The sequence below is a fragment of the Cupressus sempervirens genome, chromosome 11, assembly GCF_028749045.1.
Source record: "Cupressus sempervirens isolate cs-2001-9-10 chromosome 11, ASM2874904v1, whole genome shotgun sequence".
Lineage (NCBI taxonomy): Eukaryota > Viridiplantae > Streptophyta > Pinopsida > Cupressales > Cupressaceae > Cupressus > Cupressus sempervirens.
The window spans coordinates 151,216,234-151,504,591 of NC_143128.1; the positions used below are offsets into that span (position 1 = coordinate 151,216,234).

The 288,358-nt window shown below is 35.4% G+C and overlaps 1 protein-coding gene and 1 long non-coding RNA gene across 3 annotated transcripts; one reads left to right on the top strand and one right to left on the bottom strand.

Moving 5' to 3' along the window:
- Nucleotides 1-32,655: 32,655 nt before the first annotated feature.
- LOC149528653 (F-box protein At2g26850-like) lies at nt 32,656-147,007 on the bottom strand. 2 transcript variants are annotated; one of them, XM_089808664.1, is made up of 6 exons: nt 146,359-147,007; nt 129,210-129,627; nt 71,091-71,170; nt 33,599-33,777; nt 33,243-33,317; nt 32,656-33,062 (listed from the first exon to the last, which is right to left on the bottom strand). In XM_089808664.1, exons 2-6 carry the CDS (start codon nt 129,612-129,614, stop codon nt 32,875-32,877), a joined length of 927 nt encoding a protein of 308 aa, XP_089664790.1. In that variant the 5' UTR covers nt 129,615-129,627; nt 146,359-147,007; the 3' UTR covers nt 32,656-32,874. The 2 variants fall into 2 exon arrangements, with proteins under 2 accessions (XP_089664790.1, XP_089664789.1); XM_089808663.1 differs by having other exon boundaries at nt 145,866-146,993.
- LOC149528654 (uncharacterized) lies at nt 119,410-128,681 on the top strand. Its single transcript, XR_016358445.1, has 2 exons — nt 119,410-119,838; nt 127,975-128,681. It is a non-coding gene; the product is annotated as an uncharacterized LOC149528654 (long non-coding RNA).
- Nucleotides 147,008-288,358: the final 141,351 nt, after the last annotated feature.

A 288,358-nucleotide genomic window follows, 5' to 3' on the forward strand; every position in this document is an offset into this window, starting at 1 on the left:
TGCAATGTGCTTAGTATTTTTTGATATATTTATAGCACTTGTATTATCACAATAAAGTATTATAGGTTCGGTGATTTCTTCCTTCATACCTTTGAGTAGTTGTTTGATTCATACAATATTTATACAATTTACTATAGTAGCAACATATTTAGCTTTACTAGGAGGTTGAGAAATGTAGTTTTGTTTCTTACTAGTCCATGTAACTAACCTTTTACCTAATAAAAATGCTCCTCCACTAGTGTTCTTTCTGTCATCAATATTACTAGCCCAATCAACATCAGGATAGGCTCTCAATTCAAATTTCTTATTTTTCTTGTAGTATAGACCATATTCCTTTGTTCCCTTCAGATATCTCATTATTCTCTTAATAGTCATCAAATTATTCTCCACAGGATTAGCAAAGAATCTTACAACTATTCCTACAAATAATGCAATATCAAGTCTACTATGTACTATATATTGTAATTTGTCAAACATAGACCTATATAATGTTTGATTTACCTAAGTAGAATCATCATTCTTTGACAATTTATGTCTTATCACCATAGGTATACTTACTGGCTCGGAATCCTCCAATCCAAAAGTTTTCACTATATCCTTAACATACTTTGATTGAGTGATATATATACCATATTTCATCTGATGTAGTTGCAAACCCACAAAGAACTTGATCTCTCCAAACATAGACATCTTAGATTATTGCTTCATTTCATTTGCAAAAGCATTACATAGAGTATCTTGACCTCAAAATATGATATCATCAACAAAAAATTTAGACAACAAAATACTTTTGTCTTTCTCTATCTTCAAGTATAGATTGTTGTTATTATCAATCCTCTCAAATTCAATCTTCACAAGATAATTATGAAGCCTCTCATACCATGCTCTTGGTGCTTGCTTCAAATCATATAAAGCTTTGTTTAGTCTACATACCATGCTTTTGTTGTTAACATCAAAAAATCCTTCTAGTTGTTCTAAATAAACCTCTTCCTCCAATATGTCATGCAGAAATGTAGACTTAACATCAATTTGATAAACTTTGAAACCTTTGTATGCAGAGTAAGCAAGCAGAGTTCTTACTCCTCCCAATTTTGCAATAGGGGCAACTGTTTCTCCATAGTCAATCCCTTCTTCGTGTGCATATCCTTTATAAACTAATCTTGCCTTGTTCCTTGTGACTTCACCATTTTCATCTAACTTGTTTCTATACACCCACTTGATACCAATTACATTTTTGTCTTTTGGTCTAAGAACTAGAGTCCATGTTTCATTTTTTTCAATTTGTTCAATCTCTTCTTCCATGACTTTTCTCTAGTCCACATCTTCTAAGGCATCTTTCACTTTTTTGGGTTCTTGCATGCTTAGAAAACGTGTATCATATCTCAACTTGTTCCTTGTCATTGGTCTAGCATCTTTATCTCCAATGATTTGTGCACCAGGGTGATGTCTCTTGACATACTTAGACAATCTTGGTTCTATTTTATTTTCTTCATTTGGTCTCTCAACTTTTGAATCACTATTTGCATCTCTGTTAGGTAGTTTAGCATATCTCTCATGTACACTAATCTCAAAATTAGAATGTGCCTCAAATTCATTTTGTAATTTGGCACTTGAATTTAGTTTGGTTCCTAAATGAAACTCGGCATTCATAGTATGTGACTTGGTAGCCACTGAAACTTTTTTTTGGTTTGAAACTTGATTTATAGCATCTTCTTTAATAGGAATACCTTCATAAAAGTATACAAATGATTTGTATTCTTGTAGTTCCTTCATGGGTTCAACCTCATATACTTTTGTATATTCATCAAATTTTACATTTGCACTTTCCACAATTTTGTTAGTGTTAGTATTTAAACACTTATAAGCTTTACTTCTCGTGGAATAACCAAGAAATATACCTTCTTCACTTTCTGCATCTAGTTTACCATTCCTAAAATCTTTGAGAATATAGCATTTTCTTTCAAATACCTTAAAAAAAATTGCATTGGGTGAGTATCCATACCATAGTTCAAAAGGTGTTAAATGAGTACCTTTCTTGACTTGCACATGGTTCAAGGTATAGAAAACTATACTTACAGCTTCTCTCTAGATTTCAAAGCAACATTCTTCTCTATCATGAGTTTCCTAACATAGTGTAGTGCCTCTCCCATTTGACTTTTGTAAGTCATCCTGATGGATGCACCCTTGCTGATCTTTTTTTGTGATGGATCATGATTGTGACCCTAAGTGGTCTACACCGTTGAGGTGTTTGGATTTATGTTTCTTTATCAGTTGCGTTGATTATGCTTTTGACTGATCTTTGATATTATGATGTGATTTTTGGTTCACTGAGGTTTGTGCTAGTGGTTATTAGGATTGATGTGGTATTATGAGGTTGTTCCGTGATTACCTTGAGATGTGTGCAGAGATTGCACTGTGTACTTTTTACCATGCTACACTAGACTAGGTTCCTGTAGCAGTGGTTAGTCATGTTTATGACTATGGTTGTTTATGTGTTTTAAGTGTCTTATTAAATGCTTAAGTAATTAGAATGGATTGTTCTTGTTGGATTATTTGGTTATGTGTTGCGGACATCTACCTTTTTATATTTCTGATTAGAGAGATATTTGTTACTCATGTGATTATTTACATTTGAGATGACCTGAGGGTCAAATGTTACTCTTTGATTCCAGTATCATAGATTTTAGACTACTATGATGTTCAGTTAATCATATTGCATGATGATGCCATTTTGAGATGACAGTGTGTTTTATGATGATATCTGGTTATCTGGTATTTAGACATACCTCTGATTAGGTTATGTGATGGATTTAGTGCTATGGTTATTTACTTCATTCATACGTTGTTATGCTTTATGCGAATGTGAGTGATGTAAATAGATTATTTTAATCTAATTAAATAAATGGTTAAATTAGGTGATTTAACGCATTATTGCTTCGGCTATGTTATTATATGCAATTGCACTTGATCGTGTTGCTTAGTGTGCAGGATTTATATCCCTGGCAGTGGCACATGGAGTTAGTGATTCAGCTGTTCATATTTTACCAATGTTGTCCTTGTATGGTCGACGTATCCTTAATTAAATGTTTAATTTAAACCTTTCGGTGATTATTAAATCCGAACTCATTTGCATTATGTGATTAGACCAGTAAGCATGTTTGTGCATTTAGAGGTTCGCATTGTCACGAAAGTTGTTAAGGTGATTTTTGTGTTTTTGGGTTTTCGGGCTTTTTATTGATTCACTTTCAAATTGGAAAGTTGGAGAGTAAAAACCAAAATCCTCTTCATGAGGATTTACTATTTTGTTCGTTGTGGGAGCTACGGGCGTGGGATCGTCGCGAGGTTGGGCTCATTGGATCCAACTCGGGGAAACCTTGGATTGCCGCAATTTTCAGCTACTTCTACGAGATATTTATTTTATGGTTCAGATTCCTGTTTTGCCCTTTTGGCTATGAGGTAGGGCTTTCCTATTTTATGGTTTCTGCTCCGTTTCTGCTCCTGTTTTTTGTAGCCGTTTGTTTGGAGGCTGAGAACTAGTGTTCCCCTCTATTTTTGTATGCTAGTTCGACCCGGTTGGGCGGGTATGAACATTTTCCTATTTTTTGGGATGAGGGTTTGGGATTTTGCACCGTTATGCTGGCTGTTTTTGCATACGGTGTCTGATTCCATTTATTTTTGGATTTTTGGGGTTTTTGAACCCAAAGGCCAAATGGGTTTTAATTTTGAAGTTTTCCAAATTTTTGGGGTTTTTACCTCGTTTTGCGTGCCACCCTATTTGTTGGGGTTTTCTTGGCACAATGTGGGTTGTGGACCTTGATGATTCGTTTGGATATCAGTCAAACCACTTTTGCACTTTTATGTTGCATTGGGATGCGTGTTGCATCCGTACTCCCGACATTGTGTTCAGTTGAGTATTTTATACTTGTTATTGTTTCTTTTAGACCTTTGCTTTTGTTTCATGAATGCTAGGATTCGTGTAGAATCCATACTCTCGGATTGAGGCCGGTTGAGTGAGTTCACGATGTTTGGTCTTGTTACATCATTGGGATTCATGTAGAATCCATACTCTCGGATTGAGGTCGATTGAGTGATTTCATGATGTATGATTTTATTGGCTTTGGGATTCGTGTAGAATCCATCCTCTTGAGTTGCTTTCAGTTGGGTGTTTTTTTTGCACTGTGTTCTCATTCATGTCCTTGTGTTATGATCTTCATGATGGTGGTGCGCCACACACGAGTACGTACGCGTACATTTGTTGGGTGACTTGCGAGGCCCAATCTTTCGTGGATTTGCCGGAAGTTATGATCATTGGGGTTGGGATGGGAGTATGCATGCCCACGGGCACTTGTCGTAGGATGAGCATGGGTAGATTAGGGTAGCATATGGAGAGGGCTTCTATCTTGCAGCCTGGTGACCTTAGTCCCATAGGGTTGGCAAAGAAAGTTTTAACTAAGTGATAATTAAAGAAAATGTGTGACTGGTAGTAAAACTTAAGATAATAAAATGTGTGTGCGGGGCCCTCCATTGAGGAGTTGAAACGCACGATCCGAGTTTGGGCTTGTCGATGCCAAGCGACTCTCCATGATGTCAGCCCCTACTTAGTAGCCTTTTGAGTGTCTGACTAGGACCTGTACTCCTTGCATTGTCTTAGGTTCTTGGTTGCATCCATCATACTGTCTGGCATGAGTGTTAGCCATGGATGTTATTTTGTGTGTTTGTGGTTGGATCATTATCTCCATCAGCACGGCGGGTGTGGACCTACGGGTGCCACGTGGTTGGAAGGCGTAGCTACCTTCACCACTATTAGGGATCGATGTACAAAGATGATCTTTGTCCTAGTGTGACCGTTGTTGGATGTCTTCACTTGGTACTTCGAGTTCTGGAGTATGCTTTCTTGTGATTTATGCTTTCATTGGGATGCTTGTATATCATGTTTAGATGATGTTATTTTATTTGGTGCATTCCCTTATTATGATGTTTAGCATATGATTAGATGATGTGATTTGCTTTAGTAGTATATCTGTTGCTTACTGTTGTTTGGCATGTGATAGGTGATGTTATCTGCTGTAGGATTATCTTATGCGTTATCACTAGCATGTTAGATTTCGTTGTGCTTATATTGTTGCATGTTTTAGTAGTGACGTCCCTATTACGACAATACTGACAATTTGGTTGGTGGCTTGGGATGTTACGCGCGGCGGATGGCTAGGACCCACGATGGTCTTATGATGCTATTAACGGTTGGGAGGAACCGCGCACTTATTTGGTTGTTTAGTTCTGAAATGTATTTTGTTCATTGCGATGTTTATCTTAGTATGTGCTTTGCTTTTATGTTTTAGATGGTTAGATGTTCCTCTTCCCTTGCTGTTAATGCTCTCGAGTGTTCATTCTTCGATTTAAGTGGATCCGGTACTCCCCGGTGTGGGGGTTTCCTTGTTTGTTTAGCTTTTTGTTTGTGTTTTGTGTCACGCTGATTGTTTCCTCGCGCGAGATTGTATTTTCCTCGCGTGAGATTGTTTCTTCCTCGCGCGAGACTATTTCTTCCTCGCGCGAGACTGTTGCTTCCTCACGCGAAAGAATACACTTAAGATATATTTTAATATATGCGACAAATCGTTTGAGATAGGTTTCAGACCTCTCAGAGATAAGTTATGGATTCTAGGAAATTTCAGGGCTTCAGAAATCCAGACTTAGCCAATTTTCAGGGCTTCAGGATTTCAAGCTTAGACAAATTTCGAGATTCTGCATTTTACCCTAGCTTGGTGTTTTGTTGATGAGTGGTCATTTCTTTTGCCCTCATCTTGGTTGTGGTGGTTGTTGGTTTTTTTTGAGTGTGTCAGTTTGGTAGTGGCATTTGGAGATTCGTTGGTTGCCGGGATTGTGTTGAAGTCTTCCGTTGCGATCTTTGTGATCCCTATATGATGTTGTCTTGTGCATTCATACTTGAAAAAAAAAATATCTTGGCTTGATTTGAATCCTTCTTTCCAAGGATCTCTGGGTGGGGCATTACACATAGTCCATTATGGACATGTTCCTCCTCTCAGTAATTTCATTTTGTGGAGGGGTTTTAGGAGAAGATTTTTTTCTTTTGATTCCTGTGTCATTACAAAACATCTCAAACTCATTTGATGTAAATTTTCATCCTTTTTCAGATCTCAAACATTTTAGACTTTTACCTATTTCTTTCTCAACTCTTTCTAAGTACAATTTAAACATTTGGAAAGCATTAGATTTCTATTTTAGAAACATAACTATCATCATTCTAGAATAATCATCAACAAATAGCATAATGTACTTATCTCCTTTGTAGATTTGCACTTTAATTGATCCACACAAGTTAGTATAGATAATATCAAGTATTTCTTTAGAGGTATGAGTCTTACTCTTAAAACTTGACTTAGTCATTTTGCCTAACTGATATTGTTTGCAAATTATATTGTCGAACTTCTTTAACTTAGGAAAACCTCTAACTCTTCTCATGTTACTAATACTAACCAAGTTATCAAAATAAACATGACATAACCTCTTGTGTCATATCCATACATCATCAAATTCTACAATTAAACAAGTAGCATTGTCTATATCAAGGTAGAATATATTACCTCTAGTTTGATTACATTTTCTAATTAGTTTTCCATTAGTATCATATATTTTAGAAAATTTGTTCTCAAACTCAACCTTACATCTTGAATTATTCAATTGTAGTTAAGTCTTTCAACATAGTAAGCATTGTCACATAAAATCTTTTCTGTGAGTTTGATAGAACCTTTTCCTTTTATCAAACATGGTGCATCATTACCAAACCTTACACTATTTCCATCATAAGAATTCAAGGTAATGAACTTACTTTTGCCTCTAGTCATGTAATGTGAACACTCACTATCAATGATTCATCTATCATTCTTGTTTGGACAAGACACTAGTGTAGTTGCCTCATCCTCATCAGATTCATCCTTCATTGCAACATACACCACTTCATCATCATGATCATCAGATTCACCTTTTGTTACCTCTTTAGCAATGTAGCAAGACTTCTTACCTTTATCTTTGTAATCTTTATTGTCTTCATCTCTTCTACTTGTGTACTTGTCATCATCTCTATAGTTCTTCTCTAGATATCTAGCAGCAATATGACCAACCTCATTGCAATTGAAACATATGATAGGTAACTTATCTTTGAATTTGTCTTTACCTCTATGAAATTTCCTTGCTATTAGTGCTTCAAGTTGATCTACATCTTCCTCATTTGAATTGTTTTAATTCTTTCTAGGTAAGGAACATATCAGGTGGGTTTAAACCTAATACCAAGAAGCATAAGATGGGGATAAGCCTAAGGATCAACTTGTTAGAAATGCTTTAGAATAACTAAGAGGGGGGGTGAATCAGTTATTCAAGGTCCAACTTGTCTAATTTAAATTTTTTCACTAAGTTTAGTGAGCCCATTCAACCATACATTCATCCAAGCTTTAATATTCCTATTCAGCAAGTTACTATAAATCAACATGCAAGCATAACACATAAAAGATCAACACATAACACAGTGATTTACATGGAAATCCAATTTGGAAAAAACCACCAGTAACATGCTATTCAATTCTCACTCTTCTGAAGTGATTCCCTATGAAAGGCTTGCCCTATTAAAGGCTTACAACACACTGTTAAATGTGACCTTGTTAGAGGATTTAACCACCTTATTAGAAGTGGGCCTGGTTAGAGGACTTTAGAACATTCACTAGGAATGCCACCCTATTAAAGGATTTACAAATGGTTGTTAGGCCAACCTAAGTCCATAGGATTTTCCCTCCATCCTAATTGATACAATTTCTAGAGAGTAACAATTAGGGATTTTGACCTGATTACAACATACAACTTAACTTGCAGATCTCAAATCATTATTCAGCTCTTCTCATTGCCTGGCCTTCAATCTCTGCAACTCTTGACAACTTTCCCTCCCTTCAAACTTAGTCTCTTTGAGTCTCCATGCTCAATGTACCAGTGCAATCACCTCTTCTTGACTACTTGTAGAAGCAGAGCCTCTATGCTCTACCTTCTCCTAGGTGTCTTCTCCTTGACACCCTTCCAACCACTTCGTAATTTGGCACTTTAGCAAAAACAGCATTAGCAACATTTGTTTCTTGGTCTATGACTCCTTAAATAGAAATATTTGAGTTTCTTTTCCACTCAATTCTTCCATTCTTTAATTTCAATTCGTATGGATTAGGTAGGATACATTGTATCTAACCCATATTTTGTTTCCTCTAGAAACTTTTTGAATTCACCAAAAAATAGTTTACATAGAATTTTGTACCACTAGCTCATCATCCTTATTCTCCAACTAGCTCACAAAATTTAAGGCAACAACTTCGTTAGCTTATATTTGGCGATTCCTCTCATTTAAAATAATGTAGCAGCTCGGCACTATTGAAATACTAGTACTCGACACATACTGTGTTACTCAACATCAACTATGTTTTTTATGATGCTTGGCACCTAAAGTTCAATCGGCACCAACTAAGATTTTTTGATTCTTGGCACCAAAAATTCACTCGACACCTGAAGATCACTTGCACACACTAGAATTTCATGTTGCTTGGCTCCAACTAAGAATTTACTCGGCTTCAACTAGCTTGTTGGACACCCATTGATGAACTTAGTTTAAGCTTTGTCATCAACCTTGTTACAACTTATTCCTCCAATGTTTCTAAGTGTAACCAACCTATATATCTTTGATTATGTTATTACTACATCATTTAACCATTGTCTTAACTAATCCTTGCACTTTATTACAACATCATAACTTCACCTTTCCCTTAGGTAGTCTTGTTACATCTTGTTGATCAAATCCTCTTCATCAATCAACTAAGTGATAGTACTTGGATCTTATAAGAAAATGTCATTCCTACAAATAGAAGGTTTGACATTAATGACAAAAAAATGATTGAAAACATTCTTTTAACAACAATCTCCCTCTTTGATCTTCAATCTTCTTCTCAAAATGATCTTTTTCAATCAAATTTTCAACAATCTCCCTCTTTGGCATTGATGGCAAACCAAACTAATCAACCATCAGACTAAAATTTTTAACCATATGCTAACTTGGTTAGAATAGTAAGTCAAATGCCAAAAATTAATTGTGATACCATCAATTTTCACATCTCCCTCTACTATCCTGATTGCTTCATTTCTACTTCTCCCTCTTAGTTGTTGTATCCTTATTCTTTGTTTCTCTCCATTTGTATTGCTCATCTTCTGCTATTTTGATCAACTTCTTCATCTTCTCCTGTCAACTTTTGATTATTTCTATCTACTTCTCCCTCTATCTTCATTTGATCAAATTTTTCATTTTATTGACATTTCTCCCTCATACTTTTGATCAAATGTTGTCGACTCAAAGATACAAAGGTTGGTTACACTTAAAAACATTGGAGGAATAAGTTGTAAAAAGTTTGACTACAAAGCTTAAACTAATTTCATTAGTGGGTGCCAAGAAACTTAGTTAAAGTTGATAAAATTCTCAATTGGAGCTGAGCAACAGGAAATTCTAGTGTGTGCCAAGTGATCTTCAGGTGCTGAGTGAAGTTCAGGTGCCGAGCATTAGAAAATCTTAGTTGGTGCCAAGTGAACTTCAGATGTCAAGCATCAGGAAAAACATAGTTGATGCCAAATAACACAATATGTGCTGAGCACCGATATTTCAATAGTGTTGAGCCACTACATTATTTTAAATGATGAAGAATTGTCAAATCTAAGCTGACAAAGTTTTTGCCTTGAATTTTGTGAACTAGTTGGAGGATAAGGATGATGAGCTAGTGGCACAAAATTCTATGTAAACTATTTTTGGGTGAATTCAAAAATATTATTCAAGGAGTTTCTATAGGAAACAAAATATGGGTTAGATACAATGAATCCTACCTAATCCATACGAATTGAAATTAAAGAATGGAAGAATCGAGTGAGAAAGGAACTCAAATATTTCTATTTAAGGAGTCACAGACCAAGAAGCAAATGTTGCTAATGCTACTGCTATTGAAGTGCCAAATTACGAAGTGGTTGGAAGGGTGTCAAGGGGAAGACATCTCTCCCTCTTTGGCATTGATGGCAAACCAAACTGATCAACCATCAAACTAAACTTTTTAACCATATGCTAACTGGGTTAGAATAGTAAGTCAAATGCCAAAAGGTAATTGTTTTACCATCAGTTTTCACATCTCCCTCTACTATCCTGATTGCTTCACTTCTACTTCTCCCTCTTAGCTATTGTATCCTTGTTCTTTGTTTCTCTCCCTCTTTTTTTCTGATCAACTTCTTCATCTTCTCTTGTCAACTTTTGATTATTTCTGTCTACTTCTCCCTCTATATTCATTTGTTTAGATTTTGCATTTTCTTGACATTTCTCCCTCATACTTTTTATCAAATATTGTTGATCAATTTCTCACTACTTCTCCCTCTTTTAAAATAATGCCAAAGGTGTATTAGCATCTTATCATATAAATGTAGCATTGATAGGTTCATTCAATTTCTCCCTCTATCACCTTACTTGTGATTAATTTGGAACTTCTGCACTTTGATTACTTTAGGCATGAATCCTAAAGTAAACATCCTCTGCATCATTATATAAAATCTTCAACAATCAGCTCATTTGATGTAGGGCAATCTTGCTTTTGCTTCAAGTAGCCTTATCTAGGGGTATCACCCCTAACTTACCTCTAAGATACTCAAAAGCATCTTCAGGTAATGCTTTTGTGAAGATGTCAATAATATGTTCCTTTGAGCTAACATATTCCATCTTCACTTGCTTATCTTCCATCAATTCTCTTACATAGTGATACTTGATTGCAATATGCTTAGTCTTAACATGCATAACAGGGTTCTTTGATATGTTGATAACACTTGTATTATCACAATAAAGTATCGCAGGCTCATTTACCTCTTTCTTCATACCTTGCAGCAAATGTTTGATCCATACAATATTGGTGCAATTTATAGCAGCTGCAACATATTCAGCTTTAGCAATGGACTGTAAGGTACAACTTTTCTTTTTGTTGGTCCATGTATTAATCTTTTTCTCAAGAAAAGTGCTCATCCACTGGTGTTTTTTCTGTCATCAATATTACCTTCCCAATCTACATTAGTGTAGGCTTTTAGCTCAAACTTTTCACTTCTCTTGTAATACAAACCAAAGTCATCAGTTCCTTTTAGGTACCTTAGTATTCTCTTTACTACCATTAAATGATTTTCTCTTGGATTTTCAAAAAATCTTACCACTATTCCAACAGCTAATGCAATGTTTGGTCTACTATGTACAACACACTGCAACTTTTCAATCATTGATCTATACAATGTCTAATTCACTTCAGCTGATTCATCATTCTTGGATAGCTTATGTCCTATTGTCATTGGTGTGTTGACTGGTTTTGAATCTTCTAACCCAAATATCTTGAGTATCACCTTCATGTATTTTGATTGGGTCACAAATATGCCATGCTTCAATTGATGTACTTGCAAACCAACAAAGAATTTGATTTCTTCAAACATTGACATCTCAAACTCATGCTTGATTTGATCAGCAAAATCTTTGCATAGAACATCTTTCCTCCAAATATTATATCATCAACAAAGATTTCTGATATCAACGTGCCTTAACCTTTTTCAACTTTGATAGACAAGTTGTTGTTGTCATCTGTTCTCTCAAATCCTATCTTCACAAGATATATGTGCAGTCTCTCATACCATGCTCTTGGTGCTTGCTTCAATCCATAAAGTGTCTTGTGTAGTTTGTAGACCATGTCCTTGTTCTTGTCATCAAAAAATCCCTCTGGTTGTTTAATGTATACTTCCTCTTCTAGTATACCATTCAGAAAAGAAAATTTCACATCCATTTGGTAGACTTTGAAACCTTTGTAAGCAGCATATGCAAGTAGTGTTCTTACTCCTTCCATTCTTGCAACAAGGGTAAATGTTTCTCCATAATCCAGTCCTTCTTCTTGTGCATAGCCTTTGTAAACTAATCTGGCTTTATTTCTTGTTATCTCATCATTCTCATTAAGTTTTTTTCTAAACACCCATTTGGTACCAATTACATTCTTGTCAGCTAGTCTAGGAACTAGGGTCCATGTTTTGTTCTTCTCAATCTGGTCTATCTCTTCTTTCATAGCATTATACCAATCAACATCTTGTAGTGCATCTTTCACTATTTTGGGATCAACCTTGTTCAGAAAACATGATTCATTCCTGAGTCTATTCCTTATCATTGTTCTTGCATCCTTGTCAGTAATGATTTGATCAGTAGGGTGATGTCTTCTCACATATTTGGCTAACCTTGGTCATATCCTTCTTTCCATGTTTGATCCTTTAGCTTCAGGGTCATTTTGTCCTTCTTTATTTGGTATTTCATCATTTCTTTCATGTATATTGATTTCAAAGTCAAAATGTGCATTTTCTACATTCTATAGCTCGACATTCACTAGCTATGACTTGGCTGATACTAAAATTTATTGTTGATTCCCAACTTGATTTGCAGCATTGTCTTCAACAATAATTCCCTCATAGAAGTATACAAAAGTTCTATAATCCTCTAATTTCTTAGTTCGATCAACCTAAACTTATGCATGCTCATCAAAATTTACATTTGCACTCTCCACAATTTTGTTAGTGTTAGTGTTCAAACACTTATATGCTTTGCTTCTAGTGGAGTATCCAAGGAATATGCCTTCATCACTCTTTGCATCAAACTTGTCATTTCTAGTATCTTTAAGAATATAACATTTACAACCAAAGACTTTGAAATGTTTTACATTAGGTCAATGACCATACCATAGTTCAAAAGGTGTTGCATTTGTACCTTTTTTGACTTGGACTGTATTCAATGTGTAGACTACAGTGCTTATAGCTTCTCTCCAATACTTTAGTGCAACGTTTTTCTCCATCATCAAGGTTCTAGTATAGTCAATCACTGATCTATTCCTTCTTTCAACAATACCATTCTATGGTGGAGTTCTTGGTGTTGATGTTTGCCTTTTGATGTTTTTATCATTACAAAATATTTCAAACTCCTTTGATGTAAACTCATCTCCTTTGTCTGATCTTAGGCATTTTGGATTCTTCCCTATTTCCTTCTCAACTATGGCCAAATACCACTTGAACATTTGAAATGCATTAGACTTTTTCTTTAAAAACATAGAAGTCATCATCCTTGAATAGTTATCTACAAATAGCATTATGTATATGTCTCCTAGTTAGCTTTGCACTTCTATTGGACCACATAAATCTGTATGGACTAACTTTAGTACTTCTTTGGAAGTGTACGTTTTTCTTTTGAAACTAGACTTAGTCATCTTCCCTAGTTGACATTGTTTGCACATTGTGTTTTTAGGTTTCTTCAGTTTAGACAACCCTCTAACCTTCTTCTTTTTGCTGATGTCAATCAGATTGTCAAAGTTAATATGACACAACCTTTTGTTCCATAACCACACATCATTAAGTCTAACAAAAAGACAAGTTTCATCTTCCATATCTAGGTAAAACAAATTACTCCTAATTTTTTAACCTTTTCCTATTAGATTTCTATCAATGTCATAGATCTTGGTAGTTTTGTTTCCAAATTCTACTTTGCAACCTACATTGCCTAATTGTGACACATTCAACAAGTTGTAGTTCAATCCTTCAACATAGTATGCATTATCACATGAAATTTTCTTAATAAGTTTAATAAGAGTCTTTTCCTTTGATTTGACATGGAGTATCATTGCCAAATTTAACACTATTTCCATCATATTGAGTAAAGGTAATGAACTTACTTTTATCTCCTATCATGTGATGTGAGCATCCATTGTCTATGATCCACTTGTCATTCTTGTTCACACAGGTTACCAATGTTTTTGCTTCATCTTTATCTTTATCTAATTCATCCTTCATGACCACATAGACTACTTCATCATCATTCTCATCAGAATCTTCTTCAACAAAGTAGCATCTTTTGCTTTTTTCCTTGTAGTCTTTGCTATCATCTTCTCTCTTATTCTTGTACTTGTTTCCTTCTTTGTAATTCTTCTTCTGTGTACACCTTGCTGCAATATGACCTACTTCATTGCAATTGAAATATATTATAGGGAGCTTTCCTTTGAATTTACCTTTGCCTCTATGGAATCTCCTAGCCAATAGTGCTTCTAACTGTTCCACATCTTCCTCATCTGTGCTACTTTCATTGGATGCATGATTTCATTTTCTTCTCTTCTTGCTTGATGTCTCCTTAGTATCTTTTATTATCATCATGGTCTTGAAAGAAAATTCAAGGTTCTCAAGTCTGTAGTTATCAAAATTGGATAACTCAAATGCAATAAGTCTTCCCACTATACCTTCAAAGGTTAGTGTGTTTCCTTGTACACACCTTAGCTCTTGGATGGTTCAAACTCTAATGGCATAGATAGGGAGTAGAGTTCTTAAATATTTTTTGATGACCATTTCTTCTTCCAATTGACCACCTAGACTTCTTATTGCACTTACCACTTCTTTTATTCTAGCAACATATTGAGCAGCATTTTCACCTTCCTCCATTTTCATGTCATCAAACTTCCCTCTAAGTCTTTCTCTCTTTGCTCTCTGGACATTCTGATCTCCTCCATAGATATCTACTAGGGCTTTCCACATCTTGAATGCAATATCACAATCTTTGATATCACCATATTCTACATAGCTGAGTGTAGAGGCAATCTCTAGTATTACTTGATTGTGCTCCTTCCTTTTGCTCAAATCATCTACAGTAAGAGGTCTTGTTGGATTTATATGTTCTATTCCGATTGAGGTTTGTGCATAGCCACCTATCGATCCAAGGTGCAATTTCATTAGACTCTTCCATGCAACAAAGTTGTCTTTTTTGAGCTTGGGAACTTCTCTCTTCGACATCTTGATCTTTCTGCTTCTAGTACCTTGAAACTAAATCAGCAGATGGCTCTGATACCAATTGTTAGAAATGTTTTAGAATAACTAAGAGGGGCAGGTGAATCAATTATTCAAGGTCCAACTTGTCCAATTCAAACTTTTTCACTAAGTGTTGTGAGCCCATTCAACCATACATTCATCCAAGCTTTAAGATTTCTATTCAGCAAGTTACTATAAATCAACATGCAAGCATAACACATAAAAGATCAACACATAACACAATGATTTACATAGAAACCCAATTTGGAAAAAACCACTATTAACATGCTACTCAATTCTCACTCTTCTAAAGTGATGCCCTATGAAAGGCTTGCCCTATTAAAAGCTTACAACACACTATTAAATGTGACCTTGTTAAAGGGTTTAACCACCCTATTAAAAGTGGGTATGGTTAGAGGACTTTAGAACATTCACTAGGAATGCCACCCTATTAAAGGATTTACAAATGGCTATTAAGCCAACCTAAGTCCATAGGATTCTCCCTCCATCTTAACTGATACAATTGCTAGAGAGTAACAATTAGGGATTTTAACCTGATTAAAGAATACAACTTAACTTGTAGATCTCAAATCACTCTCTAGCTTTTCTCATTGCCTGGTCTTCAATCTCTGCAACTCTTGATAGCTTTCCCTCCCTTCAAGCTTAGTCTCTTTGAGTATCCATGCTCAATGTACTAGTGCAATCATCTCTTCTTGACCACTTATAGAAGTAGAGCCTCTTTGCTCTACCTTCTCCTAGATGTCTTCTCCTTGACACCCTTTCAACCACTTTGCAATTTGGCACTTCAGCGGTAGGAGCATTTGCTTCTTGGTCTGTGACTTCTTAAATAGAAATCTTGGAGTTCCTTTCCCACTCAATTCTTCCATTCTTTAATTTCAATTCATATGGATTAGGTAGGATTCATTGTATCTAACCCATATTTTGTTTCCTCTAAAAACTTCTTGAATAATCCTTTTGAATTTTCCCAAAATGGTTTACATAGAATTCTGTGCCACCAGCTCATCATCCGTATCCTCCAACTAGTTCACAAAATTCAAGGCAACAACTTTGTTAGGTCAGATTTGGCGATTCCTTGTCATTTAAAATAATGCAGCAGCTTGGTACTATTGAAATACTAGTGCTCAAAACATAATGTGTTACTCAGCATCAACTATGTTTTTCCTAATGCTCCACACTTGAAGTTCACTTGGCACACACTAAGATTTTCTGATGCTCAGCTTCAACTGGCTTGCTTGGCACCCACTAATGAACTTAGTTTAAGCTTTGTCATCAACCTTATTACAACTTATTCCTCTAATATTTCTAAGTGCAACCAACCTCTATATCTTTGAGTATGTTATCAATACATCATTTATCCATTGTCTTAACTGATCCTTGCACTTCATTACAACATTATAACTCAACCTTTCCCTTAAGTAGTCTTCTTACATCTTGTTGATCAAATCCTCTTCATCAATCAACTAAGTGATGGTACTTGGATCTTATAAGAAAATTCCATTCCTACAAATAGCAAGTTTAACATCAATGACAAAATAATGATTGAAAACATTATTTTAACAACAATCTCCCTCTTTGATCTTCAATCTTCTTCTCACAATGATCTTTTTTAATCAGATTTTCAACACAGCTAAATCCTATAATCAGTAGGGCTAAATCTTAGTTCTAGGCCAACATTAACATTAATAGAGTCATCAGGACTCACTTCACTTTAGGCTCTATAGGGCCAAGGCTTGAAAACCTTAGGGATGAATCTTACTAACTTGATACACTTCTCTTCAATACTATCCCCTATAGCAAAAATTGTTGATGTTCTTCTATGGTTTGCTTATAAAATTCCTAATCATAGTAGCTAACTATAATCAAAGGGAAGGAAAAGCAATGACCATCACTTCTAGTTCATCATTACATAAAATGGTAAATTGATTTGTTCGTTATATTCTACAATTAGGTGAATCAACAACTTGTTCTTGAACTTAATTGACTAGTGTCCTATCCATTGATATATAGAGTCAAAACCAAAAAACTTGGACATATTTAATCAACTTGTAATTAAATTTGTCTACAATGAGCTCTGAATTTCATTCTTACCATATCCTCCTCATAAACCCTAAACCCTATCAATTATAGAGAGTGATTATCTAATTCTTTGAATCAGTAGCAATCAATAAGAGATATGCAATTTACATAAATTGCATTAAACCGAATGAAACTTGTTCATTTCAACCTCAAGATTATAGATATATAAGAAAGGAGACAAAACTCATAGACACAAATATATAGAGAATTTTCTTCTTGTGTTGATTTCCTTTGAAAAATGTTTGCAATACTAACCGAGACTCAGAAATAAGTCATACCTTGACAACTAATGATCGGTATTCACTTTATATATTCAAGTAAACAAAAACTAATTACAATCATATAGTTACAGAAAAAATGGATGGACTGTAAAAAAAAAGACATAAGAAAATAGAAAAATTCTATAGATAGCTGACCTCTACTCCACATCTTGGAAATTCTTATATAGGATTGCAACAAGCTACATATGGGAGGACACATATCAAAATCTAGATGCATAAAAAGTGACAAAATATAAACAAAAAGATATGCAAGACATTCCTCAGTGTTTGATCCAAAAAGAGGAAGTAGCTAAAAAAGTCAATGGGTGAAAATTTATGTCATGCTTTTTTGAATTTACTCCCTTTCATCCTTTACTATCTTTAGCAAAATATCTCAACTACCTCCCACTGGTAGGGCTTTGATTTATCCCACTACTTCCCAAATGTAGATCTACCTTTTGGTGGGCCACTCTGTAGCTCTATCCTCTTCTAGATCCTTCGTGGCTTTAGTCCACCTAGCATCTATAATTGCTTTAGACTCAACAAAAAACTTGTTTAAGTCTATCTCTTCTCTGAATAGGGAGTCAATTAATTTATTATAAGGGGTATTAGAGTTTTCTTTAAAACTTACCATAGTGGTCTGTGAGGCCTCACCCCGACCCATCCTAGCATTGATGATACTCTGTTATTTTGATACTTTTGACTTGTTATGTCAGAACATTATTGATGCACTGAACACTATTATGCTATCTATGATGTATGATGCTCTACTTTACAAGATATTTGATTTATGTCATTTAATGCTTTATAACATATATGCTGATGAAGTAAATGAATGCAACTAATACTTTGAATTTTCCAATTTTAATGAATAGGAAAAGACAAATAATTGAATTGTGGACAATGGATGTCTTTAATTACATGAAAATTTTAAATGCATGTTTTGGGACCTATATGTTCTTGGACTACTGATGTGTGCAACGAGTGTGCAGGAAAGCTAGTCAGAAAATCCAATGGAGAGACAAGTTGAACCCCTTGTTTGATTTGTGTCGTCTTTGTATTGTCCACCTTTAAAGGTTGTTAGTTGATTTTAGTATTTCCTAGCTTTTATGTGTTCCTACCAAATCTCTAAGGCTTAAAATTGTTAAATTTAAGCACCCATGGGTAAGGGTATGGGTTGGGGGTACTTTCCACCCACTTTAGCCACCCTAGTTGACTTTTAGGGTCACTTAAAAATCCCATTTATGGTTGCTTACGAAAATGGCTTGTCACCCACTTGAGTGGAACCCAAACTCCATCCTAGGGTCTCATGAAGCCTAGTTGAGTCAAGGGAACCTATTTAGTGGATTTTTGAAGGAGTTTTGGGGGGGCCACCCAATCTCTATTTTTTGAGAAAAAGCTTGGAAGATACTTAGAGATGGAAGGAGGAAAAAGGAAGCTCTTCTCAAACCTCCATTGATACCATCACACCTTGGTGAAGGTAGGATTCTTGGCTTTGTATTTTGGTTTTCTCCATGTTTTGATCATGCTTGTTCTTGCACATTGTGTTGTGTTGTTAATTGTTGCTTGCCTGTATGTTGGGTTGATTTGTAGGGTTTCTTTTGTGTTGTTCTTGATGAGTTCTTGTTCATCTTGATGTATTGTATTGAGGGGTTTTCATGGGGTTGTATTTGGCATTACTCACCCTTGGATAGGGAAGAAGTGGCCATGTGGGGGTAGGGCTTTAGTTGGACCTCAATGGTGCAGATTCTCCTTTCATGGTGAGAGGAGGGAAAAAAGGGTAGGGTGTATGGGCCCCTATCGGTCATCACATACCTTGTTGATATTGTGAAATCTTGAGTATGGAAAGGAAATAAAATCCTTGTTGAGTTAGCCTCGAAAGGGCATTTGAGGAACAAAGAAAGTTCCTGAGTTTTAACCCCGAAAGGGTTATGTTAAGGTATGGTGATTGACATCTCCCATTGGGAAAATCCACCTCCCCCCTAATAAGGTCCTATGGATGGATCTAGTGTGTTAAACTGGATGGGTGTATGTTGAATTGTGTCTTTGTGATTGTGTTGAATTGCCTTGGGTCAGCCTTGTTTTCCCCTTGTGGTTCCAAGAAGAATTGAGGTTGAAGGGATAAAGTATTGTGAGGAAGCTTGAAGAAATCATCTTTGTATTGTGAATTGATGTAATTATATGTAAATTTATATTGTGAATGGTTGGCAATGAAATCGGGTTTTCTTACTGGTTCTTTCCCAATGGAGTCTTGAACCAGGTTGCATAATAGAAAAAAAAGATTATGGGAGTTCCTTGCAATGTTCTTTGTGATTTCATAATTTGACTTATATTGTGAAGGAATAGTTGATAGATAAATGTTCTTGATTAATGATCATTCAAACTTCAATTGTGGTAATGAAAGAAATAGCATTGGATATGATAAAGTCTGATAGATTGTTGCATAAGAATTATGATGTAATCAACACAAATTCAACAATATGGTTTCCTCGGTATATATCAATTCTTGTCAAAATTCACAAATGGATTCACGCAAGTTGTAATAGAATTATTCACCACCTTTGTAAATCATGCACATGATATCTTACCTTGCATCAAATTCTCCATACTCATATGGTATCAATGGAATTAAGTAGTTGTATTTCTTTGTATTCAAATTGAAGGAAATTTAGAACTCATAGTATGCACTAGATATTTATGCATGGAACATGTAATTCAAATTTAAAGGCTAAGGGATTTCCTCATGCATACTCTTGCATTAACATGATAGTTTAATAGATTAATGAAACTATGGATCACCTTGAAACCTAGTTTAATATTGAAATCTTTATCTCAAACATATGCATCTTGGTTCATAATAATTTGTTTCAAAAAAAAAAAAAAAGACACTTCCAGGAGCAAATTTGCTCACTGGAAAATGTATGGAGAGAAATTTTATTTCTCCAAGTGCACAGAGCATATTCTTGAAATGATTCCTTTCTAAAGCAAATAAAATAACACAAAATTAAATAAGAAATCTATGCAATCCTATAAGCACATCCGTTGATGCAAGTAAACATATATAATATATTAAACTTAATTTTTATATTCTTTTTGCCTAGCATCTCCTACCCTATTCACCTAAATAACTTTGTAAAAGTTAATGCCCTCCCTTTTTCTTTTCCTTTGTTTATATTTGCTATTGTATTAGCAGGCATGGGCCTCACCCTCCTACCTGCCTCATGTGTACGAGGGTCAGTCGCTGGCCATGTCACATTTATGGGGGGGAGCAAGGAGAATGTTTAAAAATTGAACCCAACACTTACACCTTTGACCCCCCCCCCCCATACTTCTCCCCATGCGCAGGTTTAAACCTCCCACCACTCACGCAAGCGCAGTAAGGGCAGGTCTGCAGTATGCAGACCTTGGGCAGCGCACTGCCCATTGGGATATGGGGACACGTGCGTGTGCAATCCTCTAGGTCTTAGGTTGTAGTTAGATTTAGTTGATAGTTTTTTTTTTGTCATTAAGTTAGTTTTGTATAGTATAGTTAGTAGATAAGATTCCTTAGTTAGAGTATAGGTTAGAATGTTAGCTAGTTTTATTATCTTTGTAATATTTAGTTTAGTTTAGTTATTAAACATTTTTTTTAATTTTTGGGTGGTTTTAGTTTGGTTGCTTTATAATTACAATGTAGTATTGGGATTAGTTATGTTAGAAGTTAGTGTTGTAATTAGTATTTATTTTAGTTAAGTCTTGTTTTAGTTAATGTTTATCTTTAAGTGAATTATTTTAGTAATATTTAATTTAGTCAGGATTAATATTTATGTTTAAGTTAGTTTTGGGTGTATGTTAAAATTATGATTAGTTCGTTATTATTATTGATCAGTAGTACTTATCTTATTTTATTAGAAAGTACCTGGTATTCCATGTTAGTGTATTAGGTGTTTTATATATTTCCGCATTTAATTGTAATTAGATTTGTAAGAGGACTTTAACAAGTTCTTTGAATATTTAGTTTGGCATTATATGTTGCAATAGTGTAGTATCTGAGTATGAAATCCAGGTAAGTAAAGATGTTAAGTTATAGATTGTTTATATTTAAAATTTAAGTATGGCATTAATCTATAAACTAGATTAGTAATTTTGATGGTATTAGGAGGTAAGGTATGATTTTAGGTTAAGTAATGATGGTAATGCTAAATAGTGATTTGGATGCAAAAATACTAAATTAGTTTTAACTCAAAAAGTTTAAAATGTGAAATTTGAATACTTCAATTAAAACAATTTTAACGTTTCCTTAATTAGTTTTATACTATAGTGAGCCTTATAGTTCGATTTTAATATGGACTTAAAGTTATGATAGTTCAGATAAAGTTTAGATTAAATATAGATTCATTGAATTTGTGCTATGGTCACCAACTTTAATAGTGAACATTAAATTAAATGATTAGATTGTATAGGTATGTTGGAGTTAATTGTCTATTGAAATGTTAAGATTGGTAAGTTACGAAAGCCTATGCAATCTTATGATCTAATCGTAGTTACATTAAGCATATTGTATTACCTTTAGCAATTTTTTATTTCTAATAAAGTTAGGGTTAAAATTAAGTGGTTAGTAAAGGTTTAATTAGCGTAACACTAGTGCTCATTGGTAAGGAAGGTTAATGGGTATGTTTAAATATTAATTATCATTGTATGTTTTAGTTTAGATTTCTCTCATTCAATTTTAGTTATGAACTAATGTTAGTATCACTCTAGAAAGATTCTTAAACTTTAAATGATTTAGTTTTAGGATATAGTTTAATTTAAGGTATTTACTAAGAGACTATCAGTCCACCCTAAAGATCTGTTTACCAAATGATCAAGCTGAGTCGTAACCCTGTTATTTATCTTTGGTGATCTTGCATCTAACTCTATAGTAACCATGGCTTTCTGTATCTTAAACCCTTCAAACTACTAACTCCTTTGAAGTTAGCATCTAAACCTTTGTCGACCATATTATCTTTGCATCATAGTTCTATTCCATTAATTAAAATTTCAAAAAAAAAGAAAATTGTTGTGTGTGTTCTGCCCCCCTTATATTTTGGGCATGACAGGCTTCCTAAGTCAAAATGGAACCAAAGGAATTAGACCATTCCTGCCAATCTCTCACTCCACCAGTACTATCCAAAATTGGTAATATATAGGGTTGAATTCCCTGAAATAAAACTTTTAGTTTCCCTTGTATAATTTGCAATTTACTAGTTAAGAAGCCAATTAGTTATTTGACTACCTCTAAGCCCTCCTTCACTATGATTATCTTATTAGGAAAATTTGGCTTTTTAGCCATCAATATAATAAGCCTCTCCAAGAACTGTGTATATGGCCCCCACAAATTGAATGTCAGTAATAACCATGAAAGTGCCTCATTGCAGAATTGCTCAGCATTTTGTATAGCACCATAGAATTATGACCCTGTTCTGATATACTCTTCAGAGTTTCAACCCTATGGCTCATCAAAATCTTAAGGATAGTAGTCCTTACCTCATCTCCTTACTGAGTAGGTGGAGCTTTAGTGCTCATTCTCCTTGGTTCTATTGTATCCTCTACCTCCAAACCATATGTTTGTGTTGGAGCTTCATTTGTGTCCCTTACTAGTTGTTCCTAATCTTTTTGTTCTTGTCTTTGTTTTGTAGCAACCGCATGCTCTGCATTTACAAGTTTCTCTCTAAGAGATGCAACCTTAGCCTCTAGTTCTTGGACCTTAGCCTCAAGCTCTTCAATTTTCTCCTTATACACATGGCTTTTGTCTAAGCTCATCCTCATAGAGCTTCCTTACATCAATGTAATCATGTATGGACTTGGAAAGTATGGTCTCAATCTCCTCTACCTTGGCCTCATTCATGAATGAGAAATGCTTCATGGCCTTTGACATTTTTGTACCAGATGTACCCTACAAAGTCCACACAATCATGTTACCCTATTATGTGCTCTGCATATCCATCAACTTTGTTTTATTTGATGATGAAGCCATGCTCCAAATTGCCAAAGATTTGGTATCTATGTTGAATCATGTTCCTCTCTGCAGTCCATCAGCGCCAAATGCCTCATATGATATGGCATTCTCCAACCTCCTTATTTGATCAAGCCTAAATTCTTGCTCCAAATCTCATCCGAGTATCAACAACATACCACTCCTTTGCACAAGGTCTCTTGCCTCCTCTACAGTCATGATTTTACTCTCAAGATCATAGGCATATAGCTTCTCAACTAGTTCTAATTTTTCCTCATCTAATTCTCCTGGTTTCATTTTTAGCATCAATTCATTTTGTTTTACTTTGTACAAAAAAATCTTGAACTCAATTGATTTGATGAGTTAATCATCCTCTATGAATTGTTGGTCCTGAATGATCCTATCATCTAGCCTTGTTGTTGCTAGTTCCAAGTCTATGAGTGTGCTCTCAGCTACATTAATTCTATCTTGGAGATAGCTTTGTCTTAAGTCAACAAAATACTGACTATTGCTTGGTAAAAATTTTAGGGTCCTCTATTTCGCCTCTATAGGGATATGGACAAATTTTTGTCTCTTATTTCCTTTTGTGATTCATGTTGCCCTAGGAGCATCATCTTCCTTTATTTCTAGAGTTGTGTTAGGTTCAAGGCTATCTGGGCACACCCTCTCTTCTTCTCCCATAGGTCCCTCTAGAATTTTGGCCATGATCTCAGCATGGTCAGTGACCATCTTCCTAATCCTATGAGGATAGGGGATACCTACATAAAATCCCTTTGAATTGGGATCAATTATCTTCATCTCCCTTTCCAACCTCAAAACATCATCCAGCTTTGCCAGTTTATCAACTGCCTCACCCTTCGCAACTATATTAGGAATAACATTCTCATGTGGTAGCTCCTTGGTGCCAAGCAGCACATAGTTCCTTATTTCTTTAAGGGTGCTCTTCATCCAATTATCAGGATGATACATCCTATAGGGATTAGTTGATAGGTTGTAGTGGTGGAGGAAAGAATGGATTTGATCAAGGGCTTCTTTTCCAATTGATAAGTCCCCCACCTTGAAACATCCACATAAGAATGTGCCTTTATGCACTTTAGGCCTTAGATACTCCCTATTAACCATAAACAACTTCCATATAAATTCAATCATGCCCAACCTAGGAGGAATAAACTTTGGCAATATGTGGGGTGGTTGGGGACAACCATAGACTCACATCAAAGAAAAAGTTGGAAATAAGAAAATGTTCCCCCAATTATGGTCTAATCTTTTAACCTCGGGAAGCAAGGCTGGTCTCAATAGACTTTAAAATCTCAGGTGCCCTAAAGTATCCTGGATCTAACATTCTTATTATCACAGCACTAAAATTATTAAAGAATGAAACAGAATCATAAAAATGATAATTACTATCCCATACTTGTGTCCACAACTAAACTAGCAACTCTCCATTGGCATCAGTGGTATGAGCAATGAAATGAGGGCTTATGTACCCCACATTTTTGTACAAGATCGGGTGCATCAACAATAAGTAGTGATGGAACTTGAAATCCTTTAACTCTCCACTTTGAGCTAGGGTAATGTTTTCCTTCATCACCTCCAAAATATGCTCAACATAATAATATTCCCCCATGGTAGGAGTCTTTCACATCTATGGCAATAATAAATTCAGCTCTATACACCATGTTTGATCCATCTTTTCCAACCACCTTGTGGACACCATATACTGTTTTTACAAAGTAATGTTTAAACTTGTCCAAAGGCATCATTTTTTCCACCTTCTTAGGGTAATCACCCACACTCTTTAAATCCATAGGTATATGCTATAGCATAGACTTCCTAGTGTAGGCCTTGGTATTACTCTCAAACTTCTTCTGTAGATCTCCAAATCTTCAAGTTGGCCCATAGCTCCATCCAATCCAAAAGCTTCAATGAACAAAGCACAGTCAAGTGTACAAAGAATAGTTCCATCTTTTCTATGGAAGGACTCGGTGGCTAGATTGTATGAACTAATTAGGGCCCTCACCAAGTCAACATCCACAAAAACCTTTGGAAAGATCAACTTCACCATGTTATTCTTCCACTGATTACACATTGGGATCTTCTTTTCTCTGTTATGGTAAAAGTATTTGAACAATTTAGAACCCATGACACTAGGGCACACAATATCTCTATAAAGGGTATATGGGTTGAGGAAATCATGGTCTTCTGCAACATTAGCATTTGAGGAACCTGGTAAAAGCCTAATCCATTCTTCAACAAACCTATTAGGTTTTCTTTGTTGTATTTCCCCTCCCTTAGAAGTTGAAGTTTTTGCCACTTTTGTGTTTGACGCTTGAATTTCTTCTACCTCCTTATTAGACATCTTGAAAGTATGCTAGAATATTGTATGAACTCTATTCTTAGGAACTAAAAAACAATTATCTGTATGCACTAAAAACTCTGCAACTGCTCAAATTCTCTCTTTATAAACGATAAATTGTAACTAATTGATAGAATGTCTTTATAGCTCGATGATTGTTATCAACATTGACCTTTGCATTGATTCTTAGCATGCTCAAGCCATAAAATCAGCTTATTCTATCACCTCAGGGGAGTGTTGCCATTACTATTCAGCAATGCACTTTTTGTATCATATTTACATCTCATTGGTTGAGAAGTTTGTTAGCCTTTCTAGCTCAGAAAAGTGAAACACATTTCAAGTCAACTTAGGGTTTACGTTCTTACAATCACTACTAAAGAAAGAGACTCCTATTATCTCATGGATGAATAAGAGGTTCTACAATCTTACGAAACCATGGGAAAAACCCTTACGACCTTATGGTACATTACTTATCATCAGAGCTGACTGTTGAATCCTTTACAATCTCACAACAAGCGGTTTATATTGAACATCATAGCATCTTACCTCAACCTATTGTCGATCATATGATCACAGTTATCTATCACTTCATAACAGCTTAATTTCCCTTCAGGCCCCTATGATACTACAAGAAACGATTACCTCTCTTTACTGTAGCATCATTGGCTTTATCTTTTACTTTTACAATCTCATGATGCAGTCCTCTTCATAGCATCGTAGCACTTCATCCATAAGCTTCAGATCTTATGATACACTGTTTATTGTAAGATCAAAGATCACAATATGCTGCATTAAAAAATAAGTTTTGTAAAATAAGTTTTTTGGCCCCACTAGTCCAAGCATCCACATGGTGTACATTTCACAACTAACCATTTAGGATCGAATACACATCACTTGTCTGACACTATACTACCACTTCACCTTGTCATTTGTTACCCTACAATTTTACGATCATAAGTACCCCATAGCATCATAAGCTCAAAACATCTTCTTTACAACCTTATGATACCCATTGCGTCTTAGCATCGTAGCACTTTCAATTTCAATTCTCAATCTTATGGTTAGGGCTTCATTGTAACATCATTCAACTTCTCAAAGACCTTCCTGATGTCTCAGTCACCATCTTTGTTATAACATCACACACTGGACTTAAAACCTTTTCAATATGACACACGACCATATGATACAAAGGAAATTATCAGATCGAGCACTTTAACTTTTTCACTTACAATACTATGACACACTACATATCTTAAAATTAAGGAACTAAAAACATTATGCTACGATCCTCCACTAACCCTTATGTTGTAACATGTAAGAGACGATGTGAAAGACAAATAAACTCTCGTTTGGATATAAAACTTAAGATAAGGGGCAGACTTTGATTTTTATGAAATTTATTGTAGGATCGAATGAAAACATAATCCTTAGGGCATCATTTTTCACACTAGGAAAAGGAAAAAAATAATTGGATTAGGGCAAAAATACCATGTTATAGCTATCCTCTGAAAATGAAAATTGATAACACATAAACCCTAAGATCATAACACTCTTTTTAAAATATTTTCACCATAAAATTTACAAATTAAAGTTCACTGAAAATAGGGGCTATCATGTATCACTATCATTGGACACATATTTTATCTTTTTCTTATTCTTCTTATTGGGTTCCTTCAACGATAGCTTAGTTTGAAAGTAGACTCAATATTTTCAGGTTTGTAATTGTCAAAATTAGATAGCTCAAAAGCAATGAGCCTATCTACTAGACCTTCAAGAGTCAAATCATTCTCTGGTATACATCTTAATTCTTGTATTGTGGAAACTCTAATAGCATAGATGGGCAATAGTGTTCTCAAAACTTTGCTTAGTACAATATTATCATCTATTTTACCAGTAGCTCCTCTTATTGCATTAACAATATCTTTTTATCCTAGAATAATATTAAGAAATATTCTCACTTTCTTGCATTCTCATATCATCGAACTTCCCTCTAAGACTTTTAGCTTTGGCTCTTAGAACATTTTTGTCACCTCCATAAATAGTGTGTAGAGCATCCCACATTTTCTTTTTTTCAAATCTTCAGTAGTTAAGACTCCATCAGGATCAACATACTCAACAACAATGGTAGATTGTGCATGATCTCTAAGTCCTCCTAGGTGTAGCTTCATCAAACTTTATCATGCAGGAAAGTTATCTCTATTGAGATTGGGTACCTCGCTTTTTGACATCTTGATCTTGTTGCTTCTAGTACCTTCAAACTAGTCCTCTTGAGAAAATGGCTTTGATACTAGCTATTGGAATTCTTTAGAATAAATGAGAGGGGGGTTGAATTAGTTATCTAAGGTCCAGATGTGCAATTAAAAATTTTCACAAGTTAGTGAACCCATAAAACATTTTCATCATGCATGCATTCATTAGATTATGCAATCACTTTAAACTTGTAGGTTACTATCAAATCAATTTGCAGAAATGTAAACATGAAATATAACAGATTCAATAACACATTTGACATAATGATTTAATTTGGAAACCCAACTTGGGAAAAAACACCAGTAACATGATACTCATTCTCACTCTTTTGAAGTGATGTCGTATGAAATGCGAACCTTGTTAAAGGTTACAATACACACCGTTAAATGTGACCTGGTTAAAGGATTTCAATCACCCTATTAGGAGTGAGCCTTTTTAGAGGATTTTAGATCATTCACTTGGAATGTCACCTAGTTAAAGGATTTACAAATGACTGTTAGGTCAACCTTAATCCAAAGGATTTACCCTAGATTGATACAATGATTAGAAAGTAATAGTAAGGTTTGATCTGATAACAGCTTACAACACACTTGTAGATTACAGATCTCTATTTCAGTTCTCCATTTTGGTTGGTTTTCACATACTTCAACTATGATAGCTTGTTCACCCTTCAAGCATCCATACCCTTAAGCCTTCTTACTTTGCTTGCCAATGTAGTCTCTTCTCTTAGGTCATTGAATGAAGCAATACCCTAGACTCCTTGTCTTCCTTAGGTTCTCGCACATGGCAACCCTTACTTCTGACCAGCCATCTTTATAAATAAAGAATTAAGATATTTTATCATTCATCCTCCATCGTCCATTTTAAGGTTAGGTCATATTAGGTAGGATTCAATGAATCTACCCTTCTTTTAATTCCATCCCCTTTTAGAAACTTCTTCAATCCTCTTTGAATTCACCTCAAAATGGTTTATAATGAATTATGTGCCACCAACTCATCAACCTTATCTTCCACACTGTTCACACAATCCAAAAAATCAAACTTGTTAGCTCAGATTCATTGAATTCTTGATCTTTCTCATAATGCTGACACTCGGCATTAACTAGCTTCTGATGCTTAACAAATATTGTGTTATTCGACATCCACTATAAAAACACTCTGCATGAACTAATGTTTACTAGTGCTCAACATCAACTAAACTTTACTTAGCTTACACTATTTTACTCAGCTCATATTGTTTTACTCGGCTTACACTAAAAATTGACTTTGCTTGGCTCCAACTGATTTTCTACTCGACTTGCACTAACTTTTCTCGGCTCCTACTATGCAAATTGTCAAGCTTAGCAAACAAATTTTGTTTAACTTGTTCTTTTGAACTTAATTAGTGTAATCAACCTTTGCAACCTTAAGTAGATTATCAATGCACTATAATATTACTATCCTAACTGATTCTTGTACTCCTTTTCCATATCATAACTCAACCTTTCCTCTAGGTGCTATTATTACCTCATTTGATCAAATCATCTTCATCAATCAAACAAATGCTAGTACATAAATCATATCAACAATTGTATTACCAGCAAGTAGCAAGTTTGACATCAATGACAAAATAATGATTGAAACATATTTACCATACTTGTATCAATCTATTTTCAACATATATTATTAAATAATATTATTATTTCTAATTTATAGAATGTTTAAATTTAAAATGATCTGTAAATTATTATAAAACAAAAAATTTGACAATCAATTTTTTTATCAGAGTGTATAATGAAAGGCATGAAAAAATATAGTTGTCATAAAAAAACCATATGACAGGCAGGGGAGACCGTCAAATTCTAGGCCTGATTTCAAGCACCAAAACCACAAAAAGAAAGAAAGAAAAAATATGAATTTAAATGAACTTTGACTCCATGGCTTCACCAAAATCCCTGAAGGCATCTTTCAAGCTCGTGTAATCGTTGGACCAAGAAAGGCCAGCAACAAAGCAGTGGAATTCGACATCAACAATGGCTATTTTGGATCTAAACACAATCCTACGAAGATAAACTTCACAACTTTCAACTCTCCAATAACTGTTAGCTTCCCATTTAACACGAGTCACTCCTCATTTAGTGGTCACATTTTTTTTGTTTAACTATTTCTTTGGGGAGAAATATTGTTCAATTTGTATTTTTTCCCATGTAATCTAAAATACATATTTGTATACAATTCACAATTTTTCAACATCCACCATTTGATAATTTTTAGGCATATGACAAGTTTTCGGCCATTGTGTACCACAATAAAAAAGCCTATCTGCTTAATTAAATAATTTTTATTTTTTTTGCAAGTCTACTTATAATCAAACTTAATAAGAAAAAATAATTATTGTATTATAAGACAAGAGTCTACAACACTAGGGTAAATTGTTGAGGTTTTGGATTTAAAACAAGAGCTTAACATATAATAATAATTAATTTCTACAAATAATAATAAATAATCTACTCTTCCCCCCATTATCTACCCCAAAAAATGGGCAAATTTAGTTACTCTTATGGAACATTAAAATGATTGTAGATGCAACTAGAAACAAAGATAAACATAGAAATTTGGTCAAATTTATTTTAATTCTTGCTTCTCATTGGTTTATGTTTCAATATTTAAAGAGGTGGGCCCTATTAGCAAAAAAAAAAAGAGGAATTTGTGTATTCTAAAATAGATTTCAAGATATTACAAGCATTAGAAAATTTTGGTCAATCTATTATAACTCTTGATGATTTTGATATAAAAGTAGCCAAAACTAGGGGGTTGGTCCTTTACAACACTGGTGGCACAACCAGCAAAAACCAGCCAACAACTAGCAACAACCACACACACCCCCACAATGAATTACATCAAAAACATAAGTAGCAATATAATAGTAATTAACAGTACTAGGGATCCTACCCTTAAAACCAACAGAGTTTAACAAATTAACAAAATGCATATAGGTGGTCATCGCATCGTACCACCTACAACCTAGAACCAAGTTCAACATAAAAAACAAAACCATCATCAAAGGATGGATAGCAAAAACCAACAAAGTACCAAAAAACACCAGGCACTAGGGAGCCACTGACTAGCATCTTTTTTTTCTTTTCCAGTCAGGAGTACCTTGGCCTTGTCTTCAACAAGGAAGCTATAGAGAAGCTTCGAGTCCACCTTCCCAAAGCCCTCCTCCTTCAACACATTAGCCAGCAGCTGGAGAGTGGTGGCAGTCTCATGAGTCACCTTAAGAATGAACTTTGAGAAGAGGGTGAAGCCCTCCTCAACTGTATTGCACCTATCTTTCAACTCTTGGAGATCCTTGTGAGTAATAGCCCCTTTTTCCTCAGTTCCCAACTTAAGAGCCCTATTATTCGCCAAAGAATTCCTATTGTCCTGCACCACAAGATTGTTAGTGGGGGCCTTTAGGTTTTCCAGACCACATTTCTTAATCGGGGAGGATATAGTGTCAGGGGAGTCATTAACAGCTTTGGGGTTCTCCTGGTTGTCAGTAGAAGGCAGGGTGATGATGGCAGAGACATGGGTGGGGTCAAGGAAGGGGTCCTTGGTAGGATTGTCTGCCTCTAAATCCCAAGTGCCATCCAAAGTATCATCCCATTTCTCCACATCTTTGTCTGTCTCTTTTTTCCCCTTCTTTTGGCCATCCCCCAAGATCTTGCCCCTCTCCTCAAAATTAGTATCTGCCTCCTCCTCCTGAGAGCAACTAGCCATTTGTTTATATCCACCACGGGTTTTAGCAATTCTTCCTAACCTTCTTTTGCTCCCACTAATTTCCTCATCTGAATCCCCAATTTCCATCTCCGCCCTCTTATCCATTTTAATTCTTTTATTGGTGGTCGACTCCAAGGCGAAAGTTTTGTTCTTCCAACTCTTGATGTTGATTGGTTGATGCTTTTCCATTAAATAGATTTGGGCAAATGCATAAGTATTCCTAGAGTGAGTAAAACATTAAAAAAATATAATTTTGATTTATTATAATAGGAGACATATATATATATATACAAATAATATTGCACATTAAGGAAGGATTATCTCTCTTGGTGAAGAAGTACATTATAATAGACGAGGGATTGGTGCCTCTAGTGGGCACCTTGCTCACAAAAAGAATGAACAATTGTTGCCTCCAATAAGCTAGTGCCCACAAAATTGAGTGAAACATTGGTACTTATAATAGGTTGGAGTCAACAAAATTAATATATTCTTATGTATATGACCAAGTTTTGAAATTAATATTAAATTTTTAAAATGAAAAAATCATTATCATATCGTTGTACATGACCAAGTTTTAAAGTTAAGAGTAGATCTATAAAAAGTAAAAATCTTTTATCACATTGATCTACCCCATCCCCACGAGGACATGGCTATTCTCCCTACAAATTAAAAAATTAAAAACATTACGAATTCTTCTAAAAATTTCAGCATTTGATCTTCATGATCTGCATAGTTTGTAGTTGAAGATAACAAAAAAAAAATTATTAAAAAAACACTAGGCTATGGTGAATCTTTAAAAAAGAAAGTTTGACTTTCCATGTGCATCGTCATCTTGTTCTTTGTTACGGAATGTGTAAATTTTGCAATTAAATGACAATGACTGAGAGACATTAAGTTGCTTAACTATATCTTCATCCCCCGTGTTCAAGTATATCGCGTTTGTCTTCCATTCAGAAGGTTGGTTTTTTAAAAGCTAACTAAAAATGAGTATTATGTCCACCAAGCGGTATTGTTAGATGGTTGAAGGTGCACTTTAGAGAGTTAGATGGTTGAAGGCGCAATTTAGAGAGTTCTGGACCCGAAAATTCCGCGAGTCCACAAATCTTTGAATTCCATTTTGAATAAATCTTTGTGTGGTTTCTTCCAATGTGGGAATGTATATATATCCTGAATCTAGACTGTAAAAAATGTCACATCTACATATACTGCAGTGTCATGGTTGTAATCTTCGCATCAATAAGAGAGCCACACATAATTCTTGCGACTCATATAATGTTTGACTAATAGAGATGGTATTGTGGCCACATTTTTAACCAAGCAGAGATATCCTCCATATTTGTCAATTTTCGGATGCCTCCATAGAATCCATCCTGATCGTTGCCAGACTCAGAAGCCCTATTTCTTCTTATTTGAAATTTTCTCCACCTTGAACCAATTGCATACTGCCTGAATTCAAGCCAAATTGTTTCTGCATCATAGCCCAATAAGAAGTCAGATATCTGACACAACAATCCTTGAATGATTTTACTGGAGAGAAATACAGTGATTGAATGTAAGTAATTGAGCGTCTGGAAAGTAATTAAATGTCATGGTCAGAAGAATAATGTAAAAAAGTTAGTTTACGATGCCACAAAATACAGAAGAGTACCATCAAGATGGCAACTGCAGCTCTGATTTTCACTTCTACAATTATCTACATGGCCAACTAGTCCGTACCACCACCCTGCAAATAACATAAATATTCTGACTCAGAAAATTACATCAAAGCATCTACTTCTAACATGAAACTAATAGAAATGTTATAACTAGACAGAATACCAAATCAGTTCACTCTTGCATTTGGCTTTTCTAGTTACTTAAATATCAAATGTCATTCTAAAGGTTCTTTCTAAATTCAAATTTAATTCATGTACCCTATTGGTACATTTATAATAAATATTGCCATCTATTTCCAGACGAGAAAATTTTCGTATGATCCTACCGAAGTTTAAAAGAGTAAACTACCATAAGGAGAGTATCTATCCACTTTCCATTGTACTTCTATATGATCTCCAGGCCTCAGATCATCTGGAACATCTGGAGTATATAGCTCACTGGGAGAAATCATAACAGGTGGCTTCCTAATGCGCTCCCATGATATCCCATCCTCACTGACCAGCAAGCTTCCAGGGTGGGGCAAGTACCTATCGTCCATCACCAAGAAATCAATGAAATGTCTATCTGAAAGAACAAATGCTATACCTGCTATGGAAGGTACAAATAGTTTAGAAAAGTACAAAAGTTGTGAACTTTAAGATCCCATTCATAGAAGTCCAAAAACTATACTTATGTTTATAGAGCTTCTATTGTATTAAGAGAACAAAGTTACAAGGGTAAGACACTCAACTGTTGACCTATCTTCACCTGAGTAGAAGCTTGCAAAATTCAAAGAAATAAATGCAAGATATAAATGAATCATCTTCACGTTCATTGAATTAAGCTATTAACAGCCTTAAAGAATTCAATACGAAGAGAAAAATGTGAACTCAACAGGGTCAAGCCATGCAAGATTGTTATATTTCATGCCTGTGTCCTCTTGTTAGAGTTTATAATTGTCAATGTGTGGCATGCAAGAGAACCTATCCCCCCATCACTAATGTAACGCCCCTCCCCTCTTTGCAACTGATTAGATGGATAATTCACTATTTCTGAGTCACAATAGGTTAAGTGGGGTTAGGGGACTGTGTCCTCGTGGAGTTCGTATAGGATTTTCCAGAGTTGTCTAGTGGAGGTTTCTATTTTTAGCAAGGAGTTCTTTTGAGTACTTACTATTTATAGTAAGTTAGTGGACCACCAATTCTCCAGCAATACAGAGCTTCTATTTATATCTTTGGTGAGTCTAAAAGGTTAGAAGAAATAATTGATTAATTGGCTATATTACTCTTCTAAATATGGTTTTAAGTCTTTCAAAAAAAAGCACCCATGTCCTAGATAGACTAGAGAGCCATGTTTATTGTTGACATAAGTCTAATGTTGCCTTGGATAAATGAACACATTAGGGAGAAAAAAAATATACTTTTTAATGTTGAAAAGAATAAAGAGTTAGTGAACTACTAGTTGGGTTCACAATTCGCAAACATGTAACTTTAAAAAAAATAGGGGTAGCCATTACAGTGGTATCAAAGCACAATTAATCGTACCATCCAATCAACAGTGTATTTTCTATCAGTAATAGGGAGAGAAGAAATTAGGCAAAATTAAGGAAGAAAGAAGAGGAATTGTGGGATGGTGGCATTTGGATTTTGAGGAGCTGCATTCAATAAACCAATCATGGCAATCATAACAAGCCAGATATCTATAATGTCCCCTGTGACATCCCAAATTTTGCCCAAAATTTTAAATTTGATCATAACCGTTGGTTTAATGAATTATTTCTTTTCCTGATCATGTGAAACAAGTTAGTTAATTATATACGTTGTATCAATTGTTAACAGATTATTTCTTTTCCTGACCATGTGAAGTGAGTTAGTTAATTATTTACATTGTACCAACTGAAAAGGAATTACTTCTTCCATGATCATGTGAAATGAGTTAGTTATTATAGACATTGATGAAAATAGTCAAGCAACCTAAAATTGTCATTAGATGATTGAAAATCGTTTGATTGGAATTAACGATATATATATATATATAATTATTTTATTTTATTTTATTTTTGAATTAATGTCTTGGCAAGAATGTTTTGCTTGGGTGATTACAGAAAGAAGACTAAAGAGAGAGGAAGCATTGCTAAATGGGATCATCAGAAGGGGATGTTCGATTGGTTCAGTCATCAGGATCGACAGGTATGACCTAAAACTGCCTTGGAAAGGATACGAAGACTTGACCACAGGTTATGTTAAGGGACCGCATGAGCTATTAGGAAAATAATATAATAAAAACTTAAAATAATCTAAATTAAATATAGTTCATAACTTTAAAAATTTATTATTGAATTTTCTTATTTAATCATTATTATAAACCCTTAAATACGAACTCATATATATATAAAAATGAAGTGGCACCAATAAATTATAAATAAATAATCTAATGATGTCACCTCATCGATATGCATACATGAACATACAAAAAAGCCTATAATAATGATAAAATAAAAAATTTAATCTCTTCATTTTCTCCTCATTTATATTCCCGCTTTAATTCTTTTCAAATCGAAATTCTTGAAGCACCCGAACAGACTTCTTGAAAATGAATGGAAGATGAGGAGTCTCAACTTAGCTATTAAGGAGCCGTGATCGGAATTGGAGGCATATGCCTCCCACATCTACTGTTCACTCCATCATATACATTGTGCTGAACACTCCTTTTCCACCCAGTATCATACACTTCAAGCATTCAAATCCCTATAATACATCTATAATCATCTGTTGTTGACTCCATTACATTCTTTGTTGCCGAAGTGAAGCTGGAACCAAGCCCCAAACTTGCGAAAGATCAAGTTACAACCAAACTCACAAGTTATGAAAACTCTGATTATTCTTGTTTGATATTCCATGTTTAACCGTTGAGTAGTGTTGCAAGGGCAGATTAATAGATAGAAGCAATGATAAATATGAAACTGATTTATTTGAACTTAGCCGATAGTGAATAAAATGCATATATATTTCCCATCCTTTATTTCATTTCTTGTCTCTCATTCTGGTCCGACATATTCTCCTCAACCTGTTAAGACTGATTAGTAGAAATAATCCATTATGTTATCTGTTGATATCTAAGGTGTTTATGATACCAATCACTAAAATGATCTTGATCTTACACCAAATATACGGCCCATAGAAACTGAGATAATCATAAATCCATATGATTGCAATGCTTTTAATATATTATGAGGCATGAATTATGAATACTTGACACCGAGGAATTCACCTGGCAATGAAGCCATAATAATGGTGAAGAAGTGTGAAACCAAATCGGAATCATGAGGACACCAAGGAATTCACCCAACAGAGAGGCCAATGAATGGTGAAGAGGTGTAATTTAACCTGCAAATAAAATCAAAAAATCAAATTGGAACAAATAATTAAATAGCTCATGCATGTCCTGATAATCGAACCTGTTGTCAAGTTGAGTGGTGGAGATCGGGTTTACGAACCCAAATTGAAATCCTTGGCCAAGGTAGTTATAGGCATATGTGCCAATCATGAAATCTTTTTGTTTGTCCATAAGCTTCAGTTATTTAGGAATAACTAATGGGACACTCAAACCACCGGGTAGCTCAGATCGCTAGACTTAAGAACATCCCAAGCCCGATCCCAAGGTAGGGAGGGTTGTTCTATTAAGTTAGGATGTGTGGAGATAAGTATGGTCTGAGGTTAGGAGGTTAAGCTTATGTCAATGCTTCTCCTCTCACCATTGTCGAGGTTTGAACATCATGAAAAAGGGATATCTCCATTATTTTTGTATGTTTCTTTTGCACTTTTACCTTTAGATCCATAGAAGAATAAATATATAGTTTAAATTTCTAAAAGCATAAATTAAATGATTATATTAGTTGTTAAAGAAGATAGTTGTTACTTTACTTTCAGCTGAACATGTTATCAGTAGAAATGGTTAAAATGTTAGCCATGTAATCAATTATCTATTTCGTTATATCAATTGAATATAAACTACAAATAGAATAGAAAACAGTTACTTCTTTCTCGTTAGAGTTAGTTAATGGAAGTCATTGTTATGTGAAATGGAATCAATTATTTGTTAATTAGGTGTTTTAAATTGGATAGGAAAATTCGTTTGTTACATCCCCACTTTAGCAATTGACCAAGTGTGTGTGCGTTAGCCTAGTTCTACATGGTCCTAAGGGCTAACGAAGGGTTTTAAGGGATCTTAGAGTGTTTTGGCCTAGTCATCTCTAGTCTGGGCCAAAACAGAGTTGATTTACTCAATCTCAGGCATACGATTTTTAGTAAGTCAACAAGACACAGGGGAGGCTAATTTTGGTGATTGAATTTGATACTCCTTGGCAAGAGCTTTCCGACGAGCTATCACTCGTGTTGTTTGGAGTCCAATAGCTAATATATTATATGTTTGAAGTATTATTAAAGTAACATTCAATTTAGTTGTAAAATACTGAAGTGTTACTTTAATATTAAATTTTATGGGAATGTGTGCAAATCAAAAGGGTGCCTAAGGGAGACAAGTGATTATTTTAATATGTTTTATATTGCACGTCTTTTATCCCACATTGCTCATAAGAGTTGAATCAACCTTTGGAGAAAGAATAAAACAGAGTATTAGTGGCTTCACTCAGCAAGTTGAATACAAGAAGAAAATTGATGTTTGAGTTGCAGATCCATTCTTGGCATTAGAGGACGTCTATCCTCTCTTGTGGCATTCCCTTGGGGTTTGGCCTTTGAAATTCATTGCTATCAGCTTCATTAATAGGCAAATTGAGCGCATTTCCAACTATAGGCAGATTGGATGTTTGCTCATATCATTCCCGCTTCTTGTCCGATGCTTATGCCATTCTGAAGGGATGATTTTATGAGGATCTCAGACTGATTGAAGACAGATTATACTGCAACAACACTATAGTGCGGCAATAATCACATTATTGTAGCGCAACACTATTCACGTTACTGTAGCGTGACACTATTCACATCATTGTAGCACGGTACTATTCGTTACTGTAGTAGCAAGATGGGAAGTCATTACTGGAACATTATGTTATAATGTTGGATTAATTAGTGAGTTGAAAAGTCTACTATGCGTTTGATTTTATTAGTTTGAAAAATAATACTATTTTAGCAATAGTTCAATCTTCAGTTTTTATATTATTATAGATTCCTTGTTCATGTTATGTGATTTCAAATCTATGCAAAGACATGAAAACAAAAAAACATTTTACTTCCAAAGCCATAAAGGGGTTTAAACATTTAACGAAAAAATAAAGAGTTGGATACAAATTATTTGACTAAATTCCTATCAGTAGTTGGTTTAATTTTTGGGCATTTCTAGGGTGTCCATTACAATATCAATTAGAATAATCGAAAAACTTTGAAAGTATGGGTGAAAAAGGTGAAGGAAAAAATAGAGGATTGTAAAATGACTGAACGACCTTACTTTTGGAAGTCTTGGTTAGAAGCCAAGCACAAACCAACGAATGCATCGATCAATCAATTGATGTGATATCTCAAATGAGGTAGAATAACAGTGGTAACAATGGGGGAAATCAACAAGGAGCAGCAAGCCAATATTAGAGGGCAGTGGTAGCAAGACCTCTTATGCCAGTCTTTCTGTCATGTCCCCATTTTGGAGGCAATTTGATTTAATTAATTTAATTAATTAAGTTGTCCAAAATAATGAATATTTTAGGAGGATGACTAATTAGTTATTTTAATTAAATAAATAAGTGATATTAAGTTAATTATTTATAAAGTTATCAAATAAATAAATATTAAAAAGTAACTTTATATTTAATTAATTTAATAAAGTGACTTGAATTATAAAATATTTTTTATAAAGTCACTTAATTGATAAAATAGAATAATGTTCTAGAAGTTTCTGGAGAAAGTGGAGAAAAAGAATAAATAGGCACCCCGAGCTTCATTCTAATCATCCAGTTGTTTATTTCTCTCTTAACATCAAATTGTGATTCAGTCACATAGTCTATTCTGGAGCCAAGTGGTTTCAGATAGTCAATTTATCTTTGGGAACGAAAACTCCCTTGGATTAGCATAACTGAGGAAGTGAAATATCTTCTGAAGGGTTGCACATTTGAAGGTGATACTTCAGTCACTTTAGCTAGGGCATCATTGGGCCGAAGGCCATTTTCAGCATTTCAGCATTTCAGAAAGCAATTTTAGCAGGACCAAAATTATTGGAGGTCATTTCTAGTAGGTCTGAAATTATAAGAAGCCATTTTAAAGCAAAACCGAAAAAGCAGGCCGAAAAAGCAGTCCGAAAAAAGCAGGCCGAAAAAGCAGAACCGAAAAAAGCAGGCCAAAAAAGCAGTCCGAAAAAGAAGCTCCGAAAAAAGCAACCGAAAAAAGCAATTCGAAAAGCGGATCCGAAAAAGCAGTTCAGAAAAGCAGATCTAAAAAAAGCAGTTCAAAAAAGCAAGTGGAAAAAGCAAATCGAAAAAAAGCAAAGCAGAAGGGGCAGCATTGAAGAAAATTATTGCAGCCATCTACAATCACATTCTTCACTTCTCATTTGGCATATTTCCTAAGAAATGTAGGTTTTCAGCTGAGTACAAAATATAGCTTCAGCACTTCACTATTTTACATTGTACTTGTCTTTGTTTGCCATTTGGCATTATTGGTATCAAACGAAGGCTAGGATTTTGCAATTGAAAGAGCGTTGTAATTTTTACACTATCTATATTGCAACCCTAGAGTTGATGATCAGCTTATTAGTTTGCATTACAATTGTTTGACAAAATATCAATTGGCTGTAAGTTCTCTTTTTGGCATAAATAATGTTATAATTTTGCATACTAAGTGTTTATATTAATGACACTTGGTTGTAAGTGTATTAATGCCATCTTAGGTTGCATCCAAAGTATTTGTCATAATTACTAATTGCTGTAGCTGCATTTTGCAAGTAGTTAAGTCATATATTTGTATTGAATATTGTCAAAATTAGTTGCACATTCATGTTAGGTCATTGTTTAGACAATCTGGAGTCTTTTTTGTAAGCATTCTCTTTGATGCAAATCGAAACAAGAGTCATTGCAGCAATCTGAAAAGTTATATCCGTCATATGACACCTTGTATGCAAAGTGTTTGACAAAATTCTTCAAGCCTTCAATCAGCATTCTAAGGTCGGATTTGAGCAGGACCATTACAGTGGTATCAGAGCTTGCTTGCAAAGTGTTTGACGAAATGTCAAACCATTGAACTATAAAGATTTTTGGTGTTTGAAGAAGTTATAACCTGTTGGGGTTATTACAGTGGTATCAGAGCTATTGACCTGCCATCCTGTTGGGTAGATTGGACATTGAATCAGTTAGTTAATCATGTTTACTTTAAGTACCTAGAAGCAGTGGGACAAGGATATGAAGAAGCTTAAACAAAATTTGAAAAGGTTGGATGAAAGTCAGAAAAGGATGAATGAATTGATGGTTTCCATGTTTAAGAGGACTACATCACAAAACAAAGACAAAGAGGAACAAGAGGTCTCTACAAGTGAGGTATCTAGAAAACTCTACAAGGAGTTTGCAGCAATTGGTTACCAGCATATAGCCGAATCTAGGGAGGACAAAAATCAGACTAGCTTGGAGGAAGATGTTGGGCACACAATACTTCAGGAGGTAGTGGGAATGGATATTACACAGATTGATAGTAACAGTCAACTTGATACTCAAGTTGAGACAATTGTATACAGGTCGTCAGAGGGTGATGTCACAGGTACTCGGGATGGTTTAGTTCCAACAGGCAGTGACTACAATGTAGTGGGTTCAGATGATGATTATGAGGATGTTGTTGTGCATGATGGTGAGATACTTGGTAGAGATGAGCAGACATTGAGCATTCATGAATTTGCTGAGAGAGAGTACCAGGCACAGATAGATGCTTCATCAAACAAGGTTGAGGCTGGTAGTACTTCACATGATTTGTCCAGCCAACTGAAGGTGAGCAAAGATAGTATTATGACTTCATTATCTCATCATGACAGGATGCGGGATATGATAGAGGATCACATTCGGATGATTCAGTTACAGGGTAGACATAAGGGAGTTCAGGCAAAGTTTTCTTGTGTTGACTTACAGGCGATTAGGGAAGGAATGGGAACGATGAAGTTGAGTTATTTACATCTTCTATCAGATCGTGACCATCTTCTTAGCCTTGTCAGAGACTATTCAGATGCCTTGAGGAGGAAGGAGGAGGAAGTTGACAGGCTTTCTCGCAAGCTTGAGGACACTCGAGCTTCTTTGGTGAATACTCCATTGGCATTACAGGACTGGGAGAGACATGGGGATAAGCATGGCATGGAGTTGAGTTTAGTTCCATCTTGCACTCTTGATACTCAACTTTTTGCGGCACGTAAATCATATGTGGTCGTTGATAATGTTGTGAGTTCATCTTGCATCCACATCCAGGACACAGGGACAATGTCAGACAGGTATGTGGAGTTAGTTGGTATTGGTCATATTACTCAAGTGAGGAGTAAGCTTGAGTTACTAGCTGATTCTAGTTTACGGATATGGACTCGAGATTGTTATATTGGCGTTTGGGATTCAGTTGACTAGAGATCTTTATCACTTTTTGGTAGCAGTGATTGTTTGGGTGCTATCATGGATTTGATTGGCAGATTGCATGGTGTTGTCTTTTCTTGTGCCGGCAGCTTGTCTGATGTTGGTATTAGTTTTTATACACCGGTGTTGGGCTTTGTTCATATATCCAGTCAACCATTATTGTTGGAATGTGTTGATGATCTTTCATATTTGGCAGTGTGTACAGATGAGTCTCAGGATCATATTGGCATTGATGACATCCAGGAGGATGCAGTGGGAAATTTTGAAGACTTAGTTTCCTTGGCAATTTCTTTTGGTACAGAGGAGTTGGATAGCGGTGCTACAGTTTTTGATACTCTGTATGTTGACATGAGCTTTGGAGTTGATTCGCAGGATATGGTTGGTAATACTCTAGAGACCAATAACTTTGAGATACTCCTTTAGACAGTGCGTCAGAGGAGGTTTATAGGAGACAGTCTAGCCAGTGCCGTCATGTGTCTAGTTAGTTGGGAGTTAGTTGGGAGTTAGTGAGCGAGACATTGCTATCGCTTGCCAGCATTTTGATGCTACTCGTCAGTTGTTAGCAGTTTATGGATGGGGTTCTCCTACTAGTGATGAGCAGGGAGGCAATTATCTTTCCTTGACAGAGTTCCACTCTTTATGGGAGGCTATCTGGATTCTAAGACAAAATTATATGCAGTTGGTAGCCGACAGAGATTATCTTATGGAGTGGGGGAGTACAGCATACAATGCATTATTGGCCAAGGAAGATAAGGTGAGTGAGCTTACTCAACAACTCGAGGTGACTTCTGAGATTCTTGAGAATACACAGTTGGCTTTCGAGGAGTCACAATTTCATTTGGCTAAGGTGACCGTGGAGTTAGAGCGACTGCAGTCTTTACTAGATTCTGTACAGTCACAAGCTGTGGTGTCTGGTGATCCGAGGATGTCTATGGTCAAGATTGTCAGAGACAGTGGAGATGGGGATGCATCCATCCTTGATACTAACATTGGCATATCGGGCTCAGTTGAGTTGGGTGCTGCAGCAAATTGTTGTGGTATGCCTGATATGGTGGTGGCCTCTAGTACTGATGGCACAGAGACTAGAGATGTTGTATCAAAGATCATGTGTGATGTTGGTGAGCCGGTAGTTGGCATGGTTCCTGCTAGTAATACTACTCCCTTGGTGATGTCTTCGGAGGTAGTAGTCAGTTCTAACATGGTTAATGATCGATTGCAGTTAGTTTCATCTGGATTGCAGTCTGAGCCACTGACTGAGATTGGCGCATTCTATCGGCATTACACTATGAGGTATGCTCATCAATTTACCTTTGATGACCATGTTGATGAAATGATGATATAAAGATGTAGTTTGGTTCATAGTGCTCGTCATCAGTTATGGGACGGTTTGATGCCTCGGGATGAGAGTTGTGATGGGCATGACATGGCGATAGGTTCTGCGATTGACAGCTTCATAATACATGACTTAGAGCAGGAGTTTGGGAGTGATGCTTCAGCGGTTGTTGTTATTGATTCTACTCCTTTGGCTATGACATCTCCTGACTTAGCTGGTGATCAGTCACAGTGGGTTGTATCACTTGTTCATGGTGAGCTGTTGACTAAGGTTGGTTCTTTTTATCAGCATTATACTGCAGGGTATGTACATCAGTTAGTATTTGATCCTTGTGTTGAGGAGTTGATGGCAGGAAAATTTGGTTTGGGTTCCATTTCTTGCTGTTTATCTTGTGATGTCTTTTCACCATCAGCAGTGCATGGGAGTTATGGTTATGAGACAGTGGCAAGTGATCTGCCGAGTTGTGTTGACTGCAGGAGTTGTACAGTGTGTGGATTCTCCATACTTGGTACAGTTTCATTCGGGAGCATCCACCATTGTTGCAGAGTTGGATTGTACATTCTGTATAGGCCAGTGGGATGCGTTGATGGTATTTATTGTGTTGGCAGCTTGATTTGTCCACTTTACTTGGGTTCTGATATTCTAATAGTTTGTGTCTCGTGGGTTTTTGACTGTGGTAGTTGTGATTTTGAAGTTTGGTTGAGCTGTAATTGTCAGTTTGACTATCAATTCCTCTTGGTTATATTGCAGAGGATATTGCAGGAGCCTCTGTTAATTGATAGTAGAATAGTTCATGACTACATTTGGGATCCAGGCGGATTGATTGGTTTATTGTTCAGCCATTGCTTGGGGACAAGCAATTTCAGGAAGGGCGGACTGTCATGTCCCCATTTTGGAGGCAATTTGATTTAATTAATTTAATTAATTAAGTTGTCCAAAATAATGAATATTTTATGAGGATGACTAATTAATTATTTTAATTAAATAAATAAGTGATATTAAGTTAATTATTTATAAAGTTATCAAATAAATAAATATTAAAAGGTAACTTTAAATTTAATTAATTTAATAAAGTGACTTGAATTATAAAATATTTTTTATAAAGTCACTTAATAGATAAAATAAAATAATGTTCTAGAAGTTTCTAGAGAAAGTGGAGAAAAAGAATAAATAGGCACCCCGGGCTTCATTCTAATCATCCAGTTGTTTATTTCTCTCTTAACATCAAATTGTGATTCAGTCACATAGTCTATTCTGGAGCCAAGTGGTTTCAGATAGTCAATTGATCTTTGGGAACGAAAACTCCCTTGGATTAGCATAACTGAAGAAGTGAAATATATTCTGAAGGGTTGCACATTTGTAGGTGATACTTCAGTCACTTCAGCTAGGGCATCATTGGGCCTAAGGCCATTTTCAGTATTTCAGCATTTCAGAAGGCAATTTTAGCAAGGCCGAAATTATTGGAGGTCATTTCTAGCAGGTCTGAAATTATAGGAAGCCATTTTAAAGCAGAACCGAAAAAGCAGGCCGAAAAAGCAGTCCGAAAAAAGCAAGCTGAAAAAGAAAAACCGAAAAAAGCAAGCCAAAAAAGCAGTCTGAAAAAGAGGCTCCGAAAAAAGCAACCGAAAAAAGCAGTTCGAAAAGCGGATCCGAAAAAACAGTTCAATAAAGCAAATCTGAAAAAAGCAGTTCGAAAAAGCAAATCCGAAAAAAGCAAGTGGAAAAAGCAGATCGAAAAAAAGCAAAGCAAAAGGGGCAGCATTGAAGAAAATTATTGCAGCCATCTACAATCACGTTCTTCACTTCTCATTTGGCATATTTCCTGAGAAATGTAGGTTTTCAGCTGAGTACAAAATATAGTTTCAGCACTTCACTATTTTACATTGTACTTGTCTTTGTTTGCCATTTGCCATTATTGGTATCAAAGGAAGGCTAGGATTTTACACTGTCTATATTGCAACCCTAGAGTTGATGATCAGCTTATTAGTTTGCATTACAATTGTTTGACAAAATATCAATTGGCTGTAAGTTCTCTTTTTGGCATAAATAATGTTATAATTTTGCATACTAAGTGTTTATATTAATGACACTTGGTTGTAAGTGCATTAATGCCATCTTAGGTTGCATCCAAAGTATTTGTCATAATTACTAGTTGTTGTAGCTGCATTTTGCAAGTAGTTAAATCACATATTTGTATTGAATATTGTCAAAATTAGTTGCACATTCATGTTAGGTCATTGTTTAGACAATCTGGAGTCTTTTTTGTAAGCATTCTCTTTGATGCAAATCGAAACAAGAGTCATTGCAGCAATCTGAAAAGTTATATCCGTCATATGACACCTTGTATGCAAAGTGTTTGACAAAATTCTTCAAGCCTTCAATCAGCATTCTAAGGTCGGATTTGAGCAGGACCATTACAGTGGTATCAGAGCTTGCTTGCAAAGTGTTTGACGAAATGTCAAACCACTGAACTATAAAGATTTTTGGTGTTTGAAGAAGTTATAACCTATTGGGGTTATTACACTTTCTGCCAACAAAGCTGCCTCCTTTGGCCAATCAACCTAATCTGCTAGACTTACATGATGAATTCAGACAGAATTAGTATGATGCAAAACCTGATTTTCACCATGATTTACCTCTGTGTGAGTGCATAGTCTATGGATGAAATACATAACTTTCAAAGGAAATAGAGAGTGATGCAATGAATTATGCAAGAAGGTGGGAAAACTTTCACTCCCTTCTTTTGATGGTTTGGGTAAAACTACAGCTAGAGCATGGGTGCAAAAATTAGATACTTACCTCCACCTTAATCCTATCCTGGAAGAAGAGTCCTTTAAATATGCTTCTACACATTTGGAAGGTGTTGTCCATGAGTGTTGGCATCATGGCATGATCACTATGGAACATGATCAGATCACATCCTATGCAGAGTTTATTGAGAGGCTAATTAAAAGGTTTGACAAGAAATGCCCGAAACTAAATTTTAAAGAACTAACATAGCTAAAACTGTGGGGAACAGTCGATGCTGTGGCAGAGTGTCAGCATTTATCAGTCTTGGTGACAGATATTTCTCAAAAGAAAGCAGTTGTCCTTTTTATAGATGTACTGATTGAACCATTGAAGGCATGGCTAAAAGCATCCAACCCATAAACTTTACAAGAATCCATTAAGAAAGCAAGATGTATGAAGCCATCAAACTCCAAGAATAAATTTCACTCCAAGGGATTTATGCATAAGGAAAAAGGCATAAAAGATTTTGTACAAGAAACTAAACTGCCAAAGAAAGTAGTCACTAGACTTGATAGTGAGACACTCAATGACCTAAGGAAGAAAAATTATGCTTTACCTGCAGAGAGGCTTGGGTTCCAGGACATAAATGTGCAATTAAGGGCAAGGCACAAATGAATAGAATATTATTCAGCAGAGGAAACAACATCAGACAAATCAGACCAGCAATCTGATTCAGACGAGAAAGGGGAAGAAAAATCATCAAAAGAGTTTGAAAGAAGAACATAAGGAGAAGGCCATAGCCAACTCTCTAGTGTACAAGGGGTGATTACCTTAAATGTGAGAGGTGTTATACAGAGGCAGCAAGTGGTAGCCTTAATTGATACAGGTGCAATACACAACTTTATTGATGAGAGGTTAATGAGGAGAGGACTTCACACAAAAGAGCATGGTGGCTTTAAGGTAATGATTGGAGATGGACGTAAACTTTCTTGCACATGCAAAATTCCAAACCTGACTATGCAAATTGGTGATTATAAGTTGAAAGATGAGTTCTATGTAGTTGATATGTGAAGTAATGATGAGATACTTGGCATGACCTGGATGAAGTCACTTGTTTTGTTCTCATTTAACCTTGAAAGACTAGAGATGAAATTAAGGATCAGCGGAAGAAGGTAATACTCAGAAGTTTATCACATGATGAGCTTAGAGTAGAATCATTCAAGAGGATAGAGAGGTTTTTTAGACATGATCAAATAGACTGGGCAGCAGTGTGTCATCATGCCCACAATTACAAGAGGATAAAAGGTCATATCCAGATATAGGCACTAATCACTAACACAACAGGGTCTTCAAAAGCATTCCTCTAGTTAGGCCTCTAGATAGATGCATTGAGCATGTTACTGAGTTAGAAGAGAGAGAAAACTTGTTACAACTACTCCATACCAGCACCCTAAGAGACAGACGAAATTGAGTAGGCTATTAAGGAGCTCCTAGAGATGGGACATGTGAAGCCGGGCAAGAACTCTTTTGCTATTGTTTTTGTGTTAGTGAAGAAAAAATATGGAACAATGTGCATGTGTATTGATTAAAGAGCATTGACCAAGAAAACTATTAAGAATAGGTAACTGATTCTGTGCATAAATGAGTTTATATGAGTTGCATGGGACAATCTATCTTTTCTAAAATAGACTTGAAATCCAGCTATCACTGAATCAAGGCCATGGAGGACACAGAAAACATAGTATTCAAATGTCACTTTGGCCACTTTGAACTTCTTCTCATGCATTTTGGTTTGACAAATGCACCAACTATTTTTCAATCTTGCATGAACAAGGTGTTTAGAAATCAGTTGCAGAAGTTTGTGTTGATTTTCTTTGATGATATACTTATTTATAGCAGTTATGGGAAGAGCACTTGAGGCATCTGGACGATGTGTTCAAGATTTTCCGACAATGAGTCCTTGTTTGTGCTAGAGTCAAAAGTGTGAGTTTGGAATGACTGAATTATTATATCTTCGGCACATCATGAATGCTTGGAGCTTGTGTAGATCCTACGAAAATTAAAGTTGTACTTGATTGGCCTCCACCTACCAACCTCATTCAGCTAAAGGAGTTCTTTGGTTTGTGTGGTTTCTATAGGAGATTTGTAAAAGGATTTACATAGGTGGTTGTTCCATTACAGATTTGCATAAAAAGGGAGCTTTCTCACAGTTCAAAATAGCACAACAAATCTTTGATCAATTCAAGCAATTGATCAACACATGCCTTGTTTTAGCCATTTCAGATTTCTGTAAACCATTTGAATTAGAATGTGATGCATCAGGTGAAGGAATTGGAGCTGTCCTAACGTAAAGCAAACTCAATTGGCTCTGAAACTAGGAAGTTAAGAGGAGCTAAAAAGGGGTATTCCATTTATGACAGAGATCTTAGCACTAATGCATGCCTTGAACAAGCTCAGTTAGTATCTTGTTGGTAAAAGGTTTGTAATCTCCCCATGCGCGGCCCCTTGAATCCCCTCGCAAGTGAACAGTTAGCAACAACTCTGGCTCCTCTAGTTCCAGAACAAAAGAGCAAACTAAAAAGAGGACGGCAACAAACCCATATCAGATCCCAGGGGCATTTCCAAACTTTACCAAGGAGGATTCAGACAAAGGGTTTAAGTGTTCAGTTTTCTTTTATCTCTACATATTTGTAAATGTCAAAAATTCAAAGTTTAGGCTTGTTAGGGTAGTGCTGCATTTTGGTGCTTGAGAGCTTGAATGTATATATGGTGGGGCAACACCGATGGGGAGTACATTGTTTTTGGGTAGTTGCTTGACGGTCTACTTTGATCAAGCCAAAAGAGGGGCTGGTCAATTTTGAGTGTATAAACATCATTACATTCTGACATTTTAATATACTATTATGTTGTTACCGATCAAAAAAAGAGTTTGTAATCGTAGTTACACAGCCTATGACTTTGACACATAGTTACACAACCCTAGGGGATGGGGGGAAATGTTTACAGGCAAGGGGGGCAAAGGGGCCTCAATTTAGGGACAGCAGGGGGTTAATAGGTGTATATACTATATACTATACATGTGGAACTTAAAATGCTAGTTATGAAAAGATGTATAACAATATAAGACATAAAGATGTAAAATAGCAAAATAGAATTACTAAATACTTGAACATTGAACATTGAACAATAAATATTAAATATTAAAATTTTAAATACATAAATCAGAAAATAGAAGAGTTCTAAACTCTATTATATAAATATAAAATAAAATGTCATAAAAATAAAAAATAGTATCTCATCATAATGATGATTACATTGAACGGCATGATATGATATTCAATGTTCATATATCAAAACAAGTACAAACTAAAAAATCAAAATGCCAAGGCCCAAAATGTAGTGGAGGCTTCTAATCATCCCTTGAGAGGTCAACAAACTCATCATCATTGGAACTATCCAACTCTCTGAGGTCAAGAGCCACGAAAGGAACATGAACCAGCCACGCATTTGAATTATCCTCATCCTCATCAATATGTGATGGCTTGTCTAGCTCTACATCCCATCATGTTGCGGGGCTGTCCTTGTACACATTTGTCCTGGGAACAATAATGTACAAGACACTATATGAAATCACTAACTTTTCTACTATCTAAGAGGTAAGGTTGTTATTCTTAAGAGAGTAGATGAAGCTATAAGTAGACTAATTCCTGTCAGAAGCTAAAGAACTAGATACCTGAGATAGAAATCAAATGACTAGTGTGAGAAAAGTTGAAAACTCTTAAGTTCCTATAAAGTAAAAAACTTTAAAAGTTAAAACATCTCTTAAATACATAATAAATAGGTTCTTAAGTTGAGGAACTAGATACCTAAGGCAACAAACAAATAGCTAGTGTGGTAGTCATTTGTTTCGATCCATGACAAGCCCACCACAAAGTTGGATCCTTTTGCACCATAGGTTTTAGGTCCACCTTTGTTGCAACCCTATGACTCCTAAGAGTGGAAAATTTGGTCCACTCAATGAAAACCTTCCCAATAGTCTCAGAGTCATATATCCTATCAATGCCCTTGAAGAACCCACCATTCACCTAAAAAATTCAAAATTCAAAATTCAAATTATTTGCAAATAGAAGATGCTAGTTATGAAAAGATTCAAGAATCAAGATGTATAAGACTAATTAAAATAAGTAGCATGATATGAGTCATCTCTTTATCTTGAATTGATGTAACTCTACCAGGCCTAGGCATGTACCATTTCAAATTCAATGTATAAGCAACCATGTGTAGGGGAGTGTTTAGGTTGTCCCATCTACACTAAATAATGTGTTGAATGTGCTCAAGGGAATGCTAAAATAGGGTCCCTCTCTCACACAACTGCCCTCATCTAGCCAAGCATAGAATCAATGCACTCGTACACCTCTCCAAGGCTACGCACATCACCTTCCCCATATTTGATGACCCATTGGAGTGATGATATAGACTATGTATTTTACATCACTAAGAAATGCATCACTCTTCATTATCTCGTTCACCCTCCTCCCTTGCTCTGTCCTGGACCTATCCCGCTAATCCCACTCATTCATCAACACCATGAGCTGCAATGGCTCTTGCAATTCAATCGTTTTGTCCAAAAGAATGAAGTAGGAAGCATATCTAGTCTCAATTGGTTTCAAGAATTCCTTTGTGAAGCTCTTGAAGAGTGCATGTGAAAGGTGGCAGTTGCAAATATCATCTGCACATCTCTAGCATCATTGACAACTCCCTTAATCCAGTCAATCTTCCCAATGTCCTTGAGTGCATTGTTCATGGCATGCACACATCATGGAGTCCACCAAATGTATATATGTTGCCTCAATAAGCCTCCCTACATCTTTACACGTAGGTGTTGCATCAGTTGCCACTTGGACCACATTTTGTGGCCCAATTCCTCTATAGTTGTCTGAAGGATGTCAAACTGAATTGAGCATGTAACTTGATATTAATGAGTGGACAGTTCCTAATGTCCTTCCATCCATGATAATGTTGCATCGAGACTCATCCCAAATAGCCCTCATGGCCTCTATCATTATACCAATATTACCATACTCTTGATCCAAGATTGTGGTCCTCAATTTGTGCTCATCTAGTGGCACAAATGATGGCCCTCCCCCCTTTAAAACCATATGCATCATCTCCTTATAATGAGATTGAGCTGCATAAAGTGGTATGCCATTGGAAAAAAGAATCTAACAATGGATTCCTCTATCTCCTCTTCAAGCGCGCATTAAATAAATCTGCCATGGGGTCCCTTTCAGCCATCACCTTTCGTTCCCCTTGCTTGGTTTTGCTTCAGCCATAGCACTAAAAGTGAAAGATGGTCCTAAGGCTGCCCCTGCCAATGATGTTACACTCAGTTGTGATTTAGGAGTATGATTATGTGGCTGCCCCTATAATTTCTGCTCATGTGACTGTTGAATACACTGAATTTGTGGCGTACCAGATTCTCAAGTCACCTAGAATACCCCAAAGCTTGTTGAATTCAATTCTATAATGCAAATTTTTAATGAGCTACAAAAAGTCACAAGCTCCCACACCTTTTTTAAAGTAACTAAGATCATTTCTGCAAATGTATAATCATGGCCATTGTGATTGATGATCTCCAATGCAAATTTGGATCTCATAAACATGAGAGGAGACATGTCTCTATAGTTAATCACCATTTAGTTAATAAATAACTATATGTATAACTCACCTTTGAACATTATAATATTAATATATTAACCATATATATAATATAATATTATATTATTATATAATAATATATAATACATAATATATCTAATATATATTATATTACATATAATATATATATTATATAAGATATATATTGCATAATATATATAATATATATTATATATATAAGATACTTAAGGATAATTTATCATCAATGAGGTAGCTCTAATAAAATTAATCTAAGAGAGGCCACAACAAAGTCATGTCCCATGGAGACATGTGGTGGTGAAACAATTACATTCAAGAACTTCATAACACAATAGTCTCTTCTGATCATAAGAGCCCAATTAGTTAAGTAATTTATGAATACATAGATCTCTCTCTCTCTCTCTCTCTCTCTATATATATATATATATATATATATATATATATATATATACATAGACACACACACACACACTTATCAATAATATGAGACATAAAACAATGTTCATATAAACCATGAATACAAATACTCAATGTAATGAGTATATTACTTTGACTAACGCTATACTTCAACACTCCCTCTTAGCGAGGGAGAAGTGACAAAAAAAATTTTATGAGATATCAGTATCAAGGATATCTATACACAACATATTATCTAACTTTAACACTCTGAAATAGTGACTTGTCAAATAACTACAATCACAATGTTATAAACACTATCATAACATATATTATGATCTCTAATTGTCTGCAACAATATCTAGAGTAATCATGATGCATTCATTATCAATGATCTCTAATTGTCTAAAATAATATCTATAAATTTCATGATAACAGGCCTATCATTTGCAAGATTGTCATCTTACAAAGATTACGTTCTGTCTGTTCATTATCATGGTGTCTTGCAAAATCTAGCCCAAAGAACCATGATAACAAGTCTATCATTTATAAGATCATCATCTTATAATGGTTACCTTCCATTTATATATGTCAATGAAAGATTGTCACCTTTCATTACATATCATATGTGAAATAGTAACCACCATTAACCCAATCATATGGTGGTACAGAGGGTTTTCAACTCATATTTCTCTCTTATAGAGGAGAGTGCATTATAAAGAATTTCTCTTAGAACTTCTCCTCATAGAGAATATATCATCCACAAAGAATTGGATCTCAAAATTTCTCCCTCTGAACATCGATCCTGGCAAGTGAGGTCCTCTAGTTACTTCCTCGGAAACTCTTTTTACCCAAGGATGCCTGTCGAACTCATCAATCCCTCATGATATACGTAGGATTAGGCTCATCAACATCATGCAGTCACCCACATGTATTTCTAGACTCCCTCTGAGAATAAATCTTCTAAGCTCCTACATTGCCTTTGAAGAAGTTTCATACTCACTCTTAATGTAGAAGAATCTCATAATATCAATCATCATACTCCCTCTTAATGTAGAAGAATCTCATAATCTCAATCATCAAAGATAAAAGCCTTAGTTTATCCATCTTGATTATCAGGGTCTTTGGAGTTACCATCATTAGGTTGAGTCTGCCCAATATCTAGTAGCATGTGTAAAGTACCAACTTTCTTTTCCTGTAAGAACAATCTCAGACAAAGGAAAAGATCACGATGAATAACCCTTATAGTATGTATCAAATTACAAATAAGAGAGAGACTACAAATTAGATAAATACAAAAGATAAGAATACTTATCTACACATGAAGATTCAGAAATTGTCTTCTTAGTTTATTTGAGAACAGAACATCTTCCTTCTAATGAAGGTTCAAGTGGGAATGTAATATTGACTATTATTCCACCCACAATTTAGCATTCCCACTCATTCTTATAATGTTTTGTATCAATTATGATAACTTCTTTCTAAGTTCCAACTTGCTCTTTTTATCCATTGAAAATCCAAACGTTCATTTGCTTAATAATAGAAGAAAATATGTCCTTCCATTTTCTTAAACTTATCCATGATTCTTAATCTCACTCTTTTTCCTGCAAGTACAAACTTAGAGAAAAGATCAAGGTGGATAACTCTTGGTTGTATAAATAAAAATGTCAACATGAATGCTAGCAATTTAACTCATGTCCATTACTAACATGATTATAATCTCTTTATTTTGATAATAGAATTAAGATAACACAATACTTAATTTCTATATATATGACTTTCCCTTAGATAACATGTTCTCCTATAAATTCAATTATATTTAAATTTAATTTCATTTATATTTAAATAACAATATTAGTACCTCACATTAATACTAATAACTTATATTGTTTAACATATTTATATGTAATAAAACATAATATAAATTATAAAATATCATTAAGATATTCTCCTTATGGATTCTAATTTATATAAAGAGTAGACAATTTTAATACTCAATGATAATAATTACATATCTCATATACATCAAATCATAAAATAAAATGCCTAATACTATTCAGACATTTTCTTGAATTTTAGACAATTCATTCTGCTATTCAATATTTAAACATACTTATACTATGATTCACATCGTCAAGTAAATAACATTTCTTAAAAAAAAGAAATTATTATTCTCATGAATTTTCATATAAATAATAATAATATATCTCATACTCTTACCTCCACTTACCTTCGTGGTGGGGCTCATTTTAATGCCTTGGCAAAGTGCTCAAACCTGTTGATAATAATAAGGAATGCAATATTTACATGTTTATCAGACTTTATTTTCCGCAGTGATGATGTTTGAGTCCTTTAATTTCTATTTTTATTAAAACTATATTCATCAAATATCATCATTTCTCTATGCTAACGTGAATCTATTTTGAATTACTACTTATCATCTACCTCAAATGGATATCCATGTGTCTTGTCTTAATATCCTCCTTTAGTGTTAGGACATCTTGATCATGAGTGTATCTCAGCCGAGTATAAATTAACTGTTGGTTAGGTGTATGTAGCGCCCATGGCTCTCTATCGTTGATGTTGCATTTAGCTCTCGCTTGCAAGGACCTTTGTCTAAATAACCAATCTTCAACATGTTTTCTACCACATATAGCTGAAGATGTTGGGGATGTTATATATCATGTGTGGTCAACAACTAGCACCACAAGAGAAACTCACGGCACCGTCTACACCAAGGATGGTGATTGGGTGGGAGAAATAGGAGAGGAGAGGAAAGGCCCCTCCAGAATACTAGTGAACAATTTGTGCAAGAGTCAAGATGATGTTTGAACAAGCTTGAGCTGAGGGCAGCATGCTAATGGGCCAGAACCAGGAGACCGAGTGGTCAAAAAAATTATTTCCCCAACCACAAAAGCCCTAATCCTATCTAAAAACTATGCAGAGGGATTTACAAAAGCATGCATGGGAGAAGTCACTTCTTCTCAACCATATGTGCTCAACCTCCATTACGTATTTCAATCCATTCTCTCACATAGATGAATGAACCTCTCTCATACATTTTGCAGATAACTCGTGTTACCAATGCAATCACCCTAAATTAATAATGATATTACCTGCTAGTGAAGGATTTAATACCAGTTGCAATTTTTAATATATGATTCTGCTTTATATGTGTCTTCATCTCTTTTTATTTGTCACTTCCAATGAGGATGTAATGTCTGCGCCAATCAATCTAACACTTCTTTCATTTGAATTTTATTTGTGTTTTGGGTTGTTGCATACATATCCTGTTGTCACTTTTGAACGCTGGTATGTGGTTTGTGGTCCATGCTACTCTTATCCTTATTTCCCTACCAGTCTCCAACCTTCGATCTATATTTGCACTTCTTTGCCTTACTATCAATGTATTTATAAAACTAACCACTATGACATGTATAAGAAATCTGAATTGTGTTATGCTCTAGTGTTATATGTATTTGGAAACTTTAATGTCATTTGTGTATAGGGCATCACATCTATCTTATTACTGTTGATTTGAAAAACTCTTGTATAAATGAATTTTATTGTTTCCGTGACCAACATCATTGAATCTTCAACAATATATAGTAACTGCTGAAGCATTGACCAAGGTGTAACGTGGCCAACAATATACACATTCAATATGCAAAATATTATATTACAATTGATCTTTGATACATTTGCAGTTGGCTCTGATACCTTTAAACATATATATTATATTAATATATTAACCATATATGTAATATAGTATTGTATTATTATATTATTATATAATAATATATAATGCATAATATATATTATATATATAAGATATGTAATGCATAATATATATAATATATATTATATTACATATATAATATGTATTATATATATAAGATACTTATCTTAAGGATAATTTATCATCAATGAAGTAGCTTTGATAAAATTAATCTAAGAGAGGCTCCAACAAAGTCATGTCCCATAGAGACATGTGGTGGTGAAACAATTGCATTCAAGAACTTCATAACACAATAGTCTCTTCTTATCATAAGAGCCCAATTAGTTAAGTAATTTATGAATACATAGACGTCTATCTATCTATATATCTATCTATCTATATAATATGAGACATAAAACAATGTTCATATAAACCATGAATACAAATACTCAATGTAATGAATATATCACTTTGACTGATGCTATACTTCAACAACCTTTTCCCTCCAAAAGAGAAAGTGTGTATTCATTGTAGTGATGCTAGCAAACCATTGTGTACCACAGATGTTGCATTTGCACTTCCTTGTGCCACCACCTAAATGTGTTGGGGCATCTAACCTTGTTGCACATTGTCTAAGAGGCAATTTGGGATCATATTTACCCCGAGCCCAGTGTGGAGGGGTATTCAGTAGATGGTAGACCAAGTGGCCAATTATTTGTGGATTGAGATTCAAATTGCTCATCCCCCTCATTGGTGCCATCATCATACTTAGGTTCATATTTTTAGTTACTATGAGAATGAGTTTCCAATTCCATCTCATCGTCAGAATGTGTTTTAACTCCTGTGGTTGCGAGACAAACCAAACACAGCTTCAGAAACAATTAAATATTTCTCAATATCTATGATGTTCAATTTTAAAATGCTATAATTGATCCTGTCCACTTATCTATCATATAAATTATTTATAAAATTAAAAATAATGATTATAAAGGACAAAACTATATAATATTTTGACTCTAAAGCTTCATGCAAATAAAATAAATATTTCTTACTGATCATGCCAGAAATAAAATTGCACTGGAGACACTCCTCACGGATGTTCCATCCAATGCAGTTTGACTCCAGAATTAGGAATACAAAATTTAGGGAATAGCATATATGAATTGTCTGAATTGTATCTTTTGTGTTTTACATCTCATATTTATAGAGCACTTAAGGACATCGGTTGGATTTTTCAAGCATTGCACCTCTTCAATACAAATAACCAACCAACATTAAATACTTAATATGATTTTATATATTATCAAAACATAACTAGCACTTGAATTATTCATGTGCCTTATATCCTCAATTGGCGTTAATTGATGGCCTTTGCATTCACCGCTTGAGTGCACATCCACTGATTCCTGAGATATGTGTTCAAATTTCGTTAGTGTTTGCACAAAATCGAATATAATTTGCTTCACTCTCGTGGAAGCCTCCCTGTGCACTTCTCTATTTATCAACGTGTTGACTCCTTCCTCTATCGTATTCAATTGCAACATCCAATCTCCTCATCTACATGGGTTCATTAAACCTGCAACAAATATAGAGAAGTGTTAGATATTATTCATCAAACATTAGCTAATATTCAATAATACTCCGGCTTCTACAAAATACAGGCGGCAAAGTCTCTTGGGCAATCACTCTTCAGCAATTGGGACTCACGCTGTCCTTCAATATTTGTTTCCAATAATTGAACCTATCTTTGGTGTGTGATGTTGCATTTAGTGGCAGTCATGATAATGACACGGAAACATGTGTTAATTTTAGCCAATGGTGGGATCTATGAAGTGAAGATGAAGATTGGTTACTAAGCTTCCTTGCTGCTTTGTTCAAGTCAAATTATGGCATCATCTCTTCAGGTTTTCACCAACGATGGCATCAAATATTGATTGCAATAGTATGGCTACTGCCTCAGGTCCTTAGTAAACATGACATTATCTAGACTCCCCTACTGCAATGTTTTATATATAAAAAATATATGCAAGATATACAACCAAAATTTGAAGTAGACCCGCCTATTGCATCCATATATTATTATCTTATAGATTTGAAGAAAAAAAAAAAAGATTTAATACTCATACGTATGAGATATGAGGTGCTTTGAAATTTAGCTGCCACGATGAACTGCTCATAGATTATTGTTGCAGTATCCTATGCATCACCCACAATAGTGTATGTACAGAATATGTTGGATCAAACAAACATCATCCCTAAAGAGATAATCTACATATTCTTCTATTCTCAGCATTCAGTTTGGTAGTCAAAAAGTCTTCATGAACTATCATCTGCAAAGTCTATTAATGAGGTTGTTGTAGGTGACAACATTAGGTGTATGGCCTCTGACTAACATCTTTAGCCTCTGCCACTTATTTTGTTTGCACAACTGACGAATCAGTAGGTTGTGAGTTACAGTTTTAGGAAAATAACCTTGGCACTTTATCTCATCTCTTTAACTTGGAAGCCTCCTGCACCTGACTATGCATATTAAGATCAAGGTTTGAAAACACTTTACCATAGCAGCAGCCCTTTCTATGTTGGCATCTTTGAAAACATTTGTTTGAATCTATCCTACTGTTTTGAATTTTGAATTTGAGTGCTTACAGATTTGACTATCACCGTTTCAAACCTGTCTTTTATACATATGAGTAGAATGTTGTTTTTTTGATTTTTTGTTTACCGCATAGGGTAAAAGGACTCTTATTGCATGCATTACAGTAAGATATAACACAGAATAGATACTTTATTCATATACGCAATATGCACTCCAATGCTTACAATATGATTATGATGATTACAATGGTCTTCCAAAGTTCCTTTCGGACAGTGTACATATACTCTCCCGAGGGGGTGACTCAACTGTCATGCGCCCTTTCAAATACAACTCTACCCATCAACTACAATATAGATTTTACCGACAACATCATCCCCCAAAAAGTAAAGTTGTCTTCGGACGACAATTATAAAATCACCAAGACAAATTAACAAAATGGAATACATTAACTGTGACTATAACAAGATAGATCTTTTTCCTTCACATCACATTCACATTCCTTCTGTGCCTGCACCAAACTGGTCTCTAAAAACATGTTGCATCTATAGCCTCTTCTAACACAATACTGTCTCCCTAGCCAAGTTGACCTTGATAACCACCCATGCCACTTCTGCTTCCAACTCCTGGGTACACTGAGCCAAGTGTCGCTCTATTGCCTCCAACTAGATGGTCAGCTCCTCTTGAGCTCTCTATGCATCCACCAAGAAAGCCTCGAGTCCAACCAACACCTATTCTGAGTGCCTCAAAGCGTAGCATCTCTCTGAAAAGGCTTGCTTCAATGCTCTCTCAACCTCTGGCACACAGACACTCCATGCTTGCAACAGCTCTAGGTCTCATCAACTTGTCACACTTTTCATGACTGATAACTGAACTGACTGGAGGTCTAAGGGAAACGGCCCCAGCGAGGTCAAGAGGTAGCACCCCCGTTGCCAAGACCAAATTAGCACCATCAAAGCCACACAAAAGTCCATAAAACACACCATTTTTGTGATTTTCTTCCGATCCCATACTCTTTTTGCCAACCACTTATGTTTTGCTACCTGTTTATGTCTTTCCTTTCCCTTCGTTATCATACATTATTCATTGTGAACTATTTTGATTTGTCGTCATTTACTTTATTTTTATTTTAGAACCTCTTATCACCCTTCTTCTGTGTTTGTACAGTGGTCATCTTACAGTGTTTCAAATGTTCCCTCTTATGTGTGAGTCGTATGGCAGTCCTTCCAGTCTGTACTGTAGTCCTTCCTTTTAGTTCGTATGATAGTCCTTCCTCTTAGTCCATACAGTGTACTTATGTGCCTTTCCAGTCGTACAACTGCACGACTTTCTCCTCCTTGGCCGTACAGGATGTCTATCCATTTGTGTTTCCTTTGCTTTTCTTGTACGGACCGTACAGTAGGATCATTTGTGCTTCCTCGTACGGTGCTCTTCTTGTACTCACCATATAGTATACTTGCTAGTTTGTTCTGCCTTTCCTAAGGCCATATGGTAATCACCATTTCTCCTTGTTTGTGCAAGGTCGTACATTGCCTCTGAGATCCTTGTAAGTACGGTCATACGATCACTTCTTCCTTCCACAATCCTCTCAGGTCATACAAAGCTTCATGTTCCCTTCTATCCGAAGGTCGTACGGTGGTCGTACAACCATCCATAACTCTTGTGTGCACCGTACAATGGGTTTTTCTTGCAAGTTGCTAATCTTTATCTAATGCTCGTACGGCCATACAATATCACTCCTAATTGCTGGCTATACGGCTTCTATAATTGTTCGTACAGTGCTGCCTCTTACCACCTCAACTATTTGTGTCTTTCCAAGTCCTCTCTTCTATCCTCCTGTTGCCACCCTACAATCCTTTTTTTAAACCTTTTAATGCACTCCTGTGGTCGTACAGTGCCAACCTCACTGTTCCTTCCATATGTGGTGACCGTACGATGCCTTCCCTATGTTGTGAACATCCGTATGATGGTTTGTTCGACCTTCTCTCTATCCTACTAGTCATACGGTATCATTTAGGTCGCCAGTTGCTCTGTTCTAACTCTGTATGGTACACTTTCTATGTTCTTGATGCCAAATATCTACTTATTACTATGTGCTCTGCATCCATACAATGTTCTTTCCTTCCTAGTACTGACTATACGTTATCATCTACTTTTCACTTGATGGCCTTCAGTTTATTCCTTTAACATTGCTCTACTAACCTATTACAATTTTACATTATTTACATTTACTTTATATCTATACCTTATTTAACAATTATTTTTATATTCTCTTTGAGTCTGTCTATGGAGGCGTGTTACTTCTTTCATGGTAGATTTTCAGTTTCAACCCATTCACTACCTCGGGTCCTTCCCATCAAGCGTCCATAATTTTATTGCCCTATTATCGCCAACTTCTCAGAACTTGTATGGTCCGACCCATTTAAATTTAAATTTGCTTGGTTTGATCTCGTTACGTCCAATATACTTTAAAACTAACTACCCCAGTTGAAATTTATTCAATTTCAAATGCTTGTCATGCCATACTTTTCGCCTATTCTGTGTAACCTCTGTGGCCCATTGTGCTTGCAATCGTCGCTCATCAAGTTTATTTAAGTTATACAATCCCTCCCTCAAGCTTTCCATATCTCCCAATTTGTTTCCAATCGCGATCCTTAAACTTGGTACCATGAATTCCATTGGCCGCCACTCCTTGCCATCAATAACAGTATTCTTGATTCTAGAACCTTCACTCCGTACTGTTGCAGTTTTTATTAAGCCCTTCCTCTTTGTTTCCTGTGCAGATCGTACCATGTGTTTTCCTTGTCATCAGTACCTTTCTACTAAATCCCTGGTGCAATGTAACCTTTTCTTTTCGCACAGTCCGTTCACTGTGTACCGTACGGTGGAATCTTTCCTTTTTCTAAGTTCGTACAATATGTTCTTCCTCTTGTACTGGCCATATAGTATGTTCTTTCCTTCAGCTTCAGTCATAACCGCCTTGCCTCCTTTCATTTCTCTATATTCCTTTGGACATTCATTTTGCACTCCTTTATCACCTTCGTCGACCCTTAACATATTACAGCTCAAAAAGAGCTCGTATTCCTCCATTTGCCAATGGAGTAGGCCATTCACGGAGTCCAAGTCATCACCATTAGACCCTCCTTCCAGTCTCCATACTCCCTCTTTATCAAGTTCCATTCTCTTCTTCCCCTCGTCGTCCCCTCCACCTTCGTTTTCAAAATCCGACGATGTTGCCTCCTCACCTCACCTATCATCTGTGTGTGTAAGTTGATTACAAATCTTCAGCTTCTATGTTCCATGGATAGGGTATTTCATTTCCAATCATGTTTCACTTTCCTTTACACCAACCAGCTTCATCCAAGGTTAGCATCATACCCTTTTCTTTTTAATGGAATAACCATGAAATCTAATAAGAATGGTGGCATTCCGATGGTTATACGTTGCGCCATTAGGGTCCCCAATGGCTTGATTCCGTGTTGATCCGCAGTGAGTAACTGAAATGTATATGGCCACAACATAGGTTGTCCCAACTTTTTCCATATATCTTCTGGTAACACGTTTACGCTTGACCTTCCGTCCACAATTGTGTCTATAAGTATGGTTCCTAGGATACCCATCTCTACTATTGCCAGATGTCTTCCCATCATGAGTGCCAATAGCATTGGGTCTACTACAATCATTCTACTGCCATCCTTTCCTATTTCCTTTGTTTCTTTCGGGAGTGGTGTCATGTTCAGTATTGTCGTCCGCAACTGAGGCATTGAAAGAAGGTTGTTTAGTTTTATAGGAACTTCTATTTGCATTACCTACCAAATCATGTTTTGTTCTGCCAGATTACTCTTCGAGGTGCCCACAGTGTCTTTTGTTTGTAGCTTTTCCATTTCCATTTGTTTTTCCATTCATGCTTGCTGCAACCTCTTCTTTTCTTCCTCAACATCAGGGTACTTTGTCTTCTTTGCTTGCTCACGCATAATGGCTAGTGTTTCCTCATCACATGTTTCGATGCTTCACAAGTTCACCCCTTGCTTCAGGCATTTTGAATCCTCGTGGTCTCCCAGACCACACCATCTTCATTACAGCTGCAGTGTTTCCTTCGTGGTACAGTCTCTGGCGAAGTGCCCTCAAAGGTTGCACGCATGGCACTATATCATCGATTGTCCACTTGAGTCATACTGTATCTAACTTCAACCTCCATTGTTATTGTTATTAATATTACCACCTCGTCCACACTGGTTATTGTTCTGGTACCTTCCTGAAGTTGCATCACTGTTTGTGTTCGTTCTTGCTCTTGCAGTGGACACTTCCTATGTCAGTAACACTTGCTGGTGTCCTTTCATCTTCTTATTGAACGGGCATTCCTTTGTGGAATGTCCCACAATCTGGCAGATATCACAAAATTATTTTTTTGGATAGAAGCCATTTGTGTGGCCCTCCTTACAATCTGTATACCACAATTCCCCTTTCACTGAGTCAGGATTCTTTTTGAAATTTTTGAATTTCTTCATCATCGATAACGTATCCTTCTGCAACGCTTAAACTTTCTTACTTGATTCTTCATTGCTGCTGCTACTTTTGAAAGATGAATCATCTGAGTCTGACGATTTATGTTTCTTCTTTTTGCTCATTTTTTGCTCACTCTCCAGATCCATCGCCCAGTTATACACATCAGAGTATGATGTTGGAGGTACAATTTCATCTTTTTCTTTAGTGTCGATTGTAGCCCTTCAACAAACCATCATTTCTTTAATCTGTCCACTGGTGGACTCTCCATCTTTCCCACCAACTCTTTTAGCCTTCTTGCATACACATGGATCGTTTCATTCTTTCCCTACTTTGTACTATATATTTCTGCCACAATTTCATTATTGTCGCTTAGTAGTCAAAACTCTGCTATGAATTCCTTCCTAACTTCTATCCATATAGTTAATTTTTGAGGATCGTTATCTGCAAACCAATCAACCACTACACACCATAGGGTTGCCAGGACCTATCGAACCCAGTCATCCTGGTCTATTATACCGTTTTCCGTTCATATTGTTTCACATGTCTTGTAGTGTCTGATCAGATTTTCCATCCCGTCACCATTGAACTTCGCCAATTTTTCCTTTAGTCCTACCATTACCACTTTCTTCTGAAGTGGTGGTGCTTGCTATGCACCCTTGTTGTTCTGAGTACGCGCATTGTTCTAAGTACCCATGTTGTTCTCAGTATCTGCGTTGTTCTGAGCACCTGCGTTGTTTTGCACAACCATGCTGCTTCAGACAACTGCCCTACTTCCAACAATCGTGTGACTCGATAAGAAAAGATCTTCCTCAAGTGAAGTTATTCGATTATCTGCCTACATCCGTTCGTTGGGTCTATCGGGAACGAAGAGTTCACTCCACGCTCGTGCTACTTCAGCACTTCAAGCCGTGCGAGTTACTTCCCTTCCGTTCGGATTCTCTACCCTCGACATATACAAGTTAAGGAGCTCCTCCCTTTTCTCTTCCACCAAATTCAATCGCTGTCAAATTTCTTCTAACAATTCCTCGACACTCCTCGGTCTACTAGGTGAATGCAATCCCACTTTCTGTATTCCTCAACCCCTTGGTGCCTATTGGTAATCTGCTGAAGCTTCTGTCTGCACTCTGTCTGTTGTGCTAAAATTAGAACTTCCTGTGTTGTACGTATTTCATCCTTATCTTTTATCTTATTCCTATCCTTATTTAGCAGATTCGGCATTAATCTTCATAACACTTCCTTCGTTCTAGGCTCGACTGGCAACAACACCAAATGTTTACCGTATAGGGTAAAAGGATACTTATCGCATGTAGTACAGTAAGATATAACACAGAACAGATACTTTATTTATATACGCAATATGCACTCCAATGCTTACAATATGATTATGATGATCACAACGGTCTTCCAAAGTCTCTTTCAGATGGTGTACATATACTTTCCCGAAGGAGTGACGCAACTGTCACATGCCCTTTTGGATACAATTCTATCCGTCGACTACAATATAGATTTTACCAACAACATTTGTCTCTTTATCTTGCACTTATGGTGCCCTATTGATTTTAGACTCATAGTTCAATTAAGCAGATTCAATAATAAAAAGATAAGAATTTCAATGCCTCTACTGATTAGGTTGTTGACTATGTATGTATTTCACATCTTTGCCTTTGAGATGTATGATCATATGGATTTTTTATCTCCAACATCATAAATGGATCCCTGGATTTTTCCTTGAAAAATAGGGCTCCATGACAACCTATGCCCTTCTTTAAAATAACGAAGTTTCAATCTATTTCAATCTAGAAATAAAATTCAAATAACTATAGCAAAATGAAACAACAAGAAATATAAAAGTTAAAAGTTAAAAAAATGAACATTAATTTGAACTTGTCTTTTGCTTGAAAAATCTCTTCAACAAGGTGAAGAATCTTCCTCTTCTTCTTGCTCCTTGTCACTCCTTTTTGACTTGCAATCACTCTTTTCACTTTTACAAACACCCTTTTCTCAGCTCTTCACTCTTCTTCTTCTTGTCATTACAAAAACTAAGAAACCAAAAATGATTGCAAATGAAGCCCCATAGTGAATTTCCAAGCAATATATCACAAGACATGGGCCCCACATGCCCTAGGGTTAAAAAATGACCAAAAGAATATTAAAAAAATGTCTATTTAAAAACTTTTTTTTGTTTTGATAAGGAGCACCCTATCATCCCCTAGAAGGGTTGAGAGACATCTTTTTGTTCCCCAGTACCCTCAAGGGACATTGGGACGTCTATGCATCTCACATAGAAAAGCAGTGGATGGAGGCATTGTCAAGACGTCAAAATGACATCCCCCCATCCCTAGTGCATCCCTATCTTGGAGACGGCGGGGAGCTTTTGGGAAGACACATCCCCCATGTTATAATGCTTTGTCATTGAATATGTCAAGGGAAAAAGGAACCGAAAGGCTGATGTCAAAAAGGCCACATTTGTGTGAAATTTCAGAGATAACAGTAGATTGAAGGGAGAAAATACTAGCTAAATATGTCAAAATTCCATTTGTGAACAACATTCTTGATGGTTATTGTCAAAACAATAGATATGAGGTAAAAGTGGGAATCATTTACTACAAGAGAAGGATATTATTAGTGTCAATCTTTTCATTTCATGACAATCCAATAGTTGGTCATCCTAGTTAAAGCAGATCCATGAGAGGTTCTCATGGAAAGGGATGAAAGATAATATTCTCAAGTATGTTTGCAAATATAGTATGTGCCAACCAAATAAAATCAACATACTTACCCAGCTGGATTACTGCAGCCCCGACCAATTCTAGTGGATGAGTGTCTCAATGGAATTCATTACAAGGCTTCCCAAGGTACAAGAGAAGGATTATACCTATATGGTAGTGGAGAGATTGACAAAGTTTACTCATTTCTTGTTCATTTCAGCAAGGTGTACAGCAATACAGGTGGCAAATTTATTCTTCAAGGAAATATTTAGACTTCATGGAACACTAAAGACTACGAGGGACAGAAAGTTCATGAGCTTGTTTTGGAAAGAGTAGTTCAAATTGTGTGGCACCAAGTTAACTCCTAGCACTAGTTATCATCCTCGGATGGTCAAATGGCAATAGCCAACAAATGGATGAAAATTTACTTGTGCAGGCATGTTTCAGGACGATAGAAAGCATAGTTGAGGTGTTGCATTTGGGGGAGTATTGCTACAACTCCACCTATCACATGTTCATCAAAATTACTCCTTTCATAGCAATGAAAGGATACGAGGCTCTCAACTCCATTGAATTATTATTTGGAGATGGCAGAGTGTCGTGGGCTAGAGATTTTCTACAAGAGAGACAAGATATTATGAGATCTTTAAGGGAAAACATATAGAATGCATAGAAATTAAAGAAGTTATAGGTTGAGGAGCATCGTATTGAACAAGAATCTAAGGTAGGAGACATGGTATATCTAAGATTGTGGCCTCACAAAAAATCTACTCTCAAGAAGAGTGGAGCCATGAAGCTTAAGCCAATATTTTATGGACCATTGAGAATTGTTAGGAGGGTTGGAGGGGTTGCCTATAAATTAGTGTTACCAACTAGCAACAAACTGCATAATGTATTCCACATGTCTTGCCTTAAAAAGACACACAAGCATAATGTAGTACCCTCTACAGAGTTGCCTCCTTTGGTAGAGGAAGGAAAACTAATATTGATACTGGAGGAGGTGATTGATTTTAGGGAGCAAATTGTCATGAGAAGAGTTATCACTGAGTACTTGGTCAAGTGAAACTATTTACTGATGGAGGATGCTCTATGGGAGAATGAGCAGATCTTACAATATCCAGAGTCACAATTTCTTCCGGACAAGCAATCCTAGGGAGGGAGGATTTTAATGTTCCTTCTTTGCACCTGATTAGATGGATAGTTCACTAGCCTATCCCTGATAGGCTAAGTGGTGTGGATTAGGGGAGTTTTTGTCCTAGTGGAGTTTGTACAAGAGTTTCTAGAATTGTTCAAAGAAGGTTTATGTTTTTGGCAAGGAGTTATTTTTAGTACTTACTATTTATCGTAAGTCAAAGGGTCACCAATTTTTCAACAATATAGAGCTTTAATTTATATCTTTGATGAATTTGAAGGGTTCAAAGAAACAATTAATTGATTGCCTATATTAATCTTTCAAAATATGTCATTCAAAAAAAGTACCCATGTCCTAGATAGACAACGTTGTTACAAAAGGGGGCCATGTATCTTATTGAATTAAATCTATTGTTGCCTTGCATAAAATGGAAAGGACAATGGAAGTCGAGGAGGAGGAGATAAAAGAGATTAAAATAAATTTTATAAATTCAGAAAGGGAGCATCAGTCTTGGAGGGAAAAGGATTTGAAACTCATGTTGCTCTTATTTCCACTTTCATTCTTTGAAAGGAGACTTTCAGCTCTCATATTTTCATCATGAGTTAACAAGGTCTTGCTGGAGTGATTCCACAAAGACTTCTGTAGTTTCGAGGGAAAAAACTCTCAGCTGGGACATGAGTTTTGGTGGTCAAAGATCCACTCAGGCCGGTTATCATCTGAAGTTCAGATTCCAGAAATTCCAAAGTTTTATGGGAGTATATGGTGTGTGAGGATGAAGATTTTTGACACTTTTTATGTAGGTTTGCAGTGTGCAGTCTGGTGTGTGTAGGCTTGCAGGGTGTTCGTGTTTCTCTTTCATTTGGAGTGAGTTTGTGATGTGTTAGGTTTTTTTTGAGTGCTGGCCTTATTTTACAAAAATTTTGGATGTGCTTCTTAGCAGCTGAAGCTTAATTTTAGTTATAACTCAAATAGAGTTAAAGATTTCTTTTCCGAGTATTGATCAGACATTTTTGCCATAGTTGGGCATACCTTCAGGCTTCTGAGATATCATCAAGGTAGATTGCGCATCTCAAGAGGGTGGTACAATTTTCTTATAGGCACATGGGTTTGATGGAAGGCAGAGAGGAAAAAACTGACAGTATTGAAGTTGACTACTACTCATTTGTTTGCACATTGATTGTTGTTGTTGAAGGAATCAGTCCAGCTAGGCATTTAGGAATAGATCATAGCATTTTCCACCCATCTAAGAAAACACCACCTCCATCTCGTGGCCTAAACTCAAGCTGGAACTTTCTGAACAGATTTCAACAAGCTGGGCCGTCAATCTATAATCTCCCTTGCTGGGTCTAGATTCATTTATTGTCAAAATTAACCCCATTTTAAGTATTCTTATGTCCTCAGTTGAATTGACAAAGATATGTTGATTCCATTTCTATATTATTACATGGTACAAGTAGAGAAGATTGTTCATTTATTACCCATATTATGTAATTGGATTCCTTGTACTGTTTATAGATTTTTACTGTTAAGTTTGATCTTGTTATTACCTTAGTATGAGAAGATAGAAGCCTCGAAAGCAATCCAAAGTGCTTAGAGACCACTTGATAGGTTCCCTCAAGTTTACAAATACAAGCCCTTATCCTGTCTTACAGCCATTCCTCAAGGTTTTAAAAGGGACATTGATCCTTACCTTCTCTTGGGAACCATCCTTTTGGAATTTAGACCATCCCTCTTCGGTTGCCTTAGCCTTTTGCTCCTTAGTACTAGAGTACTAACAAGATCTAATGATTGTATGAATATATGTATGTATTTATATGTGTATGTGTGTGTGTGTGTGTATATACTTATAAATATTAATTACTCTCCCTAGGGACGTGTCCCCTATGTTTTTCCACCCACACCCATCTTGAGGACAGCACAGGGATGAGATCAAATCCATTTCTTTTTTGCCGAAAATGAGACCATCCTAGAAACAACTTTTTCTCGCCATTAAGGGGCTGAAGGACACAAATCCATCACAGGGATGGCCTAGGCATCCTTCGATCATCCCTAAGAGGAATTACCACCCTTCACAGGCCAACAAAAAAGCCCAAAGACCCCATGCAAGTAGAAAAAGTTATTAAAAAATAGGAAACCATAATTGAGGGGCAAAAAGGACCAAAAAAGTAAACACTTGTTCATTTTAACCATACTTGACAAGGAAAAAGAGAAGAGCAGCAACAAACGGGAAATAAAGTTTTCATTTTAGAGTATTTTTCATTCCCGGTATTTTTCAATTTCCATTTGTTTATCTCAATTTTCTAGCTATTTTTTTCCATTTTTCATTTGTTTCACAACACATAGGGAGGGGATTTTAAATAAAATACTTTGTTTTAACTTGCAGCACCATATTACATAGCATAATCATGAGCAGCAGCAAGAGTGAGAAGTGATAATCATGGCATGGATGTTGCAATGCAATAAATTCAAAGATCACAAAGAAAAAGACCTAATACTATGGCGGCCATGGGGGTTCTTCAACTTATGTGGATGTTCATGCAAAAGAGGCAGCGACCTCTAACCCATTTGAGTGCCCTTCCCAAGCCCTCAAAAAGTTTGCAAAAGGTCCATTGAACCCCAAAAAACCTCTCCTAAGATTTGCGACAAGAGTAGACAAGGATATGAAAAAAACAATTGGGGAATAGCAGGGAATGGGAGTGCCATTTGTGCCACACATTATTTTGGGAACTATACTAGAGTCTATTGCCATCTTTTGTGGATAAGTGGTCAAAGGCTCAAAACTTGCAAAAACATAACACAAGCACAAAAATCTGAGGCAACTAGGTTGCACATGGAGGGGGAGGCATTAAAATCAATGACATGAATAAAGAATATGCAAGTTAGTATGCCTTTGACTCATCCTTCTCATAGAGAAGAAAGTGTCATGCCCACTCCTACTTGTAGTAAAGGAAGGGAAATAAGATTAAAAGAGAAATAAATGTTGCTGATTTATTTAATTTGCAAGCAAAATAGGTGGCTGAATCATCTATTGGCGTGTTTCTTTTTGCTAATGTCATACCATTCTATGAATTATGTTCCTCATATTTAAAACAAATGTGTAAAGATGTCTATGTTGTCGGTTCCTCATTTGTACTGCCAGGGAAACAAAAATATGCACTACCATTCTCGATAGAGAGTACTCAAATGCAAGCATTTTGATGGAAATATGAGACAAACATGGTTGAGGGATGGCTACTCCATCATCATGGTTGGGTGGATTGATATCAAGCATCGGTTACTCATCAATATTATTATCAGTAGCACAGCGAGCTCTTATTTTCTTAGAGCTATAAATTGTTTAGGGATAATTTGTTAACTTGTTTATTTTTTAATTAATATATTCATTCATTAACTTTAATAATTATTTATTTAATGATCAATATATAGAATTGATATATTCATTTAATCAACTACTTAATTATTTATTTATTAAATTCCTATTACACAATCTTCAGGTCTGATATGTGTTAAGAGTCTGATTTCAATTGGTATTAAGAAACAATCCTGATTTGCAATGATTTACTCTATGGATTAACACAATGAACATTGGTTTTCTACATTTCTATGTCATTTTATCTATGCGATATCTTATGTATGAAATCTGCAGTAAACAAACACCGTATACTTTCAAAAAAAAGAATCAGGGGTAACCATTACAATTAGCCACTTTAACTAAACCTAGTTTCAATTGGTAAGAATAACTATAATATTTTACATAGGGAACCTATATCATTACTGGGGCTTGATTTTGAAAATTCAAAAGACTAGTTTCTTGAACAGAGATACTTCGACTGGAATTGGAGTAGGACATATAACCATCACCTTTTGATAGAGTTGACAAGTAGAAACGTATCTTTGCCATCATCAGTCACTTGACTGAGCCCAATTTCAATTAGTAACAATATTAATGAAATTTAATCTGAGGAATCTAGACCTGTCAGGAGCTTCAAATTGTAAAGACAATTTATCTTGAATGGATAGATATTTTGACTTTGACTGGACGGATTAGAACTAGAACAGAGGCAAATGAAAGGATTAAGAAACTAATACACTTGAAACACTATATCAACCTCAGGAATTTGATTAGAAGACAGTTGGGAGGAGTTTGGTCTTTTGGGGTACATGTATGGGGTATGGAGCAGATATGTCATTCTGAATCGTGCTTGGGAGTACATAAATAATGGTAAATCTACACACATGTACATATACACAACCACACACACACACACACAGTCATGCCCATATGTGGTGTGTGTACATTGAACAGACTATGGGTGTACATATATGGGGATGGAGTTCGTCAATAGGTCTCTATATCTTGTTGATATCAAAACAGAACAAACATCATAGAGCATAAAATTAAGTTAATTTGAAAGCTACACATAGGAGCAAAAAGCTTGCATCTTTTACCTGGCATGAAAAGTGTCAGAATTCCGGTCATAATCTAGATCTGCATCATAGCAGGATACCATAAAACCAGCACAACCATGCTGGAAGACAAGAAAATATCATTAGTGCAAAGCAAGATCAACTTTAATTTTTTTAAACGTCTTGAAAATCAATATATCCAAAATGTCGATTACATTTCATAAAAAGTAAAAAGCTAAAGGCTTCTGTAAAAACTGAAACACGTGATGATGAATCTTAAATGTATTTGATTGACAAAGGTTGAGAAACCATGTACAAAAGAATCACAACAAAAGAAGCACACAGGCAGTAGAAGATATGAAAAACTTCTTGTGACATTTTCACACATCACCCCATTGCAAATGGGGACCCCTACATTTTGGCCCACTTGGTCGTTTGTTTTGGGTTCTTGGTACTTCTAGCAGAGTTTCTCGAGGTTCCTAGTGTTATGAATAAGTTGATGATTTATACCATGTCTAGATGAGATGTCATTTGCCTTTGGCTCTAGAAAGGAAAGTTTGGTGAGGGATTAGAATTCACTCAAGTATGAAAAGAAAATTTATCTTTCAAAGAGCATGCCGACAAAATTTTGTGCATTTCAATTAACTTACTATTTTGGAAATTTTTCTATTTTTAGAAAGTTTCATCATCCCCTGATTGGCCTAATTTTGAGTTTGGAGAAGCTTCCTATTCTTGGCAGTGTCTATGCATAGTAAGTCTACTTCTAGTAAGTTTCACAATGCCCTGGTTTGGCCTAATTTTGTGTTTAAACAAGCTATTTTTAGTAAGACTAGTTTTGGCAACAAATGATAATGAACAAAGAAATTAGTAGACGGTATCCAATTCTAAATCTTTAGGAATGAGCCACTACGGAAAATAGTCCAAATTTTCATTAAGTTTGAGAAAATCCTTGATCCCTTTTAAGAAGTGCCCAAAAGTGGAAATAGCATTAAATACATTCAAACTTCATTATGAATGGATAAAATCCATCATCCTCAATTATCGCCCAAGGGTGGAGATCCATCATCGCAAGGATTTTTCCAAAACTCCAAAATTTGTCACCTTGCCTCATTTTCACCCAAGAGAGGGAATTCTTTAAGCGCAAGGAAATCTTCAAATTTGGAAAAAGCCTTCTCTATCATGTATGCACTCAAGATACATGGATGTCCAAATTTTCACCAAGTATGGAGAAAACCCTTGACACTCTCTATGCACCCACATTTGAAAAGAACAAGAAAAAATGCAAAATAGTTTGTGTTTGATATTTCCTTCTCTAAGCTCCAAGAGTGCTTATGACTGCTAATTCTCTAATGCCAAGGAATTAGCTCCAAAGATGAAAATCCTACTCAAACCCTAAATTGCACCCTTGTGCACAAATTCACTATATGCAAGGATTTTTCATAAACTTAAAAAATCCTCCTTAATAGCTAAAACATGCTCTAGGGCATTAATCCACCTTGCTTGAGGATTTTTTTGCCAAGTCAAAATTCCTTCCTTGTGCCTCAAATGTGCCCACGGGCATGAATTCTTTGAAAGTACGGGAAAAAAAAAAATCAAAGTCCAAAATCCACTTCCACTATCTGTTATGCGCCCAAGGAAGAAGTTGCAAAGAATGGTAATAATTTAATCAAGTATCAAATCCCTAGCTACACTTATCTAAAGTGTCTAGCAATCCTCCAATCTATCTAATATGCACACATATCTCAAGTGTGTGCCCAAGGCCAAACTGAACAAAAACAATGAATTTGGCTAACTGTTGAGTAATCCACCTCCGTGTCTAATACGGACGCAGGGTTAACATTGCAAGAAACATCAAAAATCTGGTTAATTGATAAGCAATCCACATGCGCCAAGATTGATGTGGCATGGAGATAAATTCAAATGCCAAAATGGTATCTTTTGAAAACATTAAAGATGGCAAGACATATTGAGTTCAAACGTGAGTGATTTTTAGCAACATGTGGGGACCACCAAATATGACAAGTAAGATTCTCCACTGGAATAGACACTTAAGATATATTTGGAAAACATTAATGGAGTAGCTAAAATTATCCCAGTGGCGAATTAGAAGCTGGTGGGAAAATTCTTTGTTTCAAGGAGATTTTCATTTCATTTCTCACACAAGTTGAAGGAATTGAGAAGTTGAGAGTTTTGAGGAGAAGCAATTTGTAGTGATTCAAGAAGTTTTCTTCTTTGAGGTTCAAAATCATTCTATGTCTAGAATAAAAAATGAATTGTTTCTTTTGTAATGGATTTTAATTTGTAGGCACCATTCTTATGTTAATTATTTTGTCTTGTAGGAAGTAGATGGCATAATCTAGGATCAGGCTTGTCAAGGAAAGCTCTTAACAAGAAGGAACTCAAAAGGATTTCTTCCAGAATCAAGGAATATATCCAAGTAGAAGGAAGTTGGCACACCAACTTAGGAGGTCTCAACTCGGATGAATTCTGCATAAGAATGTATGGCTATGCATGACATCCTCCAACATTCCTAACAAAGAAGATGACTAGAAGTACAATTTTGGCAGCAGTTGGTTTCTTTCTCGATATCTAGTGCCGAAAGTTGATTGTGGAATGTGCAAAGTATTATTATTCAAAACAGAAGGTAATTCTAGCTTGAGTTGGCAAGTTGTTAGCAAATTTCACTCCATAAGCAATTGTTGACGCTTGGGGAATTCCAGATTACCAGTCCACGGTGTACAAAATGAAGGTCGTCTTATTAAGGGTTTACAATGCCAGAATTGATAACAGTGTAGAAGTCATCAATCACAGATAGTTGCAAAATTCCAAGCCCCATCATTCAAAAATGTCCAAGCAGCTTGTCCAGATGGACTTCAAACGTGACTATAGTGACCTTGTGATGTTACTAAGAAAAATCATGGGATGTCCACAATCATGCATCTGTAAGCCATGGATGTTCTATTTCATTGAAGAGGCGACAGATGGAGTCAAGGTTGTGGATTGTCAAGAACAATCAATGCCAACCTAGATGAGCAATTGCAGAATTTGGAGCAGTAAGGGGTCTTTTTATATGAGCGCCTACATTGTACACATGTTGGCAAGGATAACTAGTTATGAAGGGCTGAGATGCATGGGACCCATAGCATATGGTCCAAACCAATTAAAAGTGCATGAATGCTATCCTCAACTACACATGTATAATAAGGTTGGTTACTTGAGAACCAATGACTCCTTTGTTATGCATATTGTCAAATCCCATCAAGGTGGCTTTCACATGAGTTTGTCACAAGAAGCAATGAAGTTGGTGGAAAAAATGCTTGTGATTCATCCAGTTCTCAACATTCTCTTATAGTTGACTGCAGCGGTTCTCCTCTCAACCCTACAAGCTTCCAAGATATCTGACTGATAATACTGATAATATGGTGTTGCTGGAGGTGACAAGGTCATTAACAACATATGATAATATCCACAAGAAGAAGAGAAAGGTGGAATTAAATGTGCAATCATCATGGGAACTTCTAATTAAGTGTGTCCATCATTGTCAGTAGCAGAAAAGTCAGCAAAGGAATTGCAATTCTACCATCTATCATTTCATATAGTCAAGTTAGACTTTGATCCCTCTAATAGAATAAGAATGATAGCTAGCAAAAAGTACAGCACAAGATGCATCTTAAAGACTATTGGGCTAATGCCAAAGATGAATATTAAGTCAAGAAGAGGATGTGTTCCAGAATACTACTCTGGATGATCAGAATATATAGGATCCATCCATTGCTAGATCAAGTGGAAGAAAATTTAAATGTGGTTCAGCCTAAGTTTGAGGACAAATATAAGACCATCCAGCAGCCCAATTGGACTGGGCCTGAAGAAATAGATCTTGGTATGCTATCCAGGCCAGTGACAAAATTCACAACATAGTGGATGTTAGGTCATTAGATTGAAAACAAAGAATGTCCTGACTTATGACATAATGGGAAAGAGCCGCATAATGGAAAAGTCGGGGAATCATCAAAGATTTGAGCAGAATAAGAATAAAATCCATTAGAAAAAAGTAGAACAGGGGAAAGGGAAGAGCATTACTTGGGATGTACAACCAAGGAAAAGGCCAAATGTCTCGAGTGAGAAGCCGTTACAGAAAATACATAGGCCAAAAGTAGCACTGCCATCACCTTGTAGCTCCTAAAGTGTGCATGAAGCTGACCTCTTCATGAATTAAAGGATTGAATCCAGTTCGAGAAGAAGGTTACAAGAAGACGATCAAATAACTCTAAGAGCATAAAGTGTCAACGCTCACTAAGAATTTGCCTAGTAGAGGAATGAAGAGCAAGAACCTCCTTCAGAATCAAATCTCAATATCTATGAGTTCATCAACACAATGTTGGTTGAAGATTGTTGGGATCCAAAAGTTTCAATTCCCGAAGAAGTACACAAGGGAATAATACAAAGATAGGAAAAGGTACAAGTATATGATCTGCATTCAAGTGCTCCACTATGCTTGAAGGAAAGAAAGAGGAGGGATATTATGGAAGAAATTGACCCCACACTAGAATTACAATAATTTCTAAGCTGGATAAACGAGCTAGTAGACAAAGGCCAGGTGAAGAAATTCTCCAATATCACCAAGGATGAGTTAGCATCCAAAGAATTACATGTAGCAACGCCAAGGATTGACAAGGCCAAAGATAAGATTACTCCATAAGCATATAATGTTACAACATTTGATCTAGGATAGGCAACCAAGGCATAGGTGGTAGAAGGATTGGATGATTCCACTGAGACATTGAAAGAACAAATGAAGATGGAAGAGAAATATTGAAAATTGAAAAGTGTGAACAAGGCTAGCGTAGATACATACAGTACCTAACAAATTCAATTAGGCAAGAAAATCAAGCATTTGTTCCCCCTACAACTTTTTCGAAGAATAAGTGAATGGCACTGAAGAGAAAGTTGCCCCAAGGCACTAGAAAGTGGATGGAGTATTTATTGAAGAGTTGGACTAGATATATGGAAGAACTATGGCTATCCATTCCACAAAATAGTGTCTAGATTAGGCGTGGGCTAACAAACATATCTACCAGAATGAGGCTATTCCACACATGGAGGCTTTGATAGAAGTTCCCAACCAAACACTGATGGATGGCAAAGTGATAAGAGAGAATGAGGCATGTGACTTTTTCCGATGGATGGTGGAGTGATAAGAGAGAATGAGGCACATGCCTTTCTCCAATGGTATGGTGTAGCATTCACCAAGAAGGATTTGTTTGAAAAATCAAATGAGGAGTCAGCTCAACTAGGGAAGATGACCAGTAACATCTAAGAACGAATCCTCAATGTGGTTGAAGCATTGTTCGCAAAGAGGTTGACTAAGGAAGAAAAGAGAGTAGATTGCTTGAAGAATAGATTGTAAGAATTCTTTGGCATGAATTCCTTCTTAAATGATATAATTACTCTCAAACATCATACATAAGATTCAAGAATTAGTGACATAGTGGGGGAGAACTTCTACAAGTTTGAAAAGTAGCTATTATGGAGTTCAAGCACGAAATTATGCCAAGTGTCTATGTGGATAGCTAGAAATAGTAATGTCCAAAATATTCGCATTTAAAGAAAGGAATCAAGCATAGGCTATTTTGGTTGAAAGGCCATTAAATGTTTATACAAATCTTGTCCCTTTAAGGGTCGATTTGACCCACTCCTAGTAGTGGGTGACCCATCTCTCAAAGGTCAACATGGCCCCCCCACTTTATTACATGAAATCTCTCAATTGGAAAACCCTAATTAGTGCTAATGTGGCAAAATTTTGTCCCTTTATTTGAGTTTGATCTTGGTTGTCCATTGTAATTGAAGCCTATAAAAAGGTCTCACCCCTCTCATTAGTAATAAGAGTAGACTTTGGGAAATTGTTGCTATAAGTTACCAAAATAAAAGAGTAACTCATTGAAGTTTGGTGATTATTTGCATTGCTTTGGGAGTTTGCATGGTTTATTGTTCCTCAAGTAGATTAGATTTGCTTTCACATTATTATATGAACAAGATTGATAATATTGCTATGGAAAAATCATTTGCTCATATCTTTTACAATTAGATTATTTCTAAGCACAATGTAAGGTTGGTCTAAAGCTTTTATGTGGATGCTTAACTTCACTCATTGAATGTACATTATTTAATGATATGGTTCAATTGTGTGAAAATTATTATCACAACCCTTGAAGATTGCACCTCCTTTGTGTAGTTGAATCAGCAAAGCAAAACAGGGTAGATTTCACCTAAGCAATCGTTGCCTTTCAAGTTCTTAGGATTACAATAGAATCTCTCAACCTCATCCTCCTTACTTTTAATGCATTTCGTTGAAACATTTTATGCACTCTTCATTGAAAAATCAATTGAATAATCCTCAAGGCTAAAACTGTCAAAGTCATCTTGAAAGAATCATGTAAGCCCCCCTAGGATTGCCAAAATACATCAAGCCAAACAAGCTCATATCAATCATAAAATCACAAATTTGTAGTAGGAACATTGGAGTCGCCTTTATGATCTCCACAATCTTAGTATACAAGGGGATTTTCTTCAAGAGAGGATAGAGTGTCCATTGATGCTTTATTCTATGTTGGTGTGGTCATAAAAATACCCATCAACATGACTTAGATGAGCTGAATGAAATTAAGAAATTGTAGCACTTGAAAAATTTAGAAAACAAAAAAGCCATTGTAAAAGAGAAAATCGTTTCATTAAGTTCATTTGGTTGTGATCTAAATGTAGTCTAAAGCATCAATCAGAAATTATCTAGGTTCAAAATCTTGTTGACGATATTTATGGCATAAGAATTCACATATACGTGGAAGGCTAGCTTCTCATTGGGGAGCAAAACGCAATCATTAAAGAGATTTTGTATTTTAACCACATTAAATGAATATCTCTAACCAAAATGCATTTTAATATGCATTAGACAACCTTCAGCCTATTGGCACATGTTTTTATTAATGTTCTAGTAGCTTCGAGAGATATCATTCCTACATGTATCTTTCATTTCTTTGTTCGAGCACTTGGAAGCGTGTTTATTGGTTCTCTGTCATGAACCTTTAAAGTTTCTTGTCATCTATTTTGAGACTTCTTTGTGTGACTTTTTGGACTTGTTGTTTCTTCGAGCTGCTCTTGTATTATGTTTGAATATTAAGTTCAACTGTTTTGCTAATGGCTCGTCTCATGAGTTGCATCATTATTATGAATCAACTACTTCTCATCATCTTCCATCTATATCCATTGATTGTGCTTCAAGTGTTCTGAGGAGGATTTCGGTTATGCCTTGTCACCGTGAGTATGATGGCAGGCATTGTAAGATTGTTTATGGTATGTGGCAGTTCATGTTTTGAAGGTGTCATCAATGCACATGTCACGTTGTCAACTCATGTGTGACATCAAAAAGTGATGTTTTCAATAGACATGTTTATTATTGTAACATCAAACTATTGGAGTTCCACCGCACAATTCTTCAACTATGGGAATTCTCCATTCACCCTGGTTCCATGAAGTAATAAAAAGAAAAAGAAAAATATTTTTATCAGGTGTTGTTTGTGTGTGTGTGTGGGTTGAGTTTTATATTCAGCATCAATTTATTCTCAGAAAGTCAAAAGAATATTACTCTAAATATTTATGTTGTATATATGTGAGACAAAGATAGAAAGTTATATTCAGGTTACATTTGATTATGAACTATTCAATCTATGCAAGATCATAATATAGATTTTGAATGTTTATCTCAGACAATAAGTTATGTATCTCACATAAGCTTACTGATTGACTGATTGAGACCCTCGATCATAAGCAAATGCTTGCAGTTATAGTTTGAGAACTAAATAAAAGGATCAATTTCGAGTGTTGTTGGGTTTGTCCCTCAAGTTCTTGAGGGTTTTGTTGTGAGGTTTTCACACCATTTCCCCAAAAATTTTGGGGACCCCCTTTTTCAGTTGCCTTAGCAAGTTTGGAGTTGTCCAAAGGTCTTCGATTTGAAAATTTTACACCTTGGATGCCTTTGGGCCAGGAGGGATTTGATTTGGTTTGTTTTTCACCCAGTGCAAAACTTGATTTTTTCCGAAACATGTAATTTTGTCCTTAGGCCAAACAGGTTTCAAAAACAACATTTTTTTCAATGACTAAAACGAATACTTGGTAGGATAAATTTGCAAATTTTTGGACTTTGATGATATTTTGAAATTTTAAAATAATTGTATAAACTTGAACATTTTCAAAATGAATTTGCTAGATTTAGAATTGTTGGACTTTGATGATATTTTGAAAATTTGAAATAATTGTATAAACTTGAACATTTTCAAAATGAATTTGTTAGATTTAGTCATTTCAGAAAATCTTGAATTTTTGGTGAAAAAAAAAATTTTGATAGTGAAATTGAAATTGGAGTTTGAATTTTGAATGCTAGGAAAAGGATTTATTTTGTTTAAAAAAAATTAAAATTAAAATTGTATTGCAAAATTGAAATCAAATTAAATTGCAAAATCTCATTAATTTGGTTAAAATTTAGCCTAGAGGATTTTAGAAATATTAAAGGAAGTAGGTAATTTGGAATTGAAAATTGATTTTAGCTTGCTAAATTCAATTTTAATGATATTTTAATTGTCAACACGTTATTAAATGAAAATTTTGACATCTCCTAGGCTTACCTTGTTTTCTATTTTGCAATTTTTGATCAAAACTAGCAATTAAATGAGCTAATTTCACTATGGGCTAAGTAATTTTAATGTTGCGTTTAAATTTGGACCATTAATCAAGGGGATAATTTAATTTGTTTTTCCTTCCAGACAAGTCGGCCCATTTGGAGGGGCAAAAAGTGTGGTATAAGAGGGGCTTCCTCTCCTCTTATTTTCTCATTCCTTTTTCCTCCTCCTCCTTGGATGTGTGATTTTCCTCTAAAGGCAAATTTTAGACTTGAGCGATTTTTTGGAGAGGCAGATTTTTTCCTTTCTTAGTAGTGAATTTCAAAATTGGGCGATTTTATTTGGTGAAAAGGCTATATGATTCAAAGTCTGATTTTTGGCAACTATGGGCAATTTCAAGGAAGTCAAAATTCTAATTTTTGCTAGGGCATCATTATTTGCAAAGAGAATTGAAATTTCTAAGATCTGATCCGAATTTGAAGAGGGTTCGCTTATTGGTAAAGGCAGAATTAAGGTAAAATTCTATTCATTTTTAGAGTTGAAGATTGGTTTAAAGGCGGATTCTATTTCTTGTTCTTGCTTGGTTCATTTCTCTTAATTTCTTCTTGCACTCATCATCCACCATTCATCATTCCATTGATAGGCTGAAGTTCGGAGATATAAGTGTAGATTTCATGATAAGACACTTGGAGAGTGTTGATGCGAGTTTTGTGTCACTACATAACATATTAGAAATTGGATGCTTGATACAGAATATCAAATACACAATTCCTCTCTTGAAAAGTTATCTCTCATGGGACATGAGTATAACTCCAATGTTCCTTACACCGTTGGATACTCGCTCAGTTTTATCAATGTGATTTGCTGGTAATCACGTAGGCAGCCTTACATTTTCTTGTTTGAGAAAAATTTGGATCTTAGTGAGAAAATGGAGATGGTGGTTCGGTGTGAATGCTAGATGATGTTGATGGCGCGATGATGGCAATGTAGGGTGAATGGCGATGGAAGGTGAGAATGCCGATGTTTTGGTTTACTTCTCTAACTAACCTCTTCTAAGCATGAAATTTGGTTGCTCAACTACTCCTACTCCTAAGAATGGAAGGTTAGCAGATGGACGGGGATCGAATCTAATGAAGGCTAACCAGCGGCCCTACCTCCATAGATGCAACGCTTCAAAGGAAAGTAAACTAGATTACCACACAAAGCCTCCCAACCAGCCACTAGGATGCTAGTGGCCTAGTGTTGACCCCTATCAAACATCTACCAAAGCTACCATGCAACTATCCATTTTATTTTACTCTTACTCTAATAACTTGAAATGAAATTGCTTCAACTTGAAAAGAAAATTTAACTATGTGGAAGTAGAAAACATGCAATAACACCCAATGTTCTTAGTCAACATGCAATGAAAAAGAGAGCACTTTGGTATTATTTTCGCAACAATTTCTCCAACCCCCCCCCCCCCCCCTTTACAAATGAGAGCCAATGGCCTTATATAGAGGTCCAAAATACAATGGACGGTAGAGATCAAAACAAGATCGACGATCCAGATTGGATCCAAAAACCCTAATTAGGGTTGCCACCCCATCGGCCAATGAGAAGATGCCACCTCATCAATGGACCAATGAAAAAAGTGCAAAAGTGGCAACCAATGAGAAGGCACCAAAATGGTGGCCAATCAGAAACAAACACTTGTCCTATTCTAGAAGAAAGAGAAAGTTGCCACTTGGGCTTACATAAGATGATCTTCTAATATAATTCTTCCTTTTTATTTTGTTCTTTTAGCTAAGGCAATGAACTTAGCTAGCCTTTCGTTAACTTCTTCCATAGGAGGACAAGGTGTGTGCTTCGCTCGGAGTTCTGCTGACTTTGCCACGCTGTTTGCTACTTGTAGTATCCTTTCGTGATCCTTCTCATATTCCTTTGCAAACCCAATAAAAGCATTGAGTGAGGAAAGGGTGTTCAGATGTTTCCTTTTGACGGCAGCCTTTCCTAACTCATCCAATCTCGATCCAAATCCTGTCTCACTGACATCCTCCTCTCTAATACCCTCAAAATCAAGCGCCACCCCAACGTCGCTCATCATGGTCGAAATGGAAGTGTCGACGCTTGGGCCATGTTGTGCAATCTCATCATGAATTTCTTCAAGTGTTCTGAATCTGGTAGTCAATGCGACATACCAAGATTCAACTATGCTCAATCCTCTCTCATCAACCAACCGGGCTCTTTCCAAATATGCCTCTGGTAGCCTAATGAACGCCTGCAGCCTAGGAATAACCAAATCCTTGATGGGAAGAAAATTCTTCCATTCCTCTTCAAATAATCTGAATTTGTTTCTAACAGTCACCAATGACTGGAATGTTGAGATGAAGGAGGGCAAGAAATTTCGCCCATCTTGGATTGTATCATAGATCCAACCCCTTACTTCATGTAACTGAGCTGATACCTCTTCTGAATTGCTCCCGCTGTCTTGAGGAAGGGCTGCCTGATGCAGCTATTGGATTGGCTGGCAATCTCTCCAATATTTGTTTTCGGCCTCCAACTTTACTATCCTTTCGTTTGCCTTCCTCAATCTTTCTCTGATTGATGCTATGCCTTCTTGAACCTCCTCACATTCCATATCATCTGTATTTCTTCCCAAATTATGTTCTACTATTTCGTACTCCCGGGCTGCAATCTCATCCGCTGCCTTATTGACTGTTGGTATAGCAATCTGAACCCTTCGGTGACCATCACTGTCGCTTCTGATTACCCTTGCCACCGTATTTGCCATCTGTTTTTGGTTCTCGCTATCATCCTTTTCTATTAGTCCTTGGATATCATCAACTGCGTGAGCCATTACCACCTCGCCTCTCGGCATAAGCATTTGCCTTAACCATAGTGGTGCAGTGCATCTCCCCAAATCCGGATTCAGTTCGACCAACAAAGCATCACCAACGGCCTTAGACGCCTGACTTATCTCTTCAATATCAATCGGCCCATCTTCTTCTCTACTAGTTTCTGCCATATTTCCTTGCTGGCTCTCCGAGAGAGGGGAGTACTTCGTACTTTCACTGTAGCCACTTGATTCCGAATCAGAGCTCACCTCCACTGCGGCCCCTTTTTCACTCGAATTGACCTCTTGGCTTCTAGCCTTAGTTATACTCTCCCTTGACGGCGCTGCCCGCTATCTCTTGGCTGGAGGTTCCGAACGTTCTTGGCTTTTCTCTACCTCCAAAGCCCTCTTCTTGCTATTTCTAACTGTCTCCGATTGCCGGCCACTTCCTTCACCCTTCTGTCCAATTGATTCTACTAGACCTTCCTTCGGTTTCATCATCTCATAAGTAAGGAGAACCTTTTGTCTTTGTAGCTTTCTCATCTTGGCATTATACCACGACTCGGTATGCAAATCTACTGTCCTTGTGACTGCCTCCAAGGAAGGATCCTGATGATCGTCCCAATCCATTGGATTCAACTCTGTTCCAACTACTGTCTCATAGTCTTCTCTCAACACACTACGATCATCCTCCAATTGATCAGGAATATCAAGGCCTCTCCATCTGATATCTCTCATCATGTTCATCGACAATCTCGAGAAAGCTAGCTTTCTCACGTGAAAATCATCCTTTGCATTGGCCCAAAAGTTCTCTATAGTGGGAACATGCTTAAATTCGCTTCCATGAGATGCCTTGATAAGACCAACAGGGTCGAATCCTTGCCTTGCTCTGTACCATCCTAGATGATACCACTCCAATTCCTTTTCCGCAGCCTCAAAGGTGGCCCGATTTGGGCAACTATCATTGCCAATTATAATTGAGAAGGAAACGCCTGTTTTCCCCTCATTCCTCATTACTCTATCATAGTGCTCAAGCTGCCTAGCCAATTCCATCAAAACTACCTTGTCGGGCGGGTATCTTGGAAGCCTCTTGGGACAAACTGTACTTCCTGCCACTCTAATGTATGTGAATTGCAGGAATTGGATGAACCAACTCCCAAACTTCTTAATCCTTGCTTCTGCTTCTGATGAAAGTCTCTTAGCAGGCGCCCCTTGTAATACCCTTACTGTCTTCATGGCGAATGCATCGCAAAACATCTTGTAATCCTTGTTATTGTGCAAATGAAGCTGCGGATAGCATTCATGCACCAAATATTGCCCCGGCCCATTACCAATCTCTCCTAAGTCCCGGACTCTCATACAATCTAGCAATTAAGTAAAACAGATAGGATCCCATGTAGAATTGCCTTTGGTTTTGAATTGTTCTAAGTTGCAACTCTAAATTTTCACTTATGATCCTAGCCCAATCAAATTTTCCTTTTCCCTTTTCAATTTCATCAATGAAGAAGTACATCCAGTTTTCGAATTGCATAGCTTGAGCTAGGCCCATGATCCGGCTGAGAAGAACAATGAGATCGCCATATTCCGGCTTGAAATCTGCCACTGTAAGCCTTGTTGATTTGTTAACTCCTTTCCTTCCTTCGTGTATCCAATTCCGCTTTAGATGTGAGAAGTAGGCCTCTTGGTTACCTTGAAATGATTTGGCCGCTTGATCCACCATTACAATTGTCATGCCCTTGCTCTGGGGAATATTAAATGTCTCTTCAATTGCTTGTTCAACAATGTTGGCCAACACTCTCTTCCCTTCGCCAAAAATGATGGATTTACTGTCTAGATCAAATCTGGATGCACACTCCATAATCAATTCCGGACAAGGCAAAGTAGGAGGAAAAGCTGCTGCATGTACAATTTCGCTCTTGTATATCCTCTTTGCCAAGGGGGATTGTCCTTCCTTTAGTCTGTCCCTCATCTGTATCATGTCCACTGTAGCGATATTAGTATCGGTTATTTTCTTCATTTTCGAGAAGAAGGAAGTTTTGGGCGTCATATCCTCTTTGTCTTTCTTAGCGTTTGCCCGCTTGGGATTCTTACTTGCACTATCATCCTCCATGCTCGTCGCCCTATTACGGGATGGTAGAGTGGTGGACCAAAAGGCAAGAAGAACCAAGTAGTGCAATTCTTAGAAAAGAGCGAAAGAATGGATGTCAGCTTAAGCACTCCTTGCAACTCTAGATGATGACTTTCACCTTAACTAATAATCTTACAGCAACTTTTCAGAACCCGGGATATGACATCAAAGAATTACAAATCCCTTTGCAAATTAGAAAACAAAGCCTCTAACCTTATCCAACACTTGCCTTCTATGCAAAAATCAAACTTTCATATGTATCTCTTCTCCCAACAAAATTGCCCAAATCTGATATAAAAATTGCAGCCCCTCTAGAAAATCAGAATTTTGTCTTCCACAAATTTCGGCCCTCACAAAATTCGGCTCCCACAAAATTCGGCTAAGCATGAAAAAAAAATCTGCCCTTACACAAAATTCGCCCAAGCAAAGAAGGAGCAAAATCTGTAAAATCCGCCACCTAGGGCACAAATCACAGCCCACAAAGTGGAGCAAAAATCCCCAAAAACGCAAAAAATCTAGCCCTTAGACAAATCGCCCAACAATGGCAATGGAGAAATTGCCCAAAAATCGCCAAAAAACTGTCTTCCACCAATTTCGCCCAAGTCTGGAAATCTGCCCTTGCTTCAAATTCGCCCAAGCATGAGGAGCAAATGAATTGATGAAAATGAAATGGGAGGGGACTCCCTTTATAGCAGCTTTCACCTTCCTCCCAGGCTGGCCGACTTGGTCCTATAGAGGAAAAAAAACCAAAATTAAAGCTAAGTTAGTGGCCCACTTTAAATACTTTGCCAAAATTTTAATTTTCTAAAATGAAAACTGCACTTTTAATTTACTAATTAACCACAAATTGCAAAACGAAATTGAATGGTGCCTTGGGGATGCTAAAAATTTCTATTTAATGAGGGTTTGCTAATTAATACTGTTAGGAACCTGTGTGTTCCTTCTGTTTATTTTGTTAGAGTAGAGTTGTTGGACGCATATGCTTTGTAAGTCGTCCCGTGAGTTTATTTTATTATCCCACATGCATAGGTAGTATTACTTTTCTAGATCGTACCCAGTATATAAGAATAGGTTGAGGCCCTTGATGGGCACGGACGAATTTATTGTATTGAGCTTGCTCAAAGGAGGTTACCCCCTCGAAGTGGCCTGCGATCAGTAGATTTATTCTGAGTTCTGCTATCACTTTGTATTCTGTTATTTCGAGCATTCTCACGATATTGCTATAAGGAGGTTCTTCTCATCTGGTATCAGAGCACTCTCTTGGGCTCGCTGGGTGGAAATTACATCAAATTTTTTTTTTCTGTCGTGGCCTTCAGGTTCCTCTCACTTCTAATATCTCTTGTTATTGCAATAACTCTTTTCAGTTGTTCTGTCTGTGAGTGAATTTTTCTAAGTCGACTGTTCAGAAAAAAAAAAAAAAAAAAAAAAAAAAAAAAAAAAATTTATGTTTTTTAGTCGTAGCTTCCTTGTTTGCTTTCTGTTTCTCCTCATACTTCTGCAGAACGTCTGCAATATCATTTCGCATACTTCCTTCCTTGGCGATCCAACCCCAAATTTTACATATCAAAGCCCTAAATCCCTCATTTATCTAATTTTAGGGTTTGCCCTATCTTTTTCACCTCTCATCCAATCGCCACCAAACTGAGCCACAAGATTCAATTCCTCATTTTGCTCCCTTATCCCTCTTGGACTGTTCGCCTCATTTCGCCTCCCTACCCTTGAAACCCTCATTTTTCTTTTTCCCTTGTCCCCAAATAGTCTCCCACCACCCGTCGAACACCCATTTCCTATATGAGTTTTACCCAAATCCAAGTTTGCCGTAACTAAAAAAGTTTTTGTTTCTCATCTTCTACCCATTTCAAAAAAAAAAAAAAAAAAAAAAAAGAGCTTGTTTTATGGTTGTTACGCGTACAGGAGCAAAAATCATGGAAGAGGAAATTGCATCCCTCAAAACCAGACTTCAAGATCTGGATGAAAAAATTCTGGGTCTTAACTTTCAGCAGTCAGCCATGAGCCAAAACCATTCAGGAGATACTGGGTCCTCTTCTGGCAATTTCCGTGGACCAAAGCTTGATTTTCCACGCTTCGATGGTTCTGATCCGACTGGATGGATCTATAGGGCAGAGCAGTATTTCAGCTTGCATAATACTTTGGATAACCACAAAGTCTCCCTTGCATCTTTTCATTTGGAACATGAAGCTCTTCAATGGTTCCGTTGGTACATCAAGGCTAATGTAGGCCCAACGTGGAGCGAATTGTGCACCCTCATTTTGGAGCGCTTTGGCCCTAGTTCCTTTGATGATTTCACAGGAGCACTCACTAAACTGCGTCAAACAGGCACTGTAAGAGAATACCAGACAGAGTTTGAAAAATTAGCTAATCACACAGAGGGCTTGTCTGATGAATTCTTTCGTAGTTGTTTTGTCAGTGGTCTGAAGGATGCACTTCGCTCAGAAGTCAAAATGTTTCGACCTACTACAATGATGGAAGCCCTTGGGTTGGCTAAGTTAGCGGAAGACAAGATTAGTGCTCTACAACGCTCCAGATCTAATTTTGTTCCATTCAGAAATACAGGTTCTCACAACTCTCCAGTCATACCAGCTCCCAGAACTACTCCGATCAAGCACTTGTCTGAAACAGAGATGCGAGTTAGGCGAGACAAAGGGCTTTGTTATAATTGTGATGAGAAATGGTCTCGGGGCCATAGATGTGTTCAGCAAAAGCTCTATCTCTTGGATGTGGATTCTCCACCGAAACTGGAAGAATATGTAGATGCTCAGGAAACAGTGGATGCTGAGGTTGAGCCTCACCAGCCTGAACCTCCTTCCCCAGAAGCTCCACCAGAGATATCTGTCCATGCTTTGGCAGGAGTCACTACTCCACAAACCATGCGGGTCCAGGGTTTCTTCAAGAAGATCCCTCTTACTATACTCATTGATTCTGGTAGCACTCATAACTTCATTGATCCACGAATAGCCAAACAGGCTGATTGCTTTATCCATCCCTGCTCTAGCTTTGAAGTCATGATTGCCAATGGGGGCACTTTACCTTGTAAAGGGAAATGTCGCAATGTGCGTCTCTCTATTGGAGATTATAACATGCGCTCTGACATGTTTGCCTTACCCTTAGGTGGCTGTGATGTGGTTTTGGGTGCCCAATGGTTACGCACTCTTGGCCCCATTCTCTGGGATTTTGCTGAACTTTGGATGCAGTTTTCAGCCGAGGGGCACCAACACACTTTGAAAGGCTTACAACCAGGGTCTCTCAGCATCATCAGTTCACACCGTATGGAAAAACTTCTTAAGAAGAATTCACATGGTGTCATCGCTCAGCTCCATTCCATTCAGATGCAGCCATCAGCAGTCTCTAGCACTCCTGCGGATCTCCAACACATTTTGGACAAGTATTCTGGTATATTTGCTGAACCTGTGGGATTACCTCCTTCTCCTCCAGAGGACCACCGTATTCAGCTCCTTCCTGGCAGTGTTCCGCCCAACATCAGGCCCTACCGCTACCCATTTCATCAGAAGACCGAAATCGAGATACTTGTCCGTGACTTACTGAAGCAAGGTATTATTCGCCCTAGTACCAGTTCCTTTTCTTCTCCAGTTCTGCTTGTTCGCAACAAAGATGGGTCATGGCGACTCTGCATTGATTTCCGAGCACTTAATCATCTCACTATAAAGGACAAGTTTCCCATTCCAGTTGTTGATGAACTTCTTGATGAACTTCATGGGGCTCATTTTTTCTCCAAGTTAGATCTTCGTTCTGGGTATCATCAAATTCGGGTTAATGAGGAGGATATCCCTAAAACTGCCTTCCGCACACATGATGGTCACTATGAATTTTTAGTCATGCCCTTTGGCCTCACGAATGCTCCTTCAACATTTCAGGCAGTGATGAATAACATATTTCGACCATACCTCCGGAAATTCATTCTAGTCTTCTTTGATGATATCCTCATATATAGCAAAACTTGGGCTGAGCATCTCCATCATCTGGCGCTTGTCTTGCAACTTCTCTCTGATCATCAACTCTGTGCAAAACTATCTAAATGTGTGTTTGGCCAGGAGGAAGTGGAGTATCTCGGGCATATTGTTGCACACCATGGAGTGCGGGTGGATCCTACAAAAATAGATGCCATGAAAACTTGGCCGCATCCTAAAACTCTCAAGAGCCTTCGGGGTTTTTTGGGGTTGACTGGCTACTACCGCAAGTTTGTCAAAGATTACGGGAAAATTGCAGCACCATTGACAGCTCTGTTAAAAAAGGATGCCTTCTCCTGGACCCCTGTTGCTGAGACTGCATTTGAACAACTGAAACAGGCTATGTGCAGTACACCTGTTCTCGCGATGCCAGATTTTTCCAAACCCTTCACTATTGAGAGTGATGCTTGCGGCAATGGATTGGGTGCTGTTCTCCTGCAAGATGACCATCCTATTGCGTTCACTAGCAAAGCCCTCTCTGGTAAGAATCTAGCCCTCTCTACTTATGAAAAAGAAATGATGGCTATTTTGCATGCTGTACAGAAGTGGCGGCCATACCTCTTAGGGAGTCATTTTTGCATCAGAACCGATCACCAAAGTCTGAAATACTTCCTGGAACAACGGGTATCCTCTCCTACACAACAGAAATGGGTCAGCAAACTCATGGGGTATGATTATGAGATCACCTACAAGAAGGGTAAGGAGAATATTGTGGCAGATGCTCTTTCTCGCACATTTGATAATCAAGCTTCCCTTTCCGCTATTTCTAAGCCCATTCCCAATTGGTTAGCATCTGTTCAGCAGGGCTATGACAGTGACTCTTCTTTATCTCAAATCATTCACCAGCTAGCCAATAATCCTTCTGCTATACCACATTACTCTTGGGATGGTGCTTCTCTTCGATACAAGGGTCGGCTAGTGCTTCCTCAGAACCCAGCTCTACATCAGGCTATTTTTTATGAACTCCATGCTTCTCCTTCAGCAGGGCACTCAGGCTTCCTCAAAACTTATGAGCGAACAAGGAGAAACTTCTTTTGGAAAGGAATGAAACAGACGATTCAACAGATGGTGGCTGAATGTGATACTTGCCAACGCCACAAGGGTGAAACGACCCTCCTTCCTGGCTTGCTCGAACCATTGCCCATCCCTACACGGATTTGGACTGATATTTCTATGGATTTCATTGAAGGGCTTCCTAAATCCGGTGGCAAGACAGTGATCTTGGTTGTGGTTGATCGTCTCTCGAAATATAGTCATTTTTGTGCCCTCAGCCACCCCTATACTGCCTCCTCTGTTGCACAAATCTTCATGGACCAGATATTTCGTCTTCATGGACTCCCTTCTTCCATTGTCTCTGATCGTGATGCAACTTTTACCAGTCATTTTTGGACTGAACTGTTTCAGAAAACTGGCACCAAACTGAAGATGAGTTCGGGCTATCACCCACAAACTGATGGTCAAACAGAAATTGTCAATAAATGCTTGGAAACTTATCTTCGTTGCTTCACTTCCGAACAGCAACATCAGTGGGCCAAGTGGCTCCCTTTAGCTGAATGGTGGTATAATACCTCTTACCACACTGCCTCTAAAATGACTCCATATGAAGCAGTCTATGGTCAGGCACCTCTTGTGCTCCTTCCCTACACTCCCAACAGCTCACCAGTCCAGGCAGTTGACATAGTTCTCCGCAGCAGGGATCAGATTCTTCGTACCTTACAGGATAATCTTCACATGGCCCGTAATCGGATGAAACAACAAGCAGATCAACACCGTTCTGAGCGCTCATTTCAAGTTGGGGATATGGTTTTTCTTCGTCTACAGCCATACAAACAATCCTCCCTAAAGCTGAAAGGGCGTCATAAGCTGGCCCCAAAATTTTATGGGCCTTATCAGGTTCTGTAGAAGATTGGTTCAGTTGCTTATAAACTGGAACTTCCTCCTTCTTCCCGCATTCATCCAGTCTTTCATGTTTCTTGTCTAAAGAAAGTTCTGGGTACCACTGTCAGAGCACAAACTACTCTCCCTGAAATGGATACGGAAGGATCCATTATCCTGGAGCCGGTGGCAATCATTGACCAGCGCACTCGCCAGCTTCGCTCTCGCTCCATCTCTGAGGTCTTGATTCAGTGGCATGGCATGCAACCAGAGGATGCTACCTGGGAACCCCTTCTTCAGATTCAACAACAATTTCCACACCTTAAGCTTTGAGGACAAAGCTTTTTTCTAAGGGAGAGGGGATGTTAGGAACCTGTGTGTTCCTTCTGTTTATTTTGTTAGAGTAGAGTTGTTGGACGCATATGCTTTGTAAGTCGTCCCGTGAGTTTATTTTATTATCCCACATGCATAGGTAGTATTACTTTTCTAGATCGTACCCAGTATATAAGAATAGGTTGAGGCCCTTGATGGGCACGGACGAATTTATTGTATTGAGCTTGCTCAAAGGAGGTTACCCTCTCGAAGTGGCCTGCGATCAGTAGATTTATTCTGAGTTCTGCTATCACTTTGTATTCTGTTATTTCGAGCATTCTCACGATATTGCTATAAGGAGGTTCTTCTCAAATACATCCTTGAAGTTGAATTTTGGCTAACCAAAAGCCATTTCTTAATATTAATTTACCAATTTCATTAAATACCAAAAGCTTTCAAGGCAAATTTAATCTATTAAAGCCAACTTTTTGCAATTTTCCTCTAAATCGATTTTGCTAAATAATTAAAATTTTATGACAAAAAATAAAATTGCCTCTAGAGTAAAAATCGATTTTGCAATTTAACTTCATCTTACAAAATTAAATTCTATTTCACCAAAAAAAATAAGATTTTCCAAGAACCTAAGTCTAACGAAAAATTTTCTTATTTGAAAATCATTCAAATTTACAATTAAATCCAAATTTTCAAAAGAAATCGTCTAAGTACAAAATTCACAATCTTATCCTACCAAGTTGAAATCAATTTTGAACTTATTCGGCCTAAGGATAGAACTGATAGCTCTGGAAAATCAAGTTGAAACCGGGTGAAAAATACATCTAACCTTCTCCACTGGCCCTAAAGGCGATTAAAAAGGGGGTCTCCAAGATTTTGGGGCGATGTGTGAAAACCTCACAACAGAGAGGCAGAAATAAGCTAAACCACCCTAGGATTGAAGTTGAGAGATATAAGTGTAGTCCATCCTAAGGTAACAAAGAAGCAGAAATAAGTGGTGGTCTCACCCCTAGGTTGAAGGTTGGAGGTTGATAAGTGTAAAGATAGGACTTGGAGAGGTAGAAATAAGCTAAATTTCATTGATAGAAAGAAGGTTGGAGATTGAGAAGTGTAGTCCATATCATTTAGAATGAAGGAGCAAAAATAAGTGTTTAGGATGGTAGATGTTAGTGGAAGCAAGAACCCAAAGGGAACAAATACCAAAAAAAACAAAGAAGACATGATACCCAAGACCACCTTCTTCTCGAAAGTGAGGCGAATAAGTGACACCAATATCAGTACAGTGAACATGATACAGTAAAAGGATAGATTGAAGGAAGGACAATCCCCCATCACAAAGAAGATCTACAAGAGTGGAATTGTACATCCAGCGGCTTTCCCTCTTGCCTTGCCTTATCCGGAATTGGTAATGTAGTGTGCATCCCGGTTTGATATTGTTACTAAGTCTATCATTTTTTATGAAGGGAAGAGAGCGTTGGTCAACATCGGCCGACAAGTGGTCAAAGAAGGATTTAATATTCCTCAGTCTAAAAGCATGGCAGTGGTAATGATGGATCAGGCAACCAAGTTATTTTAGGATAATCAGGAGGCTTACTTCATTCATCTAAAGCAGAATTGGTTACACAAAGGCAAGAAGGGAGTCACTAGGTCATCAAAGCTCACCAGGTCCGATTTCAAATTAGAGTACGGCAATCTCATTGTGTTTCTCAGCCAAATCATGGGCATGGCTCAAGGTATGCAATTCAAGAACTGGATGTACTACTTTATTGATGAAATTGAAAATGGAAAGAGAAAATTTGATTGGGCTAGAATTATAAGTGAATTTAGAGTTGCAACTTAGGATAGTGCAAAATCAAAAGCAATTCTATATGGGATCCTATCTTTTCTATATGATTGCGAGACTATATGAAAATTCTAGACTTAAGGCCTTAGGAGTGATTGGCAATGGGCTAGGGCAATGTTTGGTGCATAAGTGTTATCCACAGCTTCATTTGCACACCAAAGATTATAAAATGTTTTATGACACCTTTGCCATGAAGACGGTAAGGATATTACAAGGGACACCTGCTAGGAGGCTCTCATCAGAAGTGGAAGCAAAAGTTAAGAAGTATGGGAGTTGGTTCATCCAACTTCTGCAATTCACATATATTAGAGTGGCAGGAAGGACAATTTGTCCCAAGAGACTTCAAAGGTACCCACCCGACAAGATAGTTTTGATGGAGTTGGCTAGGAAACTTGAGCATTATGACAAAATGATGAAACTTAAAGGTGAGATAGAGATTACTTTCTCATTTGGAATAGGCAATGATACTTTCCCCAATCCTGACACCTTTGCAGCTACGAAGAAAGAGTTAGAATGGTATCATCTAGAATGGTATAGAGCAAGACAAGGATTTAATCCTAATGGTCTTATCAAGGCATCTCATAAAAACACATTCAAACATATTCCCACTATAGAAGATTTTTGGGCCAATGCACAAAATGACTTTCATGTAAGGAAGCTAGCTTTCTCAAGGTTTTCAGTGAGCATGATGAGGGCAATCAAATGGAGTGGCCTTGATATTCCCAATCAACTGGAAGATGATGAAAAAGTGCTAAGAGGATATTATGATATAGTGGATGGAAAGGAGTTGAGTCCAGTAGATTGGGACGATCATCAAGATTCTTCCTTAGAGGCAGTTACAAGGACAGTTGATCTACACATTGAGTCATGGTACAATGAGAAGTTAAGGCAATTACAGAGTCAGAAGGTACACCTTACTTATGAGAAGATGAAACTGGAGGAAGAAGGTCCAACAGAGTCAATTGGACAGAAAGGTGAGGGCAGCAGCCAACAACAAAGAATAGTTAAGAGCAAGAAGAGAAGTTTGGAGGCTGAGAAAGATAAAGAACATTAGGAACCTCCAGCAAAGAGATAGAATGCAGCACCATCAAGGGAGAGCATGATTGAGGCTAGAAGTCAAGAGGATAATACAAGTGGACAAGGGGCCGTAGTAGAGGTGAGCTCTGATTCAGAATCAAGTGGTTACAGTGGCAATACTGAGTACTCTCCTCTCTCGGAGAACCAACATGGAGATGATGTAACAGTCACTAGTGAAGATGATAGGCCAATTGATATTGAAAAAAATAAGCCAGGCGCTTAAGGCCATTGGTGATGCTTTGCTAATCGAACTAAATCAAGATTCGGGGAGATGCACTGCATTGCTATGGTTAAGGCAAATAAGCTTGAGCATTTTTTAAATGAAATTTTTAGATTTAGTTGTTTTGGAAAATCTCAAAAAAATTTGGTGAAAAGGAAATTTTTGATAGTGAAATTGAAATTGGAGTTTGAATTTCAATTGCCAGGAAAAGGATTTGTTTAGTTAAAAATTGAAATTGTATTACAAAATTGAAATTGGATTAAATTGCAAAATCTCATTAATTTGGCTAAAATTTTGCCTACAGGATTTTAGAAATGTTAAAGGAAATTGGTAAATTGAAATTGAAAATTGATTTTAGCTTGCTAAATTCGACTTTAATGATATTTTAACTGCCAAAATGTTATTAAATAAGAATTTTAGCATCTCCTAGGCTTACCTTGTTTCTATTTTGCAATTTCTGATTAAATCTAGCAATTAAATGGGCTAATTTCACTTTTGGCTAAGTAATTTTAATGTTGCATTTAAATCTGGGCCATTAATTAAGGGACTAAATTTTGTTTTCCCTCTAGGAAGGTTGGCCCACTTGAAGAGGCAAAAAGTTTGGTATAAAAGCGCTTCCCCCCTCTTATTTCCTAATTCCTTTTTCCCACCTCCTTGGATTTGTGATTTTCTAATAAGGGAGGCAAATTTCTTGCTTGGGCAATTTTTGGGGCAGATTCTCCATTTCTTGGCAGCATTTTGCTCCTCTTTGCTTTGGCGAATTTCTACCTTAGGGCGATTTTTGGAGCAGATCTGATTTTTTTCAGCTTGGGCGATTTTTTTTGAAGTCTGATTTCTCCATCTTTGGCAATGACTTCTTCCAAAATTTGGCAATTTTATTTGGTGAAAGGGCAATGTGATTTATGTTTGATTTAGTGTCATGGTCGGATTTTGCCAAGTTGGTGAATTCTGATTTTTGCTAGGGCATCATATTTTGGAAGAGAATTGAACTTTTCGAGATATGATCTGAATGTGAAGAGACCCGATTATTGGTAAAGGCAGATTTAAGGTAAAATTCTATTCATTTTTAGAGGTGAAGATTGGTTTTAAAGGCGGATTCTATTCCTTGTTCTTGTTTGGTTTGTTTCCATTATTTTCTTCTTGCACTCATCATCCACCACTTCATCATTCCATTGATAGGCTGAAGTTGGGAGATGTAAGTGTAGATTTCATGATAGGACACTTGGAGAGGCAAAAATAAGCTAGACCACCCTAGGATTGAAGTTGGAAGATATAAGTGTAGTCCATCCTAAGGTAATGAAGAGGTAGAAATAAGTGGTAGTCCTATCCCTAGGAAAGAAGTTTGGAGATTAAAAAAGTGTAGTGATAGGATTCGAAGAGGCAGAAATAAGCTAGATTCCATCGGTAGAAAGAAGGTTGGAGATTGATAAGTGTAATCCAAATCATTTAGAATGAAAGGGCAGAAATAAGTGTTTAGGCTGATAAATGCTAGTGCAAGCAAGAACCCAAAGAGAACAAATACCAAAAAAGACAAGGAAGACATGATGCCTAAGACCACCTTTTTCTCGAAAGTGAGGCGAATAAGTGATACCAATAACAACACAGTGAACATGGTACAATTGAAGGATAGATTGAAGGAAGGACAATCCCCCATGGTGAAGAAGATTTACAAGAGTGGAATTGTACATGCGGTGACTTTCTGTCCTACCTTGCCTTGTTCGGAATTGGTAATGGTGTGTGCATCCCGGTTTGATAATGTGACTTAGTCCATCATTTTTGATGAAGGGAAGAGAGTGTTGGCTAACATCAGTGGACAAGTGGTAGAAGAAGTATTCAATATTCCCCAACATAGAGGCATGACAGTGATAATGATGGATTGGGTGACCAAGTTCTTTCAGGATAATCAGGAGGCCTACTTCATTCATTTAAAGCAGAATTGGTTACACGAAGGCAAGAAGGGAGTTACTAGGTCATCAAAGCCCACCAAGTCAGATTTCAAATCAGAGTATGGCGACCTTATTATACTTCTTAGCCGAATCATGTACGTAGCTTAAGGTATGCAATTGGAGAATTGGATGTACTACTTTATTGATGAAATTGAAAATGGAAAGAGAAAATTTGATTGGGCTAGAATTATAAGTGAAAATCTAGAGTTGCAACTTAGGACAGTGGAAAATCAAAAGCAATTCTATATGGGATCCTATCTTTTCTATCGGATTATGAGACTATATGAAAATCCTGGACTTAAGGCTTTAGGAGTGATTGGCAATGGCCCGGGGCAATGTTTAGTGCATGAGTGCTATCCACAGCTTCATTTGCACAACACCAAAGATTATAAGATGTTTTATGATGATTTTTCCAAGAAGACGGTAAGGATATTACAAGGGACACTCGCTAGAAGGCTCTCAACAGAAGCGGAAGTAAAAGTTAAGAAGTATGGGAGTTACTTCATCCAATTTCTGCAATTCACATATATTAGAGTAGCAAGAAGTACAGTTTGTCCCAAGAGACTTTCAAGGTACCCACCCAACAAGATAGTTTTGATGGAGTTGGCTAGGCAACTTGAGCATTATGACAAGATGATGAAACTTAAAGGTGAGACATGGATTACCTTCTCATTTGGAATAGGCAATGATACTTGCCCTAATCTTGTCGTCTTTGCAACTGCGGAAAAAGAGTTAGAGCGATATCATTTAGGATGGCATAGAGCAAGACAAGGATTGATCCTAATGGTCTTATCACGACATCTCAAGAAAACACATTCAAACATATTCCTACTATAGAAGATTTTTGGGCAAATGCACAAGATGACTTTCATGTGAGAAAGCTAGCTTTCTCAAGAGTGTTAGTGGGCATGATGAGGGCATTCAAATGGATAGGCCTTGATATTCCCAATCAGCTGGAAGATGATGAAAATGTACTAAGAGAAGATTATGATATAGTGGATGGAATGAAGTTGGGTCTAGTGGATTGGGATGATCATCAGGATCCTTCCTTAGAGGCAGTTACAAGGATAGTTGATCTACACACTGAGTCATGGTACAATGAGTAGTTAAGGCAATTACAAAGTTGGAAAGTACGCCTTACTTATGAGAAGATGAAATTAAAGGGAGGTCTAGCAGAGTCAGTCGGACAGAAAGGTGGAGGCAGTAGCCAGCAACAAAGAGTAGTTAAGAGCAAGAAGAGAAATTTGGAGGTTGAGAAAAGTAAAAAACATCAAGAGCCTCCAGCAAAGAGATAGAATGCAGCACCATCAAGGGAGAGCATAATTGAGGCTAGAGGCCAAGAGGATAATACAAGTGGACAAGGGGTTGTGGTAGAGGTGAGCTTTAATTCGAAATGAAGCGGTTACAATAACAATACCGAGTACTCTCCTCTCTCGGAGAACCAACATAGAGATGATGTGACAGTCACTAGTGAAGAAGAGGATAGGCCAATTGATATTGAGGAAATAAGCCAGGCGCCCGAGGCCATTGGTGATGCTTTGCTAGTCGAACCGAATCCAGATTTGGGGAGATGCACTGCACTGCTATGGTTAAGAAAAATGCTTATGCCAAGAGGCAAGGTGCTGACTGTCCAAACAGTTGAAGATATTCAAGGGTTAGTGAAAATGGAAGATAGTGAAAAACAGAAAAAAATTGCAAAAACGGTGGCAAAGGTAATCAGGAGTGATGATGAGGGTCACCGAAAAGTTCAGATTGCTATACCAAAGGTTAGCAAGACAGTCGATGAGACTGTAGCTTAGGAATATGAGATAGTAGAGCATAACTTGGGAAGAATCACGGATGACATGGAATGTGAGGAGATCCAGGAAGACATGGTTTCAATTAGAGAAAGGCAAAGGAAGGCAAACGAGAGGATTGTAAAGTTGGAGGCCGAGAACAAGTATTGGAGAGATTGCCAGCCTATCCAATAGTTGCACTAGGCAACCATTCCACAAGACAGTAGGAGAAATATAGAAGAGATATCGACTCAGTTGCAAGAAGTCAAGGATTAGATCAATGTTATAATTCAAGATGGGCGAAATTTCTTCCCTTCCTTTATCTCGACATTCAGGTCATCAGTTGCTATCAGAGACAAATTCAAAATATTTGAAGGGGAGTGGAAGGATTTCCTTCCAGCCAAAGACTTAGCCATTCCTAGGCTATAGGCATTTATCGAGCTACCGGAGAGATATTTGGAGAGAACCAAGTTGGTAGATGGAGGAATGAGTACGGTGGAGTCTTGGTTTGTTGCCTTGACTATCAGATTGAAGATACTTGAAGAGATACGGAATGAGATTACACAACACAACCCAAGCATTGACACTTCCATTTCAACCATGGTGAGCGATGTCGGGGTTGCACTTGATTTTGAAGATATCAAAGAGGATAATGTCAATGAAATAGAGTTTGGGTCGAGATTGGATGAGTTGGGGAAGGTTGCCATCAAGAAGAAACATTTGGGCACCCTTGCCTCCCTTAGTGCCTTTATCGGATATGCGAAAGAGTATGAGAAGGATCATGAGAAGACACCGGAAGCAGTGAACAACATGATGAATTCGGTTGAGCTCAAGATGAAGCATACACTTTTCTCTCCCATGAAGGAAGTCAACGACAGGCTAGCCAAGTTCATTTCCTTGGCTAAAATGAAAGAAAAGGGTAGAATTATATTAGAAGATCATTTGATGTAAGCCCAAGTGGCAATTTCTCCTTCTTGGGTAGGATAGGTGTCTGATTCTGATTGGCTACCATTTTGGTGCTTTCTCATTGGTTGCCACTTTTCTTTTTTTGATTGGTCCATTGATGAGGTGGTGCCTTCTCATTGGCCGATGGGGTGGCAAGCCTAATTAGGGTTTCTGGGATTCGATCTGGATTGTTGATTTTGCCTCTTAGTCTCTACTGTTGGTTGTAATTTTGGCCCCTATATAAGGCCACTTGCTCTCATTTGTAAAGAGTTGAAGAAAATTGTTGCTTAAGTTAATACCAAATTTTCTTCTTTTATCATTATTGTGACTTGCATGGTGATTAAGAACACTTGGTGTTATTGCATGTTTTTTACTTCCAATAGTTAAGAGTTAAATTTCATTGAAGTTGTTAAAGTAGATTTTATTTCATGAAAGTTGTTAAGTAAGAGTAAGAATAGATGGATAGTTGCATGGTGATATTAGTGGATGTTTGATAGGGATCTATCAACTAGGCCACTAGCATCCTAGTGGCTGGTTAGGAAGCCTTGCGTGGTAATCTAGTTTTTTTTCCCTTGAATCATTGCATCTTTGGTGGTAGAGCCTCTAGTAAGCTTTCATTAGATTCAATCCCCATCTATTTGCTAATTTTTCCATCCATAGGAGTAGAGTTAAAGTAGCAAGTAGTTGAGTAGTTGAAGTTCATTTAAGAAGAAAGTTAAAAAAAAGAGAAGCATCATTGGCAGACATACCCTCCATCATCATCACCATCAACATCATTTGATTGCAAAGCTAGAATTCATCACCATCACATTCCAAGTTATCTTTAATGTAAGCCCGCCTATATGATTGACTAGCAAATCACATTAATATAACCGAATTAGTATCCACAGGTGTAAGAAACATTGGAGTTTTTCTCATGTCTTCATGAGTATTTACTTTTCAAGAGAGGGATTGGGTGTTTGATATTCCATATCAAGTATTCAATTGCTATATGTTATGTAGTGGTACAAAACTGACATCAACAATATTTACCCTGGGAAGACCCTCCTACTCGAGGAGAAGACCCAGCCACACTCAAAATTGACCATTTTATTGAGTTCCCAAAACAAAACTACAAGCATTTTCTTATGATTGAGGATCTCAATTAGTCTATCGATAAGCTTATTTCAGATAACTTATTGTCTAACTGAGATAAACATTCAAGATCTATATTACGATCTTGCATAGATTGATTAGTTCATAATCATATGTAACCTAATTATAACTTTCTACCTCTGTCTCACAAACATCCAACAAAAATATTCAGAGTAATATTCTTCTTTCTTAGAATACACTAATACTGAATATAAAACTTGACCCCCCACACACAGGCAACACCCGATAAAAATAAAAGAGCTTTTCTTTTTATTACTTCATGGAACTAGGGCGAATGAAGAGACTCTTGTAGCTGAAGAATTGTAGGTGGAACTCCAACAATTTGATGCTACAATAATAAACGTGGCTATTAAAATTTAAAAACATCAACTGTCGATGTTACACATGAACTGACGATGCTACATGTGCATTGACGGTACTTTCAAAACATGAGCCATCGCATACATAAACAATCTTACGATGCCTATCATCATATTCATGGTGACAAGGCTTAACCACAATCCTCCCCAGCACACTCTAAGCATGATGAATGCATATAGTTGGAACACTGGAACACAATGAGAAGCAGCTGAGTCATAATAGTGACACAACTCATGAGATGAGCCATTAGTAAGACACTTGAACCCAATATTCAAACATAATAAAGGAGCAACTCAAAGAAACGACAGGTCCAAAAAATCACACAAAGATATCTTAGAATAGAGGACAAGCAATTCCCAATGATTCATGACAAAGAACCAATAAATATGCTTCCAAGTACTCGAACCAAGAAATGAAACTTGAAAGATACTGGTATGAATGATATATCTCTTGAAGCTACTAGAATATTAACGCTCCCTCTTAGTAAGAGAGAGATCATTCATATGTCATGCTAACACAAAGGTTGCACCCAAATGTGTCAACATCAAAACATCATCTCAAATTTTTTGAATATGAAATTTTCATCTCAGTATGAAATTCACCATGGCTACTCCCAGAGGGTGAAAGAACACAAGCAAAGTCACAGAGTCTCACACATGATTTCTACCATGGCTACTCTTAGAGGGTGGGACAAGGGGTTTCACCTCAAACTTCTTTCACAAAGAAAATGCATTAACAACGGATTTCACTTCAAACTTCTTTCGCAAAGAAAATGCGTTAACAAGGGATTGCACCTTGAACTTCTCCCTTATGGACAACTTATTAACAAGGGATTGCACTTCGAAGTTCTCTCTCACGAAGAACTCATTAACATGGGATTACACCTCAAACTTCTTCCTCATAGAGAAGAACTCATCATCAAGGGATTACACTTTGAACTTCTCCCTCATAGAGAAAAACTCATTAACAAGTCTTCATGCAAGAAGGCTCTCTCTAAGACAAATATCAACCTTTTGACTTCCTATGCTAGATTACATCTGAATCTGATATCAACCTTCTTACCTCATCGAACGTTGCTTGAGATGGATGGACAAACTCCCTCTTAGCAGGGGTAACATTGTCACTGTTTTAATTATTATAACAAAATGGATCTGATTCCAATGTTGACCAAAGAAGGAGCTTTAGCAGTCACGTTGCTACTCGAGCTAGTTGAATTTCAACAAAAGGATTTGGCACTCTCTCTTTGCTACTCAAGCTCCCTCTAAATATCATTTCTTTCTCTTCAAAGAAATTGAAGTTACGTGCCATCAACTTAGTCCCATGGTTCCTTGAATTTCTTATGTAATTTGAATCTCTCATCATCTTGATGCTTCTTAATTTGACCTGGAAGCATGTTGGAGAGATTAGTAATAGTTCGTAAAATCAAACTATTCTTAAGAGAATTATAGGGATCAATGACAAAAATCATACACCATTCCTAGTGTTATAACACAAATTAATATTAACTACACAAAAATTCATGATCAATATTCAAAGATATAATTATAAAATACTAATCTCTTTATTGTCCGATCTTCCTCAAGAAAGATCTCAGCAAACACACAAATAAGGATCAATACACAACTATCGCTTTTAACAATATTGAACAATGATCACATTCCAACACTCATACACTCATATGATGATCATAACACTACATGTATACTATCTCACACAATGAATACCAATGAAGATCTCCTTAAAGAATACCTCCCGTAAACATGAACAATCCTCAATCTTGAATGATCATAATTCAACCAAGCAAACCTGTCCATAACTTGTAATGGTTCAAGAATATTCACTGTAAATAGAATATTTCAAGGCTTAAGAGTTTTGGTTTTGGATCATTTCTGTAGACCTTCTCTGATACCATGTTATGTTCTCATGAACTAGAATAACAAGAACACAAATATTGGAAATCCTAGAATAACATAATAGAGATTGCACCAGTATTTACCCTGGGAAAACTTGTTGATGTCAGTTTTTGTACCACTACATAACATATAGCAATTGAATACTTGATATGGAATATCAAACACTCAATTCCTCTCTTGAAAAGTTAATACTAATGAGGACATGAGAAAAACTCCAATATTCCTTACACTTGTGGATACTAACTCAGTTATATCAATGTGATTTGCAAGTTAATCACGTGGGCGGCCTTACTTAGACTTTTGGTGTGATGGTGATGATGTTCGGGTTTGGTAAAGTATATGAGTGCCAAATGATGTTGATGGTGATGATGGAGGGTGTGTCTGTCAATGGTGTTTCTCCTATTCTAACTTTCTAAGAATGAACTCCAATTACTAAACTACTTGCTGCTCTACTCCTACTTCTATGAATGAAAAGATTAGCAAATGGACAGGGACTGAATCTAATGAAAGCTTACCAATGGCTATACCTCCATAGATGCAATGATTCAAGGGAAAAAGACTAGTTTACCACACAGGGCTTCCTAACCAGCCGCTAGGATGCTAGTGGCCTAGTTTATAAAACCCTATCAAATATCCACTAATATCACCATGCAACTATCCATCTACTCTTACTCTTACTTAACAACTTTCTTGAAATGAAATGTACTTTAACAACTTCAAAGAATCTAACTTTAACTATTGGAAGTAGAAACCATGCAATAACACCAAGTCTTCTTAATCACCATGCAAGTCACAACAATGATAAAGAGAAGCAATTTTGGTATTATCTTAGCAACAATTTTCTTCAACGCTTTACAAATGAGAGCAAATGGCCTTATATAAAGGCCAAAATTACAACCAATGGTAGAGATCAAGAGGCAAAATCAACGATTCAGATTGAATCCCAGAAACTTTGATTAGGGTTGCCACCCCATCGGCCAATGAGAAGATGCCACCTCATTAATGGACAAATGAAAAAAGAAAGAAAAAGTGGCAACTAATGAGAAGGCACCATAATGGTAGCCAATCAAAATCAATCACCTGTCCTACACAAAAGAAAGGAGAAATTGCCACTTGGGCTTATATAAAATGATCTTCTAATATAAATCTACCCTTTTCTTTCATGTTTTTAGCCAAGGCAATGAACTTGACTAGCATGTCGTTGACTTCATGGGAGGGCAAAGTGTATGCTTCATCTTGAGCTCAGCTGAATTCATCATGTTGCTTGCTACTTGCAATGTCTTCTCATGATCCTTTTGAATTCTTTAGCATATCTAATAAAGGCATTGAGGGAGGCAAGGGTGCCCAAATATTTCTTCTTGATGGAAACCTTCCCCAATTCATCCAATCTCTATCCAAACTTTGTCTCATTGACATCCTTCTCTTTGATATCTTCAAAATCAAGTGTCGCCCCAACATCGCTTATCATGGTTGAAATGTAAGTGTCAATGCCTGGGCTATGTTGTGCAATCTCTTTCTGTATTTCTTCAAGTTTCTTCAATCTAATGGTCAAGGAAACAAACCAAGACTCCACCATACTCATTCCTCCTTCATCTACCAATTTGGCTCTTTCCAAATATCTCTCGGGTAGCTCGATAAATTCCTATAGCCTGGGAATGGCTAAGTCCTTCACTAGAAGGAAGACCTTCCATTCACCTTCAAATGTTTTGAATTTATCTCTAATAGCCACTAATGACTTGAATGTCGAGACAAAGGAAGGCAAGAAATTTTGCCCATCTTGAATTGTATTATAGATCCAATCCTTGACTTCGTGCAGCTGAGCCGATATCTCTTTTGTGTTTCTCCTGCTGTCTTGAGGAAGGGCTGCCTGATGCAACTGTTGGATAGGTTGGTGATCTCTCCAATACTTGTTTTTGGTCTCCAACTTTACAATCCTCTCGTTTGCCTTCCTCAAACTTTCTCTAATTGAAACCATGCCTTCCTGGATCTCCTCACATTCCATGTCATCCGTGATTCTTTCTATGTTATGCTTTACTACCTCATACTCCTGAGCTACAATCTCATCCACTACCTTGCTAAACTTTGGTATAGCAATCTAAGCTTTTCGATGACCCTCATCATCACTTCTGATTACCTTTGCCACTATTTTTGCAATTTGTTTCTATTTCTTGCAATCACCTTTTTCCACTAACCCCAGATATCTTTAACTATTCAGGTAGTCACCACCTCGCCTCTTGGCATAAGCAATTTCAAATTTTCAAAATCCATCTAAGTTCAAAATTTGTAATTTTATCTTCCTAGATATTATTTTTATCTTCCTAGATATTATTAATCATTGAAAAATGTTATTGAATTCTATTTGGCCTGATGATAAAATTATGTTCTAGAAAATCAAGTTTCGCACCAAATAAAAATAAATCAAATCAAATCCCTCCTGGCCCTAAGGCGTACAAAGTGTAAAATTTTCAAATCGAAAACCTCTAGACAACTCCAAATTTTGCTAAGGCAACCGAAAAAAGGGGGTCCCTAAAAAGATTTTAGGGTGATGGTGTGAAAACCTCAAACTACTGGAAATGCAATCTCAAGATGTGGAGCTCATTTCCAAAATCCATATCATAGTAAGTTTTGATAATTCAAAAAGAGCACGCACCTTCATTTTGAGGACTATCAAATCAGTTTTGGGCCAAAATTGTCTGTGATTACAAAGGAGCCCCCCAAAAAATTGGTTTTCTATTCAATTTTTTTTATTGTGCGAAGATATCCGTCAAATGTCAGTGCTGCTTGCAAACTTTCACACATAATTTGAGGAAATTATTAAAGCAATATTTTGTTTTTTTAGATTGATTAAGGGGTTAATTCATAGATTGTAAATGTCTATTGCATTCCTTAAAAGGCCTGCATTTTAGGTAGGCATTTAAAAAATGAAACTTGCCCCAGCACCAAAGTGCAGAGCTTTGAAGGCTCGTGATATTTCAAAAAATGCAATGGTAAATGTTTGTGCTGGTCTTTTATGGGAGGGGGGACCTTACTTGATTCTCCTTTATCTTTTCACATACAAATGGGATTTTTGAGTTTTATTTAACTCCAAGAAAACAGCCCAGCTTTGGGAGTATTTTTAATATTCAGGTGTCAAGGATGTGCTGTGAAGAGTCCTCAACACTCCAATCAAAAGAAGACACATGGACAGCACTCTTGTAGGTTTTTAATAATTTAAACTGCAAGAAAAGAGAGCTCTTAGATCTAGCATCTCCTACACAAGTTCCAACATGTTGAAAATATTGCATGCAATGGTAAAAACAACCTGCAAGTATTTCCAATGCCCTTACAATGGTTTCAAATGCCCAATGGAGCTTTTTAATGCATGGTAATGATCAAAAACAGCCTGCCATCATAAAAAACGACCCAACTGCAACCTTGTTTTAAAATGCCTTACAGATGTTTTCAATACCTCAACATTGTTTTTAGATGGAGGATTTATACAAATATAACATTCAAGTATAAGAAACATTTTTTTTTTATTAAGTTAATTTGTATAAATACTGTGAGGATCTTTGAGAGACATTTCAGCTTCATAGAAGTTAAAATGCAGATCCTAGATTTTGGAGGTTTTCAAAAAATTCCAAACTTAGCAAAATTTCAGGACTTAGCATGGTTCAGAAGTGTTATCTCCCACAAGCTGTCTTGGCTTTTTAAGGTCAAATTGAAGCTAGAACAAGGCTTTTCTAATGGTTCTATAACTCATTCCCTTACAAATCACTTTGTTTCAATTCTATATTCCTAACAGACTTAGCTCAACGCTTACTCATACCCTAGACATACATTGCTTGCCATCAGACCAAAATTGCTCAAACTCGCTCTCAAACTCTAAGACTTGAAAATTGCTACCTCCTAAGAGTACCTCAAACAAGTTTCCAAGAGAAAAATCTTTAAAATGGAAGTAAAGAATAGAAAGAAAACGAATATCAATAAATTTTTAATCCATTAGTTGAACTTCAATGATACTTGAATTTGATGTTATGATTTAATCTTATTGTTTTGAATCTTTGATGTTAAACTTGAAGTATCTGATGCTATGATTGTATGGTCATGATTCATGATTCTATGATTACAAGTTTATGGTGTTTTTGTTGTTTAAACGTTTGTATTATACCATGAGATATTTTAATCTTAACTCGAACTTTTAGGCTTCATAAATATGTATCTGTGTGTGTGTAATTTTTACATATTTTTGTAGTAACGAACCCAAACCTCTTCTCAATTTTTTGTCGTTTCCATCGAACGAGTCCTTCTAACCTAAACTTAGAATAAGGGCGAGATCAAGTTGTTCAAATATTTTTACTACGGAGGTAAAAAGTTGCATGAGAATTGTAGGGAAAATTAGAGAATCATTTTCAATTAACCTGAATAAGGATAACTATAGTGGAAAGTTTAAAAGATCTTATGGTATATTCTTTTGAGCCCATTCAATTGCAGAATAAAAAGACGGCTAGCCTATGATTAGTATCAACCCTAGATCCAATCTAGGTTGCTTCATTTTTTGTATGTGTGTTCTCTGGAAATTGTAAAGATTGGTTTGTGAGTTTTGAGGATTATACCAGGTTCCATACCAATCTAAATTTGTATATAGGGGAATAACAAAGACTAGTTTGCACGAATCATTGTAAATCCCTTTGGGGTACAAAACATGTTTGATTCAAGTGTTATTTGCAGTTGTTTAGCATCGTAATATCCATTAGGAAATCAACAATAAAACATTTCTTGTTCTTATTATGCATTTTGCCTCCAAGTTCATAATATATGCTTCAAGAGATGCTGACAAAGTTTCTAGGTACACATATGTTGTATTTGTGGCTATAATTAGTGAGTTTTTCATTCAAAGAATATATTATAACTTCTTGATGTAATTTGTTTATAATAGGAAGTCTTTCTAAGCCAATCTTTGGGGTATGTTGTTGAACTTTAATATCAGAAATGGAAAAAAAAAAAAAAAAAGCAAACAAAATAAATGAACAAAAGACAGCAAATTATCCTAGGAAAACCCTCCAACTTGAGGGAGGAAAACCCAACCACAAATATATCACTATATACTAATGAAAGAGTAGAAGATTGTTTTACAATGCCCAAAACTAAAGAAATGGTCATCACCCCTATGATCTGCAGATAATAAATGAAATATTCATTTGATACAATCACTCAGCAAAGAAAATTGAGTCAGCAGCTTGAATACTCCTACATATAGATCACCATGAAACAAGGATATCAATCTATATATATATATATATAAGAAATCCTCTTGGAAGAATATATAAAATTGCATTGACCCTTCATTGTCTTGAATCATCAATGCCTTGTCCCTTCAAAGTGAGGACCCTTCAATGTGGTTAATAAAAGGTAGATTATTTATATATTTCAAATTTAGGAAAGAAAGATAGCTCCTAACACTATAACATCAACATATCATCAACATATGTAAGTTGAGATTAGATAATTAAGAATGGGATTCATTTTAAGGATTTGAAGGCAAATGAGGATGGAGAGCTCCAACAAGGTTGAAGGTTGCAATTTAAATTCATTTTTGTTGGAGTTATTGTGTTATTAGTGCCTTAAGCTGGGGCCAACTATTTCTACAAGATGAGGCATTGATCTTAGCTAAACTAGATCTGATTTTGGAATCCAATTATAAAAAGTAATGATCATCTAATGTGTTTTATCTTCCTACAGCTTAAAAGTGCAAAGGATTATGCTCAACACCTAGCAAATCTAGCATCCCTTTGCTTTAGTAGAAGCAGGGCAAATTGTTGTCATAAATTATTAGTTCACAATGCTAATTAAGGTACAAATGATTGTGCCTGTACTTGCTCAACATTAAACCCCTAGCTCATACACTTGTCAAATGTAAATATGTGAATCATCCACATGAAGAGACTTTGTAGCTACAATTAAATGTAAAATCAGCACAATTATGAGTCAATAGTAATAAATTAGTATCATTGCATTGTTCCAATTGTACTCGATGGTGTTTTGTGACACTTCTCAACACAAAATTTAATATAAGTATTTTAACTCTCTTGAACAAGGAAACCTCAAATGCTAAACAATATGACAGTGTGTGATCAAATACGGAAACCCCAAGGTTTACAATACAAACTAGCAACTTTGTGTTGGATATTACTCAATGAATTGATGTGATCTTGCTAGTAACACATATATTACTCAATGAATTGATGTGATCTTGCTAGTAACACACAAAGGGACTAATGCTATTCTTCCTTGATTTATCATTTATTTACCCTCAAAGTAGGAATGAGGGACTAATGCTATTCTTCCTCGATTTATCATTTATTTACCCTCAAAGTAGGAATGATCTTCAAAGAGCAATTGGAACTTGAACTTCAAATAAAAGCCAAAGGATAAGGGTTTGGGGAATGTAAGCTAACTCGGTCTAATCTTTAAGGACAAAGATAACAATGGATAATGCTTGGATATTAGAATTCTTTAATCAAGTTTCCGCTTGGCAATGAGGAAACAACTAGAAAAAACTGATGGAATCTCTAGAAGTGACAAGGGACTTCATATTATCAGTGTTCATCCAAATACCCAATACTGGCACAATCTGAATGAAAATCCACAATCAAATTAATGCTTACTATATGAAGAGACATGTGACATGTGAAGACTAAAAAGACGTGTTCAGGAATATGAAGAGACTTGCATTTTGAAAATGAAGAGACTTTCAGTTATGATAAGATATATGATTGCTTTCTGTGATAAGTATCATATTCAGTTGAAACCATTGTACTCGAACCTCTATTATGTAATAAAAGAGATATTTTTTAGTGTGGTTGGTTTTTCCCTCAAGTTGGAGGGTTTCCCCAGGATAAATTGTTATGTCTTACTGTTCTTCATTTTGCTTGTTATTTTTATCTTTATTTATGGGTAAAACATTAGCATGGTATCAAAGCCAAGTTAGATAACAGCAAACAAGGGAGTTTCTCTTATTCACTTTGACGCTATTAGTTCTATTTGATTCCTTCTTCTTTATTATAGTGAGTATTTGTTGGCTTCATTTTGTGGCGATTCTTTGGCATCTATTTTGCGTTATCTATTATTGTTCGTTGGTAATTATAATGGTGTCTTCACACCATAAGTATGTTGACATCATGTATCCCAGCACCCTAATAATAATTCTTAGCACCATATGATTCCATATTCCACGCTAGCTTGGAATTGTGCTTGTCTCAATGCTTATACTGGCAGTTTTTATTTGTTTGAGCTCATGCCATTTATGTGAGCAACGTTTCATATCTTATTACTTGTCGTGTATGTTCATATTGTCATCAAGTGATTTGCAGCTTCCTAGGCCTTGTGTCATTTCTCTATTGCATGGTTGTGATAGCTCACTAATGTGATATACAAGTTTCAAAAGTCAGCAATGTTACCGTGCCTAGGTGTTGTGCTTCGTCATTTCTATAATGCTTTGTCATATTGCTTTTGTTTTCTAAGATATAGATAAATGTATTATCAAATTGCTTTCGATCTTGTGTCTTTGGCCCTCTTTCACCATCAGTTATGGTTGTGTTTATGTATTCCTTCTCCAGATCAAGAGTTGGATGATTTTGCATTGCACCTGATTCTTTATGTCAGGTGGCCTCATAATAATGGTTTGTGTGGCTCATATGTTTGTGGTGATCTGGAAACATCATTGCAACTCAACTCTCGATGATTTCATGGAAGGTAAGGGGTGTTTCCTGTTGAGTATTCCACCATAGTCTTCTAACAAGATGTCTAGCATTGTTTTCTTTTGTTAACATGCATTGTGATGATATACAGTATAGCGTGGGTCTTCAAAAAAAAGTGTTTGTGTTTTTTGTGTCTGACATCGTATGTCATGACTCTGTGTGATGTCTAGCAATGTGCTTGTGATGACTCGCATGATGACTAGGCTCTATGTTTTATCAACCATTCATGCATTATAATGCAATAGAGATCTTTACCTCTAATTTATGATGATAATTCCATCATATTCATTTGTACCTTTCTTATAACCAAGTGAGTACAACATGGCATCGAAGGTATGCTAGGTGTTTCACCTTAAATATCTTACATTTTACTATATGAAGAGACATGCGACATGTGAAGAGACATGCGTACAAAAATATGAAGAGACTTTTGGTTTTGATATGGTCTCTCAATTCTATATATATATATATATATATATATATATATATATATATATATATATATATATATATGATTTCTTTGTGATAAGTAATGTATTCAGTTGAAAGCATTCTACTCAAACCTCTCTTATTTAAATAAAGAAGATTTTTTTGGTGTTGTTGGGTTTTCCCCTCAAGTTAAAGGGTTTTCCTAGGACAAATTGTAGCGTCTCTATGTGTCTTGTTGTTCTTCATTTTGTTCATTGTTGTTTATCCTTATTTCTGAGCAAAAAAGTAATAGTCTTGAGATTAAATTGTCTTCTATCTTCCCTTGGCATCTTCATCTTCACGGTAATCTTTCTCATCCTTGAATATCCCTCACCTTGTTGTGAGACTCGGCTTCATTGTCACCTTCCCCTCCAACATCATTCCACATGCTTCCTTCACCTTACACCAAAATTGAAAATGAAAGAGAAACTTTGGATCAAAGTCGTGATTAAAATCAAAATGCAAGTGTGAGGGACTTGAATGTTTTAATAACAACTCTTCAAGAGATTTTGGCTTGGGCCGTTATTTTGGAAAGTTGGAATTGGATGGAAAAATAAAAATCTTATATCATCCCTTGGAAATTGACTTCAAATATTGTAATGCTTGATCCAATATTGACTTTGATCTGATTTTTTTGCATTTTCGCTGGGTAGTTCACCTTTCAATTCTGGAAATTCTTGATTAATCCAGTATTAAGTCACCCTAATTCTGATGTCAATTCATGCTGGGAACTCACTTTTACATCTGATGGAAACTGCACCTGCCAGTAATTCATGGCATGAAGATGAAAATTGAACATAATTTTGTTTGAATTCACTTGGGTTTGCAATGATTTCATACCCTAGGTTAGGGAATTTCTAATTTTGGTTCACACTTTCAGGTTTGGAAATCACACTTTGGTCTGATAAAAAATCACCTACAAATTTATTATAACTCCAATCTTTCATCTGCTGGAAAATTGCTTAAGAATTCTGGAAATCACTTTTATTCAGATTTGCCCTCCTCTCTGCTTTTCCTGATCTGATTTTCGCACCTTTCTGTATTTTTTCTTCGCAAAAATCAGACTTCAATTTTGCTTGTGCTGATTATAATTTGCCTTCTTATCCATATTTTGAACTTCTTGATCTGATTTTTGCACCTTATCTTCCTTTCTTCTCTGGGATCCAATTTAAATTGCTTGAGTTGTGATTTTGAAATGGCATCTTGGCCTCCTTATATATGGCACTCATTGCTAGGGTTTGTTAATTGTTGACAAGGCCAGCCTAATTAAGCATTTGATCTTGAATTTTTATTTTTCAGTGTAAATTGTTTCTCTTCAAGCACGGAAATTCCATCTCTAGGACAAGCTGGGTGGAATTCCAGAATGATGAAGGATTTGTGCTCATGGAAGGGCAGAGATTAGAAGTTGAAAAGGAATTTGACCCTATCAAGGAATTTTTGGTGGGAAATGAAGGAGGTTTTGTAAAAGGAGGGCAGATAATTGATTGGCCTATAAAAAGTAGCGTAGAGTATGAAGGAGGGCTTGGAATTTTGAGTGGAAAATCAAAATTGTCTTTATAATGGAATTTCAAGTGGGATTTCACCCTTGTGGAATGGCAAGTGGAAATCGCTAGGCTCGTGCATAAATGGATGGATATTCAGTCAACCCAGAATTGGACATGGAAAATTTGGGTCCTCATGGAATAATGAGTGGAAAATCAACCCAACCATGGAACTTTAAATGGAACTTCACCTCTAGACAAGAATTTGCACTTTTCACTTGGAATTCATTCCTCAATCAAAGATATTTATTTTCTCTTTTTCCTTGTCTTGTTAAACATATTGAATTTTGAATCCCAATTTTTCCCTTGGTGGTAATTCTTTTTGGACAAGGAATTGTGGGTGGAAATCTGCTTGAGAGAAGGATTTACAAGTGGAAATGTGATCAAGTCTTGGATAGTAAGGTGGAAATTTGACCCCCTCATGGATTCTTAAGGGGAAAATTTTGGTCAAGGACAACTCAGTGGATAATAGATCTCCTTACCGAATTTGAAGGGGAATTTCACACTAGTATAAAATTTTGAAGGGAAAACTTGAATTTTCTTGCAAGAGTATGAAATTTCAATTTTATCTGAGGATTTCTTAATTCTACCTTATTTTCCCTTTAAAGATTGGAATTTTCACATCACACTCTTTCACACTTATCATTTTTTCAAAATATTGATTGCAACCACAAATTTTATTTCCAAACATCATCATCTCAACTTTACACAAGGTTTGAAGGAACTGGACGTAGAGGCAAATTAGGAAATCCTCCTCAAACTTGGATTTTGCAAACAAAACTCAATCCTGGACAAAAAAATCTTCAACCTGTATCCTGACTTAGGGACTTCTTAAACCGACTCACCCATTCCTTAAGAACTATGAGACTAAGAAACTCAAAAAAGTTTTCAAATTAAGGGCACCTATCCTAAACACTAAGCTAGAAAATAGAAAAAGAGAGGATCCCCATTTGATGTGGGGCAAGTGTTCTACAACACAACAGGACCTAGTTTCATCTACATGGCATTATTCATAAAATGCTTTGATCCTACTTTCAAATCTCATCTAGCTTACCCTCTTGAGTCCTATGGAACTCAAGGTATAGACGACTTGTTCCAGTCTTGTTCATTTGTTTTTCCTTGTCCTTGATTTAAATCATAGTGCAAATCCTTACCTAAATAATTTTAAACTGTGTTACCTCTTAGAACAAAGGGTAGCGAGAAAAAAAACCATTACAACTAGAGAAAATGGAGTTTATGAATGGTTCCATACAAAATTAAAGCGTGATGGAATTGGTCCGTGAGCTTTGACCATGAATACAAATCAAGAGAAATAGAAGATAAATATTATCTTTAGGTAAGTTGTTCATTGATGAGTTCAACAATTTTTCATACAGTCCAACAAGAATTCAATCAAAGTGGGATCTGCCAAGTGCCTCATTAACATGTCCCTCAATAGCAGCTGAATATAAGAGATGAGGCCAGGTGCAAGTCCTGGGCAAGTGCAGCAAAAGAAAGACCTTTATAACTCTCATCTAAGTTGGTATTAGGATCAGTACAAATAACAGTTATAGTGCATCTAAGAACCAGTCTAATCCCTTTCAAAACTCTAGAACAATGTAATATATCCTTTCATGTGTCATGTCCCCTATTGAGCAACTGTAGTAATTTAATTATTTCACTAAGTGTAAAGTGTTTATCCTCCAACACTTCGGTGAATTATGGAAAAGGAGGAAACTAAGTTATTTTGGGGGTGGGACCAGTTTCACTTATGTCCCTAAATTTCAGTCATAGAAGGGGTCGTATGAGAATTAAAAGAGAATCATTTTATTTATTCCAAATTTTGAAGTTGTGGCTCAAATTATTATGTTTTCAGCTTGGCAGTGGAGTTCATGTTTCGATGCCCTGATTAGGGTATTGGTTTTAGGGTTATGGTTGTTAAATATGTTACCCGTGTGAGAAATTGAAATTAAATAATTTGTGCCTATAGGTCTATTATGTGTGTCTATACTTTATTACAGTATTATATGATTGTTCATTAATTGCATATATATCATATACATATATATAATATTATATAAATATTATCATCTTATATATATATATATATATATATATATATATATATATACACACACTACTAAAATGAGTTGAGCAATTTTTAAATACCTTGTAATAAACTACTTGCTATCTTTCATTATACCTTGCATTGGGTTTGGTTGAAGTCGACGATAATATTTTAACGTGATTGTCATCAATCTGTTGGTCCTGCACCTTACTGTCCTCACCGTCATACTAACCAACCAGACAGTTTTTAAATGAGACCCATCTTTCTTGAATAACCGCATCAACTTATATTTAATGAATGCGATAGAATAGACTGATCAATAACCAAGGCAATCGATTCTATTCCCATCACATATCAGTTTATAATACTTACCTTTTGATACATTGGAAAACAAGACATTATCATATATAATTATTCTTATAGTAGTTACTTGATAAATTCAAATATTAATAATAAGATATTTTAGTGTGGTGATATCTACCTTCAAAATATAAAGTCTTTCATATCATTACATATATAGAAATAGAGATTTACACCAAAGAGAAGACATATTTAAGATTTACATGGTATCAGAGCCAAGTTGGTAGAGAAATCTCGAATTTCATTTCAATTAAAAAAGGGAAAGACATAATGACAAACAATGTCAGAGTGGAAGATAGACTTGAAGGTGCATCAAATCTTTTCTCTTGGAAAACTCATATTATTGCGATTCTTGAAGAACTGGAACTAGAAACATTCATTGAAAAGGATATTCCAATAACTCAAAATGAATTAGGACTCACCTAGAAAAGGTGAAACAATAAAGCAAACAAAATTATTGTCGACTCAGTAAAGGATCACTTTCTTCCCTCTACATCAAATATCAAGAGTGCATATGAAGTGTTTAAGACCATAAAAAATAAATTTGAGATAAATATCTCAAGTAGATTGATCACCTTAAAAACTCAACTACTGAATACTAAAATGGAAAAAAAAGATTCTATTCAATCTTATTTCGAGAAAATTTTTGAAACCAAGAAACACTTATCATCTATTGGAAACAAAATAGAAGATCAAGAGCTTTCATTAATAGCTCTTAGAGGACTACCAACGTCTTGGGATTCATTCATACAAATGGTATGTAGACCTTCAATTCCTACTTTTGATCAGCTAAAAAATGAATGCATATCAAAAGAGTCAAGGTTAATCTCCAGAGGAATCACATCAAATCAAGAAGTAGAAAATCAAGCTCTTCACACTGTCTCAAATAAACGAAAGAGAAAATTCAATAGAAGGAAATTCAATAATAAGAAAAAGAATTTTAGAAATAATGATTACTCCAAAGTTAAGTGTTACAAATGTGAGAAGATGGGACACACCTTCAGAAACTGTTGAGAGAGAGAAAAAGTACTAGCCTCCCTAGCTGAAACAAAGGAAGATGAAAATCAACTATACTATTCTGCACTCTCAAGTGAAGTAAATTCAAATAAGGAAGCTTGGATCGTAGATAGTGGTGCTTCTTGTCACATCTCTGGATTTAGAGATATGTTTGATACATTTGGAACTTATATTACTGAAGGGGTCACAATTGGAGACAACTCCACCTATCATGTCAAAGACATTGGGACCTGTTCTATCAAATTAAAAAATGGAGCTACACTAAATCTCAAAAATGTCTTATTTGTACCAAGTATAAAGAAAAATCTAATTTCAATCTCGAGTCTAACCAATGATGGATTACAAGTCACCTTCAACAAGGGCAAAGTACTATACTAGCCTCATAACTCAAATCTGAAAAGAGCTATTATCATAGGGTCCAAATTTGGAACATTATATAAATTAAGCAATATTCAAAAGCAAGCCCTTAGTCATGAAACATCAAATGTTAATGAATTATGGCATATACGACTTGGGCATATTGGGTTCAGCTCACTTCCAAATTTAGAAAAGATCACTTGTGGAACCCCTAAACTAGACTCAACCCATATAGGAACTTGCAAAGGGTGCGCTCTAGGGAAAATTATAAAAAGAACATTCTCCTCTAGTGAACACAAGTCAAAATCAGTTTTGGAACTAGTCCACTCAGACCTATGTGGACCCATGCCCACACCATCTCTACGGAGATTCCTTTATTATATATCTTTCATTGATGACTTCTCTAGGAAGACTTGGATCTATTTTCTGAAAGTCAAAGAATCTAATAAAGGACTATCAAAATTCAAAACCTTTAGAGCCTTAGTAGAAAATCAGACCGGTAAAAGGATTAAAACATTAAGATCTGACAATGGAGGTGAATATACATTTGAAATCTTCAAAAGTTTTTGCAATTCTGTTGGGATTAAGAGGGAGTATATAGTACCTTATAATCCTCAACAAAATGGAGTCGTAGAAAGAAAAAATAGAACCATCATTGAAGCCACAAAAGCTATGTTACATGATCAAAATATGCACCCTTCATTTTGGGCAGAAGCCTCTAAGACTATTGTATACATTCAAAACAGATGTCCACATTCAATTCTAAAAAATAGCACACCAAAAGAAATTTTGTTAGGGACTAAACCAAATTTAAGTCATCTCAGAATATTCGGATGTCTAGTCTACATGCACATACCCAAAGAAAAAAGGACTAAACTCAATCCTTCTGGAAAGAGAGGTATATTAGTAGGATACAGTGAAAATTCCAAGGGTTATAGAATTTATATTCCCAAACAAAGATCAGTTGAAATAAGTAGAGATGTAATTTTTGAAGAACACTCTGCTTTAAAACTTTCAACCAACATAGAAGATGAACCAAACTCAAATGATGAAGGATCTAGACAAACTGAGACTCAGAGGGAGAACACATCTGAAGGAAGAGAATCAGATATAAGTAATGAGGAAATTACTAATGGGAAGAAAAGACCATTATGGGCAAGGAAGATAATTGAAGAAAATAATGTAGAACTGGATGAGATCTCAAAAGAAAGCAAGAGAACTCAAAATCAATCATGTTACACTGCTTTGATAATTGAGCTAAAGAAAACCGAACCATCAACAACTAAAGAAGCTCTAAATTCACCAGAGTGGAAAGATGCCATGGTGGAAGAATATAATTCCATACTTCAAAACGATGTATGGGATAATGTACCTAGACCTAAAGACAAATCAGTTGTATCTTCAAAATGGTTATATAAAATCAAATACACCGCAGGTAGAAGTATTGAAAAACACAAAGCTAGATTTGTTGCTCGAGGGTTTTTTCAAAAAGCTGGCATTGACTATGAAGAAACTTTTGCTCCGGTGGCCCATTACACTTCTGTAAGAACAATCATTCCAATTGCAGCATCTAAAGGATGGAAGATTCATCAAATGGATATAAAAACTGCTTTCCTAAATGGGATCATTAGTGAAGAAGTCTACATAGAGCAACCTGAAGGGTTCGCTGTGAAAGATAAAAAGTTGTATGTATGTAAACTCAAGAAAGCACTCTATGGTCTCAAACAAGACCCTCAAGCTTGGTATGAAAGGATAGACAACTATCTATACAAACTTGGATACTCTAAGAATGAAGCTAACTCAAACATATACTTCAAAACCTCAAAGGATGAGATTTTAATACTTGTTCTATATGTTGATGATTTACTAATAATAGGAGATGATAAATTGATTGAAAAATGCAAACAAGACCTCATAGCCGAATTTGAGATGAAAGATCTAGGGTTACTACACTACTCCTTGGGACTAGAAGTCAATCAGAAAAAGGGCTATATCTTCTTACATCAAGGAAAGTACACTCAAGATATTTTGACTAGGTTCAGAATGATGGATAGTAAGCCCTTATTTACTCTGATGGAAACAAACTTGCACAAGCTAAAAGAAGAAGCTATAAATTTTGAGGACATCAATCCTACTCTCTTCAGACAAATGATTGGATCTCTTATGTATCTTGGAAATACCAGACCAAACATATGTTATGCTACCAATGTTCTGAGTCATTTCATGTGCAAACTACAAAAGATTCACTTAATGACTGCCAAACACATTTTGAGATACTTACAAGGAACTATTGGTTTTGGTTTAAAGTATACAAATGTTGAGATAAATCTTGAAGGATACACTGACTCAGATTGGGTAGGTTGCTCCACAAATCAAAAAGTACTACAGGTTGTTGCTTTAGTCTTGGGTCAGCTATGGTATCTTGGTTCAGTAGAAAACAACTAGTTGTTGCTCTAAGTTCTAATGAAGCTGAGTATGTAGCTGCCTCCATGGGAGCACGTGAAGCAATGTGGCCCAAAAAACTACTATCTGGGTTATTCAAAAAGCCTCTAAAACCTACAGTGATTCATTGTGACAATCAAAGTTGTATCAAACTTTCGGAAAATCCAGTTTTCCACAACTGGTCGAAGCATATCAAGACACCTTATCACTATATAAGAGATATGGTTGGTAGAAATGTTATTAAATTAAGTTACATTAGTACAAATGAGCTGAATGCTAATATTTTACAAAATCTCTTGCAAAGTTGAAAATTGTGTACTTGAGAGGTAAACTTGGTATGACATTATTGTAAATGTATTTATTAAATGATATATTCATGAATATAATTTTTTTCTTGCAAGCTTGTGTTGCGAAAAGTGACGACTTTTCTTGTGAAAGGCAATGACCTTTCTTGTGTTATGATCCCATTACAAAGTGACGACTTTATTTATAATTGATCTATCTTCAAACAAAAATGTTTGAAGTTAGGGTTATCCTTGTTCTTAGGGCCAGATCTTGTTGGACACATTGATAACCTTCATGGTTCTTCGGGCTGGATTTTGCCGAACACCATGAAAATCCATTGTGTTTTGATTCTTGGGTTAAACCTTACCAAACACTATGATGATAACACCTTATTGTGTAAGTTGTTTTATTTTCTTTCAATTTCCCTCTTGCTAAAGAGGGAGTGTTAAATATGTTAACCATGTGAGAAATTGAAATTAAATAATTTGTGCCTATAGATCTATTATGTGTGTCTATCCTTTATTATAGTATTCTATGATTGTTCATTAATTGCATATATATCATATACATATATATAATATTATATAATATTATATATATATATATATATATATATATATATATACACTACTAAAATGAGTTGAGCAATTTTTAAATACCTTGTAATAAACTACTTGCTATCTCTCATTATACCTTACATTGGGTTTGGTTGAAGTCGGCGGTAATATTTTAACATGACTGTCATCAGTCTGTCGGCCCTACACCTTATTGTCCTCACCATCATACTCACCGACTAGACGGCTTTTAAATGAGACTTGTCTTTCTTGAATAACCACATCAACTTATATAATGAATGCGATGGAATAGACCGATCAATAACCAAGGCAATCGATTCTATTCCCATCACATATCAGTTTATAATACTTACCTTTTAATACATTAGAAAACAAGACATTATCATATATAATTATTCTTATATTAATTACTCGATAAATTCAAATATTAATATTAAGATATTATAGTGTGGTCATATCTACCTTCAGAATATAAAGTCTTTCATATCATTACATATATAGAAATAGAGATTTACACCAAAGAGAAGACATATTTAAAATTTACAATGGCAACCTTATAAGGAAGTTCAAGTTCAAAAGAGGGTTAGGTTATTGTTATTCTGATTTTTGCTGTTCTGCAAGTATGTCATCAGTTGGGACGCAAACCCCAGTCTGCTGGGTATTGGTTTTAGGGTTGTGGCAACCTTATAAGGAAGGTCAAGTTCAAAAGAGGGTTAGGCTATTGGTATTCTGATTTTTGTTGTTCTGCAAGTCTGTCATCAGTTGGAATGCAAACCCCTGCCTGCTGCCTTGTACGTACAACCAGATTTGGCACTGTTTAACAGCGTATAATCTCTTCTTCAGAGCTGCATATCAGACACCAAAATATCTCTACAGCAAGTTTTTCTATCTCTTTCCAATGAAGGGCGGTCTATGGCATCAATGTTTGGTACAGATTAAAGTCTGATTCATTTTCAAGTTTCTGCATGTTTGAATAATGGAGTTTGGTACTATCATAAGACCGAGTAATAAAGCTTTTCTGCTGTAGCTTTCTTTTTCAAGTCTGATTTAGTTTTTTCGTTGTAAAAGTTTGAGTTACAACTCTGTTGTTCTGAGAATTAAATATATTTGTTGTTAAATCCTTAGTAACGATATTTCAGTGGTATCAGAGCCACATACCCTGCCAGCCTATAGGGATTCAGTTTGCTTTTTTGTGCTTTTTGGTTGCATGTCCCTATAACAGGTTTCTATGCACTCCAAAAGAATTGAATCACATAGATACAATACAAGGAGTAAAGTTGGGCAACAAGACAAAGTAGAAACTACTTCAGTTGAGACCAAAATAGGAGAGAGAAGGGACAGAGATCCCCTTCGTGATTTAAATAATCAGTTAGACAATTTCTTGACAACGTTTGCTCATCAACAACAGCAGATGTTGCAGCAATTTCAGGATTGAATGATCACTGCTATGGGTCAAATGAGAGTCGGTCATTCCCTCTCTAGAAGATCTAGTAGCCAGCACAGTCCGAGTACGGCGAGGCAAGAGACTCGCAACAGAACAGAAGATACAAGGTCTGATCGACCTATACACCCCACTTTCCTTCCTCCTCCACTGGAAAGGAACCCTATTCTAGAACCAAAGGAATAGGAGACTCGTATTACTGATGCCATTATGGTAGCTAGGGATGAGTACTTACAGTTACCAGCTGATGTGAGACAGTTGATAAACTTGAATCAGTTCATGAATCAGCGTAAAGATAAGGTCAGAAACCATCTCGACAAACCAAGTGGGAAGCCTAGAGATTCAGCTAGGCAGAGCATGCACCCTATGGAATACAAAGATGCTTTGAACAAGGTTAGTATTCTAACTATTGATGGAACAAGAGTGTTATCAGCAAGGTCATGGGTTGACAAGTTGGACACCTTCCTGGCACTTAAGCCCATGGAAGAAGGAAAAGTTGTATAGTTTGCTACCATGCTTCTGGGAGGGGTAGCTTATGATTGGTGGCACCACAGAATCGTTTCCCAAGATCATTCTAGGATTGAATCTTATGAAGAAATTGTCAAAAGGCTGGTTAAACGTTTTGAGAGGAAAGATATTGAAGTATACTATAAATAGTTAGCTCAATTAACTCAAACATGACAGCTTGAAACTTATGTAAGTGAATTTCAAAAGACTGCAATGATGGTTCCAGATATGCCTCAGAAGAGGGTCACTGTGCTCTTTGTTGAAGGCTTAAGTGACAGACTTAAGGGGTCAGTAAAAGGTCATAGGCCTGTATCACTTGATAATGCTATTGGATTAGCAATAGACATTGAAGTTTCAGTACCTCTCCAACATCAGAAGGAGGATTTCAGCCCATGGAAATGTGACAAAAAGGGACAAATACGCAAAAAAGAGTCAATTTCAATCAGCCTAAAAATGCTCCTACAAAGGCTGAACAAGAACCTTGAAATGAACTTAGAAGGAGAAAGCTATGCTTTGCCTGCAAAGAGCTTTGGGAATTTGGGTATCGATGCATTGGGAAAGGGAAACTTCACTTAATTGAAGTGTATTCTAAGGATGAGTCTAAAGTGGCAGCTGAAGAGGAACATACAGAGGAGTCTCAGCCTCCTCAGATTGAGCTTGAGGACACTACAATTAGAGAAAAGTCACACATCGCCACTCTCTCTGGAATTCCAAGAGGTAAACCTTGCAGGCTGAAAGGAGTCATATTAAGGGATAGCGAACAGTATGTCTGGTGGACAGCGTTGTCACCCACAATTTCATTGATGAGGGTCCTGTTAGAAGGCATAAATTGCAAGAAGAAGATTTGCTTGAATTTAATGTAATCATAGTGGATGGATTTCCCTTGAGTTGTTCTCAATTTTTACCTCAACTTAACATTCAGTTTGGAGTCTACAGCTAGGTAGGACATTTTTATGTTCTTAATCTCATTAATGTGGATGTTGTTTTGAGTCTCCAGTGGCTTGACTCTTTAGGCTGGTATGTGCAGGACTTCAAACAAAGGCAATTGGAGTTTATGGTGGAAGGTAAGAAAACAATGTTGAAAGCTATGGAAGATGGAGGACCCAGAGTAGTCTTTGCCAAAAGAATGGAGGCATTCTTTTGTCATGATGACATTGAGTGGGCGGCTCACTGTTTTGTTTCTAATATTGTTGTTGCGAATGAGAAACATTCTTAACATGTTGATATACAGTCTATGCTAGATAAACATGGAGTGGTGTTTGGGGAAATCCCTCTAGTGCAGCCACCAGAAAAAGGATTTGAGCATGTGATTGAGCTAGAAGAAGGCTCTAAACCAGTCATAAACACCCCTTACAGGCATCGTTGACACTTAAAAGAAGAATTTGAAAAGATGATTAAGGAGTTGCTGAAAATGGATCACATCCAGCCAAGCTCTAGCCCATTTACTTCCTCAGTAGTGCTGGTCAAGAAGAAAGATGGCACATTAAGGATGTGTATTTACTATTGACTATAGAGCATGGTTACCGTGAGACCCGTCTCCCCCCTAAAAGTCGCGTCTCGGAGACTTTTCGCGTCTCCGGAGACCTCAAAAAAGGTTGGAGACTTCACGATGAAGTCTCCCTGTCTCCTAATCCAAAAAGTAAAGTCTCTCCGAAGTCTCATGGTAAAATATAAATGTAAAATATAATATTAAATAATTTTATATATTTTAGCCCTCATTTTAATGTTTTTAATACAAAAATTAAGACCACCGACAATTTAAATGATTAAATCATTTAAAATATTTTATTTAATAAATTAATAACTTTAAAAACATTAGAAAACTTTTTTAAAATTATTTTTATTCAACAATTTAAATGATTAAATCATTTAAAATATTTTTGGAGAGTGATGATTTTTTGGAGAGCATGATAGCGGAAGACCTTGAGATGGATGACCAAAACCTTGTGGAGTAGATGATAGTACCATCGACATACTAATACTAGATATATTTCTGTTTTTTGTTTATTGTACAAAGTGTTCATTTTTGTTTGCATATCGGCAATTCAGCTTCAAACTATACTTTTTTGAATTTAAATTTTGAATATGTAATGATAATCTCAGTGATTAACAATCTGATATGATGGTGATCATATGCAATATTCAAAAAACAAATATGTCTATGAGATACAATATTGTGATCATGTGAGTTTTGAAATCTTTGACTCTGAGTCTATTTTAATTTTTAATGTGACATTACTATTATTATTTACTTTAGTCTTACAGTATTACTATTTTCAAATTTTGTATTTACTTTTAGTATTAGACTCTTTAAACTATTAAAAAAAAAAAAAAAAGCCGTCTCCAAGTACCCCCGTCTCCTATTTGAAAAATTGTCGTACCGGTACCAGTACCAGTACCGGAGACCTCGAAGTCTCCCCATCTCCCGGTGACCTTGCTATAGAGCCTTGAATAAGTGCACTATTAAGAACAAGTATCGCATTCCCAGGGTCGATGAACTACTGGATGAGTTGCCTGGCTCAATTTTCTTCTCTAAAATTGATTTACATTCAGGATACCATCAAATAGTGTGAGAGAAGAGAAAATTCTGAAGACGGCCTTCTGATGTCATATCGGCACTTTGAATTTCTAGTGATGACTTTCAATCTCACGAATGCCCCCACTATGTTCCAGTCCTGTATGAACCATGTTTTCCATGAGCAGTTAAAGAAATTTGTGTTGGTATTTTCGGATGATATTATGATTTACAGTACAACTTGGAAAGAGCACCTAGAACACCTAGATGTTGTTATAGATATCATGGAGCAGCAATCATTATATGCTCAAGCCTCTAAATGTGAATTTGGAACATGAGAAATCTTGTATCTAGGTCATGTAATTGGTGTGGAGGAAGTCAAAGTTCATCAAGGGAAGATACAGAGATTAAGGAGTGACCTACTCCTAAAAACATTTATATTCTTAGGGATTTCTTGGGTTTGTGTTGCTATTACATGAGATTTGTACAAGGGTTTGACAGCTAGCCTCACCATTAACTGATCTTACAAAGAAAGGGTCTTTCCAGTGGTCTTTTGAAGCCTAAATTATTTTTGAAAAAGATATCATGAGCTCTTGTCCAGTACTTGCGCTCCCTATTTCACCAAAACTTTTGTGGAGTGTGATGCTTTGGGTCAAGGAATCCATATTGTTCTAATGCGAGATAGACATCTCGTTGTTTTCGAAAGCAGGAAGCTCCAAGACCCAAAAAAATTATATTCCACTTACTATATAGAAATGTTGACTATCATGCACACTTTGGCCAAGTTTTGACAATATTTGGTGGGTGCGAGATTTATTGTTAGGACTGATCATAATAGTCTCAAATACTTTTTGGAACAGAAGGATCTTGATGAACACCAACAAAAGTGGGTCAATAAGATCTAGGCTTATGATTTCGATGTGGAATATATCAAAGGGAAAAAGAATGTGGTGGCTAATGCACTTTCCAAAAAACTCTTTCTATGTCCTCTCACCGGAACTCTGCTGATTAGAAAACATAGCTGCTGACCGATTATGCTAAAAATACTTTTCCTTGTGAATAATGGAGGAAAAAGTGCAAGAAGACAAATACTCAGTGTTAGGTGATATGATATATTACAAGAACTGAATATTTCTTGCACCTGAGTCTAAATTGAAACGAAATATTTTGCTTGGGCTCCATGATGCTCCCCTCGCAAGGCATCCAGGGTTCTTCAAGACTTACAGTTACAGACAAGTGAGTGAACGATTTTCACGAAAGGGACTAAAGGATGAAGTGCTGCAATATGTCCAAGCATGTTTGGTGTGCCAAAAAAATAAAGCAGAACGCACCTTTCCTACGGGTCTTTTGCAACCTCTTTGGATTCCGAAACAGAATTGGGAAGGAATATCCATGGATCTCATCACAGGATTACCACGAGTGCAAGGAAAGGATTGTATTTTTGTAGTGGACAGATTAACCAAATTATCCCATTTCTTTACCATTACTATCCATTTCTCTGCTTCTCAAGTTGCTGGTTTGTTTTTTCAAGAGGTCCTCAAGTTACACGGGTTGCTTGAAACCATTGTCAATGATAGGGACAGCAGATTTATGAGCATATTTTGGCAAGAAATATTCCATTTGGTGAAGATTGAACTTACACCTAGCACTAGCTACCATCCACAGACAGATGGGCAAACTACAATTGTCAATAAATGGGTGAAACGTTACCTCAAAAACTATGTTTCGAGGCAGCATCACGCATGGGTCAAATGGCTTTATCTAGGTGAGTTCTGTTATAACACTACCTATTTTATGACTATTAGTATGTCTCCTTTCAAGGTTCTATATGGATATGAGGCTTCATCACTATAGACTTAGCATTTGAAGACAATAAGGTTCCAAAAGCCAAGGAGACTATCCAGAACTACCAAGACATACTTAAGGCTCTGAGAGAGAACATTTTGTTTGCACAAAATCAATAGAAAAAGTATGCTAATAGGCATAGAATTGAGAGATTTTTTCAAGTAGGGGATTTGGTCTTCCTACGATTGCAGCCTTACAGACAATCAACTTAAAGAGTAGTGGAGTGGGAAAGTTGAAGCCAAGGCTCTATGGGCCCTACAAAGTGCTCAAGAAAATTGGCGAGGTTGCCGAGCTGGAACTGCCAGCAAGGACCCTGACTCATAATTTTTTCATGTGTCCCCGCCTGAAGAACGTATTGGATCGGTAATCTGTAGCTTCCCCTGAGTTGTCACCATTGGATGAAGAGAGGAAATTAGTTTTGGAACCAGAAGGTATTGCTGATTTGAGAGAAAGGAAATTGAGAAACAAGACTCTATGTGAATACTCGATCAAATGGAAGAGCTTGTCACTCAATGATGCCTCTTGAGAAGGAGAAGAGATATTGCAGCACCCAGACTTGCGATTGCTTGTGGACCAGCAATCTTGGGAAGGGGGAACTGTCATGTCCCCTCTTTAGCAACTGTAGTAATTTAATTATTTTGTAAGTGTAAATTTTTATCCTCCAACACTTGTGCAAATTGTCGAAAAGGAGAAACTGATTTATTTTGGTGGTGGGACCAGTTTCACTAAAGTCCCTAAATTTCAGTCATAGAAGGGGCCATATGAGAATTAAGAGAGCCATATGAGAATTAAGAGAGAATCATTTTATTTATTCCAAATTTTGAAGTTGTGGCTCAAATTTTTATGTTTTCACAAGGTTACTAGGAGACGGGGGAACTCTCCAAACTGGTACTGGTACCGGTACGGCTATTTTTCAAACAGGAGACGGAGGTACTTTTGGAGACGTCAATTTTTTTAATATAATTTTAAAATTCCTAACAAATAGCAGACTTATAACATAGTGCTTTGAAAACAAGAATAATGAACATTGAAAAGTTATAAATATTAACATTCAACATTAGAAGTTTGCACATTTCATGTCTGATTACTGAATATCGCATATGATCATCATTGTATCATATTAATAATGGCTGAGATTATCATTAGATTCATTACATATTGAAATTTGAAATTCAAAAATACATAGTTTGATGCTAAATGGCTAATATGCAATCAAAAAACTGAACCATAAACAAAAATCAGAATCTATCTAGTACCTAGTATGATGATTATGCTATGTTTTAAATTTATTTTTAAGGCAGAGACGGGCGAGAGACTCCATTTTTTTTGGTTTGGAGATGCTTAGACTTTTGGAGACTCCATCATGAAGTCTCCCACCCTTTTCAAAGTATCTGGAAACTTCAAAAGTCTCAGAGATGCATCTCCGTCTCCAAAACACGTCTTGGATGGGAGGAGACGTGTCTCTCGGTAACACTATGTTTTTACTTGGTGGTGGAGTTCATGTTTCATCACGCTAATTAGGGTATTGGCTTTAGGGTTGTGGCAACCTTATAAGATCAAGTTCAAAAGAGGGTTAGGTTATTGTTATTCTGATTTTTAGTGTTCTGTATGTCAGTCATCAGTTGGGACACAAACCCCAGCCTGCTGCCTTGGATGTACAACCAGGTCTGGCACTTCAACTGTTCAACAGCATCTAATCTCTTCTTCATTGTTGCACATCAGATGCCAAAATATCTCTACAGCAAGTTTATCTATCTCTTTCCAACGAAGGGCAATCTATGGCATCAATGTTTGGTACAGATTAGGGTCTGATTCATTTTCAAGTTTCTGCATGTTTGAAAAATAAAGTTTGGTACTATCATAAGATCAAATAATAAAGCTTTTCTGCTGTAGCTTTTTTTTTTCAACTCTGATTTAGTTTTTTCGTTGTAAAAGTTTGAGTTACATCTCTGCCATTCTGAGAATTAAATATATTTGTTGTTAAATCCTTAGGATATTTCATAATGTGTATAGAATTGCATGACATTTCCTTTTTACATACTTCAAAGGGGCGGAAGTCTAACAAGTTACACAGTAGTGAGGGGCCTTGTTTCAAGAACATTTCTAAGAAAAAATTGCAAGCAAGCCTGGTTTGCTCAATTAATGAATCAAAGCATGCATTGAATGGGATCGATCAGCAAGAATTTTAAAAGATGCAAGCATCTTCATTAAACACTTCTTCCATGCTCCATTAGTTTGATTTCTTCTCAGCATTAGGATTTTGTTTTTATTAAAAAAGCAGTTTGTCAACTGCTCTCTTCTTGGTGGGAAATAAGGGAAAGGTGTGCAGCTACTTTCAATTTTTTTAAAGAGTTAGTAAAGGTTTAGACTGTGTTGCCGTAGGTCATAGGAGATTGGATACCTTTTGGTGGTTACATAGAGATGATAGCTTTTAGTGGAAAACTGAAGAATCTTACTCTGTCGTGCTTTAGGTGATATGGAATTCAATGTCTTCTGGCAGTTAGTTTCAGATAGTTTTTAGTGGTTTAAGAAAATCTGAAAATTATTCTAGGTGGAAGCTAAATGGATTAAGGAAAAAACTGTTTTTTACTATATTTAATGCTATTTTAACACTGTGTTTGAGTTGTTTTATCTGACTGCTCAGACATTAACAAAAGATCTTGCTGTAGCTTTCTTGGATGTTTATTTGATTGGAATGTCATATTTTGCTTTTCAGTCTATTTTTAAATTTTTCATTTTGTGTGGCTAAATTACAGAAACAAGATATTTCCAGATTTTTAGCCATGTGCTAATCTACTTCAGTTTGGAACTAGAGCAGACCACAATGCTCGCATGAACTGGGGAAGAAGAGGCCAGAGGAATGAAAGGAGGAGAGGAAATATAAAGGACAAACTAGGTATAGAAGCCCTTGAGGCTAAGTTACCTTGTAAGGATTCTAACAAAGAAGCAGAATTTTGGTTGTAGCTGACTGTTAAAAGTAATCTAATGGGAGATATCTTGATTGTCATTTTGTTAAGAAGTCCATACAGGGAAAATGTTAAAAATAGCTAAGGCCTCTAACCCTGCTAAGGAGGGCAGCTGTGTATTATTAATACTTTAATACGTTTGGGGGTGTTCACACTTAAAACACATTTATCAATTATAAAAATATTCAATTAAGGCCTGCCAACTATTACTTGGATCACAGAAGCTTTACTTGGATGAAAACCACAAATCCATCCTATGGCCTTTAAGGCTTGAACCAGCAGATTCAGAGTTTCTAAGAGGAAGGATTACGATGACGAACATCTTCATTAAAGACTTCATCCATGCTCCATTGGTTTTATTTTCTGCTCTTTATTTTTAAGATTTTGTTTTATTCAAAAACAGCAGTTCTTTCAACTGCTCTGATTGTGGTGGAAAACAAGAGAACGGCATGTAAATATTTTCTATTTTTTGTTTCAAAAGTTTGTTTATGCTTGAAGATTCTATGTCGCTGTAGGTGATAGGGGATTTGATGTCATTTGCCGTTGGTTACAGATAACTTTTAGGGGAGAAATGAAGATCTCTAATCCAGGCAAAGGCTAAATGGAAGAACGAAAAAGCTTTATGTTTTTCTGACCATGTTAATAATATTTTGCCACTATTAAAGTTGTCTTATCTGAGTGGTCAGAAACTAACAAAAGATCTTTCTGCAGTTTCTATGGACATTTGTTTCAATTTGAATGTTCATCTTTGTTTTTCACTTTTCAATCTATTTGAAATCATTCATTTTGTGAGGATAAATTGCAGAAACAGGGTATTGTCTATATTTTTAATCTGCAGGTTCAGAGCAACCAATATGAACCTAATATGGACCACTTGAAACTGTCTGCATCATTTAGAAGCATATATTCCAAGTCGGACAATTGAGAGAAATTAAATGATTAGGAAAACTAAAGTAAGTTTCACGAAGCTCCAAATTGAGATTTTCTGAAAACAATTACAGTCTATTTGGAAACACTTCCATCACCTCACGGTTGAAAACCTGTCCAGGAAACCAAAAGTCACCACGTTCCAATCGCCAATACAAATTTACAAAGACTTCATTGGGTCTAATCACTGGTACAGCTTTAATCAACTTGCTTTCCGAAATCCATGAATTTCCTTGAATAAGCATGCGTCTCCAAAGGTCAAATGCTTTCATACCAGCAATTTTCCCCCAACGTTCATTATACAGAGGCTCCCATATTTCATCACTTCGACACCTTTTTCTGAGATGTTTGGATGTTTGTGCTAATTGCCATAGATGATATGGCTTAAGCCGCCTTAGAATGCTTTCAAACACAAACTCAGGAAGGTCAAGCAATGGGAAAGCTGAACTAGCTGAGTAATCCTTTGCACTCCTTGCCTGCTTTGATTTACTTCTCAGCAACATATTTTCCAGTAACCTGATCCAAATTTTCCAGAAATGCATTGAGAATATCTCTTAGAAGCACATGTATTTTGAAATAAAGCCAGTAAGGATACCAATTACAAAAAGAAACAGAGACAATCTCCCTCTTTATATCAACACATAAATAACACAAAATACGCAGAGTGTTCCAAATTTTGGCAGCATTAACAAATCTAATCACAGAAACAGTCAGCTCACAGCTGTACTGATAAAAAGTAGCCTATAAAAAAGTTCACACCTAATAAAAGTTTCATACTTGAATTTCTCTGAAATTTACAGATTTTCCCCAGTTTTGTCCAATTTCTTTTAATCTATGTGCAACGTTTTGTAAAGTAGATGAACTATTTAGACTGTTTCTTTCTTCAGTTGTTGAAATAAGGTTTGAATAAAACTTAGCTCTTGAACATGTCAAGGATGCAACTTCAAGAATAACGTTCAAGCTTTCATATTTAATAATTTATTGATATCAATTGGAAAGATCATTTCCAGTCAGTGCAATTTTTTTTGCATTACATTCCTGATAAATTTGGTCAAACACTTGAAATTTCCTCCTCAAACCACCTGTTTGATTTAATTACACCAAAAAAAAAACAATTAATGCCAAATTAACTGAAGCTTTGACCATTATTGGCACTTTCAAAAACTACTTAAAAGACCATCATACGCTGGGGGTAGAAACCTAATATACTATTAATAGGTTAATAATTTCAAGCGTTCCAAGAAAACGAGAAATTCATTTGAATACATCCGCTCTAATAAATTTTACTGATACTTTTTGGATTTTAATGTACAAAGTTTTTAGAAAATAACTGACCTTGAGTATATATAAAACTAAAAGATTCAACAAAGCGTAAATAAAACTTACAAACAAATGTTTTCTAAACTCATTCGAAACACGCAGATATTTTGATTTTATCAGCCTAATGACCATGAAGTTTCAGAAGACTTTTCGTCTATTAGTAAGAATATTTGCACATGTGCTTAAAGTATCCAAGAATTGTGCTCATAAAAGGGCCTAAAACATATGGCAGTTGGCCTTACGTCCAATTCCTTCCAAAGGTTAAAAAAAACAGATATTCAGAGAATTAATTTTTTCTAAACACAAACTTCGAGACAATTAAGGCAATTAATTGTCTCACACATATTCTAATATTCTAAAGACTGCTAAACAGAGACGTTTCAATAACTTGTGTCAAAAGAATTGCCGTTTTAAAAAATAAAATTCAACCCAAATTCGAGAGTTTTCAGGCTCGCGACCAAACTCATAACTATTACCAAGGAGAGGGATGATCTAAGAGCTCATATTAACAGATGCCATTAACTTGCCACAATAGCTCACCGAGTTTTTGGAACAAACTCGTCACGGAAGAAAATAATGCCCAGGAAGCAACAAAGCTCATTCTAATTTCAATTTTGACGACTCCAGTGAAAAAACACCCTCTCAACCTCTGACAAAGTTAATTGCAAAATTTTGCACTGAGTAACAATTTGAAGTTCATTCAGTTGTAAGTGCAATTGGAGCATGTTTTGAGGCCATCCACACAAAGAAGACGAATAAGTTAGCTCAGATATGACTGAAAGACCTTTACTTTGTGCAATATAAAAATTTTACGTGCACTAGGAAGTTAGAAGAAATATCATGTAACGCCCCGCCAAGGGATCCAAAAGAATTAACCTAAAGTTTCACTAAGTTTGCTAAACATTTTTTTTTTTTAAAGTAAGAAAGTATGACATACACATCAAACAAGTAGTAGCGGAAGCAATAACATGTAATCATCGACAAACATACATTGCAAGTTACATTTTTTAAAGATCCCAAGACGTTGAGTCACGTTTAAATTTAATTAATTCTAAGTCTAACAACTAACACATACATATAAAAGAATAATCAGAAACTCCAATGTCCATAATATACATTTGTTCCGAATGCTCTTTGGCAAATTAATTCGGAATGCTCATTCATCCACTGTACATGTCACAGGGTATGAAAGGCTTAAAAGAATATACATACGTAAAGATCAAGATACAACATCCTCAAATCCATGATACAAAGTACAGTAAAAATATATGAAACTATTCACCATACATGATACATCCATACATCCATAATGATAAAACATCTATCATAAAATCTAACCATCCATCATACTAATCCAAGAACATAGTGAAGGTAAATGCCAATCACGAAATCTCCAGCCACGGTGACCACGGAACGGATCTCATTGGTAAGAGTAAAAGCACTACCACCCGACCGCGTGGAACCTAAATGGTCCACTCCCACCGTGCTGAGGAGATAGTCTCAAGTCCCAAATAGGATAACAAAACCTATAATCATAAATACTCTCTAAGTCCAGGAAATCCTATAAGTATGCTAACTCAAGGGTTCCTAAAATGACCGATATCTAAATCCCAGAGGTACCACAAGACACGTAGGAAACCTAATATGCAAGCGGGAAAGTGTCATCGCAAAAGTCATGTAGAAGTTACCCGAGCAATCCCTTAGGAATCCCGGGTCCCTACTGATCCTGCGGCCACTAGTATCCTCTCGTACTGACGAGGCATACTATGGTATGCAAGGTCGTAACCAAGCGTCCTCTCTACCCCATCCTAGTCTGTACTAGCACTCATGGCATGGGAGAGAACATACAATTATCTTGTTAGGTTCATTTTCTCTCATTTAGTGTAAATGTTTTCACTTATTAAAAACGACTTACAATGGGTTTCTCAAGGCAGCCACTTAGGGCTCCGACCCCCATTGCAAGCCACTTCCCGACTCTACACATAGATAACCTACCCTAGCTCATGAACTCATAAATCAAAGAATCATAATAAAACCATCTCAGTCCTATGCGAGCAACTGAAAATATCATAAAAAGATAATCCACAAAATATATCAGTTCTTCATAAGCAACAGATAACATCAAATAGTAATCAAGTAATCACGACAGTTCTCTATTAGCAACTGAAGGCATCAATGATAAGTCACAAAATCCAATGGTTCTCTAATGAGCAACTAGAAAGTAATACAAGTATAACTGATCGAGACTCAGAAATGGTTAAGTTAGGTATTCTCAAATACATACATCTCAGCTTCACACAAGGAAACTGGAAAGCAATCACAAACAGTAAACACAATCATGTCATAGAGCACTTCATCACATTACCATGGTCAGGTTAAGAAAGATCGAGACCAAATCATCAAGACATCACATTCACAAACCCCGAGCCTCTGGTAACAACCTGAACTGGTCAACGCTAAACCAACCCCAAAACATTCAAAGTACAAAGACAACATCAAAGTCTCAGAGATTGGGTCTGAAAGTATATTATTTAAGTTAAAGTAAGGTTTGTGTTTTAGTTCAATGTCGAATTCAAGTAACAAAGTTTTCACAACTACCCTTTTTCGAATAACCCAGTTCTATAATAATTTACATTAAATCAGTATCCAATTTTATAATTTAGTCAAATAACATTCCTTATTAATTAACTTAATTAAACTAATTTTAATTAAATTAATTAATATTTATTAGATCTAATTAATTATTTTAATCCAACCAATAATTGTTAATCTATTAATATTTAAACAAAATTATTAATAAATTACAATTTACAACTATAACAATGCAATTAATATTTATTTATTAAATATTAAAAAAAATTAATATATTATAAAAAATTAAATATATTATAATTTTTATTATTTAAAATTTTTAATTAAATAAAATTCATTTTTTTTAATAATAAAAAAAAAATTAAAAAAAATTTTTAAAAAACCGAATTCCCAACGTTTATAGCCCGTCGGCTTTGGCCGCAGGCCTGCGGTCGCAGGGCCTGCGGCGGCAGGTACTCTGTACCTGTCATCGCAGTACTTGCGACGCAGGTACTGTCGGCCTGCGCCGACAGTGGGGGCGGGTACAGGGTAATTCCCTCCCCCCCCACTTTATTAAATTTAAATATATATATATTTTTTTAAATTAAATTTATTCTAATACAAATAAAATTAGTTTTTTTATTTTAAAAATTAATTTTGTTTAATTAATTTTTTTTTTTTTTTTTTTTTTTTAATAAAAACAATTTCTTCCAAAGGGGTAAATATGTAATATATATATATATATATATATATTTTTTTTTTTATTTTCTTATATTTTTTTTATCTAGAACTTTTCAATTCATTAAAACAAAACCCTTATTAAATTAGATCTTAATTTCTAAATCAAGAAAACAATGGTTCTAATTAATTCATCCAGTCTCCATGGATACAAAAATTATTGACGAATAATTAATAACTTCACAAGATTTGAAAGCTTAAAACTTTTATCACAGAGAATTCAGATCTACAAACCCCAGACACGAAGAAGACAGGAAGGGATAATTGCATATTTAATGGATAAAAAACACAAGACCCTACCTGATCCTGATGCTATTATGCAACCTCCAGAAAACTGTATGCGAATTCGCTCCTCTCAATAACCTTTCCCTTCAAGACTTTCTTCGTATCAGCCTTCTGAAATTTGCTTCCAAAAATTGTCTTCCTCCCAAAAATTCTCGTCCAAATTCGTATATCAAAAAAATGAACCCCCAAAGTTGTGATAAGCAAATTCTCCTCAATTCGGGGCACTAATTGTGCGTTTACCCGAGAAGACTCTTTGCACAACTCAGTTACTCAAATTAACTTTTATTATCTTTTCTAATTCTTTTGCATTCAACTTTCATGCACAATAAGTTGAATGATTAAATAACTTTATTTAAAATTTCACTTGACTTCAATTCTTAATTAATTTATTACTTTAAATCTTATGTGCACTTTTAAGAAATTAAAATAACATTATTAATTTTTATAATTTAATCTTTTAATTTAATTCTTATATTTAACTCATGATTAGATCATGCGATCTAGAATTCTTAATAAATTTATATCTTTCAACTTTTTAATTTATTTTAGAACTTAATTGATAACATATTTAATTAATTTAAATAACAATAATATTTAGCATTTATTTAAAAATGAACTCCAAATATATTATTATTAAATTAAATAAATATTATCTTGTTCTAAATATATCTTAAACTTTAATTTCCAATTTTAATTCTTTTATTTAATTAATTAATTAATTAATTAAATATAAAGATATCATAATAATTCCTTATTAAATTAAATCATTAATTAGTCTTTTTAATTAGACTTAATTAATAGAAAATACACCAAGGACTCATAAAGCAACATACGAAAACCCATCATAGAAAAATACATACCAAATCAAACAGAAGGGTTATAATCACAAAATTACATCATTTGATGCATTCGGAGGGTACTAACTCAGATACTTGTCCTAATTATCAATTAGGACAATTGGCTAGAGGGTTTAGGATTTGGACTTAAGAGTTTATCTCCCCTCTCTTACCATTGAGATAGTGCGATAGGGTACGCTCATCCTGACAATTCAGGGAAGTCGATACCCGGTACCTGCAACCTGCATAAAATCCACGCATGTACAAACACAATATTCTAAGCTAAACAGGCAATGGCAGGAAGTGGTGCATCGTGTAGATCCCGACTAGCAGGTGACTACGACTCCCTTCCTTAACCATATCAGAAACACCATACATAAATAAAACAGCACGCACACCATACACATGCAGTATGGGGTAAGTATCCATAAGAGGCACATGAAATAATAAGCCATCCAACTAATCATCATCGATAACTAAAACCATTGAATAATCATCATACATGCATGAAATATAGAGTACCAAGTAATCTCATCATATAATAACTGAGTGTAAACATCATCTGATAATCTCTAAAATAATAATACTACTCATCAAACATAAATTGGCCTAAAAGAGTTTGGCAATCATAACATAAATGTAGCTCGAAAAATGTAAACTAGGGGCAGGCACTACATCCACCCCCCCTAGACTTAGGCTTACTCCTGGAAGCCTATAAACAAATAGGGATATAAATCCCGTAATCTAGATGCATCCTCCCATGTCGCTGAAGAGTCATCAGTAGGGTCCCATTGGACCCTTACCTGCTCTATGGTTCGACCCCTGAGGGTCAACTCCCGCTGCTCCAGAATACGACTTGGCTCCAAAGCCAGTTGCCCGTCCTCTACCTGTAATGCATTCCAATCAAGAATATGTACAACATCAGGAATATACTGTCTAAGTACTGAAACATGGAAAACATCGTGAATGCGAGCAAGGCTGGGCGGTAAAGCAAGACGATAGGCAACTGGACCAATCCTCTCAAGAATATCGAATGGTCCCACAAAGCGAGGTGCTAGCTTCGAGCCCTTTCCATAACGGATCGGACTCTTCCGTGGACGCACTCTCAAGAAAACCTTCTCACCCACAGCAAACTGCTTATCTGACCTATGAGCATCGGCATACTTCTTCTGCCTATCCTGTGCCGTTGTCAAGTGCTCTCGGATACGCACCACCTGTTGCTCCATGTCACGAAGCATCTCTGGGCCCAACAGGATGCGATCCTCAAGGCTATCCCAACTCAAAGGTGTACGACAAGGGCATCCATATAAGGCTTGGAAAGGTGCCATGCCAATAGAACTGTGATACCCGTTGTTGTAAGCAAACTCCACTAGGTAGAGATAGTCCTCCCAATGGGTCTGCCTATCCATCACGTACATCCTCAACATATCCTCGAGAACCTGATTCACTCTCTCTGTCTGCCCATCTGTCTCTGGGTGATATGCTGAACTGAAGTTCAACTGTGCTCCAAGATCATGCTGTAGTGATGTCCAAAATGCGGACGTGAAAACATGATCCCTATCCGAAATGATCTTTCGGGGAATACCATGTAGTCTCACAATGTCACGCATGAAGACATTAGCTACTGAAGCTGCAGTGTAGGAAGACCTGATTGGTGCAAAATGTGCCACCTTGGTCAACCGATCAACGGTGACCATGATAGCATCATGACGACGAAGAGTCATAGGTAATCCTACTATGAAATCCATAGAGATGATGTCCCACTTCCATGAAGGAACGAGATTCGGTTGCAAAAGTCCTGCCGGATGCTGGTGTTCTGCCTTGACTCTCTGACACTCAAGACATCTAGCCACAAAATCAGCAATGTTGCGCTTCATCCCGGACCAATAGAATAAACGTCGCAAATCTGCATGCATCTTCTTGACACCTGGATGTGCTGAGTAAGGTGCACGATGGGCCTCTGATAGGATCAATATGCGAAGCTCATCCAGTAGCGGCACATAGATCCTTCCTGAAAGTCTCAAAAGGCCATCTGACTCTAGGACATAGCCTAAAAACTTACCCTCCAAGGATCTCCCTGAATTGATCTCACTGCACACCTCCAGATACCATGAATCAGTGGGGAGTGCCTGAAGTATCTGACATCTCAAATCGACACTAAGAGTCATAGATGATATCACATGTTTCCTGCGACTCAAAGCATCAGCTACGACATTCTCCTTCCCCTGGATATACTTCACCTCAAAGTCATACTCGCACAAAAACTCCATCCAACGCCTTTGCCTAGCATTCAGATTAGGCTGCGTGAATATGTACTGAAGACTACGATGATCGCTATGTAGTTCAAATCTGTGTCCCAACAAGAAATGTCTCCATCTCACTAAGGCATGAACTACTGCTGCTAACTCAAGGTCATGTGTAGGATAATTCAACTCATGATCCTTGAGTTTGCGTGACTCATATGCAATCACTCGACCATTTTGCATTAGAACTGCTCCAATACCCTCGAGGGAAGCATCTGTACACACCATGAACTCACCTTCTGGATCAGGTACAGCTAAGATCGGTGCACTGGTCAGAAGCTCTTTGAGTTTCTGAAATGCTTCTACACACTTTTCTGTCCAAAGAAACTTCTTTCCTTTCCTCTGAAGGGAGGTAATAGGGTGTGCTATTCTGGAGAAGTTTTGGACAAATCTGCGGTAATACCCAGCTAGACCCATGAAACTACGAATCTCCGACACAGTAGTGGGTGCAGGCCAATCTACTATTGCCTGGATCTTCGCAGGGTCTACAGAGATACCTTCGCCTGAAATAACGTGTCCCAAATACTGTATCTCTGATTGAAAGAAATCACACTTTGCCGCATTGGCATAAAGTTGATTATCTCTCAAGCACTGCAAAACTAAACTCAAATGTTCCTCATGTTCCTTTTGGGACTTAGAATATATCAGAATATCATCGAGGAACACAAGAACAAATCTATCAAGATAGGAACGGAACACCCCATTCATTAAGCACATGAAAACTGATGGAGCGTTTGTCAGCCCAAAGGGTACCACTGTGAACTCATAATGCCCGTAGCGAGTTCGGAAGGCGGTCTTATGAATATCAGCCTCCTTGATGCGAAGTTGATGGTATCCTGACTTAAGATCAATCTTAGAGAACACTGTAGCTCCCTTGATCTGATCAAATAAATCATCAATCCTTGGTAAAGGATACCTGTTCTTTATTGTCACCTTATTCAGTTGTCTGTAATCGATGCAAAGGCGCAAAGAACCATCCTTCTTCTTCACAAAGAGCACTGGAGCTCCCCATGGTGATACACTAGGTCGAATACTACCCTTGGCCAAAAGTTCCTCTAACTGCAAACGCAACTCACTTAGCTCCTGAGTGGTCATACGGTAAGGAGCTCTAGAGATAGGTTCCGCTCCTGGAGTGAGCTCAATGCTAAAATCAATGTCTCTCTTTGGAGGCATGCCTGGAATCTCGCTCGGAAAGACATCAACATACTCCTGTAAAATAGGGTGATCTAGGGTCTTCCTCGTAGATTCTTCCTCATCAAGCTCATTTACTGAAACGGCAAATACCTGACACCCCTTACGAAAGCTTCGCTTAAGTTGCATAGCAGAGATCATCCGTAGGGATATAGGCCTCGGTATCCCCACAATCTCCACATCCTTCCCTTGGTCATCCTGACACAAAATGGTCTTCTTTCTGCAGTCAATACTAGCCCTATGAGAGCCAAGCCAATCCATACCTAAGACCACATCGTAGGAGCCAAGAGGAATAACTCGAAAATCGACTGAAGTCTCAAACCCTCCTATGCTAAGTCCACACTTGTGAACTACCGAATCTGTGGAAACTTTAGCACCTGAGGCTAGTTCCACTTGCCAACCATGGTCTTGCTTAACCGACTCTAGCTTACACTTATCAACTAGAGATGGAGAAATGAAAGAATCTGTAGCACCTGAATCAAATAATACAGAGAGAGGTGTACCTCGGATAGCTCCTGTAGTCTCAACTACTGTCCCCTGATGGTCTGCCTGACGGTGATCCACCGCTGCAAATACTCTATGAGATCCACCTGTATTTCCGACTGTAGGCTCAGATGCTGGTGGCCTGGGTCCTGAATACTGAGATGTTTGCTGTGGGCAGTATGCTGCAATATGACCAATCTGTCCACATGAATAACATCCCGTGCCTCTGCCAGATCCTCTCCCTATAGGTGGTGCATTCGATCGCTGGTGGCTACCCCTGCTAGCAAAAGACTGGTTGCTCTGTGCAGGCCGAGATTGCTGATTCTGCCTATTACGTTGAGCATTGCGATTGATCCTAGGGTTGGATCCACCGCCACCACTCTGTGCCTGAGGGTAAAATCCCTTATGCTGCTGAGGCTGCTGCTGAGAATGCTGATGAGAATGCGGCTGAGAATACTGATTCCTCCTAGGGAAGGGAGGCTTCCTGATTCCACCGGAATTGTGGTTGCCCTTAGGTCCTGCTATAGTAGGCGCTCCCACAAATCCTCCTTGCCCAAAGTTGACACTCTGCTCTACCAGGATAGCTCGATGTACCGCATCCTTGAGGGTCTTAGGTTCAAATACCTTAACACCCCCAATAAAACGGTTGTTCAAGCCTCGAATGAAATGTTGTGCCAACTGTGCTGGGTTGTCACTGAATCCCGAAAAAGGCATGAGCTCATAGAACTTGCGCTCATACTCTACAACGGTCATAGTGAACTGTCTCAGGTTATGGAACTCATCTGCTCTATGCTGCTTCCATTCCTCTGGTAGGAATCGCTCATGAAAACTCTCCAAGAAAATCTCCCAAGTGACACTACCCATGTCAATGCCCAACTTCTTCTCCTCAATAGTCCACCAGGTGGCTCCAAATAACTCTAGATTGGTAATGGCAAACCTCGCTTTGACATTACTGTCAAAGTCCTGCATAGCAAAAATCCTGTCAAGGGCAATAATCCACTGCTCAGCTACATACCCAGAACCTTGCCCATTAAAGGGTTTGATCTTGGACCTCTGAAGATCCTTCATCTGAGAAGATACTATGAATCTATGTCGGTCCTTCTGAGGACTCCTAGATCTGCGTCTATGCTCATGTCCATCCTGGTGTGCTCTATCCTGCTCAAGAACAGGAGGTAAGCGATCAATAAGGGTCCGCATCATTTGCCTCAGATCAACCTCCTCAGAGTCGGCATGTCCCTCATCGTGGTTCTCTTCCTGATGCTCACTGACATGCTCTTCCCTATTCTCTTCCTGAATGGGGCTCTCATGGATAGACTCATGAACACTAACATCTCTGCCTCGTCCACGACCTCTGCCACGGCCAAGGCTACGGCCCCTAACGGAAGATCTCGCCCCAGATACCATCCTACAATAATATCCAAGACACAAGATGCTAAAATAACCATGAAACATACTACTGAAATACATAGATAAAAGACACATATTTTGCAAACAAGATATTTTCAATTTTCAGTTTACCTATAATTTCAGTTTAAGTATAATTTCAGTTTTGAAGTTTTGAGTGTTGAAGTATGAATAAAATAGGTAACTAATAGTTTATATACAGTTTCAGTTCAACTAGCTTCAAGTCTTAGTTTAAGGTTTGCATTTTTATTCAACTAGTTAACACTAGTGGCGTTCCAATATACCCAGAGCTCCCAATGTAGAAACTTAGGCTCTGATACCAGATGTAACGCCCCGCCAAGGGATCCAAAAGAATTAACCTAAAGTTTCACTAAGTTTGCTAAAAATTTTTTTTTTTAAAAGTAAGAAAGTATGACATACACATCAAACAAGTAGTAGCGGAAGCAATAACATGTAATCATCGACAAACATACATTGCAAGTTACATTTCTTAAAGATCCCAAGACGTTGAGTCACGTTTAAATTTAATTAATTCTAAGTCTAACAACTAACACATACATATAAAAGAATAATCAGAAACTCCAATGTCCATAATATACATTTGTTCCGAATGCTCCTTGGCAAATTAATTCGGAATGCTCATTCATCCACTGTACATGTCACAGGGTATGAAAGGCTTAAAAGAATATACATACGTAAAGATCAAGATACAACATCCTCAAATCCATGATACAAAGTACAGTAAAAATATATGAAACTATTCACCATACATGATACATCCATACATCCATAATGATAAAACATCTATCATAAAATCTAACCAACCATCATACTAATCCAAGAACATAGTGAAGGTAAATGCCAATCACGAAATCTCCAGCCACGGTGGCCACGGAACGGATCTCATTGGTAAGAGTAAAAGCACTACCACCCGACCGCGTGGAACCTAAATGGTCCACTCCCACCGTGCTGAGGAGATAGTCTCAAGTCCCAAATAGGATAACAAAACCTATAATCATAAATACTCTCTAAGTCCAGGAAATCCTATAAGTATGCTAACTCAAGGGTTCCTAAAATGACCGACATCTAAATCCCAGAGGTACCACAAGACACGTAGGAAACCTAATATGCAAGCGGGAAAGTGTCATCGCAAAAGTCATGTAGAAGTTACCCGAGCAATCCCTTAGGAATCCCGGGTCCCTACTGATCCTGCGGCCACTAGTATCCTCTCGTACTGACGAGGCATACTATGGTATGCAAGGTCGTAACCAAGCGTCCTCTCTACCCCATCCTAGTCTGTACTAGCACTCATGGCATGGGAGAGAACATACAATTATCTTGTTAGGTTCATTTTCTCTCATTTAGTGTAAATGTTTTCACTTATTAAAAACGACTTACAATGGGTTTCTCAAGGCAGCCACTTAGGGCTCCGACCCCCATTGCAAGCCACTTCCCGACTCTACACATAGATAACCTACCCTAGCTCATGAACTCATAAATCAAAGAATCATAATAAAACCATCTCAGTCCTATGCGAGCAACTGAAAATATCATAAAAAGATAATCCACAAAATATATCAGTTCTTCATGAGCAACAGATAACATCAAATAGTAATCAAGTAATCACGACAGTTCTCTATTAGCAACTGAAGGCATCAATGATAAGTCACAAAATCCAATGGTTCTCTAATGAGCAACCAGAAAGTAATGCAAGTATAACTGATCGAGACTCAGAAATGGTTAAGTTAGGTATTCTCAAATACATACATCTCAGCTTCACACAAGGAAACTGGAAAGCAATCACAAACAGTAAACACAATCATGTCATAGAGCACTTCATCACATTACCATGGTCAGGTTAAGAAAGATCGAGACCAAATCATCAAGACATCACATTCACAAACCCCGAGCCTCTGGTAACAACCTGAACTGGTCAACGCTAAACCAACCCCAAAACATTCAAAGTACAAAGACAACATCAAAGTCTCAGAGATTGGGTCTGAAAGTATATTATTTAAGTTAAGGTAAGGTTTGTGTTTTAATTCAATGTCGAATTCAAGTAACAAAGTTTTCACAACTACCCTTTTTCGAATAACCCAGTTCTATAATAATTTACATTAAATCAGTATCCAATTTTATAATTTAGTCAAATAACATTCCTTATTAATTAACTTAATTAAACTAATTTTAATTAAATTAATTAATATTTATTAGATCTAATTAATTATTTTAATCCAACCAATAATTGTTAATCTATTAATATTTAAACAAAATTATTAATAAATTACAATTTACAACTATAACAATGCAATTAATATTTATTTATTAAATATTAAAAAAAATTAATATATTATAAAAAATTAAATATATTATAATTTTTATTATTTAAAATTTTTAATTAAATAAAATTCATTTTTTTTAATAATAAAAAAAAATTAAAAAAATTTTTTAAAAAACCGAATTCCCAACGTTTATAGCCCGTCGGCTTTGGCCGCAGGCCTGCGGTCGCAGGGCCTGCGGTCGCAGGGCCTGCGGTCGCAGGGCCTGCGGCGGCAGGTACTCTGTACCTGCCGTCGCAGTACCTGCGACGCAGGTACTGTCGGCCTGCGCTGACAGTGGGGGCGGGTACGGGGTAATTCCCTCCCCCCCACTTTATTAAATTTAAATATATATATATATATATTTTTAAATTAAATTTATTCTAATACAAATAAAATTAGTTTTTTTATTTTAAAAATTAATTTTGTTTAATTAATTTTTTTTTTTTTTTTTTTTTTTTTAATAAAAACAATTTCTTCCAAAGGGGTAAATATGTAATATATATATATATATATATATATATATATATATATATATATATATATATATATATATATATATATATATATATATATATATATATATTTTTTTTTTTTAATTTTATTTTCTTATATTTTTTTAATCCAGAACTTTTCAATTCATTAAAACAAAACCCTTATTAAATTAGATCTTAATTTCTAAATCAAGAAAACAATGGTTCTAATTAATTCATCCAGTCTCCATGGATACAAAAATTATTGACGAATAATTAATAACTTCACAAGATTTGAAAGCTTAAAACTTTTATCACAGAGAATTCAGATCTACAAACCCCAGACACGAAGAAGACAGGAAGGGATAATTGCATATTTAATGGATAAAAAACACAAGACCCTATCTGATCCTGATGCTATTATGCAACCTCCAGAAAACTGTATGCGAATTCGCTCCTCTCAATAACCTTCCCCTTCAAGACTTTCTTCGTATCAGCCTTCTGAAATTTGCTTCCAAAAATTGTCTTCCTCCCAAAAATTCTCGTCCAAATTCGTATATCAAAAAAATGAACCCCCAAAGTTGTGATAAGCAAATTCTCCTCAATTCGGGGCACTAATTGTGCGTTTACCCGAGAAGACTCTTTGCACAACTCAGTTACTCAAATTAACTTTTATTATCTTTTCTAATTCTTTTGCATTCAACTTTCATGCACAATAAGTTGAATGATTAAATAACTTTATTTAAAATTTCACTTGACTTCAATTCTTAATTAATTTATTACTTTAAATCTTATGTGCACTTTTAAGAAATTAAAATAACATTATTAATTTTTATAATTTAATCTTTTAATTTAATTCTTATATTTAACTCATGATTAGATCATGCGATCTAGAATTCTTAATAAATTTATATCTTTCAACTTTTTAATTTATTTTAGAACTTAATTGATAACATATTTAATTAATTTAAATAACAATAATATTTAGCATTTATTTAAAAATGAACTCCAAATATATTATTATTAAATTAAATAAATATTATCTTGTTCTAAATATATCTTAAACTTTAATTTCCAATTTTAATTCTTTTATTTAATTAATTAATTAATTAATTAAATATAAAGATATCATAATAATTCCTTATTAAATTAAATCATTAATTAGTCTTTTTAATTAGACTTAATTAATAGAAAATACACCAAGGACTCATAAAGCAACATACGAAAACTCATCATAGAAAAATACATACCAAATCAAACAGAAGGGTTATAATCACAAAATTACATCATTTGATGCATTCAGAGGGTACTAACTCAGATACTTGTCCTAATTATCAATTAGGACAATTGGCTAGAGGGTTTAGGATTTGGACTTAAGAGTTTATCTTCCCTCTCTTACCATTGAGATAGTGCGATAGGGTACGCTCATCCTGACAATTCAGGGAAGTCGATACCCGGTACCTGCAACCTGCATAAAATCCACGCATGTACAAACACAATATTCTAAGCTAAACAGGCAATGGCAGGAAGTGGTGCATCGTGTAGATCCCGACTAGCAGGTGACTACGACTCCCTTCCTTAACCATATCAGAAACACCATACATAAATAAAACAGCACGCACACCATACACATGCAGTATGGGGTAAGTATCCATAAGAGGCACATGAAATAATAAGCCATCCAACTAATCATCATCGATAACTAAAACCATTGAATAATCATCATACATGCATGAAATATAGAGTACCAAGTAATCTCATCATATAATAACTGAGTGTAAACATCATCTGATAATCTCTAAAATAATAATACTACTCATCAAACATAAATTGGCCTAAAAGAGTTTGGCAATCATAACATAAATGTAGCTCGAAAAATGTAAACTAGGGGCAGGCACTACATATCAGGTCATCTGACTGATTTGGATGATAGAGGTCCTTAAAGTGATTGGACAGGCAGGTGTAGCCTCCAATGTTTCTCAAAGATGGCATCTATGGTTTGGAGAGGTGGGCTATGTAGGAGGATGTGTGGATTTGGATTCACTTTGGATGACATTGATTAGGATGAGGAGGTTGAGGATGATGAAGACAAGTCATCGCCAGTGCATCCAGGATGAAGGTTGAGCCACAGTCTATCATGCCAAATGAGGAGGCGCAGCCACAATGGACTCTTAAGACTAGACCCTCTAATTCTACTTCTCCCCTGGTTTTTTCTAGAGCTGGGAAGAGGAAGATGTAAAATGTTTTGATGTTGTATTTACGTCTAGTATTACAAAAACAATTTCCTATTTCTATTTTACTTTGAAGTTACTGACAATCAGCATTCCTAATGAGGATACCTTTTTGTAGTCAATTTGTATTTAAGTTGATTAAATATATCTAGACTCAGCCTGCCTGTTTCTTTGGTGTACTCATTCATTTACTCACTCATTGGATGCATCTCCTCATTAAATTTTGCCAAGAATGCATTATAAATTAAATTAAAAATTTTGCAAATTAAGTTGCCCAGAATTTCCCAGATTTTTGTCTCTGGCCTCGGAGAGCTTTTGCTTTTAAGAGTTTTTTAACTATGGTTCTACCAATCTTTTAATAGTTTCGTCTACCATCAGAAATTGTAAACAGCGATCTTATTTTAAAAGGGAAAAATAAATAATGTTTATAAAAACTAAAATCTAGAACATAACACACTAACTTTTTTTCCGATGGACCTGAGAAAAACAATAGATTTTGTTAAGATTTCAGTGGTTCAGCCAGGAACCTGCTAATTTACTCTACAAATGTTCGGAAAGAAAGAAGTTAGCTTTTAGGCAGAAGACGGTAAGATTAACTCACGCGCACTTTTAAATATCAATGAGGAGGATTGATTGAATCAAGAGAAGATACTGAGATAACATTTACACACGTCGATGAGGCAAATCTGTTGATTATCAACAGCCTCAGAAGCTTGGTGGATTACATTACACCATTGGAGCTAATTACATTATAAAATCTCCTCGAAGATTTCATCATAAAAATTACAATTTCGAACATAAGAGTGTCCAGAAGGCTCTACGTGGACTGATGCCAGAACACAAACGACATGCCGATCATCCTTTGCCGCCTGATGAACATCATAAATCCCGAATGCATTTTTGTCTTTCATATCAGCCATCGCTAGTGTACAAACCATATCGATACTCCCGACGAAAAAAATTGGAGCTAGAAGACGAGATGTACGGCAATATTTAAATTCTCATTACCAAAACCCTTTCCCATCATAAAATCATCGCGCATCATAGCGGAAAAAATTATTAAGATAGCCTTAGCATTGAAATAAAAAACTCACCCATCTTCGATTCAGTGATGTGGTCCGACAAGGCCGTCTCTCGTACGGCATAATAAAACTTAAACCCAACTGTCGTCAACATGGAAAAAGCAGAGAACCAAGACGAATCGCAAATAGAGGACAGAAAAAGAAGCTAGGTTATGTTAATTTAACGATACGGGCATGAACTGGACTCCTACCCTCAAAATGTTCGGAGAAAAAAATGATATCATAATATCTTTTTGGTCCACTACCAATCGATCAAAATCCCATAGATCAATATGATGAACCAACAGATTGCCAGCATTTGGGGTGCTTATTAAGCTCCGTCGAGTCATCATATTGCAGAGGTTTGGGAGGAGCCCAACTCTACTCTGCAAGGAGAGTTAGCAGAGGCTTCCTTCTTGGGAATGCTAAAACCCGGTTTAAAGAGGATTGGGCATCGACTTCTTTGGATTGAGACACAGTTGGAAGCGTCGGTAATGGTGTTCGCAGAGGCTGTAGTTCAGGAGCGCTATGTAGAGGTGCGAATTCAAACGGTGATTCTCTGGTTTTACCCGTTGACCATGATGTCAGGCCTTCCAATGGTAGCTCCCTCGCCTGTTTGGAGGTCATGGGACTCTGGGTGGATTGAATGAATGAAATAAAGATTTTAATAACACTTGAGAGGTAAAGAGGTCAAAGTAGTTTATGGGGCCTACAAGCTATCCCACATTTCATAAGTTGGAAGAGAACCTAAGTTGTAATGTTTTGATAATTTCATCGATTTGTGAGTGGATTCATTCGCTTATTCATTCGACAAGAAAAATAAAAGGAAATAACTCTGTATTTTGTAGCAAAGCTTTAATTGAAATGAGGAGGACTTCATTATATGACACTTAACTATGGAGCATGTATTATAAGAAAATGTTTGTAAATGGTTTGAGAGTATTTTGAAGGTGGATGGTTCAAAGGAATATTTTGAGGAGACGAGTCTTTATAAAGGAGGAAGGTTATTGGTTAAGATGCATATCAAAATAGTCGAAATAGTAAGAAATCCAAAAATGTGTTAATGTTGTGTGTTTTTTTCCTTTAGATTGCTCGATCCTATGAACATCATTAAAATTCCTTTATTTGTTCATTCATTTGACAAGCTTTTCTTTTGAGTGTCTTGTGTTATTCAATGGTTGCCAGCCAATTGATTCACTAGAGGAATCTTCTACCAATGATGCTAAAGTTTTCAATGTTGACTCCCTTGCAATATTTAGAGGTCATTAACTGACTACCATGGCATGTTTGGAGGTTGTGAAGTGACTCTTTTAGGTTACTTGTATAAGCCAATGGTCACAACTCAAGTTGTTATATAAAGGAGTCTTATAAATATAGGATTTCTCTACTAATATTTTCATAGAAAATGGAGTTAGTGATATGTTGATGAGAAATTTTAATGTCAATAATTATGGTTCGACTATTTTCGCATCCCTATGGAAAACTCGAACATGGGTTCAAAATCTTGTGACTCATAAGGAGGTCATTGGTCACTTTCCCACTTACTCAATATTTGGATAGATCAATATGTTGGGGGTTGTTTCTTAATGAGAAACCCCTTGCACTAACAAAATGTTTCTCTACAAAAGCCTAGTCTTCCTTCGGTATTATCTCTATTAGTGATGTTGTGGTGGACACATAGCATGGGTCTTGGGAGGAATTATGTTCAAAATATGATATCCCTCTCTCTCATCAGAAGACCTATTCTCTTATTTTCAAGGCTACTAGAACATTCTTCCCTAAGAAAATGCTCAACACAAGGGAGTTAATGGACAATTAAAATGGAAAGATGAAACCCCATTTTATGACATCAATATTAAACAAGTTTTGTTGAACAATTGGTTAATTGCATATTGTCTTTGATGTTACACAAAATGTCATATCTTTATCATTCAGTGTTTGTCAAGCTCACTCGGGTGATGAAGACAGTTTCATGTGTTTGTCGAGCATTCTAGAGTTTGCCAAGTTTAGAATACAGTGTCAATCGAGTTCATTCAGGAGACAAAGAGAAGTTCACAGAAGATTGAGTTTTAACCGAGCTCACTCGAGTAATGAAGGAAAAGTTGGATGGAACTAGTGTTAACCGAGCTCACTCACTTACGAAAGGAACTTTGTGAAGATGCAATGTTAACCAAGTTCACTTTGTTAACATAGGAAAAGCATTTCTAAGTTAGTATCTACCGAGCAGGGTCCACTAACGAAGGATTTTCCTGTTTTGGCATATTGAGTTAAATAGATTTGTTTGTTGGTTCTAACCGACTGAGGAGATGATATTAATTATTCTAAATTGTATTTAAGCTAACTTGACAATGCATAAGGTATAAATAAAAGGTCAAGTTGAGGATTGAATGTGTGCAAGTGAAAGAGAATTGAAGATGCTAAGAGGAAGTGAATTAGAAGGATAAGCATAATATCCTTATAGAGCTGCAAAGATACATTCAATCAGAAAGGATTAAGTATACAAGCTAGAATTGAGATCTGTAATCAACAATTTAGTTACATCAGAAATCAGGTCATCTCATTGTTACTCTCTAACCATTGTAGCAGTGATCTAAATCTCTTAACAAAGTTAGCTTAACAGCTATTTGTAAATCCTCTAACAAGGTGGCATTTCTAGATTGAAGTGTCTAAAGACCTCTAACAAGGCCACTCCTAACAGGGTGATTAAATCCTCTAATAGGATCACACCTAATAGTTTGTTTTGTCACCTTTAATAGGGTTGGATCCTACCAGGGCTCACTTCAAAAGAGCGAAAATCAGTAATTAGTTGCAATTGGTGATTTTTCCCAAATTAAGTTTCCACGTTAAATCTTGGTGTTACTTGTGTTCATGTTATTTCTTTCATGTGTATGCAACTAAGTTAAGTAAGGTTAATCACAAAAAATATCATAAGGTCTACATGTTAAGTGTCTGCCAAGTTACAACATTTACTATTGTTAATTGAGTGCCAGTGTGTTTACCAAGCAACAATATTTTTAGTGAAGTTTATGTTCTATGTTGACATCTAAGGGATCTAGGATTTATTTTAGTGGTGATTGATTTGCCCCTCCCCTCTCAGTTACTCCTCTTATATTTCCAACAGTTGGTATCAAAGCTTCTTGGTGCTTGCAAAGAAGGTTTCAAGGGCCTAAGCTAAAGATTAGGATGTCTTACAAAATGGAGATCCCCAAGCTAAACAAAGATAACTTCAAGGCATGGCAGGAGCTCATGAGGTTGCACTTGGTAACCATTGGAGATTCAGGGCTAAAGTACCTACACCCCAAATACACAACACCTGTTGGAACTATGACTGTTGAAGAAATTACAGAAAAGAAGAGTCATAACATTATGGTGGTAGTAGTGTGAGATTTGGAAACAATAAACCATGTTGCATAAAGGGAAAAGGTTGTATCTCACTAACCAATGAACCTAGATGTGATAATGCTTATCGGGTTGAAGGACTAAAGCATATTCTACTAAGTGTGGCACAGTTGAATAACATTAGATTCAAGGTAGAATTCATGAATGGAAAGGCCATGCTGCTAGATGGAAAAGGAAATCTAGTTGGGTTTGGAAATCAAACCAAAGGTAATCTATTCTACCTGGATCTCAATGAAAGTTCATATTTCATTGCTCAAGTAGAAGAAAGTTGTTTATGGCATAAAAAGCTATGTCATGTAAACTTTGATAATCTGATCAAGATAAGCAAAAATAAAAGAGTGAGAGGTATTCCTAGTTTGAGGAAACTTAATATGGGCCCATGAAAAAATTGTCAAATTGGCAAAAGGGGCAAGACAAGTTTCAAAAGAAAGAACTATCATTCTAAAGAAGTCTTGGAGATAATTCATACATACTTATGTGAACCTATTGGAATAGAGAGCTATATGGAGATAAATATTTTATTCTTTTTATTGATGATTATTCTAGAATGATGACTATAATGTATATGAAAGATAAGTCTGAAGCATTTCAAAAGTTTAAGTGGTATCTAGCAAGAGTAGAAAGGAGACTGGAAAAAAGTTGAAGTGTTTGAAGTCAGCTAGAGGTGATGAATTCATTTCCAATAAATTCAATGAATTCTACATTAAAAGAGGAATTAAAAGACAAGTATCAGCTCCTGATACACCACAATAGAATGGTGTAGCTGAAAGAAAGAACAGATCCATCATGAATTGTGCAAGAACTTTGATGATAGAAAAGAACTTTGCAATAAAAAAATGGAAGGAAGCAATCAGTACTATAGTACATACCTTGAATAGAGTACAACTGAAGAAAGACTCAAATCAAACTCCTTATGAACTATGGTATGGCTACAAACTTAATGTAAGTTACTTGAAAGTATTTGGTAGCAAATGTTATATCTTGAAGGAATCTAGGAAAGGTAGATTTGATGTCAAAGGTGATGAAGGCATATTCCTAGGATACTCCTATAGAAGTAAAGCATATAAATGTTTTAATTTATCAACTCACAAGATCATAGAAAGTGCAAATGTGAGAATTGACGAGTTTGTAGAAAAGGGTGAAGATGAGAGTAGTAAAGAACTTGAGGATTACAGAAAGTTTATCTATTATGAACCTAATACACAACCAAATCCAATTGGAAGTTAGCATACTTCACTTCCTAAGTCCCCAAAATTTTCAAAGGCTATCAAGTTGCAAATAGTGTAACCCAAGTCATAGTTTAAAGAACTTGAGTCATAGTCGAAAGCTATCAAGTTGTTGCTACAGAAAACTGAGTCTCAAGGACCCGAGTCATAGACAGTGGGACCCAAGCTTGATACAGAAGATCATGATGAGGCTAATGGAACAAGTTATAAATCCAAAGTACTTGTGTTAGCAAGATATTTCAAAAGGCACCATGCACCTAATCAAATCATTAGAGACAAGTTAGATGGAACAATGACAAGAAAAAAATTGAAAGGTACATGTTTGCTTACTGAGTTTGAGCCTAGATTAGTTAAAGATGCTTTGGATAATGAAAGTTAGATTGAAGCTATGAATTAAGAGATAGATCAAATAGAGAGGAATAAGACCTATTCCTAGACCCAAGAATAAAAATATAATTAGCACAATGTTGGTTTTCAAAAATAAGTTGAATGAAGATGGAGAAGTCTCAAGAAACAAAGCAAGGTTAGTATGCAAAGGCTATTCTCAAAAAGAAGGTATTGATTATGGTGAAACTTTTGCTCCTATTGCAAGATTAGAAGGTGTTAGAACTCTACTTGCTTATTTTGCACATAAAGGATTTAAAGTTTATCAAATGGATGTGAAATCTGCATTCTTGAATGGAATTATTGAAGAGGGAGTTTACATAAAACAACCAGAAGGTTTTGTCGATCCTAGCAAAAAGGATATGGTTTGTAAATTGCACAAGGCATTGTATGGACTCAACCAAGCTCCTAGAGCTTGGTATGAAAGACTTCATAACTACTTGATAAAGATTGGTTTTCAAAAAACAAATGATAACATGAGTTTGTATATCAAAGAAGGACTAGAAAAGAGAATTGTATCGACATAAATATTTGTGGATGAAACATTATTTATTGCAAATGATGACTTGTGCAAGGCTTTTTCAGAAGAGATGAGTAAAAAATTTGAGATGTTCATGTTTGGAGAGATAAAATTCTTTGTTGGTTGAAAATTCAACAAAAGAAGGATGGTATCTATATTACTCAATCCAAATATATCAAGGAGATACTAAAGAAATTTGGAATGGAAGATTCAAGACCAGTTGGAACACCTATGTCTATTGGATATAAGCTTTCCAAAAATGATGATTCCAAAGAGGTAGATCAAACCACATATAGATCAATGATTGGAAAATTGCAATATGTAGTGCACACAAGGCTTGATATTGCATTAGCAGTTGGTATGGTGGCAAGATTCTCAACAAATCCTAAAGAAAATCACATAATGACAATCAAGAGAATCATGAGGTATCTGAAGGGTACTAAAGATTATGAATTAAGGTACTAAAAAGGAGGCAATCTAGATTTGAAGGCCTTTATAGATGTTGATTAGGCAGGAAGTGTTGATGACAAGAAGAGCACCAGTGGTGGAGCATTCTTTCTTGGTAAAAGTTTAGTGTCTTGGACAAGTAAGAAGCATAATTGTATTTCTTAGTCTATAGCAGAAGCATAATATGTGGTAGCATTAGTTAATTGTTCCAATGTTGTTTGGTTCAAGCAACTATTGGCAAGTATGAAGGTAGAGATCAAGGATCTACTGGTTATCTTCTGTGATAACACTAGTGCAATTAATATATCAAAGAATCCTACGATACATGCCAAGACCAAACACATTGCAATAAAATATCATTTTTTGAGAGAATTGATGCAAGATAAAGAGGTAAGATTAGAATATGTGAATATTAAAGAACAAATTACATACATATTCCCTAAACAATTACCTAAGGATTCATTTTTGTATCTAAGAGGTAAGTTAGGGGTTATTCCCCTATCTGAAGCTCACTAAATGAAGTTTAGTGATGCATCAACCAAAGCATGTTAAAGATCAGTTAGTTGATGCAGTATTGGAAAGGACATATTACATATGAATCAATACATAAGGTACATTGATATTCACTTAATATTATCTTTGGGATGAGATGTCAAAGAGGGAGAGTTTGTTATCATATTCACAAAAAATTTATAAAGGGAGAGTTTTGTAATGAGGGAGAATTATTTGCAGAGATGTCAAAGATGGAGAACTTGGTCTATTGTCAAAGAGGCAAAGTTTTCTATCAAAAGAAAATGTTGAAGACAGAGTTTTCTAGAAGAGGGAGAAACTAGAGGTAGAGGGAGTTCACACTGATAGAGGGAGTTCTCAAGGATGAGAATCAAAATGAAACTAAGGATATTTTCCTTAATTTATTTTGCTCTAAAATTTTTATTGTATTATGACATGTTGTGTTGCAATCAATGCCAAAGAGCAAGATTGTTGAATACAATTGGTTAATTGTATATTGTCTTTGATGTTACACAAAATGTCATATCTTTTCCAATCAATGTTTGCCGAGCTCACTTAGGTGATGAAGACAAATTCCTATGTCTGTCGAGCATTCCAAAGTTTGCCAATTTCAAAAGACAGTATCAACCGAGTTCACTCAGGAGATAGAGAAGTTTGCAAAAGATTGAGTGTTAACCAAGCTCACTTGGTTAATGAAGGAAAATTTGGATGAAACTAGTGCTAACCAAGCTCAATTGATTACCAAAGGAACTTTGTGAAGATGCAACGTTAATCGAGTTCATTTGGTTAACATAGGAAAATCATTTCTAAGTTAGTATCTACTGAGCAGGGTTGGCTAACGAAGGATTTTCTTGTTTTGGCATATTGAGTTAAATAGATTTTTTTATCGGTTCTAGCTAATTGAGGAGATGAATATTAATTATTCTAAGTTGTATTCAAGCCGACTTGACAATGCATAAGGTATAAATAAAAGGTCAAGTTGAGGATTGAATGTGTACAAGTGAAAGAGAATTGAAGATGGTAAGAGGAAGCAAATTAGGAGGATAAGTAGAATATCCTTGTGGAGCTACAAAGATACATTCGATCAGAAAGGATCAAGTATACAAGCCATAATTGAGATCTATAATCAACAATTTATTACCCAAATTTCAATTCATATCTTTTGCCTTAAGGTTTTGAATAAAGTCAGGTGTCACAGCGAGTTTGAATCTAGATTGCCTATAGGATGGTCTTTCTTCTCATCTCCCTTTGAGTTAACCTAATGCAGGAAACCATATGTGCAATACATCAACCCAAATCTAGGTGATTAGGGTTTGGAGGGTTTGTTATGTGTTATCTTGATACGAAGAAGGTTTGGATGTTTCTAATGATTCATAAGGCAAAGATATATGTTGAGAGGCAATCCCTCATGAAAATATTTCTACAACTCTTTGAGAAACCCTAATTCTATGATCAAATATTCCATTAAAGGCAATTATGTAGGTAGAATGAAGTAATCATAGGCATATTTGGAGCAAACAGTAGTGGAGAACATTGAAGACTAAGACTAAAGATTGATATATGGATTGTGAAAATAAGTTAGAGGCAAATCAGTTAGATCCAATACAAAATGAATGTTAGAAATGTAGAAATGGTGAAAGAACAAAGTCGAGGGTGGCAAAGACCAAAGTTGAAAAGTCAATTGAATGAAAGAAAGCATGCTATTGGTCAGTTGAAAAGTCTAAATGCTTACCTATCAAATCAAGTCCCATTTGAATATTAGATGAAAGTTGGATGCCTTCACCGTCAAATCTTAGAAGATCTCCGAAAGTCACTTTCCTTCTTCTCAGAGATGCTCAAAGTTTAGACAATACAGGCAAGCAACTTGATGACATGTGGCTATGGGGCCAAATTTAGTTTGCAAGCCACAAAAGAAGATTGTCAAAATAGATGCCGAATTAGCATGCTACAATTGGTCAGGTTCTTTAACATGACAAAAGTGGGTCAGCCTTACATGATCGCCCGATCTTGGATGATCAACGGTGGGTGCTTGCCTACTTTTTGAAGATGCTCAAATTTTAAACAATGTGGGCAAGTGACTTGTTAACACATGGATTTGTGGCCCCTCATTCATCGAAAGTATTTGTTGCACAGTCATAACAAAGGTAATAAAGTTTTCATCATGATCATCATATCATGTAAGATCAATGATAGAAATTTAAACTGGTAGTAACTGTTGGAATATGAAATATGGAGTTTGGCATGAAATAGCAAAATATGAAAGATTAAAAAGTTTTTGCAAGATTTTTTAAATTGTAGGAAGCTAAAAGATCATGGGGTGTTTTCAGGAATGTTATGGATCATCAATAGAAAAGTTATCAAGTGTTCATATCATGATAATTTTATATTTTATTATTTTCTATTATATGACTATTGCTCTACTAGAATTAGAAGAGCATAACAACAAACTATAAATGAAACCTCATTTGATAATGAAAAAGGGTCAACAAACTTGATGGTGAATTGGTCTATAATTCCATTTACAGTATTTTCTTGTCACATTTTGTTGCCCATACATAGATTAGTTTTTCATTAAGAGTTGAAGGACAATTATATGTGATCCTTTAATAATCAAGTGGATTCCATTTCATTTTGATATTTGCAGTAAAAGTGATTCCATTTACTTTCCTCATATATGATTTTGCTTCCTCTCTTGTTCATTTCATATAATGTTAGATAGTTTCACTAGGAAATAAATGTATATGAATCTATTAGTTATTGGTTGGGTTCCATTTCATTCAAGGCTAGCAATGAAAGCAATTCCATTTGCCCTCATGTGCATTTCTTCTTTCTTTCCTCTTCACATTTAGATGATTAAGACTGTATCCTTTACTGCTCTTAGGTTAAGAGCTTATAATGTCAAGACTTTTGATCTCATAAAAACATATTCATTGAATATCATTGCAAATCATAGGGAGTTGTACCTAATTAATTTAGAGGGTAGTGATAGAATACTTACACTGACCCATTTGTTGGTAAACATCCTTCTTTTTCCTCACATTTTGGGCATCTAGAGTCAAGGTAAAGCCAAGTTATAAAGAGGTACAAATTGTTAACCAACACAATTTAGTTGCATCAGAAATCAAGTCATCTCATTCTTACTCTCTAACCATTATAGCAATGATCTAAATCTCTTAACAAAGTTGGCTTAACAGTTATTTGTAAATCCTCTAACAAGGTGGCATTTCTATATTGAAGTGTCTAAAGACCTCTAACAAGGCCACTCCTAACAGGGTGATTAAATATTCTTATAGGATCACACCTAATAGTGTGTTTTGTAACCTTTAGCAGGGTTGGCTCCTAATAGAGCTCATTATAGAAGAGTGAAAATCAGTAACTAGTTGCAATTGGTGGTTTTTCCTAAATTGGGTTTCCACATTAAATCTTGGTGTCACTTGTGTTCATGCTATTTCTTTCATGTGTATGCAACTTAGTTAAGTAAGGTTAATCACACAAAATATCATAAGATTTTCATGTTAAGCATTTGTCAAGTTACAACATTTACTAGTGTTAACTGGGTACTAGTGTGTTTACCAAGCATCAGTATTTTCAGTGAAGTTTATGTTCTATGTTGACATCTAAGGGATCTGAGATTTATATTAGTGGTAATTGATTCACCCCTCCCCTCTCAGTTACTCCTCTTATATTTCCAATAGGTTTATCATATGCTCAAGGATGATTTACAAATACTGACATGGATTAGTGAGTCCTAGGACATTCAATGGCTTGGGTCTAAGTGGAATTTTATTTTGATTCTTCTTTGGAAAAAAAACCTGTGATCCTAAAAAAACTTGTTTGAGATGGTTGATATTTCTTAAAAAGACTATTTTTGGAAATTGTGTGTCCTCCTTAGGTCTTAACCTCATTTCCTACTCTCTTTCTTATATGTCTAAATTTATGAATTACCTCTTATTTGAGAATTGTTTTCCTAAAATTTTGGCCCCTATTTCTTGAATACCTTGTTGTGTGAAACTCCTCCCCTGGCCTATCTTGGATTAAGGTGCTTATTGATTATGTGGATGTTTTGGTGGTAATTTTAATTCATTTTGGTTTATTCTTTCTTATGAGGTTATTTAGTTTTTGTAGTCCAAAAGGAATGAGGAGAATTTTCAAGGTAAAAAGAGCAGGCAAATGAGTTTAATGATAAACTTAAGTTTCTTCAAATTATGATGTAGGTTTTTGTAGTATTATAAATTCTAAAGAGCATATTCATGATATCATCTTGACAAGACATGTTGTTAATCTATAAATCATATATAAAATCAACTCACTTCTTCAATAGGTACAAATATATGGTGGATGAGGATGAGCTTAAGCTCTTAAATAGGTCTTGCAATAGAAAAATATATGCTCTGAATTGGGACAAAGTCATCGAGTCTAATATTGACCCTCTAAGAACATTTGATCATGCAGAAGGAATCAATAATATTATTTATAATCATAATTATAATTTTAAGTTTGAGTTATCTCTAGTTGCATTATGAATTAATAGAAGATTAAATATTAATATTGAACTTAAATAGAAATCAAATTAGTATTTTTACAAATGGAATTATATTAATATTTAATCTAATAATATATATTTATGTTAATAATTAAATCACTTATAGTTTAAGATTATTAACATGATCATATTGCATGATATTGTATATGCACAAAGAGACTTGACATTTAAATAGTTATTCATTGTAATAAGTATATTAGTATAATCATTTATGTAAACATATATATTCTTACTTTGTTGCTAAATACATCCTTATGACTCGTTCTGAACATAGAAAATTATAGAATTAAACTATATGGTTGAAAGCTATGTGTTTCTATATGATTTATTTAGTGCCTCTTGATATTTATTTTGTAATGGTTTTATGTGACTTGTATAGTTGGCCAAACTAGGATGTGCACTAGAGGCTTCTTTTTAAGATTTTTTTTTTTTAATGATGATTATTTGACTAGATCTCATGATGTATCTTTTATGATTCAATTTGAGATTTATATTTATAAGTTTTATTTTGATGAGCATTTACGAGAACTTGGATTTTGAGGACCAATGTTATTTTTAGGTTGCCTATTTTTTAATCTTTAAAAGTAGCAAACGAGTGTTGGTCCATGTACCAAACTAGTGTATTAATAGGACTATAAACTTTCAACACATAAACAACAACCCACCATCTGCCTCTATCAAAAACTAAATACATAAAGTTTAGAGTATCAACATTTTGGAATCATGAATGCTGATGATACTTCTATGAGGGAGTATTGTAGAAACATGATTAGATCATTACCATGATGATATGTTACATTCATGACTATGTTTGTCATTGATGTCAACATAACACTTTTATGTGGTATCTTACAGAAGAACAACAATAAAGATCAAGTTAGTATGGATAGATCATTGAGAATTTTTAGTATATGCACATAACCTCAAAAGCATAATATATTAAGTCTGGAAGAAGTTATGCAAGTTTTGGAGAAGACTATTCTGATATAGAGTTTATAGAAGCATGTTCTGGTAAACTTCTTGTATCTCTTAGCAAAATTGATATTCTAAGATGTTGAAAGAAAAAATGTGTAGAAGACATTCTGGAGATGATGTGGCTAAGTTCACTCATCATGATGTCACACATACAAAAAGTTATTCAAGTTACAAAGTGAAAGATTAATGTTATCCATACATTTAATGTGTTCTTAATGAGGTCCTATAATAAATAATTGAGAAGGTGTAATAGTCGACTCAACGAACTGTTTTATGGATTCAGTATAAAGGAAAGGCATTTTCCTTTATCATGTATAAGATGTATGTATGATTTTAAAAAGCACAAAGAGCAGAATGTAAAGATAAGTAGAGCAGAGTGAAGTTGGAGAGAACTTCATTGCTAAGGTTTTATTGTGAGATCCGAGGTTTGATATTTGGATATGAGGTTTGTGACATGGTTAAAAGGTTAGAAAATGATTAGTCTAGTTGATAGGATAGAAGAAAGAGGTTAAAGAACAGTGCAAATAATTATTCTATAAGGAATAGTTGAGAAATCAGTTGGACAATGAGTTTAGTGGTCTTACTCCAGAAGATGTTTGGACAATGGGTCCTTTTGCCTTCTACAACTCCTAACAAGGTTGGAATCTCCTAATAGGGATTCAAAGTCTCCTAACAAGGACTCATGACTCATATGTACTAAATGTTGTAATAGACTCCTAATAGGGTCCATCCTCTAACAAGGAATATTTATATTAGTACATCATCTTGTGGGCATTATTCCCACTAGGGTTTTCCCTTTGATCAATGATTTCCCTAGTTAACATGTTTGTTGTAATTGTGTATGTACTATTGTTTCTAACAATTCTAGTATCAAAGCATTAGGTCCTTGAAGATAAAGTTTAATAACTTTGGGAGATCCATGGAAATCATATTTAGATAGTCCTAAGTTTGATGGAACAAAGTATGATAGCTAGAAGGAAAAGATGAAGATGCATTTGTTGTGTATGGTTCTAGGATACTAGATCTTGACAAAATCAAAAAAGATAATTATTGGTGAAAGTTCTTTGGAAACTTGTATTTAGGAAGAGAGAGAACTTTTCAATTGCGACATGAGAGCTAGACAAGGACTATTATCTACACTTCCTAAAATTTCATACAACTAGGTAAAATCACTTAATACTTCTCATGAGATTTGGAAAGCTTTGGAAAATAGATTTGAAGGTGATGAACATTATAAGAAATTAAGGCTACAAAGTTGGATTTGTGCATTTCAAGATGCTAAAATGATGGAAGATGAATCTATAAGAACATATGTAGGCAGGATATTAGAAATTACTACAAGTATTAGATGTCAAGGAGGAACCAAGCAAGACGATGAGGTGATTTGGAAGATATTGAAGAGCTTAATGCCACCATTTAAGCAAGCACTTCAAATGATACATTTTTTGATCTCTTGTACCAAAGATTTCAAAAATGAAACATTACTTGGGAGACTTGAAGCAATTGAGAATGAGCTTAGACAGTTTAGAGAACTAACCATAATAGAAACAACTTTTAGTGCCCTAAACATTCAACCTAATTTATTACGGAGCACAAGTGCTAGAGGAGATTTTGCTTATAGTAGTAGATCTGATGAGGATAGAAAGATAGGAGTAGCCCTTCTAGTAAGAAGGAAAAAACATGGTAAGAAAATCTTTAAATCTTGGACTTGTAATGAGTTTGGTTATTATGCATCTAAGTGTCCTAAAAGAGAGAAAATGTATAGAGGAAATTTTAAACCTAGAAGAGATAGAGAGTGTTTGTATGAAAATAAAGAAGATTATTTTGATGAACAAGCAGTAAGTGCTAGTGATGATGAAATAGTATTTATAACTATTAAAGAAGAAATTCCTAAGAAAATGGCTTTGGTATCATAGGTTGAAAAGAAATTTGATTGGATAATTGATAGTGGTTGTTCGCATCATATGACTAGTGATATGAACAAGTTTGTTGACGTCAAAAGTCATGATGGAGGCATTGTCAAAGTTGGAAACAATACAACTTACCATGTTAAAGATATTGGATCTATAACTCTTAATGGTAAAACTAACACTAAGGATGTATATTTTGGTGATGGTTTGAAACACAATCTTTTGAGTGTTGGACAACTAGTGGATAAAGGTTATCAGTTACAATTCATAGAGATGGAAAGGTAATTGGAACATGAATTAGATCTAGAGGTAATGTATTTTAGCTAAATCCCACTAAAATGACATGTTTGGTTGCAAAGGTAGATGGCAGTTGGTTATGGAATAAGAGATTTTGTCATATAAACTATAAAAACATCATGAAAAGTAGCAATATGTTTGCAGTTAGAGATTTTCCTAAGATTGTAAAGCCTACTAACACAATTTACAAGGAGTGTGTATTGGCAATGCATACCATAACTTCTTTCCCATCAATAAGTTTACTACTACAACAAAGTTGGAGATTGTACACACAAACCTTAGTGGTCCTACGAAGACTAAAGGATTCTATGGTGAAAGGTATTTCATGATTATTATTGATGACTTTTGTAGAATGATGTGTGTTGCATTTCTTAAAGAAAAATATGAGGCATTTGATAAGTTCAAGATATTTAATAATAGAGCTAAGAATGAATCAAGTAATAAGATTAAATTTTTAAGATAAGATAGAGGAGGAGAGTTTACTTCAAATGAATTTAACATCTTTTGTGAAGATAACGGAATCAAAGGACAATTTTTAGCTCTGAGAACCCTTGAACAAAATGGCATTGCAAAGAGAAGAAACAGGTTAGTAACAGAGGCAACAAGAGCTTTGTTAGCCGAGAATGATGTATCCAAAATGTTTTGGAGATAAGTTGTAAATACAACAATCTACACTATGAATAGAGTGAAAGTCAAGAAAGACACAAATGAGAGCCCTTATGAACTATGGTTTTGTCACTCACCTAGAAATGAAGGTGAGAAAAGGCAGGAACAAATCTTAGAACCTACAACAAAGCTAAGAGTTGAGATAAGAACTCCTACTTCTCTTAAAAATATGACAAAGAATCATCCACCTAAGTAGATCATTAGAAGCATAGATAAAAGTGTGATGACAAGAAGCAAATTCAATGAAGAACTATGTCTAATATATCAAGTTGAACCAAAGAATATAGATGAGGCATATAAAGATGACTATTGGAAGCAAGCTATGAAAGAAGAATTAGATTAGATAGTAAATAATGAGACATGGGAATTGGTCCTCAGACTAGTAGACAAGAATGTGATAGTAACAAAATGAGTATTCAGGAAAAAGATGAATGAACAAGGTGAAGTCATAAGAAAAAAAGCAAGATTGGTATGTAAAGGTTACTCACAACAAGAAGGAATAGACTGCATGAAAAAACCTATACTCTTGTGGCAAGAATAGAAGTAGTAAGGTTATTTTTAGCCTATGCAATACATAAGAAATTCAAAGTGTATTAGATGGATGTCAAGTCAACATTTCTAAATGGAGAGCTTGAAGAAGAGGTATACATAGAACAACTTGAAGGTTTTCCTTTAATAGATGAGAAGGACATGGTATGTAGATTGAAGAAAACATAGTATGACTTAAAGCAAGCACCCAAAATTTGGTATGCAAGGTTAGACAAGCATTTAACAAAGCTTGGATTTAGTAAAGTTATGGTAGACAATAATCTATACTAGAAAGAAATAGATGATGGATTGATGACTTTGGTAATATTTGTTGATGATATCATATTTGGAGGAAATGATGATGAAAGTGACAAGTTTTCAAAAGAAATAAAGAAGGAATTTGAAATGAGCATGACAGGAGGCATGAAATACTTCCTAGGATTACAAATTGTGCATGATAAAGAAGGAATCTTTATTTCTCAAACTAAGTATTTGAAAGATCTACTAAAAAGGTTTGGTTTGGAAACATGTAAACTAGTTGGAACACCTATGGTAACTAGACGCAAGTTATCTACAAAGGATGAGACACCTACTATTGAGAAAAAGAAGTACATATCTATGATTGGAGGGTTGCAATATCTAACTCACACAAGGCTAAATATAGAAAATGTAGTTGAAATTGTTGCAATATTTCAAGCTGATCCTAGAGAAGCACATTATGAAATAGTCAAAAGGATATTTGGATACCTAAAAGGAACACTAGAGTTTGGATTGTGATATGATAGATCTAATGATTTCACTTTATATACTTATACTGATGTTGATTGGGTAGGTAGTATGGATGACAAAAAGAGCACTAGTAGTGGAGCCTTCTTTCTTGGAGGAAGATTGGTTTCTTGGTTAAGAAAGAAGTAGGACTGTACCTCACAAAGTATAGCAGAGGTAGAATATGTTGTAGTAACAAACAATTGTAATCAAGTGGTTTGGATGAAGCAGATGCTGAGGATATGAGGATAGAATTTGGTGAACCTGTTGTCATACATGATGATAACACAAGAACAATGAATGTCTAAGAATCCAATGTTACATTCTAAGACTAAGCACACTTCTATCAAATATCACGTTTTGAGAGAGAAAGTTTCAAAAAAGGAAATTATATTGGAGTATGTAAGCACCAAAGAGTAGATTGTAAATATTTTTACCAAGCCTCTTCCCAAAGAGACTTTTGAGTATTTGTGAGGTGTGTTAGCGGTTATGCCCCTTCTCGCATTAGAGTAGATGATGCAAGAGTACATTAGTCCAGTGTTATAGAGCACTATTGTTTGTTTAATGCTAATGCTTCCTATATGGGGGAGTATTTTTGATGGATAGAGTCATCTAGGACTCTTGTTGGATGTTATTTTGAACCGTGTCTTTGGATACTTGAACAAGTTAGTGATAGTTGTTGTAGAGAAAGATGGTTGTTGGAACATTTGATATTGATGTCAACGGGGGAGAGATTACAACATGAAAAAAAATTTGATATAGAGTACATTGAAGGGAAATAGTACAATTGATATAGAGCACATTGAGGTATATCAATAGGAAGAATGATTGATGAAGAGGATCTGAAAAGAAAGGATAACAATATTTTACAATTGGTAATTTTGGAGCTAGATTTTTTTCATCTATGTTGCCATCAATGCCAAAGGGGGAGATTGTTGGAAGCATGAATGTTGATGATACTTCTATGGATGAGTATTGTAGAAACATGATTAGATCATTATCATGATTATATGTTACATTCATGACTATGTTTTTCATTAATGTCAACATAATAGTTTTATGTGGTATCTAATAGAACAACAACGGTAAAGATCAAGTTGGTACAAATAGATCATTGAGATTTTTCACTAAGTAAGGTTAAAAGGAGATACTACTAAGTGTCTATTATATGTAGCTAGCTCGCGAAGCATAAGATAGTAAGTCTAGAAGAAGTTATTCAAGTTTTGGTGAAGATTGTTTTGAGATAGAGTTTACAGAAACATGTTATGGTAAACTTGTTATATCTCTTAGCAAAATTAATATTCTAAGAAGCTGAAGGTAAAGATGTGTAGAATACATTTTGGAGATGACATGGCTAAGCTCTCTCATCATAATTTCACATGTACAAAAATTTATTCAAGTTACAAGGCGAAAGATTAATATTATTGTTAAGTGTAACGTGTTCTTAATGAGGTCCTATAATAATTAATTAAGAAGGTGTAATAGTCGACTAAGAGAATTTTGTTATGGATTTGGAATAAAGGAAGGACATTTTTCTTTATCATGTACGGGATATATGTATGATTGAAAAAAAGTACGAAGAGTAGAATGTGAAGATAAGCATAGCATAGTGAAGTTGGAGAGAACTTCATTGCCGAGGTTTTTTTGTGAGATCCAAGATTTGATATTTGGATCCAAGGTTTGTAAGCTAGTCTAAAAAGTCAAACAATGATTGGTTTAGTTGACAGGATAGAAGAAAGAGGTTAAATCATAGTATAGATAATTATTCTATAAAAAATAGTTGAGAGATCAGTAGGCTTGCCCCATAAGTTGTTTGGACAATGGATCCTTCTACCTTCTACAACTCTTAATGGGGTTGGCACAACTCCTAGTAGGATTGGAATCTCTAACAAGGATTCAAAGTCTTCTAACAATGACTCAAATGTACTAAATGTTGTAATAGAATCCTAACAGGGTCCATCCTCTAATAAGAAATATTTATATTGGTACACTGTCTTGTGGGCATCATTTCCACTGGGGTTTTCCCTCTAATCAAGGGTTTCCCTAGTTAACATATTTGGTGTAATTGTGTATGTACATATTGGTATGGTTGTTATTTACTTTGATTGAATGGTTAAGATTAATTAAGGTTGATAATTATTTTAATTGGATAACTAATTCACCTCTTGGTGGACTATATTTTTTAATACAATGGAATTGAAAGTAACATGCATAATAGTAATATAGATAAAGTGTCTATAACACATAGAGTGAGTAAAGGTTCTAAAGCCAATGGGGCTTATAAGCAAAAAATTGTAAAAAATCTTAAGACAAAAAAACCCTAATTACCTCCCAACCTCTTTGACAAGAGTGTGGAAGTCCACTCTTCCTTTAGGAACTGGAAGAGATCTTTATAGTCTTCCTTAATCTTTGTCTTTGTCCTAGATATCTTCTCATCTAGGGCACACAACACCACCAAGTAGGCATGCATCACCTTAATAGAAAATTTATTAGAGTCTTCAATTCTCCTATTGAAGCTACCAACCTCTCTTTATAGCTCTTGAAGAATTGTTTCATGTTTCTCAATCTTTTCCTTCATTGTTTCCAACAACCCACTAGGTGTCAATCCACTAGAATCCATAACTACCTCCTTGAAAGAAGCCTGCATGATAGAGGGGTTTGGGCCAAGGTTTTGAATAAGGTTTTTCACATGGGTATTGTTGGGGGGGGGGGGGGGGGGAGGGGGTATTTTGACATTAGAAGGAGGGAGGATCTAAGGACATACTCAAGGAATGACCAATGTCCTTGCTAGATTTAACGACTAAACTATTAGAGTCCAACCCTTCACTTTTTGTCATGGCTTACTTAAATTTTTCCTTTGTAAGCCAATTAGACTTGTAGGCCCTAGGGATTTCAATAATGTCACCTAGCTCCATAGTATACACCTCATAATTGTCTTTTTTAGGGAACCTAGTAAATTCACTATCAGACAAGGAAGAAGATTCCATTTTGGGCCTTATCCTTCTAGGTTGGGAAGGGCTAGCCTTAAGGGACCCAGGTGGAGTGGTAGCATGAGTAATAATGAGTTCATTAACTAGAAGGCATAACACATGGTGGAAGTTATATAGCCTAAACAGTAAACATTGATGCAAACTAACTTTGTCCTTGCCTTTATAATTGGCTTCAATATTACTTTCAATGGAATGTAATAGGTAAAAGGGAATAAAAATTAAGATTTTTCATGCAATTGGTTTAGAAAAAGAAGATGGTAAAAAGAGTTAACAAGAAACTTACCTTCTAGGGTGAAGTATTTCATTATGATGTGGAAGAGATCCTTGCACACACCTAGGAGGTCCTCTCTACCGAACCCACCTTATTTCTTGACTAGTTCCACTAGGGAGGTTGAAGAATTTTTAGGGCTTCATAGTTAGAAGTCTTACTGGTCCTTTTCCATTTTCTCCCCTTCATGGCCTTAAAGATAACCTCTTTCACCTCAAAGGTTACGTCTCTCAGCATAACCTTCAAGTCATTCCATGAAGCCAAAACTTGCTTCGAAATACTTTAATTGTATCCTCTGGTCATGCATTCCATGAACAATAATAGACCTCCTTCCTTTCACACAAACATAGTTTTTGCATTGTTTTTGAATGTCATGTCGATCCTATTAGGATCAATGTAGAGCTTATTGCCACCCATGGTTTCTGACTTGAAAGAATTGGTAAAATATAAAGAATACTTTTTTTGTAGCATGGCAAGAATGAAATTTGAAAGGCCATCTTTAATGTGGCCATAAACTTTCTTTTTGTTTTCATAATGACAACGATGGAAGTACTAGTAGATTAGGTAATCTGATTGTCCATACACATGCAAAGCCTTGGTCTCACAAAAAAAATTCATACTCAACTTGCATTTATAAACAATTTTATTTAAGGCCACATTAGAAATATAATTTTCCAAAACCTTACCATAATGCTGAGGAATCATTAAAAGTCTGTGCTTAAACTCCTTTGTATCGAGCCCATAAATGCCTTTCCAAGATATAATTAAAATATGCCAAGTATCTTTTTTAAGAAGGAAATAATTCAAAATAAGGAAAAGGTAACACTTTAACCCCTTAAACCTTTGCCATGTAGCCAACCAAATAGTTTTAACCATGGTTACTAATTCTTGTATGCTCCTCACTATTGATTAGGTTCTTGTATCTTGCTAAAGTAGATTAACCTTCCTCTAACATCTTAAACCTTCCATTTTCAAACCAATGGAAGCCATGGAGTCTGTGAAAACATTCCCTCCTTATATATGTGCCCAATTTTGGTGTTCTGGAATCTAACCACTTTGGTGACAAGATCATTAAGAATTGTACTAGCTCTCCACCTACTACTGACCTTCCTTTGGATGACCTAAATAATTACTTTAGAGTCACCCTCAACTTTAATTTTAGGTATCCTCAAGGCCAAAGAAATATTAAGCCCCTAGAGGAGCATTATTCCCTCAATTTGGTTCATTGTATGATCTCTTAGTGGTCCCTCCTAGGAAGTCATGCATTTACCTTCATAGTTCCTAATTATGCCTCCACCCACTTAATTGTCTCCTCTAGCAGCCCCATCAACATTTAGTTTACACCATCCAAGTAAAGGTGATTCCCATTTAGTATTAGCTCTAGCCACATTTTTAGAACTATTAATTTTGCGAATGTAGAATTTTCTAAATACTAGTATTCAAGTTCTCTAATAGCATACAAAGACCCAATAGTAAGATAACATGTGGGGTATTCTCCTCCTCCCAGAAAATCCTATTATTTCTCTCCTTCTAGATACACTAGAAAATGTGAGGGGGAATTAATTTACATAGCATACAGAAGAGGGGGTGTTTAGAGGTACAATCCCAATTAACAATTGTCTAATATCCACATCCATAGACCACAAAGGTCTCATTTTATTAAGAACATGTTACCATATAAAGTTAGCAACCTCACACTGAATAAAGAGATGATTAATGTTCTTCTATTTTTTCTTGCACATGTCACATCTATTAGCTAAGAAAAACCACATTTAGCCAAGGTTATCTTGAGTGAGAACCTTCCCCTATAGCAAGGTCCATCTAAGACTATTTATTTTTGGGGTGAGGTGCTTATCCCAAAATTTGACCCATTCAAGACTAGCAATAGGTAAAATTAGAGTGAGGTTATAGGCCATGTTTGTGGAAAAGCATCTAGAGGCTGCAAGGCCCCAAATAATTTTGTCATCAATGTCAGTCTGAGGTATTCTCATGTGTTTTATATTATCAATCAACTCTTGAGCAATGTCATGCAACCTCTGGTTGTTTCCAAAAAATGATTCAAGTTAATCCACCTTCCATTACTATGTGTACCCCACCACTTTGTCACCTAGCCTTCGGGTTAGCATATTACTCAAATTAAGATTCTTAGCAGTGTTCAACTAGATAGTAGTATTCTAGTTATCCTTCCAAAATTTAATTTTTTGGTCATTTCCAAGTTGTCTTTTAAGGCCTTTTTGAATTAGAGCTTTGCATTTAGTAATGTTTTTCTAAATTTTGGAACCCTGAGGAAGATTCTCATCTTTGAATTTATCCTTGAAACCTCCCCCTTGCATATACTTGGCTCTCATAATGTTGCACCAATCCTCTTCTTCTAACATTAGTTTCCAACACATTTTATAATTGAGATCTTTATTAATGTTCCTAACTTTCCTTAAGCCTAGGCCACCATATTTTTTAGGGGCACAAACCATGTCCTAGTTAATAGGTGATAGTCTTTTTTTCTCATGAGTTCTAGGCCATAGAATATTACACTGGAGCCTTTCCAGTTTATCAACCATCATACTAGAGATCTTAAAAATGGACAGGAAATAGACTGATATGCCCTGTAGAGTACACTTCAAGAGTTGAAGTTTACCAACGTGACTAAGGAGTTTATCTTTCTACGCCAGAAGTTTTTTCTAAGTTCTCTCAAGGATAGAGTCCCAAAACCCAACTTTAACCTCTTTGATAGTAAGAGGGAGGCCAAAATAAGTAGATGAGAGAGCAAAATTCTAGCAACCAAGAATTTTGATAATCTTATTTTGAATATCTTGGTTAGTATTAAAGAAGAATAATCTACTCTTTTGATGATTAATTTTTTGACCAAAAACAACAACATATTGATCTAAAAGGCATTTCCATTCTTTGGCTTCTACCGCCAAGGACTCACCAAAGAAAAAGGTGTCATGCAAAAACCACTAGATAATAGAGGGGGGATGGTCGAGGCAGGTTTGAAGCCCTTCACTTTTTGCTCCACCATCAATCTTTGCATGCTCATTCCCAAAACTTTAGCAACCATAATAAATAGGTGGGAGACATGGGCTCTCCCTATTGGTTTTACAAGAGGGAAGATTTACTTTTGGGGGGGGGGGGGGGGGGTGTGAATCAGAAGTACCAAACTTTAAGTTATAGAACTTTTAACTGAAATCAATACATGCATGAAACATTTTTAACATGAAAGTAAAGGCATGCATGAAAATGGACAACACAATATTTGATCACCCAAAAACCCTCCAAAATGAGAAGGTAAAACTGAGGTGGGGATGACACCCACAACTTATCACTACAACAATATGTAACTTGTCAAGGTTACAAAGTTTGACCATCAGCAATGGTCTGCCCTATGAGAGGCCTAGCCTGTCAAAGACTCCAAAACCCTGTTAATGGTGTACCTATCTAAAGGATTTACAAAAAATTCACTTTGAATGTCACCAATCTTCAATTTTAGATTTTAGATCAATGTTTAGTCCATTATGATATGATCCTCTTTGATCTGATATGATTTTGTATGAAGTGTTGATACTTTGTTAACTAATGCTATGATGTTGTCCTTCTTCTGCTAAGTCTTTTCACCCCTTTCACTTCCTTCAAACTTCACTAGTATTCTCTCCTTGCATGCATTCTCTACTCATATACTCTATCATACATTACTAAATTATGGGGTTTCAACCTCCTTAAAAAGGTTTCATGGCTTAGGGTTAGGTATGAATCTACAATTGAGATTCATCCTCATTTCCTACTCAAATCTTTCCATTTTTTTGATTGGTTGCATTTTAATTGCATAGGGAATGAAATAGATTCAATCTTATCTTTTAATCCTTCAAAATTTGTCACATGTCAGCTCAAAAATAGTTTACATCTTAGTTTGTGAGGGCACAGACTCTTATGTTGATTTTGTGTTACTCAACACTTATTGATTATTGATGCTCGACACATATAGAAATTTTGTCTTGCTTGGCACCTATAGAAATTATGTCTTTCTTGACACCTATAGTTTACTTAGCACATATATTGGCTTGGCATCTGAATGACTCGACACTTAATGAATTTTTGGCTTAGCGCATACTTTAACTTGGTATCTATATTATACTTGGCATCAACTAAGAAAATTTCTTAAGTGTGTTGACACTTAATTGTCAAAACCAATCTGAGACCAACAATCTCTACCTTTGACACGAGTGTCAAAAACACTTAACTATACATGATGAATCTAATCTTTTTGAGTATAATATACATTTTGTTTGGCATGTATACAAAACTTCAAAATTGTTCAAAATTTTGTGAAGGATTTTATACCTCAAAATTTATTACTCCCCCTGAGTTGATGTGCCTTTGCTAATCCACAACTTCTCATGCTGAATTTGTCTCATGATTCTAATACTCTTTATCTTTACCTTGCCTTGTCATTCTTTCTCTATCTACCCTATTCTATCTGCTCTATGCTAAACTCCCTCTTTTTACACATCTTCCCTTGCAGTCATTGTTTCCTTTTGGCTTTTCTATTTCTCTCCCCCAAAATTTATCTCCCCCTTTTTGATACTTATGTCAAAGGGGTCTATACATTAATTGAATATTTAGCCAAAAAAGATTTATTTACCTCCATTACTATCCTTAGAGTAGTAACCCAATTCTCTAGTGAAATGTCTGGTGATTTTATCTAGATGGCTGACTCTGCTGCAAGGTGAACTAGGTTTTCTAATGTAGAAAGATTGGGGTCTTTCTTTAACACATTTTCAGCATAGGCCAATTCTTTTTACAAAATTTCCATGTGTGGAGTTATGGCAGATTGAATCTACATCAATTTGGGCTTTGTATTTGCCTCATCTGCTATTAACATAGCTAATTCCTTCTAATTGTGAATCGTAGTGTTAAAATGCTTCTCACTGTGAGCTAGATCATTAGGTAGTTTCATGCTTGATATCTTTAAATTCCTCTCCAAGCTCATTATTTTTTGGCTAGTTTCTTGTGTGAAAATTGATGGGTCACATAATTTTGAGTATAATGAGAATATGTTCTCAAGACCTGCCTTTACCTTTTCAATCTTCTTGGCTAGCTCAACTTCTGAATGTGCAATTTTAGTAGAGATTTTCTCATTTGCCTTTGCTTGAAATTTCCTTTTTGACCATTCTAATAGTTTTGCATTTGTATCAAAGTATTTTTTTTGTACTTGGTCCACTATAATGGATAGTGGCTCCATAATGGGCTTAGTTTCATCAGGTACTTGCAAGCTAAATGCATCTAGAAAGATGTCTTTTATCTCAATTAATGCTTTCCTTTGTTTATACTCATTTATGAGTATCTCCCATTTCTTTTTCTTTTCTAGTGCCTCTTGCACTTCATTGATTTGATCAATATTAATAGTTTCATAGTCATACTTGGGAATGACTATGTCCTCATCTAAAGTAGGGTCTCCATAGTGAAGTACCCTTGCAACCTTTGTAGAGCTCAAGCGTAGTGCTGAAATTTGAAGTGGTATTGGTTCAATGCTTAGCTTTTGAGATGTTTCAATTGGGTCCCTGTTGTAGGAAAATTTATCAATGTTTGTATTGCCTCTTGATCCTTCTCCTTAGGACTTTCCTTGTCCTCTTCAGATCTTCCTTATCAATTACTATGATATTTGGGGGTGCACCTTGTTCTTGTGATGTAGTGACAGAGGTATCTATTTGTTTTGCTTGCTGCTTTGTAGGCTCTATCTCCTCTATCCCTTGTGCCTTTTTTTCAATCATCAAGACTTGAACTGTGGAGTCAACCTTTGTAGACGTGTCTAGTACTATTTGCACTATTGGTTGTCCACTTGTGGCTGTAGGGATGTGAGAAGGTGGTTCTTGTGGATTCACCTTATCCCTTGTGATTTCAGCTACAACTTTTTGTAGTTCTTCCACACTCACCAAGATTGGATTTTGCACACACTTGTACTTGTAGTGTAGTCTGGTGAAGGATCCTTTTAAGATCCTCTATAGTTGGTGGATTTATGTTTTGACCAAAATTGTCAGGAACATCTTGTATAGTTATTGTATCTGCAGGTGTGGTGGTATCATGTGGAGGGCTCAAGGGTGGCAGTTGCATGTTTTGCACACTCTGTTCTTGTTGTTGATCCTTAGCAGTTGCCACTTTATCTGTCCTTGGTTGTATCTCCTATTTTTTGTTTTCCCTTGATTCTTTATCTACTTCCTCCTCCTTATCATTTTCTTCTTCTTCTTCATTATTTCTTCCCTCAAAGGGATCTGCCTCTCCTTCTTTGATAGTTATCAGGCCATAAATTAATTTCCACATTTGAGTGGGATTTTTAACAACATCTTCAATTTTATTTTGAAGAGTAATAAAGGCTCAACACTTGGGTGCAAATTTGTTCCCATGCTTCTTATTTGCCTTGCTAATTTGCCCTTTAGTGAGTTTAGGCATTACTCGAGCCAATGTTGACTCTCTTATTTCTTTTTCCATATTGAGGAAATGATGCCTTTTATTCTCTACAATAGAATATAACTCCTTATGCATTGAATTGTCAAGTTTAAGTGGAGTGTTCTTGAACTTGGCCATCTTAGTGTAGACTGACTCTTCAACTATGTTCTGTTCTTCTCTAGTCAACTTATTAAAATCAATGCCTTTTAAACCAAACAAGTCTGCATTATCTTTAATTTTATCACATATATTTTCCAAATCAAACTTGGCAGTGTGACTTACCACTTTGAATTGGTCAATGTCATCAGACTCTATTCTTTTTTCATCTGATTAAGGAGGTGCAATATACTTTCTTCTCGGCTTCTTCTTGGCTAGACCTTCCTGCTAAGTAGCCTTCTTCATTTCCTTCTCCTTAGCCTCCTTTGTTGTGGCTCTTGTACTTTCCCTTGTAGTAAGCTTTGCTACGCTTGGCTTGGCTATCTTCTTGCCTTTGGGTTGAGCTACAGGCTATTTTTGAGCTTTTCTCTTCTTTGGCTCTAGCTTAGGAGCTTCCTTGGCTTGCTCTTCCTCATCAGCACCTTCTACCTCTTGTGCATCTTCTCCCATGCCTTGGGTCAATGCAAGTGGTTCTTGATCTTGCTCTTCTTCATCCTCATCTTCCTCTTCATCATCCTTCTCAACTTTTGTTGTACCTTCACCAAATCTAGCCTTAAGGTTTTTCACCAATCTATCCATTTTCTTTAAGGTTGAAGCAGTTTTCAATTCCATTTCAACTTTGGACTTCACAACATCAAAAGTGCCAAAAGGTTTTGCACTTTTGTCAATGTCCTCTGCAAGCAAAGCTGTGATTGTTGTAGATGCCTCATCAATATTGATTTCATATCCAAGTGGCCTTAGCTATCTCACCCTTGGTACTACTACTTGGATGTATGTGAAATCAATGTCTACTAGTAAGAAACAAATGTCATTAATATGTTGTTCAACAAGAGAGACAGGTATCCTGAGTCTTTGTTTCATTGACTTCTTAAAGTCTTCAAAGTAGTTGGTCATTATAGTTTCAAAATTTCCCCCCATCTACTCTATATATTCATTCACCTATACTGCTATTGATCTATTTGTTTTCTAGCTTACCTTTCCAAAAGAGGGGAATTCATTTTGAACATAGAAAAATAAACATATCAAAATTGATCCAAATTTGCATTAGGCACCCTTGGACCTTCTTATTACTCCCAAATTCTCCATAATCTATTATTATTGTAGTTTAGCTAGATCATATGTATGATCCTTCTTGACAATTTTGTATCTAATGCCAACTGTAATACAAGGTACATTGTTCAGTCGGCTTGACTAGTAGAATTTATGGGATATGACCCTAACAAAAAATTCTACAAGAGAATCTTTGATTGTGTCAATTGTCATCCCTCTCTTGTTCTACTTATCCCCAAGGTTCTTCTCTAAGGCTTCTTTAGAACCACTCCTTAGGGTCTTTGGCCATTCTAGGGTTGGGTACCCAGTTACTCTATGTATAATTCTTTTAGATAGTTTAATGGGTCCATCCTCCAACCATAGGCATCCATCATGGATTCTACTTAACACAATTCTTATCCATTCAAATTTGAATACAATAAGAAAATCTAGGGCATGGGTTAAGCCCTTCCTTTCAACAATTTGAAACTCTTCTTCAATACCCCATTCTCACAAAGTTTTTCATACACTTCCTGAATCTCCGTGTCACCAATTGCACCTATTTTGTAGTTATAACACCTTCCAACATCTTGCACCATCACAACTTTAGGTGGAATAACGGATAAAGCTTCAACATGATATTTTTTGTATGCAACTTCAGGAATGGTTTTGAAATCTGGCTGTTTAACTTCATTACTGACCAATTGGACCTCAAATGACTCCTTGTCCTAGGGTTTTCTAGAGCTAGATGCCATTTCTTCAAACTAGGGTTTCAAGATGTAAAAATTGCTTAACTGCCTAGCTTGACACTAGTGTAAATACCTTAAATCAACAAAATATTGCTAAATCTTGGTTGGAATCTTCACAAAAGCTTCAATCTCTACTTGGAAACCATTTCTGTGCTCTTCTTGCTCTTGCTCTATGTTTGCGATGATGAAAAATGATTGAAAACTTGACCTTATACCCTTCATTTCATAGCATTTAATGCTTAGTGCATATACAGCTGTTCGCTCAGCTCCTTATGCAATTCTATTTCACTCGGCTTCCATTATTTTTCCAACACTTGACATACACTAGAGCTTCCCTTACTTGGCTTCAATAGGAATTTCCCTTCACTCGACATCCACTATTGACTTGGCTTCTGCTGACTTTGGCAGACAACTCGACATATACTAGGACTTTACTCGACATATAAAGGCAACTTTCCTTACTCGGTAACAATGTAAAATTTTTGAAGATTTAACTTTGCATCTTTATTCATGCTGATCTATCCTTTTTAGTATTTATTTAGTCTTGGAACTGATGTATGATAAAACATTTAAATATTAGTCCACATACCTTCTTTTGCTTAGTTGGATGAAGTGTGACCACTTGACCTTTTAGGTGAAGTGGTCCATCCATTAGATGTATTGCCTCCATCTTTTCTTTTCCATATCTTATTCATCTCTCCTTTGATGTGTTCAACATCAACTTTCCCTTTTCCTTTGTTGAACTTAGAGTTGGGTGCCTTTGATCTTGTTGGGCAATACTTGTTGATGTGTCCTATTTTTAGACAGCTGAAACAAGTGGTTTGACTCAACCACCTATTGTAATTGTCACTAAAGTGTGTTATTATGCAGTTCTTAGGAATGTCTCCATATTCTTGACAGTAGTGACAACTATTCCTAGTGTTGTAGTCCTAATTATAGGGATGTCCATGACTATTTCTCTTTGTTAGTTGGTTTGGTGTCCTCATAGGCTTGGATTTGCATTCAAAGGCTCTATGTCCATACTTCTTGCAATTGTAGTAGTGACCTTCAAATCTTGGTGTCCTGGTAGTTCTAGTCCTCCAGTCATATGCATAATGTCCTTGCTTGTTGCACTTGTGACAGTGACCCATGTTTTTAGGTTTGTCATGCTGATTGGCATTCTTGCTCCTGCATACATTAGAGGTATGTCCCTTTTTACCACAAAAATGACAAGTAGGTTTTGTGTTCTTACCTTTGTCACTTCTTTATTTTGCAGTCTTTGATGACTCTCCTTTTTTAGTGCTTGAGTATCCTAGTCCTGAAGTGTCATTGCTAGATCTTGGTGATTTTAGTAGCTGTTCACAGTACTTGATAGCTTCATTAGGTTTGTTGAATCTCTCTACAATTTCCTTCTCTCTTCTCAAGTCATTTTGTAGTTGTTCATTTTGCATCTTTAGTATGGAGATTTCAATGTCCTTGACATTTAACTTATGATGGGAATTCATCATTTGGCTTAGGGTGTCTAGCTACATGTTGGAAACTCTTGCAAGCTCAATTGACTTTTCCTCTAGTCCATTGGCAAGGTTTCTCTTGTCATCTTCTATCATAGCTTTATCTTCAATAGCTCTCTTCTTTTGTTTAGTCACTTCACAAAGCATCATGGCTTGTGATTCTTGCTCAATCTGGAGAGTTCTAATCTCTTTTGCTTGAGCTCTATTCTTCTCCATTAGGTCTACAATTGCTACATCAAACTCCTTCGGATCTTCATTGAAAAACACTTTTATGGTGTCAATTTCCTTACAATGTGTATCATTCTTAGCTATGGCAATTTCTTTTCTTCCTTTTAGGGATTTCCTCAATTATTCCCTAGCTTCTTCTAGAGAATGTAGAATGAGATGTATTTTAATCTCCTAGTTCTCTATGATCTTCTCAAGCTTGTAGACTTCCATTTCTGGATCTTTTCTTCAAGTTGTAAGGCTTCTCCTTGTAAGAACTTAGCTTTGAGACCAATTGTTGGACTTTACAAGAGGGAAGATTTACTACTAGCGGGGTGGGGGGTGAATCAGAAGTACCAAACTTTAAGCTATACAACTTTTAATTGAAATCAATACATGCATGAAACATTTTTAACATGAAACTAAAGGAATGCATGAAAATGGACAACACAATATTTGATCTCCTAGAAACCCTCCAAAATGACAAGGTAAAACTGGGGTGGGGATGACACCCACAACTTATCACTACAGCAATATGTAACTTGTTAAAGTTACAAAGTTTGACTATCAATAATGGTCTGCCCTATGAGAGGCCTAGCCTGTCAAAGACTCCAACACCCTATTAATGGTGTACCTATCTAAAGGATTTTCAAAACATTCACTTGGAATGTTACCAATCTTCAATTGCTTATTTCAAATTGATGTTTAGTCCATTTTGATAAGATCATCTTTGATCTGATATGATTCTATATGAAGTGTTGATAAACTATTTTTTTAACTGATGCTGTGATGCTATCCTTCTTCTTCTAAGTCTTTTCACCCCTTTCACTTCCTTCAAACTTCACTAGTATTTTCTCCTTGCATGCATTATTTGCTCATATACTCTACATTATTGAATTATGGGGTTTCAACCTCCTTAAAAAGGTTTCGTGGCTTAGGGTTAGGTATGAATCTATGATTGAGATTCATCCATCTTTGCCACTCAAATCTTTCCATTTTTCTGATTGGTTGCATGTTAATTTCATAGGGAATCAAATAGATTTGATCTTATCTTTTAATCTTCCAAAAATTGTCATATGTCAGCTCAAAAATGGTTTACATCTTAGTTTGTGAGGGCACAAACTCTTATGTTTTTTTGTGTTACTCAACACTTACTAATTACTAATGCTCAACACATATAGAAATTCTATCTTACTCAGCACCTATAGAAATTTTGTCTTGCTTGGCAGCTATAATTTACTTAGGACATATACTAGCTCAAAATTTGAATGACTTAGCACTTGATGAATTTCTAGCTCAGCACATACTGTAACTTGACATCTATATTATACTTGACATCAACTAAGAAAATTTCTTAAGTGCATTGACACTCAATTATCAAAACCAATCTGAGACCAACACTCCCTACCCGAGGCCTTTAAAAGGAGAAAAATATACCCTTGGGGTGCCATTGAAAATAAGAGAGTAGTTAACCATTTCCATACATTCTTCAATAAGAGTGAAGAATTTGTGATTGAAACCAAAGCAAGCAAGAATTTTGTAAAGAAAGGACTAGTTAAGATTATAATAAGCTTTGGAGATGTCTAGTTTAAGAGCTATACCTACAAGTTTTCTTTTGTCCATAAAGTGGATGGTTTCATGTGTTGAGATGATAGTGTTTAACATTTGTCTACTTAGGACAAACTCCTTCTGATTGAAACTGATAAGTTTATCCAATATATTCTTTATTCCATTAATCATAATTTTGGAGAGATTTTTTTCAAAGGTGTTGCATAGGCTAATAGGTTTGTAAGAATTGATGTTAATAGGTGAATTGTGTAAAGGTTATTTTGTGTTGTCTTAACATTTTAGCAATATCATAGAAGTCCCTAGCAAATCTAGTCACGTCTAACTCCACAATGTCCTAGAAGTCCTGATAGAACGTAGGAGGGAAGCCATCCATTCCTAAGGCCTTGAAAGTATTCATAAAGAATATTTTTTTTTCTAACTTCTTCATCTAAAACCTTGTCTAGAAGATGCTTACTATCCTCAGTAGTAACTACATTAGTGATGTGTTGGGGGAGCCTATCATGGAATCTATTCATGTTAGTACCTATAGAGGCAAAGAAGGATTTGAATGCATTGGTTTCCATACTCCCTAGGAGTAATTTTTCATGATAGGTTCCTTTGATTCCATCTTGAAGTATGTCAACATTATTCTTTCTTTTATGATTTGTAGAAGATCAATGGAAGAAAGACATATTCTTGTCCCCTTTCCCCATCCATTAGATTCTTTAGCACTATTTCCAATAGGTTTCATGTTTGTTTGAGAGTTGTTTCCAATGCCCTCTACACTTTTCCTCTTTGTGTTGAATATCTAGTAGAGCATTCCCTTTGGGAAACTTAGCCTGGAGGTGGGTTAAAAAGCAAGAAAGATCTTTGTTGGAGGAAAATATGTCTCCAAAGATATGCTTACTCTAGCCTTTGACCTCAGATTTAATTATATCTAGTTTAGAAGCAACTCTTAACATAACAGTGGCCATAATAGGAAAATTCCACCACCTTTTAACCATCTCCTTGAATGACATGTGGGAAGACCACATGATCTCATACCTAAATTGGGAAGGACCTTGCAATAGAGTATCCTTCCACTAAAACATCAATGGGTTGTGATCAAAGACATTACAAGGCATATACTTCAAATGAGAGTCATTGGAGGCCACCCAAGTGGAGGAGGCAAGAAATCTATCCAATATGGCCTGGATCAAATGGGCACCTTTCCTATTATTATTCCATGTGAAGGGTTTTCCAATGAGCATAATATCAATAAGATTGGATTTATTAATAAGACTAGCAAGATCCCCCATGTTGTCACTATAATCAACAAGACCTCCCACTTTTTTAGAATAAAATAAAGGGGTGTTAAAGTATCCTCCCAATAGGTAATTATTAGACATGAAAGACTAGAAACAATTATGTAATTCTTCCCATAAGGCTTTTCTTTCCACCCTAGCATTAGGGGTATACATATTGAAGAGTTTCCAAGAGTTCTAGTATTTTCTAACGAAGCCAAATGGTAATTTTGGAAAAAGGAATGGAGGGAACCTTTCAATTTTATTGGGCTCCAAAGGGTGAAAAAACCCCCAGAAGCCCCATTGGATTCATAATACACTTATGTTGAAAAATGTAGTTTTTATTAGCAAACTTCTTCTTACAACTATTTAGCCCTCTTATGTTCCAGGATAGGAAGATCATTTTTTACCTTTTTGGTGGGTGTCTAAGGTGAGTTACCTTCCATAAAAAATCTCCCTTGTAATGACTTTTTTATGCCTAACCCTCTCTTTAGGTCTTCCTCTTGTGGATTCTCTATCGATATCTAACTTTTCAATCTTTTTTCCTTCATTCTTCTTTTGTATTTTCCATCCTCTTTCCTCCTCTTTAGTTTCAACATCCACTGAGGTTTCCTCTGCTTGCTACCAAAGGTCATCCTCCTTGTGTAACCCTTCCACTAAGGGGTTGAGTTTTGTATTCTTTGATAGGTTAGTAATACTAACCAAATCATCAGGGGTCACCCTTAGAGAATCCTCTGAGTTTTGTAGGTCCCTCACCTAGGTTACATCATCCACATGATATTAGAGAATAGGATCCAAGGTACCTCCTACATCCATCTCACCAATTTTAAGCATAGGTCCTTAAGGTTCCTCAAGATGCATAACCTCAACCTCTAGTTTGTGGTGGTTACTAATAATGGTTTGTGCCTCCTTCATAGCTAGAATTTGTTAAACTTCTTCTTCTTGCGGACCTTTGTGGACCTTTGAGATTTCACCTTCGAATGTTTCAATATTTGTCTCACTAATATTTGCTTCACGCAATGAGGAGAAAATTATTTCTCCTTCCTCCAACTCTTTCCCAAGACTAACTTGGTTGATGGTTTCACTAGCTTTTGGACTTCCCCCCTTAGCATTATACACAACCCTTGGGGAGGATACTTTCTCCTTTTCTTTTTGTATCTTTAGTTGGCAAGTATCTGTAGTATGGCCCCTAGTTTTGCAATTTTGATTGAATATGGATGCATTTTCATAAATCATAACTTGTATATTCTTTCAAAACCTTGATTTTAATATGATAAAGGTGGTAAGGGTTTTATTCACTGCCACATTCACACAAAAGTTTACAAACACAAATCTTGATTTAGATAGTGTGACCCCATCCACAATAGTGAAATTTCCAAATAAATCCCTAATTAATTGGTATATTTGCTCATCCCAAAATTCTAATGGGAGTCTGTATAATATAATTCATACCAAAGCCATACACACCAAGTCATTGGTTGGGTTGAAACCTGGTTTCCACTTAGTCAAAGTGAGTGGGTGTTTTCCATATAACCATGACCCCACGAGGACCATAGAAATATATTTAGCAAAAGTAAGACTAAAAAGGAACATTCTACTTGAAATAGCAGATATAGAAACACTACCTTTCAACTTCCATTGGCCCATAGCTCATTTCCTAACCATATCAATAGAATGGTAAAAGTTTAGGAATCTACCCACCATTGCCAAGTGTAGATATGCCATGGTTCTATCCATCACCAAGTTGAGGAGACCAATATTATTTCCTTAATCCATTGTATTAAAGTTAACCAAGATAACTTCTAAAATGTTCTTGGGAGCCCTCATAAGTTTTGGTTTCCAACCATTCTTGGTAAGTTTGACCTATCTTCTAGGAACAATAATTGACTCCCCAAGACGTAGACCATGATGAAGTTTAGCTAGCATCAGGTTAGAAGATGGACCTAGAGGCACATGACAATGGGATATGGGCAGAGAGAATGGACCATACCAACATCGAGCATCATAAATTTGAAAAGACCAAAAAAGTGGCAAAGTTGCAGAGTGGCAAGAATGACTTGGGAGAAATATTTTTGGGTTGCCTTTTAAAGAATTGAATTTGGTCAATATTAGTTTTTTAATATGGGACACAATTGTTGTTTGTAAGTTTTTGGGAGGTGGTCTAGGTACATGTAATGGGAGTGGCTTGCAATGGGGGTTGAAGCACAAAGTGGCTGCTAAGGTAACTAAATGTAAATTGTGTAAAATGTGATAACATAGTAATTAAAATATCTTTCCTATCCCTTTTCTTAAGATAAACTTAAAATATGATTTAGATATATTGCCTTGCTATGCCTCAAATTATTGTACATGTTAATACTGGAAATGAGATGATATCTTGAGAGGTAGATTTCCTCATCTTCATGAGAGGGTATTCTGGTTTCGCATAGAGTCACTTAGGGGTCAGGGTCCTAAGAGACTACTAGGATAACCTTAGAGTTGGCTCATGTAATGACACTCCCTAGTATGTACTTGAGTCTCCTTCTTTATTTTTAATATTTCCCTCTAGTGGTGTACTTGTTGGATGCTACTTTTGATGGTGTATTTATTATGAGTGGTTACTTATTGATTAGATGTCATTTATTGTTGACAGTTAACTTTATTGATGAGTGTTAGTTATTCATTGATGGTGTTTTTATTGTTGGAGTTAGAGATTGGTGATCTTCTTTTATTGATGATAGTTGTTATATATTGGTTATTTTGGTCTGTGATGTTGTTTTGGATGAGTGTCTTTTTGACTTTGGTTATCTTTCTTCTTCAATAGTTTGTGTACTCTTGAGGTAAAATTGGGCATCAAGATTCCTTTCCTAGGATTTTTTATGGTGTGTAATTTGTATATAGATCGCTCATTATCTTCCTTACATGGTGGGAGTGGAAGCTCGACTAGGTGACCATGTTGTTGGGAGGCAGTGAATTCTTATCATTTGGGTCCCCCTCAAATTGTTAGTTGTTAAACATTCATTGCAACAGTTGTACCATTATCACTCTTATCCTTATCTTAGAGACTTCCATTAAATTTTTTTCTCATTTTGTTGAAACTTCAATATTGATATTATATAATCTCATAAATACACATTTTTTTCTAGGTTCAAAAATGGCTTGTGGAAGAGAGAACTTGTAAGAAAACCTCCACATCAACACCCCAAAAAACCAAAGAAGATCTAAACCTAATAATCAACCCCAATCCTAATTACAATTGAGGCTATATGTAAGCCATTACATTTTGATAGGAAACCCCATGTTACAATAGAAATGTAGAATTTCATTTCAACCAAAAATATTTGCATGATAAGTAGATAACCCTTTTGATAAAATAGACCCAACAGGGATAGATAAGAAGTTATTTTAAAACCATCTAACATAGCAAGACATGGAGGTAAAAATCCACTCTAAGGATGGAGAGAAGAGACTAGCAAAGATCACAATAGTGAGTCCATTAGGAACATGCCATATACAAAAATATCATATTAATGAGCTGATTGTCAAACAACTACTACCCAAAAAAGTGTCAAATTGAGCCATTAAGGGAAAAAAAATGATTGAATAAAAAACCCCTATAAGTATGCCAATAAAACCAAATGATGGCAAGAGAATCTCATTGACAATCCAACAAAATAAAATAGAACCTACCACCTAATTCAAAGCCCAAAATGAGCCCCTGAAGCACATTAATACTTTACAGAAAGAAAAAATGGAGTTAGAGATTAAAAAAAATTCAAGGATTAGGTTGATTGTGATCCTCCCCAAGTTGAATAGGAGTTGCCGGGAACAAAGAACTCCATAACTTGTTTGGTTCATTATGAACAAATGAGTCAGAATTAACTTCTTCCACTAATTGAACAAGAGAGTAAGAAGATTCCTCCTAACAAGAAATTGAATGTCTCATAACCCCATCTCGAGACACAAAAGGAAGATTAGAAGATTCAATATCACCAGCAGATGAGGTAATCATGCACAAGAAAGAATTAGCCAAAGCAACTTCTTACAAGTGAGCTATGAGTCCCAACATAGGGTAAGCTTTGAAAATGCCTTCCCTTTGAAACAAGCATCAAATGAAATCATGTTAAGCATCATGTCCAAAGGAAAAATATTGGATGATGTCAGAAAATCCTTAATTATCACCAACATCATAACAAAGTTATTAGAGTTGCATAGAAAATGTCATGAGAAAATCCCCCCCATGAGGGTCTTGCCTTGCCAAAGATGGTATCCTTGAATGAATAACAATAAATTATCCTCAACCAAAAATTGGGGCTTCACACACCAATTATCAACATGGAACAAGAGTGACCAAGACTGAGAAAGATCTAGAAAATTAGAGCAAAAAATGGCCACAATCTAGGAGGGAAAAATTATTCTTTTAAAATGAGGAGAAAGGATCGTTTCTCCAATGAGCCACCAGATGCACCTTCGACACTTAGGACAATGAATGATAGACATAGCATCCTTTAAGTTGATGTATATATGTTATCATGTATCTTGTATTTGGATGTACTTCTCTATATTTTTGCATACCCTACAACATATGCCACGGATTTTATTCATTAGATGTATTTCATTGTATCATTATTATTCATTACTTTTGTTTATCAGATGATATATCAATTATTTCTTTATGACCATGAACATTGTACTTGATATTTAAAATAATTAATAAAACTTCTTAAATGTGATTCAATGTGAAGGAACTTTTGAGGAATAAAAATCAATATTATAATTGCACATTTATAATTGTCATGTTTGTGTATATTCCTTTCTCACTATTATTTTGATGTTCCTTCTTGTTAGGTTTATTTCTCTTGGGTTTTCAAGTGGGGTGTTAGATATTGTATTAGAGACCGAGTTTCAATACAGGGAACTCTAGGTATTTAAATAATTAGTTAAACTTGCAATAATATTAAACAACATACTTTTATCAACATAAAATTAAGATCAAAATAGTTTTAAAAATGAAATTAGAGACCTATGTTTTTTGATGGATTGTGAGATGTTTCTCTTTTGTTTGGGGTGTTGTAGGGAATCTATTCTAGCAATTGTTAAAGAGATGAATATTGGATCAATATGGCTTTTGGTTTTTTCTTAAAGTAGAATTATATTGTTCTTAGTGACTAAAAGTATATAGTTTGTTTGTATTAGTTTCTTATGACACTTTTGTATGAAATTATGGATGGTATACTTCAATAGAGTGCTTACTTAGTTATGAGTTTTAAATCCTTAATTCAAGGTAGACTGAATAAGTCTTATAAGATCATAATAGGGTAGGACCCCTCACAAGGTAGATCACCATAAGTGGTCAGCCATTATAGCCTTAATAGGCACACTTTATTGCTGTAGTGGTTAAGATTCGAACGATTGTCATCCCCACCCAAGTTTTACCTTAATCTTGGAAGGTTTTTGGATAACCAAATATTGTGTGTTATTGATGTGATGCACATTTTGATCTATTTCAACATTATAGTTTATGGTTATATAATTTATGATCTAGATATGAGATGGGTTAAAGGTGAATGCATTTGATTTGCTATTTTTTTTTAAGAAGTTAAAAGTTTTTGTAGATCTTGATTCATCCCCCCTCTCAATATCTTACTATCCCATTAAGACTTCCTATGTGCTAAAATGTTGAAACACTTCTATGAATCATTATAGCCCTCAATTTATACCTAGTCGTGCCCACACAAATACACCATAAAATGAGAGATTCAAAGAGGAAAAAGCAAGAATTCTAGTCTCCATGATCATCAAATATGCATGCAAATGAAAGTGAAAGCTATTCTATATGATAGCAATGCATGAAAGTAAACTAATCTATGAAAGGAAATGAAAATGCAAGATTATTCTATGAAAGGAAATATAAATCTAATCTATCATGCAAGTGAAAGAGTGATCCGAATGAATTTCCATAGATGCATGAGAGAAGAAGACAACAAAAGAGAAGTTGCAATATCAAAATGAGAAGGAGAGGGCTTCTTATAAAGGAAAGTGTGAAGAGGAATGCATCCTCAAGAGCAATGTGGGATAAATCCCTAAAAAGGTAAGGGAGGAAAAAGCCCACCACTTAGAAATAAGTGCAAAAAATGAATCTTTATTTATTTTTATTTGATTTATTTCCTTTATTCATCAAAAAGAGAGCTTTAAGTGGGGATTTATTTGTTTAATTAAAAAAAGAATTTTCTTATAATTAAATAAGATAAGATAATTTAATTAAACAAGAGATTTTAATTGAATGAGATAAAATTATTTAATTAAGAGAGAGATTTTAATTAAATAAGATAAATTATTTAATTAAAAAAGAGATTTTAATAAAATAAGATAAAATTATTTAATTAAAAGAGAGATTTTCTGTTAATTAAATAAGATTATTTTATTTATTTAAAAGAGATGTTTTCTTTTGATTAAATAAGATCATTGATGAAATGATCAAACCTTAGGAAATATTGAAATAATTGAATTAATTACAATTTGATCAAGAAAATTGATTTGAATTGAAAATATTGTAAGGCATTGATTTAGGAATTTGATAAATTGACTCCATCATTGATAAATTAAAGAATAGGGTCCCATAGTCTAGGCAACTATTTTAGGGTGCATACACTTCCAACAATCTATGCAACATCAAGGAAGGAAATTGAAGAAAACACTATTGTCAAGTGGGAAGAGGTTTGAAAATGAACACAATTACTAATTTGGAAATGAAATTTGGTGTATATGTCATGGCATACAAAATATTTCAATTGAGCATACCAAATAGTGTTGCATCCATTTCTATTGATTTGGCCTACAAATTTGTAAAAAAGAGAACCAAAATTGACCTTGTCGAGTTACATCTGAAGCAATTAGTTGAGAATGTGAAGACTATCCAAGTGGCTTAGTCTACTATATGCAAGTTTGGATTATTGTTAGTTTGTATACTCTTTTATATGCAAAACTTTTTCCCTACCATTGGACAAGTAAGTTGGAAAATTGATTCTCCTATAATTTATCAAATAAATGAGTTTTGAACAATTAGGAGATAATTTTGATGATGTCATGTATCCTTATTTTATTGATTTCAAAGAAAGGATGAACAAAAGGTATAGAATCCCACCCTAACTAGTTGAAAAATATTACATGGGTTCAACATTTGGTACTTATTAAGTTGCTAAGGAAATGATTAAACTAGACATTATGGTTATAAAAGTTGGCCAAAAGTTTAAAAAGTTGATGAATACACTAGAGAATGCATTTAGTGCAAGAGAAGTGAGTCAACTGATGATGAACACTAGAGGTATAGATGAAGACATTGCTAGAGAAGAAGATAAAGGTAAATAAATTGTTATTGTAGAATAATAAACAAAGAAAGGTAAGAAGAGACCTTCAACTACCCCCATGAGTCCTAAGAACACCAGGTCAAGGACCCAAGCTATACAAGAGATTACTCCACCATTGAACAAGGGTATATTCTAAATTAAAAAGCTGTCCCAATCACCAGTCAAGACTTTTTAGAGGAGAAAGAATACCATTGAATCTTCCATCAACCCAACCAAGAGAAGGATACAATTGATTCTAAGAGATGATGGTGAAGAAGGCAAGGACAATGAAAAAACAAAATCAGATGAAGGAAATCACTTCAGAGTTTTTGTACATAGGAGTCCTAAGACTATTGATGAAATAACCAAAAATATTAAAATAGTATAGGTCTTTATACATTTAAATACTACAAGTATGATTCTATGAGTGAAGAAAACAAGAAAACATAGAAAATGTTGTGATAGTCATGATGATTAGAACTAAAAACATGCCTCTAGAAATTAGAAATCAAATTCCTTGATGATGTATACCAAAAAATGGACAATTGATTGACATATGCTCTAAATACTGAGAAGCAAATGAGAGGAAGGACACTAGTTACTCTTATGTTAGAGTTTGGAGTTGAAGGAATAAGTCATGCATTGGAGCAATACAAAGATAGATTTGTTCATAAACAAAAAGCTATTTATATTTTGATAGGAAATCTTCAATTAGTTGATGAAGACTCATAAATGATCTAGAAGAAAGTATATAACACTAAAGATCCTAAATAAGAAATTCAAGTTGACTACACTGAGACCAAGCAAAATATTGAACTTCACAACAAAGAAGAAGAGTTTATTAGTATTTCACCATAAGCATAGGAAAATTATGTGCACGAGATGGTATAAGACATAATTGAGAGACATCACTATAGAAGATATCATAGAGGATGATCCAACCAAGGAGTTGAGGAAGGATGATAATATCACAGTGGTAATTGAGATAAACACCAATGAATCTATTGATTTCTAATTTAATAGATTCAAACTTGAAACCAGGGAGACAACAAATAGTAAAAAACCTAGGGTTTAGTTACTCCCCATGATATGCATGACTCATTCAGTCTTGGACCAACTTAACAAAGCAATGATGCTTTCTACACTTTAGGTTCTACTAAACCATGGTAGGTTAACCTAAGGATTTGACCATCTTTTGGATAATTCTTTATAATACAAATTCTAAATCAACAGACTTGGTCTTGAAGACTTCTTGAAATTTGCAAGACAAATGATAAGCTAATTAATGCTAATAATAAACTTAACAAAAGTAGGCAAATAAGTATTGACCAACTTTACATTCCATTATGACAGTACCTATAATGATTTTAATTTTAAAAATTGTGTTCATGCTAAGACAAGATTAATATTGCTTGATTGATTCAATTCTAAAGACTGGTGCCTTAATCCATTATCACAAATAGAGTCACATCAACTTGTTAGATTGTGGTGACTGTGGTACTATTCGCCATTCGTAGATTCACCACTAAAGTTATGGCTAATTTATGGCTGACATGTTATAACCCTAAAGTGGTTTAATACTAGTATAAAAGGGTTTATGGTTGGGTATTTTCATTATTTTGTGATGTAAAATTGGTTCTTGCAGTGGTATTAAGCTGTAAGGGATTACAGACTGTAATTAGGTTGTAATCACTGGATTGTAATAAGATCAGACTTGTTGTTTGCTAGATGTAGCCTAGGGATTGGGTGAACCATGTTAAATCTTGGTGCCTTGTGTTCATTTCTATGTGATCTATTATTTTCTATTATTGGTTATATTTGCATGTAGTTTTTTTTATTTCTATCTGTGGTTTATCCGAACAAGTGGTATCATAGTGAGGTTGTCTTTCATTTATTCTTTGCAGGAAAGTCTCACGGTTAAGTGGGAGTCTCATGGTTGAGTGGGAGCGATGGCAGATGAGGGTAAGCTGAGGGTTGATAGGTTTAAAGGGCAAAACTTCTAGTTATGGAAGATGCAAATGGAAGACTATCTATATCAGAAGGATTTGTGGAAGCCGTTGGAAGGCAAAGCCAAGAATCAGGGAACTATGTCAGAGGCTGAATGGGATCTTTTGGACAGAAAGGCACTCGAAAGCATTCGATTATGTTTGGCACCATTGGTGGCATTTAATATTACAAAAGAAAAGATGACAGAATATTTGATGAAAACCCTAGTGACATTGTATGAAAAGCCCTCCGCTTCAAACAAGGTATTTCTAATGAAGCATTTATTTAATATGAAAATGGTAGAAGGTGGATCTGTTGTAGATCATTTAAATGAATTTAATACTATTACTAGTTAGTTATATTTTGTGGGTATCAATTTTGATGAAGAAATTAGGGCTCTCTTGATTTTGTGTTCTTTGCTTGAAAGTTGGAATGACTTGGTAATGGCGGTGAGTAATTGTGTTCCTGGATATAGTACCCTAAAATATGATGATGTGATCGGTGTTGTTTTGAGTGAGGAAACTCATAGGAAATCCTCAGGTGGATCTACATCAGGAAGTGCTTTGAATGCACAAAGCAGGGGCAGAACGACTGAGAGAGGAAGTAACTCTAGAAATCATGGGAAATCAAGAGGAAAGTCAAAGGGGAGGAGGTCTCAATCAAGAGGACCAAACGATTGCAGGTACTATGGGAAACAAAGGCACAAAAAGAAAGATTGCTGGAATTGAAAGAAAAATGAAAGAGATAAATCAGATGGAGACAAGGAGACAAATGTGGTAAGTAACATATCCGAAGAGGATGCTTTGCTTCTATCTTTAGAAAGTGTAGATGATTCATGGGTTTTAGATTTTGGTGCTTCATTTCATGCTACGCCTCATAGAGGTTATTTCATTGATTATGTCCAAGGGGATTTTGGGCTTGTTTATTTGGGGGATAATGAACCCTGTCAGATTGTTGGAAAGGGAAAAATTAAGATTAAGTTGTAGAATGGGAATCATTGGTTACTACATGAGGTAAGACATGTTCCAAGGCTGAGTAGGAATTTAATTTCAACGGGGAAACTCAGTGATGAGGGTTGTGTAGTTACTTTTAATGATAAAAATTGGAAGGTTTCAAAAGGTTCCGTTGTTGTAGAAAAAGGTGTGAAAGTAGGCACCTTATATCTTTGTACAGGTCATATTGTTCCTTCTATTTTGATTATTTCAGAGAAAATGAATGTTCAGGAACAATTGCTTTAGTTGAGCAGGGAGAACAAATAGCTGCTGTAGATTCTGATACAGGACTATGACACAAGAGACTTGGGCACATGAGTGAGAAAGGTATGAAAGTACTTCATTCAAAAAAAGTTTTACCAGGTCTGAAATGTGTTAATATGGATTTCTATGAAAGTTGTGTGTATGGAAAATAAAAGAGAGTGAGTTTTGTAAAGATTGGGAAGGAAAACAAAAAGGAGAAATTAGAGCTTGTGCATACAGATGTATGGGGACCAGCTCAGGTATCTTCCCTTGGTGGCTCTCATTATTATGTTACATTTATTGATGATGCAACTAGAAAAGTATGGGTTTATTTCCTTAGACAAAAATCTGATGCATTTCAAACTTTTAAGAAATGGAAATGCTTGGTTGAAAATGAGACTAGTAAGAAATTAAAATGTCTCAGATCTGATAATGGTGGTGAGTATTGCAGTCATGAATTTGAATATTATTGCTCCACTAATGGTATTCATAGATAGAAAACTGTTCTAAGGACTCCATAGGAAAATGGAGTGGTTGAACACATGAATATGACTATAATGGAGCGCGCAAGGAGCATAAGGTTGCATGCTTGGTTGCCCTTACACATGTGGGTGGAGGCTATCAATACTACAATATATTTGATTAATAGAGGTTCATCTACTCCTTTGGGCTATAGTATTCTAGAGGAGGCATGGACTGGTAAGAAGGTGAGTTATTCTTTTCTCAAGACCTTCAGTTGTGAAGCTTTTGCTCATATAGACTCTGAAAATAGAACCAAGCTAGAAGAAAAATCAAAGAAATGTGTCTTTGTTGGATATGGCATTAATGAATTTGGTTATAGGCTTTGGGATTTTGAAAATCATAAAATTGTTAGAAGTCAGGATGTCATATTCAATGAGAAAGTGTTGTACAAAGATCTATTGCAGTAACATGAGAAGAAAGAAGATGATTATATAGTGCTGGATGATATTCCAAAAGCTGATGTTCCAACCATTCCTCATGATGTGCAACAAGTGCAACAACAAATACCACACAGACCAATGAATGTTAGATGGTCAACGAGGCAAATTAGACCTCCACAAAGATTTTCTCCCTCTTTGTATTCTATTTTACTTACTAATGCTGGTGAACCTGAAAGTTATGATGAAGTTGTGTAGGTGGATACTAAGCTTCAGTGAGAGTCTACAATGAAAGATGAAATGGACTCTTTGCTAACAAATAAGACATGGGATCTATGCAAGTTGCCAATAGGTAAAAAGGCTTTACAAAATAAGTGGGTTTACAGGTTGAAAGAAGAGGAAGGAGGTAAGAAAAGATTTAAGGCGAGGTTAGTTGTAAAAGGATTTGTATAGAAAAAGGGAATTGATTTTGATGAGATATTTTCTCCTCTTGTTAAAATGACTTCTATCCGTACTATTTTAAGTCTTGTGGCTACTAAATATTTGCATTTAGAGTAGTTGGATGTTAAAAAAACCTTCCTTCATGGTGATTTGGATGAAGAAATATATATGGCTCAGCTACAGGGATTTGAGGTCAAAGGTAAGGAGAACTTAGTGTGCAAATTGAAGAAAAGTTTATATGGCTTGAAGCAAGTACCTCGGCAATGGTATCTAAAATTTGACAATTTTATGCATGAGCATGGCTTTAATAGGTGTCATTCTGATTATTGTGTTTATTTTAAGAGGTTGAATGATGATAGCTACATTATTTTATGTTTATATGTTGATGATATGCTTGTAGCTGGGTCTAACATGGATCATATTAAGGGGCTAAAATGCCAATTAACACATGCATTTGCTATGAAGGATTTGGAAGTAGCAAAACAAATCCTTGGTATGAAGATTTTTAGAGATAGGAAGAAAAGAACATTAACGCTTTCTCAAGTTGATTATGTTGAGAAGGTGCTGCAACATTTCTCTATGGAGAATGCTAAAGCTATCGGCACACCTTTACCTGGTCATTTGAAGTTGACTAAGGAGATGTGTCCTAAGAAATAATAAGAGGAGGATAAGATGTCCAAGGTACCCTATGCTTCAACTGTAGGAAGCTTGATGTATGCTATGGTATGCACTAGGCTAGATATTGCACATGTAGTGGGAGTCGTTAGCAAGTATATGAGTCATCCAGGATTTGAGCATTGGAATGCTGTCAAGTGGATTCTCAGATATTTGAGAGGAACATCCAATAAGTTTTTACACTTTGGGGGCTCTACTACTAATTTATAGGGCTATGTTGATTCAAATTTGGCAGGGGATATTGATACCAGGTGGAGTACTACAGGTTATGTCTTTACTATTGGTGGGGCATTTGTGAGTTGGGTTTCTAGGTTACAAAAGATTAATGCTCTATCCACTATAGAGGCAGAGTATGTTGCTACTACAGAGGCAACCAAGGAGATGATATGGCTTTAGTTCTTCTTGGAAGAATTGGGACATCCTCAGAAGGATAATTATTTGTTCATAGATAGTCAGAGTGTCATTCATCTTGCAAAGAATTCAACTCTGCATTCTAAGACCAAACACATACAGTTGCGGTACCATTTCATTTAGTCAATTTTGGAAGATGGATTTTTAAAGCTAGAGAAGATACATACCAATGACAATCCAATAGATATGTTGACAAAGGTTGTAACATGGGAGAAGCTAAACTCCTCTTTAGCTTTGGTTGGTCTTTTAGACTGAACATGAGTAAAAGAACAACAGAGTCTAGGGTGATTTGATCTAGTGGGAGCCCCATGTGGTAGTGGTATTGCTATAGGATCAGTCTCCAAGTGGGAGATTGTTGTTTAGTATGGAGCCTGATCAGTCCCCAAGTGGGAGATTGTTAGATTGTGGTGATTGATCAGGAAAGTACTGTACATACTTCATAATTAGTGGGGTTCGAGGCATCGGCCCAATTTTTTTTTTTGGGTACTATTCACCATTTGTAGATTCACCACTAAAGTTATGGCTAATTTATGATCGATATTTTATAACCCTAAAGTGGTTTAATACTTGTATAAAAGGGTTTAGGGTTGGGTATTTTCATTATGTTGTGATGCAAAATTGGTTCTTGTGGCGATATTAAGCTATAAGGGATTACAGACTATAATCAGGTTGTAATCACTGGATTGTAAGAAGATCAGACTTGCTGTTTGGTGGATGTAGCCCAGGGATTGGGTGAACCATGTTAAATCTTGGTGCCTTGTATTCATTTCTGTGTGATCTATTATTTTTTGTTATTGGTTATATTTGTATGGAGTTTTTTATTTCTATCCGTGGTTTATCCTAACACAACTATCTTCTAGATCTATTTAATTGACTTGAAATTAAATCTATTAGCTATGAATCTTCAAATCCTATACTGATCGTATCCCTTTCATACCCCCCATGATCCTATAACTTAGTAGAAGCATTTACATAATTATTTGAATTAAAAGCAACTAATAAGGTGACATACAAATCATCAAATTGTATTTGAATAAAATGAAACATGCTCATTCATTCTCAAAACCACAAAAACATGAAATAGGAGACATAATTATAAGACATAGATATCCTACAAAGCTTGCTTGTATTATTTTCTTTGAAGATAATACATAATTTTGATATTAAAATTTGACAGGGATTTATGACTAAAACTAGACTTTCATTAATTTTTAGACTTCTATAAAACAAGCTAAATAGATAAAAAAAACTTAGCACAAAACTTGGGACCAACTCAAATTGATATGAATTACAAGATTAGAATTCAAAGCCCTTTTTCAGGGCATGGAAATCCTTTTATAACAAAAGGATTGCAACAAGCTTTAGGCTGGACAAGCTAACACATGTTAGAAAAATATTCATAACAATGTTTTTTACCCAAGATAAAACAATTATAAGAGAAAAGGCTAGAGATAGCCAAAATGTGAACAACTATCATTTTAAGTGTTCAGGATCAACTTTATTGTTTTCAAAGTGAGAGTGCCCATAGTAGGTGAACCACAAAGATAAGGTATCTCATTGAAATAATTGTCCTTCTAGCTACTATAACTTCCTCCAATTTATTTCATCACTATGTCCAAATGGTAATGCCTTGGTGGTAGCCACAACCTCCCAAATAGTAATATTAGTGTCTACATCTAGCCAGGTGGCTTCTCTAACAATATCTATTTTGCTTAGACACTTGTTCCATTTTGCATCTATTACGACTCTTACTTCTACAACTATTTTATTCATATCAACTTCAATTTTATACATGATATCAATCATATCATATAATGTAGCAACATTAGTTTCACCATTACAATAAGAAATAAATCTCTTATGCTTCAAAATATTATTAAAGGAGGTAGACCATTCTTTCCATTCTCTCAGTTTACTCTCATCATCGACAATTTTTGGAATGAAACTAGATGTTCCTTTAGCAATGGTCTTCATCTTTCTTTTTATCATTTTCATCTTTCCCAAAAAGAAACCATTTAACTACTTGACCTTATTGATCAGCTTCCTCGTGGGGCTGATAAGCTCTTTTGGCAATTCTTTCTTTTATGTCAACATTGGAACAAGCTTGTCAAAGATCGATATATATGGGCCCCACTTAGTAAATAATGGAGGAAGTACAAGATAATGCTTCTAAGCACTAGTATTATACACCTTGCAGTAAAATCTATCTAGTGTGAATATTTTGTGAAATCTATTTAGGACATTTATCTTATATACAAGCATGTTCTCCATTGTCTTGATTTCTATTTTCTTATCTATTTCCACTTCTTCTACATCAATAACTATTTTCTTAGTTTTTGCTAAACAAATGTCTTCCATATCAATATTTGTTTGGGTTTCTTTGTCCTTTACCTCTGGAACAAGCCTAGTAACAGTTCTCAATATTTTGATGTCATTGTCTAAAGTAACATCCCTTTGTTCTAATACATATGTTTTTTTTTCATTTCTTCTTCATAATTCTTCCTTGCCTCGATGTATTTTCCATATGCTTGATACAACTGTTATTCTAAAAAATCCATTTTTCTCTTTCCCATGAGAGGCATTGTATTAATCATATTAAAAATTTGGTCACTAGACGTGGTAGTGACATTCCAAAAAATTACATTTCCCTATGGAGAATCTCTAACCTCAATCATTATTGTCTTGTTTGACTTTGGGGATAAACTCTAAACTATCATTGTTTGGGCATCAATATTAAAAACAACCCCTTTTAATTCTCTAGTGATATTAACATCCTCAAAAGAGATAGATTTCTCTTTCCTTCTTATTTGATCAAGTAGAAAAGATGAGCTCATTTCCCAACCAAGGAATAACAATGTTCCACTTCTTTTCACAAGCTCTCTAGCTTCATCTATAGTGAGTGTTTCACTATTTGGATTAGACTCTTGCAACCTTTCTACCGACTTTGCTACTTTCTCATTTGAATCACTTGGTTGCAATTGCAAAGATAATTCATTCTCCTTTATTTTAAAAAGAAAAATCTTACATTCCTTAGATGTAATAAAATCACCATCATTCATAAATTCTAGAGCCTGTACGATTCTCATTCATAAATTCTTGAGCTTGTATGATTTTATCATCAATCATTCTAGCCTCAAGTTCAAGTTTATCAGGGATTCTTTCATTCTTAGTAGCTTATCTTATTAAAAAATTGTGCTTTAGATCATCAAAATATTAGCTTCCCCTTGGCATAATTTGAAGGACCCTTTCCCTTGCTTTATCTGGTATCTCAATTAATGTATACTTCTTCCTTCCACCCCTAGCCCATGATGAGCTTTCAAGTTGCTCCTCCTCTTCATCAACCACAAGCACAATATCTTACTCATGAGGTTTATGCTCCAATCTATTTCTTATTTTTTGGGGTACTTGAGACACTATTGTGAGTGTCAATTATGGGCCTCTAACTCAAACACACACTTTAACATGATCATTATTTGTCACTAAAATCCTAGAATGAACATGATATTATTCATCTGGCATGTTAGCACAAGGTGATCAGTTGCCTTCTATGAGATAGGGTTTTACTATGCACTCTCAAAATTGTGAGTTAGGAACGAGAACAAACTAGTACGAAGGATTTGAATGAATGAAAATACAATATTAATCTATGTTTCTGATATTTTTGTATGCAAAGATATGAGTTAATCTAGATGATATTCGAATTAATCAAAGAACAATGATAAGAAAATTAAGTTAATGAGTACATTGTAATCAGAATAACGAGCATGCATAAACAATAGAGATTCAAATACGAAATGCTTGAGTGATGAATCCAACAATGATTTAATACTCTTCACTTGCATCCTCTCCAAATGAGAGGTCAATGGTCTCTTTTATAGAATCTTGGACCTAATCTTTCCACAATCTTTACATGTAGGCTTTTTGTTCTCCTGAGCTCCTTGCTATGATGATCCACCTTCATCTTTATAGCCTAATCCAACTTTTCCTTTATGTTCAAATTGAGTTTGCACGTCCAATTGATTTATGCTTTCTTGAGATTTCATCATCTCTTTGTTGGTTTTCCTTTCTATGCTTAGACCATTCTGTAATCCTGCATTATCTATCCTTAAGTTGATAAGCTCATGATTTGTACAATTGAGTTGATTTATCAAATCTACTTGCTAAAGAGATAGATTTTGATTTTCATTACCCTTTTCTTCTATCTTTTTAGTTAGCAATCTTTTCTCTTCTTTTGCTATGTCCTTTTGTTCCATATCTTCACACATTCTAAATGACTAAATTTCTTGTTCTATTTTTACTTTTATGAAATATTCATGTAGATTGACATTCTTTTCAAGTAAGTCTTTGATTGCTGTATCAGCTTCATATAAATTTTTGTCTTGGAAAATGTCTTCAATTCTTTCTTCTATGTAGAGAGTGTCATTCATTTGTGTTGGTGTAAATAAGTATTTACTTATTAAACTTACTTAAGTTTACTTAGGTTAATGTATTATTTAATTATTTTGCATTATTTTATTATTATTTTAGGTGAGACACTTAGGAGTTTATGTACTCTCATTGCATTACACAACTCTAATTATGCACATGGTGTCTACAACACAGGAGTATGCATCATTCACTAAGTTGTCATGTTGACAACACACTTATCCACACTCCTCATTTAGCACATGTTGTCTACACCACTGATTTGTGTGCTACACTATTGTATGCTTATCGTCACATCATTGCACTTAATCTCGTGCTTAATGGAGGACAACCTATATCTGGTGGACATGTGCCTGGTTGTATGACATATCATGATGTTGACTTCTATGCATTCTAGAAGCTCTCCTGAGGCCTTTATATACATGCACTCCTAGTGTACTCTCAAGTTGGCTAAGCTATCATATTGAATGAATATTTTCATTTTGATCATACTCTATCTATTTTGGTCTACTATGTGCTTGTGTTGAGTTCTTTAGTTCTTGGGTGAATTCTAGTCTAAGATAAATTCTTACATGGTATCAAAGCTTTGAGGGAGATTCTCTACACATAGCCATTTGAGACTGTTCATGCTTCAGTACCTCGACACAAATTTGGAGGATCCATAAAAATTGGGAGTGTCTAGAGCTAGATCAGACCTCATCGTTGCATCCAAAGTGTCAATTCGATGAAGATTGACTATAAATTTGCCTATATTGGGTGAAAGTTGATCGTGAGGCAAATTTTTTTTGCAAATCAAAACTCGGAGGCCCCAATTTGCAGATCGAGTATGGTCATTTCATTGATCTGATTGTTTGATTTTTGGATCTAAATTTCTCTGTTATTTTCAAAATTATTTTCCTATCAGTTATAGAGGTAGAGATTTTTTTTTTTTGCCTAACTAGGCAGTGACACCCCAGCTCGGCTCTGTATTTTGGCAGGAGATATTTATTTTTCACAGGGTTCTTTATTTAATTTTTAGGTTCAATAATACTGCAACCGTACACTGCTGTTGAATCCTCTAAATCCGAGCATACAATCCGCAGCCGTATCATTAAAGCCTTTGTGAAATTTGGCAAACCCAATAATAATAGTGGGTGGCTACACCAAATTTTTGGATGAACATACTGATAGTCCAATAGGCCACTCCAATAGCTGTGACCTCTTTGCTTAAAAGCCTGCGGCAAGTTCTTTTTATAAAGCACAACTTAGGAAACACTTCATTTCTTGTTACATGTCACTTGTTATAGGAATAACCAATGACAACCAAATGATCTTTATCTAGGTTCATCAAAATAAGTAGGAATAATCCAACAACAACCATATGAAGCTTTCATCCATGTTCATCAAGAACAATACATAGGTCGAATATATTTGGATGGGCGACTTTCAAGAAGTCCTAGTGCTTTATCTATTTGAGCATCATCTAAATTCAATGTGTGCTAAGTGTTCTATTTTTTTTGAGAGATAGGTTCTTGTGACCTATTTATTACTCATGAAATATAAAGGTTAATGAATTTGACAAAAAAAATTAGACAGTTGAATTCTAATAGCAATATCAGAAATTTGATTTGTTGAGAAAAATATCTTTTATCAAATAAACTTGTATTAAACAATGAAATTAATAATAAATAGATATGTGTGGTATGGATGTTGTAATACCTCCTTACATGGGTACTATAAATTAATAAGCTGACATGCTATTATTAAAGGATTGACTAACTTGTTTATTTGATTTTTTTTTTTTAAAATTATTTCTTGGTCATCTTAAGTGTGTTTTGTCCATCCAGAAATCATGTTTTGGTAAATAAAATTGTATGTGATGGAAGGAATAGACTGTTAGATGTATGCTACACTTTTTTTTTCTAGCATTTGCTTTATTCTCAATACAGTGAATGATGCCACATGAGCAAGGAAGTTCCACTTAATTATTTTTGGAATTTATTATAATAAATTGGAAGTTGTTTTAAGCTAAAAAAATGATTATAAAATTTGTTTCACTAAAAATTAGTGTTACGAATGTTTCAAAGAAATATGGGCTTGATTATCGACTGCTGCATGCTGTGGAAAAAGGGCACCTCTAGTATGGAATTAATATCCTGAGACCTTGGCGACAGAAAAACCCTCCAACAATGCTGCTAGCCAGTTTTCAGTGTCGATAAAAAATTTTGGTGGCCTTTGGCACTCTTTGCATGCAGGCTAATAGGTGACAAGTGGTAGAAGAAAACTTTGACACATAGGCATAGTGCACAGACTTGCGACCCAATCTTGCCAAGACACGTGACAAGAAATCTGCCACATAAGATCGTACAACCACCCCATTTAGCATTTGACTATACAAGAAGACCTGCGTAGATTAATCCAGTAAGTAGCCACACACCTTGTCTAGTTGGAATTTTTTGTACCATTCTGTACTATTCATACATTATAGATTGACAGCTCATCTGCCACATCATTAGGGCCAATTTTTTTACAGATGTCATCCTATCTAGGAGCTTAAATTTGATGCCCATCTCAACATCATTTCAGGAAAAATTATAACTACTATGATAGCCATATTATCGTCAAATTTAACCCACTCATTCGTTGATGCAACCCCTCTCCAGATTCATTTTGGTTTTTGTAGTCCAACTTCGGGAGGCCATAACTCAAACATCCAGACTCCAAATCAGGTGCAATTTTTTTTGAAATTGAGTAGAATTTTCTAAATTTTTTAGTGGTGTAGCTATTTTATAGTTTTGGTGCATGGATTGTTCAATAATTGCATTTTTTGGCGACTGTACCTACATAATCCTACATTTTGCAACTTCAAATGCTCTGTATGGGCACATCTAGAGTCAAAAATAGGTTTTTATTTTTTTGAAAGTGCATTATTTTTTATCTACTTTCTAGATCTGGTATCAGATTGTAGTGTTGTGTGGACAAAAGTGTCACTTTCAACAATAGGGCCTTTCTTTTCTTTGTATTGCTTCAATATTGTAGCACATTGTAAAGTTTCAATTTTGCACTCCATTAAGAGGTTGTAACAAGAAAAATAAGAAGTTCACAAAGGCCAAAATTGGTAAGTGACCCATTGGAATCACACTACTGATAAAGTGCCCAAAGCATCTATGTTGGGGGGGTTTTTTGATTTAGTGAAAAGGGGGGGTGTTCTTGGTGTTGTGTTCTCTCTTTTTTGTATTTTTCTTTCATTTTCTACATTATGGGCAATTTTAAGTTTCCTAAATTAACTCCTCATAACTATGCTTCGTGGTCAATCAAAATGTGGTATCACTTAATGCATAATGGAGTTTCATAATATGTAGATGGTACTCTTCCTAAACTAGCAAGTGATAATGTATCAGCAAGTGATATTTCAGCTTGGGTAACAATGGATAGGAAAGCCCTAGGTGATATATGTTTAGGGGTAGATGATAAGATCATGTATCAAATCAAGAAGTGTACTACATCCAAGGAAGCTTGTGATACCCTGGAAAGCCTTTATGGTAAAGTGTTTGAAGAGGATGTGTTCAAAATTGAAGATGAGCTTGTTTCCTTAGATCCAAAGTCATATGACTCCATATAGGATTTCATCATCAAGGTGAATGAACTAAGGATGAAGCTTACTGATTATGGGAATTCTATCAAAGATGACAGACTGATCTATCTCATACATAACAAGCTGCCATCAAAGTATTCCACATTTGTATCTTCTTTTAACACCTCAAAGACTACCTTAGGGTCTGCATACAAGAAAGTCACTTTTGATGAATATGCTAAACTATTGGATGATGAAGAAAAGAAGTTGAAATCAATGGGGATTCTCAAATTACCTCAGTCTAAAGCATTGGTGGCCAACAATGAGGGTTCTCAACATTCAGCTGGACAATCTTCAAATAAAAGAAAGGGTAAGAAGAAATGGAAGAGCAAATTAGAGGATGCAGAAAAGACAGCACCTCAATCCAATCAACAAGGCAAGTCCTCAAATTTCAACAAAAAAAGGGACAACAATAAGGAGAAGAAGAAGTGTTCTTACTGCAAAAAATTGGGTCATGAAGAGCATGAGTGTTATATCAAGAAGATTGATGAGTTGACCAACATCATGAAGAAACATAATGTTCCATTTCCTAATGCTTATAAGGATAAAGGGTCATCTTCATATTCAAAGGGAAAAGGGAAAGCACTCATGGCAAATGCAAACTCTTCAAAGGAATGGATATTTGACTTAGGTGCCTCATATCACATGGGTTCTTCAAAGGAGGATTTTTCTTCAATGAAGTAGTCCAAGGTACCACACATCTTCATGGGGAATGATAGAAAAATGGTAGTTGAAGGGAAAGGAAATGTGGAAATGGAAAATGAAGAGTTTCAAGAAGTTCTCTATGTTCCAAACCTAAGTTCAAATCTCCTCTCAATCTACGAAATCACTCACCTCGGAGATGGACATAGTGTTGAGTTCCTTCTAGACTTGGTTCAGGTGCACAGTCTTAAAGATGATTCCTTGGCTGCAGTGGGGAAAGTGAATCATAACAAGAGGTTGTACTCTTTCTCTAATTTTGTACCCAAGTCTCCTTCAAAGGCCTTGTTATCACAATCCAATTCAAACATGCAATTATGGCATGAGAGGTATGGTCATCTTGACTACTGCTATCTTCAACAACTTTGCACATACGACATGGTGAAAGGTCTACCTCAAATCAACTTTTCTAAGGGTGAGTGTTCAACAGATTTAGTGGATATTCATCTAGAGGGGAAGTTAGAATGAGGGAAGTCTTTTAGAGCAATAGGTGTTCTATAGATGGTTCACATGGTATTAGCAGGTCCTTTTGCATTCAACCAGGGTCACTACATACTTACCTTCATTGATGACTTTTCAAGGTTCACTTGGGTCTACTTTTTGCATAACAAGAATGAAGTGTTGGAAAACTTTCTAGACTTCAAGACTCATGTAGAACAAACATCTAGAAAGGACATCGAATTTCTCTGAATGGAAAATGGTAGCATGTATGTGAATAGGAGACTTAAGGGCTTTTCTAGACATGAGGGAATTGATCTTCAGACTCCTTCTACATTCAGTTTGCATAAGATAGATGTTGCAGCATTGAGGATCTACAGTCTAAAGTCTATGGCAAGTTGCATGATCCATGCCAAGTCTCTAGATCCATCATTAGAAGTCAAAGAAATCTCTTGTGCCACTCACATTCTTAATCATTCTCCTCATCTAGGCTTAGATGGAAAAACTCCTTTTGAGGCATGGTGTGGTAGAAAATCTATTATGAAACACTTTAGAGTCTTTGGTTGTCTTGCATGGGCAAAGATATCTTCCATGGGATGCAAGGCATAGTCATCTAAGCCTTGTACTTTCATTGGTTATGAAGACGGTGTAAAGGCATATAGACTTCTAGATCCAGAGACTCATCAGATATTTGTGGAGAAGGATGTACATTTTGAGGAAAGTTCACCTAGCTTGTCCTCTACTCCTCTTCACACATCATACTGTGTGGAAATTGACAGCGATTTCAATGATAATGCTTCAATAGATTCAGACACGTGCAGTTCTATTGACAGTTAAATCGAGAGGTCACTTTATCAATTCAGTCCACATGCATACATCACCTTAGTGATAGGTCTAGAAAAACAAGGTACATATAGTCTTCCAGATATAGGTTCAGTGATAGATTTGGGGGACAATATTCATGATCTACCTCTTCTTCTTGATGCATAATTACCTTCTTCAGCTATCACAAGGGTTCCATCTGACTCTCTTGTTAATTCTCTACATGATCGATCCTCACAGGTTGAGGTGATTATGGATACTTATAATTAGTAGTTGCATTAGGGTTCTTCATTAGTTGCAAAGACAAATAGTTCTTTGAGACAGGTTCTTCAACATGATGGGCAAGTTTCAGAGACATCACTTATTCATGGAATTCTTTCCACATATAGTGGAAGTGTCTCATTTGTACCCTTGGTATTGCTTCTTCCTAAGGGGAGGAACACCATTCTGCAGTCTTGGATCAGCTTCTTCATTAGAGTAGTCACTGGCAGACATTCTTTTTTTTTTTTGGGGGGGGGGGGGGGGGGGGGCGCTATCCTATACTCTTCCTCTTCTTATCATTCTCTTATGTATATATTGGATGTATGTCATAATGGGAGGGTCTTGATTACTCCATCCATCCATCATCCCTATTTATCTCTCTTTTTGGGGGAGGGTTTTTCCCATGAGGTTTTCCCTCTTTCCCCACTTTATGGGAGATTGCATATCATTATGTACATGGGTACCTAACATGGCATAGTAGTTGGGACCCATTCTACATTGCATCCTAGATTTTGTAAACTTAAGCGCATTTCCCTAAGTTGCACTTAAGGGGGGGTGTTGGTGTAAATAAGTATTTACTTATTACACTTACTTAAGTTTACTTAGGCTAATGTATTATTTAATTATTTTGCATTATTTTATTATTATTTTAGGTGAGACACTAAGGAGTTTGTGTACTCTCATTGAGTTACAAAACTCTAATTATGCACATGGTGTCTACAACATAGGAGTATGCATCATTCACTGAGTTGTCATGTTGACAACATACTTATCCGCACTCCTCATTTAGCACATGTTGTCTAAACCACTAATTTGCATGCTACACCATTGTAGGCTTATCCTCACATCATCACACTTAATCTCATGCTTAATGGAGGATAACCCATATCTGGTGGACATGTGCCTGGTTGTATGACATATCATGATGCTAACTTCTATGAATTCTAGAAGCTCTCCCGATGCCTTTATATAAAGGCACTCCTAGTGTACTTTCAAGTTGGCTAAGCTGTCATATTGAATGAATATCATCATTTTGATCATACTCTATCTATTTTGGTCTACTATGTGCTTGTGTTGAGTTCTTTAGTTCTTAGGTGAATTCTGGCCTAAGCCAAATTCTTACAGTTTGTTTTGCTAGTTCTTTCCTTCTTTGCAAGGATTTAGAGAGTTTCTCCTTCAGTTTCTTGAACTGATCCATGACCATCTATAGATCCAACTTTTTATTTTTAATGGATTTTTCTAATCTATACACTTCCATTGCCTCTTATCATTTCTCAAGTTACTAAACTTCTAATATAAGAACCAACTACTTTGATACCAATTGTTAGAAATGTAGAGAAGGCTAGGTGACTAAGAGGTGGGGGGGCGGGGGGGCAATGGTTAGGGTTGAATCAAGAACATTTAAAAACTTTAACTTCAGTTCACCAATTAATCCTTCATAAACTAATATGATCTAATTGCATGCATGAAAGACTAAAAGTAATAAAACATTCATAAAAGTTGACACAATATTTGGTAACCCAAAAACCTACCAAATAGAAAGTAAAATTAGGGTGGGGATGATACCCAAAAGCTTTAGTACTATAGTATAAAGTTGGCCTGCTAAGGCTTACAAATGATCACTTCTGATGATATGCCCTATTAGGAGCAACAAGGACTATTAGGTCCACCTTATGAAAGGATTCATACAATACAATGAAACATGGACTTAGTTAGGAGATTCTACATAAGACTATTAAGTCCACCTTATTAGAGGATTTGACTGATACACCTATTAGGATGAATAGTAGCTGATCTCTGCTCTACAACTCAATTTTTTGAATGAGATTCCTTTGATGTAGAAATTTCACCTTAATGTGATAGATGAGACTCTTCTTTTCCTTATACTTCTCATATCCTCTAAACTCACATGTTCTTCATATTTCATACTTATTTGGATATGACAAGATATCTCTCATATATACCAATTGAAATAATTACCTTCGAAAGTTAGCTACAATATCATATTAAAAAATCTTCACTAAGTTGGCTTAGTACTAACACTAGGGATTAGAAGTCTACTCAGGTGATATTCTAATACTCAAAAAACTCTGGCACTCAACTAACACTGGTGCACAGTTCACATTGATCACTTAGGAGTAAGTGTGAACTTGATTAACATTGATGACTTGAAAAAAATTGTAGAGCTTGGTTGATACTACAATAACTTGGTTAAAACTGAATCTCAGTCAACACTACTATTCACTCTACTCAATTAACATTGGCTAGCTTGGTTGACACTATCTTCTACTCTTGCTTAGTTAACACTTCATTCTAGCTTAGTTGACATTGTTTGCAAGGTTATCTCTGTGGTTCTTGGTAATAATGCAACCAACCATATGACTAAGTGTTTTGGTGCTAATTGATAAATAGTTTGGCCATAAGGTCAAAAATCTCCCCCTTTGGCATTAGTTACAAAAACATTTATCATACTAAAATCTAAATGCTCAAAATGACGAGTCAAAACTCCCCTATCAATGTACTTGGGTCTATAGCTTAGTTTTGAGTACTATGCTAATACTTGGTTGACACTAAATCTATTTTTTATTTTTCAAAATTATTTTTGTAGCTTTGCTATATACATGGATTTCTTCAAAAGACTCCTTAACTTCTATATAAATATATTTCCCCCTTTGGATTCACATGTTATATTTCCCCCTTGTTTTTGACACAAATGCCAAAAAAATGCATATTTACAAGGTAATACCAAAATGTGAGAGGAAATCACTATGTACCTTCAAAATTAGAGACATGGTTTTGTCCCAATTTTATTGCAAAACTTTTGAAGTATGAAAAGCTATCTAGACTTTAGTTGACAATTCCATTATATGACTAGCAATAGAAAAGTTATTATCATGGATTAATGTCTTTGCATGAGTAATGTATTTCTACATTATATCTATGTTAGGAATTATCATATTTTAAATTTTTGATAGTGTAGCCCTAGTTCTTACTTCTTCTCTCAATAAATTTGCCTGCAAGTTGGTCAAATACCTGATCTTGACAAAATGTGCTGAGGTAGTACTAGGGTCAATTGGCAACTAGTTTGCACTTGCCTTTAGATCAGTATTAGTCTTTGACAACTTGTCTCTGATTTCCTTGGTAAAATTTGGGGTACATCAATTAACTTTATAAAAAAGGAAACAACATCATTTACAATGCTCTCAAAATAATTAAGAATAGTGGATAGTTCCACTTGGTCTATGGCAATCTTCTATGCCACATTATCCAAAAATTTATTATGAAATTTTCTTTCTTCCCTCTATAGTAGCTTCTCTTGACCATTCAAATTTTCATTAAACTCATGAACTATTTCAACAAGTTGGTCTTGTTGACAATTGGCTAATGAAGATATGCAATTGTTGTCATTTATGGCAACCTATGATGTATATGTTGAAGAAAACCTCAAAAGTAAAGATACTTAGCTTTTGGTACCCAAAAAATTGTCTAAGTATGGAATTAGTTTATAGAAATATATTGTTTTATGTTTAAAATGTTTCTAACATCATGTTATGATTAGCAAAGTTAGCTGGAGACAATGTACATGTTGATGATGATGTGTACAACTTCAGACATCTATACAGATTGTACAAAAAATAGATATTCATATTTTACTAGTGAAATAGAACAATGAAATTAGAGGTAAAGGAATTATTTTGTTTTCAAAATAATTACTTAACCAGTTAGAGCTAACATCCTAGATGTTTACTCTAAGTTGGAAAAGTACATTATGGTGTTAATCAACCTAACAACAATTTGTGAAAAGGCATGATATTTATACAAAGGATATCTTGTGAGAAGAAGTGTGCATTTTGTATTGTGATAAGTGATATGTAAACATTTTGTGAAATGATATATGTGAAGTTTTGTGAACCTAACTTTGTGATCCAAGATCAAGCTGAAGTTAGAGATTAGTCAAGAAAGAAGTTACAACATTGATATGCTCGAAGACTAATTACTTGTTTGGGTAGTGAGCTCTTCTTGTAATTGGAAGTGCATATTTGGACATCAAGCTCTTCTTCCATCTACTGTACTACAATTCCTAATAGGGTTGGAATCTTCTAATAGGGATTCAAAGTCTCCTAATAGGGACTCTCTATAATAAATTTTCCCATTGACTTCTAATAGGGTCCATCCTCTAACAAGGAACATATATATCAATATATTATTTAGTGGGTATCATCCCCACCAGGATTTTCCCTTGGCCAAGATTTCCTTAGTTAACAAAATATGGTGTTATGAATTATATGTGTGCATGGTTACTATTACTGTTCAACATTACTTGTTTATTTTCTTATGTATGGTTCAAAGTAATAAATAATATCCAGTTGGCAACTAAAGTTTGTAAACTACTAATTCATCCCCCACTCTTAGTAATTCCTATTTCTAACAAGTCTAAGATAGATTTCTTCTCATAAACTTCAATACTTAATGTACCAATAAATATACCTTTGATATCTTCAAGAACTTGATTCATTTTCTTCTTCTCTACTTTTAGCTTTTGCTATCTGGCCCTTTTCTTCCAAAGTTCTCCAAGAGTGTCCATTTGCTCAGGAGTAAGATAGGAGAGATCCCAATCTAGAACTACTATGTCTTCCTCTAGATCAACTTCATCAATGGAAACTTCTATCTCTTTTCCTTTTCCTTTTGGAATAGGTGAAGGAATGGTTTCCTTACCTTTACTTATATCTTTATTGCTTAGTTGAGGCTTGAATTCAACTGTCATTGCACTTGCTATGGAATCACTTGCAATAGTAGCAATATTATTGATTGGAGAAACAACAAAAATTGCAATAGTACTTATAGTGCCTTATTGTAACTTGGATTGACTTTATTTGGGAATAAATGGATCTTGTAGCTTGGTAGATGAAATAGTGATAGCAGTACTCATCTCTGAACTTAGTAAGATAGATCCAACAACTAATTGAGTGCTTGGTTGAATAACATTTAACACAATGGCCTGTGACTTAGATGTTGTCTCCTCTAAGCTTGATGTTACCAATGCTTTTCTTGGAGAGTTAGGGAGGGAGACCATGACATCTACTACATTCTTTTCTAGATCTAAATCTTTAATATTCTAAATTTTAGGTAGATCCTCATTGATTGTTTCACCTTCCTTGTTGTCTTTATCATCATTCATATCATCAACCTAAACAACTTCTTTAGTGGGCTTTGGAACATTCAATACATAAATGTTCTTCTATGCATTTTTATTGGATTATACAATAGATTTAATATCATTTAACAAAATTAGAGTGCATTTAACTTAGGGGTTAACAATTGTTCATGCTTTATAATGCCTCCTTCACATCTTTGTTTGATAGGTCGAGCATTACCTTTCTCAAGGTTTGATCATGAATATCCTTGAAAACCATTACTTCATTATCCCAACGATGTAATATTGCCTTAAGTAGAATATCAAGAACTTGGATGCTTAATTCGCTTGAATAGTATTTCCACTTTTCCATTTTTTCCACTAAGGCTTCTTCTATTTGCTTCTATTCTTCTTTATTTCTAGTTTCATACTTAAGAAATTTAAAATTTTCTATACCTCCTCCTTCTTTGATTCACTTCAATATTTCTTCAAAGGTTGGAGTAGACCTTTTGAATGATATATGTTGCTTTTCTTCTTCATTTTCATATTCATCTTGAAGTCTAAGCTTCTTCCTTGACCTAGTGGGTTTACTGATGGTAAAAGTAGGAGTTGATCTTGTAACTCTCCTTCATGTATGTTTTCTCTTTTTCTTAGGTGGTTCTTCTTCTAATTCTTGTTCTTCTTCCTCATAACCTCTTCTTCTTCTTCCACTACAATTTTATCCCCCTTACCTTCTATTAACTCGTAGAAGAGGGGAACCAAATTTCACATTCTCCTTTTGAATCTTTTCTACCTTCTTCCTTCCTCTCTTGATAATTTGAGGAATCTTGATCTCAAGTTAGGTCCTAGTTTTTACTTCTTCAATGGTTCCAAAATAAGGTGCTTTGGGGTCTATAGGCTCATTAATAAGAGCCTCTATGATGTCCTTAGTATCATCAATGTTCACCTCATATCCAAGAGGTCTTACTCATGCAACTCTAGGCTTGACTGTCCAAATATATACGTTATCATAGTCCACAAGAAAACATATGTCTTGTTCATATTCATCCACTAGTTTTGTAGGAATTCTAAATCTACTTTGCATTCTTTCCTTGAAGGTTTCAAAATATGGATCCATGATGCCATCAAAAATGTCTCTCCTTTTAGTTATGAATTCATTAATTTGATATGCAATGGGTCTTTCCTTCTTCCATACTACACTATCCTTGGAAGGAAAAAATTTCTAAACATAAAATAATAAGTAGACTAAAAGTGAACCAAAATTACTTAGATTGGTCTTTTATTCCTATATGCTTTCCATGTTCTTGCTCAACTGGTTTAGCTACAACTCAATGAGGTCAAAATAAAGATTGTTCTTCACTAGCTTGAAGGCCAAGTTCACAACTTCACATGCAACATTATTTGGTCAGCTAGAACTATAGATCTTATATGCAATCACATGAATAACAAGATTTGTTTGCATGTCCATGACACAATTCAACTTCATTCATTTTCCATCCCACTTGGCAAGAGTCTTCTTTACTAGCTCAACACAACCTAGGGTTTTGGTCATCTTGGCTTTATCAAGCATGGGAAACCTGGTAACCCTATGAATCATTTTCTTTGTGATCTTGATGGGTTACTAAAGCCAAAATTGTATATCATGAACATGGTTTAGGATAAACCTAATCCACTTGATTTAAAATTTCCTTGGCATGTGCAATATATGGGTCAAACCCTTCACTTCTAGGGGCTTGTGCTTGGGTTTTAGGTTTCCATCAACACATAATGCTTCATATGTTTGAGTCATCTCTAAAGTTCCCAATTCCTAAATTAAACAATGATAGAAGGATCTAATATCATGTGTTAATAGTACCTTCAATAAAATTAGTGAGTGTGCACCAATTAGGTCTGATTCCTCTACAATCATAGGACTAAGCTTGAACTTTGGGTCTACAGGCACAACATTTCTTACTAACATGTCAAATCCCTTCTTAACTTTGTTGCTTGATGAGGATGCCATTATGCTTAGTGATGAATGAATAATCTTCGACAAATTCACTTTGAATTGCTCTGAATCACTTGAGGGCTCAATATTGCTCTGGAAATTATAGTAAAAAATAAAATGTCTGATTCCTCCTTTTTGATAAAAAATTATCTTTAAGTCACCATAAATGCATTGTACTATAGACAGCACGGTGACATCTTGTTAACTTGGTATGCATGAAAATCTTGACTATTACTCAGATCTTCAACTTAGATCTTCAACTTAGATCATTAACTAGGATCTTCAACTTAGTAGACTCCATCTACATCCATGCTTATATAGGTCTATTAACTCGATGGAGTTCAGTTAGGACTAACTTTGCTTGACTTTTCTCGGTAAGGGCTAGGATACTAACACCAACTTAGTTATCCCTAATGAATCTAAAATATTGATTTGGATCTTGTTTCTTACTAACTAGAATTGATATAAGATGTTTCTTTAAATCACAATTCCAGTGATCTCCAAGGATAATTAATTTGAAATAGTTTAATCACCCAATTCATTGACTTGGGTGTTAATTTTCTCATGACTTTCACTTCCATTCTTTGGAGATTTCTTTACACATTGGTGCCTCATTTGACTTCTGATATCGTCAGCCTTTGCTTTCTTTTCATCTTCAACTGTAGCTCGGTTCATATAGTTCTTGGCTAGATGACCAAGTTCTTTACATAAAAAACATCTCTTTGTATGGTCTCTCTTTCTCATGTGAGTTCTTATAAAATTTGCCCCAATGTGACCATGCTCACCACACAAGTAACATCTACACCATGTGTTATAATCCCAACCAAAGATAGCTTTCATAATTTATTCTACTAGGTTTCATTTTTTGGTTTTGCATTTTGAAGATTTGTGCCCTTGTTTGTTGCAATTGAAATATTTTCCTTCAAACTTGGTTTTCTCTGTGCATTCAATTTCTCTATGACCTTTCTTGTTGCAACTATAAAATTTTACACAAAATTTTGATTTACCATTGCTCAAAGACTTGTTTGATGTATGTCTTATCTTTCCATAATGATTACATGTAGGCCTTTTATTCTTCTGAGCTAATTGCTATGATGATTCACCTTCATCTTTATAACATAATCTGACTTTGCCTTTAAGTCTAAAATTGAGTTTGCTTGTCCAATTGATTCATGTTTTCTTGAGATTTCATCATCCATTTATTGGTTTTTGTTTTCTATGCTGAGACCATTCTATAATCTTGCATTATCTATCCTCAAGTTGATAAGCTCATGATTTGTACAATGAGTTGATTTATCAAATTTGCTTGCTAAAAAGATAGATGTTAAATTTCATTATCCTTTTCTTCTATCTTTTTAGTTAGAAATATTTTCTCTTCTTTTGCTATGTCCTTTTTTTCCATATCTTCACACATTCTGACTGACTAAATTTCTTGTTCTCTTTTTAGTTTTCTGACTTCTTCATGTAGAGTGACATTCTTTTCAAGTAAGTCTTTAATTGCTGCATCAACTTCATCTAAATTTCTATCTTGGCAAATGAATTCAATTCTTTCTTCTATGTAGAGATTGGCATTCATATATCCTACTAGTTCTTTCCTTCTTTGTAAGGATTTAGAGGGTTTCTCCTTCAATTTCTTGAATTGATCCATGGCCATTTGCAACTCCAATTTTTTATTTTCAATGGCTTTTTCTAATCTGTACACTTCCATTGCCTCTTATCTTTTCTCAAGTTGCTAAACTTCTAATTTGAAAACAAACTGCTCTAATACCAATTATTAGAAATATAGAGAAGGCTAGGTGACTGAGTGGGGTGGGGGGTGAATCAAGAACCAATAAATCTTTAACTTCAGTTCACCAATTAATCCTTCATAAACTAATATGATCTAACTGCATGCATAAAAGACTAAAAGTAACAAAACATTCATAATAATTGACACAATATTTGGTAACCTAGAGATCTTCCAAATAGAAAGTAAAGTTGGGGTGGGGATGATACCCACAAGCTTTAGTACTATAGTATAAAGTTGGCCTGTTAAGGCTTACAAATGATCACTTTTGATGATATGCCCTTTTAGGAGCAACAAGGACTATTAGTTCCACCTTGTGAAAGGATTTATACAATGCAATGAAGTATGCACTCAATTAGGAGATTTAACATAAGGCTATTAAGTCCACCTTGTTAGAGGATTTGATTGATGCACCTATTAGGATGAACAATAGTTGATCTCTACTGTATAACTCAATTTTCTGAATGAGATTCCTTTTGATGTAGAAAGATCACTTTAATGTGATGAATGAGACTCTTCTTTTCCTTATATTTCTTGTAGCCTTTAAACTCGCATGTTCTTCATATTTCATACTCATTTGGATATGACAAGATATCCCTCATATATACCAATCCAAATAATTACCTTTTGAAGTTAGCTACAATACCATATTAAACAATCTTCACTAAGTCATCTTAGTGTTGACACTCTAGTTCAGAAGTCCACTTAGGTGATATTCTCATACTCAGAAAAATAGTAAAGTCGACAAAATCTAGTACTCAGTTGATAGTGGTGCATGGTCCATATTGATCACTCAGTAGTAGGTGTGAACTCAATTAACACTAACATCTTGATGAGCATTGTAGAGCACAATTGACACTACAACAACTTGGTTAGAACTAAAGCTTGGTCAACACTAGTATTCCCTCTACTCGATTAACAATGGCTACCTTAGTTGACACTATCTTCTACTCTTGCTCAGTTAACACTTCATGTTGGCTCGATTGACACTATCTACAAGTTTAACTCTGTGGTGCTTGGTAACAATGCAACTAACCAAATGGCTACGTGTTTTGGCACTAATTGACAAATAGTCCATCCATAAGGTCAATACTCCATTTTTTATGGAGTTTAATGAGATGAAATAGGGGATACTATTAATCTATTCAAATATTTGCTCATAATTATTATTCTAATTAATTAAATAATTAATCTCAACAATTATAATGAGCATATTTGATTAAATCAATATATTTAATTTATTTTTCATGTGAGACGAATTATTAAAGAATATTGATCCATTCAAATATGACATCATAATTTAATATTCTAATTAATTAATTAATTAGTTTGAACACTTATGATATGTATATTTAATTAAATCAATGCATTTAATTCCTTTTTTATGTGTATTAGCTAAAGATGGTGGATTAAATTAAATTAAAGTGCTTAGGACTTATAATTAAATTAATTAAATTAGGAGGTTATTTTACCCAATTTAAATCATTATTTAGGAATTAAATAAAGCATGTGATTAATATAGATTAGGGATGTTCTAAATTTGACACTTAGGTCAAGTATAGATGATTAGAACTAGAAATGCCTAGTAGAACAAGACTTAATTGATGAACAAATAGATGTTGTAAGATTGATGCAGCAAAATTGGTTTAGAATGCCAATGTGCCAATTTAGGGGTATTATATTTTTCCCTCTTTGAATAAATGTGCAAGCAACATCTTGAATCAAAGAAATCAAAAATTTGAAGCATAAAACAAGAACTGATATTGATTTTGAGATTGATGACAAAGAAACCAATTGATGATATTTTTAGAATTGCCTCCAGAATGAAGCTTATTCCTTTGGAGTCTAGATAGAACACCTATATACTAGTCTTATTAGAACAAAGATTGTCAAAATTCATAGAATCATTCCCAAAATGAGACTCAATCCTAAGGAGTCAAGGTTAGAACAAACTGATACTTTTCATTAAAAGATGACAAGAGTAATCACAATTCATAGGATTGTCCCCAAAATGGGGCTTAATCCTAAGAAGTCAGGGTTGGAATGCCCCAATAGCTGTCCATTAAATAATCATTGAAAGAAAGCTTAGAATTATCTCCAAAATGAAGCTTTATCCTCTAGAGTCCAAATAGAACACTTGAATACTGGTCCATAAAAAACACAACAAGATCCAATCACAAGTCATAGGATTATCCCTAGAATGAGGCTTAATCCTTAGGAGTCTAGATAGAACACCTAGATACCCATCCATCAATCTATGACAAGGATTGTTATGAGTTTGATTGGTTGATCAATAAGTAAGATTAGATAGAAAATGATTCCATATAGAGAGAACAAAGATTCCCTGAGTGATGAGACTCCCCTAGAAATTAGGAAATTATATTCAGATTAAGTTGAAGCCAAATTTGAAAGATTCAATGATGTAATAATTTTGCCCCCTCAAGTGTGAAATTGAAAGATGACACAACAAAATAGTAATGATAAGCAATATATGTGAACATATTGATGTGAGCAAAGATTGAAAAGAATATATGATAGTACAAAAGAGTAGGTAGAAATTTTGGAGGGGATTCAAAGTAATTTGAACGTTCAATTGACCATAGTTGACCAAAGTTGATTTTTTTTTGAAAATTTTAAAATTTTGGGAATATGTTGAATTGATGATGGTCTAAGATTTGTAGAGTATCACAAAGATAGGCTACACAAGGGTTTGATCACATCAATCCTAAAATTCTAAAATGTGATTTTGAGCTATTTAAGTGTGTCAAATTTTGATTTTGATCTCGAAAAGGAGTTCAGAGTAGTCTAATTAGCTAGGGAGTGATTTTCATGTACATTGGAGCACTTTGAAAAATTAGGTCAAAACCTATGGAAGGGTCCAAAGGGTTATTTTCAAATCATTTGATCATTTTTCTTTTGTGGAGACGGAGCTCTAAACCAAAAATGGTGGTCCCCATGCACTATCATCAATTTGAATGATCTAGGGGACATAGCTAGCTAATAGATTATAGAACACCTATGAGTAGCTAGTAAACCTAATCCTTGCTTTAATTTTTATGGTTGTTGATAGATTTTTAAACCATTTTTACTCATGTTGAGAGGTAACAATGTCTGGTTTTTGCACAAGGACTCAGTTTCTTGTGTAAGCCTCGAATAGATCTCGCGTGATGAAGTGTTACTAAAGCACAATTTTGCATGGTTGTCATGATTTCTATGTGTGAGATATACACACGTCTCATGCATGAAACCCTTAGATTGGATCTAGTTTTGCAGACATTTGACTATTTCTCATGTGGCTCACATGGTTTCCTTGCATGAGGATATACCTTTTGGGTGTGAGATTGTAAAATCTCATGCGAGTTTTGGAGCATTTTTGGGTTAGTCATATGCAGAAGTGCATTTTGTTTAGCCTATTTGCATCATCATGAGGTTGTTTAGCATATTTGTAAGATGTGTGTATAGCAGTAGTAGGAAAATATCATGTTTTTGTTGTGAGTACATATTGGTTGTGTTATGTTGTTTGCATATTTCAGGTTGACTTTCCAAATGTTGGGTTTAGATCACACCATCTAGCCATTGGGGCATTGATTAGATAGCTAGATGCTACAGAGTTGATACATATTTAGTCACTTGGTCTTTCTCATCTTTGTGATATGTCTGATCTTTGGGTGAATCATGGGTTGTTGATTGCATTGCTAGAGCATTTCCATTCAAAGAAGAAAACTTTCCACTTCCCCTTGGAGAGATGACTGTTACACCAGATGACATCTATAGGATTCTTTGGATCTCATTCTATAGGCCTCAAATAGAGTATGATAGATAACTAAGGCCTAGGACTTTGGCACTGAGGGCCATATTCTAGGATGATATCATTATGGGTAGAGCTATCCCCTAGGAGGAGTTGGTGTAGGTGTATGGTTCGATGCACAAATTAACAGTGGTATTAGGAGCTTTCCTTGGTTGTTACTTGATTCCTAATAGAGGTTACCATGGACTAGAGTGGGGATGGGGTTGGATACTACAATGAATGTTAGAGAAACTAGCACATTTTGGGTGGGGTTAGTGTATGCTAGCCCACATGTTCCTTGGGATGCATGAGATTATCTATAGAGAGATAAAGAGAATTGTGGAAAGAGTTTATGTACTATAGATATGAGCATGGGAGAATTTTCCCATCACTATACTGATATGTGAGGATATGAGACAAGCTTACGAGCCCAATATTTGTAGATATAAGGGACAAATGAACCAGACTGCATTGGGTAGGGCTAAGTAGTAGCTCCTAGAACTCAGTTAGATGATCTTGTACTAATGGCATGGTAACCCTAGTGAGAGATAGAGGCATGGAATGATGTCTAAACACATATCAGTTATATGTTTACCTCTTGGCAATTGATTGGTCAATTAGTTCATGTTACTAAGCATTTTCCTCGACTACGTGTGTGGAGGCATTATAGTTGTTGGTCTGATTTTTCATAGTGTAGAGAAATTTTTAAATTTTTAGTGAAAAATCATTTAAGTCATGGTATCCTATAGATTAGGGTTTTGTTCCTTATAAATATTCAAGTTTTGTGTTACCCTAATCATGTCTTGGTCTTCGTGTTGTTTGAATCCTATTAAATTCTCAAGGTTTGTCATTACAAAATTATTGAAAAATCCTTTGTAAGAAACCCTAATGCCTTAGCTTATTTTACCCTAGTTTTGAAAACCTTCAAAGATAATATGTTAAAACTAACTTTAGGTGGGACATTTTACCCTAAGTTTTTAAAATTTACACAAGGCTGACTTCATAATTATGTTAAATCTTTTATATTATGTTAAATTTACGCGAGAAAACAGAGGTAGAGTAGCCTGATAAATTAGACTCTATTATCAAAGAGGAGGTAAAATCCAAAATTTTGAGTGATTTTGTCCAATTTACACCTAAGGCTGGGAGACAATTAGTTAAGCAGTCAGGGTTCCTCATTTTTCCAAGTGGGACATAGCCAATGCCATGATTTTTGATTCAATAAGCAAACAAAAAGATGTACAGTATAAGACTAAAGAAGAGGTACTACAGGCTCATAGAGGAGTTAAATTCAGTGATGACCACCAAGCCCTAGTTATTTGGTCAATTGAGAAAAGGGACAAGACTAGAATGTAGGAAATTTCCACTACAGAACATACTGGTGCATTAACAGTATTCAGGGCTGGTGAGGTTGGTAGCAAGCAAATCATAGGAATGGCTTCAGAAATACTAAAATTTTGTACCGTGGTATCTAGTCAGGAAGAGGATAGGTTTGCCCAACTCAATGCTAGATTTGAAGAGGTTTTAAAAGAATATTAGGATAGGGGTAAATAGATACAATCATTATAAAATCAAATATCTCTAATGGAGAAACAACTGGGAAAAAGGAATGTAAGAGAATCAAGCAAACCCAAGATTCTATACCCTAGACCACCTATCGAGCCTTTCAAGTTGACTCCAATTATTGAGATACTAGATACCCCTGAGAGGCCACAATTCTACACTACAGAGGATTTTGAAGAGGAAGAGAATAAATTGTATGCATTACATGTAGAATTAAATAATCACTATGAGGAAAAGATAAGACAAAACATAATGTATCTAATGGATAGGATCAAATGACCAACATTTTTTGACTAGTTGGCAAGGATTGCAGCTATCAGAGATGAATTGAAAGGAAGTGAGGAAAGAATGAAGCTTATTATATAGAGGTGGACTGAGAGGAATAATTATATTACCCTCATGTATGCATCTATCATCCAACTAACCTGTCGCCAGATAGAGAGGATGTTTGACTTGTTGAACAAGCTAGAAAATTTTGATGACAAACATGATTCTTTTCAAATAAGAGTGACAGTCTATTTCTCAAAATACTTAGCTGAAAATTTTGATTTATTTCCTTTTTCTTTCAAAACCATTGACAAAGTAAAGGAAAAGGAAGAGTGGAAAAGGGAATTGGATGATTTATTTAGTCAAAGATTAAATAATGTAATAAATGAAATAGGAAATTATTATGGGCAATGACCAATGAGGAATTGGTTAAGGTACAGTTATTCTACAATGCCATCAGAAAAGATTTTGGTGAAATAGAAGAAATAGGAAATTCTTTAATAACTGTATAGAGGGATGTCCTAAATTTTGATTGGCATGATGACACCATTTACAATGAGTGGAAGGAATAGTTTATGTCAACATAATTGATGGAAGAAAATGATGAGGTAGAGGAATATGCAAGAGTAGCTGTTACTTAAACTATTGATGATGAAGACAAGGAGAACCCTCAAGTTAAAGTAGACTTGTAAGTAACTAAAGAAGACACATCACTTTCAAGCCTCATAGCCACTTATTTTGAAGATTTAGAATAACTACAGAATCAAATCATAAGGCTTCATCATTCCAAGAAATGTAACAGAAATGGGGCCTACCATAAGAATGTAATGACGTTTAAATTTTTGTTCCACACATTTTTGTCTTTGTGTCATAGCTGCCTGTAAATATTCTTTGTAAAAGACAACTGTTAGTTCTCTATGCCTGAAGCTTGTTGCATCTCACATTATATAAGTGAGATCCTAGGGCTAGAGAAAGGGTCCAAATTTTTTTATGTTTGCAATTTTCAAGAAAGTACAGTTGGTCCAATAATGTGTGATTATTTTTGAGTTTACTTCTAATTATGTACTTTCTGATGATAGATAAAAATGATAGAATCAGTATAAATTTTTGGATGTCTCATTGAGTTTCTATTGGTCATTGTATTAGTCAACAAGAAGGATAATACAAAAGGGTATTTGCATCCGATCTGTGTCACCTTTTCTGTCTCCATTTCATGAGTTTATTAATTTTGAAGATCATTTGAATAATGTTCATATGATTGAATGTAGTCTAGATGGGGTGTATATTGGTTATAGTGTTGCTTTTAATTCAATGGATTATGTAAATGCTTCAATAAATTAATAGAATTCATAAGTTTATGAAAAGGATATCTCATATGAATGGAAATAGGTGATTACAGTTGATAAATTCAATTATATGTTAATTGAACAAGATCTCCTAGTAATAGTTGACTCTTTGCCCCCATGGATTAAGCATTGGTCATATAAATAAGAGGTGTTGGAGAGTAAATTCTGCTTCTGCATGTTAAAACATTTTTTAAATGCAAATTCATTTTCATTCCATTATGTTCAAGGTTATAATGCTGGTCACCACTCATTTACGTGCAATTTCTAAGTCTTAGGTAGTTGCTATTTCTAGGAATACTTGTAAATTTCTAGGAGAATTATGACCATATCTACTTATGAGTGATGTATATAAACTTGAAAGCAATAAGGAAATTGGTAAACTATATATGTGCCTAAGGGTAAAAGATGAGAATCAAAATGAAACTAAGATAATATACATTAGTTTGCATTAGAATCATCCCTTGGTATACCCACCTTGGTTTTGCAGAGCCTAAAGAGTAGGAAACCATCCTTGGTTTTTTTGAATTTGGATCCAGATGGTTTACTTATGCAATTGTTGATGGGAATTGGCTAATCCTTAGGTTGTATGATTATTACCATTCTAGTATTGAGCATTTTGTTACTCAGTAGTTTCAAACACCAACAATAGCCATCCATTAGACAGTGCTTAAGAGTGTTGTGCTTATGCCCACTTCATTGAGGAGGTGAAGAAGTGTTAGTGAATTAGATTAGACCCTAAAAGGTCGATGATAGATGTGCAAGGACATATATTGACCCATTAGGATTATATGCTAGTTGTTGCCGATGGAGGGATGACTCTCAAGTATAGGTAGCATTTTTTGAGTCATCCCTTTTTGTATTTCATAGATCTAGTTGGGATGGTAGTACCAGTTCAACTAGTGTAGGCCCCTCAACAGGTACCAAAATAGCCACAGTAGAAGCCACAATAGTAGGAACCTTGATAGAGGACTACACAGATCCCTATTCCAACTTGATAGAGGAGGGTAGATCCATGTGCTAGTGGGAGTAGGTTAGGTCAGATGTAAGAGTGTGGAGAGATGAGAACCTTGGGTTCCATTAGAGGTGATGCCTAAAGGTAGAGAGTGGATGACTGACCTAGACAACATGGTGAGCAAGGAGGAGATGAGGAGTTGCAAGATTAGCTTACTCTTGAGCCATAGGGTGGATATATGCTTGCACATATACATGATACTCTAAGGAGATCTCAAGGTTGGATGAGGATGGCATAGTGGCAACTTGGATAGTTGTAGGTTCAGGTCGCAGTGTAGGATGCACATCTAGCAAACTAGGATAGAGAGACTTAAGAGCTATGAGAGAAACTATAGTGTTAGTGGGACAAGGCCTAGAAACAAACAACAAGAGCAACATACTATTATGTAGCCTATGTAAGTGTAGTCTTAGAGTCAATAGAGTATGTACCCTAGAGGGTGCATGACCTCCACCTAGAGTAGACACACCTCCTCCTCCTCCTCCACCCAAAGATGAAGGAGAAGGATGTAGTTATCCCACTCTTTTTTTTCTAGTTTTGAGCATGTATATGTGATGTATCAAAATCCTTTTGTATCATTTTGAGACTGATAGTGCTCAAGTAACACTCATTTTTGTATTGATGTACATTTTCTTTTCTTATGATTGTTCATACATGAGATGTGTAGCTAAATGATTTTGATTTATGCAAATCTTTATGATGTATGAATATGTAGCATAGATGAGATATACATTATGATGTAAATGTGATGAATGAGATATAGAAATGTAATGTATGTTTATGACATGATTTTATGATGTGTATATTAATGATATGATCATGCAAAATGAATATGTACTAACATCTCATGTAGGATTTATAGTTGTTTTCTCATGATAGTTACTCTGGAAAATTCGTAAAGATTGACCAATGAATCGAACACTTGAGCAATCAAGATGAAACGTGATACATTATAGAAATCAGCAACATCTCAAGTTGAATAATACAAGTGAAGAAGTAACTAAGATCATGCCCTAATGAAATTTTAGTATGAAATGCAATCCTATGCTAGATGCAATTCCTAGGACTAGTTAGTAAACCCATAAGATATTTTTCATCATAGAGATTTTTATTTAGGCCATCAAATGGCATACAATCCCCATTGACATTTCAATCATGAGAATATGAATATGACACGTGTCTTAGTTTTGTCAAAATTAGATTTAAGCATTAAAGAAAAAGAATCCAAAATGAATTGAACATAAGTTCCTTTTAATGTAGCAAGTGAACATAAGCATTAGAGCATAAAAAATAGGATGACCAAAATGTTTCTTACATACAGACACACCAAAAATACAAGAGATCTTTCTCATGCTAAGTAATCGGTAAGTATTTTGTCTACAGTGACCCTTGTATTCGTACTAAGACACAAGTGTGCTAAGTGTACTTGTAGTGAGCTATTCATTCACTTCATAGTATGAGTAGTAGTATTGTACTAAAGCATAGATAATTCATGCAAATAGTTAAGGAGAAGAACAAACCTCACTAAAGTGTTCATATAAAATGAGTTGAGGTACACATGGCCATCCAACACAATATAGAGTCTCTTATAGTGGACACCCATTTTATATGTATTCTCTAGATCATTGAGACTAAACCATCAAGTAGAAAACCAATAGAAGATCATGCCCTAGTCCTCACATCTCTAGTCAAGTTAGACATCCTTGAGATACTCAAAGGAGAATGAAAAAGAAAAAGAAAAATACACAAATAAAAGCTCAACATAACTCAAACAATGTCAATGTTCTTAATTCAATTTAGTGTCAGTGGATTGATATCTGTGTTTTTGGTATTACCAAGGTGCCTATTGCTAGGTTTTCACCAAGATAATAGATTTTTCTTAGGACCTTTTGCAATTTTTAGAATTTTTTTAGAACATTTAGATATGTACAAAGAGATTCAAAAACATATAAGTTGTAGAACCTTTTCAAATGAAGGGTGTTGATTGGCTCTTTGAGAAATTCTCCTTTAGTAGTTGAGAGCTGATAAGCACCAGATCCAAACACTACTATGACTATGTATGGACTAAGCTAGTTGTAACCAAACATTCCTTTCAGTATCTGTTGTTGTTGATTCTTAGGGTTTTCCCTCAGAATGAGGTTACCCACTTGGAAGTCATGTGGTTTGACTTTCTTATTGTAGCTTTTGGATATTCACTTTTGATAAGCTCATAGATGATCAAATGCCACTTGCCAACATTCATCCAATAGTTCTTACTCTTGCTACTGAGATAATCTATAGTCATCATCAATAATGAGGCCTTTCAAATAGATTTGTAGAGTAGGAATCTCAACCTCAATTAGAACCACACCATCTACTTTGTATACCAAAGCAAAGGGCATTGTTCTCGTAAGAGTTTTGATACTTTTTTTGTAAGTCCATAGAGTTAGATTGATTATAAGGTGCTAATCCCTTTCAAATTTTTTAACTATACAATGTAGGATCTTGATAATAGTCTTGTTAGATTCTTCTACCTATCCATTAACCAGGGGGTTATAGATGGAAGACCAATGCTGCATGATTTTGAACTTTGAACATAGCTCTTTGAGATCTTTATTTTTGAATTGTTCCCCATTGTAACCAATGATAGAGGATGGTACACCATACTTACAGATGATGTAGTTGACAATGAACATAGCTACAATTTTTCTGTTAGCCTTAGAAATAAGGATTGCTTCTACTTATTTTGTGAAATAGTCTGTAGCTATGATGATCAACTTGTGTCCATTCAAAGAAAATGGATGAATTTGACCCACTAAATCAAAGACCCATTGTTGGAATGGCCAAAGTATAATGAAAGGAATTAGCTCCCTAGCTGGAGTGTAAATGAGATTTCCATGAAGTTGGAACTATTTGTAGGACTTGGCATATTTGATTGCCTCTTTCTCCATTTCTCACCAATACTAACCAACTCTAATAAGTTTGTAAGCTAGTGTCAAGCCATTTGAGTGTGATACACAAATGCCTTCATGTACCTCAAGTAATGTACAATTTGAATCATCAGGTTCTAGACACCTAAGGAGTGTATTGTCAAGACCTCTCCTAAACAAGTCATTAGCCATGATGACATGTTGTGAAACATTTAGGATAAGGTGACATTTCTGATTTTGGTTTAGAGTATCTAGAACAATATGGTCATGTAAGTAAGAGTAGATATGATGGTAGTGAGATGAATCATGTCCTATGACTAGAAAAAAACATTTAGGATTTAGGAGAATCATAGGCAAGGTAGGATAACGTCTCCACCATCAACTCATTTCAAAAGTCTTTTTCTGGCATTTTTAACATAGAAGATAGAGTGGCCATTGCATTGACTGCCATGTTATTTGCCAGAGGAATATTTTGGAAAGTAACATGTGCAAAGTAATATTTTAGATCATCAACCATTCTCTTATAAGATGTCAACTTCTCATATTTTTTCTAATAGATATCATTAACCTGATTGAATACCAACTGTAAGTCACAAAAAATATTTAGTTCATCTACCCTCCATTCAACAATGATTTTCATCCTATTGATCAAGACTTCATATTAAGAAATATTTTTGTATGAGGAAATATAATCTTGTATGCCTTAGGTAAAGAATATTTTTATGGTGTTATAAATAAAAGTCCAACACTAGATCCTTGTTGTGTAAAGGAGTCATCAAAGAACATAACCCATGTTTGATGTGTTAATAGTAGAATAGACTCATCAAGAAATTCAATATTAAGTGGTTAATGACCTTGCATTGGTACCTCTATTAGTTGACTAGAGATTTCTTATCCTTTGATGGTTTTCCATTCTACATATTCAATGTCAAACTCACATAGGATCTACTAGAAAGGATAGGGTTGCCATTCCACCAAAAGATTGACCTATCAATGCCTGTTACAACCAATAGTCTTGTAGAACCATAGGAGGCGGTTAAGCCATGTCATGAACCCTACAAGGGACATTGGCACACTACTAATAATCCCACTCCTATTGTTAAATGTCATGGCTTATAGGATTTGAACCTATGACCAAGCTCTAATACCAATTATTAGAAAGGACAGGGCTGATGTTTCACCAAAAGACTGACTTATCAATGCCTGATACAACCAATAGTCTTATAGAACTAGAGGAGGTGGTTGAGCCATGCCACAAACCCTATGAGGCATATTGACCCACTACCAATAAGATCATAACCTAGTTACCCAATCTCCCTATCAAAATAACTTGGTTGAGTAATTACTTTAATGGATCAATTCTTGTAATTAGTTATGTAGTATGAGTGAGCATGTAGTGTCTCAACTTTGGGGAGGCAAAAATAATTGCCAAGAAAGATTTCTCAATAATTCTAAGTTCATCTCACATGAGATAAATGTACAACTAAGATAGTAAATAGCTCATTCCTTATTGTTATTTTCTTCTTGAGCTAGCAAGGTACCAAGAAATGAGTCTATTGTAGATATGTACAAAATGGGTGGCTTCACATAAATAGGAGGTGTTAGTTTAGGTGGATTAAGAAGATGCTTCTTGATCTATGTTAAGCTTTGATCACAATCTATGTTCTAGTCATATTTCACACATTTATGAAAAGTTGTAGTGAAAGATTATGATTTATTTGTTAACTATATGATATGAACTAGAAAATAGGTTGAAGTCTTCCTTGTAGCCCTCTCATTTGAGTGATGTTGTGAGGTGGAGGCATTTCCATTATAGCTTCAACTTTTTCAAGATCTACTTCAATTCCTTTCAAAGACACAATGTAACCAAGTAGTTTCCATGATGTGACATGAAAGACACATTTCTTAGGATTTACCTAAGACTAGATTTCTTCATACGATCTAGGATAGGTCCTAGATCTTGAAGATGAGTGTTTTACTATATACTCTTGACCAAGGTATCATCAACATAGTCTTCTATCATTTTATCCATCATATCATGGAATATTATTGTAACTACACATTGATATGTTGCACGAAAATTATTTAAACCAAATGATATTACATTCCAAAAAAAGGTACCTCACACACAAGTGAAAGTAGTCTTATCTTGGTCTTCTAGTGAAATTTTGATTTGATTATAATAGGAAAAACCATCCGATAATGCGTACATTTCATATCCAGCTGTCATATCCATTTTCATATCAATGTTAGGTAGTGGAAAATTATCTTTAGGACTTGCTTTATTTAAATCTCAAAAATTAGTGCAAACTCTAATAGATTTGTCATTTTTTGAGGTTGGAACTATATTTGATATCCATTCAAAATAATCAATGGAAAAAATGAAAAACAATTTCAAGATTTTTTCCAGTTCAACTTTAATAAGAATTGCCACATGAGGGTGCATCTTTTTGAGTTCTTGTTTAATAGGTTTCACTTATAGTGCAATAGAAAAATGATGCATGATAAGATTAGGATCTAAACTTGGCATATCTAAGTATTTCCATGCAAATTTGATCTTCTTTTCCCTAGAAGAAAGAAAGAAATTCTTCTTTTTCCTCAACAGATAAAGATTGTGCAAGATGTATAATATGAGGATGTTCCTTAGTTCCTAGATTGATTAGTTGTGCTAGTTCTATCAATACTGGTGATTACTCCTAAAAAAGACTTGGAAGTACATCAAATATCTCATCCTTAGGTGCTTTAGAGAGGTTTTACCTTTAGATACATCTTTTATTTTTACTACTTTTGGTTTAGATACTACCACAATGTGGTTTTCACATCAGAACATCTATTCTTTTTTCTTTTGATTGTATGACTCAGATATTTGATGTCAGCTTCACTCATATTGACACTATGTTAATGTTGGAATTAAGAAGTGGGAAGATTTACTTCTAAGAGTGGGGGTGGGGGGTGGGGGGGTGAATTAGAAGTAACTAGCTTTATCCCTTTTTAACTTTCTTTTAACTAAAAAATTCACATGCATTCAATCTATCTACTGAACTTGAAAGTAAAGACATGCATGAAAATAGACAATACACAAATTTGATAACCCAAAAACCCTCCAAAATGAGAAGGTAAAACTAGGGTGGGGATGACACCCACAAAATATTAGTACAACAATGTGTAACTGTTCAAGGTTACAATGTTTGACCACTTCCAATGGTCTACCCTATGAAAGGCCTATCTTGTTAAAGACTTTACACTCTGTCAAAAGTGACCTGGTTAAAGGATTTCAATACCCTACTAAAAGTAGGGCTGGTTAAAGGACTTCTGTACATTCACTTAGAATGCCACCCTATTAAAGGATTTACAAATGGCTGCTAAGCCAACCTAAGTCCATAAGATTTCCATTATCTAATACAATTTCTAGAGAGTATTAGAAAGTCTTTGACTTGATAGCTCTATAATCTCCAATTGCTGATTCTAGATCCTTGTTCTGCTCTATCTGACCTAATCCTTGCTTGATTTGATATGTCACTCTTTGATATCTTGATACTTTGTTCTTGATCAACTGGATGCTGCAATGCTTCTTTATTCCTCTAAGTCTTTTCACACTTCCCTCTACATTTTGCTATAGTTTACTCATACTCTACTCTCATCCACACATACAATTGAGTTTCATCCTCCTTTTAAGGATTTCAAAGACTTACGGTTAGGTATGGATATACAATCCATATTAAATCTTTATTTCCTACTCATTCCTTGCACTTTTCTTATTGGTTGCATGCCTTCTCTATTTTTCTTATTGGATGCATGCTAATTACATAGGAAATGTAAAAGATTCATTCTTATTCTTAATATCCTTTGAGGTTCTTCTATGTCAACTCAAAAAAAAGTTTACATAGGTGTTTTTGCAATTACAAACAACTATGTCCAATTTGTGTTACTCAGCACTTGTTACCTTTGATGCTCGACTCATATAGAATAACTGGCTCACTCGACACCTATAACAATTCTATTTCACTTGGCTTCTACAGTGACTTGATGTCTATACTTTGCTCAAAACTTGATCTTTACTCGACACCTAAAGATTGCTTGGCACATGAAGTTCACTCAGCACCTATGGTAGTTCTGTCTAGCTCAATACTTGAACTTACTTAACATCAACTATTTACTTGACATCTATACATATTTTACTTGACACATGTTACAAGCTCAACATGAACTTAGTAAACATCTTAAGTGTGTTGACACGAAATAGTCAAAACCTAGTCTTAGATTCAACAATCTTCCCATTTGACATGAGTGTCAAAAATAATTAGTAGTATATCAAAGTCTAATCTCCTCAAGTAAAATATGCATATAGTTTGGCATATATATACAAAACTTCAGAACTTCTCAAAATTCTATGAAAATTATATATATATATACACACACACACACACATATACCTCAAAAGTTTTATTTTATAACTCCCCCTGAGTTGATGTGCCATGTCATTCTTGTGCTCCCCTTGAGCTGATGTATCTGTGTACCCTATACTCTGTATCTGTATTACCTTCCATTCTTATTTACAACTCCCCCAAAACATTATCCCCAAAATTGGCTTATTGCCATGATACCAATTCTGGTCTATTTTTGACCAATCCTAAAGTCCTATTCCATTAGGCAAATTCTTATTTGGCTACTTGCTACTTGAATTTATTGTCAGATGCAGAAAACCCTAATCTGCATTCATCATGCTTATTATTTGATTCCTACAGTATTTACTCATATTAGTCACATTAAACCTATTGATTAATATTTAATTTAATTACTAAGTATTTATACTTTAATTAAATTAAATTATACCCTAAGGCTAATGTACTATGGAATTAAATTTATTTAATTTAATAAATGTGCCTATTATAATTAATTAAATGAAATTATTTAATTAAATAGCGAACTTACTTCTAATAAATTAAACAAAGTTATTTAATTAAATGGGAAGCAATTCCTAATTAATTAAATGAAGTTATTTAATTAAATAAGAAAAGTGTCTCTAACTAATTAAATAGAATTATTTAATTAAATAGAAAAGGTAATTATGAGAGCATATCTCATTTTATTAAATTAAATATCTCACCAAAATCTCTCTTCAGTTCAAAAAAGGAAATTCCCAGTTCACTATTGATAAAAAAGGAATTGAATCAGTTAAGTCCTTATTCTACTCAAATTGAATCAGTTAACTCCTTATTCTACTCAAATTGAATCCGTTAACTCCTTATTCTACTCAAATTAAATAAGTTAACTTCCTCTAATTTGGGAATCTTCCTTTATGACTAAATTTCATCTTCAATCCTGACCGTTGATTGAAATAAATCTTAACCGTTGGATGTTTTCAGAAAAATCTATATAAGAGACCCTCATCTCTTCATTTCAGGATGAGGATGAATGAGAATTTGCATCAAATTGTTGTTGGATTGTGCATTCATTTGAGCTCATTATTTTCATAAGATATTCATTTTCTAGTTTAATCTAATTTAACATAATATGCATACATTTTAGCATAATCTTCTTTTACATGTTCTTAGATTAAACGTGCATACTTCATTCTAGATTAATTTGCATTCTCATATAGATTAGTCGCATTTTCTTTTAAATCCTTCATTCGTAGAGGGTCTGGTTGCTTAACACCTCAAATTTGAGGATATCTAACAAGCAATTCCCTTTAGATAAAAGGCAACAAGTCACCTTGCCAGCTAATTTTCGGATGAACAATCCAATGTTCGTTCTGGGATGAATCCGCAAATAAGGATTGTGTTGAAGTGTGTGTGTTAGCATAGGCCACATTTTCACATATAGATTTCTGGCGCCCACCATGGGGCAGGCAAAATCAAATTTTTTGGCCTCTTTCTGCATTTTTTAATCATTTTTTTGTTCTCTATCAGTACTGTTCTGTACAGATTCGAGAATCTTTGCAGGAGACTGTTCATTTTCATGCGAGGATCCAGAATCTTCGCATGAAGATTCTTTCCGTATCACACAAGAAAGTGCCTGAGCACGTGAAACTTTTCATGACACCTATTTTCATCATGCGAGCTATAAAATAACTTCGTGCGGGTCGTAAAAGTTGTTTGCGCGGACTGTCAGGAATTTCATAGGAGACTCTGCTAACAGAGGCTATTTTTTTGCATTGATTTTCGTGTTTTCTAATTTTTTTGCCAATTGCTCACTATTTCTGGTTTTTCTGTGTTTTTTGATTTTTTTGGGACAACATAACAACGATTTGCAAGACAATTAGAAAAGCATGATAAAGTTGCTAAAAATAGGTAAAACATCTACTAAGCGCATTGCAAGGATTACTAGGTAATTCTCTTTGACTGATAACACTTCATTTGGACCTAAAATGAACATCTCTCATGTCAAGCTTGTGTGTGTTCTTTCCATGTTCTCATTTTACAACACATGCATAATTTGATACTAGGTTGTGATCTCCATTAGTTTTAATCTAGCAAGCTTAGTAATTAGTGATAGATCTAATTAGCTATCTTGGGTTATTGGACTCGCTAATCTGCCGGCCCCTTGTTTCACCCTATGGTTGCAAGATTAGCACCACATTAAAGGGGAGGGGTCTACAGGAAAGAAGCGTTAAATGCTCCACTAGGCAACCCTTTTGTGCTTTCTAGAACTCACTAGTTTCTGAGTTGTGGACTCATGTTGGATTGTGTGAGGGGTTAAATGTTCCACATCTTTGGACTCACCTCACATTAGTTAAAGCATTAAGTGTACCACCTTGTGCTCTTTGATTTCTTTTGGATAGATTTTCTTTCAAGAATTAACATCTGTACACACATAGTAATTAGGCCCCATGAACACTATTCGTGGATCTTGAGAGAGTGGGTTCTTAGTGAAACTCCTCTCTATGACAAATTCCTTGTAGGTGAGGAGGATACTTTGAGCATCTCGCAGATAGATGAATCTTGAACTTGTTGATTGAGGCATCCTTTCTTCGGAGAGGTTGATAGATCACTAGGAGTTGATATCATAGATCTTTAAGAGATACTCTTAGTTTAGCGTGTCAGATTAATCTGTCTACTTTGATTGGGCTAAAAGTGAAAATTTCTCAAAACCTTGAATCTAGAAACTAAGTCCCCTTGTGGTACACTATTATGAGGCAATCACCTTTAGAGAGGGTTAACCATAGCCAACAATCCCTCTACAGGGCAAACTACATGGATGGAACCTCGAGCGGTAATAGCCATTTTTGACGTGGTAGTGACAACCGCTATATAAATGTCCTTGTGGAAGAAATGTCTTTGGGTGTGGTTCATTGTGGGTTGTTAGATCTCCCTAGCAGCTCTTGAAGATTAAGTTCTTAGACTGTGTTGAAACCTCGGTGCGCTAGGATTGGAGGTCACCCTTGTGAGTCATAAAAGTTGTAGAGTCAAAACATTACTAAAAACCTTAGAGGGGCCAAAATTTTCACTTTCTAGGAATGTGTGCAATGATTGCAAAACTCTTTGAAAACATACACAAATAGCTCTCTTAGGGATTAGCACAAACTAAGTCACTTGATTCTTCATGCACAAGGTTGCTTTTGCCCTTGCTCATTGTTTTTAGACATGCTTGAAATCACCTGCTTGCTATTCTACGTGCCTATTTATCTGCCTGGTTACTGAAATGATCAAAATTTGTCAAAATCAGTTGCTGTTGTAAAATTGGTCTGCCTTCTCGCACGAAATCATTTGGGTCTCATGTGAAATCATCTGGTCCTTGCTTGAAATCATTTTGTTCTTGCACAAAATTAAACTACTGTCATGAGTCTTCATGCGGCCCTATGAACTTCTTCGTGTGAAATTAAACTACTATAATTGACCTTCGCACGAGCCAAAAATTTCTTTGCGCGGTCTGTAAAACTTCTTCGCGCGGCTTGTAAAGGTTTTTCGCATGAAATGTTGTGTCAACATTACCAATTTGGGTCTATTTTTAGCTATTTGCGGCCTGCACACTATCCTTTTCTATGTCTATTTATCGCTCTTTGTCTACAAATAGTCCTAAAATAGTGACACTTTGCTTAGCTGAAGACTTGTGTCTTGTACTTTGACTAGTCTCGTCTCTTAAGTTACCTTTTTATTTTTTCTTCTTAATGCTTTTCATACGTTGTATCACATTGGTCATAATCTTTGGCTATTCTAGCCTTTAAATTAGACCATTTGTGCCTTAGTGAACAACATTCTTACTATTATCTTATCCTTTTTGAGACTTAGTCTTAGTGTAGTCCTTGTCTAGGTTCTAGCTTCTTGTCGTTGTCTATGACTGTCACAACCAGAAGCAGCAACATGTTTTATCCTTATAACCTTAGATGTGGTCATTCTAGGGGCCATAATCATGGTAGAGGTTGTTTACCTTTCGTTATGTAATCTGTATTCAGTTTGGCTAATGAGGCATCTTCACGATCTCCCTCACCTACCAGGTCATCTCGAGTTCAACAAACATTTTCCATAAATTTGCAACAAATTAGGAATCCTTTTTACCAAGAGGATACTAAGATAGGTAGAGGTCTTGCATTCCCAAACACGATGTATGATCCTTTCTCCAGAGATCCTTTTGAAACACAATACACTGAAACTGAACACATTCCTATAATGACTAATCGTGAACCTGAATATGGTAGTCATAGTCGATATCAAGAACCACCTAGGAATGACAAAGAGAAAGAGAAAGTCTATGACACTAATGAGGAATAGGAAGAGGTGGAAATATTCCCTGAACACATAGAAAAATGTTGAAGAGACAAAAACTTCCAAAAGGTCATGGGAATCCTAATCAATGAAGAGAAAGAAAAATACTTTCTCAAACTTGCCCAAGAGGGAGCAAAGTTACCTTCTCATTTCAATGTAGAAACCATTGTCAAAACTGAAGAAGAAACTGAGACTTCCAAACTCCAAAAAAAATTGAAAATTATGCAAGACCAATTGGCTCAGATGATGCATGAGAAAGAGAAACCCACAAAGACATACACATTGGATGCTCTTTGTTCATTTCCATTTGACAAAAGTATAAACATGCTGCCTTTCCCACGAGGTGTAGAACTACCCAAATATGACAAGTACTTTGGTACTACTGATCCCCAAGATCACTTACAAGAATTTGGTGCTTTGTCTATGGAGTTTATACATGATCAAACCTACCTCATGCATTTATTCTCTAGAAGCCTAGGTGGTCAGGGTTTGGAGTGGTTCTCACATTTACCTCCTGGTATCAAAAAGTTTGACAAAATTGCCAATCTCTTTGTTCAACAATATTCTCATAACATACAAAACCCTGTCAATATTTGAGATCTATACAACCTTAAACAGAAGGTTGGTGAACCTTTCTTCACTTTCCTTCAATGGTGGAGATAACTATACACTAAGTATTCTCTCAAAATTCTAGAAATAGAGAAGCTTGACATTTTCACTGATAACCTCCTACTTGATTTTGGATATAGAGTCCAACTTCAAGGTCCACATACTTTTGAAGACATGATTACATAGGCTATCCGTATCGAGGAATTTATGGTTAAGAAAGGTGAGCTCACTCTTTAGAGAGACACAAAACAAGGTTCCACTTCCAACAGGGATAAAACCAAACATGTCAACAAGAACCGAGAAATTGTACATGATGGAGTTGTTGACAATGTCACACCCAAACTTGCTAAAGTGGCATTTAATCTCACATATTGCCTCAAAGCGGCCAAAAATGCTGAGAAACCTCCTCCTAACAATAAGATGTCTGGGAACAAATTGGGAAACTCATGGACAACATGCCCTAAGCAAGAGTATATGCCTTTGGGGGAACCTTTGGATGTGGTTTACAAAACATTGCTACAAAATAAGCTTATTTCACCAATGGATAACCCTTGTCCCTATGATCCACAACCACGTCCAGCATGGTGGAATGAGACCTCATTTTGTGAGTATCACCAAAACGAGGGACACAAAACCAACAAATGTATAAACTTGTGTCATAAAGTTTAGGACATGATTGATGCTGGTGATCTTGTGGTAGATGGACATAACAAAAACTTGGACCACAAGGCATTCAAAGAACCTTTCCCAGCTTATGAAAAAGGAGAGACTTCGAAATCAAAACCCTACAATAAGGTCAACTATACATATTCCAATGATGACAATGTTATTCACATGGTTGAACTTGTAGATTCTGAATACTACGACGTTATTACCATAAAGGTCAAGCAAGATAATGACAAACCCAAGACACCATTTGTCTTGAGGGGCCCCACTTCCAATGAGATAGATAATACACCTTCGCAACACTGTGCTAACACTGTTACTTGCTCTCATGCGAAGTTGGTGCTCAAAGGCCCTGTGCCTCCTATTTCAAATCTTGAACAATACAAAGACAAAGCCCTTGTTGGTCCATCTGGTAAAGGTGCAAAACCCACAACGAAGTTGACTGCAACCAGTTATAGTGTTCTTGATTAGTTGAAATGAACTAATGCTTAGATTTCCATCTTTGAGCTGCTTAAAATCTTGCCTGCTCACAAGAAAATTTTGGACAAAGCCCTTACTAAGGCAAATGTTCCTCAAGATCTTGATCTTGAGTGATTTCAATCCATGGTAAGTCACCTGACTTCACCTTATCTTATGACCTTCTCCAAGGAGGATGATAACTCACTAAATCACCCACACAATCAGCCTCAACACATTGAGGTTATGATCCACTAGACATGTGTTTGTTAGGTACTCATTGACAGTGGCGCTGGCCTAAATATTGTCTCTATTGCTCTTCTTAGACAATTGGATTATTTTGAGGACCCTGTTGATCCTTGACGAAAGATCACTATTAAAGCATATGATGAAGTGAAATGAAAGTCACTAGGTCTTATGGTTTTACCAATTTGTGTCAGTCTTGTAGAAAGGGATGTCACCTGTCAGGTGCTTGACATTCCCTTGGCCTACAACATTCTGTTGGGACGGCCATGAATACATGAGATGTGCACTGTGCCGTCCACATACCACCAATGCATCAAATTCCCATTTCATGGCTCCAAAGTTACTATTCCTACCACTACTAGCTACACCTACAATATACTCAAAGTTGTTGAAACTTTCATCCCTACTAATCGTGAGTCTACTGATTGTCATGACAATAAGCTAAAACAAATTGAGCAGTCATTCAAACTAAAAGAAAATAGTATGGGAGAGTACCACATTAAACTAGTGCTGTCATTGACATCTCTCCTAGAGTCTCCTCAACATTATGGGAGACCCTCAAACCAAGTATATTGGCACTTTTGTTAAGGCTACAGTTCTTTTAGAAGATGAAAGTAAAAATAGATCCATTGCTACATGGCTTTACAGAGAAGAGTCTCTAATGGACCTAATAGAACAAGCTTGAGAAATCACTCCTAAGAAATATGGACCTAGCCTTAGGCTTATGAAACATTTTGGTTACAAGGGAACTAGCCCTATTGGGTGCAATAACAATGGCCTAATTGATCCTATCAAAGAAAGAGCTTGAAGTAACCATGATACAACTGGCCTAGGGTTTAAGAAGGTCCCTTTCCATTTGGGATCAAATAAATTCATCCCCAAACCTGAGAGTTCATCTGAAAATGAGTCACAAGCTGAGTCAGATACTCAAGAGGAAGAAGCTGATGATGAGGATTCCTACCCTCATCCTATTCCTTATGATCTCGCTAAATTATTTGCTGAGCTAGATGAATTTGTGCCACATGTTAGCACTATAGATGATACTAGTGATTCTTTTGAGGACAATACTGAGCAACTCAAATATCATTCAGAAAAGGGAGAATCTAGTCAGTCATGCCGTATTGAGTATTTGTGTAAGAATCCAGAGGCTGAAGAAGAGTATGTTCCTATCACTGTTGGGGAGTTCTATAGTCTCTCACCATGTAGCACCAATTCTCATGAATATGAGTTTGACAATCTTTCAGAAGATACTATTGATAAAGACATTGACCAAGTGCATGTCTATGAAAATCAAATTGAAGTGGGTGAAACGTCTAGGGTTAGGTCATGGGGGTTTGATCCAACTAGTGTCCTAGAGTCATAAATTATTAACATTCATACTTTGAGGCATTTGAACATACCTGTGGATGAAGTCACCATAGGTCTCGAATTGCTGGTCCATGCACTTAATGACTATACTGTGAATGCAATTAAGCAGCCACTACTCTCTCACTCACACATCTTGAGCTTATAGACTGGAACCCCAATGCATCTAAAAAAGTCCCCAATTCTAGAATGAATATGCTCTCACCTATTACCTAAATGCTATCAAACTTGTAACATCTTCCACCAATGAGTAGAGTATCAACATGACTGAGGCTAGCATCAAATGTCTTAGTCACACAATTAAAAAGAAAAAATGTAAGAGGTCTGATGGTGAAAACCACATTGTGGTAGTGTCCAATCCCAAAAAATTAAAAACAAAGGATGTATCCAAGGGTGAAAACCTCTCTGAGGTGCCCACAGATGAGATATTTGATGTCCTTCCCAGTCACTTTTAGGAGAGATCATCAGTGTTAATAGAGCCAACGCAACCAATTAACCTGGGCACAGAAGAACATCCTCATATGATACATCTGGTGCAGTCACTATCACCTAAAGAAAAGGAACAATTCATTTCCTTTTTTAAGGAAAAGAAAATAAATTTTGCCTGGATATACTCTGACATGCCAAGATTGGATCTTGATCTTATCATGCATCATTTGTCCATGGCACCAGGCATCAAACGAGTTAAATAGAAGCTTCAAAAAATGTACCCTCACATTGCATTGCTCATCAAAATAGAATTGGAGAAACTTCTAAAAGCTGGTTTCATTTGTGCAATTGATTATGTTGAATGGATATCCAATATTGTTCGTTTCCAAGCACGATAAATCTATCAGGGTTTGTACAGAATTTCGTGATCTTAACCTGGCTTGTCCTAAAGATGACTTTCCACTCCCTAATATTGATATGATCATGGATATGATGGATGGCTATGAGATGTACTCACTTATGGATGGTTTTTCTAGATACAATCAAATAAAAATTGTGCTAGAAGATCAGGAGAAAACAACTTTCACATGTGCATGGAGAACCTTTTGTTGGAATGTGATGCCATTTGGTTTAAAGAATGCTGGTGCTACATATCAAGAGGCTGTTACTACAATTTTTCATGACATGATGCATAGAACCATGGAGGATTACGTTGATGATACCATGGTCAAAAGCACTAAAGGCAATACTCATTTGCAAGATTTGGGACCAATCCTAGATCATATGGAAAAATTCAGTCTTCAGCTCAATCCTAAGAAATGCACATTTGGTGTCACATCAGAGAAATTGTTGGGATATATTGTTTCTGCAAAAAGAATTGAAGTAGATCCAAAAAAGTACAAGCAATAATGGACATGCCACCACTTTGGAACATTAGTCAAATGAGAGGACTATAGGGAAGGCTTCAATCTATTTGTAGGTTTATTTCACAATTGGAAAATAGATCACAACCCTTCACAAAGACCCTACATAAGGGTGTGAAATTCAATTGGAGCCAGGATTATGAGCAAAGCGTAACATAGATCAAACAATATCTTATCAATCCTCCAATCTTGATGCCTCCTATGCATGGGAAGCCTTTTCTTTTATACATTTCAGCTACTGAAACATCTCTAGGAATCTTGTTGGCTCAGGAAGACAATAACAACAAAGAAAGAGCTATTTATTACTTGAGTCAAACATTGGTCTCTTATGAGAAGAACTACAACATTATTGAGAAAGCTTGCTTGGCAGTTGTCTTTGCTTCCCAAAAGTTAAGACACTACATGCTTGCCTAATCTACATGGCTCTCATAAGAAGATTAGCTAAATGGGTCATGATACTCAGTGAGTTTGACATCCAATATGTTGAATGCAAGGCTATAAAGGGATAGGCAATTACACACCAACTAGCTGAGACACCCATATAGAGTCTTCTACCAATGAACATTGATTTTCTAGATGAGTCAATTCTGACACTCACGCACCATACATGGGTTATGTTCTTTGATGGGTCCTTCACACAATAAGGATCAGGTGCTAGCTTACTCTTCATTACACCACAGAGATACTCACTACACAAAGCATACAAGATTCTGTTTCCTTGTTCAAATAACATTGTTGAATATGAGGCTTTGATCAATGGCATGAAAATTGCAGCTGAATGGAGAGTGGATCAGTTAGACATATTTGGTGACTCTCAACTTGTTATCAACTAGGTAAATGCTGTGTATCAAACAAAGGATGAGAAACTAATTCCTTACAAGTGCATGGTTGATGACTTGAAGAAGTATTTTGCACACGTCACCTTCCAACAAGTTCCATGAGTAGATAATAAAGCAGCTAATGCCATGGCCACTTTGGCCCCCCTGCTACAAATGCTTGAAAATGATCTCCGACATGAGTTCTTGGTGGAAGTGTTACACTACCCAGCCTATGACACACCTGATTTCAAGATGATCTATGCTATTATAGGACAAGAATCATCCCGCTACCATCACATCTATTCCCACCTTCGTAATCAAACCATTTTGGAAGATCTGACCCAGAATGAGAAATGTTACCTAATTTGTAATGCTTCACATTATGTCATTATTGCTAACGATCTATATAGGAGAGGTCTCGATGGAACACTCCTTAGGTGTTTAGAAACCAATGAGTCCAAACGAGCACTAATTGATATTCATGAAGGCATTTGTGGATCTCATTCCAATGGCCTGACACTAGCTTGCAAACTCCTTTGTGCTAGTTACTACTGGCCCAAAATGGAGCAAGAAGCTATCAAGTATGCTAGGTCTTGCAAGCAGTGTTAGCTACACAAGAATCTCATTCATGCTCTAGCCAGAGAGCTGATTCCCTCTACTACAACATGTCCATTTCAACAACGGGCCTTCGACTTGGTGGGGCAGATTCACCCAACCTCTTCTAATGGACATAAGTTCATCATCATAGCTATAGATTATTTCATGAAATGGGTAGAGCCAGTCCCTCTCACAGTTGCTGATGGCAAAATTGTAGCACTTTTCATCACAAACTACATCATCTGTAGATATGGTGTATCATCCTCAATCATTACTAACAATGGAGGACAGTTCAAGAATAAAGACCTCAAGGAACTGTGCAAGAAATTCAAGATCACACAACATTGGTCTTCCATTTATTACCCCTAGGGTAATGGCCAAGTTGAAGCATCCAATAAGGTGATCCTAAATATTCTTCATCACACAATTAGCAAATCAAGGAGAGATTGGCATCTCCAGATCAATCCAGCTCTGTGGGCATATAGGACAAGCATTAGAATTCCAACGAGCATGAATCCCTTTGTGTTGGTGTATGGGGTGGATGCTGTGCTTCCAATAGAGGTCGAGATTCCTACCTTTAGAATCTCTATGAAAGGCCTTATCATTGATGATGACTATAGGATAGCTCAGCTTCAAGAGCTTGTGTTACTGGATGAACAACAACAAGTAGCATGTGATCATGTACGAGCATATCAACAAAGAATGACGAGAAGTTACAATCAGAGGGTTAGGCCAGATGAGTTCCAGCTAGGTGATCTTGTCCTATGATAGAACCCTAAGAATCAACAATAGTAAATGCAAAAGGTAAAGTTTGAACCAAACTGGCTAGGTCCTTACATCATTACTGCTGTATATGGATCTAGCACCTATTAGCTTTCCACAATCGAAGGAGAAGTGCTTAAAGAGCCTGTCAACACTCTCCACCTGAAGCTATTTTATAGTTGATTTAATCTCAACAAGATCTCTATACATATCTATATGTCCTCAAAAAAAATCATAAAAATCAGAAAAAGTCCTAAAAAAAAAAAAAAATTCAAAAAAAAAATCAAAAAGAGAAAAATACAAAAAAATTGAAAAACAAAAAAAGTGCCATTGGTGAAAACCTGGAAACAGGCATCATGGTAGTGAAAAAGAGAATCCTACCAAGAAGATAAAAACCTAGTAAACAGGTGCCTCTTGTTCCCAATGCTCCATCTTGCAGTGCATCTCTGGCTATTCTGTACAGTCAATTTCATACTTTTGCTTTCCTTCTTTCCCTGCTTTCTACTCATGTATCCATGGATTGAGTCTTCTCACAGCTTGGGGGCATTCTCCCTTTAGTGTCACTCTTTTTGAGATTCTCCTCATAGGATATCCTTTGCAACAGTCACCATTGGTCCTCACTGCATCTGCCTACTGTCACTAGTGTCACTCTTTTCGAGATTCTCCTCATAGAATCTCCTTCACGATAGTTACTAGTTGTCATCACTGCGTCTGCCTACTATTGCTAGTGTCACTCTTTTCAAGATTCCCCTCATAGAATCTCTTTCACAATAGTCACTAGTTGTTTCAGTTGTGTCTGCCTACTATTGCTAAGGTCATGTCTCCAGATTCCTTTATGGAAAATCTCTTGCATTAGTTACCAGTCATCCTGGCTGTGTCTGTCTACCGTCACTCAGTCCTTCTTAGGTTCTTCATAATGAAGATTCCTCTTTGACCTCAGTCACCATTCGTTCTGACTATGTTTGCCTACTGTTGTCACCCTATTGAAGAGATTTCCTTCAAACATGTCCTAGACACTAACACTTGACATCAATCCCAAAACATTGAACTCAACAATGATATAATTGTTTGGATATGCTGAGCATTTTCTTTGTTTGATTTGTTTTTCTTTATCATATCTCCTCGAGCAACTCGATGGTGTCATCTTCGACTAGAGAAGTAATGACTAGGGGCATGATCTTTTTCTTTGCTTTCTATTTGTGGTTTAGTTCCAATAAGTTGATCTATTCCTATAAAAGGGGTGTCCACTATAAGATCCTTCATCTCGTATTGGATGGCTGTGTGTACCTCAACTCCTTTGATATAAATACACCAATAACATTGGTTCTTCTCCTTGTTTGTTGGAGTAAACTCTTCATGCTATAGTAAATACTGATACTCGTCCTGCTAAGTGAATGTACAGGTCACTGTGAGTATATCTAGCGCACCTCTGTCTCAGGTTACGAATGCAAGGGTCATTGCAAACAGAATAAATACTGAATTCTTAGCATAAGATGGATCTCCCATGTGTTTGGTGTGTCTGTTGTGCAAGCAACATTTAGGTCATCCTAGCATTTATGCTTTGATGCTTATGTTAACTTGCTACATTAAAAGGGACAAATGTTCTGGTCATTTTGGCTTCTTGTGCCTTGAATGCTTACATTTAATCTTGACAAACCAAAAATGTATGTTATATTCATATTTCCATGATTGCAATGTCAGTGGGAATTGTATAACATACGAGATTTGTTCTACATCTGGTGATGATTAAATATTGAGGCTTGATAATCAGACCTAGGGTTGCATTTGACATAGTCTTGCATTACATACTTCATTTGCATAAGCATGTAATTCGATGGTCATTCTATTCCTACCCTTTGTAAAGAAGGATTGGGGGCCATCTCCACATGCATCAAATTCCTCCATGGCTGCACAAGCATTTGGTTTGTCGATTCAAGCTCCTCAATGGAATACCTATGATTGTCAAGCAAAAACATGCAACACTATGTAAGATATCAGTCCATACATATGCATTCTATCCAAGTACAACATACATCTCATGTACATCAAAGTAAAGTAAAATAACCAATGACATGTACACAGGAATACTCAGCTCAAGATCTTGTATATATATATATATATATATATATATATATATATATATATATATATATATATATATATATATATATATATATATATATATATATATATATATATATATATATATATATATATATATATATCAAAAAAATGGGTCAGTACAAAAATGGGCGCTAGTCGAGCGCAATTGATCAAAAATGATATATGTGGTGCTGGCACACCAATCAATACATAGCCAGAGATAAAAATTAGAGGTCAGCCATAGAGCATCTAACTTTGTCCCATACCCTCGCCTCCAAGAGGAGTAGGTGGCAGAGGCAGCGGTGGCATATGTTGCCTGACAGGATGTCATGCGCCCCTAGACTCTCGTGCATACTGAGAAAAGCACTGCACCTGGAGTGTCTCATCTGGCACCATGCTGGTATATACAACATAGTAATACACTGCCCAAGCTAACTAAAATTGGATCTCATCTTGTGCTAGCTCTAATCTCCACTTTGTAGTCTCGGCGTGCTCTCTTCAAAGATGAGTGTCCCGCTGTTGCTCCACCAGCTGTGCATCTCGGACTGCCACTGGAATATGTAGGTCCCCCAACTATCGAGAGGCCTGACAAATCCATTCTTGATACCACCGCACTGCATCCTACACCCCACCTATAGGCTGATTTGGCATGTCCTCATCAATCATCTCAGGTTCCTACCATTGTGGTGGTGCCTACTGCTGTGCTAGCACCTCTTGCTATGGAGCCTCCTACTGAGGGGCCTCCTCCTCTGTCTTCTGCCTATGACATCAACTTTGTCTAGTCCGACTATCCCTAGCACCTAGGTCTGATCCCATCTAATGTGGGGGAATCAGCATTTACTATACCTACTATTAGACCTGTGGCTACTGCTATGGCTAAACTAGCTACTGTGGCTATGCTTGCTATTGCTAGGGCACCTGTCTCTTTGCCTACCCTACCATCCCCACTAGATCTATAAAATGTGGGAACAGATGGCTGATAAAAAATGCCTAATATGTAGGCATCATCCTAGCATCTACTACCTCTGGCAGGTAGTCCCACTAAACTACAACTAAGCTACGAATGTCTATAATGGACTGCCCTGGGTCCATCTGTGCTAGCCATCCCCACTCCACATCCTTCCAAAACCTGGCTAGGTGCAGTACTCAACAGAAATGTCCTGTGGTTGGCCATATTGTTGCCACACTCAGGATATCACAAATCTCTCAATAAAAGATGTCATCTTGCCTGCCAGAGGTCAAGAACTGAACATCCATGGTAACTCTCTGAGGGCATCATCCCAGTCCTTTATTTCTTGCTAGGGTTGCCATACAAAAAACACTAGGTTATCAAGATGTATCCTTCACTGCTCTATCTTACCCAGGTGGGCCTGGGTAATATGCCCTTGATATCTACAAATATTAGGCTCCATGGGCTCTCTGGCATCCTCAAAAATTGACCTACATACGGGAAGATGCTCCCAGACCTAGATCTGCAAAACATACACTCCAGCTACCATTGCCTTCTTCTCATGGAAGACAACCTCGTGCATCTCATGGAAAAGGTGAGCCAACATGCACTGACTCCACCCAAAAATCTCAGGTGCCTCTAGCATCCTGTGGAGCATGACTCCCCACCCGCACTCCAAACCATGCTATCCTCTATCAAGACATAGGAAACAACTCAAAAATATAGCCAACACAGTTGCTAGCCTATGTGTCAGGCCATAAGTGTGCATGAGCTCATCCCAGCTGATGGCCCTGCCCCTCGGTTGCTATAATTCAAACACAATAGATAGTGCTTCTATCCCTGCTCAGGGCATTGTATCATAGATGACCTAGGCACCGTGGAAAGGAATCCACAAAATCCTCCATATGTCGTCTGGTGTGATGGTCATCTCACCCATCGGCAAGTGGAAAGTGTTCGTCTCTCAATTAAAATGCTCAACTAATGCAGTGAGAAGGCCGTGATTCACCATCATGGCTGGAATCTGGCACAAAGAAGACAAACCCATTTAGGCAATGTGTGCCTGATTAGCATCATCGAGACTTTGCAATAGCTCCCCATATGGTGGGAAATGGGATATGAATGCAACGTCACCAAAGACCTCCTGCATGCATAACAAGAAACAACAAAAAGAACCAATCAATATCAAGTTGAAATGATGCATCAGAACAAATTAAAATGCAATTTTTAAGTGTGAAAATCAAACTTTTACACATGACTATCACAAAATTTTGTGCATAAATTCATAAAATCTCATGCGAAATTCTATCAGTTTCGCGCAAAAATATTCTTTCTTCGCTTGAAGAATCATGCCACTGCTTGAAAAAAGAGCTGCTTGTGTGAAGAAAGAATTGTTCGTGTGAGAAAAGAGATTTTCATGTAAGAAATGAATCACCTCACATGAAGAATCTCTTCCTTCGTGCGAAACATAATGTCTCCCACTCGAAGATCCTCCCCACCATGTGCGAGGAAACAACAAACCTTGTTTCTTCATGCGAAGAAAGAAGATCTTCACGTGAAAGCTGATAGGTCTCGCACGAAGAGAGGTTGGACCCCCTAAAAACATGCTAAAACATGCAATAAATGACCTCAAAATGTGTAAAAGATAAAGTATGAAGGAAGGGAATCGATGACTCACCGGTGGTCCATAGTCTACTGGGTGGCTATGACATCTGGAGCACTCAAATCGATGATGTCTCACGCTAACTGCCATGCCTCTTTCAAAGCTCAAATCAATAGAAGACAAAAAGCACAAATGAATTGAAAATGACCCCTCAAGCCCTTATATAGCTGTTGACCCAAATTTTTCAAAGTGCTCGGATTTGCGCAAAAATCACACCCCTGGCTAATTGGACTGTTCTAGATCCATTTTCGAGATTGAATTCAAAATCAGACACACCTAAGAGCTTCAAAAAAGTGTTTTAAAATTTTGGGGACCGACACGATCAAATGCTTGTGCAGCTCAAATCTTTCTGATACTTTGTGATTCTTGGCATCCTTTCATCTCTACATTCTACATATTTTCAAAATCAATTTTGGAAATAGTTAACTCAAGTCAACCGTGGCTAAATCTGATCAACTTTTGGTCAAACTTGGTCTTTGCGACCTTGCAACATCTCTAAATTTTCTTTAGATCATTTTGATCTTTTCCCTTTTCTTTAGATCGTTCTGATCTCTTCTACATTTTGCTACATCTCAAATTTCTTCTGTATCTATTGATATATTGCTTCACATCATATTTTTGGTGTGTCATCTTTCAGTTTTGCTCCTGAGGGGGCAGGATGATTATATCATTGAATACTTATTGCTCAGGGCATCTGGTTCCCATCTTACGTCCTTATCACTTGGGGCATCTCATCACTCGGGGCATCTTGCTTCCTTCTATCTGGCATCTTTGCCATTTATCTTATCTTTTCATCAATTGGTCAACCTTATAACAACTCTTCTTAGAGTTCGATGGACAGGTATTGGGATAGTCTAAACCCTGACTCCTGAGGATCAAGCCTCGTTCTAGGGATGATTCTACGACTCATGATTGGACCTTGTTATCTGTTATCAATCTTAAGTATCTAGATGTTCTATCTAGATCCTTGAAGGTTAAGCTTTGTTTTGGAGATAATCTTCTAAATATTTTCAATCTCAGGTATCTAGGTGTTCTATTTGGATCCTTGAAGGTTATGCTTCGTTCTGGAGATAATTTTCTAAATGCTTTCAATCTTGGGTATCTAGGTGTTTTATCTAGATCCTTAAAGGTTAAACTTCATTATGAAGAAACCTTTTAAATGCTTATCAATTTTAGGTATCTAGACGTTTTTTTTGGATCCTTAAAGATTATGCTGCATTCTGGAAATAGTCTTTTAAATGCTTATCAATCTTAGGTATCTAGGCGCTCTACTTAGATCCATTAGGATTAAGCTTTGTTCTAGAGATAGTCCTTAAAAGCTTATCAATTGGCCTTCGTATCATCAATTTTGGAACCAATCTCATTTCTTGATCTTCACATCATGCTTTCTAATTTTCTTTGCATTGAACATGCTGCTCGCAAATTCATTCAAAGAGGGCAAAATGTAATACCCCAAAATAGGCTCATTGCCATGATACCAATTCTAGTCTATTTTTGACCAATCGTAAAGTCCTATTCCATTAGGCAAATTCTTATATGGCTACTCGCTACTTGACTTAATTGTCAGATGCAAAAAACCCTAATCTACATTCATCATGCTTATTATTTAATTCTTATAGTATGTACTCATATTAGTCACATTAAACCTATTGATTAATATTTAATTTAATTACTAAGTATTTATACTTTAATTAAATTAAATTATATCCTAAAGCTAATGTACTATGGAATTAAATTTATTTAATTTAATAAATGTGCTTATTTTAATTAATTAAAAAAAATTATTTAATTAAATGGAGAACTTACTTCTAATAAACTAAACAAAGTTATTTAATTAAATGGGAAGCCATTCCTAATTAATTAAATGAAGTTATTTAATTAAATAAGAAAAGTGTCTCTAACTAATTAAATAGAATTATTTAATTGAATAGAAAAGGTAATTATGAGAGCATATCTCATTTTATTAAATTAAATATCTCACCAAAATCTCTCTTCAGTTCAAAAAAAGAAATTCCCAGTTCACTGTTGATCAAAAAAGACTTGGATCAGTTAACTCCTTATTCTACTCAAATTGAATCAGTTAACTCCTTATTCTACTCAAATTAAATAAGTTAACTTCCTCTAATTTGGGAATCTTCCTTTATGACTGAACTTCATCTTCAATCTTGACCGTTGATTGAAATCAATCTCAACCGTTGGATGTTTTCAGGAAAATCTATATAAGAGACCCTCATCTCTTCATTTCAGGATGAGGTTGAATGAGAATTTGCATCGAATTGCTGGTGGATTGTGCATTCATTTGAGCTCATTATTTTCATAAGATATTCATTTTCTAGTTTAATCTAATTTAGCATAATATGCATACATTTTAGCATAATCTTCTTTTACATGTTCTTAGATTAAACATGCATACTCCATTCTAGATTAATCTGCATTCTCATATAGATTAGTCACATTTTCTTTTAAATCTTTCATTCGTAGAGGGTCTGGTTGCTTAACACTTCAAATTTAAGGATATCTAACAAGCAATTCCCTTTAGGTAGAAGGCAATAGGTCGCCTCGTCGGCTGATTTTCGGATGAATAATCCAATGTTCATTCTGGGATGAATTCGCAAATAAGGACCATGTTGAAGTGTGTGTGTTAGCATAGGCCACATTTTCACATATACAATATCTTACTCTTAATTATTTCTTCCCCTTTTTTATACTTATGTCAAAGGGTTCTAAGGATTAAGACCATATTTTTCCAAAAAAAATTTATTGACCTTCATAATCATCTTGAGTGAAGCATCCCAATTATCCAAAGCAATTTCTAATGATTTATGCTGGATAGTTGTCTCTACTGCAAGATGAACAAGTCCTTCCAAAGTAGAAATATTAGGATCTTTCTTGAAAACATTCTTTGCATAGGCTTGTTCTTTATGGAGTACTTCTAGGTGTGGGGTTATGAAAGACCATATTTGGATCAATTTGGCCTTGATATTGGCCTCTTCACCTGTCAACATAGCTAATTCTTTCTAAGTGTGAAGTGTTTGGGCAAAGTGCTTCTCACTCTAAGCTAGATCATTTGGTAGTTGAGTGTTGGAAATCTTTATATTTCTCTCCAAGCTCAATATTCTTTGGCTTGTCTCCTATGTGAAGTATGAGAAATCACACAACTTTTTGTACAATGAGAATACATTCTGAAGTACCTTTTTCACTATGTCAATCTTCTTCAATAATTCAACTTGTGATAGTGCTATTTCACTAGATATTTTCTCATTAACTTTTCCTCAAAATTTCTTCTCAGACCATTCCATGAGTTTTACATTGGTTTCCTAGTCTTCATTAGTCACTTCTTCTACAATATTTGTTAGTTGTTCCAATATAGGCTTGGTTTCGTTAGGTGTCTGCAAGCTAAATGCATCAAGAAATATTTCTTTTATTTCTACCAGTGCTCCCTTTTTCTTATACTCATTTTTGAGTATCTCTTGTCTTTTCCTCTTTTCTAGTACCTCTTGCACTTATATCTATTGCAGGTTCATTGTCTTTGAGTCATAGCTTGGTATGACTATTTCTTCATCTAATGTAGGGTCTCCATAGTGGTGGGGACACAATCCAAGCACAGAATGGACACAATAGGAAAGGAAAAATTTTATTAATTGTAAAAATATGCTAGTACACTTAGTGTAGAGAAACATACTCCAAAACATGCTCTAAGGGATTACAATAGCATAAATCTGGAGATAAATTCTTCTCCCAGTACCTTCTCTCGAATTCCACTCTAAACTACCTTTTACAATGCCAAAAATGTTCTTAAATAGACCCCGAAGGGTTAGGGATTAGGAATACATTATAGAAAGTGCTAGTTGGCATCCAATGACCAAATAGAAGGCTCTAGAAGTCACATTAGAAGTCGGCACAAAATTAGAAGAATCCAAAAATGGTAATTGAACTTTCAGGAGACATAACTTTTAAACTGTAGCTCCGATTGACGAACCGTTTACATTTCGAAAAAGCTCTCAAAGCACTCTATAGCCTTATGGATAGGCTTTTCTCATCCCCCATTTTTTGGCCCTATTTGAGGTCATTTAATGCCCCTAACCTAACTTTGAAGCATTCTTAGGAGGTCTCCAAAAATTGAAAAACTGCAATAACTTTCAAACCGTGGGGCCTTTTGACCTGATTCTTTTTCTGAAATTCTCTAAATTATAATTACAATCATCTGACCAATTTAAAACTTCTAGTTCACCAAAATGATGGCTCAATTACATGCTCCTATTTTTTTGGCATTTACATGTATCCCAAGGTGATTAAAAACTCTAACCCAGAACACTAATAGTGGAACTGTGAGAGTTGGAACCTTTATTTGACTAAAATGGGTATCCAAAAATGAAAACACATGAAATAGAAACTAAGTCTAAGTACATTTTTTTGGGTGACACAAGATTTCCCTTATACCTCTAGATGCTCGTGCATCACATAGTGAAGTACCGTTGTAACCTTAGTAGAGATTGAGCCCAGTGTAGAGATTTGCAATGGCATTGCATCAGTGGTCAGCTATTTCTAAGGAGTCCCTGAGGTAGGTAAGTTTACCAACATTTGTATTGCTTGCTACTCCTTAGGGGTTTTCTCTACTTCTTTCTACTCTTGTTTGCTACCTTAGTCAATTGTGACAATTTGAGGAGGTGCACCTAGGGTTTGTGCTGTAGGAACATGTTGTCTTGTTGATTCCTTTCTAGGCTCCTCGGTAGTAGTTGTCATCTTTGTTGTAGAATCAACCTTAGAAATTTTGTCTTGTACCTCTTTCCCTTTAGATTGATCTACTATAGTAGTGAGAGGTTGTGAGGATTGATCTTGTGTAGTTTCTTTCTCCCTTGTTATTGCATTTATAGCTTTCTTTAGCTCATCAACACTCACCAATATTGGATTTGTGCATAGAGTTTCTTGTAGTGTTGATTGGTGAAGGATCTTCTTGAGATCCTCTATAGGTAAAGGGTTGATGTTCTAAGTAGAAGTGTCAAGAACATCCTTTACAATGGTTGTAACTACAAGTGCTGTGTGTGGAGGACTAGGAAGTGGCAATTGTGTATCTTGTACATTTTGTTCAGTTTGCTGCTCTTCTTCAGCTATTGCCATTTCATTTTCATTTTTTGCTTCCTCCTTCACTATTTCTTTTTCTACCTATTTTTCTCCTTCATCCTTTTCTTTTTCTCTTTCTTCTTCTTTCTTGCTAGCCTCAGCCTTATTTGCATCTTTATCCTTTTCAGTTTTTTGTCCCTCAAAGGGATCTTCTTCTCCATCCTTGATAGTAGTCAATCCATATATCAACTTCCACATTCTAGTTGATTTATTAACAACTTATTCAACTTTATTCTACAAGATACTAAAGGCTCTATATTATGATGCATACTTGCTCCCATGTTTCTTATTTTCCTTAGTTATTTGTCCTTTACTTAATTCTGGCATTACTTGTGCCAATGTTGATTTTGTTATCTCTTTTTCCATTTCTAAATAATAATGCCACTTATTTTCAACAATTTCATATAATTCCTTGGGCATTGTATTGTGTAATTCAAGAGGAGTTTTCTTGAATTCTACCATCATAGCATAACTGATTCTTCTGCTTTATTTTGATCCTCTCTACTTAATTTCTTAAAAGCAATGTTTCTCAAACCAGAAAAATCTACATTCTTCCTAACATTATCACATATTTTATCATTATTTGACTTAGGAGCATGGCTTACCATTCTAAATTGGCTGATATCTTCAGATTCTGTTCTTTCCTCATCATCTGACTTTGGTTGCGCAACATATTTTCTCCTTGGTTTCTTCTACACTAGACCAGTCTATTAGTAGCCTTCTTCTTTTCTTTATCTTGCTTCTTGACCTTTTGAGTTGAGGCTCTTATGGTGGCTCTTGTTACTAGTATTGTTTGCTTGGCTTGGGTTGGCTTTGCAACCTTCTTTGCTTTAGGTTGGGCTATAGGCTGTGCTTTGGCTTTTCTCTTCTTGGGCTCAGCTTGAGTTGGTGCTTCCTTGGCTTCTTCTTCCTTGACACCTTCTTCCTCTTCTTCATCCTCACCTAAGCCTTATGTCAATGCAAGAGGTTGATGTTCCTCTTCATCATCATCATCATCATCTTCCTCTTCCTCAGCTTCAACACCTTCACCTTCTGCTTCTCTTGCTGTGCCTTCTCCAAACTTTGTCTTAAGCTTCTTCACAAGCTTATCTTTCTTCTTTAAGGTGGAGGCAGTCTTTAGTTCCATATCCACTTTGGATTGCACCCCATCATATGTTCCAAAGTGGGGCGCCTCATCAATTTCCTCTACAAGCAATGTTGTGATTGCTGCTAATGCTTCATCGATGTTTAGCTCATATCCTAGAGGTGTTAGCCATCTAGTTCTTGGAATTGTTGCTTCGATATAGGTATAATCAATATCAACTAAGAAACAAATATCATTGATGTGCTACTCCACTGGGAAAACTGGTATATTTATTCTTAGCTTCATGGATTTCTTGAAGTCCTAAAAGTAACTGGTCATTAGGGAGTCAAAGGTTTCTCCCATTTGCTCAATGTACTCATTAATTTGAGTAATAGCTGACTTATCTAATTTCTAGTTTACTTTTCCAAAAGAGGGGAATTCTTCCAAAACATAGAAAAATATACAAATCAAAATTGATCTAAACTTACTCTGAGTACCTTTTGATCTTCTTATTACTCCCAAATTCTCCATGATTTTCTCTAACAACAATTTTGCTAGATCATATGCATGATCTTTCTTGACAATTTTACAGGCCAAATCCATAGCAATGCATGGAACACTATTCAATCTACTCGATTGATAAAACTTATGAGATATGATTCTTACAAAAAATTCTAGAAGGGGATCTGTGACTATGTTGATAGTCATGCCCCTTTCGTTCCATTTTACCTCGGTGTTCTTTTCAATAGCTTCCTTTGAATCACTTCGTAGTGTCTTGTACTGATCTAAGGTTGGAAAACCTATAACCCTATGCATGATTCTCTTCATTATCTTGATAGGTACTCCTTCTAGCCATAAAAAACCATTATGTATCCTACTCAGAACAATTCTTATCCATTTAGTTTTAAAAACTATAGGGAAAACTAGGGCACGGGTCAAGCCCTTTCTTTCAACTATTTGGAATTCTTCCTTTAGCACTCCATTTTCACATAGTTTTTCATATGCTTGATGAATCTCCACGTCCCTTGTTGCTCCTAACTTGCAATTGTAACATTTCCTTACATCTTGCACCATTACAACTTTGGGTTGAATCATGGATAGTGCACCGGTAGGGTCATTTTTATAAGAAACTTCTAGAATTGGCCTAAAATATGGTTGTTAACCTCATTTCTAACCAACTAAACCTTGAAACCTTCCTTTTCCTTAGGGTTTTTAGAATTGGAAGCCATATTGCAAATCTAGGGTTTCAAAAGATATTAAACTTTATAACTGCGCAACTCGACACTTAAAGAATACCTTAGATCAATGAAAATGATGCTTGATTTTTGTTGAAATCCATGAAAAAGCTTCAATTTCTATTCATCAATCACTCCTATGCTATTCTCATTCTTTCTCTACATTTGAATGACAAGAAATGATCATAAAATTGACCTTATACTCTTCAAAACATAGCATTAAATGTTTAGTGTGTATACAATAGTACTCTTGACTCCTTAGGATTTTAGCATAACTTGTCTTATATTGACTTTCCATTGTAGACACCTAAAAATCCTTTAGAAAATAATATTTTTATTTTCTGAAAAAAATCCCTGATGACATCATCATTTATTAATTAATTAATTTTTATGCCATTAAATCCCTTTATCTTAATTAAAAATATTTAATTAAGGAATCCCTCCCAAAAATGTTTAAATCTTATTTAAACATTATTTCCTTATTTAATTAATAAATTGACCAAAAATCCCAAAATAAATAAAAAATTTATTTTTTTCCCAAAAGTTGGCCAATTTCCTTAAGACCACTAACCTCTTCCAAAATCTTTTAATCCTTCTTTAATTTTGATTAAAGGCTAATCCCATCATTTCCTACCCCTAATCCCAACTCAAAATATTTAATCAAGATTAAATATTAATCCTCATGTTTATTAAAAATATTTTAATAAATATCTCCTCAACTCAAACCCTTGAAATAAATAAAACTTTATTTATTTCATAAAATCTTATCCTAGGAAGTTCTAGACTCTTCTAGAAAGTCTTCATCCTCATCCAAAGCCTAGACTCTTCTAGAAGATGTCTTTAACCCTAATCCTAATCCCCTCCTAACCTTGTCACATTCCCTAAACATGGGTTAAGACTTGCTAACTCAAGCCAAAGTTAACAAATATCTCCTCCTTCACCCACCCTCATTAATTGCAATCCACTTGCCATCCACTTGCCTAGTCCTAAGCCATCTCTAACCCTTCCTCTAATCATTTTTACAACCCTAAGCAAGCTTAAAACCCCCCTAAACCCTCAAATTCAAATTTCATGGTATCTCTCACAAATATCTTCAACCACAAAACTTTATAAAGCCCACAAAGTCATAAATGTTCTTACAAGTCATTATGAGGGTCTTTATGAAGATTTTATCCCTTGAGCCTCCTTTGTTGACTCATCCTTCCCCTTTCCTCCATCCTCTCACCATGTGACATGTGTCACTCCTTGATTGGTTGTAAGGAAGCACAATCCATGTACTCTCCTCTCATGCAATCTAAGCCCTCCATGAGCTTTTTCCCATCCTTGCATCTTAGCCCTCAATCCCTCAAGCCTCTTGCCTATAAATTGGATCCTTCCCCTTTGCAAAATAACACAATCCATGAAGTAAAGTCATAATGCCATTTTGAGAAGCCATTTTACATCAAAACCATACACTCACACCCAAATTCCAACTCCATTTGAAGCCCTTTTTGAAGCATAAAGCTTGAGCATACATCCTATCTATTTAGACAAAGCTACTCAACAAGAGAGCTTCACATTGAGAGAGCCCATTAATGGCTCATATTCTCAATTGAGAGCTCATCTTAGTCTATCTTGAAGTTTATGAATTTTGTTTAGTTTGTAGAAGCTTTATTTAAATTTGGTTTCTATTAGCATACTAACATTGCTCATATACATCCATCACTTGGCTCCAACTCAACTATGACCAACCACTTGGCTCCTTCTAGCAGCTCGACATATACTGACATTCGCTCAGCATCTAAGGATAGGTTAGCAATACTGGTGAACACTTTGAATTTTAACTCTACATCTCTGATCATGTTGATCTCTTCTTTTTAGTACTATCTTATTTAGGAATTAATATATGATAAAGCTTTGTAAATCAATCCCTTATGCCTTCTTATGCTTAGTTGGATGAAGTGTGACCACTTGACCTATTAGGTGAAGTGATCCCTTCATTTGATGAGCTTCACTCATCTTTCTTCTTCCAAGTCTTATTCATTTGTCCTTTGATGTGTTCAAAATCTACCTTCTCGTTTTCTTTATTGAATTTTGACTTAGGTGCCTTTGACTTTGTTGAGAAATTCTTTTTGATATGACCAATCTTTGAGCAACTAAAACATGTGGTTTGACTTAACTATCTACTGTAGTTCCCTCTAAAATGTGTCCATATTCTTGACAGTAATGATAGCTATACCTAGTGTTATAGTCCCAATTTCAATGATGACCATGGTTACCTTCTCTTGTTGCCTAATTTGGTGTCCACATAGGCTTTGACCTACACTCAAAAGCTCTATGTCCATACTTCTTGCAATTGTAGCAGTGATCTTCAAATTTTGGTGTTCTAATAATCCTAGTCCCCATTCATGTGCTTGATGTCCTTTATTTTTGCACTTGTGACAATAACTTGTATTCTTAGGCTTATCATGTTGATAGGCATTCTTGCTCCTACATACATTAGAAGTATGTCCCTTTTAACCACAGAAATGACAAGTAGGTTTAGTGTTCTTACCTTTGTTACTCCTTTCTTCTGGCATCTTGGAGGACTCTCGTTGTTCAATGCTAGTGTAACCAAGTCTTGAAGTATCATTGCTAGCCCTTGGTGATTTCAGCAGCTACTCAAAGTACTTGATGGCCTCATTGGGTTTTTTTAAGCTCTCTACAATCTCCTTTTCTCTTTTCAGGTCATTTTGCATCTTTAGTGTAGAGATCTTAATGTCCTTGACATTTAATTCATGATGTGCATTCATCATCTAACTTAAGGTGTCTATCTGCATGTTTGAGATTCTTTCAAACTCAATTGTCTTTTCCTCAAATCTATTGGTAAGATTTCTCTTGTCATATTCTAGCATGGATTTTTATTCAATGGCTCTTTTCTTTTGTTCAGTTACTTCACAAAGCATTATGGCTTGTGATTCTTGTTTAAGCTTGAATATTATGATTTCTTCTACTTGAGCTCTATTCTTCTCCATTAGGTCTACTATTGTTGTATCAAAATCTTTGGAACTTCCATTTGAAAATAGATTTGAGGTGTCAATCTCCTTGTACTATGCATCATTCTCAGTTATGACAATCTCTTTTCTTCTTTTTAAGGATTTTCTCAATTCTCCTCTAGCTTCTTCCAAAGCATCTAAAGCAAGTTGTATGCCAATTGCCTAATTCTCTATGATCTTTCCAAGTTTGTAGACTTCCATTTCCAAGCTTTGATACCAGTTGTTGGAATTAACAAGTGGGGAGATTTACTTCTGAGAAGGGTGGGGGGTGTGAATCAGAAGTAACTAGCTTTATCCCCTTTTAACTTAAACCATTCACATGCATTCAATCTATCTACTGAACTTGAAAGTAAAGACATGCATGAAAATAGAGAACACACAATTTTGGTAATCCAAAAACCCTCCAAAATGAGAAGGCAAAACTAGGGTGGGGATGACACCCATAAAATATCATTGCAGCAATGTGTAACTGTTCAAAGTTATAATGTTTGGCCACTTCCAATGGTCTGCCCTGTGAAAGGCTTGTCCTGTTAAAGACTTTATACTCTATCAAAAGTGACCTAGTTAAAGGATTTCACTACCCTACTAAAAGTAGGCCTGGTTAAAGGGCTTCTGTACATTCACTTGGAATGCCACCCTATTAAAGGATTTACAAATGGTTGCTAAGCCAAACTAAGTCCATAGGATTTCCATTATCTAATACAATTGCTAGAGAGCATTAGAAAATATTTGACTTAATAGCTCTATAATCTCCAATTGCTGATTCTAGATCCTTGTTCTACTCTGTCTGACCTGATCCTTTCTTGATTTGATATGTCACTCTTTGATATCTTGGTACTTTGTTCTTGATCAACTAGATGATACAATGCTACTCTATTCTCTAAGTCTTTTCACACTTCCCTCTGAATTTTGCTATAGTTTACCCATACTCTACACTCATCCATGCATATAACAGGGTTTTGTCCTCCTTTTAAGGATTTTAAAGACTTAGAGTTAGGTATGGATCTACAATCCATATTAAATATTTATTTCCTGCTCATTCTTTGCACATTTCTTATTGATTGCATGCCTTTTCTATTTTTCTTATTAGTTGCATGCTAATTACATAGGAAATGTAAAAGATTTGTTCTTATCTTTAATATCATTCAAGATTCTTGTATGTTGGCTCAAAAAATGGTTTACATAGGTGTTTGTGCAATTACAAAAACTATGTCCAATCTGTGTTAATCGACACTTGTTACCTCTAATGCTTGGCCCATATAGAAAATTTGGCTCACTCAACACCTATAGCAATTCTATTTCACTCAGCTTCTATAGTGACTTGACATCTATACTTTTCTCGACACTTGATCTTTACTCAACACCTAAAGATTTCTCGACACATGAAGTTCACTCAGTACTTGTGTTAGGTTTTTCTGGCTTGACACTTGAACTTACTCAACATCAATTGATTACTTGGCATCTATACATATTTTACTCGGCATGTGTTACTAGCTTGATATGAACTTGGTAAACATCTTAAGTGTGTTGACATGAAATAGTAAAAACCTAGTCTTAGATTCCATAGTTAATTAGTGAAAGGTGTTACCAATTCAATTATGTGTAGATAGAAAGCAAGATCATAGTCATTCTGGAACATCGGGACTTCACTAGATGTAGTATTTGAGTTCCAGTCTATTAACTTAGGATAAGCATGTGAAAGGGAAGTAGCATGTTCAATTGCATTCATAGTATAGTCATAAAATGGATAGACAAGTAATTCAAGAGCTAAGGTGATTTACTCCAAATATATGTTTGAATTAATTTGAGTTCTAATGACATAAATTGAAGACACATCAACATTAATAGGGTTAGACTCATTAGACCAAATCTTAGATTGCTCTCCTATTTCAAGTTTATTTTCATATGTGTGAACTTTATCGACATACTTATTAGAAGTGGCATATTAGAGAGAATAAAATTCATATTCTTGAGAATCAGTGCTACATGGAGTCAAATTGTAGAATTCCCCAACAATCATGGATAACCATTCTCCACTTTCATTATCATCTTGATTTTGACAAAGTTATTCAACAATGATAGCATGATAGACTTTCTATGTTCCTTTTGAATTAGGGGAATATCAGAAGTTGAATAGAATAAAATATGTGTATTTAACAAGGAAAGATATGGAATGGATGATATAAGAGGGAATATGAATAAGATGTGAAGGGGAATATAGGACCTATCCGTAACCTAAATTCCCAAAAGGAATGATCCAAATTGATTAACCACAAGGAAGTGATTAATAAACAAATGAATCAAACAATGGAGAATATGAAGAAAGGAGAAAATCCTATAATCTACTATAGAAAATAATTACTTGAAACCTTTAAGGAATAAAAGACAACTAATAACCTCAAAGTAGGATGAATCTAGAAAATGTCTATTTTTGATGTTTGTGTATAGTTTTGGGGAATTTTGCAACCTGCTACGAACTAGAAATATCAAGATGGAGAAAACCTAGAAATTTTTTGTCCTTCCAAGGGTAGGTTGACTTTAACCTAGATAGAGGGGGACAATCTTACCTTGGGGTACAATTGTAGCCCAAAAAGTCAACCTTGACTTGCACTACTTTGACAAAACTTTTGTTCACACATCTTGTAAGTCTGACAAAAAGGGTATCCAAATTTGCACTTTAATTCACTGTCCTATACTTGTACCTACATAAAAAATGTTTTTATTGTTTGGATGAGGGATTTACCTTGGTTAAACCTCAGTTTGGAATCAACCTTAATAATAGAATTGAAATAAATAATGCTAGAAAGTAGTGGAAGTAAATCTAACAATGAAGCTATGATATTCAATAGATATGCAATTTTATTTGAAATGTAAATAAGTATGTTGATATGAAAACTTGAGCATAACATTAGCAAACATAGATCAAAACCTCCATGATTGTATTCTTCAAATTCACCTTAAGAGAAGAATGAATAGATCTAGAAGATGCAAAATGGTATCTTGAAGGAAGATTATACCACCATGATGGTTAGATCTAGGGTTTTGAATGATGAATCTTGAATGGTTGAACCAAGTCCCTTCAGATGCTTGAATGCTTGAATCCTTGATCTTTGATAAAGAACTTGAATGCTTGAATGGTAGAATGTAGATGCTTGATCATAAAAAGTTATTTTTGGATTGTCACCTTATGAAAAGTAGGTAGTCACTCACAAAATGTAGATGTGCAAAATCATGGTTAGATCAAATGAGAGAAGAAAACTTCCTTATATAGAGATCTGGGGCACAAAATTCTAGAGAAGACTAACATTGGAGCATTAAATCCCAATTAACCTTAACCCCTATAAATAGACCTAGATTAAATGTAATTTAAGATTTTACCATTGTGAAACCCAAAATAGCCACCCTAAAAGAAGGAAAATGAAACTTCTCGAAGGTTGATATCCTGAAACTCTAGAACTCGAAAGTTGGACTTGGGGTCAGGGATGAGGTTGAACCTACCCTAGGTTAGGGTCAATGTTGTCCTTGACCTAGGTTAGGGTCAAGGTTGACCTTGACCTTTCAGTTCCTCCTTGACCCAGAAAGTAAAAGTCTTCAATTTTATAGAGAAAGTTGTTAGAAATAGGCTAGAAATAGGGAGAGAGAAGTAGAAGAGGGGGGAAAAACCAAATCCATCCAAAGACCGATTCAAGGTGCTTGAAATGACCTCATACCACTTACTTAGAGGGCTAAATGCTCTTAACATGGAAGTACTTCCATTTTTAGATGATACAATAATATTCTTAGAAGAATCATTGTTAGCTTGAGCAGTACTCACATATAGCACAAAGTCATCCGCTTCTACAAAGAATGTAGCAAGATCCTACAAAATAGGATAAGGGAAGGCATATTAATCATTTGAACTTTCTTCTTGATTTTTAGACTTAATTTGTGACTCATGTTGAGATGAATTGTTAGCTTTTGGTACAAATTTGTTGATCCCTAGATGAAAGGGAACTTTCTTGAAGCCCAAGCCTATTGTGTCATGAGGCCTTCTAGATATTTCTTTGATTGGATCAATCAATCCTTTGTTGTGACATCCTAAAGGACCATGTCTTTTATAGCCAAGGTATTTTATCATTTTAAGACCTAGTCCATACTTTTTTAGGAGTTATCTCATGAGATTGGTCTGTGAGATTAGTTGGGACTTCTTCTTTTATATCCAAGTGACAATGGCTCTATTTTCATCTTCATCTTCTAGAAGTACAATGGCCTATAAAAAGGCACCATTGAATACAATCTTAGGTGATACAACAAAAGGTTTCTTCATTTTAGATGGTCTCCCATAATGACAAGTAGATCTAGGAAGAGATGTCAAAGAAAAAATTGGTTCAATGTGATATTTGCCCATTCTAGTTTATATTAACTTGAGAATATTCTCCATTTCTTTGATCTTGTTGACATGAACATCTATAGACTCTCTATTGGTAGGAAAAAAAAAAATAGAAGACTTGAGAATGTTACATGTGTATCTGGTATTGGCGGGTATAGTAACTTCTAATCCTTGGAATGGAAACTTGACACATTGATGATATGTTGAAGGTACTTCTTACATTTCATGAATCTATGGTCTTCCTAATAATAAGTTGTATGCTAAAGTAATATCAAGGACCTAATAGATAACATATCATTCTATAGGACTATCTTGAAGAGGCAACACGACAAGACCTAGGGATTTGTGTTCTACTTCAGCATATTCTTTGATGGTGATTTTTTTTGGCAAGGATCAATAGACTCTTCATCATAACCTAATTTTTTGAGCAAACTAGTAGAACATATATTAAGACCAATTACACAATCTATAAGCACATGATGAACACATTTCTAGTGTAGCATGACTTCAATATGCAATGATTGATTGTGAGAATGACTCAAAGAATTATTGTCCTCTTTAGTAAATGATACATAATGAGGTGATTTCAAGTGACCTACTATTAGGATTTGAACATGGATAGAAATAACAATTACATGCAAATATAAACAATATAAAAAAAAATACATCACATAGAAAAGAACATATGACACAAATATTTAATGTGGTTCACCCAATCCCTAGGCTATGTCCACCAAAAAACAAGTCCAATATTATTACGTTCTAGTGATTACAACTTGATTACAATCCACAATCCCTTATAGCTCAATACCACCACAAGAACCAATTTTTGCATCACACCTTATGAAATAGTCCCTAACCCTAAGCCCTTTTTATACAAGTATTTTTTCTACTTTAAGGTCAAAATGAATTATAACATGTGAGCCATAAATTGGCGAATATAAAGAATAGCCAATTGGTGAATATTAGCCATTTGCAAATAGTATCCAACCATTGGTGAATAGTAGCCCAAATTACCCCAAAGAATTTATGAAGTATGTATAGTACTTCCCTAATCAGTCACCACAAATTAACAATCTCCCACTTGGGGATTGATTAGACTCCACACTAGACAACAATTTCCCACTTAGAGAGTGATCCTATAGCAATATCGTTACCACATGGGGCTCCCACTAGAACAAACCACCCCAAAATTTGCTATTCTTTTATTCCTGTTTAGTCTAGAGGACCAACTAAAGCTGAAGATGAATTTAGATTCTCAAATGTCACAACCTTTGTAAACATATCCACTAGATTGTCATTTGTATGTATCTTATCTAGCTTTAACTGTTCATCACCCAAAACTGACTGAATGAAATGGTACTGCAACTATATGTATTTTGTCTTTGAATGCAGAGTAGAATTTTTTGCAAGAGGAATGCAACTCTAACTATTTGTAAAAAAATAATTATCCCTTTAAGGGTGTCCCAATTCTACCATGAAGATGTGAAGCCATATCATCTCCTTGGCTGCCTCTATAGCAGAAACATATCTACCTTTGTAGTAGATAAAACATTAACCTTCTGTAACCTAGAAACCCAACTCAGTGCTGCCCCACCAATAGTAAATACATAACCTATAGTACTCCACTTGGTGAGTCAATATAGCCCTAAAAATTAATATTAGAGCCCTAAATTGTAAAGACTTACTGTATGTACCTCTCAAATATCTAAGAATCCATTTAACTGCATTTGAATGCTCACTTCTTGGATGACTCATGTACTTGCTAACAATTCCCATTGCAAGTGCAATAACTGGTCCTGTACATACCTAAGCATACATCAAACTTCCTACTACTGAAGCATAGGGTAACTTGGATATCTTATCCACCTCTTCTTGTGTCTTTGGACACATCTCCTTAGTCAACTTCAAATGACTAGGTAAAGGTGTGCCGATAGCTTTAGCATTCTCCATAGATAAATGTTGCAACACCTTCTCAACATAATCATCTTGAGATAGTGTCAATTTCCTACTCTTCCTATTTCTACAAATCTTTGCACCAAGGATTTATTTTCTACCCCCAAATCCTTCATAGAAAATGCATGCGCTATTTGGCATTTCAACCTCTTAATATGATCCATGTTAGACCTAGCTACAAGTATATCATCAACATATAAATACAACATAATATAGCCATCATCATCCAACCTCTTAAAATGAACACAATGATCTCAATGACACTTATTGTATCCATGCTTATGCATAAACCTGTCAAATTTTAGATACCATTGTCGAGGTGCTTGCTTCAAGCCATATAAACTTTTCTTCAATCTGTACACTAAGTTCTCCTTACCTTTGAACTCAAATCCTTGTGGCTATGCCATATATATCTCTTCATCAAAATCACCATGAAGGAAGGCTATTTTAACATCAAGATGCTCCAAATTTAAATCTTTAATATCCACAATACTTAAAATAGTACAAATAGAAGTCATTTTAATTACAACAGAGAATATCTCATCAAAATCAATGCCTTTTTTCTATGCAAATCCTTTTACCACTAACCTAGATTTGATACCACTTGTTAGGATTTAACCATAGATAGAAATAACAATTACATGCAAATATAGACAATAAAAAAAAAAAATAGATCACACAAAAAAGAACACAAGACACCAAGATTTAATGTGGTTCACCCAATCCTTGGGCTATTATTCACCAATGGTTGGCTACTTTTCATCAATGACTAGTATTTTCCAATTGGCTATTGTTTATATTCACCAATTAATGGCCGACATGTTCTAACTAATTTTAACCCTAAAGTAGAAAAAATACTTATATAAAAGGGCTTAGGGTTAGGGACTATTTCATAAGGTGTTATGCAAAAATTGATGCCATATCCAACAAGTGCACATTTCTTTGACTTAGCTTCCAGCTTGGTTCTATTTTTAGAATCTATATGAGAAAAAGCTTCACAATTGAAAGTTTTGAGAAAAGAACAAATCACCTTCTTAACAGTCTATGCTTCCTCTAGAATACCACAACACAAAGGAGTAGAGGAACCTCTATTAATCAAATATACAATAGTATTGATAGCCTCTTCCCACATGTTTAAGGGTAACCCTGCAAGCAACCTCATGCTCCTTACATGCTCCATTATAGTCCTATTCATGTGTTCAACCACTCCATTTTCCTATGGAATCCTTGGAACAATTTTTTATCTATGAATACCATTAGTGGAGCAGTAATCTGCAAATTCATGACTACAATACTCACCACCATTATCAGATTTGATATATTTTAATTCTTATAGATTTCATTTTCAACCAAGCATTTCCATTTCTTAAAAGTTTGAAATACATCAAATTTCTGTCTAAGAAAATAAACCCATACCTTTCTAGTTGCATCATCAATAAATGTAACATAATAATGAGAGCCACCAAGGGAAGATACCTAAGCTAGTCCCCATACATTTGTATGTAAAAGCTCTAATTTCTCCCTTTTATTTTCCTTCCCAGTCTTCACAACACTCAATCTCTTTTGTTTTCCATACACAAAAATTTAATAGAAATCCATATTAACACATTTTAGACCTGCTAAAACTTTCTTTGAATTAAGTACTTTCATACCTTTCTCACTCATACGCCCAAGTTTGTTGTGCCATAATGCTATATCAGAATCTAAATCAGCTATTTGTTCTCCCTACTCAATTGTAGCAATTGTTCATAGGCATTCATGTTTGTCTAAAAACATTAAAGTAGAAGGAATGATATGACCTACACTAAGATATAAGGTGCCTACTTTTACACCTTTTTCTACTACAAGGGAACCTTTTGAAACCTTCCAATTTTTATCATTAAAAGTAACTATACAACCCTCATCACTGAGTTGCCCTACTAAAATTAAATTCCTACTCAACCTTGGAACATGTCTTACCTAATGTAGTAGCCAATGATTCCCATTCTACAACTTAATCTTAACTTTTCCCTTTCCAACAATCTGACAGGGTTCATTATCCCCCAAATAAACAAGCCCAAAATCTCCTTGGACATAATCAATGAAATAACCTATATGAGGTGTAGCATGAAATGAAGCACCAAAATCTAAAATCCATGAATCATCAACACTTTCTAAAGACAAAAGAAAAGTATCCTCTTTGTATTTATTACTTACCACATTTTCCTCCTTGTTCCCTTCTAGATTATCTCCTTCATTTTTCTTTTGAGTCCAACAATCTTTCTTCTTATGCCCTATTTTACCATAGTACCAACAATCTCTTGGTCCTCTTTTAGTCGATCTACCTCTACTTTGTGCATTCAAAGCACTTCTAGATGTAGAACTACCTAAGGTTTTACTACAAGTTTCCTCACTCAAAATAACACCTATCACATAATCATATTTTAGGATATTAGATCTAGAAACAAAACTACTCATAGCCATTACCAAGCCATTCCAGCTTTTAGGAAAAGAACACAAAATCAAGAGAGCCCTAATTTCTTCATCAAAATTAATACCCAAAGAAGATAACTGACTAGTAATAGTATTAAACTCAATTAAATAATCTACAATAGATCCACCTTCTATCATTTTCATATTAAATGAATGCTTCATTAGAAATACCTTATTTGAAGTGGAGGGCTTTTCATACAATTTTGCTAGGGTTTCCATAAAATCTTTTGTTGTTTTCACTTTTGTAATATTAAATGCCACTAATGGTTCTAGGCATAATTGAATGCTTCCAAGTTCCTTTCTATCTAAAAGATCCTAGCCATCATTTTCCATAGATCCTTGGTTCTTAGTTTTTCCTCCCAACGACTTCCATAAATCCTTTTGATATAAAGATAGTCCTCCATTTGCATCTACCATAACTAAAAGTTCTACCCATTAAACTTGTCAGCCCTTAGCTTACCCTCATCTACCATTGCTTCCACTCAACCATGAGACTCCCACTCAACTATGAGAATTTTGTCGCAGAGGATAACTTAAAAACAACCTCACTTTGATACCACTTGTTAGGATTTAACCACAAACATAATTAACAATTAGATGCAAATATAAAAAAATTAGAAAATAAAAGATCACATAGAAAAGAACACAAGACACCAATATTTAAACTGGTTCACCCAAGCCTTGGGCTACGTCCACTAAACAAACAATATTATTATGATCCAGTGATTACAACCTGATTACAATCCATAATCTATAGTAGTAGCTCAAAATTTTTTTCCCCAAAGAATTTATGAAGTATGTATAGTACTTCCCTAATCAGTCACCACAAACTAATACCTACCATAGATTGAAACTTGCCAAGATCAATATCTTAAGGTATGCTTGCCTTAGTGAGGCATTTGTCAAGAATCAGTCTATGAGTAGGTGAGATTTTAAGTAGTTCACATATGGTTATTTGAGCATTTGTTTGTTGCAATTGTTCAAAGATGCTATAGATTACAACTTTGGAGGATGCTGTAATTTTCATATTTTTTCTAGATGGACTAGTAGTAGGTTTATCATTCTGTTGATTTACTTTAGGAGAAAAAAGTGTAGGGCCTTTGAGTATTATCTTGGCATGACAATGAGTAACAACATTGGCACAAATTTGTGATTGTTCATGATTAGATTTAAGAGATGTTGTACCTCTTAGAAAAAATGGAGTCTTAGGTTTTGTATTTTTATTTTTCCTTTAACTGTGATAACATCACAATGTTCAAATTCTAGAGGTTCAACCATGTTGATTAAACTATCATCATTGGTTTATGTATTGTTGACCTTGTTATTATGTTTCTAGTTTAAAACTTTCTCCCTTGTCATAAGGAGAAAATGGTTCCTTAAAAACTTCATGATCTGAATTCTTGTTATCTCCACCCACAACTATTTCACCATCATCAATGAGGTGTTGAACCTTATGTCTTAGGTTATATAATTATTTGTTTTATGACCCTTATTTTGATGGCATTCACAATATGCATTCTCATTCCACCATGTAGCTTGTGGTTGTGGATCATAAGGACGAGAATTATCAAGTGGGGTAACAATATAATTTTGAAGTAAAGTTTTGTAGACTGCTTAAAAAGGTTCACCTAGGGGTGTATTCATGTTTAGGTTGAGAAACCCAAGATGAGCTTTTATCTTTGTTTCCAAATGCCTTATTATTTGTAGTAGCTTTTTTAGTAGTTTTACACACATGCATTTTATTTGTGAAATTAAAATTTTCCTTAGAAGGCTTGGGAGTGATATTTTCCACCACTCCATCATGTACTACCTCTTGGTTTTTTTTAACATAATTGGATTTGCCTTTGCTAGAGGTAGACCCTTGTTTGATGTCTTTTTTAAGGGGTAATTCATCTTTCTTTACCATGGACTCCTCAATTCAAATACCTTGCACAATCATGTCTTTGAAGGTATCTAGACCTTGAAGTTTTATTTTATACCCAAAATTATGTAAAATATTATCCATGAAGATATCAAGGTATTTGGTGTATAATTGTGTCCATCTTTGGAGGAATGTTAGGAAACATTCCCCAAGTCTTTGTTTAAGGTTACATAGATCTCTTATGTTTATTGGATGTTGGATATTGTGTGAGTAATACTAAATTGAACATATTTGGAATCTCATGAAAAATATTAATTTTGGTGGGTAACTATGAAAAGCACTCCATGGCTTGACCGCCTAGACTTTGAGGGAACAAACACATGAGATATGTTTGATTGTGTGTGAACTACATGGAAAAAGCACTAGACTTCCTCAAGTAATCTTGGGGATCAGATGTTCCTAAGTACTTGTCATATTTTGTAGCTCAACTCCTCTAGGGAAAGGAGGCATGTACAAATCGTTGTCAAAAGCAAATGGACAATAGCATCTAGTGTGTATTGTTTAACTGGTTTATCTTTGTCTTTCAATGTTTGGGCCAATTTCTCTTGCATGGCCTAGAGTTGTTCTTATAACTTGGAGGTTTCAAATTTCTCTTCTTAAATGGAAATTGTTTTGACATTATAGTTTTGAGGTAGTTTTGCTCCTTCTTGAGAGAGTTTGATTAAATGTTTCTCTTTCTCATCATTAAGCAATATTTCCATCATTTTATTGAAGTTTTAATATTTATGACATTTCTCTATGTCTTCTAGGGGCATCTCTTTAGTATTCCCATAATCATTTGTGTAAGTGTAAGGATCCTTGAGGCTTTCAGTTGATTAGAATTCCTATCTTTTTTCTCTCCTACTATTTTCACCCATTTCTTGATCTTGATTTTCCATTCTAGAGGTATAGAATTTTTTAGTTTGTTTAGGATGTATGGGTGTTTTGAATAGAAGTTTAAATATTTTGTTTAAAGATGTAGCTGTCTTGTCAATGTCTAGATGTTCTTGAAATAGTAGTTTCCTAACTTGTTGCAAGTTTATGGAAAGGACTCTTCGAGTGCTAGGTGGACCAATAGTTGAATGAGACCATGAGGATCCTTTACTGTACTCAAACTATATGTATAACTAGAAGCCTCTACTACAATTTCTACCTCTATCTTTATCTTGTCTTGGTCTATTAGGAGGAAAAATGTTTCCACTCCTAGTTGCAATAGTCATAGACAATGACTTATGTCATAGTTTAAACAAGGATCACACTTAGAACATTGTCTCAAAGTAAGTAATAGTAGGTACATGTATACCAGGGTATAAGTAGTTAGAGAAATGCCTAGAAGTGTCAAGAGTTTTGACTATCGTGACACAAGGTATGACAAACAAAATCAAGAAAATATGATAGCAGAGTAATGGGATGAGTTCATGTGTGGATCACAAGTGTTCAACTAAGCGAGTTGTATAAATTTTAGACTATTGTAGATAAAGAAATGACTTAGTGTACTTGGAAAAAAGACCATATTTGGATCTAGTTTTGATGCAGAGGCTGAAAATAGCTCACCTTTTTTGGATAATCCTAAAAGACTCATGTGAGGAAATGACACTAAGGTGAGTGAATGATGTGAACCAAGAGAGTAAAGAACTTTGACAAACCAATTCAAGAAAATTTTGACAATTTTGTGGTCTAATATTGTGCAAGAATATATCTAAATTTGTGTGAGGAAGTGTACAAACCAATTTGAGAAAAGGAAACAAAAATTCCCAAGGTATTTTCTCACACAAATTTGTATGTTGAACTGCACATGGAAATGATAAATTATAAGTTAAACCAACTTTTTGACTAGATTTTGACAAGTTAACAATGTTTAGGTACAAGCTCATGTGAGAAAACTCAAAATCCCATGTAAGGAATTACAAAATATGATGTGAGGAAGTGCATACTGAAAAACACAAAGATCTTGACTCGCACAAAATTTCATGATGAATCAGGAGAGTATAGAATAAACTAAAAAGTTTAGACCAAACTTGAAGAGATTCTGATAAGTTCAAATAGGTTTTGGATAGAGTGCATACATCATTTATATTTCTTAGTTAGATTTGGACATCATTTTTAGATTTGACATTTTTTGGAATCTTTTTGGTAAGTAGACAGTTGATTTTTAGACTTGTTTGTAAAAATAGGAAAGGGGATACAAGTAGTAGTCATAAACAATCTAACTGAGGACACTGAAACTTAGAGTAATGAAGGAGTCTTGACCTTGTTGTTTGGACAATTGTAGACTTGAAAAAGACACTCTTTTATCCCTATAACAAGAAATGGTAGAGTTAGCAAAAAATTTATCTCACAACTTATGTTCATGTGTTCACCTCACACTACCATGTCATCCCACTAGAGGGCACTCTTGGTTTTTGTGTATTCGAAGGACTCAAAAAAATATATGTTCAATGGTCATGCTTGAGGCAGGGGCTAGGGACATATACCACCTTCTAGTATCTAGGTATATGCCTATGGTGATGATTCATAGGATAGATTCTTTCCCCTCCTTGTAGAAAGATTATGCCCCCTTTTAGAGGTGAACCAAGTAGCAACTGTCTACAAAGTTTTTAATAGGCTTTTGTTCCCATTAATCATCGATGGCCTCACAAATAAGGTTAAGACCAACAACCTACACCAACACCTAAAAGTGTACACACTTGACTATTGAGACTAGGGGTGACACCACCCATTGCAACAAAAAAAGCCTCCTCTTCATATGTAATATCAGAATCAAGGGAAAGCAATTAACATTGTTTTGGAGTTTTTGACTCTATAAAGATTATTTATTATAGTGAGGTGGAATCACTGGCATTAGGTGCATGCTTACCTGGGTCATTCCTAGATGTTGGATCACTTTGATAGGCCCTCTAAAGGTTGTCTCCAACTTAGTTCAGATTCAAGGGTCCAAGTTTCTAATTTTCCCAAAAGGAAAGGAACATACTCCTCTACCTTTTCACCTTACCCAAACATATTAGGCATATTCATCATTGAGCAAGCTTATCAATCCCAACTTGTCTTATTTCAAGATTTTGATTTTCCTAAAAGGCAAAAAGAATTATCCCTTCATTAAAAGATTTCTTTGGGAGAACCACTACCTTTCTTGTCTCCCTTGGGTATCATCTTCCAAAGGCATATAGGTTTCTAATTTACTCTTGGGCATCACTTCCAATTAGCAAAGGGATAATCCCCTATTCCTTTGTCTAGAACCCTATGAAGTTCATAAGTCCTATTAAATTATGTGTATTGAAAAACAAGTAAAAAGACACATTTTTTGAGTGGGTTTGAATTATTCTTTGACAAGTAGGTCTTTAATAAGTATCTTGTAATCAAACCATTAGCAAAGTTTGTATAATGTTCAATTTAAGGTATCTTTGACAATCGTCCTACAAACTAATACAATGATGTTTTAGAAATGAGAAATTGAAAAATAAGTGCTTTAGAAATAGAGGTTAGAATAAAACCATGAATGAAAGAAATGTTAAAATGAAAATTTTGAATTCTCTAATGTCATGTCTTGCACAAGACTATGCACTAGGCCACAGGAGAAAGTGCTTTGTGTCATGCAAGAGAATTCTCTCACCATGCGAGCATATGGAATTTCACTTGAAGAAGTACAAGGAAAGACACGAGTTCTTATATTTCTCATGTGAAAGAGTTTCTTTTCACACAAGAATTCTCTATTTTGTATAGACCAAAATCTAGAATATAAAAAATGAATAAAAATGAGGCCATAAAATTGATTTTTCTAACCAATGCTGGGTGCCAGAAATGTGAGTGTTAAATATGGGTCTCTAATTCAACCACACACTTCAACATGGTTTTTTTTGTCAGTAACTTCCCAAAATGAACATGAGATTATTCATCTAACATTTTTGCACAAGGTGATTTGTTGTCTTCTAACTAGACAAGGTTTTACTATGCTCTCTCAGAATTGAGAGTTTAGTAACTAGACCAAACTAGTATGAAGGATTTGAATGAATGCAAATGCAATATTAATATATGTTTTTGATATTTTTTTTTGCAAAAATATGAATTAATCTAGATGATATTCAAATTAAACTAAGAATAATGATAAGAAAATTATGCTAAATGAGTGTATTATAATCTAAATGATGAGCATGTAAAAGCAATAGAGATTTGAATGCAACATGCTTGAGTGATCAATCCAACAATGATTCAATACTCTTCACTTGTATTCTCTCCAAATGAGAGGCTAGAGGTCTCTTTTATAGAATCTTGGGCCCAATCAGTGATCAAGATTAAATTAAGTGTATGGTTCAGATTGAATGAGAGATTGAGTCCTCCATTTTTGATGTATTTGAATGAGATAAAATAGGGGATTAATTTGATCCATTCAAATATACGCTCATAATTATTATACAAATTGAGTAAATAATTAGTTTCAACAATTATGTTGAGCATATTTGATTAAATCAATATATTTAATTCCTTTTTCACATGAGATGAATTAGGAAAGAATATTGATCCATTCAAACATGACATCATAATTTAATATTCTAATTTATTAAATAATTAGTTTCAACAGTTATGATATGTATATTTGATTAAATCAATGTATTTAATTCATTTTTTTATGTGTATTAGCTAAAGAGGATGGATTTAATTAATGTTCTTAGGACTTATAATTAAATTAATTAAATTAGGAGGTTAAGTTAGCTAATTTCAATCAATATTTAGGAATTAAATAAAGTATGTGATTAATACAGATTAAGGATTTTATGCATTTGACACTTAGGTCAAGTAAAGATGATCACAACTAGAAATTCCTTGTATAATAGGACTTAATTGATCAAGAAATAGATGTTGCGAGATTGATGCACCAAAATTGGTTTAGAATGCCAATGTACCAATTCAGGGGTATTACAACTATGTGTTGATAATTTTGAATAAATTTATTGTATCTATCCAAGTATCTTTCTTCATGATAGAAAAATTTGAAAGAAGGATCTATTCTCTTCATTTCCTCTTCAATAACCATTATTTCTTTGCATTTTAAGGTTCTCTCTCTTCAAACTTCAGTCTCCAAATAGTCAGTAATCACATCTTCCTCTGAGACCTATTTTCTCATGGGAAAATTAAATTTCCTCATCTATTTTAAAGTATGTCTAACAACATCATTGGGATCATAAGTTCTGGTAGGCACAATAGGTAATTTAAATTCCCTCATGAATTCATCTAGTTCTTCTAGCATGTCCTTGCCTATGTTGAAATTCCCTACCTTAAAATTTCTACATACAAAAGTTCCCTTCCTAATGGTTGGTCCCAATTATTCCCTATTCATTAGAATTAATTGCCAATTTTTTTTAAGGATTCCCAATCTCTCCAGGATACACATGGGTAGAAGATGAGGTGGTTGAGGGCACCCATAAGCCCTTATTATGGAACAATTTTCAAACAAAAAAATACTTCCCCAATCATGTTCCAATTTTCTATCATCATCATAACATTTAAAGGGTTTAATAAATTTTCTTACACCCTTGGGACCCTTTTAGTAATATCTCCTAACATGTTTGAAATGGGATATACAAAATCATTATAAAAAGATAGAGAATTAGAATAAGGGTAGAATTTTTTCCATACCCTTGTCCATCATTGCAACAGTAGATTTTCATCCATTTCCTTTGTTCCTTTGATGAAATTAGGATTTATGTATCCTATATTCTTATATAGAATTATGTGCATTAACAATGAATAATGATAGAATTTGAAATTTCTCATCTCTCCTTGTTGTTAAGATGAGATCTCCAAGAATTTTATTACATCACCCCTTTAATGGTGTTTGAGCTGAAAGTGGCATTAATGACGTTTAAAGAAAACATGCATCAAATTTTTCAAATTTCAAAAAACCATCACATTCATGTTTTATGATGTTCATACTGCCAGTCCAACATAGAAAATTTACCTTTTTTCATTAAGTATTTCATGTTTTAAATAGTTATGAAGTAGTGACGACCATTTTCCCTCCTTAGCTCCAATTCTCACTAACTATCTACAACCCCTTAAGTTCAAGTAGTGATGGTACAAAAATCTGGCAACCTGAGCTTTTCAAAACATTGTGAGGCTTTCATGCTAACCATTTTTCTAGGTTACAATGTCGTGTGTAACTCCTCATCTCTACTTCATGAGCAATTCTTTATACTAAGCCTTTTGACCATGCAAAGTGGCAAACACAACTGGTATCCCTTCATCACTTCTTCATGATCCTTTATTAGCTTTAGAACCTTAGTTGCAAGATCAAGCATGAATGAAAATTTCTTGCATTACTAAAATTTATCATTGGATCTAAGTTATTTGTCCTAACCACATTCTTAACGGTGCGAAGAAGCAAACAAGGTTAATCTCATGTTCTCCACTCAATGACAACATTAGAAATTTCCACCTATGAAGGGGCATTATAATTCACTTCTTGGCTATTTTCTACTTCTCTAAGCTATTTTCTCTCCTTCAACACTCAGAGAAGTGGTGAACATGGCTAGCTTAACCTCATCTCTCCTTTGCAATTGTTAGTTCAAACTAGTTCCCTTGACCATAAGATCCAGTGTGAACCAAGTTTTTTACATCATATAGAGTGTTTCTCTAATTAAGCACTGCCAACTTAAATTATGTTCATAGTCACAAAAACTAATGATTAAGGTCAATCTCCACATCTCCATACAGTATTAACACTTATAGCTTTAAGTTGCAAAGAAGCATCACATTTTTCTCTTGCATCAATCTCTTCTTAACCACTTAACATACTTATTGTAACATAATGTTTTGTCTTAGATATTTCCACATGGCATGTTCATGAACTTCATAACTATGGAGATATAGCATGAAGGGATCCTTCACAATATCACTAGCCAAGCTAGATTATCACAGTTAACTATAGAGATGCTATGAAAACTGCTTATCAAACTATGTCACACTTTCACTAGCCAACTTGAAGCTCCATAACTAACCAAGGAGAAGTCACAGAAGCCTTGCAAAAAGCTATGATGCATCATCACACCTTAAAATAGCTAGAACTTAACAAGACAAAGATGTAGCATTTAAGTTAGGATCATGACTATATAGCTTAGCATTATAATGTTCTTTAAGCACTAAAAGACATGAACACACATTTAAAATACAAAGACTTAAGACATGAAAAGAGAGGTAATATGAGGAAAGACATATATAGACATGAAATTAGGGCTTTTCTAATAAGGCCTTTGCAACAAGAATGTGAAAACCCTAATTTCACCTATTTAACTTGAATTTTCATAGTAGACTCTTAGAATTTTAGAATGGTGAAAATACATGCCACTAGGATCATGACTTACTGAGCCAACTCATGCACATATACCTAGTTTTCACCTATAATCAAATAGATTAAATAATTTACCAAGCTAGTAATACACATTGTAAGTGATATTCATGTTGGTTCTTTACATATTTTAGGGAACACTATCCCCGTGGACACAAAAGGACAACAAATGGATATAGATATTGAGCAAAAGGCTCAAGAAACATAAGGGGGATAAAAGAGAGAAATAATTAGAACTATAGATACTAAACAAGCTAATACTAATGTTGATGTTGATTATGCTCAAATTGGAAGAAACTCTATAGAGCAAAAAGTGTATGATTTTACTATAGGTGAAGGAGCACCAACCCATGGACCTCCAAGTGAGGGAATTATTAGGCATGAGCAACTTGTAGATGAAAAGAAACAAAAGTTTGAAGATTTGATAATTCCAACCTATATACCAAACTATGTATTCAACCTAATGTTACTATATTCTTCTAACCCACCACTACTAGAATTGAAGTAGAGGAGAAATTGAGTGAGGAACAAAAGAAAGATAAGGTTTTAAGTACTTTACCAAGAATGACTCTAGTGAAATTTTTACAACCTATGGTAGTAACTAGTATTGACCTATAGAATAAAGGAGATGAATCAAAGAAAGAACTTGAAATCAAATAGAGAAATATGGAAGTACAAGTTCCTATGCAACAACATGTATCATCAATCATTGGTGCTATAGACTCTAAAGGGAAGAATGAAAAGAAGAAAAGGAAGGGGAATACACCAACAAAAAATTCAAACTAGGAGACACTAGATGAAGTGATTGTTGTACCAAATTGGGATCCAAATAGAAGAGAGAAGGATGATATACACTGAGCTATGTGAAAGAAAAATTGAGGAAGTGAGACTGAGAAAAGGGCACAAACAAAAATAAGTACCATGTGATTTGTAAGGCACATTACTAGAAGTCATGCTAGATATTGTTTTGATTGAAAAAGAAACTATACTAGACAATTAGTGCAAATTGTCAATAATATTAATGAACTTGATCTATATACCTAATCAAAATTGATGCAAAAACATGAGAAGAAATTTGAACACAAGATGTTAGAAAAAGTTTCTATTGACATTGCAATCTAACAAGTGACATTATCGACTTATGTTATCAAGTTGGAGATGATTGTGAAATATGCATTATTATTGTTTGATAAATTGTGTGATATCCCTTCTCTTACAAGTGAAGTCAAAGAAAAATTGAAAAGATAAAAGAGGATATGAAGGCTAGGGATGATGCACTAAAAGAAGATCAGTGCACCTCATGAGCACACTATTCCCATGTGAAATATCTAACAAGACTTTAACAAGAAGAGAGCAATCTGAGGGATGAGATAAATGAAATTCATGCATTTTTATTATGTCATATGGAGGTTATGCAAAATCCTATTAATATTTCTCAAGAACTCATAGCTACCCTAAGCTTATCTATTGTTGAACACATGATAAAATTAGCAACCAAGTTGATAATTGAGAAGAAAACACTTGAGCTGATAAGTAGAAATTGGAACACTATAGTGAAAGCTTTTTTGAACACTTATATAGAGTTTCTTACCCACTTTGGATTACATTACAGGTAAGTATTTTTCATGTTTCAAGTTATTTTTACATCAGTGTCAAAAAAGGGGAATTATATACGTTTGTATATATTATGTTTATTTATGGAGTTATAAGGAGATGATATAACACTACAAACAAAAACAATTTTGAAAAATATTTTGGCATAAATTTCATATCCATGAAGCATATGTATAGGGAGAGTTTGTATAAAATTTTAAGATATTTTGAAGCATAATGTTTTTCCACTAAAGTCAAAGGGGGATAATGTTACTTCTATAGTTAATCATGATGTCAATCAGTGTTAGAAAGATAAGTGAAGGTGAACATAATAACCGAGTCACCATACTACCTAAGAAATGAAGGAATAAAATGATGTTAGTATTGAACTTAGTACTCACCAAGATATTCTATACTCATAGAGTAGGAGACATTACTGAGCTTGATAGAGGTCATTGAGAAAAGACACTACCAAGTAACAACATACATAACAAAGTATCTACTGAGTGGAAAATGAGATATATAAAAGTTTGAATTGGCACAAAATGTGATGTGACATGATCATACCAAGTGGAAAAATGGATTACATAGTTTGAGGTAAAGATTTGAAAACATTTCTTGAAGATTGTGCACTAATTGTTTAATAATTACAAGGTAGAAAGGACAAATAAAAATGAGAAAAGGAGAAGGAATGAATGATGGATTATTTTAGATCATTGATTTTGATTAATGATGTATTCTAGAAAGTTCCAAAACCCTAAGTAGGTTAGAGATCAAAGGAAAAAAGAAACTATAAAAGGACCTATATGGGACAATTTAAAGTTGTTGAGAGAAGTACTGAATTGAGAAAGGAGAGTTAGCAACAGAGCAACATATATCAAAGTTCATAAATTAGAGATTTAGAAAAAGTTGAGAGGAATCATAGAATAATCACATAAGGTAATATATATTAGTGAGAAGAAGGATCTAATCAAGAAAGACAAGTTGCTATTACAAAGATTGTTTACTACTGCTTTCTAATCATTAAAGTTATTCTAAATCCTTGAGGAAGGTAGACTTAACTGTATTTATGTAAATATCTTAACCAAGTAGACACTTAGAAGAGTGTTGTAAAATACTTGAAAAAGGTAGATCCCAACTATTCTAATTGTATACTCTTAACAAAGTAAATCATAAGACATGAAAAAACATTGTATCCCTAACAAGGCATAGTCCTACTATAGTAGTGATGGATTTGTGGGTACCATCCCCACCATATTTTTTCCTCTAACCAAGGGTTTCTACATGACCAAATGATTGTGTTATGTCTTATGGTTTTATGTCTATATTTACATGCTGTTAAAAACTTAGAATAGACAAAGTTACTTTCATTTACAAGTATTATGGTAAATGTTATGTGACTATTGATTTACAAAATTGAAGGGGAATATACCAAATTTGTTTAAGGTTAAATTTTTTTGAGGATACTGATTCACCCCCCTCCTTGCCCCTTCCTTCTCTCAACATCCTACATTTCCTATTTTCCAACACAATGAACTATAAATTACAAATATTTTTTAATGATCAAGATCTGAAATAAACTTCAAATAATTCTAGATTGAGAATATCAAATATTTGATAATGTAAGATAAAACTAAATTATATTTTACACAAAAGAAAATTATTGACACATAGAATATCATATTAAAAATAGCCATAGATGGCTATTATGGAATAATATTTGGTAAAAGTGTAATTTCTTTTCCTACTTAAACCCCATGTTGTGAGGGTTTCTACAACATGAATTTCTAAAAATGCACTTCCATGGTCTAATACATCACTTACAATGAACATGATATTTAAACAACATGGCTTATTTAGTTGGATATTGGGATGAGAGAAAGATAAAAGTAAGAAAATATTGCCTCTTTCATAATGAACCTTACACATTCAACTATGTGACAAAGACCTTTGAATACTTAAATAAAAAATATATCTCCCATAGAAGAAAGATAACTTGCATTAAATATCAAATTAAGCCATAGAATCAATAAATATATAGTAAACCCTATAAATAATAATGGTGAAATATACCCTATGATCAAGGAAGCTAGAGTAAACAAAAACCCAAATATAAATTCCTTGTGAGGGCTCCAAAATAAGGAAATCATATGTTATTTACCTAGTAAAATGATGTGTGAAGCACTTAAACAAATAACTTAAATTTTTTTAATGGTGTCCATATAATTTATGGGCATACACATTGTTGGATTCTATAGGTTCTGAAGGAATTTGAGGTAGTCATGTCAACAAATGTAATGAGACAAGCACTCATAAAAAAATTGCTTTGAAGGGCCTATTTTGAGAGCTAATAGTTTGAACCCTAATGTATTTGTGAAGAACACCCTTGTAATTCTGATGGATTCCTATCATTGAGTATACATGTTCACTTGAAACACCTAATAGTAAGTTTTGACGTGTTTGTGATGCATTTGATTTAAGAGGTTTATATGTCAACATGCACTCTACACATGTTCAAGAAAATTTAAATGGACTACTCTAGAGGTATATATTTTGCAAACCCATTAGTTATCATGATTAAAGAGTGATTCGTCAAATTTTAATACATGATAGAGAACCCCCACCTAATTTTCAAGCTCCAATGAATTCATTTGCTAAGTTTTCTAAGCCAACTCCAAAGATAATTTATTCAAATTTTTACTATGAACATAATTATGTCAACAAAGTCGCCATCTTGAGATGATTATAACTCTGGATCAAGTGGTTGTTATGAGTTTATAGTTATGGATTTGTATTACTAGTATAAAAATGAGCTTGTATGATATTCCTTGAGTTTGGAAATGAGGTTGTTTGATATTTTTGCCAAGATCAAATCATTCATAGTTTATTATATTCTATAAGTTACATAGTGAAATAATTATTAGATGGTCCACTTTGAGATTTATAATCATGTAAAAAAGTAATATTTGAAGACTGAAAATTAGTTTCCCATATTGTATTTATGTAAATGAACTCATGTGTGGAGTTGCAAGGTCTTAGGGAAAAGTATGTTATTGTTACTAGGCCCAAATGAATTGCAACTTTTTTTGGGATGTTCAAGTATAGAGATCATAGAAATACATTTGGAAATCAACATATTTCACTTCATGTAGTGACATATGAATCCATTGTACAAGGTGATTCTTAGAATACCAATCTACATATTTTCTAGTTGCCAGGGTCTCACAACATGCTCTGGTCAGTTTTGGGAAGCAATTCTATGGGCTACCTACTAGTTGTGGACACTTAATAAAATGGGTTAAAGATAAAAGTTTAGTGAATATATGTTTAATGATTATGAATCCATATGCACAAGGAAGGTATCAATTTCAGTAAGTCAAGTAAATTAAAATGATTTTTTTTTAGTTTAGCCAATGGGGACCTTGGTTTCTCTATCTAGTTGGTGCTTTAAGGTTATTTGGTTGCATCTCTAAGGAAAAATTCTATGGTCTTAGCTAGAAATATCTTCCTTTCTCATACAAAATTATGATTTACCAAACAAGGTATTGACACCCGTCAAAGAATAGACAAGGCCTTTAAACCATTATAATACAAAATGCATCAAGGCACATAGGTCTAGTGATTCATGACACTTTCATAAAAGAATAAAAAAATATAAATGTTAAAAAAACTTTAAAAATTTCAAGAAAATACAAAATGTAAATGCAAAGATAATATTCTCAATCGTTCCCAATGCCCCTCTTTACCTATGTTTGCAAGTTGTCACAAGAAAACATAATATGAGGATATTTCTATTGCACAAGGATGAAATTATATGCATAGTACATAAACTATTGATAAACCCCTCAAGGAGTCATGAATTGCATATGGATGCACTTTTCAGTACAATGCGTTCATTATCTTTACACAACTCCTCAAGCTTTGTGATCTTAGGTATTAGCCATTTTTCCCTTCCTACCAAAATTCAAGTTTTTGGATGGAAATCATACCTAATGATTAGATATTTGAAAGTTCAAATATTGGACATGTGAAAAAGATATTTATGAACTTAGGTCATATGCATTATATCCTAAGTCTTCAAGATATTCCACATTATAAACACCTTAGAGGGCCCACATCTTCTCAACCATCTAATTTAAAGAGATCAATGAATGTCATTATGTTGTTATGGGGTGCTACTAAATTTTTATTCATAGTGACATAGCAATAATGTGACACATGTCCTAGTGGGCCACTTCATTTTTGTGGTTGATGGATATGTCAGAATGAGATGACAATTGTTCATGTTTTATTTGTGCTTTACAAAAGTGAGCCTATTTCTTAATGTGCCTTTGTCCATCATTGGTCTCAAAGTAAATCTACAATTTCCATTTTGTCACTATAGAAAGTTGCTAGTTTTTTCACTATAGAAAGTTGCTAGATCTTTAGCCATGGACAAATAATGACAACTCAACATGTGGAGGTGGTAAGACCAGCACGTGCAAGGATTTGTCAAAGGTTTTTTGTCATGAATAAGGCTCCAACTATTAGGTTCCTATTCACTATAGATATAAACACAGAGAGAAAGGGTATTTTGTCAATGCCATCCAATCTTCCAAGATCAACGGATGTCACTTTTTTGCTATGGAAAGTTGCATGATGAATATACATAGAAAGATAGTGACGATGCAACACATGTCCCAATGGGCCCATCATAGATATTAGGGTGTTTGTACTTTATCCACCATTAGATTGAAGATAGATCAAGGGTTGTTATTTTTTCACTATGGAAAGATGCTAGATTTTTAGACATAGAGACATAATGACAAGTTGACATGTGTCCTAGCGGGCCTTGGTGGTGAAGTCACAAATAGAGGGCAGTCAATAGTTAACATAAGGTTAGAAGGTTAAATAGGGTGGTAGATTGTTTTGTTATCATTGGTCCACATAGTGAAGGTGAGGATGGAATTTATTTGACTTTCTTATATATTTGATTTGGCATAAACAAGAAGACAAGGTAGTGACTCTTTAATGGAAAATTGATCTTTGATCGCCTTTAACCACCTTTTTTATGTTCTCCATACATGGTAAATGTAAAGAACATTCCCCCCACTACCTAGCTATCCATCTACCTAGTCAAAATGGTAACGACCACCATTTCTATATTCTAAAGGTTTTATTTCGATAAAATACATTGATTTCCTATATTTGAATGTGTACTAGAATCAAATCTTCTCTAGGTTTGTGGTGATTGTTTTTTACAACCTTCAATGTAGTTGTTGAGATTTTCCCTAGGGTAGAAGTTATTTGGGTTACACCTACACCCTATAAAGTAAAGTTTTGTTGTTGTTCAAAGGGTTCTCTCCTTTCTAATATTTTAAAGATACTCTTTGTAATTTTTTGCCACTTGCTCAATAGAAATCCCCTCTATCATATCCATTCTCTGCCAATTAAGTAATGCACTCTTGTGGTCTCACTTGTTGAATGCATTTTTATAATTGCAATATCATATGATCATGTTCATCTTTGATAACTAATTTGATTAAGTGAATTTGTTGTATTCCTTCTCTAGTTATGTTATCTTCTTGGCTTGTCTAAGATATTGGAATTGAAAAGGTTTAGATAATGGTATATCTTGAGAAATCTATTGAATTCTAGTGCATGTTATTGGAAAGGAAGTATACCTATATACTATCTAGTGTAGCACCTCCTCTAGACTAGATTGGGTAGTTTTCTTTCATGCATTTTCTCCCTTTTCCTCTCAAGAAGTAATTAGGTACACCCCTAATAGTAAGGAAGCCAAACTTTTCTAGTGATTTAAGCTCAATTTGCAAAGTCCCACACTTTCAAGATTGTTTCCATGTTATACGAGGTTGCCTTTAGGTAAGACTTTAGGCTAGGATCAATATTTTGTTTCAATAGTTTTTTGCATGCCCAGTGGGATTGATATTGAAGCATTCTAAAGTCTACTGGATTACTGGTGTCAAAGAGAAGAACTTCAAATTGATAATGAGAAGATAGTTCTACTCTCAATATTTTAGGCCTACAAAGAGGCCCATTTTCAAGTACTTGGCAACTTCATCCCCACTTTCTAATTTCTAGGCCAAAGTTGTTGTGTTTCATACCCAAAGCTCACATGAGAACATCTTCTAGATGTAATTTTGAATACACTAATCATTCATTTTCAAATCCTAGAAGAAAGAGATGTAGATTATCTCTATCACCAATTAGGAATGTAGCATTAATATATACACCTGCAATATCTGTCTCTACTTCTCTTGTTGATAGGTCATAGCCTAGGTTACCATCTTTTCATTTGAATAGAGAAAATGTTGATGTAGAATATAGAAAAAAAGCTGAAAGATCAAGAAAAGAAGATAGAGGACAATAGTGTAGTAATGCAAAATATGAGGAATGAGCTGGTGACCATTAAGAGGCAACAAGTTCAAAATAATAAGCCTCTCCAACTCCATTACAAGGTCCTATGTACAGTAGGCCTCCAAATCAAAATCAGGGTTATACTCCACATAACTAGAATAGTCTTATTGGTACTACCCCTAATGTAAATGCAAATACAGACCCATATAGAGATTTGGTCCCTCAAAATAATTTGGCTCAAGATCAGGACTTTTTTCCTTCTTATAATTATTCATATGGTTATTGTATGTGCTAGAAGGTAGAGTCTTTCTTAGCATTGAATACACAAGAGCCAACAAAAGGGTAGAAATATAATACTAATTAGCTTATTGATGCTTCCCATTTACATTAGATTAATGATTATTCTTTCATGAACCATCAACTACAAGGGCATTTCCATACTAATCAGGATGCCATAACTCATAACACTAGGAGTAAAAGAAAAGCTATTGAAGATACCAAATCAAGCTTCAACTTTAGATGCTACTCCTCATGTACCTGTGATGAATGCACAACCATATGTTGCCCCTCAATAGAGGCAAGATATGGGTAACAAGAAGTCTACTAAACCTCAAACTTCTCAAGCTCAGCCAGCAATCCATGTAGCTCCTAAGGTTCCAACCAAATCAATAAGTGCTCCTCTTAACATTGTAGATCAATGAAGAGGGATGCTATTAATCTCTCTATATGGGATGTTGTTGCTACTATACCATCACATAAGAGGCTAGCAACAAGATCTAGAAAGAATAGAGGTGAAAGATCAACCACCTAGAGAAGAATATGTAATAAGTCTATTGCAGCCAACAAAAGAAAGAGAAATGAGTAAAAAAAATATAGACCTCCCCTTTTTATGTCTCACTAATCATAGGTGATAAGCTAGTCCACAATTGCATGATTGATTCTAGGGCTTGTAGCTCTATAATGCCTACATGTACAGTTGATATCCTTAGCATCAAGTATGAGCCATTGGTTAGGGATGTGCTCTAGTTGGAAGGTAGTTTTGTTAAGATAGTAGGAATATTAAAAGATGTGAAAATGGTATTACATGCTTTCCCTAGTTGTACTATCACTTCAGACATATCAATAGTTGAGGTCAAGCCACATTTTTCTATCTCTATCTCTAGGGATTTTACTACACAAATAGGTGGCTATATTGCATTTGACTGGTTATATATGTTTTTTAGAACAATATATAGAACAAAATCTTCCATAAGAGAAAAGCCCTTGATCCTTAATAGAAACATGAATTGCACTATTTTTGAAGAAGAAGATGGAGACATCACAAATGAGCCTACTACTACTTTGGTAGAGGTGCCTGACTACGTCTTGGATCAGTGGGCCACTACTTATCAATTTGACATAATACAAGAAGTTAGAGAGATAGGTCTTGGGACCTATTGTATATTTGAAGAGAATATTCCTATCCCCAATCTTATAAAAACAAAAGAAGATACAAATGGATTATGGAATATGTTCTTTGATGGGTTAAGGAATAAAAATAGTTCAAGTGCTGGCATCATTCTGATTTCCCCTAAATTGGAGAAGTACTATTTTTCTTATAGACTCCAATTTAGCTATACCAATAATGTGGCAGAATATGAAACCCTGATCTAAGGTCTTCAACTTGCACATATGAGAGGTATTAGGCTCTAAAGCATATATGGAGATAAAGAGTTTGTTGTAAACCAAGTAAAAAACTAGATTTTCATAAAGAATAATCTCCTCAAGTCATACAAGCATAGAGTATGGGATCTACTTGAAAGTTTTCAAGAATTCAACATTCAGAGTGTTCTTAGGAATAAGAACAAACATGTTGATAGAATTACAGCCATTGGTGCTCATTATGATGTACTAGAACATGTTGCTGATGTAAAGGAGCAATATATAAAAATTTTTGTAAGGCCCATTATTCTTGATAATTGCAAAAATTGGCAAGTTTTTGACTTTGATGTGAAAATTGCCAATTTCTTACAAAATAAAGCAGAGTTCTCTGCTAAAAATAAATCTAAGATCCAAAGTCAATACTGGGGCCAAATCATAACTTGAACTCCATAAATCACCTAAGGGTCTAAAAATTTGGAAGGCATTTTCAACTCTAATGATCAAGCAAGGGGAAAAGGTTCAAATTTGACTATAATGGAAAATGACTACACACTTATCACTGTTGTTGATGGGAGGAATCTCAACTTAGGAAAGGTATGCACTAATATTGAGTAGGAAATCTTCACTAAATTATGTTAGGAATTTAATAATGTTATTGCTTTGACATATGAAGACTTAAAGGGTTTTGATCTAATCTGATTTCAACATACCATAGATTTAAACCATGATGCTAAACCTGTTAGATAGAAACAAAGGCCAGTCAACCCCAAGATTGAAAAATTAATGAAGAAAGAACTATCAAAACTCATACAGGTTAACATCATTTTCCCCATCAAGCATTCCTAATGGGTAGCTAATCTTGTCCTTGTTAGAAAAAAGGGTGGAGAAATTAGACTATGTGTAGATTTTAGGGACCTTAATAGGGCTTCTCTTAAAGATCACCACCTTGTTCCTTCCATCAAAAAAATCTTGTCCAAGGTTAGTGGTTTAGAAATATTTTCTTACTTAGATGGTTTTTTAGGCTATAATCAAGTACTTATCTAAGATTCAAACCAACATAAGAAAACCTTCACTACCAAATGGGGTACCTATGCCTATTTTGAGATGCCATTTAAACTAACCAATATAGGTGCCAAATTTTAGAAGGCAACAGAGATAGCCTTCCAAGGTGTACTGGAGAGATTTGTGCTAGTGTATCTTGATGATATAATTGTCTTTTCAAAGCATGCAATAGATCATATTGATCATCTAAGGCATATATTTGTTAGTTGCGAAGAATATGGTGTGTCCCTAAATCCCAAGAAATATGTGTTTGCCACTAAACAAGGAAAACTTCTAGAGCACATTGTGTTAAGAGATGGGTTAACAATAGACCTAGAGAGGGTAGAAGTAATTCTTTCTCCTTCACTTCCCACTCATAAGAAAGGGCTGCAATGTTTCCTTGGTAGAATTAACTTTGTAAGGAGATTTATTCCTAATCTTACTACCATGGTCAAACCTCTTACAACCATGTTAAAAAAGAATATGTTTTACATCTAGACTAGGGAAGGGAGGGCTAGTTTTGAAGAAAATAATAAATCAATTGGCTCAACTCCCACATTTGTTAATCCCAAGTTTGACAGAGACTTTATCCTTTACTCCTTTGGAGGAGGGTCAAATATATCAGCTATTCTAACACAACCAAATGATAAAGATTTAGAGAAACCCATTGCTTTCTTTAGTGAAGGGCTTGATGATTATGAGGAAAGGCATAGTTATGTAGAGAAGTAGGTCCATGCTATTGCAAGGGCTCTCAAAAAATTTAGACATCTCTTGTCTCACAACAAAGTCCAAATTTTAGTTCCACATGCATGTGTGAAGGATTTTCTCTTGAATAGAGATATTAATGAGAAAAGGGTTGGATGGATTACTAGAGTCATGGAATATGATATTGATATCAAAATCACAAATTTAGTAAGGGGTAAAGGGCTTTGTGAGTGGCTTCATCTTTTGAGACACCTAAGGAGACTACCCTCTTTATTCAAGGTGAACAATTAGTAGAGAATGAAAGTTAGTCTGATTGGTTGCATGACATGACAACATTCTTATTAGAAGGAAGATATCCCCAAGGACTAGGTAGAGAAAAGAGAAGAAAATTTAGATTACAAGCTATTCCCTTTGTCTTGGTGGATGGAATATTATTCAGGAAGGATTTTGATGGAGTCCTATTAAGATGTATACTAATTAATTAGATCAACAGTTTGCTAAAGAAATTCTATGATGGCCCTACTGGTGGCCATTTCTCAGCTAGAGTTACTGTAATGAAGATAATGAGGAATAACTATTATTAGCCAACCCTATTTAATGATTTTTATAAGTTGGTACGGAAGTGTGAGAAATGTGCTTTCTTCGTAGGAAAGTAAAGATTGACCACCCTTCCTCTCCTTCCCATTTAGGTTGATCAACATTTTACTCAATGGGGTTTGGATTTTATTGGTCCAATAAACCCACCCTCTAGTGCTAGTCACAACTAGATCTTGGTATCCTCAAATCATTTCACAAGGTGGACATATGTAGTGGCTCTTAATGATGCAACAAAGGCTTCTTTAGTTGAATTCCTTGATGGAATTGTAACTAGATTTGGTGTTCCATCAACCATTACATCTAACAATGCCAAATCTTTTGTTGGAGCTCATATATGCTCTTGGGCTCTAGAATATGAGATATATTTGAGCATCTCCTCAAACTATTATCTCCAAGGCAATGGCTTGGCCAATTCCTCTAATAAGAACCTCATCAAAATCATAAAGAGGACAACTGAAGATAATCAAAGGTGTTGGCATCCCAAGTTGAAGACAATCCTTTGGGATGACAGAATCACATTGAAGAGAGCAATAAGGAATTCACCTTTTATGCTAGTATATGGAAGGAAACTAGGCTTCCTATATCACTTGAGTTCCCCTCCCTAGAATTAGCTCATTTATTAGAGCTAACTAAAGATGATTCCATGATTGTCAAGATGACAAAATTAATGGAATTAGAGGAAAAAAGGAAATAGGCTATGTAGACACTTGAGACACATCAACAAAAAGTCAAAATAAGTTTTGACAAGAAGGCTAAGGCTAGGGTTTTTAGAGAAGGAGACCTTGTTCACAAGTGGGATACAAACAATGATAAACTAGGTAGACACTCTAAATTTGATGCTATCAAGAGTGGGTCTTATGTTATCACCAATTGTAAAGAGGCCAATGCCTTTCAATTATCTAGGCCTAATGGTGATGTTCTACCAATCCTAGTAAATGAAATCTACCTCAAACCCTACTTCTAGAGAGAGTTAGGTTTCTCTGTACATATTATGGTAGTTTTAGATTTCTAAGACATGCTAGGCACACATTTTGATTAAGTAAAAGAAGGTTTTAAAGGACCCAAAACCTTTAACAAAGTATCAAGAAATTATAACAATAGGACATAAGAAGTCTAAGATGAAACAAAGAAAGTCTAACAAAATAGTATACACACTAAAGGCCTCATAGAGATTAAATACAAAAAAAAAAAGGAGGCCAACCATAAACAAAGCTGAAAAAAATAGCAAAATAACAACAAAAAGCCAACACCTAGACAACTATGTAGTCTACAGTAGGTCAACAGCTTGATCTGCTAGAATGTACATGTTCTCTATAATAGCCTTCATTTACCCCATCCTATTTACATCACCAACCTTTTGGGAATGAGCCATTATGTGCTTACTTGGTCCCTAGTTCTCAGTCATAGTAGGTGAATCATGCCCTTTACCCTGCTCAACCTTTTTCATAAGACTGCTAACATTATCCGCCACTTTTTAAAAAATGTTACTATTCTGATCAACAATCTTCTTAATCATTTTTTCAATATTACCCATTATGGCCTCTAGACTTTCCAGTCTCTTCTAAAAATCAATATTAGCCTTCTCCAAGACCTTGTTTTTATCTTCAACCATTGAGACCTTTTTAATTAAAATTTTCACTTCTTTAGCATTACCAATTACTTCTAAAGCCAGTCAATATGTTGACCCAATGTACATTCCCCTCTGGTTGTCTTACTAATTTGCTCAAAATCCTTAGAAATGATTTGCATTTTTTTTTAGGTTAACAATTTCCTTCAGAATGGTCCCAAGATTAACCATAATCCCTTTTGTAACACCCATCTCCCCCTTATTCATGTTATTATAAGGGGAATGATCCTTCTCACCATATTTCACATTTTCCAGAGCCATATTCTTGGAGGACTTCTCAACTTCCTTCTCCTGAGCCATTGCCATTTTTCTTTTCCTTTCCAATCTATGAATAAGAATTTCCTCATTTGAGGGAACCAAAACCCTATCCTCATTCTAGCCCCTATTCCTTGAACCCTTTCCTCCACTTCCTTTCTTCTGAGAGCCCCTCCTTCATCCCTCATCAAAATCAAATCTTGATCAGAATCACTCCCCTTAGCTTTCTTATCCTTCTTCTGAGAACTGCAACCAATAACCCCTTTAAGACTTAGACTACCCCTCTCCACCTCATCCTTAGTATCTGAATCATAGCCTTTCTCCAGGACACTGCCCTTGGTATCATTTCAAACTATGTTTGGGTTTGTCTACCCTCTTTGATTTTAGTAAATTCATTATGATTACCATTATAATTTTGATTTCTTCTCTATTTGCTAGGCACATGTTATTTCCTCATGAAATAATAGTTTTGAAAGTTTTATACTTCGAGAGAAGAAAGAGGTAGGATTATGGTTTCACAAGGCATAGGTTTCATTTTATGACTCCATAGCCCAATGGATGCTTAAGGCCATTGATCCATACTTAGTAAGCTAGAATCCCATCCGAGTCACCAAAATTGTTAGCCATTTTCCCTTTCCCACCAAAATTTGAGATTTTGGGTGGTAGTCATGTCCAATGATCAGATATTTGAAAGTTCAAATATTGAGCACATGAAAAAGATATATATGAACTTAGGTCATATGCATTATATCCTAAGTCTTCAAGCTATTTTACATTATAAATACCTTGGAGAGCCTGCATCTTCTCAACCATTCAATTTAAAGAGATCTGAAAATGTCATTATGTCATTATGGGGATCTACTCAATTTTTATTCATAGTGACATAGTGAAAATGTGACATGCATTCTAGTGGGCCACTTCATTTTTGTGGTTGATGGATATTTTATAATGAGATGAAAACTAACTAAGTTTTATTTATGCTTTAAAAAAGTATGATAGTTTATTAATGTGCCTTTGTCCACGTTGATCTCAAAGTAAATCTGTGGCTATTATTTTGTCATATAGAAAGTTGCTAGATCTTTATCCATGGTGACATAACAAAAACTTGACATGTGAATGTCATTTCACTAGCCCATACAAGGAGTTGTGGGAGGTTTACTATCATGAAAGAGGCTGTATTTGTTAGGTTCCTATTCATTGTATATGTAAACATAGATATAATCTAAGATCAACATATCTCACTATGTCACTATGAAAAGTTGCATGATGAATATACATAGCAAGATAGCAATGATGCAACATGTGTCCTAGTGGGGCCATCATAGTTCATAGGGTGTTTATATTTTCTCCACCATCAAATTTAAGACAAATCAAGGGTTGTCATTTTTTCACTATGGAAAGCTTCTATATTTTTAGACATAGCAATATATCGACAAGTTGACATGTGTCCTTGTAGGCCCAAGTGGTGAAGTCACAAACATAGGGCAGTTAATGGTCAGCATAAGGTTAGAAGGTTAAATAGGGTGACATAATGTTTTGTTATCATTGGGTCATGTAGTGAAGGTGAGAGTGGAATTCATTTGACTTGATGATATATTTGATTTGGCATAAATAACTAGAAGATAAGCTACTGACTCTTTAATGGAAAATTGATCTTTGATCACCTGCAACCACCTTTTTTGCATTCTCCATAAATGGTAAATGTAAAGAAAATTCCCCTCATCACCTAGCTATCCATATACCCAGTCAAAGTAGTAATGGTTGCTATTTCTATCTTCTTAGGGTTCTGTTAGAAACAATGATCCACCAAGATAACTCAGAGGGGGGGGGAGGGGGTGGGAATCAGTTATCCAATAATTAAAACATTTATCTTCTTTAAAAAAACTTAACCATTTATCCAAAGTAAAAAATAACCATAATAAAATGCACATAGACAATTACACTAGATATGTTAACTAGGGAAGCCATTGATAAGAGGGAAAACCCTGGTGGGAATGAGGCCCACAAGATGATGTACTAATATAAATATTTCTTGTTAGAGCATGGATCTTGTTAGGAATCTATTAAAACATTTAGTATATATGAGTCCCTTTTAGGAGACTTTGAATCCTTTTTTAGGAGATTCCAAACCTATTAGGAGTTGTGCCAATCCTATTAGGAGTTGTAGTACAATGTATGCAAGAAGAGCACACTGTCCAAACATGCAATTTAAACTACAAGAAGAGCTCATTGCTCAAACACAAAGTTTACTATTATGTTCTTCTTTCCTTTGTTCTATCAACCAAACCAACCACTAGTAGACCTTGTAGACTAGGTCATAAACCTCAGATCCAAATATCAAACCTCAAATCACTCAACAAAACCTCAACAATGAAGTTTTCTTCACTTTCACTCTGCTCTACTCAAGTTTTCATTCCATTCCTTCTACTGCTTACAATCACTTCTTTATGTCATGTATCTCTACTACATGATTTTCCTTTATACCATGTCCACAAAAAAATCCCCGAGTTAGCTATTAGAGCTTCTCAAATAATCATTATAGGACCACATTAATAAAATTTTATACTTAGCAATAACATTAAGCTTTTGCCTTGCAACTTGAGTATCTTTCTATACACATAATATTATGATGAGTAAACTTAGCCATGTCATCACCAACATGTATTCTTCACATCCTCAACCTTGATTCTTAGAATAACAAGTTTACCAAAACATGCCTTTGTAAACTCTATCCTAGAACATACATCACCAAAACTTACATAACTTCTTCTAGACTTTTCATTTCTTCATCTGACATTGACTGCATCTACTAGATACTCAGGACTATCTCCCATAACCTCAAATAGTGAGAATACTCAACTAGCCATCTGTACCAACTTAATATTTTTGCTATTCTTCTATTAGATACCATAGAAGACTACTATGTTGAAATCAATGAAAACTTAGTCATGAATGTAACATATCATCATAGTAATATATCTACAATATTCCCCCATAGGAATATCATTAGCATACATGCTTCCAATAATCACTTCCTTTGGCATTGATGGAAACATAGATGAAAAACATCTAGTTCCAATAATACTGACAAGAGTGTTAATCTCTCTTTTCAAACCCTCTTCATCAATCATTCTCCCCCATTGCTATATGTCAATGTGCTTTCTGTCAAACTATCATTCTATGCTTGCTGCATTCACGCCGAACTTCTCCAACTATCATGCAATATATTATTTTTCACTATTTTTCATGCCAAACTTCTCCCCCATTGACATTTTTTGGACATCTAATTGAAAAGATCATTATGAGAAGAATATTGAAGATCAAAGAGGGATATTATTGTTAAAAGAATTTTTTCAATCATTTTTTTGTCATTGATGTCAAACCTACTATTTGTAGGAATTACATTTGCATATAAGATCCAATTACTATCACTTAGTTGATTGATGAAGATGATTTGATTAACAAGATGTAACAAGAGTACCTAAGGGAAAGGTTGAGTTATGATATTGTAATGAAGTGCAAGGATTAGTTAAGGCAATGATGAAATGATGTATTGATAACATACTCAAAGATATAGAGGTTGGCTACACTTAGAAACATTGGAGAAATAAGTTGTAACAAGGTTGACTGCAAAGCTTAAACTAGGTTTATTAGTGGGTGCTGAGCAAGCTAGTTGAAGCCAAGCAATTTTTTAGTTGGACCCAAGCATCAAAAAATCTTAGTTGGTGCTAAGTGAAGTTCAAGTGCCAAGCATAAAAAATCTTAGTAGGTGCCAAGTGAACTTCAGGTGCCGAGCATCAATAAAATATAGTTGATGCCAAGTAACATAGTATGTGTTGAGCACCAGTATTTCAATAGTGTCGAGCCATTGCATTATTTTAAATGACAAAGATTTGCCAAATCTGAGCTAACATAGTTGTTACCTTGAATTTTGTGAACTAGTTGGAGGATAAGGATGATGAGCTAGTGGCACAAAATTCTATGTAAACCATTTTTGGGTGAATTCAAAGGATTATTCAAGAAGTTTCTAGAGGAAACAAAATATGGGTTGGATATGATGAATTCTACCTAATCCATACGAATTGAAATTGAAGGATGGAAGAATTGAGTGGGAAAA

Coding starts and splice junctions, on each gene's coding strand:
- LOC149528653 (XM_089808664.1), bottom strand. CDS start 129,614: ATGTTGCTGAGAAGTAAATCAAAGCAGGCAAGGAGTGCAAAGGATTAC. Junction 33,778..71,090: donor TCTGACACTTTTCATGCCAG/GTAAAAGATGCA, acceptor GATGGACGATAG/GTACTTGCCCCACCCTGGAA. Junction 33,318..33,598: donor GGATAGATACTCTCCTTATG/GTAGTTTACTCT, acceptor TGTTATTTGCAG/GGTGGTGGTACGGACTAGTT.